This window comes from Malus domestica, chromosome 15 (genome assembly GCF_042453785.1).
Source record: "Malus domestica chromosome 15, GDT2T_hap1".
NCBI classification, from domain to species: Eukaryota; Viridiplantae; Streptophyta; class Magnoliopsida; order Rosales; family Rosaceae; genus Malus; species Malus domestica.
This window is the reverse complement of record NC_091675.1, coordinates 25,431,980-25,720,337: the sequence shown is the minus strand read 5'-3', so window position 1 is coordinate 25,720,337 and position 288,358 is coordinate 25,431,980. Positions and strand designations below refer to the sequence as shown.

The window sequence follows — 288,358 nt, the reverse complement described above, 5'->3', positions numbered from 1 at the left end:
TAACTGAATACGACACAAGGTTTACTTTGCAAATGTAGTTCATAATCTATTGTTCAATTTTAGCGTTTAAAGAGCATGCAAATGAAAATTTCACATAAAATGTTGATTAATCATATCTAACTGTAATCAAATAATAAACCAATGAAACATTTCAGTAAAACCAAATATTCAAGCAAGTGACCATTTACCATAGTGGTGGAAAGGTGTTGAGACATTGCATGACAGTGTGTGTTCGAATCCCGTTAGTAGCTAATCTAACATCTAATCTAACAAAATGTAGTTTGGCGCAAAAAAAAAAAAAAAAAAAAAACCCAAATATTCACAGTTAGCTCAAATATATAGCTAGTGTTATGGAAGTAGCATTTAAGTAGCCAAAAGAAAATTTGAATAATCTTCATACTAAACTAAGCTACAATTCAGACTAGTATTGTTGAAGATGCCATTTAACATTAGTTGACTAGGATATAATAATTAGTGATGATAGCATTAGTCCTCTTCTCAATTGGGATGGAGTTGGGATGGAGCTGGAGCTTGCACGTATGCATTGCCTGCCGTAAAAGACCCGGCGTCGCCAACAATTTAATTTTGCAATTTGGCAAATTGGCCACCTTGTGCCTACAACAAACAAAACCCAATCTGAAAGGAACTCCGCTGCTATTGTACCATACAGAGATAGTTTAATTCCTAGGCATTATTAACTTTTGGATCACGCAAAAAAATAGTATAAGGTAGGACAATATTATTGAAAATGGGTGTGCTATCCACACATTTCTTTTTATTTCTCCCACACCTCTTGTTAATTTCTGTCTTTTGATATTCTTTAATTTATCAGATCCGACAGCCGAAAATCAAAAGAGTGAGAGAAGTAAAAAAGAATGTGGATATTACACACCTATTGAAAATTCACATGTAGGAGGAGTACTACATTTCTTTCATAGTAAGTGGCTTATTTTTCTAATCATTCTCAATCCATCAACAACAATTACAGCATTGTTTAAACAGAAATTCAACTTTTTATAAGATTTCTTTTTTTTTTTTTTTGAGGTTTTCAATTTAGGGTTACTTATTGTAGGTGTAAAACAGTACAAGTCACCATTTTGCACTTTTCACGCACTTTCTTTAATTGTGCACATTCCTATGTATATTTCTATTCCTAGCCTAATCCCATTATATGTTCGATAGGTAACTGTATACTAATCGCACTTTAGTTATAAAAAAGAAAAAAAGTAAATTAGAAATGCAACACGACTGAAGATGTACATGATATAGGTTTAACGTTTTACTATTAATAAAGAGCGAGTTGTGTTAAGGTTAAACCTCTGACATAAACAGATTTAGAATTTTAACTTGACTTGTATTAGACCCTTTGCCTTTTAGGTTCGGACTTTGTAAAAGACTTGGTGATTGAGTTGGAGGTATGAAAATTTTGCAATGCAATGATGTGTTACATTGTGTTTTTGGATCCGCTATACCATCAATTATTATGTTTCATGCATTTAAAGCATATGAATCAAGCTGTCCTTTTTGCCGATATATTGTATATACAACATATATAGTAGGAAAATTCGAAGTGTTAGATTAACGTGTCATAGTGTGCTTACGCTGATTCCTTATTCAACTCCTAGGCCTCACTTGGTATAGAGGTTTGATTGAAATGGATAACATAAAGAAGAATAATTTTTTATTTGGGTAAATCGTCAAAATGGTCCCTGAGATTTGCATAACTCATTACTTTGGTCCCTGAGACTCCAAATCGATAAAAGTGGTCCCTGAGATTGTCCATCATCCATCATTTTGGTCATTCCGTTAAAAACTCTGTTAAGTGTCTCGGAGCTCTTGGCCAGAAGTTTAGGCAATTTTCAAAACTTTATAACTCAATCGTTTCTTAACCAAATTTGACCCATAATATATCAAAATGAAGATGGGAAAGTGTAGAATAAGATTATACCTATTTCAAAGCCCAATGGTTGCCGGAAATGGCCAGAAAATAGCCTTAAAGTTGATTGATCCGAGTGAAAACTTGAAAACTCGCCGGAAACTGGGTAAACTTTAAATGTTCATAACTTCTTCAATACTCAACGAAATCAAGTGATTCAAAAAAGAAAATCATACTTCTCGATGAGACAAAGAGAATGCTACCTTTTTTGAAGGTTAACTCGCCACGGTTTGGCCAGAAAATGGCTTGAAAGTGGGCTAACCCGAGACCAAGACAACCACTTTCAAGCCGTTTTCAGGCCAAAACACGGCGAGTTAGCCATAAAAAAAGGTACCATTCTCTTTGTCTCGTCGAGAAGTATGATGTTTGTTTTTGAATCACTTGATTTTGTTGAGTATTGAAGAAGTTATGAACGTTTAAAGTTTACCCAGTTTCCGGCGAGTTTTCAAGTTTTCACTCTGACTAGTCAACTTTGAGGCTATTGTCTGGTAATCTTTGGCAACCATTAGGCTTCGAAATAGGTATAATCGTATTCTACTCTTTCCTATCTTCATTTTGATATATTATGGGTCGAATTTGGTTAGAAAACGATTGAGTTATGAAGCTTTGAAAATTGTCCAAACTTCTGACTAAGAGCTCCAGGACACTTAACGGAATTTTTAACAGAATGACTAAAATGATGGATGGTGGACAATCTCAGGGACCATTTTTATCGATTTGGAATCTTATGAACCAAAGTAAGGAGTTATGAAAATCTTAGGAACCATTTTGGCGATTTACCCTTTTTTATTTTGAGGGGATTAAAAGAGGATTTGACATGAATAAGTTTTTTTTTTCTCAATAATCCATCTCTTATCTCCAAATTATTTACAAATTTTCATTTTTTTATTCAACATACCTTGAAAATAGTTATCTATGCATTCTAATCCAATCCTCTGTTTGCAAAACAAGCCCCTAATTTTTATCCCCATTCTTAATCAGGAATTTTAACTAAAAGCTCATGATACTGTTCAATTTAATGAAAAACTACATTTTTACACTAAAAAGTCAATCATGGTACTATTCATTTTACCCTTTATTTTGTCTTTATCGTTAAAACTCAAAGTTTTCAACCTTTTTTCATTAGTTTTTCTTTCTTAATACCACCTTTCTAAGTTTGACTCACTGTATGAATACTATGAAGATGCTGTGTTTCTTTGCATGCTTATGCTTCACTTCACAACTTCACCGGGTACTGCTCACAAACAGTAAAATTGACCCATCAGAAACAGTCAACTTTAGACAAATAAGATTTTTAACTAGCAGCGAGTGGAAACCAGAAGAGTGGGATGAGAGTGAGACTCGAAAGAAAACGTCTCCCAAAAGGGAATAAAGGCCTCCTAATCTCTCTACCTTCATTTATAATTCAAGCTGTTTTCGATGAGTTTCCAATTCCATACCAAGAACGGAAACATTGTCGACATAAACTTCTTGGCCACGAAAAGTGTTGAATATTTTAATAATATATTAATATATTCGAATGGAAGAAGTTGGGTATTTACCCAACAGTTGCTCTTCATCAGATTAAAGAATTGTGACTTTTCAAACTTTACTAAAAGACATGATCCATGTCTGACTAGTGCATAGTTTACTAACAGACACAACCTTTGGTAATTGATGCTTTGCATCAGATATGTAATTGATGCTTTGCATCAGACATGCGAATTGGCATATTTCTGTAATATTAATTCAGTTGTATCCTATGGCGAGAAGGCATATCCAAAACCAAAGGATATGTCTAACAGGTGCAATCTCCTCTATATAATGGTAAATTGGTAGAAGAGAAATATCATTAAGAAATTTGTTGTCTACATAATTTATTTGCTCTCTTTTCTCTCTTCATCACATTCATACAATTTCTTTCTAGTTATTTCTAAGGGAATATAATTCGGTTTTGCTAATCGAATATTTCATACTTTGTTGTATCCTGGAAGTGATTTGCCAAGAACCCTTTAGCAAACTCATTCGAGTGGGGACAAATAACACTTTAAGGAAACAATTCAAATCGTACCTCAAAGTCATTATTCAGATTATTCTCCATAATTCTACATTTAATCTAATAAAAAGCAATTCATCTGTGGCCGTTCGTTCCCTATGAGGTGGTGTTAATGTGAAAGGGAATTATTGGGTTGGATTTTATAAAGTGGCTTGCATGTTAGGTCTGTCTGCAATCTGCATGCCACTTTCACACTTTCCTCTCATAAAGAGAGAGTCAGGTGGGTGAACGATTAGAAATTGTCACCCACACAAATAAGCACACATCAACTACAATAGTTTTAACTGCAGATAATGCAATGAACTTGGACAATGTCTCATTCTCAAATAACAATAGTTTTAACTGCATATCGCAAATAGATGTGGGTTTTGGATACTATGCATCTGCAGGCAGCATCTCAGAAATCTATGTGCTTGGAACAAAAGCTGAACCGTTTGACTAGAATGCAGTCCATGCAATTTTTTGCAAATTCTGCAACAAATATCAACTTATGAGCGTGCGTGTGTATATATATATACACGTGTGTGTGTGTATGCCACATGGATATGAACGGATCGCAATGCAAGAACTCAAAAAGTAGCATCCATTCCAAAATAGAAAAGTCGCATACAATCTACATTGAATAACCAAATAACCGACGGTTTGAAAGGTCATAAACATGTAATCGCAATATAAAATTATAAAGGTAGAGTTATGAAAGCAAGTAGATTGCTGTAATCCTGCATTTTCAAATTACTTGCTAACATGAAAAAGACTTTTGTTGTTTCAACAGTCACATGCATGTCATTCAGAAACTTGGTTAAATATGAAACCAGCATAAACGAAATGGACAATATCTAACATACCGTCTCTCAAAGCCATGTCAATATAACTAACCAATATAGATATATGTGTGCATAGCAACATGCAGATCTTAACATTGAAAAAAATCAATTTAGCAAAATTCCCAGGACGCAAACGTCCCCTTTTAATCAATATAAACGTATCGACTTTTCAAGTATTTTATTCATGAGTCATAAAATATGGCAAATAAACCATGTAAAACAATTCATGCAAATAAATAAACAAAATTAAATGCATATATCCTAACAAATAAAACACAATGATAATGCAAATGAAATTGGATTAGAACAACCTAAAAATAACGGTTGAGTCAAGAACTTGGTTCTCTCTACTTAAGATGATTTATGTCTCACTACAATGCTCATGGTTAATCATCATATGTCTCACAGGATACAACGACCACATCCTTACGATAATAGCACTTCAAATCATAAGACCCTAGGGAACCACAATTGTGTTGAATCTCTCAAAGACTCACTTAACCTCTTAGCATGATATGACATATGAACTTGAATGACTCCATACTAATTAGTTCACTAATGACTCAACATGATGAGGTCTTTATAGCAATGTTAAAGTAACTCTTTAGAATAGTTGTGTCTTTTCCTTGAAAAGTTAATTGTTGCATTCCTTCAATCAAAAGGCAAGGTTTCCCTTTCTCTTTAATTGTATAATCATAACCTTGTTTATGAATAGTCACAACTCATCAAATAAAATTTCCATTCACATAAAATAATTTATTTCATTTTGTGGTCCTATTCATTCACATACTCATCTAATAATTTAATTAATTTTTTCAATAATTACCTACATGAATGAAAATTGGCTCAATACTATGTAAGTGACAATTGAAAATGTGTCTAGTATCAATATCATAATGTCAAAATATAACTCGTGTTTATTAGTAATGCTTTTGTAAATAAATTCTAAGATCATGGCGGTTGTGGTAGAATGGTGGTTTCAATAGGGAGTATAGGGCAAGGGTGGTGGGAGTATAGGGGCGACTATGATGGTACATGATGGTGGTGTTAACAACGGTCGTACATTGTAATGGCAATGACGATGGTGATGGCAGTGATCACAATGGTGGTGGTGATGTCAGCAATGAAGGTGGTGGAGGTGATGATCGTGAAGAATATGGTGGTGGTGGTGGCGAAGGCAATGGTCGTTGGAGCTGGTGTCCACGACGGTGTCAGGGGTGATGTCAGTGTCATCCTCCCCGCAGGCAGTCATTCGAGCTAGAATTGCAGAGGCTGTTAACCAAGCACCATAATCCCAAGGGTAAAATAAAACTTTCACCATGAATCCTAAGGGAAAAATAAAACTGAGAAATTTGAGGTTCCACCATAAAATTAATTGGCAATATAGAGAGTAACCTATAATTACTTATAAGCAATTTGAACAACCACTCTCAGCTGAAGTCGTTCGAGTCTTTGACAACCACTCTCTCCCGCGAAACTCCTCCATTAACTATGATTGATCTAACCATTTTCTTTAGGCAGAAGCTGAAAAGAGAGTTGAACAACAGTCTAAAAAGACTAATGCTGCGCAAAGATTCATTTTGGCTAGAGCGCCCAAATCCGCTATGCAAGGTCAATTCTTTTCTCGGTGTGGGATTAGTACTGTCACCACAACCCATCACGTATGGAAAATTTCTAAACCTAGCACATGGATAATGCAAATCAGGTGATGTGGGGCATGTGTGGTCATTGGGCTTCACACACCAGACAACCTACTCTGATACTATAAACAAAGTTAAGGTTCTACTATAAAATCAATTGTTAATATGAGAGTAGCACAATTACTTATAAAAATATATAAGGTCTTTTCTTTATCTGATGTGTGATTAGTATTCTCAACAAGAACCGGTTAGAAGAATTTTCGGCATTTTTCTTAGAAAAAAGTGCCTGGTGGACATGCTCTTATAACTATATATAGGTTTGTATGACTATTATTTTTAAAGGGATTTTTTGGATGCGGTCACTAATCCTTAACATTCTTTGATTAAAATCTTAATAGTATTCAAAGTTTGATCAAGGTCCCTTGACTTTGTACACCTCATTGTATTACTATTAATATTAATATTTTTATAGTTTTGACATTAATTGTTTGATATTTCATGAGATTTATAATCCTATAAATTTTAAATCCCTCATTATAATACTATTAGAAACGGTTACAATAAAAAAAATTCAAATATTTTGATTGAATAAATGGATAAAAACTATGTAAAAATAAGAAATAATAAATGGCAAAAGAATGTATCCATAGTGTTAAAAAAATGAATACATTTCACATATAACAAAGTGGTACATTAATAAAGAAGAATGGGTACATTAAAAATAAATTAGGGTACAGATAAAAGATTAAAAATTATGAATACAAATGAATTTTAAAAAATATAGGTGCTAAAAGAAATTAATACATGGGTACAAAATAAAACTAAAAGGAAAATACTAAAAATTTAAAAAGAAAATGTTGCAAATTAAAAGTGGGTACAAACTAAAAATATAAATATTGATACAATGTTTAGGCATAAAACATAAATATACCATATGTAATTTTTCTATCATTGATTAAATATACAATGTCACGTAACGGTATACACATGGGTACAAACACAAATAAAACTTTAAAAAATATGGGCACAAAAAGAAACTAATATATGGGTACAAATTAAAAATGAAAAGAAAATTGGTACAAATTAAAAAATATTTGCAAATTAAAAATAGGTACGAACTAAAAATAAAAATATATGATAAAAAATTTAGGTATAAATATAAATATACTAATTGTAACATTTTTAACATTAAAGGAATATATTTAAAAATAAAAATATTTTATTATTCAAATCATTAATGATGTTATTAATACCCAAGCACCTTGATCAAAAATTGAAAATGAATAGAATTTTAATTAATGGAGTAACAAAAAGAAGGATGTGAACCTAATTTTTTCATTTTTAAAATTATTTTCGTATTACAAAGTTTGAATATGTGAGGATACTCACTCTTGTGCTTGTATGTGTATATATGGATGTGTACTGCAGCTCCCTATAGAAAAACAAGGGAGGTTACGGGTTCATTATCTTGTAAGTTGTGAATTTGCTTAATCATGATCAAGGATAGAATAAAATTCCCAATTAAACTCCTCTGGATGCCGAAGAGGTGGATAATTGTGGTTCGCCACCAATTATCCTCCTTTTGTACATTTATAAATATATGCATGTGCGAGCCATTGCAAGATATCAACATGCATTAATGGACGTGTATGTGGACGACTGTCTATTAGCATCTTTCTAAAGTTTTTAGACATTATATATAATTGTTCCTTTACGTTATCAACGGTTTGATGTTGTGTATGGAGATTTAATAAATTTTTGCAATGGTTAACAGAGTGAAAATAATATTATAGTTGGATCCCATTAATTGTATTTAGTATGATTATAGATAATTCCTTTTGCAAATTAGCTAGATTGAAGTAAGCCAGGTGACAACATTGGTTAGACAATCCACTTAAAAATTCATACATTCATGTATCCCAAAACAACATAAAGAGAAAAAAGAACATAATTGACGTTGCTATAAATATCTGACAAGACTTGGATGTCACTCACGAAAATTTGTGAAAAAGGGAATGCATCTGTCAACAAATTAAGACATACATGCATACAAGAGTTTCCTCACGGTTCTTTTCAAATGTCAAAGTTGCTTAGTAGCATGGAGAAACTAATGAATTTGTTTCCTTTTTTATATAACAAAAATTTCGTTCCGAGTTTCCCATTTCCAATTATGGAAAAGAGACTTTTCATACCTAAATCTATCACCTTCTCAAAGGAAGGAAAAAAACCCTAAATCCATCAATAAAAAGGGTGGATGTCTCGTCATGCATGCATGGACAAAGTGACTAATTGTGACCAGCAATAAATTAGAAGTGAGGATCATCGCCGGATCATCTTTATGAGGATCCTCATATCATATCTGTTTATCGTATATCGTGCGATCATAAATTATTTTAATTTTTTTATTTAAAATTGAATATAAATAATACCTGATGAAAATTGACCATACGATATACAATAAGCGGATGTGATTGGAAGATCTCCGGGATCCTCAAAAAGAGGATCCCGAACCTAGACATTTAGGGTTTTGTTTTTCCAGATTATTTTTTGCATGGACTGTGCTCAATCTTTTGAATAAATAGAAAGGAAAACTAATGAAAATGATTTGAAAACTTTAAGTTTTAACGATAAGAACAAAATAAAGGGTAAAGTGAATAGTACCATAATTGACTTTTTAGTGTAAAAATGTGTTTTTTTTGTTAAAATGAACAGTACTAGAAGTTTTTCGTTAAAGTTCTCTAAATAGAAGTTACTTGGTCTTTAAAGCAAAGCCTTTCTGGTCACCCACCCACCAAATTTAGTCTTTTCTATTTTCTAAGCTAAGCATATTGGCTTCATTTGACATGTATCTGGGTTTTGCTTGCAGTTTTGAAAGACTAAAACTTTACCCAAAATAAATATGAAAGATTGAAAAATGGCCAAGTTGGTGGCAAACAACGTACCCATCATTTTTGTTGCAATTTTGAAGTTTCTGAAGAGTGGTTTCATCTACCAGATCAAGTGATTCATGTCTTTGAAATTTCATCCAACGACATACTTGTTTTGATCCCTTAAAAACTATAATATTTTTTACTGTTGCATAAAATTTCAAAGGTCCAGATTACTTGATCTGGTGATTTGAGATCTACGATGATCTCTTTTCTATATGTGAAGTGATGTTTGTAGACACAATTTAATAGTCCAATTATAGATTAATAGGTATCAAATTGCGTGTAGTTAGGGCTGGTTTGGTATTGCTGTGTTTTGAAAAAAAAGCTGATGTGAGAATAAGCGGCTGTGCTCTGAGAATAAGCGGCTGTGAAATAAATCAACAGAGTGTTTGGTAAACTTTTTTGTAAAAGTGCTTTTGGAAAAAAAAGCAGTCTGATAGTGGGTTTTTTCATTAAAGGAGCACTGCAGCTCCGTGTGCTTTGAAAAAAAACCAGTTTTCCAAAACTGCAAATAGCAGCTTCAGCTTTTTCCTTTGATTTCAGCTTATTCTCACAGCAGCTTCCAAAATAAGCTTTTTTTTTTCAGTTTACCAAACACCTAAAACCCTCACAGCTTTTTTTCATGGTGCTTTTTTTTTAAGTACCTTACTCTCAAACCACACCTTAGTCTATAAAGAAGCAGAGCCAACAAATTTTTATGGTTTTTGGTCAGGTGGGAGGATTAGTCTAAATAAGCTAGGGCCAGGCCTATATGGCCTAAACCTTAGAGAGTTGCAAGTTGCAACTAGGGCTGGTTACCGAACCGAAATCAGTCCGAATACTGAATCGAAATCAGCCCTAATACCGAACCAAAATGTTTCGAGAAATAAAGTTGAATACCGAAATCGAACTGAAATATCAGTTTTCCTGAAATTCGGTAATAAACCGAAAATTATTTCAGTTTTTCGTCTCGGGATGGGTCTTCAGGCCCAATTTGTTGAGCTTACTAATTTAAACTGGTTTTGTTCGGCCAATAATTAGTCCTGCAATCTTTGTTTTGGGCCTTTGGTACATACACAATTCTTTGTACTACCTTAATTTTGACACTTTCCCACTTTGATTCAAAAATTTGCCACAATTTTATGTTCATATTCATTTGGAATTTAGGATAACAAATTACTATCTCTATACTAGAAACCACTGAAATTAAAACTACATGCAACCAAAACCCAGAAGTAACAAATTAAGTTACAATCCGTAAGGAAATAAATTAAGTTACAAATCAAAACGCAACAAATTAACAAATTTAGTTTCAAATGATTTGTGAAAGTACATATCCACTTAGTTGACTATCTCACTTTGTTGAGCTGCCACCCTACTTTGTTGAATTTTCCTTGCATCTTTGTAGCAACATCAATCTCTCCCATCCCCAAAATATCATCTACTACAACACTTGATCTTTACTCCACATTTAGACTACTACAAGAGGCCTCCCTCCTTATATGCCTTAAACAAATTGGTTGGTCAAGTTCTTTTTAATGTTTGCCTTCACTTCAACTACTTTATCCCTTGGATAGACGAGTTCCTTTAGGTTTGCCTCAAACATTTCAAATTTGTACCTCGAGTCGAGTTCTTGGGCTATAGAGAGTTTAGAGTTAACCTTGTCAATATCACCCCAATATTTGTCAAATTTGAACTTCATCAAATTAAAGTAGTCACACTTTGTAAAGTGGCATCAGAGGAATCACAAATCTTTTTCTTTATTCTATCCCTAGCTATTAATTCACCATTGTTTTTGAACAATGGACTATAATTGAAATATTATTAGGATGTACATTGAGTGAGTGCAGTTGTAAACTTAATATATGTTTTCTTTCCACCAAAAACAAAAGAACCCCAAGTTTTCTAGATGAGCTTTGGGTTCTTGTAAATATTGGACCTTCCTTTAGCTAAAGGTAGCTTTGATCATTTAAATAAAGTTTAAGTTACTGTATTAAGGAGGCTCATATGTATTGCAAAAAGCAAAATCCTAACACAGTTTGAATCTTTGTGGGTTTTTTTTTGGAGTTTTAACGAAAAAGGCTTGACACTATTTATTCTTAATCAAAAGGACATTTTGTGTATGAAAAGTCCATAATGGATCAAACTGTTTTCTTTATTTACTCTTATGCCATTTTTATTATTATAGCGGGATCCACAATGATGTTGACATTTCCGTCAGGAAATATATTATTTTACATAATGCTATTCAACTTATGCGAATTTGCTACTAGCTCCTCATACTTCCATCATGTTGTCGATGTTATGCAGCTCTTCTTCTGTCAAATTGTTCCAATACTGTTTATCTCCTTCTACCAGCTTTGCATCTCTTTCTCTATCTTCTTTCACCCTATAGTACATTTCTGCTGTTTCTTCTTTGAAATTTTGAGGCTTCCAATAGGGTTGATGACTGATCCTTGTCTTGCTGTAAATATACATTTCTTCTTCTTCTGCTACTAATATCATATCATACCTAAAATCTTCAAAATCATCTAAGGCTAGCATTTGGATTCCTTGAAATTTTAGGATATTTTTGTATGAAGGAGTCCACCTATGTGAGGAGATAGAGGATAGTCTAAATGACTCTTCATTAACCATGGTTATATGCCTAACTTTCTCCTTATGCATATGTACATACCAATCTGGAGGACTACTAATAAAACTTATGCAAATTTCTTTCCATCTTTCTAGATAATCTTCTGGTACTTTCAAAAGCTTTTCAGGAAATAATTCTAGTTGGGAGACATGGTTGATAAATATTTTATCACAAGGTTGTGGTAACTTCTACCACATTATGTTTTTCTTGATACTCATAACTAAAATGTCATGGTCTATAATCTCTCAAGTTAATCTTGGCTACAACTATGCTAACCTCCGATTTACAAATACAATTCTCTGTACTATCACAAAGATATGGTGGATACATCTTTGTAATAATATCCATCCCTGGTTTTGAATAAAAGATGGATTGATACAAAGTACATTGTAATTGTAATTGCAATTCTTTTATGGACTGTGATTCTCTGCTCATGATCTCCCTTTGCATATCTGGTGCATTATCCTTAATTTTGCTTTTGAAATTTCTTCTAATAAAATATTATCTATTATTAAGTCTGAAGATATATTCATAAAAAAACTTTCATATTTTTCTTGTTTTTGTTTGTCACTCAGGAGCTGATGATGTTCATTATTTTGATGTTGCTCCATTTCAATGTCTTCTTCTAGGAGCTCAATCTTAATTTCTTCTATGGGCTCATTAGCCTCTTGTTCTATGGGTTCAATAATCTCTTTTCTTTTATTCTTATATTGATCAGTTTCTAAACCTATTTTCAATTCTCTTTTCAGGGTGTCACATGCCTTCTGCTGCATTATAAGAGATTGGAGTTCTTGGTTCATTTTGGTAGATTTACTAAGTAATGACTCATGGTCTCTAGAAATGGCTTGAAGTTTATGCTTAAGAGAATGAATATGCTGCTGACTTTGGTGGAAATTAAAATTAAAGCTATCAAACTCTTGTTGTAAGGCTTTAATTAATTTTTCATAACCTAACCTCATGCTTGGCTGTTTGATTTGGATATTCCAAAAATTATCTAAGAGAACCTGTTGCTTATCAGAAAGCCTTGGTACCCTTGACCTATACCTCAGAGTTGGATTTCTGATTCCTTCAACAATATTGTCATTAAAGTTGAAAGTAGGTATTGGTTGTGATGCTGGTCTGCTTATGCTATTTTGGAATCCACTGAATGGTGGAGGTTGATGGTGCATCATTATGCTACTGAAATGTGCTCTTCTGCCTTGTGGTCTTGTGCTATTTGAGGATGATGGTCCACGATATTCCATACATGTTCAACAAATTAATCTTAATAAGATATCGACTAATGTATTGTCATTACCTTTTATAAGTTTAAAAATTGGTTTAAAACCATTTCCTGCAATTGAATCAACAAAATTAACCTATCTTCGGGTTGCCTGTTTATTAGCATGTATCTTGTTATAATGAGAAACTATATTTTGACAATCTATTCTAATCGTAAATACTTCATTATATAAAAATAAAGAGAATGCTTCAAGTGAGTGAATTATTCCTAAAATTTATATTATGTTGATGGTAATCTTGACTGTACATCACTAAATATTCCTGATGAATATCTACAAACTTGTTCGTCAGACTTTAAAGACTCCTTGTGTTTTTTTTTGGTATAGTATACCTGCCCATCCTAATGATGAAGCGTCTGTTTCAACTATTTTATAACTATCATCTAATGGTAATGTTAATGGCTTAAATTTAGCAATTTCTTCTTTTATATTTTGAACTAATTTAATATCTTCACTGTTAAAATATTTTTGTCTTGTTTTGCTAGTTTTACTATGTAATACTGCTATTTTTCTTCCTAAATCAGGGATAAAATTTCTTGCATAATTTAACAATCCTAAAAATGTTTGTAACTGTTTTTTATCTTCTAACTTATCTGGAGATTCTAAGACCTTTTTAGCTATGTGATTTTGTAATTGTATCGTACGTGACTTGATATACATTCCTAAAAACTCTATATCTCGCTTTTTTAACGCTATTTTATTTTTGCTAATTAGAACTCCATTATTGATAAATTCTTGTAAAACTATCTCTAAGTGCTTCCTATGTTCATTTCTATTTTTAATATGTACTAAAATATCATCTACATAAACACGACAAAAATTATCATACTTCTTAAAAATTTGGTCCATCTTTCTTTGAACGATCGATGGAGCATTTTTAAGTCCAAATGGCATAACAGTTGTTTTTATGGTTAAATCTGGGTTAATTATATCTAATTTTGCTAATATTTTATTTTTATTCCAATGCAACTGTGGGTCTTCTCCTATAATTCTAGTTTGTTCTGTTAATTGTAACAATTCTTCTAAACTCTTTAGTTTGTTTAACTGTAATATTTCTATACGATTTCCTTCTTCTATAATTGGATATTTATGTTCAAATATTTCTTCATCAAACTCTTCTATGTTATTATGTTCATCATTTTCTTTTGAGTTTTCTAAATAATAATTATCTTGACCACTAGATTTTTCAATACTTATGCTTTTGCATGCTTCTACATCATTACTTTGGTCAGTTATTGTAATACTTCTTTTGAAAAATGTTATGCTAGGATTCATAAATAAAAAACCTTGTAAACTTTTCAAAAAATTTAAACTTAAAATGAATGGGTATGATCCTACTGGTGAAACAAATGTTAATGGTAATTGTTGTTGTTCTACTTTAATAGACTCATTATTAATTCAATGTGTTAAGTAAACTGGTTTCTCATCAAACTATGTTATTCTCACTGGTTTTGCTAATTTTTTTCTATATTTTTCTGGTACTAACTCTTCTCTTATGACACTCTTTGTACTCTATGTATCTATCATAGCTGTTGTTTGTATCTTATATTTTTTTGCTAATTCTATTTCACAATTTATAGTAATTAAAGAACTATTTTTTGGCTTTTCTATACTATAAACAGTATTTCCTAATATTTCAGTATTTTCTTGTGATTCTGCTGAATTAATTTCTAATAACTTATTAGTATAACACTTTTCGCATAATATTGAATATGTATTATAGTATTTATTTGCAACTAATTTACTACACTTATGGCATTTTTCCGGCCAACCTAAATTAATGTATTTATATTCTTCTTCATGTTGTTCTTCTATGAATGCACACATATACTCTTCTAAATCACTATTTGTGCTACTTGAATCTTCCGAGTCTGAATTTGTCATATTTATACTTTCTATACTATAAATACTCTCAATATCACTTAAATCATCTAAACTATATATTGATTGTATATCTTCATCTAACTTAAACAACTCCATTAAATGTACTTTTTCTCTGGATTGTTTTCCTAATTTTGGACATTTAAGTCTAATATGTCCAGTCTCTCCACATGAATAACATTTACAACTACTCTTATATTTTGGTGCTTTATATTTTCTAATACAAGGTCTGCCACTTCTTTTCCTAAATTGTTTTGGAATATATTTTCTCTTTCTATATGTTATTGAAGGTCTTATGATGAAATTCTTATGTTGTTTGTATAGTTTGTATGACTTATATTTCTTTTTGTATATTTTTTTATGCTCGTTTTTCTTATTACAACCATAATGTTGTGGTAAATCTATATTTTTACAGCTCATGTAAAATTGTTTTCTAATCTACCTTTTAGCTTTTATTTAGCTACACTCTTATCTAAGTATATCATATACATGTTGAATTCTAGGTCCTATTGCAATATCATTTTTCTTTGGATGTTTTTGTCATTCATTCCAAATCTTTTCTCCTATGGGCCCTTTTATTTTTGTCATATAAGTATCTAATAAATTAATATCACTAATTCTACATGTTCTTCCTAAATATTTAAAGAAATCTATGGTATACTCAGCTATATACTGTAAATCACAAATTAGTAATTGTTCTAAATTTCTAATTGCTCTTATTTATTCTTGTTCACTTCTACCATCTAACCTATTATGATCTAAAAATTCTTGTTTAATCAAAGTAACGAAACCATCTATATTAAAATGTGTTTTAGTTGCCTTATGCTATTCTGGATTTTGGACTTTCCATGACTGGAAATAATAAAAAACTAAACCATCCAAAGTATGTTCAAAGTAATCTAACATATTTTGTGAATTGCTAAAATCTAACATTAATGTTGCATGTACACAACCTTTCTCCCATCTCTCAATGGTTCTCTCCCAATCTTGGGGATCTACATTATCTAAATTTAATATGTTACCAGCTATATTTATTTGTTCTAACCCTCTCAAATATGGAATCCTAGTTTTTCTAGGTGGTTTTATTATACTTTCTTCTGTGTAATCTACTTTTGCTTTTTCATTATATTGTTCATTTGTTGGTCTCAAAAATTGTTGATCAGTCCTACTTGCGTGTCCTGGATTTTTTACTCCTGATGTACTAGTTTCTTCAGCTGGATTACATTATTCTTTCAATTCTAATAAATTATTATATTCTTTTGATCCTAAAATATGTTCTACTCATATTTCTAAAATTAATTTTTTCATCTCTTCATCTGAAATATGTCCTATATTTTTCTAAGTACTCTTCTTCATCTAAAAGGTCAATATCTTCTATAAACTTATCTACAATATGATCAAAATTTTTCTCAACTAAATTAATATCTAAATTATGAAAAGTCTTATGTATACTCTCATTTTCGATTTCACTTTCATTCTTTTCTAGTTGCTTGTAGTTACTAAACCTAATTGTTGCTTGACCTGTACTAGTTTTATATATTTGTACTTTATCTAGTTGTCTATTTCTTGCAACTTGTAAATTAGGTAATGTCCACTAAATTCCTTTTAAAAAGCTATTATCTACGAGTTTTGCTTCTATCATATTTACATGTTTACTATCAAATGTTTGAACTAAATTTTGAAATTCTAAATTAAACTTATGATTGTATTTATCAGACACTTTATCAATATACATTAAGCTAATACATAAATTTTTATATTCTCCTTTTATATTATAATTTTTTGTTCTTATGCTTACTTTAATACATTTACTAAATTCATCAATTGTCATAACATAATTTGGAATACAACCTATAACTGCTAAGTTTGAACTTAAATCTACTTAAGCTGTTACTATTGCTACTTGTTGGTGATTATCTCATCTATCATCATATATGTATACTAATGTGTTTGTGCCTACTTGTGCTCTAGTTAATCCTGCTATTCCAATTAATATTGTTCCTATATGAATCTGACTAAAATGTGATTTTCTCAAATGCATAACTGCTTCCTTACTAATTATATTAAGTGTAACTTCTTTATTGATACAACTAATTTCATGTTAACTGATGTTACTTACAATTCTACTTATGTTTTCAAATAAACCTAATTGGTACATGTTATATTTATTTTTCTGTATTCTCTCAAAACTTCTTCTAATAAATTCTTGTGCTTCTTCTTCATTTGGTTAAATATCCTTAACTCTAACTACTTTTTTTCCTTTTTTCCTAAAGAGTTCCATTTTCTATTATCAAAAGGATTTATCTTAGGTCTTCTAATATTGTTATTTGCACTTAAAGTTAAATTTTCTTATTTATCTAGCAAATATGGTGGAAGTGATGAAGATGCGTTATGTAAAACTTGGTTTATTTCTGCTATTTGTTCTTCAACTTGATCTAATTTTTCAGCTAAACTTAAAACTAATTGAATAATCAAATTATTTTGCCTAATTGGAATATTACTATTGGCTACTTGTGTTGAAAAATCTATTAAACCTACTGGTTCTTTGTCCAACTTACTAATTTCTTTCAAAGCTTGGATATATTTTTTGCTAGTTCTAGAATCGGTCATTAAATTAATAATTAAACTAATAATTTATCTATTTTATTATGCAACTTATCTACTTGTTCACTTAGCTCTTTTTGCACTAATTGAATTTTTTGGACTTCTAATTTTAACTGCTCAACTACTTCTAATGATCTAAGTTCTACTTGCTTCGGCTTACTATATATGAGGTCAACAAGCTCTTTTATCTCTCTTTTGCTATGAAACTTTTGAATATTTTTATTATTATCTTCTAACTGAGATGTAATATAGTCTAAATTTTGTCTAATTGTTTTTATGGATTTTTTCTGAAAATACTCTAACAACTGGTTTAACAAATGATTATGCTTATTATTTTCTAATTTTATATTTTTTTGCTTGACTAATAATAAAATCTACAATACTATTGGCTTGTGAATTTTCTTCACTATGCAAAATATGATTATGCTTTTACAACGGAAAATAACAAACTAAACTATTTTGGTCTAAGGTTATTTTTCTTTATTGAGGTTCACTAATTTCTAAATTAAGATAATCTATCATAAACTACAGTCTACCTTTCTCTAGAGTTCCGGCTAACTGGTTTTTTAGAAACTCTCTTTCTTCTCTCAGGGTCTCTAAAACTTGATTTGTTGCTCCTTTTGCTTCTAAAACTTTATGCTGCACTTCTGTATTATTATATTTATGAATAAATGAAGGATGTTCAAGATAACAAAAATAAAACTTCTGCTTCTTCAAATTACTGGTAATTCTTTTGGATATATATGCTAATCTTCTCTTTATGCTAGTTATAGTTAGGTATCTGGGACAATAAATACCTCGTGGTTGTGGTTGGCAATGTCTACAAGGACAATAATATATGTTGTTCATACATAATAAACAAATATGATATCAGTTGTATCAATGACTTACGTCCTCAAGGTACTTTATTATTATAATTATACTATTAAAATGTCAAACTTGGCCCTGATACTAGATTCGCACAGCAGGTCCGGTTAAATAGTCGAATGACCATTATAACAACTAGACATAAAACCTTGCACATGGAACTTGACATGTTTTAGCATGACGGCCACTCATAGTACAAGTATAAGGCCTTAACGGCTGAACTTAGAGGTACCCTGGTTAATGTCCAGTTATTTATATGGCAAGCATTCAACTATAACATAGTGCTCGAACAAAGTATGATTGTTAGTTTAGCAGGTTAATAATATAACTATAATAGTGTTTCCCTATTTTGGACTAGAAGTCTAATTTAACAAACACACTAAAGAAAGTAAAGAAAGTTTACTTAAGACTTGGATATTATTTGAATATGTACACTTTAACTTTTATTGATATATGGAATGTTTACAAGAAAGTGTTTACAAGTGTTTACAAGGATGCTATAAAGACTAAGGATGCTTGGGAGTATGAAGATGGTGTGAGTACGAAAGTAGGGTGTTCAAGTGTTGAGTGGTTGAGGTATCTTTTCAATGAATGAAACTCCCCTTATATATAGACTGAATGAGGATACAATAGTATTAAAAATAAATGGTGTGGACATCTCCTTGGTACTTGTCATTTGTCATTATGATTCTACTGTTGCTGAAATTGTCAGCACTGTTTCTAAAACGTGGCTTGATTTTTGCTTAGCATGTGAACTTGCTTGTCTCTTTTTGTATGTGAATTTGTTGCATGTTTTGTCTCCTGGTGCACAATTTTTGCATGTGATATCCCTCTCCCTTAAATGCTCTCTCCCTTGTATTCGTTTACATGCCTATTTTGGGTATTATTGAATTGTTTTGTCCTTATGATTAAAATGAAAGTTTTAGGGGGGGGGGGGTTTGGTTAGTTTTCCATTTTTTTTCTCATTAATTTTTATACAATTCGATTTAATGGCAGATTCAGAAAATATTTGATGAGTGGACTAAGCTAAAATTACTATTCTGAAATTAAATGCTTTTTTTTTTTTGGTTGCCTACATAAAGTTTTATATAACAATACGCTTGAAAGTAATAATTTGAAGCAAGAAAACATATATAATCAATCTTGTTCACAACAACTTAAGAAGTAGAAGAAACACCTATTCAAATTGTGGGCATCAATCCTTAATGGAATTTGACAAGCAGCCTTCATGAATCATGAGTGACATTGAGTGGCTTGAAATTTTTAACTTAATACCATAATTTTTTAGTGTTGTTAAAGTGATCAGTTTTTTTTTTTAGCATTTTAAATACTTTTATTGGTTTATATTCTCTAAAAGCAAATTTAGAATTCCCAAGTTGGGTGGGTTCGGACATAAAAAATTATATAGTAGCCAACTAATTAGTATTTTTAATATTGAAGAACTCAAACTCTCCCTATGCTAAAAGCCATCATAGCCATGTACTTGCTCCGGTGGTGATTCTATTGGAGAAGGGATTCGACTAAACACCATAATCAGTTATCGAGCTTACCATTGATGAAAGTTGCACATGAGACATTTCATTTATTATTGTGGCAAAATATCATTAGAACGTAAAGTAATTGCCTTAATTTCAATCCAAAAACATATATAGTTTTATCCGGCGTGTTGTGTGACCACCGTATGCCACTGAAGCTCAAGAAAAAATTTTATAGGACGGCAATAAAGCCAGCGATGTTGTATGACACAAAACGTTGGGAAGTGAAGCATCAACACGTACATAAAATGAGTGTAGCGGAGATAAGGATGCTTCGTTGGATGTGTGGGCACACAAGAAATGATAAGATTAGGAATGAGGATATCCGAGATAAAGTAGGAGTAGCTGAAATTTAAGGAAAGATGAGAGAAAATCGGTTACAGTGGTTTGGACATGTGCAAAGAAGGCCTACTGACGCTCCGGTTAGAAGATGCGACTACAAGACAGAGGTCCAGGGCTGAAGGGGTGGAGGAAGACCTAGGAAAAGTTTGGAAGAGACTCTAAGAAAAGACTTAGAGTGCTTGGATCAAACAGAGGACATGACACAGAACCGAGCGCAATGGCGTTCTAGGATTTATATAGCCGACTCCACTTAATGAAAAAATGCTTTGTTGTTGTTGTAAGTAGTCCTCTTGAATTAAATAAGTAACCTCATTAATTAACCCAAGGGTTAAACTCTTATCTAAAAATTCTAAATACTAACTGATGTGGCAACATCTCATTAATTTTTTTTTTATTTGTGGCCATCTTAAATCTCATTTATTTATAACTAGTAAGCAATTGACTCGCTAGAGTGAATTGGATTTGGATTAAATTTGATTCTTAAAAAAAAAAAATCCGTCATCAGTATAATCATGTCAATTTTGATATTTAGGGATACAACTCATTTTTCCAAGTAATTAAAACCAATCAAAGTTGGATTGAATTTGATCTTTCGAACACCTATATATTATACATGCTATTAATATTGAGCTATAAATGGAGAAAACGTCCCTTTGTAGGTAAGTCCCCCAAAGAAGGCATCCAAAAGTAGCTTTGGTTTCACTTCAACAATTTAAGCTCTTAATTTTCTCTGCCACTCTGATCCATTTTCATTTGGAAATTATTATTAGCGCCTTACAAAATATTCATCCCATATTTCTTGCTTCTCTATTTTTTTTCATTAGATTAATGCATGACAACTTTTCTTGAGCGCAAATGACAGCTTGGAACCAACTACTGGATCACTAAATTATTGTTGCAGTTTTTAGGTTGAATGCATTTACAAGGAGAAGAGGCCAAATGGTACCTTAAAATTCACACTTTTAAGAGAGTTAAGAATGAAAAAGAAGAAACGACATCCAAAATGATATGAAAGCACAACCAACAATGTCTAGTCAGATTAGTGCTCCCTATTTGGCAAAGTGGGTCTGCAGTCTTTGATGATCTTTGCAACTCCAGCCAGAGGGGTTGGTGTTCAGTAATTAATCTATGGCAACATGACAAAGCTATGCAAGTGAAAGAGAATTTAATACGACCGCTAAGGTAGTGAGCTAGATTTTTTCTAGTTAGGTATGGGATGTGACTTTTCCCTTTATCATTTAATTCTTTTATCGGTTGGATGAGTGAACCTTACCACATATCTAGTTTAAGCAAGCATCTATTCAACCCACATTCATTCACTTTTTAGCACTTGGTATCGGCAAAATGGCAACTTCCCAAAATCTCATATGTTTTTTCTTTTTTCCTTTCAAACTCAAAAGTTGTAATATTAATTGTTGCCAATACAATTTGCATATGTTTATGTTGATATTTTATTTGTTTCAAAACAATGTGGTTTTATGTTGGTATTTAATTGTCAGAATGAAAAAAAAAATCGTACTTTAGAAAGTTGAGAAATTTTTTAAGGATTTGTAAAGAGTTAAATAGCTCCATGCATTGCCAATAAGTTTTTAAATTGGAACCTATTTTTAAGTGTTAAGCTTGAAATTTCCGCAAATGTGATTCGGTTATTTGTTACGCTTGTGTTGTGATTTTCCAAATCCAAAAATCGAAACACTACTTAACTTTAATAAATCAAAAGTATAAGTTCATAAATTCGATCACAAGTTCATGTTTGAATCATGTGAAGTTCTTCGGTCTAAAGCCATGACGAGGTCATCACACATGATGCCTTATTAAAGTTGGTTACTACCACCATCCAATTTTACCAAATTTTTCAAAGACATATATTTACTTGCCACCTTAAATTTAAGAGTATCAAATGTATTTAATATCAACTTATGATAACTCCATTAATTGTACGTATCACGTGTGGGGTGTTTGTGGTTCTACCACTGCACTCGGAGCAAATTAAACAATACAAAAATATAAAATAATTGAGCCAGAACCAACAAAGACTGTAATATCTACATTTATATTACACGCAAATCTTATTGTTCTTTATTTAACTAGATATATCAGATTCATCTTGTTTTTGTTTATTCGTTGGGTTGGTGTCGGCAATGGCATTCAACAAGTGGTTCGATGTCGATTTTTAATATTATAACTGGAAAAAAGAGGGAGCCCAGGTCATCTATATCATTAAGGTTACGAATCTAAGATCTGTTTTTATAAATTTATTATGTAATAATATGCATGGTAAGATATGAGTCGGATTCTCACTTCTCTTATTTTCATGCCCTTCCCTCCCTTTCTTTCACACTTTGCTTTTTATCTTATTGTCTCTATAAAAAAATTAATATAAGACTTTGACGTGTTTTAATCGTAACCGTTCAAGTATAAGAGAATGAAAGGAGAAAGAGATTAGGAGGGGAGAGAATCCCCTTCCAATAAATAAACATGCTTAAGGATTCCAAGAGTTAACACAAAGATTACATCTCTATCAATGACATGTATATATTGCATGCATCTCTTCTTGTATGAGATTGTAGGTTTCTCAAACAATATCAGCCGTAATATTTTGCATCTGTTCGGAACTTAGCCACTCACCAAGTTTGCCTTCACTTGTCTTCCTTTCGAGGCCTGCCTCACTTGCTTTTGTAAGAAGGATGAAGTTCAAAAGTGTGATTCGAGTGAAGAGACTATCAATGGTTAAAACAAAAGCCATGTGTCAAAAGATTAAATCAGTTGATATACATATAGTTAGTTAGTTGGAATCTGGAGAGGTTAGATAATTTGGTTAAAAGAAGTTAGTTGAGATAAGGAGGTTATAAATTACTTGCTTCACAAGTCTTGTAGCTAAATACATATATAAGTGAGGATTGTAAATCATATGGAACTAATGAAGAAAGCTTTTATCTGATATACATCTCTATCTCTTTTCTCTCTCTATTCAATCTTTTCTATTTCTCTCAGTGAAACTATCTTAACATGGTATCATCGCCGGACGATCCGGTGCTTCCACTTCCAACACATTTTCTTCTCTTCTCTACCCTATAGTTTGCATCTTTCTGTGATATTTGGCGTCGGAAAACATACCAATCGCTTCGAAAGTTGGTTTCTTCTCGTCTGCCCCCCAACTGTTTGGTCAAAAGTCTCAATCAAAGTTCGTCACGAAAATCTACAAAATGGTCACTGCTGCTCAATTGCAAATTGTTCAGTCCCCTATCACTGGTCTTCTCTCCACCGTCTCCACTTCTATTACAGTAAAACTCGACGATTCAAACTATTTTACATGGAGCTTTCAAGTTCGATTGCTTCTGGAAAGTCATGGCATTATGGGGTTTATCGATGGTTTAAGAAAATGTCCTCCAAGATTCAATGAAGATTCTAACACTGAAGGGATTGAAACTGATGACTATCTAGTCTGGAAAATGCACGATCGTGCACTAATGCAATTGCTCATAGCCACATTATCAACGACTGCCATTTCCTGCATCATTGGGTGCTAGAATTCTGCAGAGATGTGGTTGAAACTTACGGAGCGTTTTTCTGCAGTGACAAAAGCTACAATCTTTCAGATGAAGACAGAGCTTCAAAATATCAAGAAAGGGTCTGAATCTGTTTCTGTTTATCTTCAAAAGATTAAATATGCAAGGGATCATCTTGCTGCAGCTGGAGTACTATTTAAAGATGAAGATATCATTATTCTTGCATTGAAAGGGTTACCTTCAGATTTCAACACATTTCGATGTGTGATCAGAGGATGGGAAAATGGAATATCTCTCAAAGATTTCAGGTCTCAACTTTTGGCAGAAGAAGCAATCATCAATCAATCTTTTAACAGTTCTCCTGGTGTGTCCTTTGGTAGTGCTACGGCTGCTGGTATTCAATTTGACAAAGGGAAAGCACTTGCTCTTGACCAAGATCAACCCAAATCTTTTTCTGATCATTCCTTCAAGTACAATGGAGGACCAAGTTCTGCTAGTCATAATCAAGGTTCTGCTCACAGTAGTGCATCTTTTAACACTTTCAATGGTGGTTATCACACTTATGGTAAAGGGAGTTCTTTCAGAGACAGAGGGAAAAGCCGCTTTCAATACAATTCAATTCCAAGATTTTCTAATGGTAATCCCGGTATTCTTGGTACTCCAAAACCATACCAGTCCTACTGCCCGGATCACCCATCAGAAATCCCCACCTGTCAAATATGCAACAAAAAGGGTCATGTTGCTGCAGATTGCTTCCAAAGACATAACAACACCGCCTTGAACTCTCCTATTCAATGCCAGATATGTTGGAAATATGGACACTCAGCCCTTCAATGCTACCACATGAGTAATTTTGCCTATCAAGGACGGCCCCTAACTCCTAATCTCACAGCTATGCATGCAAATCATCAACCTTCAACACCAACTGAGCAATTTTGGATTGCAAATACTGGGGCTACATCACACATGACCTCTAAATTGACAAACCTAGATCTATCTACTCTATATCAAGGATCTGATACAATTACTACGGCTAGTGGTGCAGGTTTGCATATTCCCAATATTGGCACTTCTATATTGGTTGTCCCACATCATTCTCTCACTCTTAAGAATGTTTTACATGTTCCAAAGCTTTCCCAGCATTTGTTATCAATTTATCAACTCTGCAAGGACAATAAGTGCCGATTCATTTGTGATGATGTTTCTTTTTAGGTTTAGGACAAATCCACAGGGAAAATACTCATACAGGGGCTGTGTAAAGTTGGTTACTATCCTATACCTTTCATCACATCCCACAAGCAGTCATCCTCATCACCTGCATCTCATTCATGTTTCCTTGCAAAACCGGTTCATTCAAGCATATGGCACAAAAAGGCTAGGGCACACATCCAATACAATTACTTTTGCAATTCTACATCAATCTCAAGTTCCTGCATCACTAGATACATGTTCATCACTTTGTACACTATGTTTAGAGGGCAAATTTACCAAATTACCTTTTAGTTTTCCTGTAACTAAATATGTACACCCTTTAGAGAAAATCCACAGTGATGTATAGGGCCCTGCTCCTTTGCTATCTTATGAAGGATTTTGATATTATGTAACCTTCATAGATGATTGTACTCGTTATACATGGATTTTTCCATTATGAAATAAAATAGAAGTCTTTGCAACCTTTGTTCAGTTTCATGCTATTTGAGTACCTAATTTTCTGCTGTAGTAAAAATATTCCAAAGTGATGGTGGTGGTGAATATACAAGTAATAAGTTTCAACAGTTTTTGGCACAACATGACATTTTACATCACAAATCATTTCTATATACACCTGAACAGAATGGTTTGGCAGAAAGAAAACATAGGCACATTGTCGAAACTGCAATCACTCTTCTTCAAACTGCAAAACTGCAAAACTGCCTAACCAATTTTGGGTTCATGCTTGTGCTACTGCTTCTTATCTGATAAATAGAATGCCATGTGCCTTATTACATATGAAATCACCTTTTCAAATGCTATATAACATTGTTTCTGACATTAAACATCTCCAAGTCTTTGGTTGTGCATGTTTTCCTCTGCTAAAACCATACAATACCTCTAAATTTTAGCCTAAAACAACCACCTGTGTGTTTTTGGGATATGCTAGTCAATACAAGGGATACATATGTCTAGATATTATTACTGGAAAATTATATGTATCTAGACATGTTTTGCTTGATGAAGCTAGTTTTCCATACTCAAACCCCATATTTTCTTCTTATTCTCAAATGTTTCCTGCATCATCTCAGTTACATTCATCACAAAGTCCAGTGCATCCACCACAGTTAACACCAATCATTACATTATCAAATCAAGTATCATCACCATCATTTCATTCATTATCATCTCAGACCACAGATTCTTTACCTATGCATTCATCTAGTGATTCAGAATCTTTTTCTGCATCTCGAGCCTCAGAATTATTGGAAACAGTTGCATGTCGAGCCTCAGAATCTATTTCTTTACCTTCACATGAACACACTGTAGTACATACACCCAGGGACTTGTCACCAAATCACATGCCCTTGTCTAGTGTCCGTACACAACACCCTATCCCTGTGGATCCTGATTTCCACCCTGAGAGCCTAAGTGTGGTTTTGCCTATAAAACTGAATGTTCATCCTATGCAGACAAGGTCGAAGAATGGGGTGTTCAAACAGAAAGTGTTTTTAGCCACAGTTACTTCCGAACCTAAAACATTTAAAAATGCAGCACTAATTCCTGAATGGTAGAATGTAATGAAATAGGAAATAGCAGCTCTTCATTCTCAAAAGACTTGGACTTTGGTACCCTTACCACCTAATAAGAATTTAGTTGGGTGTAAATGGATATATAAAATCAAGAAAAATGTAGATGGATCTGTGGCAAGGTATAAGGCACGGCTTGTAGCATAGGGATATAGTCAAGAAGAGGGTGTTGATTACTTAGAGACTTTTAGTCCGATAGTGAAACCTATGACTATACAACTGATTTTTGCCATAGCTGCTCAATTCAAGTGGACTCTTAGGCAGTTAGATGTTAAAAATGTCTTTCTACATGACATTCTTCAAGAAGAAGTGTATATGGCGCAGCCTCCGGGGTTTGAAAGTACAACACAACCCTCAGACTATGTTTGCAAACTTCACAAATCATTATATGGCCTAAAACAGGCTCCTCGAGCCTGGAATGAAAGATTTACCAGTTTCTTACCAAGTCTTGGATTTCAGGTGTCCCCGGCTAATCCGTCTTTGTTTGTACAACAGTCTACAAAGGGCACTGTGCTATTGCTTTTGTATGTTGATGATGTAATTGTCACAGGTAGTAGCTCACATTTGATCAACCAAGTCATCATTGCCTTTACTGCCGAATTTGAAATGAAGGATTTGGGATTATTGCACTACTTTTTGGGCTTGCATATTAGTTATACTTCAGAAGGCTTATTTGTGTCACAGACAAAGTATATTCAGGAGCTAGTTGATAAAGTTGATTTACAGGACTCCAAACCCTGTGCTACACCATGTCTACCATATCATAGGCTACTCAAAGATGATGGGAAGCCTTATAATCGGCCTGAACAATATAGGAGTGTTGTTGGTGCTCTCCAATATCTTACTTTTACTTGTCCCGACATAGCATTTTCAGTCAATCAAGCTTGTCAATTTATGCACAATCCCATGATTTCTCATGTCATTGCGGTTAAAAGGATCATTCGGTATCTCAAAGGGACATCTACTTATGGTATCCATTTTAAGCCAGGACCGATACATCTGCAATCTTGTAGTGATGTAGATTAGGAAAATGACCCAAATGATCGAAAATCTACTTCAGGTTTGTGGTGTTCTTTGGTTCCAATCCTATATCATGGGCATCCAAAAAGCAACATACCATCTCTCGTTCATCCATCGTAGCTGAGTATCGAGCCCTAGCTATCACAGCTGTTGAACTTGCCTGGATTCGCCAACTCTTATGTGATATGCATTTCCCTGTATATTCCTCTCCTATGATCTTTTGTGACAATGTTTCAGCTATTGCCCTTTCTACAAATCCTGTCTTTCATGCTAAATCCAAACACATTGAGATCGACTACCATTTTGTCCGATAAAGAGTCACTCGAGGTGATCTTCAGGTTCAACATGTGTCTTCCTCAGATCAGTATGCCGATATCCTCACAAAGGGTTTGTCTGCACCATTGTTTCAGCACCATTGCAGCAATTTGATGCTTAGTGCACTAGAGCATCAACTTGAGGGGGAATGTAAGAAGGATGAAGTTCAAAAGTGTGATCCGAGTGAAGAGACTATCAATGGTTAAAACAAAAGTCATGTGGCAAAATATTAAATCAGTTGACATACATATGGTTAGTTAGTTGGAATCTGGAGAGGTTAGATAATTTGGTTAGAAGAAGTTAGTTGAGAAAAAGAGGTTATGAATTACTTGCTTCACAAGTCTTGTAGCTAAATACATATATAAGTGAGGATTGTAAATCATATGGAACTAATGAAGAAAGCTTTTATCTGATATACATCTCTATCTCTTTTTCTCTCTGTTCAATCTTTTCTATTTCCCTCGGTGAAACTATCTTAACAGTTTTACCCTCAAACGTTTCTTGGAGCCAAGAATTGTTACTTCTTTTGTTCCTTACGCCAAGTTTGGGTGAAGAATATCTAAGTCTCAAGGATTAAGACAAAGTATTAATAAAAATAGACTACAAAATGTTAAGTTAAAGAGATTAGAAATACCATTTATGAATATTACAAATGTATGCAAGACGGATTTGTAGATGTGAAGAACAATACTAATCTTCTCCATCTAACATTTTGTCATCAATTCCTTAATAACCTGACTTCAATTTTTTGTGCCTTGAAAATCTTTATTGTTTTGAATCGTAACTTATTACTAACATACATAGAAAAAACCAGAAGTTCACCGACTTCATCACCATACTAGCTAGAACAAATGAAAATACCCCACTTATACAATAGTGAAAACAAAACAACACTAGTTGGCCACATGTAATTGTTTATTTGTACGCACATAATTTGCTTCTCTTCGTCCTCATCAAGAAAAACCTTTCTTTGATGGTTTTGTGTAAAATTTAGAAAATTGGGAAGATATACATATATGCCGATTTCATTATAAGTAATTTTTAGTGAAAATCTTAATATGCATGTGCCAATTTTAATATTCAGATAATAGTATGATTAGATATAATACGATCATACAACCTATAAGATTGAGATAATATACATGGTTCTAAATAGTTCGACAAAATCAGTCATGTGTGAACACGTAATGTAAGTATCTTTATTGACGTGCGTAAGACTCATTATATGTACTTATGTTTACTGACAGACCTCGAATTGAAATGTCCACCTGAACGTCCTCGAAGCGTGTTGGCCGATAGGTGGAAAATGACAAATCCATAAAGAGTTGATGATGTATAAAAGTTGTGAATAAATTAAAACCGAAACCTAAAATTAATTTAAACTAGTAGTGTGAGTGCGCAGTAGCAGGATGAACCCTTATTAGCCATGCGAAGTCAGAGTATAAGTAGTTTTGCAGTGAAGTAAAGAATATTCACATCCTAAAATGATGGAGACTACTACAACATACATGAATAAGAATTCCCCCACACCGATTGGTGTTAATGTCAGAACCACTAGAGAACTCTTGCCTGCCACAAAAATTCATCTAAGACTCTGGGGGCGCATAATCGAAAGTTGTGAGAAGGAAAAAAAAAAGAGTTTAATAAAACCTTTGTTTTCCATAAAATACTAACTCCTTGTTGTAAAACCTGTATAGTTTCCTAAGTAACATTATGTATAATATGAAAACAATACCGTATAAAAACAATATTTTAAGAATACAATGATCACAATATCTCAAATATAATTCATTGACATATGCTGAGAGAAGCTCATGTAAAGACATTTTGACATGAAACATATTGGGTATAATAATGATTTACGCTATTGTAATACATACATGTGATGCTGGCGATAAGCACGTCACATACAAGATATAGCTGCCTAATGCAGACTAGTACAAGTTGGCACCTACAATGGAGCCAAGGTGAGCATAATTGTATGATGTGAATATACATGCAAAGCTGGTTTTGGCCTGGACAAACACAACTTACCCATGTAGGCATGCATGATGAGCACATAAAATATGTAAAATCATGTTATGATAGTTTCATAAGTATAATCATGGCATGGTGTACAAAATACTTTTTCAAGCATTTATGGAAACTATATAAATATAATACGCTTGAAAGAAAAACTCACTCACTGGTAGTAGTCGATTCATAGTCGCTCAAATTAGGAAGGACAAGGCCACCGATAACTATTGCACCTAATCATATATAAGGACTCTTTAGCAAAAATCCATTAAAATAATTAAATTTGGAGAAACAGGGTGCAAAAACAAAATCATCGCGTCGATATCTTGTATAGGGTTCCAGAGTCGATTTTCAAAAAAAAAGTCAATGATTAATGTTGACTGCTCAACACTAACCAGTCAACGTCAAAGCATTATTCTAAAAATTCTTGCCTACCGCCACCTAGGCGCTAGACGGCTGACCACCACCCCGATTAACCCTTACGCGTTTGAAAATTATGAAAGTGCACCTAGACCTGCTTAGGCATCCATTAGGCCTGGCAAACGGGTCATGTTTGTCGTGTTTCGTGTCGTTTTTGTGTAACACCTATTATCTTAATGGGTCGTGTCATGTCACACCCGTTATTTTAACGGGTCCTTAAAAGGTCGAGTCACTTTACCCAACACATAAAATGACCTGACCTGTTATGACCCGTTATAAAAACACATTGCCACATAAATATTACTTCAAAACATAAAAACACATTTGTCGTTAAGTACTACATCTACACTCCAAAATAAGAGCCTAATAAAAAAGCATCAATACACTACTAGTCTACTACAAAATACCAAATGTGCAAGGATATGCAAAATGAAGGAGTTTTTTTTTTCAAGGTTGTGAAGCCTTTCTCAGAAGTTAAAATCTTGCCAATAAAAGTCAAAACTTGCATGTTATTCCTTTTACAAAATTCTTCAATTTTCATCGATCATCATGGGGAAATTGTATTGGAACTTTGACTTTATCTATTGCCCTCAAGAGTTATGTTGATGATGTTTTCAGTAAGGTTTTCCACATCAGAACTCTCTTCCACATAAACTAAGTATAGAAAAACCAAACATTATAAACCATTCAAATTATGAGCAGTTTACCAAAATAATTATGAAAAGAAATAAAACAATAGTACTATACCATATAAAAATATATTACCTCCTTTTCTAACGAGCTAATCTCGTGTATACAACAAAGCTTGAACTGAGAGCGGCACCAAGTGTTGAAGTCTGGAAAGATTGAGAGTGAATGAGGGCAGAGGATAATTTGGGCTCCAACCTAATGTACAATGGTCGGTTGAGATTAAATCTCAGCCGATCCAATGATCATCAATTTTCTAAATTTAATATAATATATAATTATAATAGTATTTTTATAGGGGTATAAAATTATAAAATTAATATTTTGCTTATCGTGTGTCGGATTACCCACGTGTATATCCGGACCAACCTGTTATCTTAACAGGTGCTTATCAGGTTACCCGATAATGACCCGATTCGTTATTGTGTCAACCCGATAACCTATTAATTTCTTGTCGTTTTATGTCGGGTTAACGGGTCGTGTCAGAAATCGCCAGGCCATCCGCCTAGCCCGCCTAAACCCACCTAGACACCCGCGTACATCGCAGCTCTCACTTAGATAGAAAATCGATAACTTTCATTTTATGTTTCCAATAAAATATAAGAGACTTGGTGAATACTTGGATGAACACACATTATATGCTTGTTCCCTATGTTTTCAATATGTTCTAGAGCTTTATAATCTATATGTCATTTTATTTTACAGTTTATGTTTCCATATACAATTATGTGTTGTTGTAAGTACAAATAGGTACTTATTTATACAATATACAATAAATTTACTTAAATCCTCCTAGGTGCTAGGCCCTAGCCCGCTGCCCGACTAGCGCCTAACGTCTTTTAGAACATTAGGACAAAGTCAACGCCGGTCCAAGCAACATGGAATATCCCATCATCGAACATAATAACCGAATTGGATTATTCCGTTCACCAGATGAATATTTCCTTAAAACTAACGAGGAGTTAACGGAACATACCTAAAATATTTCGATCTGGATTCGAAAACGAGTTTGATTGTCGGGTCGAATCTCAGGTTAATGGGTCGGGTCAAAACCGTCTTTGGGTTAGGTCGACCCCGTTTTGGTTGCGGGTTTGGCCTCTACAACTCATCGGTTTTCTGGAAATTTGGTCGAAATTATTTTCAAACTTGTTGCGTCGCCGTAGTTGCTCCAATGTCCAAACCAATAGCATATTGGATTCCTGGAGTTGAGGCAAACACGATGGTGGAAGCCTCGAGTTGAGGGTTGTCTTTTGAGGTTTGGCCAGAATACACTTGCCGATTTTTGGAAAACTTATCGAAAAACTGGGGAAACTTGCCAAACTCGAATATGTGTCAAAACTTAACCAAAACACGCAATCCACATATGAAAAATCCATCTACTCAACAAGACGAACACAAAGGTAGTGGTTTTAGAGCTTACCTTGGATGGACTTAGTGAGAAACTCGCTGTGAAACTCTTGTCTGTGTCGAAGCTTCTCAAATCAATGGTTTGGGTCTGAAATTCACGAAAAGAATGGCATGGCTAAATTCGTGGTGGTGAGGTGTGGGCTCTAAGTGGCATGAACTCCAACTTCGAAATATGATAACACCATAATGTGTCCAAGCAGATGTGAAATTCATTTGCCCTTGACGTTCGTGTTTCGTAAAATCTTCATTCTAACTTTAAATTCAATTTCACTTGTGCTTACGTGTTCGTCTTGTCGAGTACTACAAGGATATGACAAGAAAGAAAACGAATTATGGACTAAGCTCAAACGTCTACTAGGATTCTACCAAGCCCAACATGGGTATTCTCGTCAATTCCCACCTTTGGGAATTAAAATTCATTAAATTTTTAGAACGAGTTGTAACATTTACGATGACTTATGCTAGCACATATTGTGATTGTATTTGATAATGTGTACTAGGTACAATTTTGTTCTTAATTTTTACCACTAAATGAAGTATCAAAATCAAATTATAGCTGTTCACAAAAAAAAAAAAAAAAAAAAAAAGGGGTCGCAATTGTTGAAGACCGTTGTCAACATAGACAACGACTTCCGCTCTTCCGGTCCGTCAGATGAAAGCAAAAACGACCCGCGAAAAAGAAAAAAAAAAAGAAAAAGGAAATCGACGTACGCTGTCAGAGACTCAGATCCAATTGCAGCACCCCCTCCCCCAACTGTATCTTCCTCCACACTCCTCTCTCTCGTCTCTACATTTCCCCACTCTTTACTTTCCCCTCATTTCACTTTTCCTGTTTACCAAACACACACACACTCTCTCTCTCTCTCTCTCTCTCTCTCTCTCGAAAAGCTAAAACTTGGTGGTTGGCTCCGCCTCCATTTCGTTATCATCAACTCCTCCTTCGAGTCCACTCTCTCTGCAACCAAATTAAAGTGTCGGTGGTGGGATCGGATTGCATTGGTTGTTTCTCTCTCCTAAATACTTATTTTATCTCTATTACTGCAATTTCTATAGAGATTAATAGAAATTTTCAGCTCCTCTGCACTTTCTGCTCTTGGGATTTTGCTCATTCATGCAATGCTCACCTGGTTAGTACTTAATCTGTTGATTTTTTCTTTTGGGTGTAATTATTTTTGTGTTTTGACATTTGGGTTTAATCCGTTTGTTTGCATGCAACTGGTTCTCTGATTGGATTGAGTGTTTGTTTGGATTTTAAAGAGGCAGCAAGTGGGTTGGAGTGGTTGGTTGGGGAGGTGAATCATGGACCACAAGCCTTGGCTTTGGAGGAAGAAATCTGCAGATAAAACCAATGCAGCTGCAGCAGCAGGAGACAAATTGAGTGTATCAGTCAAAGTAAATGAGGAAGAGGTACACATTTTTCCTTAATTTTTATGTCAAAAATCGTAGTTTAGTGAAATCCATGATGTTTTATTCTAATCTACATGACCTATAAGTAGAAATGTAAATGGTTTGTCATATGCTGTTACGCTAATCTCCCCTTACACTTTTGTAAGGTCCAAGGTCGGTCTTGGAGATTCCCTTGAAAGATTCTGAAAATCGAATAATTTCGCGCAGTTGAAACATTGCTAGATTGGCTTAAGGAAGTCAATTATTGTGAAGAGAACTTGTTATGCATTACATTAGTGAAATATATAAACAAGAAATTGTTGGAAGAGTGAGCTATTGAATAATTGCGTAGAGCGATTCTTATTTGTTTGAATGTATATATGTTAAATATATTTTGTGGGGTTTTGATGATCAGAGAATAGAGATTTTACAGGAGAGGCTGGTCAATTTTGACAAGTTAAAATTTTCTTTTAAATATGTTAAGCCTTCAACTTTTAGATCAATCAGAAGCTTTCGTGAAAATATTTTTGGAACTAATCCTTGGTAAATATGCAAGTGAATCCTGGAAAAGCACTAGTTATGTGCAAACTAGTGCTTCTTGGAGGAAGCACTTCAACTGCTTTTGGAACAAAAAAACATTATCTCTAAAAATGTTTTTAGTCATTTTAAAAGGAGTTCCAAACGAGTACTTCCATGCAAGGCCTGCAATATGAATAAATTTAGTGCTAAATTTATCTTAAAAGTTAAAAAAAATGCTAGTGCTAAATTTCGATATGAATAAATTAACTGCTAATGCTGTGATCACTTTTTGTTGATATATTGAAACCCAATATAAACAGGCCCTTTAGACTTCTATACAGTCGGGTGAGTGAGATGTCGTTTTAGAAATTCCTATTTTGTGATATCGAGATGCAAACTTGGACACATTGGTCTCATAAGATTTAAAATAAATTTTTTGAAGGCAATTTGATATTTTTATCTTAACTATACCATAACCTTTAGCAGCCAAGAATTTTCAATTTTCTCCTTGTCAGAAATTAGCACTAGAGAACGACACTAAATTGACCCAATTATCCAATCACAAACCATATGATTGTCAACCAAAACGTCTTACTGCATGGTAGTTTCCAAGGGATAGCAGATATGCATCCCCTGTGTAACTGTGGGGATTAACAAGTTTTAGACTTTTGATGATCCTAACCAATCAACTGCTGTCAAATAGTTTTTCCTGGTAATGTGGACAGAAGAACTGAAAGTTTGATTTCCTACGGGAGTAATGGTAATTGATTACCATCTTTTACAAATGTTTATGATGCCTGTTGTTTGAGGTTGCTACATATGTTTTTATTGGGAATTTTGTTTTTCATATAGGAACCGTTGAATATTCTTGGAGGCATTAATGGTACTAATTTTCAGCTTACTCTGTTTTCTTTATTTTTTATTTTTTAGATAGAGGCACTTCAGGCTGAGAAGGCAGAGTTGGAGAACAACCTGAAAACCCTCAGTGATAAGCTTGCTTCAGCTCTCTCTGAATGTAACAGTAAAGATGCACTTGTGAAAAAACATGCCAAAATGGCACAGGAAGCTGTTCAAGGTAATTCATGGCTTGAAAAGTTGTGTCGGAAATTTCCAATAATCTGTGCATTTTATCAGTATATCGTTTTTCATATGGATGTTTTATATAGGCTGGGAGAAGGTAGAAGCAGATGCAGGATTTCTGAAGCATGAATTGGATAAAGCTTTCCAAGTCAGAGCAGCTGGCGAAGAAAGAATAGCTCAATTGGATGGAGCCCTCAAGGAATGCATGCAGCAGCTACGATTTGTTCGAGAAGAACAAGAACAAAGGGTTCATGAGGCTATGATGAAGACATCAAGAGAATTCGAGAAATCGCAGATAGTGTTGGAGGAGAAGTTAGCAGAGGCCACTAGAAGGGTTTCTAAAATTGGTGCTGAAAACACCCATCTAAGTAACACTCTTTTAGTGAAGGAGAAGTTGATAGAAGATTTAAGAAAACAATTGACAAAGGTGGAAGCTGATTTCAATGCACTCACGACTAGATTAGAATCCACTGAGAAAGATAATGCTTCTTTGAAATATGAGGTTCGGGTGCTTGAGAAAGAGCTTGAGATCCGGAATGAAGAGAGAGAATTCAATCGTCGAACCGCTGATGCATCACACAAGCAGAACTTGGAGGGTGCAAAGAAAATTGCAAAGTTAGAATCAGAATGTCAGAGGTTGCGGCTCCTAGTCCGGAAGCGGTTGCCAGGCCCTGCTGCTCTGGCAAAAATGAAAATTGAAGTGGAAATGCTAGGACGGGACTCTGTTGACATGGGGAGGAGAAAGTTGAATGACTCTAGAGTTGATAACTTTCCTGAGACTCCCAACAAAAAGGTTAACATTTTGACGGAGCAGTTATGTGCTATGGGAGAAGAAAACCAGACTCTCAAGGAAGCACTCAATAAAAAGATAAATGAACTCCAGTTCTCTAGAAACATGTATGCCCGTGTAGCTTCTAAATTATCGCAATCTGAAACACCACATGAAGAATCGTTAAAAGGCCAGGAAACCATGGAGTCAATGAGGAGTAGTCTTATGTCACATGAAGTCTCCGTAGCATCTATGTCTGATATTGGCAGCGATGATAAGGTTAGCTGTGCTGATTCATGGGCATCTGCCTTGATTACGGAACTGGAGCACTTTAGAACTGAAAAACAAAAAGGGTCTCTGACAAGCAAAACTGTCGGAGCTTCAGACATAAATCTGATGGATGACTTTGTTGAAATGGAAAAATTAGCAGTTGTTTCTGCTGATAAACAAAGTTTCGGTTCTCATGTTCCTTCAGTTAAGGCATTCGTTGCACCCTTGGAAACGGAGTATTCCTCCGAACTTTTGGGTAGCAAGATGGTCCCTATTTCTGACAGTGAGTCAGGCTTCAGTTTGTCAAACAGGGAGAAGAGGTTTAACAACATTGTCGATGGCAAAGCTCCTCATTGGGTTGAGGATATAGTGAAACTGGTGGTGGAGCACAACCGTGTTGCAGGAAGAAACCCTGAACAGATACTTGAGGATATAAGAATAGCTTTGGCATGTACAGAAGATCCAAAGCCATGTGAATTGGTTAATGCGAGGACAAATGGAAGCCATTTTGAGGCATTGGATCCTTCCTCCGTTAAGAGCTGCACCTCATGGAAAGGTTCAGATAGATCTCTAGTAACTGATTCACCCAGAGGAGTAAGTGACGTGGACATCTCAAGCTCACAGAAGGGTAATCTGCAGTTCCAGCCAGATTTGAGTAAGTCCATTTGTAAAGTAATTGAGCTTATTGAAGGAATCAATGTGCCATCTCCAGATTATAACCCAGAGAATGGGTCCAGGAAGGATGGGAATGTGTCCACATATATAAATTCGGAAAACGCAGGCTACATAGTTCGTGTTTTCCAGTGGAAAACTTCTGAACTCAGTGATCTTCTACAACGGTTTGTTCATGCGTGCTATGATCTATTGAATGGAAAGGCTGGTCTTGAAAAATTTGCCGAAGAATTAACTACAGCTTTGGATTGGATTTTAAACCACTGCTTTTCGCTTCAAGACGTTTCAAGCATGAAGGATGCAATTAAGAAGGAATTTGATTGGGATGATGCACGAAGTGAAACTGAAACAGAAGTTGGAGTAGTTGGTCACTTTTCAAATGGCCATAGTATACAAATAGAAGAGCTGCAGGCCAATCTGGTCAAAGAAAACAGAAAATTAAAGAATGAATTGGTGAATTTAGAATCTGAAAGGAGAGAGTTGGAAGGGAGACTTCAGTCGGCTAGTGATAAGAGCGAATACCTGATGAACCAGCTCAAGGAATCTGAAAAAGCTATTGCCAGCTTGAGAACAGAGTTACAAGGTTTACGAGAGTCAAAGGAAATCGTTGAAGACCAGATTAAAAATCACCAGGTGATGAATGAAGATCTTGAAACGCAGCTTACGGAGGCCAGAGTTGAATTAAGTGAAGCTCACCAAAAGTTTTCGTCCCTAGAAGTTCAACTGATGAATAAAAAAAATTGCTGTGTAGAGTTGGAGGCTACATGCCTGGAACTACAGCTTCGGCTTGATAGGTACATATGCAGATTTATATATATACACACACACAGAGTACCACACACACACACACACACATATTACAGCTTTACTTATGTACATATTAAATTAATTGAGAGATCCTATGCATCTGATATATGTTTTTAATGGCAGTGTGAAGAAGAAAAGCTCAAATTCTGATCTCCATCACGAGGAAAGGCAAGCCCAAAATGTGAGTCAATATCCTCTTATTGTACGCACATTTGCGTTTGTTTGAGAATCTTTAATTTCTGTTTCCACCTGCACTTTCATTGCCAAATAAAAACCATATCTTAATGGTAGCTTCTTGGGGGTGTCATATACTAATAAATGTACAGTGAAACAATAGTCTCATTAGAAACATCATTGAAAGTGATCGACTTAAATGTGGACTCTCTCTCTCTCTCTCTCTCTGGGTGAACGGAGAGTTCATTTTTGAAAGAAAACAACTACAAGCAAAAAATGATTCTATTGTACTTTCTTGTCACTCAGCTGCAATATTACATGATTTACTGTTTTTACAGTTCAAAGTGAGAAATCTGGTTCTTTACTTCTGATCGTAAATATTTTTTTTTTTTAATCAAAATTTCAGGATTGGGATATAACAGCTGCTTCAGAAAAGTTGGCTGAATGCCAAGAGACAATACTTAACCTCGACAAGCAGTTTAAGGCAATGGCTGCACCAAGGGAAGCAGCTCTTTTTGACAAGGTCATCACTAATCCCACTGATACAGATACCCCCACAGCCAAAGCCGGAAGCCCAACCCCACACAAAAACACAAACCAACGGTCCTCGTTACTAGATAAAATGTTAGCAGAAGACGGTGCTAGCATCAAGGAGTTTAGCTCTCCAATTTCAAAAGAGGTTTCGACTTCCACATTCAGCACTAAAAGGGTAATAGAGCCCCTCGAGAATATCCCTGTTCTAAATAGTAAATATCAGGATGACAATGCAGCTGTTGGTTCATTAGCTATAGTGCCCGGAAAGAAACTGGGAGGTGGGAGCTTATGGAGAAAGCTAGTGCGGAGAAAGAAGAAAGGTATCAGCCAAAAGGCACCCCTTTCGATTGCCCCATGACCAAATCTCCATCATATGATATCGTGATAACGTCAGTGTTCATTGCTCTGTTGTGATGGCAGTTCTGTTTGTTACGTCCCTTGTATTTGGAAATAATAAGGTTATGGCTGCTGTTGGTCATTTGAGAGATACTGGAGAATGCGTGAGTGAGGTTGTGTATTACTGCTGTATATACATATTGTAGGAAACTTAGAATTTGAAACAATTTCGGCACGCGAGAAGTTTGACATTTTTGTATACCCTCATCGTGTATTTCCTAGTTTTGTACACGTAATTTTCCCAATAAATAAAATATGGTTTTGTTGTGAAATAACTATTTGGAAGAGGAAGAGAGTAGAGAGTGGGGACCAGAGAAGAGAGAGCAGGGCTTGAGGAATTCAGTGCGTAATACCTTATGCCTAGTGCCTTTATTTATATGATGAGTTTTGTTTGCCCTACAAGTAGTACAAGGAAAGGATTTTCAAGATCCTATAGGTTTTCTTCTTCTAGTTTACACAATCACACTTAAATACAACATTGTTTATAAAACTCCACCTAGAGTATGTAGAACTTAAAAAGTAGTTGAACCAGGTAAGATGGTGGTTATTGTCGTCAGTTCTCGTTCACCACATGCAAAGCATACGCGAGTCTCTAACTAGAAATGCATATAAGGATAAAGTTTTACAAAAACCTGGCTACTGTAAACTTAGTAGGATAGACATGTAGTCTACGAAGAAAAAAGTGAGTTAATGCAATGTCGATACTTGACATCTTCAAAATGCATTTGTTGATGCACAAAACCGGAGGTCTTGAAATGACGTAAATCCGACCGTGAATCTGCATGAAATGTAAATAACACAAGATGTATCATGGTTCATCCTAAGGTTTGGGCTACGTCCACACCGATTGTATTTATCTGAGAGCATTTGTGAGGGAGAGGTTGTGAGAGCTTTGCTCTAAATAGGAGAAACTTAGGCCCTGTTTGGCAGATCGTATAGCACACCGGATAGGATAAATAGTACGAATCAAAGTGTTTGGTGTAGCTTTGTACTAAATAATACCCGGATTAATTAAACTGGCCCCACACGTTTTATACGGTGTACGCCCGCTACCTTATCCGCCCAAAATCCTATGTATTATTAGTCGGGTTGTCTTTCGCTTCCTTCGCCCGCCTCGTCGTTCTCGTTCCTTCCCTTCTCGCATCGCGCGCTGCATCGTCTGAGGTTCTTCTCCTCCTCCTCCACCTCATCTCCTCCCTGTTCTGCCCAAAACCAATCCCTCTTCGTTATCCCCAATTTCTCTATCCACCTGAAAATTTCTTCTTCTCTCTCTGTTCCACCCAAACCCAACCGCTTTCGTTTTTCCAATTTTGCTATCCAATCTCACCTGCAAATTTCTTCTTCTTTTCTATCTGTTCCGTCCAAACCAACCCCTTTTCGTTTTCCCCAATTTTGTACCTGCAAATTTCTTCTCCTTCTCTATCTGTTTCGCCCAAACCCAACCCTTTTCGTTTTCCCCAATTTTGCCATCCAACCCCACCTGCAAATTTCTTTCTTCTCTATTTGTTCCACCCAAACCCTACCCCATTTTGTTTTCCCCAGTTTTGTTTTTGGCTAGAGGACGAAAATTATGCACAATTTCGTTGAGTAATATTAAAATTTTACTTCTTTATTCCTATCTATTTGTCCAATCCAATTCCCTCTGCAACATTTGGAGAACTGTAATCGAGTGGGGGTGCAGCTGAACTTCTGGAATTACGCTCCATGTTTGCAGCTTGGATTGGTGTACTTCCTCAGCAATTCTCTTGCAATTGAGTTTCAGGTTGGATTGAAATTTGGGTTTTCATAATTGAGAGAAAAAAAATCAAATTAATAGTTTTAATTTTGTTGATTTTGTAATCTGTGATGTTTTGTTACGGTTCGCTGAGGGTGGGATTTTGGGGGTTTGTGGTGGAGAGATTTGGGAACAAAAGAGAGGATTTCCGTTTTTTTTTTTTAATTTTATTTTAAGTTTGATTCCTCCTATTCGGTATAATACCAAGCACAGTATAAATAATACGATTATTAGTCCGATACTGCACCAAACGTCCGACTAATTTAGTCAGTACTGTCCGGTGGCTATTTATCCTATCCGACAAAAATAGTCAGTACAGTCCGAGCTGCCAAACGAGGCCTTAGGGTTTGTGAGGGTGAGGAGACCCTTTTATAGAATAAGGGCTCTTCCCCTAATTACATATTTGCCCCTTCCTTTATTACATAATTACATTTAAGTCCCTCGAGTATTTATACGAGGTCTAAATATGAGGCCCTAAATATGGTATAAACAGTAGTCCCCCAAGTCTTCAGTTAAGAGAGTCTTTTGGCTGGAAACTTGAAATTCAGTCCATGTGTGGGCCGAAGTAAATAGATGCTGTCTTGAACTGATGCTTGATATGAGGCAGTGCTCAATCTGAAATGATGCTCAATTAGAAGTAGCACATGCTACGAGGCTGCTCGGCTCGTGGCTTATGTTGCCTTGATTGGCTTGGTTTATGGCGTCGAAGGTGAGGGAGTCCCTTTTATAGAATAAGGGTTTGCTCCTCAATACATAAATGATGGGCTATAGTTGATGCTCGCGGTGAGGTGGTTGCTCAGTAAGCGGCGATGCTCTCTAATGGTGGTGAAGGAGTCTCTTTTATAGAATAAGGGCTCACTTCTTAATACATAAGTGATGGGCTAGAAATGATGCTCGCGGCGAGGCGGTTGCTCAGTTGGCGGCGTTTCTCTCTAATGAAGGTGAGGGAGTCCCTTTTATAAAATAAGGGCTTGCTCCTCAGTACATGAATAATGGGTGCTCTCTAATGAAAGTGAAGGAGTCTCTTTTATAGAATAAAGGCTCGCTCCTTAATACATAAACAATGGGCTAAGTCCCCTAAATATTTTTCATGAGGCTCAGTTGAGGCCCAATATATGGTACATAATGTAGTCCCCCAAGTTTTCGGTCAATAGAGTCTGTTGGCTGGAGACTTCAAATTGAATCCATGTATGGGCTGAAGTGGCTGTTGTTCAGATGCGATATTTGTATACCCTACACTGAAGCTTTGTAGGAGAAGCTTTGCAAGTGAAGCTTTGAAGCTAAAGCTCTGTAAATGAAGCTTTTGAAGCTAGATATAAACAGTAGTCCCCCAAGTCTTCAGTCAAGAGAGTCTTTTGGCTGAAGACTTGAAATTCAGTCCATGTGTGGGCCGAAGTAACTAGATGCTGTCTTGAACTGATGCTTGATATGAGGTAGTGCTCAATTTGAAATGATGCTCAATTAGAAGTAGCACATGCTGCGAGGCTGCTCGGCTCGTGGCTTATGTTGCCTTGATTGGCTTGGCTTGTGGCGTCGAAGGTGAGGGAGTCCCTTTTATAGAATAAGGGCTTGCTCCTCAATACATAAATGATGGGCTATAGTTGATGCTCGTGGCAAGACGGTTGCTCAATAGGCGGCGATGCTCCCTAATGGTGCTGAGGGAGTCATTTTTATAGAATAAGGGCTCACTCCTCAATACATAAGTGATGGGCTAGGAGTGATGCTCGCGGCGAGGCGGTTGCTCAGCTGGCGGCGTTACTCTCTAATGAAGGTGAGGGAGTCCCTTTTATAAAATAAGGGCTCGCTCCTCAGTACATGAATAATGGGTGCTCTCTAATGAAAGTGAAGGAGTCCCTTTTATAAAATAAGGGCTCGCTCCTTAATACATAAACAATGGGCTAAGTCCTCCAAGTATTTTTCATGAGGCCCAGTTAAGGCCCAATATATGGTACATAATGTAGTCCCCCAAGTCTTCGGTCAATAGATTCTGTTGGCTAGAGACTTCAAATTGAATCCATGTATGGGCCAAAGTGGCGGTTGTTCGGAGGCGGTATTTGTATACCCTACACTGAAGCTTTGTAGGTGAAGCTTTGCAAGTGAAGCTTTGAAGCTAAAGCTCTGTAAATGAAGCTTTTGAAGATAGAGCTCTGTAAATGAAGCTTTTGAAGCTGATTGACATGAGTGATGCTCATGAATATTTATGTTGATTGACATGAGTGATGCTTGTGGATGTTGTCATGAGTGATGCTCATGAATGTTAACATGAGTGATGCTCATGAATGTTGATATGAATGATGGTCATGAATGTTTTTGTATGATTGTCATGAGTAATGCTCATGAATGTTTATGTATGATTGACATAAGTAGTGCTCATGTATAATTTCGAAGTACTGGGCGTACTTTTGATCACCTGGTTGGTGGCATGAAGGAAAGTACGAGTTGTACATTTCATCACCTGGTTGGTGGCATGAATGGCTAGTTGCCAAATGATATTAGAGTACGGTTTGTACATTTCATCACCTGGTTGGCGGTAATAGCGGTAGGTTGTCGAGTAATTTTAGAGTACGGGTTGTACATTTCATCACTTGGTTGGTGGTAATAGCAACAGGTTGCCAAATAATTGTAGAGTACTTGGCGTACTTTTGATCACCTGGTTGGTGGTAATAGCAGCAGGTTGTCGAATAATTGTGAAGTACTGGGTGTACTTTTGATCGCCTGGTTAGAGCTATTTTGGGCTTATGGGTTTTCGCCTTTTACACAACATTCCAGCCCATTTATTTTGCGCTTTGCCGTTTTTTTTGTTTTTTTGTTTTTTGTTTTTTTTTTGTTTTTTTTGTTTTTTGTTTTTTTTTTTGTTTTTTGTTTTTTTTTTGTTTTTACTCTCTGATGGGGTTTATACAGATATCTTCGAAAAATACGAAAAATAAATTACATCGTTGAAAAAATAAGGAAAGTGAACCACATCATTCTGGTGGGGTGTTTATTCTTTGCTTTTGCAATGTGGGTTGTGTTTTTCTGCTTTCTCTTTTTCTTTTTCTGCTACACTGTAGGTTTACAGCATGGGTGAACCACGCAAATGCCATCCCACCCCCACCATGAGATCTGTAAACCAACAATCATCTTGGGCACTCGGGCAACCCAAAAGTCCCAACCGTATTTTCTTTTCCTCCCTCACAGTCTGCCCGAACTCCAAAAGTCTACCCGCTGAGTTGTCCCCCATTTGTGCTCTTTAACGAAAACAAAGAAAATGAATAATTTTTAATGAATTTCGTGTGCTTCCCTTTTTTTCTTGATCTCTCCCATGCCTCCACAGTGTGGTAGCTGAAAGCTTGTCCTTCCTTTGTCGCCCTTTCTTTCTGTCTCTTTCTTTTTCTTTTGTGGGAATGGTTGAGACCCATGACTACGTAGTTAATCCTAAAAGTAAAAGAAAGATTGGACATGCCCAACAGATACAGCCACCTCAACAGTGGCGAAATAGGGGCTGAGCTAGCAGTCGCGCTTCTGACGGCGAAGCAAAGTGTCTGTACTAATTGCTTCTTCAGTTTAATTTGGCAGCACTTCGATGTCGTGCTGGAGCCGAGCCGCTTGTCCAAGCTTGGACAGATAAGTCCCAGAGCAATCCTCCGGCTTGAGCAGATTGCACTGATCTGCGCTTCTTTTGACAACAGCCACTATATTCAGAGATAGTGCCCCCGCAAGAAGGAAAGATGCAGGCTCTGTGAAAATCAAGAAGACAAAAGATGCGGTGAAGTTCAAGGTTCGTTGCTCCAAGTACCTTTACACGCTTTGTGTGTTTGACTTAGAAAAAGCTGATAAGTTGAAGCAGTTTCTTCCTCCAGATCTACTACACCGACGACATGCTCTCTGTCCAGCTTCAATCTCTCCAACGACATGCTCTCTTCCGCCAGCTGCTCCTGCAACCATATTCAGTTTGTTAATGAAACCCCGTGTGCCACCACTGCCTTTTGGATTTGAGGACGAAGGCAGCTCCGGCATTGATTTCGCGACGGGTCTCGAGGAAGGGTTCGGGGCTGGGAGGATTCGCCATCTTTTGATTTGAGAACAACCGAGAGAGGTGGAGGAGGAAGAGATGCAGCAAGCGAATGTGCAGGTTAAGGGATGATTTAATAGGGGAAGGAAGCAGGCGTAGGTTAGTGGAGTTGTTTGGAAGGGATCAGAGTCTCAGATCTGATGGATGGTTGAGATTAGTTGGAAGTCAATGCCCAATTGGTTGTGTTGTCTGTCTCTGTGATTTGCTTGTGGGATTGGAGACTATCGGTCAGCTAATTCAAGAGAGATGTACCTGAGTTTCTCTTTCTCTCTGTAGATTGAATGGGTGCGATGCTGAGTGCGGGTGTTGGGTTTCTGTAGATTCACGATGGTCAGTGGTGAGGTCTCACGGTGGTGAGATAAAAAAAATGAAAGAGAACCGACACAACTTTTCGTATCGATTCCCACAGATGGCGCCAAATGTTGATGCACAAAACCGGAGGTCTTGGAACAACGTAAATCCGACCGTGAATCTGCATGAAATGTAAATAACACAAGATGTATCGTGGTTCACCCCAAGGTTTGGGCTATGTCCACACTGATTGTATTTATCTGAGAGCATTTGTTGTGAGAGCTTTGCTCTAGATAGGAGAGACTTAGGGTTTGTGAGGGTGCGGAGGCCCTTTTATAGAATAAGGGCTCATCCCCTAATTATATATTTGCCCCTTCTTTTATTACATAATTACATTTAAGTCCCTCGAGTATTTATACGAGGTCTAAATACGAGGCCCTAAATATGATATAAACAGCATTAATTAGTAGAAAATGCACACAAGGTATGACCACTCAAAGTGGATGCCTCGTTAAAACCATGTCAAATTAGCAAAAACCCAGTGGGAAAAATGCTCCTGATCTAAGGGAAAAATAGTATATTAAAGACAAGTGAGTATATTTCAGGATACTCCCTTTGAGTTCGACAAAACTCCCCATTGATGACTACAAGTGTTGCAAATGAGATAGGTCACGTGATCCAATACCTTGGTAAGCTTCTGGCAGGTAAACATCGGCATCGACTTTGTGAAGAGATCTGTGAGGTTGTCTTGGGATCGGATTTGCTTGACTTCAATCCTCTGATGTTTTACTGGCACTATTCTAAAAATCATTGCCTAGGCACTAGGCTGTTAGTCACCACCCCGATCAATTCCTAGGCATTTGAAAATTAACCAACTGCACCTAGACCTGCTTAGGCGGTCGTTTAGCCTACTTAGGCACCCACTTAGGTCGTAACTCTCATTTAGACGAAAAATTGATAACTTTCATTTTACATTTTATTTTTTCACTAAATTGTAATAGACTTGTTGAATACTTGAATGAACACTCATTATATGCTTGTTCAGCATGTTTTAATACTTTATAATCTATATGTCATTCTACTTTACAATTTATGGATGTCAAAACAATGATGTATTTTTTTAAGAATATATATAATAAATTTACTTAAATCCACCTAGGCGCTAGGCCTCAATCCGCTTCCTGACTAGCACCTAGCGTCTTTTAGAACCTCGTTTGCTGGTGAATGAAGCAGAACTTCGACAACACAATACTCTTGGTTTGACTTCTTGGATGATTTGGTCGATATAAGGGGCAAGTCATTATGGATCATTATTAGGAACTCATCGATTGATAAAAATTTGCATGTGATCCCAATGGCTTAGCGAGAGCTCTCCCACATATCTGCTCATGTATGGCATAGTGAGGTGCAGTGAGTTTGGCATAATCCGAAGATTTCGCAAGTAATGTCTATAATGTGGACCTTCAAAATATTGCAGTATTCCTTAACTGTAAAGACATAACTATTAAGAAACATGCCTTGTACGGGTCTAATAAGAAATTGGCATCAGCATACCAATAAGGCAAACATTATTCCGAGGATCAGGGGTTGGATTTGCGTGGGATGCATATGGATAAGCCCGAATCCCCAGTACCTCTAGGGTAGCGGAAAAGCGTATTTGATGCCAATTTAGTGGGAACGTGTAGACGCAGTGATCTTTCCAAAAGATCAACAACGAAAGAGATGCCATGCCTTATGCAATGAGCCAAGTACAATAAAGCGCAAGTTAAGCTTAAATATGAAACTTTTGGTTCCAAAACCTGTATAAGGATCTCATTTTCATCTAGCGTATAGATGATCATGGGTGTACTCAAAGACAACACCTTATGGGAGTAGCTCGACTGGTTACCAAAATACCATCAAAACAATGCTCAAACTTTAGGTTAAGGTAGTAACGAGTTTTTTTTTCAAGATCTTTCATCTCAAATTCCAACTTCAGGTGCGAGACGGGTTTTTCATGTTCTTCTAGAGTTTTAATAAGATTCGTGCCATCAATAGAGACTGCAACCTTAGCAATTTTATGGTGTACTGAAACTTCGGGTTCAAGGTTTAGTATGAACTTCCGGTTCATAGTACCTGTATTTAAACGAAATACAAATATACAAAATATGCAATTAAATTGACAAATAAATAATCAATATTGCAAGATATAATCCCCAGTTAAAGTCATTAATTTAATTAAGTGGATAACTTCGAAATCTAGGAAGTCTTCCAAACTAGTCATCAGGTGTGTTTGAGCCTCAGGTGGAATGGGTTGGTCTGTGGGATAATGAAGGATACAAATGTGTGGGCTAAATAGCCTAATTCCAAAACCCAAGCATTTAATGCTACTGTTACTTTTGCACTGGCTCAAAGTGGTTGTAGGCCACAACCCAAAACAATAGAGGGGTGACACATGCCCAAATTTAGGCTCGGGTCATGGATAGAACTCGCGGGTTGACCCGTTTTAGAGGCTCAAAGGCCTTGGGTTTTTTTTCGGTAAGGCCATCTCCAACCAAGGGCTGGCCAGATGACTCGTTTTAGCCATCTGACTCTCCAACATATAAATATTTTAATGAATAGTACATGGCCATATTTTCCTTCGTCTCCAACCGAGGGCCAAAAGGCCATAGGGCTCGTTTTAACCCTATCACAAAAAACCGTCTCCAACCAAGGGCCAAAGGGCCAAACATAATTTATTATTTAAATTTAAAAACTGCCACAACTTAAATTTAAAAACAACAACTTAAATTTAAAAACTACAACTTAAATTTAAAAACGACAAATTAAATTTAAAACTACAAATTAAATTTAAAACTTAAATTTAAAAACTACAACAACTTAAATTCAATATCCATAATCAACATCATCATCCGCCATTGTATGAGTATAGTCAGAGGTAAACAACTGCTGCCGAGTCATAATTTATTTCTTTTTTTCCTATCAAAATAGACCTTACTCATTGGAGTGTAATTTGAAGTGTTCCTTTCCATATTCTTATCATCCATCTCTTCTTGTATTTGTTTGGCCCGTACTTCATGCCTACACTTCCTTTATTCTGCCTTAAGAGCATTTTGCTCCGCCATTAATCGCAATGAGGTTGCCACTTCCTGTTGAGCGATGTAATCATCATTTGCCTTGCCCTTTTCCTTCAACCTTTGCCCCTTGTTTCGTCCCACAACCCTACGTATGGAACCTTCACCTGAAGACGGATTTTCTACCCTTGTTTGTTGAATGGTAGGACATCCATTTTCATCCATATCTGCAGCTGAAGATGCAGTTCCGAACACCAGCGTAAGAGCTCTATGTGGTGGATCTTCAAATAACACCCACCATTTACAAATTTCCCAACAACTGTGAAATTGAAAGGGTTTTGAGTTGCTCTACATATACAATTCCTCCGCTTGGCGTACCTAGAAAAAAATTAAAGGAAATTAATTTATGAAATTAAATGTAATATAATTAAATATTTAAAATAAATTGTGAAAACACTTACTTCGTCGTAGTAATTAGTACCGCTTTCATGTCTACTTGCAGCTGCTAACAATGCTTGATGCCATTTGTTCAAACTTGGCTGAAGATATTTCTTCCATCTTGAAGAACAACTCTCGTGGTTTCGAATATTCAGTGGAGTGGTGCCTTCATAGAACTCTAAGTATTTTTTGGACACATGAGTCCAAACATCGTCATTTGTTTGACAACTCTCACTCACACTATGTTCCGACACCCATCTATAAGCCTTGCAAAGAGCTTCATCTTCTTTTCGACTCCAAGCCCTACCTTTCATTGTAGACGAGCCCATTTGAAAATTAATGAAAAAATTGAAGGATAGATTTTTGAAAGAGGAAAGAAAATATGAGAATTGAAATAGTGAAAATTTTGTGAGGAATGATGAATGAATGGTTTAGGTATTTATAGGGAAGAAAAAGAATTTTTTAGAATTTAAAAATAAAAAATAAAAAAATTGGCCCAAAAAACCAAAAAAAAAAAAAAATTAATCCAACAGTAACTAGAGTCAGCTAGCCGTTGGATTCAAAATTTTCTTTAATCAATCCTGTCAGTTAGAACCAACAAGATTGCTCTGATTTTCTGGCTAGCCCGGGCTAGTTGGCTGGCTGCATGCGGCCAACCCTTTGGCCCTTTCAGATTTTATGGGGCCCACGAGCCCTCTGGCCTAGCCCTTGGTTGGAGATAGTTTTTAAACTATTTTCGGCCCTCTGGCCCTCTGGACCTATCGATTGGAGATGGCCTAAGCACCAACGAAAGTTGGATGGCTTGCTTGGTACTCCCCATCCGAAGTTGGGCGTGTCCTATTTCTCGCCAGATAAAAACAGAATACCCACACCTGCTACTGCGGTTAGGGTTCATAGGGCTGAGCTAAAAGCTCAAAGACGTCATCACTATCCTGGATATCCATTAAGGGATGATTTCAGACGAGAACCAAGATGTATGACAAGGTCATTGGGATTTGCAACTATAGGTGCAAGTAGTTGTGGTTTGGTGCCTTCGATCTTCCCTCAAAACGTCGTCGAAGGTTTTCGTTTGAATGAACAAAATCCTTCGAGAATTCATTGAGATTCCTCAATCAATTTTCGTAAAGGACGACTTCTCCTCAATGAAGACAGCGTACAGGCTATCGTGTGTATGCAAATTTGTAAACCCTGTCTTAATGAAGGCATCACTGTCAACATTTCTGTTTTATTAAAACAACATTTGAAAATATAGTAATAAAGGTAAAAGGCAACATCTTTTGTTATATTACACTCTAACCGTTCAAAATTATCAAACCAACGGATAAGAAAACATCGATTGAAAACATCGATTGTCCTTCCCCATAACTGTTTTTTTTTTTTTTTGGGATTTTGTCAGTTCTAGGTTGACAAGGATCCTTTTGTAGATAGTGTCTATGGATTGCTTCATGATAATTAGGCTTATAATCAATCATTCAAGGTCTAAGTCCATGGTTTGTAGGAAGATTAACCCTTATTTCAATATTTTCCAACTCAATGATCTCATTTTACTATGAACGACAGGGAATATTCGAAGTAGGATTTGTACTAACCGGAATATTCAAAGGAGGACTACCCTAAATATTTTAAGGAAGATTTAAGCACTGTTTAATATCGTTCCATTACGTAACTATATAATGAGAAAAAAGATCTTAGACTCTAAGTCCTAGAGTACTCTACAATGAATAATACTAATTAAACAACAATTCAAATAATCAATAATCATATATATTAAACAATAGTTCAATTAATCAATGACTATATTAAACTATATCAATTAAAAAATTCATATATTTTTTTTAACAAATGATATTATTTACACTAAGACCATCTCAAACCCTTGGATTAAAATCTAAAATTTTTAACCCAAAAACAGTTTCTTATTTTTTATTTTTTTTATTTTTTTTTAGGGTTTAGGGTTTAGGATCGTTCCATTCCGTAACCATATAATGAGAAAAAGGGTCTTAGACTCTAAGTCCTAGAGTACTCTACAATGAATAATACTAATTAAACAACAATTCAAATAATCAATAATCATATATATTAAACAATAGTTCAATTAATCAATAACTATATTAAACTATATCAATTAAAAAAAAATTCATATATTTTTTTTAACAAACGATATTATTTACATTAAGACGATTTCAAACCCTTAGGTTAAAATCTAAAATTTTTAACCCAAAAACAAATTTTTTTTTCGCTCCAACCATTATGGATTAAATTTTTAGCTTGAGATTATTAAATAATGAATTTATGTTATTTAAAAAAAATGTAGGTAGACCATCTTAATTTAATTTTATGAACATTTTAACCTAAAAATATTTAGATTCTGATAAGGGTAAATTACATTTAACCCCCTTAGGTTTGGATTTAATTGCAACCTCATACAACATCTTTAATTACATTTAAAAGAGATCTTCTAATTCCAATTACGAATTCGTTAGGTCCTTTCGGAACAACCTCTCAAATTTGAAAATCACTAATATTAATAGAGTTTTTTTAAGTAAATTTTGATTTAAATAAATTTTTCTTTAATTATTTTAGCTGTTGGATATAAATTTGGACTGTTAATATTTTTTTGTTCCGTTTAATTTGATCATATTAAATTTCAGCCGTTGGATTTAATGAATTTATAAATTTAAAACTAGAAATTAACAAAGTTTAAATCTGAATCATTGGATGGAATCAACGGTTCGTTGCTCTACACTGTTAGATGAAAGAAAGAGCCATTGGGCTCATAAATCTTCCTCGACATGTCCACATGGGTGGGTCTCTTGCTGTTTGTTTGGGAAAAGTGGGGGGCGTGGGATTGTAAATGGCGTGTCAATCCTATGTAGTTTTGAAAAAACTGGGTGCGTCCATACTCATACTTAGGTTAGCCCACTAACCCGAACTCAAATCTTGGTTGGAATTTGGCCAATTTTTGAGTTTTTAACCTATAACTCCATTTTAGGCCAAAGGTTGGAGTATTTTTTTTGGGGGGGGAGGGGGGGGAAGGGGGGGAATAGAAGGCAAATTTTGAGAATTACTCCAAGGGTTGGAGTTGGTCTAAGAGGTGGAGAAATGAGTTAAGTCTCACAATGAGTTACCAAAAATGTGGTTCACAATGGGCTAACTGACGCAGGATAAGCCAAGGGAGTCTAGGGAGACGAGGGATGATAACCTAGGAAATGCTCAACCAGGGGGGACGAAATCACTCGTGTCTTTACGGGGATAGAACCTAGGAATCACTCGACCAGGGGCAATGGATTCACTCACGTCGCTAATTGTGGATTCACTCGACACGACCAAGTCTCACACTTGATTTTAAGGAGGAGAAAACTCACTCTCTTCTTAGATTAACTTTAATTCACTAATTTCACTTCTTAATCTTACATATAGAACCTTTAAATAGTAGGCTACCTTACATTGATAGGATAAATAACTTAATACTAAAGATTATAGTTACTAGGCATCTAATTAAAACATGGCTTTGAAAGATGAAAAGTCTCCAACAACATGTTTAATGTAGAAACCATATTAATTGTTATGCATTGCATCATTCTCCTCTTCTCTAAAAAAACTCTTCCTCAAGTTTCCTTTGATTTTTTTACCTCGATCTTTTGCATGACCTTTCAAAATTTTCCACAACAGCCATAATAGCAAAAGCAATTTCAGAGCTGTCAAGTTGTTCCATCCCACAAAACATTCCTTTGAACTCCACTTCCATGTTATTCCAAAGCAAGTACACCTTAGTTCCTTGTTAACAGAAATTGACTTCAAATCAAGAACATACGCTTTCCAAATTATTGTTTCTTGTGATGAGTAGCGTTGGAGGGATATTGAGAAACCACAATAAAATTCACTGATTATTTTCTTGAACAATTTCCGCTTTAGATTGTGAGTAATGAAATCTTCCCAAATGTAATCATTATGCACAATCAATGTTTTTTGCCTCTTTATGAAGCTGCACATAAAACGTTTCCACCATTGTACTCATGTTATGTGGATAACCCCAATCCACAAAGCCTTCTTCTCCTGACAGCAGACAAACTTTTTGATGAGCCACATCAATGGTATACTTGTTGTCGTCATTAGATTTGTCGTAAATTGGTGAATAATTCCAATCGACGAAACTAATCTCTTCAACGATGTGATTTTGAAACGGATTGATAATCATAGCCATGATCTTCAACCGTAGCGGAAAACCTGCTCTAATGCCACTTGACGCAGGAGAAGCCAAGGGAGTCTCGAGAGATGAAGGATGATAACCTGGGAATCGCTCAACCATGGGGACGAAATCACTCACGTCTCTACAGGGATAGAACCTGAGAATCACTCGACTAGAGGCAACAAATTCACTTACGTCGCTAATCGTGGATTCACTCGACTCGACCAAGTCTCACACTTGATTTTAAGGATGAGAAAACTCACTCTCTTCTTAGATTAACTTTAATTCACTAATTTCACTTCTTTATCTTACATATAGAACCCTTTAAATAGTAGGCTACCTTACATTGATAGGATAAATAACTTAATACTAAAGATTATAGTTACTAGGCATCTAATTAAAACATAGTTTTGAAAGATGAAAAGTCTCCAACCACACGTTTAATGTAGAAATCATATTAATTGTTCTGCACTGCATCACTAATGACATATTAAATTATCAATTAGAGATTTAAATTAAAAAAATGAGAGATTTACCTCAAAATGAGCCGTGGAAGGTGGGGATGCGCGGTTGGCGGTGGTGGGCTGCTGCTGCCATGGGCAGAGCATTATATGGTCAAATTGACCCATATTTTCTAAGGACAATCCGGGAACAGATTTCCAAGTCGCTACAAGAACATAAATTAATCGCATGCAAAACGTGATTCTCAGTTTTGATAATTGATGCCGCCAATCCACCAAACCTGCATTCATTTTCCACGAAATTACACGTACACATACCGCCAGTTTAAACCGAATAAAATAGAAGAAGATAATAAGAAGTTTTTCACATAAATAATTCATACATGATACATCTTCGTCTTCATGCTACTAGTTGATATCCAAAAATAATTCTTGCAAGTTGCAAATAAATTAATATATAATATCTGGCGTCCTGGCTTCCTTGTCTATAAGTTCATGATTTACCATTTAATTTTCATATCTGAGATGGAACACATTCGCTTCATCTCCACAACCCTTGTTCAGCCCACAATCAGCAATGAGTTTACGCAGAAAATTGAGCTAACTCCATGGGATCTTCAGCTCATCCTATTAGATCACATCCAAAAGGGCCTTCTCTTCCACAAACCAAACTCCAATACTTACAAGAAATACCCAAACAAGAGCTTGATACAACACCTAAAAGCCTCCCTCTCCCTCACATTGGATATCTTCTATCCCCTTGCCGGCCGTCTTACCATCACCGAAAACGAAGATGACAATACCACCTCTTTTTCCGTCAATTGCAATGGCGCCGGAGCTGAGTTTGTCCATGCAGTTGCTGATGTTGTCACAGTGGCTGATGTTCTTGACCCTGATTTGGTTCCTGATGACATTGTTTACTCATTCTTTTTAATGAATGGGGTTTTGAATTACGAAGGCGGCGTGTCCAAACCCTTGCTTGCAGTGCAGGTAACTGAGCTTGTTGATGGCATTTTCATAGGTTGCACTATGAACCACTCCATCGTTGATGGGTCTTCCTTCTGGCACTTCTTCAATACTTGGTCAGAAATCTCTCGGCGTGGTAGTACTAATGGTAAACTCTCACAACCTCCGCCAATTTTTGGACGTGAATATCTTGGCGGCATCATTGATCTCCCAGTTCGCATTCCCTTCTTTCAAAATCAAATCCCCAAAACTAAGTTTTTGGCACCCATCCTTAAGCAAAGAGTGTTTCATTTTTCCAAGGAAACAATTGCGCAACTCAAAGCCAAAGCGAATTCTGAAATGGGAACTACCAAGATCTCATCCCTTCAAGCACTGTTGGCTCATCTTTGGTTATCCGTAACCCGCAACCAATGTCTCAGCACTGGTCAAGAAACTATGTACAAAGTACTAGTTGGAATGAGGCAGAGATTGCAGCCACCATTGCCAGACCAGTACCTTGGAAATGCGGTTCTATTTGGCATAGTAACATCCAGTGTAGGTGAATTGCTTGAGCGCGGACTAGGCTGGGCTGCGTGGGATATGAACAAGATGATTGCTGCACAAACAGAACATGATGTAAGGAAGCTGTTGGAGGATTGGATTAAAAATCCCAAAGTACCAAACCTCGGTAGCTTGGCAAGTAACTCATTATTGACAGGAAGCTCGCCGCGATTCGATGTGTTTGGTAATGACTTCGGTTGGGGAAGGCCGCTGGCTGTTCGAAGTGGCGCTGGGAATAAGTTTGATGGAAAATTAACTGTATTTCAAGGGGCTGAAGAGGGAAGTATTGATTTTGAAGCTTGCCTTTCGCCTCAGACACTGCATGCTTTGGCACACGACGCAGAGTTTATGGCGAGTCTGACTAGGCGAATTTAGTTGTGATGGAATTGGTACAAGCCAATACCATCTAGATCTCAAGCTTGATTTACACTTTCGTGCTTGTTTGTTATGTATGAATCAGACTCTGAAAGGCGGTACTTAGATAATAGCCAAAAACTGGATGTTGTTTATGCAGTTAGAATTCTTGGCCTATAAATTGGACTCAGTTAATTGTATCAACAAATTGTTTCTCCTGGGTGTTATTTTTCTTGCTTCTCGGTGCCACATAAAGGTTTGAGAGAAGAGAATAGCGATCGTGTCACTCTATGCTTAGATTGTGTTAGTGCGAGTGTAATACACTTTTCTTAAAATATAAACCAAGCGGTTGTGCACTCCCTGTTTGGCACACCGTATAGGGCACCAGATAGTACTAATAATACGATGTACGGTGTTTGGTACCGTTTGGATTAAATAGGCACCGGATTAAATAATCCGGGCCCACGTTTTTTATCCGGCGTTTACCCGACTGCTTATACCGTCCAAATTCACGGTATAATTTAGTCGGCCTCGCTCTCCTTCCTCTCCGCTCGCTCTCTGCTCGAACTTGACCCCCTCTCTCTCGCCCTCTCTCTCGCCTTCTCGAACTCGACCAACTCTGCCATTTTCAGCTTTGCCGTACCGAAGTGGCAGATTTTGGCGCCGAGCACGAGGTGGTCCTACTCGGAGACGATGATGCTGGAGCTCTTGATGTGGTTGTGGACGAATGTAGAGTCGAGGCCGGAGCAGTGGTGGATGTAATCGAGGCCGTGGGCGAGGTCGGTAGCGATCTGCATCCGGGAGAGCCACAACGACATGACGATGTAGCTCGGGTTCTTCGGGTTGCGGGACTTGCGCTGGAAGATGACGGCGTCTTCGGAGCGGATGGAGCAACGCCAGGAGGAGGAGGAGAGGCGATGGTGGGGGAGGAAGTTGGAGGTCGCGGAGCGAATCTCAGAGAGGTCGTAGATTTGGGGGTTTTGAGGGAGGGAGGATTTAAAGTACTTGAGGGAGGCGACAGAGGAGGAGGTGGAGGATTTGGAGAAGTTGTAGCTGGAGTTGTCGATGGTGGTGCTGAAAATGGCGGAGCAGACGAAGAAGAAGAATGGAGAGAGGGAGGGATTTGGGGGTTGCGGCGGAGAGATCTGGAAAAAGAGATGATTTCTATTTTTTTTTTTTTTCTAATTTTATTTGAAGTTTGATTGTCCTATCCGATATAATACCAAACACAGTATAAATAATACGGTCAATAGTCCGATACTGCACCAAACGCCCGACTAATTTAGTCAGTACTATCCGGTAACTATTTATCCTATCCGACAGAAATAGTCAGTACAGTCCGACCTACCAAACGAGGAGAAGTTGACTTATTTGGATTCTTTTATATACCTCGAATGTTAGAGAACTTTAGATTATTGTGGTTTGTATTCTCAAAACTTAAAATGAAAGAAATGAAGAAAAAGTGATTTTAATCATTCCTTACTTTAGAGCAAATGAAAGCATAAAAGACTGGAAATCAAATGCAAGAACTAGTACATCTTAACGACAATACGCTTGAAATGTAACATGAAAGGAGGCTTCTTCGTCCTTGCTAGTAGGTTGCGAGTTAGGGTAAATCGGACCTTTTGTCCTGACAACTCCCGTAATGGATGCTGCGAATTCACTCGCCACCGCAGGCGAGCAATCCTATGAGAACACGCTGCTCAAAGCCTTTCCAGCTAACGTGGACCTCGTACCTTGAAGAGGCACCCATCTCCAAAAATAGAGATCAAATATTCGATACAAAGTTGAGTTCTTAGGTATATAATAAGGGACATGTATCCTCTCCAGATCCATTGATCCTAATCCACTAAATCACATCATCTAGAACATTAAAATTTGATCAAACGGCTAAAGTTATTTTAACTTTTAAAATGAATCTCTGTTTGTAATCATTGGATTAAATTTCAATGGCCTGGATAATGTGACTTGATGGATTAGGACCACTGGATCATGAGAGGATCCATATCTTATAATAAGGGTAATGTTAGAGATATTAAAGTTTTTAAATTGAATTTGCAAATCAAATGATATGGTTGTATATAATTGGATTATTAACTACGTGTTAATCCACGTACTTGCTTCTTATTAATGATATATCATTCGATTTATAAATTTGGTTTAAAATTTTGTTCTTTCTAATATTATCTATATATTAAGATAACAATAATCAGTTTTTGTTTGATTATTTATTTGGTAGAGGTACTTTCACTCTTGTGCATATTTTCTCTGATGCTAATTAACTTTTGTCATCTGGTCATGTGCTAAATTCACTATTTGCAAAAGAATCCACCGACCCACATATAGTTGGCACGCGAGACAGAGCTTAGTCTATATTATATTAAGCGCAGGAAAGCGATAAACACATTTTAACATTTCATACAATTTATTTGATTTTGTTCGTTGTTTTGTTTGTTTTATTTAATTTGATAATTATAAATAAATAAAAATTCTGTGAGAACTAAAAATAGTGAGTGAAGATCACTCCCTTAAATATATGAATTCAATAAATATGAATCATGCACTGTATTAATTATGGTGTTATAATAAAGACAATCCATATTGTAAATATTCACACTTCAAAAATTACTCATATACAGAGTTTTATTTTTTATTTTTTGGAATAAACGATATAATCGATACTAAGGGTGGGCGAGTGTGCTAAGTCTTGTATTGGGCTAGCCATAATAATGTGGTTTAAATTCGTATTTGACGAGAATCGAACGTAAGACCTCAAATTTAGAAGTGAAGAAGAATATCACTAGACCGTTATATTACATGACATAGCATTTGTGGGTTCAATTATTACTAATATATAGAGTTAAGGCCAAATCGGATTAATGGTCCTCATGTTGATATGGCTTCTTGCAAAGAGAGAACAGATTCATCAATGCTTGAAGCATCCCACATCTCTCAAAAACTAAGTTTGGGGAAAGAGGTTAGGAGGGGAAGCCTAGGATTTAATTGAAATTGGGAGGGGAAGGTATAGGGGAAAAAGGTGCACAAGTTAAGGAGTGGGGCGTAGGTTAAGAGGGGAGGTGTAGGATAGAGAAAAGTGATGAGAGGGGGTTGTGTTTGGTGGTAGAGGAACAGGGAAGGCCTCGTCTTTGGCTATCTTGTGGGCAAAAGATGGTGTGGGGAAGTCTTTTGTTAGGTGTCACCCTCCAATATCTTTTTTTTTCCCACTAAGAAATTAGGTAAATGTTTGTAAATGTTTCTTCTAAGATGGAGAACGTTACAAGTCAATAGCAGAGCTACAGTGGTGACCTTGAGTGCCCATGATTCAAAAGAAAAGGAAAGAAGAACAATTGATAACCGGATTGGAGGAGAGGATGGTGGAGGAGAAGAGGCCACATGAGGGGAGGCATAATTACACGGAGAGAGGAAGAGAGAGGAAGAGAGATGAAGACACAAAGAGAGGAAGAGAGAAGAAGGCTAAAGAGTGTGGTTGGACATTTTTAACCATAAGGGTTTAAATTCTTTTTTTTTTTTACCACATGGACTGTCTTTCGACACCACAATGTTCTTTTTTTTTTACCACAAGGACTGTCTTCCGAATTTCCTATCACCACAGTGACCATTAATCGTCCGATTTGGCCTAGAGTTAAAGGCACCCTCAAAGCTTCAGTATATTATAGTCTGCCTTCCTCAAGAGAACAATACCAAAATATGAGACACATTCGCTTAATCTCCACCACAATTGTTCAACCGACAACCCACAGTGATGAGTTAACTCGTAGAATTGAGTTAACTCCATGGGATATGCAACTCCTCCTTATAGATCAAGTTCAAAAGGGCATTCTCTTCCACAAGCCTACTTCTACTAACTATGGGAATGAAGACCTAAAGAATAACCTAGTCGAACACTTAAAGACCTATTTCTCCACTGCCTTAGACATCTTCTATCCCCTTGTCGGTCGTCTTGCCATCACGGAAAATAAAGACGATAACACCACCTCTTTCACTGTCGAATGCAATGGCGCCGGACTTGAGTTTGTCATGCGATTGCTGATGGAGTCACTGTGGCGAATGTCCTTGACCCTGTCTTGGTCCCTGATGAAATTGTCTACGACCTCTTTTCCATGAATGGGGCATTGAATTACAAAAGTGTGACCAAACCCTTTCTTGCAACGTAAGTAACATAACTGGTTGATGGCGTTTTCATAGGTTGCACAATGAACCACTCGGTTATTGATGGGTCAACATTCTGGCGTTTCTTCAACACTTGGTCCAAGATCTCTCACGGTGGTGGTGGTCGCGATGGAATTTCACGATCACCTCCTATTTTTTACCGTGAGTTTCTGGACAGCATCATTGATCTTCCAGTTCGCATTCCCTTCTTCCGCAGTCAGATCCCAGATAAATTTCTACTAACACCTCTTAAACAACGGGTATTTCATTTCCCCAAGGAAAAAATTGCTCAGCTCAAAGCCAAAGCCAATGCCGAGATGGGCACCACCAAGATCTCATCCTTGCAAGCACTTTTAGCTCATCTTTGGGTTTCCATAACCCGCACTAGGCATCTCAACCCCGACCAAGAAATTAAATATCGCTTACTAGTAGGCCTGAGGCAAAGATTGCAGCCGCCATTACCCGATAAATACCTTGGCAATGCGGTTCTTTTTGGCATGACCACATCCACCGTGAGCGATTTGCTCTACCGCGAACTAGGCTGGGTGGCTTTGGAAATGAACAAGATGATTGCTTCAAAGACGAAAGAGGATGCTATAAATTTTTTGAAGCAATGGATAAAGAGTCCAAAAATGACCAAAATGAATGCTTTAGCAAGTGATCACGCATTGGCCACAGGAAGCTCGCCGCGATTTAATATGTATATTAACAACTTTGGTTGGGGAAGTCCTCTGGCAGTTAGAAGTGGTGCCAGGAACAAGTTCGATGGGAAGTTGACGGTGTCGCCGAAGATGGAAGCATTGATTTTGAAGCTTGCCTCTCGCCGTAGACACTACAAGCTTTGGCGGAGGACGAAGAGTTCATGGCTAGTGTGGCTTAGTGAACTTTATTTTAGAGAAAATTTTTATTATTGCGGATCTTCGATCCTTGATGATTTCTTGGTTTTTAATTATGCTCATGTTTTATTTGTGTCATTCTATTCTTAAGAACATCTACCCTCCTACTTAAATTACCTGATTATTAAGCGTCTTCCACTCAATCATTGAAAATTTGTTGGTTTATTGTTATGGACAATTCTGGAAATAGTAAAGGTTGTAGGCCTTCACCATGTGATCATCAGACAGCTACCAATCAGCACCAACTCTGTAAAGAAATAGACAGATTTATTGGTACTATAATCGATGCTAGATGACAACAATAATTGGCATTATTGATTCCTACAGTTTGCAAGGATTCACGTGATGTAGCCATTTCACCAAGTAATACTACTAGGAGAGTGCAGTACCTCTCCCTTAACTTGGAGGGCACCTACTCGTTAGTTTTCTCTCATTTACTCTTATTTATTTGGTTTGTCAGTGATGTGTTAATGGGTTTAAGACTATCTCCCCTCCTAATCTCCCTCTCCTTCCCTCTTCTCTTATTTTTTTTTTTAACAAATGATATTTTTTACACTAAGGGGGGGATGGGCTTAGCCTCACAATAGGTTAATAATAATGTGGTTCAAACCAAACCTAATACCTCTCACTTACAAGTGAATAGAAATACTAGTAGATCGTAGTGCTAAATAGCATAAATACGAGCATGCCGGGAGTAGAACCAATGCATAAGTAAATGGGAGAACCAGCGATAAATGACTCTGCCAACACTACTTTCCCTTCTCACCTATTTAAACGGTTACGATTAAGCTACGTCAACATCTTGTTTTGAATTTTTTATATAGACAAAAAGACAAAAAGAAAACTGTGAGAGGAGGGAAGGGAAGATGATGGTAATAGAAAGGAGAGAATCCTACTTCGTGTTAGTGATTAACAAGAAGAGTTCTATAAATTTCCAGTATGAAGTTCGTGGAAACCCACGAATGACATTGTCGAAACCGACATATAACAAAGAGAAAGTGGTGGTGTTGGAAACACCCGAGTTAGTGGATACACCAGAACTGTACGCATGATCTCATAAGGATACATGGCTGAAGATCGAAGTAAGGAAAAGTCAAGAAAAGTAATACCTATGAGGATAGAAGAATGTGATATATTGGAGTAGAAATTTGGAATAAAAAGCAATGGAATTAAGGGAAACAAAAGAGAAAGAAAGCAAGAAGGAAATGGCAACTGACCCCGGCCAAAGCTAGGGTCGGCGCCACCGGATTTTCTATGGTTTGAACACCTCACACAGGAAGTGAGAATAACTCTCAGTTTGAGAGAAAAACTCTCACCATAGAGAGAAATTGTGAGCTGTCACTCCTTAGACACACAATAATCCACATAAGTAGCAAAATATCTTAAAGTAAAACAGAAGAAATTTAACATTTCAACATTTATCTCGTTGATCTGTCCTTCATCTTAAACAAATCCACAATACTAAATAACATCTAAATTAAGATAAGAAGAGGTTGAAGAAGCTAGAGATGGGGAATGAATCTGGTTCATGAACCAGATTATAATTCTGATGACCTAGAAAATGTACACTCTGAAGATGGGGAAGAAAGCAAAAAAGAGAGCATTATCCAGAGTTTAATGAGAAAACGGACATGAAGAATCCACAGCTTACTCTAGGGCTTATTTTCAGAGATAGTGTGCAATTCAAGAGAGTTGTCATCATGTATTCTTTAGTGAAAGGATATGAGGAAATTCACTTTCCTAGGAATGAGAAGTTGAAGATTACTGCAAAGTGTACAAAAGCCTACCCTTGGATGTGTTGTGATAGCTAGATGCATAGATCAAACAACATCTAAATTAAGATAATCTTTCATCACCACACCTATGCAAGGACTTGGGTGAATAAGAACTTGACTTCTCCTTTACTCACAACTTTGTACCTAGATCGGATAAAGCTCAATCCCACATGGCAGGTGGATTATTTTTAAGCCATTGTGGAATCCAAGTGGAATCATGGGCATACAATGATGAAGGCTTATAGGGCACTACATAAGGCTTTGAAGATTATTGAAAGCAAACATGCAAAGCAATATATAAAACTGTTGGATTTTGCTGAGGAAGTAATGAGGATTAACATTGTGAATGAAATTTTGTGAAAAACATGTTCATTTAAGCAACATCTATAGCATGCAATTAACAATTAAAAGGCGGAATCATGCTTGTATGCACTTAAAAACAAAACATTAACCATGAAATTCAAAGCCTAGTAGATTGGTGAACCTTGACTCAACTTAAAACAACATTTGTTAGTTGAGAAATTATACCTTTGTAGATTCCTCTTTGCATAAGCAAAGGCTAATCACCCAAAGAGAGGGCCTTCATTCCTTGCATCTTAGATCTATGGATTTGGATGGATGAAATGGTTCTCCAAGTTCCCAAAATTGAGAACCTCTAAGTCTCTTCACCAAGGTTAGATTGGAGAAGAAATGAGTGACCTTGGAGTAGTAGGATTGCTAGCTAAACCCTCCGAGGAGGCCGGCCACTTTAGAGAGAAAGGAGAGCTTATGTTCTCATCTTTTCCCCAAAAGAAAACCCTAAATGAATTTTGGCTATAAAGTCATATTTATACCTTTATTCATTGGAGTGGCAAACTTGTAATTAAGTCTAAAACCCACTCATTTAACAAAATGGCCGGCCATAGGGTTTCATTGGGCTTTTAAGGCCTTTGTGAATTATTTGTCATTAAGTTGTCATACAACTTAAGTCAATGGGCTTGACGTTCGAAGCCCAAAACTATCCCGAGGTCTTTAACGAACTTATTTGTTTGATTAATTAACATATTAATTAATCATTTCCATAAATAATTAAACCATTTAATTATTCTTACTCATCTCCATTGTTTCTTCAATCTCCACCTTACACGGTGTACGATCCATTAGGTTCCTTTTAGCGAGGCAGTGGGCAATTAAAACCATTTCAAATCGATTGTGAATTGAAACTTACTTTCAATTCTCCCTTTAGTGATTATACACGTTTAGGGCTTCCACAAACCATGAGTGACACCTAGCAGCATATCATGGTTACCCAAGCTAATCAGAAGAGGTGGAGAACCTATTCAGTTTAGGATTACAAATGCAATACGTTCTTTCTCTAATACAATACTCTTGACCACATTATTTGGTTTGATAGTTTATTCATGTCTACTATCCAATGTGATTCGTGTGCTTATATGATTACCTTGAATGTGATTTGGAACGACTTCCTAAATCTCATTCATACTCTGGCCAGAGATTCTTAATCATATCATAGAGTATTCTCCCCCAAACGGTTTGAAGGTTAGAGATCCCTTATTGCGCATTCACTTGCCTCCATGGCTAAGTGGCTTAACCCCGACGATGTCGTGGACACCTGCGGATGGGGTGACTTTGACATAATCAAAGATCAAGTACCTAACCACAAGACAACTATGATGCCTCAGGTCAAAGGACTACCTTGCATTATCCCAACCATGAGTTCTTATGTGACATGAGTATGAGAACTCTTCGTTGATCGTGTTCAGTGAACTCATTCGCTATTGAGCACCTATATGCTTGTCTTGGTGTCAATCACACCAATGACTCGAGACTAGTCACTCTCCCTAAGAGAAGACATAGCATGTACTGATCTTAACAGATTGTCAATGCCCAATTGGCAATCCTATGATCAGGAACATTTAGGATATGTATACGAAAGAGAATGGTCTCATAAATCTAACTTGTTTAAATTACATTCTCCTAATTACATATTCCTTGGACTTATCGTTTAAGCATATAACATTTATATGAGACGGCTTAAAACAATAATATTTGCCCTTGATATTAAACTAGATTAGTTTAACATGTGAAATGTCCGTAAAGTATCATCATATAATTGGTTTTAGGGCACATTTCCAACACATTGTTGATGCACAAAATCAGTGAGACTGTGGAACAACGTAAAGTGTTAAGTTTGTGACCTTTGTTTGGTTGCTCTGGTCACCTAATTATGATAATATGTAAGATATAGAGGTAGGGAAGCAAACACAAGATGTACGTGGTTCACCATAAGTTTGACTTTGTCCACGGGGTAAAGGAGTTCTCATTAATAGTGAAAGGTTTGCACAACATATAGGCTCAAGCATAATCATCATTAATGGGTTCTAACGACGAGTTCAAGTAAAATAATGGCATTATGAATTAATTGTAGGATAATGGTCTTCTTTTATAGTTGAAAGAAGTCTCCAGCTTTAGTATGCGATTAATGTGGGACTCTAGGAGCTTTATTCTAACATTGACACATGTCGTGATGTGATTGGCGTTTTGGTTGGAGGGAAACTCTTGTGCTTTAATATGGATGCCTCGGCATGAACCCCTAAGTGGGTCCTTGAAGGTATGACACTGACTGATGCTTGGTAGTTTCGAGATTAGTCAAGTATGGTACAAACAAACCCTGGAAGCACTGTGAATTTGAAGTTGGATGGGTAAAGGTTTTAGAGAATATATATTTGCTTGAGGGATACAAAGAAGGCTTTAAGACAGAGTGTAGACATTTGATAGGTTTAGATGGGTGCCACTTAAAGGTTCCACATGTAGGACAGTTACTTTGTGTTGTAGGCATTGATCCAAATGATGAGACATGGGTTATTGTTTATGCAGTGGTGGAAATGGAAAATAAGGCAGCTTGGATTTGATTCTTGGAACTTTTGGCTGATAATGTAGGTATTGTAAATCAAAATGGGTGGACATTTATCAGTGACAAGCAAAAAGAGCTAATTCCAACATTTCAAAACATTCTCCCCAATTGCCACCACAGATCATGTGTGAGGCATTTATACACAAACTATAGGTATTTGTTCAAGGGGAAAACTTTGAAGGGTGCTTTATGGGCAGTTACCAGAACAACAATGGTTCCACACTTCAAAAAGGCAATGGAAGATGTGAAGAAGCTAGATGAAAATGCTTACAATTGGCCAATGAAAAAGCCTGCAACTCATGGAGCACGTCACATTTTGGAACCTATCCAAAATGTGACATGTTGCTGAATAATCTATGTAAATCCTTAAATGCAGTTATACTAGTGCCAAGACAAGAGTCTATTATGGCTATGCTACAAATGATTCACACTATGTTGATGAAGAGAATTCAAATGAGGCACGTTATAATGATGAAGCAAGTAGGAGATCTTTGCCCTCAGATTAAGAAGAAGTTAGAGGAAGCCAAACTCTTAAGTGGCAGGTGTATTGCACAATGATCAGGATAGACCAAATTTCAAATGGATGCTGGAGGTAAGGAACAATATGTTGTCGCCTTGTTTGAGAAGATATGCTTTCGTAGGAAGTATGACTTGACGGGAATATCTTGCAACCAGGCAATAACTAACATCATTTCAAGAGAGAAAAACTAGAGGATTGTGTGGATGTTTATTATTCAAAGGCACAGTACTTAGAAGTTTATTCAAACTTAATAATGCCAATGAATGGTTTGTCTTTGTGTGGGGATACTACAAACCCATCAATCTTGCCTCTAGTGTATATATATATACAAGGCAACCTAAAAGACCAAGGAAAAAGAGAAATAAAGAAGCTAGTGAAGTGGAGAAAGATGGTGAACAAACTCCCACAAACCCACCAAATGATCCTAAAGGCCCTCCTAAAGCCACTTAAGCTTGGAAGGAAAAGGCAAGACGCTTTGAAGTGTACTATATGCAAGCAAGAAGGTCATAATTCAAGGACCCATCATCGACATCTTCCTCCAATGGACAAACATGTAACAGTTTTTGTACTTTCTAATTTAATCCTTTAATCCCTTATTCCTTAATCCCTTAATCTTTAATCATTTAATGATTTTGTACTTTGTTCTAGGCATCCACATCAACGCAAGAAAGAGTATCATCATTAGTCAAAGCTGCACCTAGAAAGAGGATAAGGAAATCTAAGGTAAAAACCTAATCCCCTCCTTTGTAGTTTACAACATCAAATTTAGTTTAGAACCTTGCTTTGCATCTTACTTTTTGTAATGAACATTGGAATTAGGCATCACAAATAGGGGATGGTTCAACTGCAAATCTTGAAGCTCATTCACCGAAAGCCACCAAGCAAAGAAAGACAAGGCAAACAAAGACCTGAAAAGGCCAAGAAATGTAACAAATTACTATTTGTTGTCATGTTTTATGTGCAATAGAAACTGAAATTATGGTACATGCGTTTTGGAATTAGACATCACAAACATTCGATTTCTTGGTTTTTTGTATTGATTTGTAAGCCTAGAAATGCATCGATTTGCACTATTTTGCTAGATGGATTTCAGTTGGTTTTTTTAATCAGTGCACTGTGCATTTTTGGATATATAAGGATGTCTAATGCATATCTTTTAGATGGATTAAGAATGCTATATGAATTACAATTCATCTTTTGGTCTTTGCAAATGTTTTGAGTTATTAATTTTGAAGTGGAATTTGTGTTCATCTTTTGGTTATATCATGTCTTTATGTGTGAATTGTGTTCATCTTTAGGTTACATTATGTGTTGATATGAGATTTGTGTTTATGTGGAATTTGGATATTTATGTTGTATTAGCTTCCAAAATTGAACCCTTAAAAAAATTAGCCAACATGGAATAGTTTTGGTGGGAAAAAATAGTGTTCAAAATTTTATTTTATTTTTAAAATTATTTTGAAAAAAAATGACGTGGAAATTTTTTGGTGGGAAATCTATGTGGCAGTACAACACGGAAGTCCATATGTGGAGGGGGTGAGACCCAACATACGCCATGTCAGCATTTAACGGATAAATTGATAGACAAACTGACAAAGGTTTGACATTATAACAAATTTGTAAGATAATGTATGACATTGAAATGTTTTAAGGATGATGTATGAAATTGTGGTTGGCCCAATAATTGAGGTAGTTTTGTATAATTTAACCAAATAGATTGGTTAGGTTTAGTTTTATATCGTTAAGTCCAGCCAACTTGCCTTTAGTTATAGTTTTGCTTCTAATGAAAGTTGGTAAATTTTGCTTATTTCTATTAATAATTGGCTTATTTGAAAAGCTATTCTAGTGAGGTTTGAAAAAGCACGCAACTTTAAGTTATTCACATCACCTATTTGGTGAGCTGCCATGTCTCTTACTCTTTCTAACCTAGACTATGCATGTGGATGCAAATTTCTTCCTTCTTGTTCTTGGACGAAAATGCACCTGCAAAATCAATAAACACCTTAGGTCAGGACCAAGAGCCTCACACGTCCACAATGATTTTTTTTTGGGGGGGGGGCTTTGGCCGAAGAACCTCTGATGCCAGAGTTAGAATTTTGAGGGAAAAGTGTTTGGAGAATTTAGAGAATTTTGCAAGATGATTCCGCTTAGGTTTTTTGAGAAAATGAGGTGGTATTTATAGGGGTGTGGCCGGCCCTATTAGGAGAATGGGGACCGGCCACATTTGGTGTTTTTTGGTGTTAATTACAATCAATTAGCTAATTAATAAATTAATTGAGTGATGAATCAATTAATTAGCTAATTAATATAATTTGGAAGAAATTGTAGACATCGAAATTGCGGTGAAATAAATGTTCACCAACGCATTAAAATTTTGACGTGTCAAGGCATACATGGCATATGCCACGTGTCATACAAATTGTACATATGGTGTGTGACTCAACAAAATAAAAAGAAATACCCTTGGAGGATTACACAAGTTTTTCTTCTCATTTTGGGCAATGACAAGGCAAGCACATTTCAATCCATTGAAGATCAAAACAAGGTTTTCTTCTCATTTTGGGCAATGACAGATCATGCACATATCAAGTTTAAAATGATATTAAGTGGAAAATTAGGCCATAAAATTACCACTTCAAGTTTAAAATTGTATTAAGTGGGAAATTAAGCAATGGTGCTTGAAAAAGAAAAAAATATTTTGTGGTGGTGATTCATTCTCAAAGCCTATAAATAGGCTTCTACATCAAGGTATCATGAACCAATTCACAAATACATTTCTCTACTCCCAAAATGGAAGAGAATACTCCCCACACATCCAAAATCCTTGAAGCTTTGAAACTCTAAAGCTTTCAAGCATCCAACCTCCCAAATTCAAGCAAATCCCGAAGGATCAAGAAAGCCCTCTTCGTTCTTCGTCAAATCCTCCTTCAAGATCAAGCCCTAACGGCCCTTGAAGAAATTTCTCCTTGAAGATCAAGCCCCAACGGCCCTTGAAGAACTTCCACCAATTCAAGATCAAGCCTCGACGGCCCTTGAAGAAAGTGTTCAACAAATCCACACAACTGTTCATCCTAAGATCAAGCCCCAACGGCCCTTTGAATCAACAGTCATCCACCAATTCAAGATCAAGCCTCGACGGCCCTTGAAGAAAGTGTTCAACAAATCCACATAACTGTTCATCCTAAGATCAAGCCCCAACGGCCCTTTGGATCAACAGTCATCCACCAATTCAAGATCAAGCCCCGACGGCCCTTGAAGAAAGTGTTCTTCGTTCCTCGTTCATCGTTCTTCCAAGATCAAGCCCCGACGGCCCTTGGATCAACCATCCACCAATTCAAGAACAAGCCCTAAAGGCCCTTGAAGAACTTCCACCAATTCAAGATCAAGCCCCGACGGCCCTTGAAGAAAGCATCATCGTTCATCATCCGTTCATCCAAGATCAAGCCCCAACGGCCCTTTGGATCAACAACATCGACAAATCCACACATCCAACCATTCTTCAAGATCAAGCCCAAAAGCCCTTGAAGATCCGTTCATCACCGTTCTTCAAGATCAAGCCCAAAAGCCCTTGAAGATCCGTTCATCACCGTTATTCAAGATCAAGCCTTAAACGGCCCTTGAAGAAACACTCATCCTCAAGATTAAGCCCCAATGGCTCCTTGAAGATCCGCTCAAATCCACCTTCAAAGATCAAGCCCACGGCCCCTTGAAGAAACTTCCAACAGTTCATCCAAGATCAAGCCTCGACGGCCCTTGGATCAACGAAACATCCACAAATCAACACCTTACGGAGATCGAATCAAAGGATCAAATTTGAAAAAGATTGTAACCCAAAATCATCAAACACAAATATTATTTTGTGCACGTTGTTCTTGTCTCTTTCGTTTCAGGAATTTTCCGTGTTCACAGAAATAATTTGGGAGTTACCTTGTGAGGAAGATTTGATGAGGATGGATGAAATAGGTTTTAAATAAATACCTATTTGATCACTTTTGACCTTGATTAGCCATGATTGTCCGCTGCTTGCGCGTAGAAGTTTCGATGTGTCTCGAAGGTAATTTTTTCTTTTTATACCCTAGAATTCATGTGTCGCCTCCATATTTTTCTCGGTTATTTTTGGCTCCACAAATGCCCCCACATCTGTTAGCCTGCTCCCAGGAAAAGGCATCAAGTGTAAAGACCTTCTTGCTTTCGGAAACATAAGATTGTTTCCTATTTTGATGTTGATTCCCTCTTTAATTGGAAATTAGATCCTTCTAGGTAAGGAAAATAAATTTCTCTCAAAGCCTATTTAAGTCTACCTTATTTAGATTATTAAATCAACTTTGGAGAGCGATTTATATTTCCCTACAGGAGAGAAAGCTTAAAGGATATTTGTTCCCCATCCCCTAGCAATCTTCTTCATCTTGCCCATGCAAAAGATCGTCTTTCGTTGCCTGCTTCATCTTCACACTACTTCAAGGTAAGAAAAATTAATTTTCCTTGTCTTCTTAATTTTTTGGGAGCCTCGGGGCTTAAATTTTGGCTCGAAGAGGGTCGACGAGGCCTGAAAAATGTAGTGGTGGCTCGGCTCAAGCTGAAGGCTGGCGGCTCGGGCCTTGGCTCGACGCACAGTTAGCAAGCCTGGGTACTTAGGTGCTTTGGTCTGGGCCGCGTGGAGAGATGGGCTGAGGAGGCACGAGCCTCCTTCTTTTTTTTCCCTAGGTTTGGGCTAGTGTCCGTGAGAAGAAAGAGAGAGAGGCTGAAAGCTGCTTAGGTCGTGAGGCCTGTTGTGCCAAGCCCACTGTTTTTTTTTTAGCCAGGCTTAGGCCCACAATAGTATATGAGGGAGAGAGATGCCGATAGTTGTTAGGTCGTGGGTCCTGTTATGCCATGCCCCTTCCCTTTTTTTTTTTTTTGCAGCCGTCTAATGAATCTTCCTTGCATCTTTGTAGAATTTTTTCAAGCATGTCTTCCTCGAGCCATAAGAATGATGATGATGTGTCGTCCTTGTTTCGTCAAGGTGAGTCTTTGAGCAAGGTTGGCTACTTCAAGGCTGCTCACTTCAAAATTAGCTCTGATGAATTGTTTATAGACTTCCTTGAGGCATATAGGCACATTATTCCGTTGGGAGTGTGAGTGAAGCGTGTCAAAGATGGTAGCAGTCGTGAACCATGTGGTGGGGGCTCGGAGAGCCATCAAGTTCCACCCCTACTACTTTGTGTTGAGATTTACTTTTCCCATGCCTCGTTTCTTCCAAGAAGTACTTTGCTTTATGAAGTGTGCCTCAGCTCAATGTTCTCCGAATACGATCCGTAAGATGGTGGGATTCCTCAATCTAAACCAATTCTTTGACTTAGATCGAACCGTCAACAAATTTTGGTACTTCTTTAACATAGGCCACATCGAGGAAATTAGGCAGCTGCGATCTCGTCATAGGCTATTTGATCATTCGAGCAAGGGAGATCATGACTGGGCCAAGGAAACTTTGGAGATAAGTGGAGAATGAGAGGTTGATTCTTCCCCAAAAGTGTGTGTTCCTACGATTTTCATATCTGGCAAATAGGTTGTTTAATCTCTCGGCTATTTTGTATTTATGCTAAGCTACTCTCTAATTTTCTGATTGTCTCCCGCTGTTTTTGTATATTTGAAATTTACCTCAACTCTTAAGACTTCTCCGGATGTGAAGAAAGTAATGTCGCTCTGGGTATCCCCTCCAAGTACGTGAGTGGAGTTGGCTGCTTAGTCCTCTTCGTCGGGAGAAATATGGGCTGCCCCTAAGAAAGGAGATAAAACGGATTAATGAGGAGGCATTAGCTAGTCCGATCGTCGTTATAGAGCCCGTTGTAAATGAAGGTGGAAAAAATGGACCTTCCCCATCTACTCAAGAGATACTGGCTGAGAAAAAGCCAAAGACTTCTTTCGCTACTCGCGAAGGTTCGCCAGCTGCTCTCAAGTTTGTGATTGACTTAACTTCTCCTAAGGGTGAGAAGGATGAGACTGCTAGATCCATGCCAGTGATGACTGCCGTTCCAAGGGTGGCTAGTTCAATTGCTAATAGAATTGCTTAGCGTAAAAGTTCATTCATGCCTCTAGTGTTGAAATTTATACGAAAACGTCCATCTGGGGTTAAGTCTAGTTCACCTTTGGATATGCTTGCTACTATGAAGAGTGAGAAAGTGCCTTTACCTGCTAAAATGGCACCAAAACTCATTCCCTCTGCTGTTGGGACCGATTCGTCTGTTGAGAAGAAATAGACTACTCATGCAGGCAGTTGTGTGAAATCCATCAAGTCTGTTTTCGGGGAAGCTGCTGAGATTTATGCTCTCTTGAGACCAGATCTGCTCGAGGACATGAATGTGTATGCTAAGTTTGTTGATGGCGTTAAGGGGGTTGTTGGCCTAAGTTCCTTTGCAAAGCATACGACCGAGTATAGGATGACTGCCCTGCTGGCTATGATGCAGAAAACAGCGATTCTAGCAGCTAAGTCTATGTTCCTTGATCAAAAGGATACCACGACTACCAAGGATGTGGCAAGAATCGTGGCGGCCAAAGCTTACTCTTCAGCCGAGAAAGTCAAGAAGTTAGAATATGAGCTTGCTGCTTTAAAGGGGTCTAATATTTCTGCCCCTACTTTTCTACAGCTTGAGATCGCTCGCCAAGATATCGTGGATTTGAATACTAGGCTTAACGCGATCCAAGTAAAGTATGAAAGTGCAGAGAATGAGATCAGGTGTTACATACCTCAAATTCAAGATCTTGAATGTGCCATCTGAATTTCGCTCTGCTGCTTACGCAAAGGATGAAGAATTGATCCATACTTACAACCAAGTGATCTACTTTAAGAAAGTCGTTGATAGGCTTGAGCCTCAAGTGTTGGAACTCTAAGGTGCTTTGAAGATCAATGACAATTTGAAGAAGGAAATTGAAAAGCTGCAGTAGGTCTATGCTTGTCTGTTCGTGGAGAATGAGCAATTGAAGAGTGAGAATGATGAGTTTGAGGCTTCGCTTACTTAGAGTCAAGCTGATTTCTACAAGCTAGGTTATGTAGACCATCTCTTTGGGTGGCCGTCTGACTTTGAGTTTTCTAGTAAAGACCTTGAGACCTTCTCTATTTCTTCGGAAGACTTGCTCGCCTTTACTTTTGAGGCTTCTATTGGTGAAGTAGTCGGAAAGGTTGGCGCTTAGGCTGGGGCAGCTGGAGGTTGATGCCCTGGATGGTGCAGCAGCTGAGAGTGTCACGGCTGCTGAAGATGTAACGACCGAGTAGTCATGGGATGTTCAAGCTACTGAAGAGTATTCTTCTAAGTAGTCTTTAGGATTTTCTTTGTTTTCCTTGTTGCTTTTGCTTTGCTTGAACTCCTTCGGTCTTTGCTAGTTGTTTATCAATTTTGCTAAAAAATTTGATAAACTTGTTTCCTTCGCTTTTCTCCATCTTCGTTTCTTTTGTTCATGCCTTAACCTTTCAACTTTATAGACCAGTGGCAAGCGTGCTACTTTTCTACAACCAGACATGCCCGTGTAGCCTATGCAGTCGTAGGTGTTGGTGTAGAACTTTGCAAAGTTGTTAGTCATAGGGTTGGCAGCCGGACGCCTTACTTACTTGTTAGTCATATGGCTGGCAGCCGAACGCCTTACTTACAGAAGCAAACAAGTACGCGTAACCACTAGGCTGTTAACCTTGGCTTTCTCCAATTCTGTAGGTTGCGTAGCAAGTATCACAACACTTTAGGACTTGGGGTAAATTGTTCTGCGCTTTGGCAAAAATGAAGCCCATCGACTGTGTAACATGTCGGTAATTGATGAAGCTTCGTATACGCACGCTAACTTATTTAACCTCTCATAGAAACGTGCGGTCGTATAAGTTTAGCGTGACTTACTGCTCGAAGGGCAAGCAGTAGGCAGTCTTCTAGAAACCGTAGGCTACCTTAGTGCAATTGGTAGCAACTTTAAGGTTCCAGGGCAGCCGTCCATAGGATGTACTGCGTAATGTGCCCCCTCCGTCTCTAGGGCCTGGTTCCCTACGAATTAGGCCAAGAGACCCAAAATCCTTCAGTTAGCTAATCCTTGAAAAAAACCATTGTAGCTACTTCTATGAATCCCAACGTAAGCCATCGTGCATCTAGTTATACTAAGGCAGCCCATCTCATCCACGTCTGGATATTTAGAGTGTAGAGTTTATCCTCTAGCTTTGGAGAGAAGACCCATGTAGATGTCAGGGAATTGGTTTATCCTCTCGCACTGGAGAGCATGGTTGGTCCATCGGGGGGTGCAATTCCTACAATGAATCCCTAAGAATGGCGCGATCTTCTTTTAAAGTGCAGGAGTGATAAGTTGTTGTAAACATGTAGTCGAGCTAAGTTGTAAATTACTTTTGAATTCCCCATTGAAAAATGAGTAAAACAAATAAAAACTTAGTTGTAAAGTAGAGACTGCATAACAACTAGATAATCCTCGACTCGCGAGATGGTGCCCGTTGAGCTGCTCGAGTTCTTCGGGCTTTGATGTAGTGAGAGGTCACACATGGTACTTCCTCATATTGTAGGTGTTCCACTATTTTTCGATCTCTTTGTCATTCATGGTGGCGATGGTGTAATTACCCTTACCGCCTACTCTACTGATCTTGTACGGACCTTCCCAGATGGGATCCATCTTTTTAGAGCCTTTTCTGCGTGCAGTGATGAAGACTTTTCTTAGGACTATATCTCCGAGTTAGAACAGCATGATCTTGGCCTTTTTGTTGTAGTTGGAGATAAGCTGCAGTTAGTAGGCTACGATACGAGTGATGGTCTGCTCGCGTTTTTCCTCTACCAGATCTAAGCTTGTGGTCATCTCCTTACTATTACGCTCAATGCTTGGCCATAGAATGTTGATACTTGGCACGATGACATTGGGAGGAATGATTGCTTCTGAACCAAATGCCAAAGAGAAAATAGTATCACCGATTGCCCGCCTTTTGGTGGTACGATATGCCCATGGACATGCGGGGAGCTCGTTTGGCCATTTTCCCTTCTTGTCGGTTAGGGATTTCTTGAGGTAGTCGAGGATTGCCTTGTTGGATGCTTCAGCGTACCCGTTGCCTTGAGTTAAAGTTTTGCTTCTAATGAAAGTTGGTAAATTTGCTTATTTCTATTAATAATTGGCTTATTTGAAAAGCTATTCTAGTGAGGTTTGAAAAAGCACACAACTTTAAGTTGTTCACATCACCTGTTTGGTGAGCTGCCATGTCTTTTACTCTTTCTAACCTAGAGTATGCATGTGGATGCAAATTTCTTCCTTCTTGTTCTTGGATGAAAATGCACATACAAAGTCAATTAACATCTTAGGTCAAGGCCAAGAGCCTCATGCGCCCACGATGAATTTGGGGGGGGGGGGGCTTTGGTCGAAGAACCTCCGATGCAAAAGTTAGAATTTTGAGGAAAAAGTGTTTAGAGAATTTAGAGAATTTTGCAAGAGGATTCAACTTAGGTTTTGGGAGAAAATGAGGTGGTATTTATAGGGGTGTGGCTGGCCCTATGCCTTATTAGGAGAATGGGGACCGGCCACATTTGGTGTTAATTACAATCAATTAGTTAATTAATAAATTAATTGAGTGATAAATCAATTAATTAGCTAATTGATAGAATTTGGAAGAAATAATTTGGGAGTTACATTGTGAGGAAGATTTGATGAGGATGGATGGAATAGGTTTTGGATAAATACTTATTTTGATCACTTTTGAGCTTAATTGAGCCATGATTGTCCCGCCGCTTAGGTGTAGAAGCTTTGGTGTGCCTCGAGGGTAATTTTGTCTTTTTAACCCTAGAATCCACGTGTCGCCTCCATATTTATCTCAGTTATTTTTTACTCCACAATGGATACCTCTCTTTTGGCTTGGAGGGCACTACCCATTAGTTCTCCTATGTCATTTACTTTTGTATTTGGTGTGCTAGTGATGTGTTAGGGAGTAACAAGAAGAGTTCTATAAATTTCTGCTCCTATGTTATTGTTGGCTCTTCTAGTTACGATTTGCTTCTCATTTGTGTGCGAAAGTGATATGGGTATATTTGGAATTTAGATTGTGAGAGCTTAAACACTTTTAGTAATGGAATTTCCACGTTGTTTTTTAACAAGACATAAGCTTTAGACATAACCAGTACTAACTATGAACCTTTGTATTACTTATTGTTAAATTATTGGTCTCATATCTTTTGCCTCCTCACAACAAAATGAATGGTAGGTGAGAAATATTAGTATGCAAAATCAAATGTTCCATTATACGATAGGATTAAAAAGTCCTGCATGAATGGTAGGTGAGAAATATTAGTATGCAAAATCAAATCTTCCATAATACGTTAGGATTCAAAAGTCCTGCATGCTTATATCGTTGATAGGAATGGGCAATGGTTATGCGGGCGGGTAACCGCGGTTAATTTATCCATAACCATTTATGTTCATACCCGCATAACCGTTTATTCGTTGGGTAATTGCCTAAACGGTTATACCCATACTCATAACCGTTTATAAACGGTTAACCATACCCATAACTACATACCCATTTAACCGTAACCGTTTAATATCCTTTTACCCATTTATCCTTTTTAACCCGTTTATCTTCTTCTTTTTTACCATTACACTTTTTTCACCCGTCTACATGTTTTTTAACAACTTGAAAATTAAAAAAAAATTGTCATAATTTTTTTTGACAATTAAACACCGTTATAAGTACATTCATCATACATTTCCATATTTTAATTTTTTAAGTCCTTGTACCATTCCAATAATTGAAATAATAGTTTACGGACGATATTTTTAACTGTTACCAATGAAGGTAAATATAATATTTGCTAAGTATTATTGGGTTACAAAAATTGTTTAGAAGACATTTCTGTCAAAGCATTTCTGTCAATTTCACGGTTACCTGCAAGGAATTTAAATTAATTTGGTCAATTCCTTGATAATGAGAATCATCATTCCTGTAGTAGTGTTATTGAGAGAATGACCGATGAATTCCTTGCTAATTTATTGGGTGCTAAGTATTATTGGATTGAGAACATGGTTTGTGTTAGTTTTACATATATAAAATAAATTGGTAAACGATTACCCGTTTATAATCGTGGTTAATATTCATAACCGTCCATTTAAATTTTGCGGGTAAACGGTTATACCCATAACCGTTTATTTATCTAAACGGTTACCCATAACCGTAATCATTTAATTTAAATAGGCGGGTAACCGCAGTTACCCATAACCAATGGGTATTTGCCCATCCCTAATCGTTGATCTATCTTCCATTTTAAAAAGTAGATAAAAGATTTGGTTATTGGTCTCATATCTTTCGCCTCCAGATAACATAATCAATGGTAGGTGAGCACTATTAATTTACAAATCCACCGTACTATATCACCACATTCTATAACCATCACCTTTCAACGTTGTGAGCTGCAACCATCTCTAAGAAAGGCTCTCTCTCTCTCTCTCTGAGCTCTGAAATCGCAATCTAAGGCGAACCCTAGCCGCCGGCCCTAGCCTTTAGCTTGGGTGCCGGTAGCAACCCCTCCCATCATTCTCTCTTCGCTTTTTTCAGTTTTCCTTTCAGATCTGTTTCGGTTTTGGGAGCTTGGTCTCCTTCCTTCTCTGAGCTTGTCTCAGTTCTTCCCTGAGCTTGTCTCAGTTCCAGGCTTCATGCCCTTTCTTGGGCGTCCTTCGTTCTTTCTCCACCCTCCCTCTTTTTCGGCCGTCCCTTTCCAAACCCTGAACTTGTTCTCACCCCACCTTTCCTCTCTACCTCATCTCCTCATACTCCACCCGCACCCCTTCTTGGGCTTCAACCTGTGTCCGCCGCATTGAAAATGGTTGCCAGATCCATCTCCCTTGCTCACTTCCCTCCCCCCAACCGGCATGCCGGCATCCCCTCGAGGCCAAGTGTTCTGCGGTTCCGACCAAAGTAAGGGTATTTTACATACCCCCTTAGCCTCACCTTCTATCCATGTGTTCCTATGTTTGTTTATATTTGCAGGGATGTGTGATGGTGTATCAGATCTGGTAACCATTTCTCGGTTTGGCGTCTCCAGTGTCGACTTTTGGTTGTGGTGTTCTGTTAGTTTCAGGTTTGTAAGTTTTCTGTTACGATGTCTTGGACGAATTGACCTCTCGGTTGCTTTCTCTAGTATTGCTGCTCTGGTGGCTACTGGCAAGACGTTCGTAATACCGGCAGCAGCGGCGGTCTGCTTTTGGAAGTTAGGGATTAGGGTTTCAATTTTCGTTAGCTTGCTTTTTGGGCTGGGCTTTATGTATATGATTCCCCCCAATTTGCTTTGGGTTATTTTTCCTTTCCGTTTGGATTGGCCTGTAACCTTTTTTACTTGATGAATGTTCCTTTCTGTCCAAAAAACAAAAAAAAACGTTGTGAGCTGCAATCAATTGAAATGACTCCGATTCGGCACATCTCTACCAGCACCATCCGACCAACTAATGGCGACGATGACGAGTTAAATCACAGATCAATCGAGTTAACTCCTTGGGATATGCGCTTGATCCAGATCGATTACATTCAAAAGGGGTTGCTCTTCAAGAAATCAGCAAAGAGGGAAAAGAGCAGCAGCTTGATAGACCACCTAAAATCCACACTTTCCCGTACCTTGAATAATTTCTACCCGCTCGCTGGTCGGCTTGCTCTGACTAAAAATGATAACGACAACACATGTTCTTTCTTCATCAATTGTAATGGCAACGGAGCTGAGTTTGTCCATGCGGCTGCCGATGGTGTCAAAGTGGAAGATATCCTTGATTCCGTTTATTTTGCAGATGACATTGTCAACCACCTCTTTTGTATGATGGATGCTTGGAACTACGAGGGTATTACAAAACCATTGGTCGCAGTACAAGTCACTGAACTTGTTGACGGCATCTTTATTGGTTGCAGTATAAACCATGTGGTCGTTGATGGTACCTCTTTCTGGCATTTCTTCAATACGTGGTCTGAAATTTCCCGTGTAGGACCTTCTGGTAAAATTTCTCAACCTCGTCCTGTCTTCGCTCGTGAATTTTATGACGGCGTGATTGATCTTCCAATTCAGCTATCCTTCTCCAACATTCAAGAAATCATGACCAAGAAGCCTCTAATTGGACATGGATTGTCGTCTTCGAATTCTTCACAGCGGGTAGTATTTCATTTTCGTAAAGAGAAAGTGGTAGAGCTCAAGTCCAAGGCTAATGTTGAGTTGGGCACCACCGACAATAACACGATCTCATCCCTTCAAGCACTCATGGCTCATCTTTGGCGAGCGGTAACGCGTGCCAGAAATCTGAACCCAGATCAAGAAGTTAGCTACCGGATTGCAGTGGGAGTGCGGCAGAGAATGGAGCTACCATTGCCAAAAGAGTACATCGGGAATGGGGCTCTGGGCCTTATTGTGAAGTGCACCGCTGGGGAGCTAGTACGACATGGACTAGGGTGGGCAGCCTTCCTAATAAACAAAAAAATTGGTTCGCTGAAGGCTGAAGAAGCTAGGAAGTACATGGAGGATTGGGTAAAAGCTCCTACGTTTCTTTCAAATCCACAAAGGGATACAGCAACTCTTGATTTGCTCACAGGAAGCTCGTCGCGGTTCAATGTGTATGGTAATGATTTTGGGTGGGGAAGGCCGGTTGCTGTGCGAAGCAGAACTCAAGAAAGAAAGGTTGGGAAGTTAACGGTGTTTCCTGGGCCTGAAGAAGGTAGCATCGATTTTGAATGTTGCCTTTGGCCAGAGACTATACGAGCTATGGCAGAAGATGTAGAGTTCATGCAAGCTATGCTCACATAACCTATGCTTTTAATTTTGATTGTAAGCTTCAATTGTGCATGGTAATTTCTAGAGTCCAAGTAAACGAGTTGTTGCTTAAAACTACTCAACTTGAGAGTCTAACTTTTTGTCTTTCCCTATGTAGTGTAGTGGTAGAGTGATCGAATGATTTCAATGTCGCAAAATGATTTTCGTTGTGTGGAAGGAGAAAATGAGAGTGGAAATACTACCCACTGGCACATGTTATACAACGGTTTTAGGATGATGAATGATTTCAATGTTGCAAAATGATTTTCGTTGTGTGGAAGGAGAAAATGAGAGTGGAAATACTTATTAACTACATTGCAAAAGATGGAGAATTGGTACAGAGGAAGGGAAAGAATTGGTAAGAATTGGTACAAAGAAACAAGAAAGATTGTATTAATTGAATAGAGAAAATGTATACAATAGAACTAAAGAAAATAATAGCTTAACAATCCCTTATATAGTCATATAATCCAATTACAATAATACCCCTCTAACTATATTTCTGTTATATCAGTTATTACCTCCTCAAACTAAACTTGGAGTATCCAAGTGAAGTTTGAACTATCAAGGTATTTGAGACTAATCTGGAACAATCTTGGCATTCTCCAACAGACATTGGAAGCCGTAAGGAACCCTGAACTCATGCGTGAGATGAGGCGAAACACTAACAGAGTAATGCGTGAGATGAAAATGTTTCAGGAGCCATTTTGAATGCTACAACCAATCTCCACAGAAATTGCAGCTTAAGTGATGCTTTCTGATTAAAAGAAAATTCTTGTTGCCCAGTTTCTTCACACAACGATATGACATAAAGTAAGTACCCACAAAACCTATCATCTGGTTTAACCCCTTTTTCAACTGCAACGCCATATCACCAAATCTTCCCAAAGAGTTTCAGCCGCTCAAAAAAATTGCACATTACCAACTAGTGCAAAACAGAACTCTGTATCATCCTTTCAAACACACATTATGCGGATAGTATTACATCCGGAGCAGGACCGAATTCTCACTGTATGTGAATCTGCAAGGCTTTCCTGATTATGAATGAGCTTAGCAATACAATTAAATCTGGTCTTGGTCTGAACATATCCAACAAGTTTTCGATTGTGAACTGAGAAGCCATAGTTGACACTGCCAAGAAACTAAATCTACCAAGGAGAATGACACTCCAAGAAACTAAATCAACTAAGGAGAAATACACTCCAAGATCCACAGAAAATATTCTACGTAGGAGAATGACACTCCAAGATCCACAGAAAACACTTCGAATCAGGAGAATGACACTCCAAGATTCACATAACACACTTCGACTCTGGAGAATGACACTCCAAAAATCCACAGAAAGACTGCTACTTTCTTCTTCAAACCCACAAACTATAAATCCCAACATATTCACAAATTTTAGAGAATTATACTCCAAGAAAAGATACAGAAAGAATGATCCTTTCAGTTATCACCATATCACAATTCTATCCAGAAATCAAGAAACCCCAATTCTTTGCTTCAAACAAACCAAGAAAACAAGAACAAACACATACCACGACTTCAGAGAATAAGCAGCATATAGAGTCGAGATTCGAGAAATAGAAACAAATTCACCTGAATCACCACACAAGCATGACCAGATCGTCAAATAGCACTGAACTCCAGACATCCAATCGACAAGCAACCCAGATACCTAATCTTCGAGCAACCCAGATTTGCAATTCGTCAAGCACTTGGGCTGCACATAGGTCTAAACGTTCTTCCATACCAAGGAACAAAGCAGGGATCAAAATCGCAGAAAATAGCATTCAGAAATCCAAGATCTCAATCAACAGTGCAAAGAATTAGTCTTGCATCCACCTATTTCCCAGAAATCCAAACAACCCATCTCTCCAAGAAACCAGAGGATTCCCTCGTTACCAAATCACAACATGAAAAGGAATCCCAAGCTTCACCATATTCAAGATGGACAAGTCGCCGTACATTCACCACCTCTGTTGGCACGGCTCGCTCGCCAAGCTCATGTTCTGGTCCTTCGTCTTCCTCGGCATAATCTTGAAACTGACAACATCCTAAATCAGGAATGCCAGATCCAGATGCAAAGGTGATTGCTCTGTCGTCGAAGACCCGTCTAGCGACGAACCAATTCGTCTGCGAAATTTGCAGCAAAGGGTTTCAAAGGGATCAGAATTTTCATCTTCATCGGCGCGGCCATAATCTGCCATGGAAGCTGTGACAGAGGTCGAGCAAAGAGGTGAATAAGTGAGTCTACGTCTGTCTGGAGGCTTCTTGTGTACACCACGATCCGTCACTCCAAACAACACTCCAAAGAATTCCCTGACTACGATCTGTGATCCGACATCTCAATTCACAACCCAGAAAAACCTTATCGGAATATATTGTTCACAACCCAGAAGTTACGGAACAATTGCGGAAACACTAAGGAAATTAACGGAAGAAAAAAAATGAAACTAATGAAAAAAAATACGGAACCACCATAATCAATGGCGTAAGCCTGGTGGGACTATGATACCATATTAACTACATTGTAAAAGATGGAGTATTGGTACAGAGGAAGGGAAAGAATTGGTAGAGAGAAGAATAGAGAAAATGTATACAATAGAACTAAAGAAAATAATAGTTATACAATCCCTTATATAGCCATAATCTAATTACAATAATGTCTCTCTAACTATATTTCTGTTATATCAGTTATTAATACTACCCATTGGCACATGTTATACAACGGTTTTAGGATGATGAATTTTATACTTTGTTTTTCATTAACGACCATCATTTTGCATGCGTTTCTTTTTAGGGTATTTTTTACAAGGGTTCAGGCCTCATTTTTCCCGCTGACTGAGGTGGTAAGGTGGTTATTAAACAGGAGTTAATGCTTAAGTGAAAGTCACGTAGTATTACGGTCTTGTAATATTATTCATCATTTGTAAGTGATTCGATTCTCGCCAAAAGCGAATTTGAACCATATTATTGCTAATTCATTGTGAGATTTAGCCCACTCTCCGGCCTTACACATAATATAATTTGTTAAAAAAAAGTAAAAGATTAGTTTGTTATTGTTTTATTCAAATTTTATCATCCCTTTTCGGCTTCATTGCTCTATATAACCGAGCTATATGGTACTTTGAAGGAAAAAAACAAAAATCATTTGTGCAAGATAAAACTTCGAAAAGAAATAAATAACAACATTATTATCAGCTATAAGTTTAGCGATAGATAAAAGACACAATTTCATATTTTGAAGTGTATTTCTAGTTCATTTAACCTAAATTTTTTTCTTGCATATCCCTCGTCCAAACATATTATCGTGGATGCATATGTGAGTGCATGTGAAGGTGAGATTTTTCAATGTGCAGGCAATACAGTTCGATACACCAAATGTAATATTACAATTGGTTGAACATTTGAAGAAAAAAAATTAAATTCAATCAATTATATTATAATAGTTATTGTATCGGACCGTGTTTTTAACTTATTGAAAATTTTCTCGATGCCAAAAGGTTAGTGTCTCATCAGACAATTCAAAATAAACGATGATTATACATTTTCCTCCCATTGATCCGACTTTTTTTTTCCGATTTCACACCGACTATTTAAACAAACACTACCAAAAACACTACTAACAATTTCCTACCTATAAAAAAAAGCACCACAAAAAAGAATACACTCATTCATGGTTTTGTTTTTATAAAGAAAAGAAAAAGAAATACGTCTCCGTTAAAACGGCCAAAAATCCTCCGTAGGCCCCTCCCAGACCTGATTAGGGTTTCAAGCCCGACCCGCCAAAATCCTCTCTACCAAACCCCCTACCTTACAGTTCCTCACAGGACTGCCTCCGTATGAATCGGATCCGATCCGAACCAAAATTGAGTTTCCGGCCAGATTAACCTCCCCCAGCTTCGCCGCCGACAATGGCGTCGAAGGCTTCGCCTTCCGCTTCTGCCAATAGATCGGAGCTTCACGACGATCCGCCGGTATAATCCTTCGGCTCTTCTCTCGATCTCTTTCTCTATGTAAATCAATGAAAACTCATCTTAAATTCTTGTCATTAATGGAAGGTCTTATGTTGGGTTTAATTTGGTCAATGTGTGTGCCTGGACATATACATATTTGTTCTTTTATATGTATAACATTCAGTATGCATGTAATATAAGGGCATTTATGTATGAATTTTACCAATGTGGGTTGATATGGAGAGAGATATAGCAGCATTGCTCGTTTGACTTCTGCGTGCTTAGATTTTTAAGTGCCAATTTTGATGATGCTATCTATGTTTTGGATAATTTACCATGTAATTTTGACGAATGTCTTTCAACTTAGAAAGAGATAAACTTGTGAAAATTGTTTCGCTGATCGAGGGTTCTGGACTTACGTTTTATTTTTCCTGCTTAGCTTGCATTTTAAAAACCTATTACAATAGAAAGGTTGGTTATAGCTTTTTGTGCTCAAATTGTTGATAGAGAGTGCTACCCGCTCTTTGAACCACTTCGTTTTGTGTTCATTCAACTCCACTCTGACTTTTACTTGCTTAATTATTTTCTACTTTTTTGTCTGGGTATTTTATAATTTTGTGTTTTTATGTTGGATTAAACTTATCTTCTACTTTTACAGATGACGAGATCACAAGAAAACATGGATGTAACCCGGAAGGAGATTTCATTGCTCATAGAAAATCTAAAGACGCAAGTTGTTTTTAACCGGGCTACTTCTATAAAGGTGCATCCTCACGGATCTTATGGCGATCATTGTATTGATACAGAAAACTGGAGGACTATATCATGTTTTTGTTCTCATAATACTAAGTATTTTTTCATTGCAGAAAAGAATGGAGGAAAACAGGCAGAAGTTGGCTGGTGTCACCAACAACATGTATAAACTGTCAACGGAAAGACCAAGTAGTAGGTTAACTGATGCTGGTAGAAGTTTAGATCTATTGACAAAGAGGCAAAAAGATGCATTTTCCTTGCAAAATGGAATTGAATTGAGCAATGGGAGCAACGATAGCTCTCAAGAAGATGGTCATGGGTCCACAGCAGTTCTACTTGAATCTAATGTAGCAGTCAAGAGTTCTGTTCGTCCTATCAAGCTTCCGGAAGTTAAAAGACTACCTCCTTATACTACATGGATATTTTTGGACAGGTTCAGCCTGCACATGGTCTATACTTTTGATGACCCATATACTTCAACTTGAATTATATTCTTGTGTTGCATATCACTCCATGTCCTTGTTCGCTTGTGTGAAGTGGAATATTTTTTACATTCTGGTACACAAAAAAGATTCAATTTATAAGTTATTTAATGAAATTTGAGGTCCTTCTACAAAGCATCAGCTAGTTGCAAGTATCTTGTGTAGTTTAATCTATGTTCACGGAAAGAGATAGAAAACATAATGGAATCGGTACAAAGGGAATCAGTTTCATTCGTCATTCTCTTTTTGCAGCTCCAAACTAATATTGTATGTACATTTAAAGGCCAATTGCAAGATCTGAGACGGCCCATAAAGCATTTGGTCATGATCAATTTTGTAAGCCTACTTGGGTATTGAGCATTTATCTAAGAACTGAATTCCTTGCAATGGTTAGTTGTTGCAACTGCGAGAAAAAATTTACTGCTATGTCTTGAACCTTTTGGTATGAGTGCTACAAGATAATATTCATTGTATTTATTGGTCTCCTTTCCTTCTTGTTCTCCCTTGTTTCCAATTAGATCATGCAATTTTTACAGATCATTGTATCATTAACATCAATCAATTACTGCTTCAAATATATATCGTTTGCATGTTTGACTTTTGTGTCATCTTTTCTTGCGCTATTAATTGAATTTAGTAACATGCAGTTACTGATTTCTACTGTTGTTGGATGTGGCCTCTTTGAGTTGATGGTTTATATTTTTGTTCAGTACTATGAAACTCATGCCATATAATCCAGCTGCCTATTTTTCCGTTTCATTTCATTTGTGCCTGTTAGTGATATCATTGTTTTGTCTTGTTTGACATGTGTTGCAGAAACCAAAGAATGACAGAAGATCAGTCAGTGGTAGGTCGAAGAAGAATTTATTATGATCAAAATGGAGGTGAAGCTCTTATATGTAGTGATAGTGAGGAGGAAGCAGTTGATGAAGAAGAGGAAAAAAGGGATTTTGTTGAATCTGAAGACTTTATACTTCGGTTGGTATAACCATGTTAACTAATGTTATAAACTGAGGATGGGGGCCTAGTTGCAGTGGCACTAGAGCCAAGAAAACTCCCACCTCACTCAAGTTCGATTCTCCCCACCCCCAAATTTAACTAATGACAAAAAAAAAAAAAAAAAAAAAAAAAAAAACTAATGTTATAAACTATGATTTATTTCCTTTTGTTGCAGGCCTAATAAAGTATAGGTACATTATAAGTTCTCATCAACATCTAATCGTAGATATTTTGTCTTAGCCAATAATACCATCTCAAGTGGCTTTCCCTGACCTAGTTTATGGTTATAGTCCTTAGCTATAGTGGAAGAGTTAAATTTGTGTAGTATCTGCTACTCTCTCTCATTTCTGGGATGGACACGGTTTTATAATAGCTTGGTCAATTTTGAACATACAACAGGGAAGGGAGAAACAAAAGTCCAGTTTTGTACTGGGTACAGTTGAGTTAATCAAATTATTATTTTATTTTTGTTTTCATTATGCAGAAAATATATTAATGTGAACTGAACTGACCTTTATATTCAGTCCTCTATTGCCGTAATATTTGTTCAAGACCTAGGTTCTCATCTTGACATAATAATTTCAGTTTGATATTTTTTTTCCTTAAACATATGGAGAATCTCAATTTTGAAATTGTATGTGCTTATATACCATAAGAAAAGTGAAGTAATTGTTCCCTGGTCATTTCATTGAATTTTCCAGCTCGGCTATAAAAGAAGTTGGCTTCCCTGATCCAGTGCTGGAGTCATTAGCACAGTGTTTCTCTAGAAGTCCATCTGAAGTCAAGGTATGGTAGTTTCTTTTTTCTATTTTGCAGGAATACTTGCCATTCTGCCATGCTTCTGTCCAATGTATAACACGATAAAAACCAGTCAGTGTAAGCTTTGGTCCAGCCGTTTCCCATTTACTTTGTGCTGGCTTTACAGAGATATGAAACTCCATCAAACGTCTTATACAGGCAAGATATGATACTCTCGTAAAGGAAGAGGAGGCTTCGGGGGGTTGTAAGAGCAGGGATACTGAAGACATTTCACAAATTGGGAATTCTTTTATTGATAAAGATCTGGATGCAGCTCTGGATTCATTTGACAACCTATTTTGTCGTCGCTGCCTAGTAAGTATTCTTTTTCTAATTTTACTTGTATGTTCCTCTCCCAGACCCTGCGTAAAGCGGGAGCCTTGTGCACTGGGTACAACCTTTGTTTGTTGGGTTTGTTGGGTTATCTTTTCTAACTCTGTTCCGTGGTTGTTTGTTTTGGCAGGTATTTGATTGCAGATTACATGGATGTTCACAGGATCTTGTCTTTCCTGTAAGTAATTTTTTAATAGCTGTATGACTGTGACATCAGACTTTTATATCCTACGCTGATAAAAAAAAAAAATTGTTAGGTTGAGAAACAACCTCCATGGAGTCCCCCGGATGACGAAAAAGTATCATGCGGTCCGAATTGCTATAGATCAGTATGTGTCGTGAACGTGATCTGTGCTGTGTAGCTGGGAATTTTGTAAAGAATTGGCAAAAAGTGATTTTGTGGTTTCAAATTGTCTCATTTTAGGTACTGAAGTCTGAAAGAATTGCTAGAGTGAGCTCTGGTGATCTTGAAGAAAAAAAGGTCACATCATTGGATGGTGCTAGTGCTCAAATATCAACCAGAAAGAAATCTTCTAGAAAGAAGGCAAAGTCCGGGCAAAGTGAAAGTGCTTCATCTAATGCTAAAAACATCTCAGAAAGCAGTGCTTCAGAGAATGGATCCAGGCAGGATACTGATAACCATCATCAATCACCCACAAAGACTAAGCTAGCAGGAAAAAGTGGAATTCGTAAGAGGAATAGCAAGAGAGTTGCAGAGCGTGTTCTAATCTGCATGCAGAAGAGGCAGAAGAAAATGGTGGTTTCTGATTCCGATTCCATTGTTAATGCTGGTCTCTGTTCAAGTGATATGAAGCTTAGATCTAATTCATGCAAAGATAATGAAGACACTAGTTCTTCTTCACAAAAGAATCTGAAATCTTCTACCAGTGGAGGGTTTAGGAGGAGGGAATCACCTGCTAAGGGCGGCAACAAAGTTGTTCAGGGTGAATCTCCTGATGGTGCACTGGATGAGATGATCGCTGATCCACCTGCTACAAGTAGTGAGGACAATTTGAGGAGAGAAGAATGTGTTGATGAAAACATATATAAACAAGAATTAAGTGATGATAAAACATGGAAAACTATTGAGAAGGGCCTTTTTGAGAAAGGCATAGAGATATTTGGCAGCAACAGGTCAGTGGATGTAATGTGTTTTCTCTAGATTTTCATTTCTGTTCTCTATGTAATTAGTTATTGGTAGTGATGTTGGGTATTATTTAGATACGTGTAAAATTATCTGCACAAAGAGCAGCTGCACACACACAATACCACCACCCTCCCCAAAATAAAAAGTAAAGAAAAGAGTTCACGTGTACATGTCATAATTTTTTTATTTTGACGTGGGTATGTCTCGACTTTGTAATGTATAGCATCCTATAGTTTTGTAATCAATCTATTGTACCGTCTTGAGAAGTTCCTAAGGTGGATACAGTATTTTGTAAGTTTTTCTGTACTTCTATAATTTGGTTAAGAATATCCATTCTTGAAATATAAGGTGCAACTGTGCCAGTGGTAGAGAGTTTCCTTTTAAATACTTGATTTGCACTGCATCTTTATGTCTGGATATCCCTTTGGATTTATTAACTACTTAAGGTACTTCCTTCTGTTTCCATCTTATAATGGGTTTCTTATCACAGCTGCTTAATAGCAAGGAACCTTTTAAATGGTATGAAAACGTGTTGGGAGGTTTTTCAGTATATGAATTACTCAGAGAGTAAGATATCCTGCCAAGCAGGTGATGCTGCAAACTCCCTTGTTGAAGGGTATTCCAAGGTTGACTTTAATGGATTTATAGTCTATATTTTATATAGGCTTATATGGTTATGACAGGACCCTCCCTGCCCTAACAGGTGATTCTATTTTGTCTAAATTGAAACAAACTTTAGGGCAATAATGAAGCAAGAAGGAGATCAAAATTTTTACGTAGAAGGGGTAGAGTTCGTCGTTTGAAGTATACTTGGAAATCTGCGGCTTACCACTCAATCAGGAAACGAATTACTGAGAGAAAAGATCAGCCTTGCAGGCAGTATAATCCATGTACTTGCCAAACAGCTTGTGGAAAGCAGTGTTCTTGTCTACAAAACGGGACTTGTTGCGAGAAGTACTGTGGGTGAGCTTCTATTTTCTGATAATTATATTTCTGAAAAAAGGATAGATACCTCAACGTCTTTTGTTTAATTTTCTCTTGATCTGCATCTGACCTCATCGATTTGGCCAATTAGTTCATAGATTTAATTGTTTCTTTAGTTAATGTCCATCGAGTTTTTTGGCTTTTCCAATGGTAATTAAAAACACAACTTAATTGTCTAGGTGTCCAAAGACTTGCAAGAATAGATTTAGAGGTTGTCATTGTGCTAAAAGTCAATGCCGAAGCCGTCAGTGTCCTTGTTTTGCTGCGGACAGGGAATGTGATCCGGATGTTTGTCGGAATTGCTGGGTTAGGTGAGCTCATAACTGTTACTATGTTTTCTTTTTCTTTGGTGGAAAATCTTTTCGTATCACTTTGTAACAGGTTTGGACTACGATGTATGGTATTCTCAATGTGCTTCAGACAGTTGCTTCTTTGTGATTGGATTTATCCTATATTAACTTTTAGAGTTGAGCACACTCAACTTAGCCGTTTTTCATTTTCTGTCTAAATTAGTAACACATTTTAATTTTCTGTGCCTAAGCTATGGGTTTGTATATCTACACCATTTTCACATTTTCAATCGGGCAGTCGCAATTAAGTGATTGCAAATTTAATTAATCACATAAAGATTGTATATTCCACAATCTGGTGATTGCCTGATGAATGCTCATTATCTACTGTATGAATTAGTTTTTGACATTTGTAGTATGATGAAATGGGTTGAAATTTTATTAAGTCAGAATGGCTTGGCAAAATAAGCCGTTTGCATGTTATGTTATAAGTGTACGCAGGGTGTGGAAAATATAGTTTGTTGTAGGCTGATGTATATGGAATACATGAAGGTGGGAGCAGTAGGTGCTATCTGACATAGAAATAAGGGTATTCATACCTTTTGTTTTTCAGGAAAATAAGTTTGAAGTTTGTGTTTTACTTGTATAAATATAAATGTTTGCTGCTTTTTTGCTCTGGTCAACCTTCAACAGTAAGGGGCTGTCAAATTTCATTTTGCAGTTGTGGAGATGGTACCCTTGGGGTTCCAAGCCAAAGAGGTGACAATTATGAGTGTAGAAATATGAAGCTTCTTCTGAAACAACAACAAAGGGTAACCACACTTCACTTTACCGTTTCATTTCTTCTTATTCCTTCCTTCTGCAGATGCATGGTCAAAAGGTAGCATTTATGCCAAAAATTTACTTGACGAGTTGGTAAGTTGTCGGAAGCTAGTGTCCTAATATGAAGTCTTCTAGTAATGACTGCTTGTATCCTCATTTATGTTCAGGTCTTACTTGGAAGGTCTGACGTATCTGGCTGGGGTGCTTTCTTAAAGGTATGTCCAAATTTTTTATGATGTCTGGTGATCGTTTCTCCTTATGCTTCTAGCTAATTTTCCTTGCCACCCTCCAGAATAGTGTCGCCAAACATGAATACCTTGGTGAGTATACTGGGGAGTTGATCTCACACCGCGAAGCAGATAAGCGTGGAAAAATATATGACCGTGAAAATTCATCATTTCTCTTCAATCTGAACGATCAGGCATGTATATCGACACCTTTGAATTCCATGTCATATCTAACCTCTTATCTTATACTGCCGTGAATAAGCATTTGTTTTGTACAGTTTGTCCTTGATGCTTATCGGAAGGGTGACAAACTGAAGTTTGCCAACCACTCTCCAGATCCAAATTGCTATGCGAAGGTATACCCTTTTGACATCCTTTTTTCGTTATTTTTTACCGTTTGAAAACATTTTGGATTCGACAATAAACCCTTCCATGGCAGGTCATTATGGTCGCCGGAGATCACAGGGTGGGCATATTTGCCAAGGAACGAATTGCTGCAGGAGAGGAACTTTTCTATGATTATCGCTATGAGCCGGACAGAGCTCCCGCTTGGGCCCGGAAGCCCGAGGCATCCGGGTCAAAAAAGGACGACGGTGCTCCTTCAAGTGGTCGTGCAAAGAAGCTTGCTTAACCCGAAGATTAATTTGAATCTTTAGATTTACGATTCTTTCTTTGGCCATTCTTTTAGAGTTAGAGAAGATGCATCGTTCTCATTGACCACAGAGATGTATTCTTCGTCATTTTGTTGGAGAGAGAGGCCATTGCCTTCTCGAAACAGACATTGAATAATATTTTCTAACAATTCATGCTTATTCCAAAAGCTAATTTTATTTTACTAGAAACATGTTTGAAATTTCCACTGAAAATCTAAGTGCTTCTTAATAAAATACTTGGCAGTGGCTTCTTGAGAAATAATCCTGCACGTGCTTTTCCAAAATGTGCTTCTACGACCAACAAGTACTTTTACTTTTCTGTTCAATGCGGTCAAAAGCTTTTTTAGTAGTCAGAAAACACTTTTAGCCATTTCGAAAGGGATTCCAAAAAGACTTGTATAATTCAGTGAGCGATTTGGTTATATGCAAAAGATTTTAGTTAGTTTAAAAGTAATGTCAAATAGCACACATAAACACAACCACATGGGTTAGAGTGAGTATGATTTCCCTATAGACCCAGCTTTGAATTTGTATCTCTATAATTTGGAAAATATCGTTTAATAAAAGAGTTTGAATCTCCTTTTTGTAGTTTAGATTATATTAAATATCCTTATTTTTCTTAATAACAAACCATAGCATAATTTGCACTACAATTCTTTGAAATTACAGGGAAAAAGGGATTGAACATGAGACCTCGAATGCACGTGCAAACGCTATTAACCAATTGAGTTACAAACTAATTGAAATCAAAGTATCATTCTTAGAAAGATATAGCGTTGCCAAACCGGCTCTACTGAAAACTTGTATGAAACAACAACCACCACATTACATTATTGAAGTTAAAATTATGTTCCTTGATAGAAAGCATGAGCTACAAACAAGCCTTCATACAGAATTGCATGATGCGAGAGGGCAGATATAAACGCCCTGCCCTACAGGCTACTGTTGAAGTTGCTGACCAGAAGCAAAACCAACCCCCTACCCCACCATGTGAGGGGCATTAAAATGTAACTTATTGGGGGGCAAAATTCCAAAAACCTTACAAGACAAACCACCAAAAACATAACTAAATAAAAATGTAAACACCCACTCTTTATGATCACTCACAATTCCTCGTTTTTAATCGATTTATTGAATTTGATGGACAAAGATAAAAAGTAAGTGTGTGACAAAGTAGAGATGTTATTTCCTTCATGGTTTATTACTTCCTATTCTTGTTGTTCGTTGCTTGTTGCTTCTTAGTTGTTGGTTGTTTTGAATTAATTTATATTGTTGATTGCATCGTTGTCAATCCATCAGGAGTCAATGCCTTGTTTGAAAATATTATTCAAATGTGCGGTTGAAGTGAAGATATAAGGGCTAGTTTTCTTTTAAGTTGAAAAATGAATTAATTTTTAGTCATCGTTCTTCTTTAATTTATTATATATGACGATTTAAGATTGAAATGATATGTAATTAGTAAAAAAAGTGTGGACAAAATGAGGCGTTTTTATCCATAAAATAAAAGGAGAAAATGAAAGGTGACAAAGCCCGCGTTTAAGACACAAAAACTTGTCAGTATCACTCTCCCCTCTCTGTGAGTAAAAATTCTCCCTTTTGCTTTCTCTCCGACATTTCCCTCACTCCCTCCCTCTCTCTCTCTCTCTGGGCGGTGGATTTTTGGAGCTCTCTGCATAACCACAAGCTGCCATGCCACCGTGCTCGGCGGATCACGGCGGCTTATGCATAGCCCCGTCAACCGGCCTCCTCTTCCTGCTACTCTTCTCATTCTTGGCCACCAGCACCACTGCTTGCTCCAACGGCAATTGCCAGGTTTCTCTCTTTCTCTCCCCCCCCCCTCAACGATCTGCACAATCTCATATTTTCTCTCGGAATTTGAGCTGAAAATGTTGATATTTTACAGGTTTTAGAAACTTGTGCGGCGGCGACGGACTGCGGACCGGGTCTTTACTGTGGCAACTGCCCTGCTTCCGGTAGGAACCAGCCCGTGTGCACTAGAGGCCAAGCAATCGTTCCCACTTCAATTGTGAGCATTTTCGACTTAAAATTTGTAACTTTTTTATGGGTTTGTGGTATTTTGAGGTAAATTCAAGAAATTAATGGCTGCCCACTTTGGGTTTTTGTGAATTTGATGATGGATTTGTGAATGTCTTGGTGTTTTAGATTAATCGGTTGCCATTCAACAAGTACACATGGTTGGTGACTCATAATTCTTTCAGCATCGTTGATGCGCCGCCCGTGGCCGGTGTTCAGAGACTCACATTTTACAACCAAGAGGACACTGTTACTAACCAGTTGAGGGTATGTGCCTTACCTTTTAACTATGCCGTTTTCGGTATAATCTTGATAATGAAAAAACGAAATGATCAAGCCACTGAGAACAGATACGTTTGGAATCTCATTCCTTTCTTTAACTTTGTTTCTTGGAATCTAAGATTAGAATGTAACTGTCTGCTTCTTTTATTCATTAATTATTCGTTATGAGTATTAATTTATGCAATATTGTTTTTAGAATGGAGTGAGGGGGTTGATGTTGGATATGTACGATTTCGAGAATGATATCTGGCTTTGCCATTCCTTCAAGGGGCAATGTTACAACTTCACTGCATTTGTAATCTCTCTTCCACCTTATCAATTTAAGACTTAATATGTGAATGGTTATAGTTTTGCGAGGTTGTTTATGATGTGTCCATTGGATTTTTCTCAGCAACCTGCAATTAACACTTTGAAGGAAGTGGAAACATTTCTAAGTCAGAACCCGACAGAGATTGTGACCATTATAATCGAGGACTATGTGAAAACTCCAAAAGGTTTAACAACATTGTTTACCAATGCTGGGTTAGACAAGTATTGGTTTCCTGCTGCGAAAATGCCAATAAAGGGTGAAGAGTGGCCCACAGTTACTGAGATGGTGCAAGAGAATCATCGGCTTCTTGTTTTTACCTCTGATGCTTCAAAGGAAGCACAGGAAGGAGTAGCTTACCAATGGAAGTACATGGTGGAAAATGAAGGTATTTATAAATGAAATGTCGTAGTGCTTCAAATTATATTTGAATTTTATAGTTAATAGCCTGTTGTTTACTGGATTTCAGCTGGAGATCCTGGGGTAAGACCGGGCTCATGCCCCAAGAGAAAAGAATCAAAGCCTCTGAATTCAAAAAGTGCATCTCTTTTCTTTCAAAATTATTTTCCAACATATCCAGTTGAAGCTGAAGCTTGCAAAGAGCATTCAACTCCACTTGAGCAGATGGTCGGTACCTGTTATAAAGCTGCAGGGGTGATGCCAAATTTTTTGGCAGTCAATTTTTATATGGTATGGAAATCTTAGCTAGGGAAGAAGCACATACTAAACATCATCCAATTTGGCATTTTAACTAAGCATAAAATGATATTCATGCAGAGGAGTGATGGGGGAGGTGTGTTTGATGCTGTTGATAGAATGAATGGCCAAATGCTTTGCGGGTGTAGTACTGTCAGTGCCTGCCAGGTGTGTTTTTGTAACTTGTTTCCACATTCATTTTTGTTAGTTATGAACTTCTTTATTGCTTTTTATGATCCAAATCAGCGGTCAAAAGCTGGTGCCATGAGTCCTACTTTGTCCAACCTACAATAATCCAAAAGTTTCACCAAATTTTCAAACATTTCTGGATCTGTCTAAAACTTTAGGGTACTTCTACTGATTTTACCTATACCCTTGTGATGACACACCAATTTTCGTAGTAAGGAAAACTTTAAAACACTCTACTGTTGGATTTTTGCAGGCTGGAGCACCTTCTGGATCTTGCAAGAATATTTCTGTACCAACTAGAAATCCAGTGACCAACAATGCAGGAAGCTTTACTGGCTCTGTTCAGTTTTCAAGATCTGCTTCAATACTCTATTCTCCAAATCGCTTGGTTGTCTTCTTGTTTTATATTCCGTTGATGGGATTTTTGCTATGACCGCAACATCTAAATACTAGGATAGGTCATTAGTGAGTTACTTCTGGCAGTTCTAATATGTCATACTAAAGTTTAGAGTGATAACCGTTACACCCTGCCTAGTAGAGTGGAAGGTAAAGGAGTGGTTCTGTGGTTCTAGAGTAATGACACGAGATTGTAAAGAAAAATCTTTTATAATTCTATTGGGACAAGGATTATAGAGTTGCAGAGGCATCTGAAGTAGACAGTTACCACGAAGGACCAAGAATGTACCAGGAATCAGTTGAGGTATGTAGTACTCTTCCTTATATGGCTGGTTCTCGGCCATTGGAATGACTGTTGACAATCCTATAGTTTCATCTTTTAACTTAAGAGCTCGGTACGCTTATCACATAACACATCTAGACTTCATTTCGCTTTGGTAATATGGGTGGTCAGTCCTATAAAAGCATATGGTTTTCAAGAGGTCATACAGATTCCACCGGTCCAAGAGTTTATGCAGGATTAGCTAGCTTCACTTTTGTTTTGTTCCATCCATCTCGTTCACACTTTGTAACCAGCACTAACACGTTTCTTTTCTGTTTTCAGGTCCTCTGTCAGGGAGCGGTGTGTACGTAGTATAAAGAGGAGATTGTACGACTTAGCATTTGTAGATGTGCTCGTATTACCCATACTAGGTTCTCCTAATTGTTGTATTCTAACATTTAAGTTTAAAAGTCTTGCTTTATTCGCTTTTCTACGTAAAATCTGGTATTTTGGTCTTCTGGTCTTCGGGTCTTCCTTTATTCTCTTATTTGCAGAGACTCAAGACCTTTACAGAGGGTTATTCCGAAAGATGTAGTTTGAAAATGGAAGGTTGATTTGGTTCTCCACTTTATCTCTATGCACTACTCAGATTCAGTTTAACCTTTGGCTTGCAAATGATTTCTCATCTCTTATTTGATTAGCGTTGGGAAAATGACTAGCCTTGGATACTCTGTTTTCTGCCCCACATCATAATATTCCTAAATTCCTAATCTACCCTTGAAAGGTGAAAAAATTCATTACAAAATTGGTCTAATGAGGCCTTTTGCCTATTTGTTATAAGACAATTTCTCGAAAAATAATGTGCAGAAATCACTCTGAATCTGATCTAAACAATCATGCCAATCACCTTTTAGTCCCATCTCCTTTTGGGTTTTGAATTTCAACCCTTATTCACACCTTGCACAAAAGAATATAGGTGGTGGTAGTTCATGTGAAATATATACAGAACAAGGGTATTGAGCTGACAATTTAAACCTCAACCAACCTCCCATCGAGGCCATTGAGCTGTAGAACGAAAATTATATACGGAAATGTCGAAAGAAGTTGTATAAACGGGCGGCTTACACATCGGGAAACATAGAAGCATCAACATTTAGCGGCAATGTAGAAAGAACTTATGTGAATGGGCGGCTTATACAATGGGCAACATAGAAGCGTCCACATTTAACGACAGTCCTTGCGGTTTTATCTTTAGAGCTGGACTGATAGTGATCAAGGCAAGGAAGCAGTCTACAGGAACTCTCGTCCCCCACAAATTGATGGATTCAAGCTTGCGGCAATATTTTACAAGAACAAAGAGGCCGGTCTCGGTTACATGACGGCAGCTCCACAGGATGATAGTCTGGAATAAACAACAGAGAGTACCCACGTTTAGCATACATCTATAGAACAAACAAAAGTGAAATGCACTTGAACAAAATTGGGGTAATGAAAACTCATGTCGTAGTTTCCATGAACAACTTACCTTCAAATGTGGACAGCTATGAGCAATGGCATATAATGAGTCATCTGTGATAAATGTGCCACCGATATTCAGGTGGTGCAAGGAATTAGCTCTTGATATCTGTTGGAAAGGAATGCCGAACTGAGAAAGTTATCCCATAGCTCACGTAAATGAAAGAAGTAGATCAAACATACAACATTTGCTTGTACACATACCAGTTGCACAACACCTTTATCTGTGATCCCTGTGATGCCCCATAGCGATATTGATGTTAAGTTGCTGATACACTTTGCCATAGATATTCTGCACAATCCAGTGTCGGTTATCTGGCAACCCCAACGACTCCTTGAACTGAGTAAACAAGAAGATAAATCAAGAACTAAATCATGAAAGAACCAAATTGGTACGTCTCGGAAGAACTAAATCTTGAAATGAGCTGTATGAAATAACTAAATCATGAAACTCAAATGCTGAGACTATGACGGTATTAGGTATCCCTCCTAGGACCTTTAACTATGCTGTTATACTTGACACCAGACTTCCAAATCGAATACTTACAGTAATCAGATGCAAATCTGATGAAAAGGCAAAAGAAAAAGCATAGAAATTGGCAAAGTCCGAGTTTATCTATCAATAAACCTGCAAACAAACAGAACGATGTCTTCTTTTGTGTTGCTAAACCCTGTAGGGGGACTAAGTACAGAATCACCAGATAAGAACGCTTCTAACCCGGAGAACTTTTCTGAAGTACAACCTAATCGTTACAGACCTACTGAGTACCGAACACGAAAATGCACTCTAACACATAACAGCCAACACAAAAACTTGGAGGTAAGTTATTTGAGTAATCGTGATAAATGACACTCAAAATTGCGCAAGAAATCGTAAACTTCAACCAAACCGTTCGTGTTCTTGTTAGATTAGGAAGCTCTTACAACCAAGTTCAGAGCCTAATCTCTCTTCTTCTTAACGGATTTTGTCTCAAATTCTGAGTAGTTGCAAAGCTATATTTACAACCAAAAAATTTACCAAAAACACAGAAATTTAAAACCTACAAAATAATCCAAGAAACAATGCGCATAACCTTCTCCATATAACTTTAACTTGCAACTAATTAGTCACTGAAACTCTAAAAATCAACAAAATTTATAGAAAATACCACCAAAGGGTAAAATTTTAGAAACTTTTGTTTGGAAGAATCCCTCTGACATTTAAAATTGACAGAATTTCTTAAAAATATATAATTAAATAAATAGTTAGTAAGAAACAGAGAGAGAGAGAGTACAAATATTATACATGTCGAGCTCTTTAAGGCTGTAAGCAGAGCGAAGCAAACGAGACGTGGAGTCATCATCCATCTTCCAACCTGCAAAGCTCAAACTCTCCCTCCGCCCCAAAGACTGCTTCACGGCCTGTTTCCATTTCCGGCAAACACCGCTTGCCCTTCACAGAATTCACAACCACCACACAAATTAATACCAAAAATAACAACCACCCAGAAAACAAAAACCAAAAATACAGAAGAAGATAAAAACGAAAATTAAATTGGAAAAAAATAAAAAAAAGAACTTACTGGGCCAAATCAGTGAAGGAAGTTATGAGAACAAATATATGCGCCAAGAGGTCAATTGGCAACCGATCAATCTCTGCCTCTCCCTCCATCCCACCAAGTTTTTCCACTCCACAAAAACAAGATTGTTATTTGGTCCGAAAAGATTTTTGAGGGACTCGGCGTTTGTGGTACGTTGAAGCTTGAAAAGGTTGGTTATATATACATGTTAGTTTTTTGTACCAAAATGCCAAAAACCATAAAATAAATGGAAAGCCGGACAAGATGTGCTCATGTTTTCGTCATTTTTCGTGAATAATCCAGGTCCAGCACATCTTTGCAATCATTGACTTGCTCGCACTTTTCTTTCGCACCGTGTCCATATTATTCAGACGCTTGCTCTCGATACCTTACGTGATTTGTGCTCAGTTTTGGTTGTGTTTGGGTTAAGCTTTGAATTTTGGGCCGAAAGGAAGGAGGGTCCAAAAAGACTAAAGAAAGGAGGCTTGCTCAAAGCCTAGCACCAAATCCAGACCGTCCATCTCAAGATCAATTGGCACTCCCCCATGAATGCAAAGGCTAGGTGCTTACAAGAGAAGTGACAACTGATGGAAATCAACCTACTCTCAGCCCAAAAGTACTTTTCAGTGGCAATACAAGTAAAATACTGATGAGTCACTACCCTTCAATTGCTTTCGGGCAAGAACAAAGTTACAAGCAGTCGGGCTAAGTCGTCTATAAAAGGATGAAGAAGGCCCAGAGACAAGGACACTCAACCAATCAAACAAACAAATATACAACTTGTCTCTCAGTCAAGCAAATACCCAGAAAGTTGTGCTTTGTCCAAACTCTACATCCTTTTAGCCATGGATTCCCCTTAGAAAAACATCTTTTGTCTAGTGTAAAAGCTCTGCTACATTTCTCAAATGTTGTAGTATCGATTCTCTCATGTAAACCTGTTCATCTTTCATCTCGTTTTAGTATTCAATCCTCTGTAACCACAAGGAGAAAAGACCGCAAGATGTTTAGACCTTGCCCGACAAGGTGAAATCTTGCCCGATTCTCTTTGTTTTGTCTTTAAATCAATAGATCTGGTGTTATAATGTATTTCCCATTATATGTTCAAGTCGTTTCTACTCTTTTGACGATCCAAAGTCCCATCAGTACTCAGATTTGACTTACTTAATGGTTTACCATCATTAAAAAGACTAAATGGGAACCAAACGGGTGACTTAATCAGGTATGGACCTTCACCCTTTAAGCATACGAGATAACGACAATCCTTTGATAACAAGAAGTCAGAATAAATTGCGGCGCAAGTAATCGGCTTAAATACACTTGTTCTACATCTACATTTGTCATATAGAGATGGCAGTGGCACGCCTTCGCACTCAGTTAGTTTTGATTGTGAGCCTCAATACCTACATCGCACTCAGTTAGTTTTGATTGTGAGCCTCAATGCCTACACCTAATGCCCCACAAAGGCATCTTTCAGAATTAACTGTGTCCTCCTCTTGCAGCATCCCGACAAGCAGGAGCTCGACAAACAATCAAAGTACCAACTCCTCGGGAAGTTGTGTGCTTGAGCCAGGGACCCTTCCCAGCGAAATTCATGCCCGAACATAGTTTTGGCACGCTTGGTAGAACCCGAAATCTTGTATGCCAAGAAGACGAATGAAAGAACAAACCTTTAGGAGGAAAACAGAGTAGAAACCACCTCAATACATGCCAAGATCTAGCATGGCAAATATCCCCAAAGACATGCAAGGACCTGTCTTGACGGAAATCCCGACTCTTTATGAGAAATCAAGAGGGAAGGTCACAAATGAAGACCTCCAGGCCACCATGATGGCTATCATAAAAAGCATGGAGAGAAATTCTGTACAAACAAAAGAAGAAGTAAGCAGACTATGTTCCTTAATAAGAAATCTACAAAGAAGGCTAGATCTGGAATATTCTACCCCAGAAAATGATCATGCTAAAGAGACGATGAGAGAAGCTAGTTCTATGGGGAAGCCAGTTATTCCTATGTTTCCTTTACTTGAGGGAAAGAGGAAAGAAGAATCTGGAACTAATCAGCTAGTGTTGGAAGAGATCCAAAAAGTAAAGGTGCCTGACCCCTTGTTATCTTCACTAAATAGTAGGGGGTAGTGCAGGCCAGAAGTAAAGTTATTGCTAAAAGAGCCACATGCTGATACCATGATTGATACTATTCCCTTTCTACCAGTCCCAGTAAACATGATCAACGTAACATGGGTAGAGAAATGGAAAAGGAAAGCCACTTGGGAAGTGAGAACATAAAGGAGGCCAGTCAAGAGACCAACTAAAGGAGTCATCAAACTGCCTGAAAAACCCAAGGCTGCTATAATCAAAGGAGTAGTGATATGCAACATGTGTCAATGTGAATGCGAACTAGAGGTACCAACAGCAGAAGCCGTTATTGATCAGAAGCTGATCAAGAGAATGGAGAAGGAGAAGCATGAAAACCACGGGAACATCATACGGGCAGTTGAGAGGGAAACCTCTAGGAACGTCTTCCAAAGGTTGGGGGAACTCTCAGCCTAAAAACTTATCAGAAGTATTCAGAAACTATGAAGCTTTAGAATATGTGGAGGATAAGGAGTCCAAGACACCAAGGTGGGTGGATATGAGGCCACCCCAGCCAATTTATGCCGGGGGAGATGTTAGAATGAAAGGAAAGACAGTGAACCCAGTCACAAAGAAGAATCTTGCCCAATGCGAGTGGAGATGGTATATAGTCAGAAATGACGGAAGGCATGTCAGAGAGATAAGAGCTTCCACGATCAGAAGGATCCAAAGGCAACATAAAGCCCACATGAACTCGTTGAAAGTACCCACTACTTCAGAAACCTCGGAGAATGTAAAATTCGAAAACATACCTCAGGAAGGGAGAAAACAACCTCATTAGAGGAGTAAGAAGGAAGTGAAAAAGGCAAATAGTAAAACCGAATGAGAGGGAGATCATGTGTCGCAGAACCCTCATCCTGGAAAGTACAGAATCTTGAAGAGAGTTGAAGATGATATGGTGACGATGCCGACACCTAAGTGGAGCTCAGAGCCAATTTGTTTTGGAACAATCTCGCCTAAGAGGGGGATACCTTCACCATTGCTGGTTGACACTCTCTGTAAGAGCCCAATGCAGGCGCAGAACTTTGGCATAACTCAAGATTAGGGATTGCCTAAACTAATGCTGCCAAAAGAAGCACATGTTTGGTTGGATGAGTTTATGAACCACATTGGGGGCAAGGAGAAAGAGTTACCTGGATCCAGCAACTTCCACGTAAACATGACATATGTTTTATCAGCCATGTTTCGTGCCGAGAATGATCAACCTCCCACAATGGAAGGTGATTACGTAGCCACGGAACCTATGATGACACATATTAGTGTTGAGGAAGCAAGGAAAAGAGAATCAAGTGGGATCAATGTGCCCAAAATAACAAGGAGGGAACCCAAGAGAGTGTATACAGACAAGATGGTCTTCTGCCACCCGAATTTGACCCTAGCCAACCATCTCAAACCCATATATGTCACAGCTCATCTGGAGGAAGTACCCTTCAAAAGGGTCTTGATTGATGGTGAAGCTGCGGTCAACATACTACCATACAAGTAGATGAAGAAAATGTGCAGGAGTAAGGGAGATCTTTTCCCCACAGATCTTACAGTTTCTAGTTTCTCAGAAGCAATCACCAAAACTCATGGGATATTGCCTTTAGAGGTTCACTTAGGTTCTAAACAAATCATGCTAGCTTTTTTTTTGTTGTAGATAACACTTCCACTTATGGGGCTTTGCTAGGCAGAGATTGGATTCATCAGAGTCTCTCTGTAGCATCTACCTTACACCAACAAGTGGTTGTCTACCACGATGAAAGGGAAACAAGACCTGGGTTCTAGGAAATAATAGAGGCCGAATCAAGGCCATTCATCCCCACAACCAACGTCGCAGAAGCCAACTTCTACAATCCCAGTGTTGGGATTCTTCAATGTTCAAAAGCTAATAAGAACGGCCACCCAACTAAAGTGACGACCCAAAAGCTTATAGAGTAAGGGTTATCTCTTACAAGAGAGGAATAGGACCGGCCCTATATCATCCCAACTCCCCAACACCATTAATGTTAGAACAAAAATGGAAGGACCAGGTGGTTGCGGTCAGGTCCTTAATAAAGAGACAGTTGGTGTATGGAAAAGAAAAAAAACAAGACAGCGAAAACTCAGCCAAAGAAGAAAATGATTAGAGCAGATAGGCTTCAAGCAGCCAAATGAATAAAGAAGAAATTTTTGGGGAAGAATTAGAAGCGGCCATCTAAATGGCTGAGTACATATATGACCTGGACGGGCCAGAAGACTTGCCCGAGAACCCCGAGCTAGTTGAATTTTTGTGTGCAGAACCTGACAAACCAACCTTAGAAGTACATGACCCCTTGGAGACCATTGACTTGGGAACTAAGGAGGATCCAAGGCCCATACAGGTCAGTTGTTTATTGGAAACCGAAGATCTGGCAAGGATTATCAACCTTCTACATGAGTTTAAAGATTGTTTTGCTTGGCACTACATCGAAATGCCAAATTTAGATCCAACCTTAATAGAACACATGATGCCTATCAAGAAGATGTTTAAACCTGTCAAGCAAGCACCACAGATGATGTATAAAGAAATCGAGGAAAAGGTCAAAGAAGAGATCGAAAGGCTTGTAAAAGCCGGATTTATTAGGCCTGCCAAATATGTTGAGTGGTTGGTCAACATTGTACCTGTATTAAAAGTCATAACTAAGGTAATTAGATGTTGTGTTGACTACAGAGACATTAATGGGGCCTTGCCTAAAGATGAATACCCCATGCACTTGGCCAACCTATCCATAGACGCAGTTGCTAAACATAAAGTTCTATCTTTCATGGACAGGAATGCGGGATACAATCAAATAAAAATGGCTAAAGGAGATATACATTAAACAACTTTTAGGTGTCCAGGTCATGTCGGGGCATATGAATATTTGGTAATGCCATTTGGACTCAAAAATGTTGGTGCAACTTATCAAAGAGCAATGAACGCCATTTTTCATGACTTAATCGGCCATAGTATGGAAGTATAAATTGATGACATCGTGGTGAAGTCCAAAACTAAAGAGCAGCATTTAATGGACCTCAGACAAGCCTTAACAAGAATAAGGATCCACAAGCTAAAAATGAATCCAAAGAAGTGTGCTTTTGGGGTAAGATCGGGCAACTTTTTGGGATTTCTTGTTCACCAAAGAGGAGTGGAGGTCAACAAGAACAAAGCTTGGGCAATAATGGAATCACATCCCCCTACCAATAAGGTACAACTGCAAAGGTTGCTGGGAAAAATCAACTTCTTGAGGAGGTTCATCGCGAATTTAGCAGGCAAGATTCAGCCGCTAACCCTTTTACTCAGGTTAAAAGACAAGAAAGACTTTGAATGGGGCCCGCCACATCAAGAGGCTTTCGATAGCATAAAAGTTTACTTAGCTTCTCCACCAGTACTCATGCCACCTCAGAGGGGGAAGCTGTTGAAGCTTTATATCTCTGCCTCGGAAAGGTCAATTGGGAGCCTGCTGGCCCAAAACAATGAAGGAGGAAAAGAACAAGCCATATACTACCTCAGTAGAATCCTTATTGAGGTAGAGAGAAGATATACCTCAGTAGAGAAACTATGTTTGGCTTTGTACTTTACTGCTTGCAAGTTAAGGCATTACATGTTGCCTTGCCACATCCATATCATTGCCAAGACCAACGTGATCAAATATATGCTATCAAAACCAATGTTGACAGGAAGAATTAGAAAGTGGATTCTGGCACTGTTCGAATTCAGTTTTCAATATGTGCCTCAAAGGCCAGGCAATTACAGACTTCTTAGCCGAGCACCAAGAGTCTCAAGAGGAAATGGTTAGCATCTAAGGAACTCTGGAAGTGGCAATTGTATGGATCCCGCCAAACAGAGCATATTCGGGCAAGGACGAATGGGTCTGGCAAGAAGTAAAAAGAATAACTAGCCTCTTGATCATTCCTTGGATACTATATTTTGATGGATCTTGCACTTAAAATACTACGGGAGCTGGGATTGTCATCATCGATCCCAAAAGCTTTCACCATTGTTATTCATTCATCTTGGATTATCAAGAGATTACCAACATTTACGCAGAATATGAGGCACTGATAATTGGCTTAGAAATTCTGATGGAGTTAGGGGCAACCGAGGTTGAAGTATTTGGCGACTCATAATTGGTAATCAACTAGCTAAATGGAGAATACAAAAGCAAACACATTACTATGGCTGGTTATTACTTGACGACCATGCAATTATTGAGATATTGGGGTGATGAAATTTCAGTCAGCCATATCCCCAGATAATCAAATACAATAGCCAATGAAATGGCTCAGTTGGCTGTTGGAGTGCAGATCGAAGAAAGAAGGTTCGAGATAGAAGTAGAAGTGCAAAAGAAAAATCTCCCTTCTATCTTTGATATAGGATTCAGCTTTGATGTAAGGACCGAAGAGCCTAAGATAGAGGATTGGAGGTCACCCATTATTCAATACTTGGAAGATCCCTCTTTTCCCACAAGTAAAAAGAATAGACAACAAGCCACTAGATATGTGTTGTGGGAAAAGAATATGCTAAGAAAGACTCTGGATGGGTTGTTTCTGAAATGTTTAGCCCAATATGAGTCTATGAGAGTCATGGAAGTACATGAGGGGATCTATGAAGCACACAAAGCTGGAACCAAGATGAGGTGGCTACTAAGAAGATATAGCTATTTCTTGCCCGAGATGGAAAAAGATTGCAAAGCTTATGCCCAAGGATGTGAAGAATACCAGAGACATGAGCCAATCCAACATGTGCCCTTAGTGCCCTTGAACCCCGTAATCAAACCTTGGCCCTTCAGAGGATGGGCAATGGACTTCATCAAGCAAGTTCATATAGCTTCTATCAAGGGACACATATTCATAATTGTGGCAACGAATTACTTCACCAAATGGGTAGAAGCTTCAGCAGTAAAAACCATAACCTCAACTACTGTTAAAAAGTTCATTAAAACCAAGATCTTACACAGATTTGGAGTGCCCGAGACAATTGTCTCAGACCCCAAGCCATCTTTTATTTCAAAAGAGGTAGAAGAGTTCGCAAGTAAGTTCAAGATAAAGATGATTTGGTATAGTCCTTACTACCCCCAGTCAAATGGTTAAGCAGAAGCCAGCAATAAGATCTTAGTTAACATTATCAAAAAAATTATGGCAGATAGTCTAGAAAAGTGGCACGAGAAGTTAGGAGACATATTGTGGGCCTGTAGAACTTCCAAGAGGGCAGGAACTGAGACTACACCTTATGCTTTAACCTTTGGGCAAGATGTCGTGATTCCCATGGAGATTAACATGAGTTTAGTCAAAATTCAAAACCAGTTTGAGCTACACAGTGAAGAATACATTGAGGCTATGTGTCAAGGAATTAAAGATTTAGATGCAGCCCGAATTGAAGCTTTAGACAAGATTCAAGAAGGAAAGAGAATTGTTGCCCGAGCATACAACAAAAGGGTAAAATTGGAGACTTTTGAGTAATGAGGCTTAATATGGAAAACGGTCTTGCCCTTAGGAGCCCAAGTAAGAGGCTTCGGGAAATGGAGTCCGACTTCAGAAGGTCCTTTCATTATTCATCAAGCACTGGATAGGGGGTTATTATTTGGCCGATTTAGAGGGAAACTTACATAAACATCCAGTTAATGCTAAATTTCTGAAGAATTATCATCCAACCTTATGGGATGTTAGGGATTATTACGTCGAAGAGGTTTAAATGATTTGAGAGATCTAAAGACAATTAACATCTTCATCACAGTTGAGTACAAGCTAAAGTAAAGAAAAGAAGACATTTTCATTTCATTAAATGATGAAGTTACATGGAGATTCTACTCAGCTCTTCTGTAGCAATAGAATCCCTCTGCATCCGTGCTTAATGGACCCATGAGGCTATGTGGGTACACTAAAGCCTCTCTGTGGAATGGAAAATTTGGGGGCTGATAATGAGGCTAAGGCCCATTACCAATCTTATGGTTGAACCTGTCATTCGAATCAATGAGAAGCTGATGGATACTTCGACGCTCGAGAAGAAGAAGGCTCGGGCTGATGATGGTCCTCCCAAAAACTTTGATATTGATCCCAAAGCCTACACCTATGATGATGAAGTGACCAAGAATGCAGAAGCTAGGATTAGCCTTAAGCATGTCGCTTTTTGCATCTACTGAAGCCTGAGATATCCATGCAGGTCCCAAAGAAAGCACTTCTCCTTCATCAAAGAAAAACTCAGTACGTAGGTCAAACCAAAAGCGGTGAGGGCCATATGACAAGTGGCACATGGTGGAAATCTCCTCACCAATCTCATAATAGGGCTGAGTTCAAACTCAAGGTGCCATCAAGAGCTGTGAAAACCAAGGAGGATTTTTTGGAAAATATGAAGGTTCTAAAAATTCTAAGAAGATTAGGAAATTGAAAGCTTGAAATTATTAAGGTGTTTAACCAAGTAGTAGAGAAAGAAATTTATAGCGGACAATCAACTTAGAGATAGGATTCGTGGGTTAACACAAGGGTCTGGAAGTGCAACGACTGTTTTAATTAATGAAAGTTCTGAGGAAGACGCACACCGATTTAATCATTATTAGCGTCTCAAGGTGCCGACTTAACAATGATTAAAGGAGGCACTGTTTGGGTTAACATTTGAACTTTGGGCCGAAAGGAATGAAGGCCCAAAAAGACTAAAGAAATGAGGCTTGCTCAAAGCCCAGCACCAAACCCAGACCGTCCATCTCAAGACCAATTGGCACTCCCTCATTAATGAAAAGGCTAGGTGCTTACAAGAGAAGTGACAACTGATGGAAATCAACCTACTTTCAGCCCAAAAGTACTTTTCAGTGGCAATACAAGTAAAATATTGATGAGTCCTTCAATTGCTTTCGGGCAAGAACAAAGCTATAGGCAGTCGAGCTAATTTGTCTATAAAATGTGAAAGAGGGCCTAGAAACAAGGACACTCAACCAATCAAACAAACAAATATACAACTTGCCTCTTAGTCAAGCATATACCCAAAAAGTTGTGTTTTGTCCAAACTCTGCATCCTTTTAGCCATAGATTCCCCTTAGAAAGACATCTTTTGTCTAGTGTAAAAGCTTTGCTACCTTTCCCAAATGTTGTAGTCTCGATTCTCTCATGTAAACATGTTCATCTTTCATCCCGTTTTAGTACTCAATCCCCTGTAACCACATGGAGAAGAGACCACAAGACATTTAGACCTTGCCAACAAGGTGAAATCTTGCCCGATTCTCTTTGTTTTGTCTTTAAATCAATAAATCTGGTGTTATAATCTATTTCCTAGTATATGTTCAAGTCGTTTCTAGTCTTTTGACGATTCAAAGTCCTATCAATACTCAGATATGGCTTACTTAGTGGTTTACTATCATTAAAAAGACTAAATGGGAACCAAACTGGTGACTTAATCAGGTCTAGACCTTCACCCTTTAAGCATACAAGATAACGAACTAAAAGTCCTTGATCTCAAGGCATAGAAAAGAACTTAATGTGGACTTAACTCATCCACGACAATCCTTTGATAACAAGAAGTCAGAATAAATTGCGGCCCAAGTAATCGGCTTAAATACACTTGTTTTACATCTGTCATACAGAGACGGCAATGGCACGCCTTCACACTCAGTTAGTTTTGATTGTGAACCTCAAGGCCTACACCTAAGGCCCACAAAGGCCCCTTTCAAAACTAAATGTGTCCTCCTCTTGCACCATCCCAACAAGCAGGAGTCCGACAAACAACCAAAGTGCCAACTCCTCGGGAAGCTGTGTGCTTGAGCCAAGGACCCTTCCCAGTGAAATTCCTGCCCGAACAAGTTGTAAAAGAAAATAGAGTCTCTTCCCTCTTTTTTTTCCTCCATTTCCCTCTCCTTTTATTTAAACGGTCACGGTTAAGTCACATCAATATTTTGCATTAATTTTTTATAGCAAAAGAAAGACAAAATAAAAGAATATGAGAGGAAGAGATGAAAAGAGAATGAATCCTAGTCCAAAGAAAATTACCAATTGGTGCTTTGCTGTAGTGCACGTGACAAGGTTTTTGCTACAGTATAATGAACATTGTTTCTGCTACAGTGCAAGTGAGTGTTTTGGTAAAAAAAAAAAAAAAAAAAAAAAAAAAATTACAATTATGCTGCGTATTTTTCGGGTCCTTATTTGTCGTGTTTGCTTAAATGGATCCATTTAACTGTCGCGTTCATCTTTGTGGAACTAAAACATGGATAATTAATATTGCAGCCTCTCATCATGCAACTTCATATCCCTAGTGTATTTGATGAATTGAGAAATCACATTCGTTATCCTCATGTTACGAGCGCCAATGGTTTGCCTTCTTTACTAAAATAATGCAATTAAAGTTGAGTGTAAATAGTTATTTCAAGCGTTAACAACAATTCTTTTTAATAAAATGCTATATAATTAAAACCTACTCTTAGTTTATTTATTGATATTTTTTTCAATCTGGACATAATGTGAACATTAAAAGCTTTTAATATTTCAACAGTCGTTGGTATACAACCTGCTTTATTGATACTTTTTTTTCAATTTTGACATAATTGAACATTAAAAGTTGTTGGTATATAGTCAATCGTAATATACACTTATGGATTGTCGTTGTATAGTTGCTAAAAAATGTTTTTTGCTAAATTAAAAGTTAATATGGAATCCCATTTTGTGAAGACAAATTGAACATATTTTTTATTACAAACAATATTACGACTCTAATCTAACTGGTGAGATGGATTAAGCCAGAACACGGTTAATTGAAAATTTTATACACTAAAATAATCCTAAAGTTGCAAATTAAACATTTGAATCATTTCTCTATTTCTCAATTATTAAAAAAGATTCTTCTATAAACATATTCTTTTTCTATTTTGATGGGGTCTGTCATTGGGAAATTCGGCTTACTATTTTTTAAGCTCAAACATTTACATGATTCAGAATCTCACTTTATGGCTACTTGTTTTCGTTTTATTTTGTTTTGTTTTGTTTTATTTTTCTCACGGCTTTACGTTATTTCTTGATAAAACCGCTTTACGTATAACTTGTGTGTTTGATAAAGTATGTCTGCGTTTTATTGTCCATGCCTTTTGTTTTTGTACTTTTCGTGCTTTCATCGTCAATCGGTTTGGCATCGTATTCAATCCACGCGGTTTCATCATTTCTAAATATCTGGGCCAAACTACAGGGACTTTTAGGTCCAAGAAATTTGGGCTACCCTGAGTATATGATACAAGGTTAGCAATTTGAAGTTGAATTACATGAAGAAAAACTTACACTTGATATGATATTAGTAGTTAGAAGTTACAATAGCCGTAAATCCGCTTCATACAAGTACTTCGCAGCTAGCTAGTTGGGGTTTGCACATCCCACATAACATGACCTATCATACAAAATGTTGTGGTAGGAAGTGTGAAGATGTGATCGTAAAAGCGTCTCTATTTGTGAAAAGAAAAACTTTGCAAGAGTTGATAAGTGGTCGGATCACTCTCTATCATGTCAATTGGATTTAAGGTTAAATCTCAACTTCTTTCATAGTATCAGAATATGTTGTCTTATGTATGAAAGCTAACGATCACATTTCACGCAATTTGAATTGGTGTTAAAAATGAAAATTTACCACACATAGAAAGGCGTGTGAAGATGTGAAATTTACATGCTAGAATGCTTGAATGTATAATTTTAATCGAGAAAGAAAAAAAAAACTTTGTTACTTGTGATATTTACTGTCCACATCTGGTTTCTAAAATATTATTTTAAGCGTTTTTCTTTCTTTTAGTGTTTTATTGTTCGGGAATAGTTGTAGTTATCAGTTTGATAAGGGATGCTATACGCACTAGCAAATTATCACGCCGGTGGAAGAAATTGTATGCATACAGGTCAAATCTTGAATTCAATTGGCGTGACATAATTTCTGATGCAGCAGACACATATACTCCCGGAACAGTTTCTATTTTCAATGTGTGGTATTTTCAGAGAAGCATAGATGCATTCTTAGCTTCATATTGGGGCTCGAAAGTCGAATCCTTCAAGGTTCACTGCTGCTTTGGAAATAAGCATCCTCATTGCTTCAATGGCTGGATCGAGTTTGCTGTTACAAGGGGTGCTGAAATCCTCGACCTTGCCTTCCGCGCGGTGAAGGGTCAAGCCTGAGGCATCTCAAGTTACGTACATGCAATAACTACTCTAGTTTTGCGCGATGTTAAGTTCGACAGAGAAGTCAAGCCGCTGTTCTCTTCTTGTTCAAAGCTTGAGTCCTTAAAATTGGACTGGTGTTCTGGATTCGAAAGCTTGAGCTTTGACTCACTTGAAGTTTGAAGACGCTGGTGTTAGAATTCCTTTATCCCACATCGGCCACAGAGTTTGAGAACAAACCCTTTAAATAGAATTACCTCACTCTAACTAACACTGAGGTTTTGTCTATTAAAACCCCATACCTGAAGGATTGAGCAAGTAGCCAAGTGGGGACAATATCGGTGTTGTTGGAGTGGGTCTATGACCTGTCTACCTAAAATTTAAGAGCTGGTGGTGAGGGGGTGTGAAGGGTTACGATGGATTCGCTTAATTGGTGTCACAAATCTCATAACTTTTTGTTGTGTGGGAGATAATGTGAATACTGTTGGAAAATTAATTATTAGTTTACGATGGATTCGCTTAATTGGTATCACAAATCTCACAACTTTTTGTTGTGTGGGAGATAATGTGCATACTGTTGGAAAATTAGTTATTAGTTTATTTGTTTATGGTTTCCTTGTGGGACAAGGATATTAGAATTTTCTATATCCTTTAAGGGTTAGGATTTAGGGTTTATTAGAGTTTTCTATATCCTTTAAGGATTAGGATTTTGCTTTAGTTTTCACTATATAGTAGTGCTTGTATTAGTTAGTTTAAATCATTAAGTCAGTCACGATGTAGTCTTTTGGGATTGTGTAGCCGTTTCGGCATTCTCGTTTGTTTAATAATATTTATATTATTTTGTTAATCTTGTTCCTTGCGCACTCTGATATTCAACTTGGTATCAAGGCAGGTTTGATCCTTCGGGATTTAATCTGTTCTTGATTAGTGTCAATTTGTTTGTATCAGTTTTGTTTGTCAGTTTACTGGATATTAGTTTCATCCATAGTCAAAGTCGTTCTTGTCGCCACCACCGCACTGCAATCTACCCAGATAACTTGCACCACCATCTCCACTGCTACATCCACACGTTCACGGTACCTGCACTGACTCTTACCAGTCGGATCTGTCAATCCCCTTCTGCAGTTTAACTTTGCACTAGAAGTTTTTTTTTGTTTGTTGCAATTGGTTTTGCCGGAAGAAAGGCAGAGAGAAGGAAGGAAGAAAAAGAATAAGAGGGCAAAAAAAAAATAGAAAAGAAAAAAAGGAAAAAAAACATTGGTTTTTTGTTTGAAGGCCCACATGGGCAAGAAAGAAATATGGTTTGTTTGGCTTGTACCACCGCAACGATCACTCGAGTGCTTGGACTGGTGATCATTCGAGTGACGTTACGAAAGTTGGATATTTTTTTTTTGTTCAAGTTTGTTCGGAAGTTGGAATTTGCATTGGCATCGGCATCGGCATCGGCATCGGCATTGGCATTAGCACTGGAATTTGGAGTTTTACATCCACATCTACTTTGGCAAACTCATGTCTGTGTTCCGTCATGAGTTTGACGGGGGTGTTGGAAAATTAGTTATTAGTTTATTTGTTTATGGTTTCCTTGTGGGACAAGGATATTAGAATTTTCTATATCCTTTAAGGGTTAGGATTTAGGGTTTATTAGAGTTTTCTATATCCTTTAAGGATTAGGATTTTGCTTTAGTTTTCACTATATATAGTAGTGCTTGTATTAGTTAGTTTAAATCAATAAGTCAGTCACGATGTAGTCTTTTGGGATTGTGTAGCCGTTTCGGCATTCTCGTTTGTTTAATAATATTTCTATTATTTTGTTAATCTTGTTCGTTACGCACTCTGATATTCAACTAATACTACTTTGCAAAGGGTTCCCAATCTGAAGGATGTCTGCTATATAATGAAGCAAATTAACGTGATTTCTGCCTTAGCTAGGTGGCAGAAAATTATGAATCCTAATTTCAGGACTTCGTCTATCGGCGAAAGTGGGTAAAGGCTAGCAAAGAATTCAACAAGGGCTTGACATTTTTACCTTCATTTCAGTCTTCTGAAGGGAAGTGATTTTTCTCAAACATACTCGTCCTCCCTCGCCCTCTGTTCGCTCTCGCCTTGCTTGCCGTCAGCCCTGACTTCGGTCGGTGTCGGAGGCACCCCTCTCTTTCCTAAGCGTTTTGTCTCATTTTTCTGAGCTTTTATCTTAGTTTTTCTGAGCGGTTGTCTCAGATTTGAATGGTATGCCCATCTTGTATTTTCTTCTTGTTTTGTTTTTCCTCACCCTCTTTCTCGATCTATAGCTTTCCATCTTCCTCCACCACTTTCTTTCATCCTAGCCACACCCACCCCATCCTCTGCAGATCTCTTGTCTAGACTTGTTCTTTGCCTCTTCCTTGGTTTGGTGATGGCAGGGGCAGTGGTTCTTGCGGTAGACGAGTAATTAGGGCTCCTATTGTTTGTTCTTTTGTTTTGAGCTTCAATCCTAGTATTTGGCCCTTTTTATTTTGTTTGACTGGTTCATATCTTTGATTTGTGTTTAGACCGTTTGGTGTAACTTTGTTATGATAATAAATTATCATTTTCTTCAAAAAAATAAAAAATAAAGTAATTTTCACTCTTTTTTAACTTCTCGCTTTTTTTTATCTCTAACCATTTAATTGGATAAATCAAACGGAATCAACGACCATAATTAAACAAGAAATGCTAAAAACAATGTGTGTTTATCATTTCTCCTTTAAAAAATCTTGAATATGGTTTAGTACATCGATGTAATAGGAATTTTGGATTGTTTAATAATTAATACTTTTCTGCAAAAGTATTATGCATTTAAGTTTTTTTTTGGTAAGTACTAAGGCCATCTCCAACCGAATGGTCTAGAGGGTCAGAGGGTCAAAAATCGCCCTAAAACCATCTCCAACCAAGGGCTAGGCCAGAGGGCTCGGGAATCTAGGAGGGCCTCACGAAATTTCAAAGGGCTAAAGGACCAAAAGGCTGGCTGCTTTCGACCAGCCAGCCAGCCTGAGGCTGGCTGGCAATTTTTTTTTTAATGTTTTGTTATTCCTGTCGATTATAACCGACAGGATTTATTAAGAAAAAATTTAAATGAAACGGTTACTAGCCGTTGCATTTGATTTGATTTTTTTTTACATTATTATTATTATTTGTTTCATATTTTTTTTCCTATAACTTCTATTTCACAAAAATTGTTTCATATTTTTTTTAAATTCCATTTCTTTCTATAACTTCTATTTCACAAAATTTGTTTCATATTTTTTTAAAATTCTATTTTTTTCCTATAACTTCCTAAGCCATTATACAACATTAAATTAAATTAAGTAACATGAAACAACATTAAACAATATGAAACAACATTAAATAACATTAACCAATATAAAAATTATACAACATGAAACTTAAACAACATTTTTAAAAACATTTTAAAACATAAAACGTAAATGCCTACTACATGCTTCTTTGGGCCCAAAGATGTGCAACAAGATCTTGTTGTAGGTACTTATTTGTGGCATGAGAACGTATCATTCTATAGCGCCTCATGTTCTCATCTATAGAGATACTACCAGTTCTTGGATTGAAAGGCAAATTAGGCTCATCATATATTTTTGCACGAGCCCTTCTTGACCTATTTGGATCTTCTTGGTCGTCATCAGACTCTTCATCAATATACCCATCTCACTCATCATCCACTATCATATTGTGTAATATGATGCAAGACATCATGATGGAGTCCAAATTTTCTCGACTCCACCCTCTTGCCGGTTCGCTGATGATCTTCCACCGTGCTTGTAGAATACCAAAAGCTCTCTCAACATCTTTCCGATATGCCTCTTGGTGTAAGGTAAACAACTTTTCCGCGTCATTCCTAGGGTTTGGAATTGCTTGGACAAGTGTCGCCCACTTTGGGTAGATGCCATCTGCCAAGTAATACCCCATATTGTATTGACGGTCGTTGATGTAGTAGTCAAGTTGAAGTGTTTTACCTTCCGTCAAGTTATTGAAGAGGGGTGAACGCCCAAGAACTGTAATCTCATTTTGGGATCCAGGGACTCCAAAGAAAGCATGCCAGATCCATGTGTCATATGAGGCAACCGCCTCTAACACAATAGTTGGCTTTCTCGACCTTCCACTAAAGCCTCCTTGCCATCCGGTGGGACAGTTCTTCCAATCCCAATGCATGCAGTCTAATGACCCTATCATGCCTGGAAACCCACGCTTTTCAGCTTTGTGAAAAAGCCGATTCAGATCTTCTTGATTTGGCTCGCGGAGGTAATCGTCTTTGTAAAGCTGAACAATTGTGTCACAAAATTTTTGAATAGTATCAAGGCATGTAAACTCAGACATACCATGGGTTTCATCCATCGAATCAGCTAGGGAGCCATAGACCATCATTCGGAGTGCAACAGTAACCTTCTGATGAGGTGAGAAACTAAGGCGGCCTGCTCTGTCCCGCTTCTGTCGAAAGTACAGATTGACCTGCTGGACATCACAAAGTAAACACTCGAAGACATGACGCCTCATCCAGAAGCGACGTCTGAAATCCTCTTCTGTGTACACCGAGTTGGGGTCGAAGTAGTTGTTTATCAGATTGGCATGCATCATCGCTCTGTTTTCTGGTTTGTAAGAGTGACCAGCAATAGAGCCACCCCATTGAGGTTGTTCCTCAATTGGCTAACACACCATGGCCGCAGCCATGGCTGCTGCTATGTTTTGTTTGTTGCGCTTTACTTGAACTTCTTCATCAGACTCCTCATCTTCTCGTCTCATTTGCACCCATTTTGCTTCTTTTTTGGAATTGGATGAGGACCCCAGTTGGGATCTGAAGAGGATCCAAAGTTGGAATTCATTGCAAACTTGAATTGAAAGAGATTGAAATGAAAGATATTGAATTTAAATATATTGAATTCAAAGTTGTGTGAATTATATCTCAATATCCACCCTATTTATAGCAAAAAAAAATTCAAATCCAACGGCTAGCTGATGTCAGCATCATATCAGCTACTAACGGCTAGCTGACGTCACTTAGCCGTTAGATTTGAATTTAAGTTGTAGTTTTTAAATAATAAGTTATGTTTGGCCCTATGGCCCTTTGGCCCTCGGTTGGAGACGGAGGCAAATATCGCCATGTACTGTTCATTAAAATATTAAGGCCATCTAACCGAATGGTCCAGAGGGCCAGAGGGCTAAAAATAGCCCTAAAACCATCTCCAACCGAGGGCTAGGCCAGAGGGCTTGGAATCTGGGAGGGCCCCACGGAATTTCAAATGGCCAAAGGGCCAAAGGGCTGGCTACTTTCGGCCAGCCAGCCAGCCAGCCTCGGGCTGGCTATTTTTTTTTATAGTTTTCCCATTGCTGTCGGTTATAACCGACAGCATTAAAGAAGAATTTTTTAATATTGTCGGTTATAACCGACAGTAATAGTTATTCAAAGGCAATTTTTTTTAATTACTATTAGTGTCGGTTATAACCGACACTAATAGTTTGAAATTTTTTTAATATAATGGCTAGTAGCCGTTATATTAACTTTTTTTTATATGATTTTAAACTTCTTTTTTTCCTTTTTTTTTCCTTTTCATATGAATCAAATTTTGTTTCATATTTTTTTTCACTTCTATTTTACAAAATTTGTTTCATATTTTTTTAAATTCCATTTTTTCCTATAACTTCTATTTCACAAAATTTGTTTCATATTTTTTTTCAATTCTATTTTTTTCCTATAACTTCCTAGGCCATTTATACAACATTAAATTCAATTAAGTAACATGAAACAACATTAAACAATATGAAACAACATTAAATAACATTAACCAACATACAAATTATACAACATAAAAAAACATTTAACAACATGAAACTTAAACAACATTTAACAACATGAAACTTATACAACATACAAAATCTTGTTGACGTCACTTAGCCGTTGGATTTGAATTTAAATTGTAGTTTTTAAATAATAAATTATGTTTGGCTCTATGGCCCTTTGGCCCTTGGTTGGAGACGGTTTTTTGTGACAGGACTAAAACGAGCCCTCTGGGCCTTTGGCCCTCGGTTGGAGAATGAGACAAATATGGCCATGTACTGTTCATTAAAATATTAATATCTTGGGAAATCTTGGAGGGCCAGAGGGCTAAAATGAGCCATCTGGCCAGCCCTCGGTTAGAGATGGCCTAATATCTTAGAGAATCTTGGAGGGCCAGAGGGCTCGTTTTAGCCCTCTGGCCTTCCAAGATTCTCTAAGATATTAATATTTTAATGAACAGTACAAGGTCATATTTGCCTCCGTCTCCAACCAAGGGCCAAAGGGCCAGAGGGCTCATTTTAGCCCTGTCACAAAAAACCGTATCCAACCGAGGGCCAAAGGGCCATAGGGCCAAACATAATTTATTATTTAAAAACTACAATTTAAATTCAAACCCAACGGCTAAGTGACGTCAGCTAGCCGTTGGTAGCTGACATCATGTTGATCGTTGGTTAATGTTATTTAATGTTGTTTTATATTGTTTAATGTTGTTTCATGTTACTTAATTTAATTTAATGTTGTATAAATGGCCTAGGAAGTTATAGGAAAAAAATAGAATTGAAAAAATATATGAAACAAATTTTGTGAAATAGAAGTTATAGGAAAAAAATGGAATTTAAAAAAATATGAAACAAATTTTGTAAAATAGAAGTTATATGAAAAAAAAAATGAATCAAATTTTGTAAAATAGAAGTTATAGGAAAAAAATAGAATTTAAAAAAAAAATTGAAACAAATTTTGTGAAATAGAAGTTATAGGAAAAAAATGGAATTTAAAAAAAAATATGAAACAAATTTTGTAAAATAGAAGTTATAGGAAAAAAATTGAATTTAAAAAAAAATTGAAACAAATTTTGTAAAATAGAATTGAAAAAAAATATGAAACAAAATTTGATTCATATGAAAAGGAAAAAAAAGGAAAAAAAAGAAGTTTAAATTCAGATAAAAAAAATTAATACAACGGCTACTAGCCGTTATATTAAAAAAAATTCAAACTATTAGTGTCGGTTATAACTGACACTAATAGTAATTAAAAAAATTGCCTTTGAATAACTATTACTGTCGGCTATAACCGACAGTATTAAAATCCTTCTTTAATGTTGTCGGTTATAACCGACAGCAATGGAAAAACTATAAAAAAAAAATATAGCCAGCCCTTTGGCCCTTTGGCCGTTTGAAATTCTGTGGGCCCTCCCAGATTCCCGAGCCCTCTGACCTAGCCCTCGGTTGGAGACGGTTTTAGGGCTATTTTCAGCCATTTGGCCATCTGGACCCTTCGATTAGAGATGGCCTAAGTCCTTATATTTTTCTATATATACAAGCATGATTTACATTAAGGGGTAAAGAAATATTGGTTACAAACTTGTCATTTTCGAAATTCGAACTTAAAAATTTTTATCTACAAATATAGAAAAATATCATTAGGCCGCAGCACTAAATGATATAGATATGTGCTTATGTTTTTAATTTGAAAAGTACCAATTTATTTAATTCTCATCATCCATCTGCAAGTGATGGAGGATCTAAATTTAGATGATTTCACCCCTTAAATTTGTGACACTATAAAAAACTCATTGATATTAGTATTGATATTTCAAACAACAAACCTTCCCAAGGTTATACAATATTTAGATTTCTTTTTTTGGTCAAATAATAGATTTGTCAAATTAGATGTTAGATTAGGGAACCGATGAGGTTCGAACTAACGACGTGGTGCAAGGACAACATTCCTCTCCACCATTGTGATGTAGGGTCATTTGCACAATATTTAGTTTTCTACAAGTAAAAAATATATATTACCATTTTCTTTTTCTACACCTGATACAAAATATGTCACTAATTTCAGGTCTTCATAAATTAAACCTTCTATGTTGTTGATACCCCCGTACTCTACATAGTCCATAGTTGTCTTCTAATAACTTAATAAAAAGTACGTATATACTGGTCATAGTGAAAGGTCAAGGTAGCATACCGAATTGCTACCCAGGAAAGCTTCCATGGTAACCAAGTGTTCAACACCAACTATCCTTGGGTTGGACGAACATAAAACATATTTATCTCAAATCGTTGGATTAACTTTGCCATTATTGGTATTTAAAGTTTGCTAACTCAATACCAATTAGTGGGTGATAGGTTTTCTAACTCTATCACACCTCTCACTTGTTTCTCTCTTTACGATGCTGGAAAAAAAAAAAAAAAAAGCAGCAAGTTTCTTGGAAAACATGCACTTGATATATTAAAAGAGTTTCAACTCTACTGCTGAAAATGGGAGTACTTCAAACGTACATAGACATCTCTCTTATAGAGATTTTACAAGACTTTCTAAACATAGCATTGAATGCTATACATGCAAAAGTCATACATGGTTGCTGCTGTTGAAAAACAAACACAACAACTGCTGTTGAAAAACAAACACAACAACTTGTAGAAAGATTAAAAACATGCTAGCTGTAAAATAAAGTTACGAAGCCAACAATTTCAACTATTGGCATTGATTTTGCTTTTGAGTTCCAACAGCCATTACAAAGGATGTTGATGTTGAGAATATTGACCTTTGCCTTCTCTGTGACAAAAATACGTTTTGATTGAAAAATCATTGACTACAACGATTTTTCTACTCACCTAATTATCGCACATGTGGCGCATACATGTCAAGACTCGAATTTTATTGGCATGACATAGTTTCCAAAGTAGCAAACACATCTAAAAGCAAAGATTGAATCGTTCAAGGCTGAGTATTGCTTTGGAGATCTGCACCCTCCCTCGTTGTTTCAAAGGCTGGATCGACTTTGATGTTACAAAGGTGTCAAAGATGTGTAATTGACCTCAACATACTATTTTACAAGGGCGACTAATTGATTCGTTAGTGTACACAACCCGTCATCGATCACTAGTAGTTATACAAATGTACGCACGTACCAAGAAAATTACTCTTGCGGCTAGCAATTGCGACGATGCAGAACATGAAGCCTTCAAGGGTATACTAGCATACTCGAAGAATCAAGGTTGCTCGTCCCCGGCGATCAGGCTATTGCCTTGGGTATGTTAGATAAACTACTATATTTTCCAACCCTTCTTAGATAAACTACTATCTTTAAAAAAATCTTGTATATAAAGGTCTAAAGTTAGAGGAGGGAAGAATAAGAGTAAAACTGTGAAAATTGAGTGTATAGGTAAATACTCTCTGGGTTTGATTGAGAAATAAGTTATAGCTACAAGAAAACAAAAAAGAGAAAACAAAGGACTGAGTATATAGGCCCTTGAAAATCTACAATTTCACACACTTCTCAAAATACTGGAGAATGTGACATTTTTATGGAGGAATGCTCATTATGTAGCAAACCAAAATAATTTTGGAATGGTAATTCTCTTCTTCTTTGTTGAAAATGTTGGAGGTTCAAATTCTATGAATAAGAGTTGGAACTTGGATACTTGTTTGGTGCAATGGAGGATAGACCATCTCTAGCCAAAGACTATAGGCCACATTTAGTTTTAAGATTGACAAAATCAATCTTCATCCAAAGAGCTAAAGGTAGATTAAAAGAATTAGACATAGTCTGGTTCCACGACAGGCAACATGTAGTTCCAGGACAGACTAAGTTTGGCCCTATAGAGTAATAAAATATGAAGGGAAATAAAATATAGGCTTGCATGATTGGAGATTGAAAAAATTTAGCTCTAAAGTAATTTCTAAAGAATAGAAATAGCTACATTTTTTTTGTACGAAACAAATAGTTACGTTTAGCCCTTCATAGCTAGAGAGATGGCATTATATCCATTGTTGTATACAAGAGATTTTTCAATGTACTCAGAACACAGGGCATTATGTCATAGTGGAGGAAAGTTTTTTTTTTTTTTCAAGTGTCTTTCTACTTGTATAATGATATATGACGTACATGCTTGTGTTATGCGCACACTGAAATAATATTTTGTTGTAGGGCCTGCCCTGAGGTTAGCCAAATTAGGCACCCGCCTAAGTCTATCACTTCAGAAGGGCCCCAAATTTAAATTCAATAAAGATATGATATCAGAAAATAAAATCATATGCAATAATATAATTTTTCACAAACAAAATTTTACTATTTTTTCTTTTCCCTCACTCACATGTAACTATAATTTTACTCCTTCAAATCTAATTAAATTTTCAAAATCAAAATGTCTGTCTTCTTTTTTTTTTTTTTAATCAAAACTACCCCACTTGCTCTCTCTTTGTTTTCACAAAAACCATCGCTCTCCTCTCTCGATCTTCACATGGTGAACATTTAATAATGATGGGAAAAACTTATTTCCAAAGCTAAGAATCTTGAGAGAAACCTTACCGAATGAAATAAATCGGGCAATGGAAGTGACTTGAGATATCTTAGACAAATAGATGGTTGTTTTCGAAATGCACGGGTTGCATAGAATTTTACCAGTAACAGTTGCCTCTGCACAAAGAAGTTTTTCAAAATAAAAGTTGTTCAAATGTAATCTTCAATCAATTATGTCACAAGAAAAAGAATAAGCTAACTATTTTATCAATTGAAAAAGAATTAGTTGAAAATTTAGTTTAAGTAAACTTAATAAGTATATTTGTGTCTAAAAATGCAAGACGTGTAATATTTAGATAGTGTTTATATGTTTTTATTCTTTTGATATTATTTTTTTCATAATATTTAATACATAAATATATTTTTTTAACAATTTATTTTGTATACATATTAATATACAAATGGTAAAGAATTAATAACATTAAAAACCCAACTCCAGAAACTCACCTAAGAACATTTCTGATGGAGATGTCAAAAAAAAAAGTCAAATATTAATTTGATGACTGACGTGGCAATGTCAGATTTTTTTTATTTTTCCAATCGATATGTTTTTTTTTGTTATAAATGATATTTATAAGACCGATTTAAAAAAAATCAATTAAAACAAATTTTCAAGATCTATAATTGGTGCATTAATTTGACTCACATAATAAAATAATTAAAAATTATTTAACATCATCTTTTCTCATATGTCAAATTTGACATATGAAAACTCATATGTCAATTCACATAGAATTGACATATCGGTTAAAATTTGTTCATACTTTCAAATTTGATTACATAAGTAAAATAATTTAACATTTCCTTTAAAAATGATCTAAGAATCCTAAATTCTCAGGACCCGCATCTCATTGTATATACTTTTGAACATGCGTCCTCAACCTTGGAAATGTATGACAACGAGTATAAAGCTCCTAAAGTTCACTGATCCACCAATCAAATTCGATTTATTGATTGTCGAGCGAGTCATATCTGATCGTCCGATGGCCAAACAAATCTCAAGGAGTTAATCATCTTATCCTCTTGACACGTCCATATCAAAATCTGACCCACCCGAAGATATAGAGTCAATTATTTCACCGTGTTTGGGTGATGATCCGACGTGTATGATGTATGTTGATGGTGACACGGATGCTCTGGTGGTCCCGCTTGTAGGGTAGTTATAGATGGTCGGGTACGATATCATTTAACCCAATTGGAGGTTGCCACGTATGCTTGATAAAGGAAAATAAGGCAAGGCAAAAGTACAAAAGATATTGATAAATATTTAGCTGCATTATTTTGTGTCTGGTTAAGGTGACGTTGGCTCGGACATGACATTGACAAGACAAGGATGTGAGTGGCCTGTTTCTAAAAACTACCAAACAATTATATCGATGGTAAGAGCACCGTTAGGCTAAATGCTTGTTACCATAAAATTACAGCCATAATTACGGTTAACAGAAATATTCATCATTTTTCATTTTTTGTTCTCATCCTTTAGGTTGATACGAACCATGCAGTAGTATAGATTCTGTGGAAAATTTAATCGTTGTAAAAATTCATTTGATGCCTATAAGATCTAACTATTGATTATCGAACCACTTAGTACTACGTACTATAAAAGTACACTTGCATCTTTTATGGCAATTTGATTCTTTGATTACGAATTTACGTGGATATGCAAAATCTTGCTCTTGCTTTTAAGTTGGACATATCACGTTTGATTTATTATAAATAACTAACTTGAAATCTAATTACAGCTTGTTCAATGGGTGTTATATTACTGTTGAACATAAAAAATACATTGGGCACGTGGCGCACATGCAAGTAATTATGAGCTAATGTGAATGCGAGCGTACTAACTCGCAATCAAACTCAATCATGCAAGTAGAATAGATGTGGTGGTGGTGTCGAATGGGCTCCTAACTTCTATATTTGAGCGATTACGGTCGAGGAAGGAACGCGTATCGGCCTTGGGTTCTAGAACCTGAATTCGAAGTTCGAAAATTGTCATTAATTATTTTACTTCTTTTTGGGAATTTCTGATTTCAAATATTCAATCCTATGATCCATGGCTTCTCGTAGGTGCATGCTTCTGAAGGTCATTATCCTCGACGACAGCGGGGTGGGGAAAAGCAGCTGGTCCGAAGCCTGAACCTGTTCGGACCCAACACCTTCACGAATTCCGAGTAGGGCACCGGCCACGTCGACCCCTCAGTCTTCAACCCCGTAAAGCTCAACGCACAGATCCGCCCCCTCCTCCTCCCTCAGTGCCAAGTTGACCTGGCTGTTAATGTCGCAAAGCTCCAGTAGCCCCCCAACGAAATTGCAAAGTTCAGGTCCGAGATCCAGCGAGCCTCGTCGGGTTTCGACCACCTGAATTCGAATCATTAGTTCGGAGCTCTGAAAAACACCGTTTCTCTCTTATCATCGACTTCGAGTTCTCCGACAATGAAGGGGTCCGGCAGTCTTGTCACATCGGTGGTCGCCATTTCAACGGTGGCTCTAACGACGTCGTCACCGTCCAACCAGGGTTTTTCTTCCCTGGCGACGAAGAATGGCAGACAAAATTTGAATTTAACGTTGGATAAGGATAAATTCGAGCCGAGATTCGATAGGTTGAGGTTCATTGAAACGCTGGTGACGGCGCACAGATGATTAATTTGATGTCGGAACTATGGAGTTAATTGTCAGCCTCGCGATTAGAATCCCAAGGATTTGATGGGGCCCTTTGTTAAGCAACCTGAGTATAATTTGCTCTCCAGGCACAATGTTCCTTCTATCTGAGTGCAATGGATACTCTCTGAGTCGGCCAGGGCTAGGGTCAAGGGCAGCAGTGATTGGGTCATGGACAGCATGGGCAAAGGGACAAGATAAGATTCTTCATCATGAACCTGCCCATTTTCTGAAAACCAACTGTCGACCACCAACTTCTGAATCATGCATGTTCCTCTTTTCTAAAAAAAAGAAAAGCAAAAGTAGAAAGCAAAAGAGAAAGAAAAAGAAGATAAAAAGAAGCAGACATAATTGCAGTGGTGATGACATGCAGAAAAGAGAATTATGGGCGTGACCCATTAAGCAGAGGATCGGATTTATTTTTGAATGATGTAATTTATTTTCCTTATCTTTCGGAAACGTTTGTATAAACCCCATCAGAAGGTAATCAAAAAAAAAAAAGGGCAAGCCCAAAATAATGGGCTGGAATGTTATGTGGAGGGCGAAGACCCATATGCCCAAAAGAGTCAGGCCCTCTATTATCACCAATCAGGTGATCAAAAGTACGCCCAGTACTACAAAAAAATATTCGGCAGCCTATCGCTATTACCACCAATCAGGTGATCAAAAGTACGCCCAGTACTCCAAATTTATTCGGCAACCTGCTACTATTATCACCAACCAGGTGATTAAAAGTACGCTCAAGTACTCCAAAATTATTCGGCAGCCTGCCGCTATTATCACCCACTAGGTGATCAAAAGTACGTCAAGTACTCCAAAATTATACATGAGCATCACTCATGTTGTTGATGCACAAAATCAGTGAGAACTTTGGTACAACAGAAATGTTAAGTTTGTGACCTTCGCTAGATTGATCCGGTCACTAGTGTGGATAAGTATACAAATGGATAGAGACAGAGAAGCAAACATAAGATGTACGTGGTTTACCCAGATTGGCTACGTCTACGGAGTAGAGGAGTTCTCATTAATTGTGAAGGGTTTACACAAGTACATAGGTTCAAGCTCTCTTTTAGTGAGTACTAGTGAATGATTTAATACAAATGACATTAGGAAATATTGTGAGAGAATGATCTCTATTTATAGAAGAGAGTTTCTAGTTTCATTCTGACATTGACATATGTCGTGTTGTGATTGGCTTTTGATGTTGACACGTGTCGCGCTATGATTGGCTTCTGATGTCGACACGTGTCGCGCTCTGATTGGCCTCCTGGTTGTAGGGAAACTCTTCTGGGTGCTTGACGATATAACGTTGATCGATGCTCAGTAGTTTCGGGATTGGTCAAGTATGGTACAAACACATGTCATTCATACATAAACATTCATGAGCATCGCTCATGACAATCATACATAAACATTCATGACCATCATTCATGTCAACATTCATGAGCATCACTCATGTTAACATTCATGAGCATCACTAATGTCAACGTCCATGAGCATCACTCATGTCAATCAACATAAACATTCATGAGCATCACTCATGTCAATCTAGCTTCAAAAGCTTCATTTAAAAAAACTCTAACTTCAAAAGCTTCATTTACAGAGCTCTAAGCTCTAGCTTCAAAAGCTTCATTTACAAAAACTCTAACTTCAAAAGCTTCATTTACAGAGCTCCAGCTTCAAAAGCTTCATTTACAAAAGCTCTAGCTTCAAAGCTTCACTTGCAAAGCTTCACCTACAAAGCTTCAGTGCAGGGTATACAAATACCGCATCCGAACAATTGCTACTTTGGCCCATACATAGATTCAATTTGAAGTCTTCAGCCAACAGACTCTATTGACCGAAGACTGAGGGGACTACATTATACACCATATATTGGGCCTCAACTGGGCCTCATGAAAAATACTTGGGGGACTTAACCCATTATCTATGTACTGAGGAGCGAGCCCTTATTCTATAAAAGGGACTCCTTCACTTTCATTAGAGAGCACTCATGAAAAATACTTGGGGACTTAGCCCATCATCACTTATGTATTGAGGAGCGAGCCCTTATTCTATAAAAGGGACTCCCTCACTTTCATTAGAGAGCATCGCCGCTAACTGAGTAACCACCTTGCCGCGAGCATCACTCTAGCCCATCACTTATGTATTGAGGAGCGAGCCCTTATTCTATAAAAGGGACTCCCTCACCTTCATTAGAGAGCATCACCGCCTGCAAAGCAACCGCTTCGCCGTGAGTACCAACTCTAGCCCATCATTATTTATGTATTGAGGAACGAGCTCTTATTCTATAAATAAAACTCATTCACCTTCATTAGAGAGCATCGCCGCCTACTGAGCAACCGCCTCGCCGCGAACACCAACTCTAGCCCATCATTTTTTATTGAGGAGCGAGCCCTTATTCTATAAAATGGACTTTCTCACCTTCAACGCCACAAGCCGAGCCAACCAAGGTAACATAAGCCACAAGCCAAGCAGCGTCACAACATGTGCTACTTATAGTTAAGCATCATTTCACTTTAAGCATCGCCACATATCAAGTATCAGTTCAAGACAACATCTAGTTACTTCGGCCCACACATGGACTGAATTTCAAGTCTTTATCCAAAGACTCTTTTGACTAAAGACTTGGGGGACTATTGTTTGTACCATACTTAAGGCCTCCGTATTTAGATCTCGTATAAATACTCGGGGAACTCAAATGTAATTATGTAATAAAGGAAGGGGTAAATATGTAATAAGTGAGGAGTCCTTATTCGATAAAAGGACCCCTCACTCTCCTCATTAGGAAAGGCCAATCCTTAGGCCACACCATCACCCTTTCAGAGCTCTCATCCTCACAGAGAAGCTCTCTCTCTTCCTCTTCAACATCTTAGAGAAATACAATAATCAGTGTGGACGTAGCCCAAACATTGGGGTGAACCATGATATATCTTGTGTTATTTACATTTCTTGCAAATTCACGGTCGGATTTACGTTGTTCCAAGACCCTCCAACTTTGTGCATCAACATGTATTATTATAAAAATTAAAGTACATTGAGATAAGATAAGATATGAGAGAAAAAATGAGTTGATTTTGGAACCAGCTATTGTTTATGTATTACAATTTATGTATAGTTCATATTTTGTGCCATATATGACACAAACTTCATAGTAACATTGTAATTTTTATTCCTTAGTGCATATCATTGGTTTGAAAAATCAAAACTGTTATGTTTATACCATATTTAGGGCCTCGTATTTAGACCTCGTACAAATACTTGAGGGACTTAAATGTAATTATGTGATAAAGGAAGGGAAAATATGTAATAAGTGAGGAGTCCTTATTCTATAAAATGACCCCTCACCCTCACAATTATGGGAGGCCAATTCCTAAGGCTCCTCACCCTCCCAGTGCTCTCACTCTCAGAGCTCTCTCTCTCCCTCACTTCTCAGAGAAATACAATACAATCAGTGTGGACATAGCCCAAACCTTAGGGTGAACCACGATATATCTTGTGTTATTTACATTACTTGTAGATTCACAGTCGAATTTACATTGTTCCAAGACCTCCGATTTTGTGCATCAACATTTGGCGCCGTCTGTGGGAAACGACATGAAAAGTTATGTCGGTTCTCTTTCATTTTTTCATTTCACCACCGTGAAACCTCACCACAATGTCCACCGTGGATCTACAAAACCCAAGAAACCAAATCTCTATCTCTCCAATAATTTCCTCTTTTGAAGACCCTGAGTCTCAAGAAACGGATGGTCTTTGTTTGAAAACAATTGCGCCAGGGATGCACGGCCTATCTTCCACCATCTCAGCAACTGCAACCCTCGATGTCCGTACGAGCCCATCATTTATTGCAGAAGAAAAAAATGCAATCAGGATATCTTCGGCCCAGGGACTCTGTCGTCCCCTCCACGTGCGACCCACCAGCGTCCTCTACGGCGCCGATTGGGGCTTCGTCGACCCCAACGATAGCGTCTCCTCCTCCTCCAAGTTGCAGCAGAAATTGAAGGACGACTTCGACACCTTCACCACCATCAAGGCAACGGATCTTGCGCAGCCATTAGTAGAAGCGTAATTTTCAAGAGTGATGTCTGAAGGCTTTTCGTCGGAACGGCTGGACTTCTCAAACTCGGCGACGGCTCACTCTCATGACTCTCTCCTTTCACCGCTATTCCCATCCACGCAACCCCCAAACAATTAAAGCTTTCGACTTCTAGCTAAGTGATATTCTAAAAGTTGATTGCTTGCTTATTACCCAAAGCCTTGATATCACTGCCATTTGAAGACGTTAAAGCTCCTCTCTGAGAAGTACCTGAATCTTAGAGTAGTAGCTACACCAAATGCTAAAGCCTTTTTGGATCCCCTTTTTAGCAATAACCTGGTCAGAGCTCTATTATTGAGGCAAGAAATGGTTCTACAATCAAAGTTCAGGCCACTGTAGAGGCAGTTCTAAGTCCTCCTTGGCAGCGCCCTAAATGTGGATATCTTGTCATCACTCTAGAAGAAAAAAAAGATGCGGCGGAGACTTTGACTTTCCGGATCTGGACCCTAACGAGTTCGGAAACTCCAGGGACGATATAGATTTGGCTACGGTTTGGGCAGTCTGTCGGCAAGCTGTATTTGGGATATTTTGAAGACATATTCATTTAGTGACCAGAACTGGCAGAACATATTCAAAGATCTGGTGCAGTTGCTGCGGTCTTATTTTGAACGCTCTGGTGCAGAACATATTCAACGCTCTAGTGCAGTTGCTGGTGCAGAACATATTCATTTTGAAGGCATATTTTGAAGACTTTAATCATCAGCTGCTTTTGAAAACTATGTAAAGAAAAAATGGTGCAGTCATGGAGGGGTCATGTGCTTACATGGCAGACAATGCGAAAGAAAGAGAAAAAGAAAAAGGGGAGTGATGGTGAAAAAGTTGAAACGGGTTGTGTTGATGAGAAAAAGATGAGGGCTTTCCTCCAGCACGCCACTTTCTCCGCTTTTGTGTTGGTAAGGAAAACATATTACTTTACTGAATCAAAGACTCTCACAGCTATGCAGTCAACACTACTATTATGGATACAGCTATGCAGTCAACAATTATTTCCAGAGGAAGCCATAAACTTCACCCAGACCGACAGTAGAGAGGAAAAAGATAAAGCTTCCTATTATTATTCTATCATGATTCTTTTTGCCTACCAGGTGAAGAGACAGAGAGTGCGGTGGAAAAGAGAAAGCAAAAGCAAAGAATAAACACCCCACCAGAATGATGTGGTTTACTTTTCTTGTTTTTTGTATGATGTAATTTATTTTCATATCTTTCGGAGACATCTGTATAAACCCCATCAGAGGGTAAAAAAAAAAACAGCAAAACCCAAAATAAATGGGCTGGAATGTTGTGTAGAGGGCGAATGCCCATAAGCCCAAAATAGCACAAACCAAGTCATCAAAAGTACGCCCAGTATTCCACAATTATTCGGCAACCCACCGCTATTACCACCAACCAAGTGACTAAAAGTACGCCTAGTACTCCACAATTATTCGGCAATCCGCCGCTATTACCACCAACCAGGTGACCAAAAGTACGCCCAGTATTCCAAAATTATTCGGCAACCCGCCGCTATTACCACCAACCAGGTGATCAAAATGTACAACATGTACTCCCATTCATGCCACCAACCAGGTGATCAAAAGTACGCCCAGTACTTCATATTATACATGAGCATCACTCATGTCAATCATACACAAACATTCATGAGCATCACTCATATCAATCATACATAAACATTCATGAGCATCACTCATGTCAAACAGCTTCAAAAGCTTCATTTACAAAAGCTCTAGCTTCAAAAGATTCATTTACAAAACTCCAGCTTCAAAGCTTTACTTACAAAGCTTCAGTGCAGGGTATACAAATACCGCCTCCGAACAACCGCCACTTCGGCCCATACATGGATTCAATTTGAAATCTCCAGCCAACAGATTCTATTGACTAAAGACTTGGGGGACTACATTATGTACCATATATTGGGGCCTCAACTGGGCCTCATGAAAAGTACTTGGGGGACTCTAGCCCATGATTTATGTATTGAGGAGCGAGACCTTATTTTATAAAAGGGACTCCCTCACCTTCATTAGAAAGCAACGCCGCTAACTGAGCAACCGCCTCGCTACGAGCATCGACTCTAGCCTATCATTTATGTATTAAGGAGCGAGCCCTTATTTTATAAAAGGGACTCCCTCACTTCCAACGCCACAAGCCGAGCCAACCAAGGCAACATAAGCCACGAGCCGAGCAACCTCGCAGTATGTGCTACTTCTAGTTGAAACATCATTTCAGATTGAGCACCGCCTCATATCAAGCATCAATTCAAGGCAACATCTAGTTACTTCGGCCCACACATGGACTGAATTTCAAGTCTCCAGCCAAAAGACTCTCTTGATTGAAGACTTGGGGGACTACTGTTTATACCATATTTAAGGCCTCGTATTTAGACCTCGTACAAATACTTGAGGGACTTAAATGTAATTATGTGATAAAGGAAGGGGCAAATATGTAATAAGTGAGGAGTCTTTATTCTATAAAATGACCCCTCACCCTCACAATTAGGGGAGGCCAATTCCTAAGACTCCTCACCCTCCCAACGCTCTCACTCTCAGAGCTCTCTCTCCCTCACTTCTCAGAGAAATACAATACAATCAGAGTGGACGTAGCCCAAACTTTGGGGTGAACCACGATATATCTTGTGTTATTTACATTACTTGCAGATTCACGGTCGGATTTACGTTATTCCAAGACTTCCGATTTTGTGCATCAACATGTTAAATCTTGCATACAGAAATAATGAATGTTTACCACGATTTTACCACGATTAAAACTTACACAAAACTCGAACCATTGAGCGAGACATACTCTTATAGAAAAACTGAAACATATATCCATATACATTTACTTTTGTGAATGACGATCCTGGGAATCCTCAAATCGTGTCCGTTCATCATACATCGTGCGGCCAGAAATCATTTTAAATACTTTTATTTTAAATTAAATATGAATAGTAGTATCAGATGAAAATTATTCGTACGATATACGATGAACGGATACGATTTAAGGATTCTCAGGATCCTCACAAAGTGGATTCGGAGAGGATCCTCCTAGTACTTTTATAAGTTTTTAGTTCTAATTCTGCAACTTCTAATATTGATTTGTTATTTGAAAATATGATTAATGATAGTTTAAAATGTAGTGGATTTTGCGAGTAGCTGCATATTTAGGGAGTGAACAAAAGCACTCAAGAAATTCGCAGCATTCTATTTGGGTCGAAATCCAATTTAGACTTGTCCATGTACTTGCGATCCTTTACGCTCAAAGGTCACGATAGCCTTGATGAGTGGCGATTACTCAAGAGAACACAACACTGCTGACCTGCAGTGTTGTGTCTTTCGGGTTGTACTTCCATTTTTGCCTGACATGCATTGACATTTGACAACGAGTTCTTCTTACTTTCTCTCTTTTTTAAAAGGCCTTTGGTAACTTTGTCAAATTGCAAATACATTACAACATTGGCTAGAATCCAAGGAAAATTAAATTGATAAGTTCCTAGCAATGAAAGAAAAACAGAATTATAATCAATTTGAAGTTTTTGTTTTTCGCTATGACATATTTTGTGGTGTAGAACTCAGTAAGGTAAATGAAAAAGGTGATGAATAAGAATAATGAGCGAAAACTAAAATAATTATAAATTTCAAGTTTTGGCTTGATTTACAATCTCTTCAAGTGAATTATCTTTAAGTAAAGGAATTTATGGTTCAAAAATTCTTGTATACTCTGGTGTAACTTATGCGTTGAAGTGATTAACCATCAAATTTGGATCATTTAGTCCTAGACTGAGACAATCTCGATATGTAAATACACCTACCTCCAATGTTTACAGTTAAACTTACAAAAATTTGGTTCCATTTTTATGGTTTCCTACAACTGAAAACGAAGAACACGCAAAGAGACTACCAATTAATTATTATAATTTATTTCATAAACTGTATACGGATTACGGAGGGAAAGAGTCAGAATACTCAGAAAGCTATGCAACAGGTTTAATTTAATTGCAGAAACGGTACTTACACTACCACTACTACGAGTACTCCGTCAGTCGGTGCCCCTCACGTGCAACAGTGAGTGCGACTTCTCTTCACTTATCTCCCTTAATTAAATTTTAGAAAGTTTTAACAAAGCACTCATGTACGGTTCATTTTAATTAAATTTTAAAAAGTTTTAACAAAGTACTTCTGTTTTGTTTACTTTAATGAAAAATGATAATTTTACTTTGAAAAATCATTCTTGATACTGTTTACTTACAACATATTTTTGTTTTTTTATTAAATTTCAAAATTTTCAAACATTTTTCATTAGTTTTTCTTAAATTTTAATTTAATTTAGTTTAATTAAGTTTAGTTTAATCTGCAGACAAACGTAAACCCGCCCACTCCGCCACGCTCCCAGACGCAACAAAGTATATCATAAAAAATTTCAACCCCACAAAAGCTTAAATCCAAAACAACACAAAAAACACAGAGCAAAATTTGCAGCAATGGGGGACCTTTACGAATATGATCGGTATTACAAAAATGCCACTTGTTCTTCTTCTTCTTCTCAACCTGCTCAGCCGCATTCGGCCTCCGACGACATGTCGCTTTTTCTGCAGCAGATTTTGGTGCGCTCGTCTAGTTCTTTGGCCTCCGTTGTGGCCCAGCCCGGGAAGGCCCCGCAGTTTTTGTTTTCGCCCTCGCCGTCCGTTGGTGCTCTTCTGCCTGGTAATCTCGAGCATCCGTGCCACTCTGGTTTCTTCGGGGACGAGATCACGGCCATTGATTCTTCCGCCGCGTTTGTGTCCGCCGGTAATCCCAATGTGTCGTCGTCTTCGTTGGGGGCGAGTGAGAACGAGGCCGACGAGTATGACTGTGAAAGCGAGGTACTTTGCTCTTCTGAGAGTTGGAATTTTGTAAAGTTCTGATTTTTTAATATATATTTTTAGTAAGGTGTGTTTGGTTGCTGAGAAAATGTAGGGAAAGTGCAAGAAAATAAGAGTATTTAAAATTAATGGACTTTCATGCCTTACTTGGTTAGTTGAAGTTTTTGATCCCTTAGAGTTGATACTATTTTCTTTGTGGTCCGTTTGGTTGGTAAGAAAATGAAGGAAAGGAAAAGGACGGTGTTTTGATTGAAACAGTAAGCTGTAATTAAGAAGATAAAAAAACAAGATTTTGGATATTTTTAATTTCCCATTTTTTTCTTTTGTTAGCGTGAGTTAATGTGAATCTTTTAAGTTGAATAATATGTTGAGGAATTGTAAATTTAGGAGGGTCTTGAAGCGTTTGTGGAAGCGAAGTCAGGTGGGGGACGGAGTTCTTCAAAGAGAAGCAGAGCTGCAGAAGTTCATAATTTGTCTGAAAAGGTTGGTTTATAATCTGAAAGCCTCTTACTTGAATTAATATGCAAATTTCTGGTATCTGTTTTGTTTTTTTCCGTGACAAAATCGTGTTCTTTGGTGATTTTTGATGCCATTCCGTTTGTTTGGGCAGAGGAGGAGGAGTAGGATCAACGAGAAAATGAAGGCATTGCAAAATCTCATCCCAAATTCTAACAAGGCAAGCTAGACACACCAAGATGCTTGATTTTTGTTCTCTTGTGTGTGAGTCGTTTTGATTATTGGGTTGACGGTTCATCTTGTTAATGTGGGCAGACGGACAAAGCTTCTATGCTTGATGAAGCCATTGAGTACCTCAAGCAGCTTCAGCTTCAAGTTCAGGTATTAGCTTTCGTTCTTGCTCTTAGTTTCCGGTGAAGCTTCAAGTGCTCTTCATAGTTGTCTCGTGTCTCATGTTAATTCTAGTATCCCTTATGTTGAGTCCACACATTGCATTCCCCATTCAATGAAATGCCAAGGTAAGACCTTTGTTGCTGGTTTTATCATGAAATTGAGAAAGAGATAGGAAAACTCAAATATGATTTGCATGATTCAACCATGTGCATGCACCTAGGGGGATAAGGAGGATCCTATACTGGAGCAAAGAGCCAAAGAGAGTCAGGTTGTCGCACAACTTCTTGCTGCTCTGCTTTCCAAAATGTTTCCCTATTAATTTTGGCGAGGAATAATTGAATTTGACCCTCTACGAGATAACAATTGGTAGATGTGATTCAATGACGTGGTCAGACTAAAATCAAAGTTTTAGCAGTCTCACTCTTATGATAAGTCTGTTCTCAGATAACATTTAAGATCTTTTATTCTTCTATGGTTAGCTTTTGTCAGCCTTGAACCCGATGAGGAGCCCTAATGTTGAATGAAATAGGTCAGCTTTTAGCTTTGCAACAGTGACTGCGGTTTGTGCACTGTTTGAAGAATCTTATGGTTCTGGTTGAAACTTGCCTAGCACTGATGAAAATCAAGAACTTGGTTTTGATTGATTTACTTTGTGATTTTTACTTCAGATGTTATCAATGAGAAATGGTATGAGTCTACATTCTTTGTGCCTACCTGGAACGCTGCAACCTGTACAGCTCTCGCAAATGAGAATGGAGCTTGGTAAGGAAATTAGGCCTCTGCATTTGGACATGACAAATTTGTTCAATTTATCCAACCAATGCACCGCTGCAAACGAGTCATATGTACCAGACATGTCAAATGTAGTTAATTCAGAGACGTCGTTTGGGTTGGAACCGTCAATTCAGACTCACTTGAGACCCTTTCAACTGCCAGCCTCATCTCAGGTAAATTATCGCTGTGTAAATAATGCATACTGAACTAAGCAAACGATATTAACCTTTTTACATTATTTTCCATATGAAGGAAATCTGCAGGGAGGACCTTTTGCAGCACCAACAAATTAATGTAAATCGTTCGGAGATGAATCTTTCAGGTGGGTCGATGATCCTACAGTTGCCCTTTCAAATAACTCGAACAGTATGCACACAGGATCCTAGTGTTGGTCTAACATGTATTTTGTTTGTTTGAAAATTTTGAATTGGGAGGCACAGCCACTGATTCACTTCCCTTTAATGCACGAGTATCAGATCCGAAGGGTACGTTTGATACACGCATCATAGGAAGGGACAGGCAGGAAGGCGGTCTCCTGAATACTATAGAACAATACTTTCACATTGATAAGTAAGTACATTTGATCAATATGATGTTGTATCCGTTCTTCACATGGTTATGTGCACCGTACGTTCACTATGTAATTTGCATTTACTATGCGCACAGGAAGAAGGGTCTCGAACGATGCCATCAAAACTGAAAGAAGGCACAGGTGATGCACGTTAAGCTCGGCTACCCTAACACATTTTGGATTTGGTGTAGCCACAACTTGTAACAGCTTATGTAATTCTCCAAAATTTCTCAGAGCCTCAGTTGCATGCTCGAATTATGCGTATGCCTCATAGCAGACCTGCGATTCGTAAGAGTTTTCTCTTCAATGCTTTTGGCAAGGCTTTTGATACGTAATTGGTAGGAATAGTAAGGTGGGGATGAGACACATGTAAACTCTATCTATCCCTTCTTTCTATGGTTCCTTTTATTTGGAAATTATGCTCCTCGTCACATTATAAATCATCTGTCATGTCTAAGATTGCACGCCCTCTGTTCATTATATATGAACTATATGAAATTCGTGTTCATAACCATGGAAGAAAATATCGATAATATCGGCGATATATCGCCAATATTATCGGTTTTTCCCCAAACCGATATTTTAAGTGGTATCCAAGGGGTTTTCGTTAAAATATCGCGATATTATCGATAATATCGCGATATTTTAGAAATATCGTGATATTTTTTTAACGGTGCAATCGGAGAAGAACGCCGGAGATGGTGTGCCTATTCCTGAGCCGATTTCGTCCCAAAAACCTTGCAAAAACACGATTTTGAACTTCAATTTCACATATAAGGTTCAAATTTCACGCATGCAAGAGGTAATCAACATAGGGTTTAGTCGGATCTCACCTGAAAACTTGGGTGTGCCTGGGTGTGGGTGCGATCGGGGAAGCCGAGCTTCCTCTGCGCGTCGCCGTGCTTCCCAGAGACGGAGGAGAGGAAGGGAGAGTTCAGGAAGGTGGTGGAGATGCTGCGCTGGCATCGGGGTGGACGGATTTGGGTGTGCCTGGGTGTGGGTGCGATCGGGGAAGCCGAGCTTCCTCTGCGCGTCGCCGTGCTTCCCAGAGACGAAGGAGAGGGAGGGAGAGTTCAAGAGGATGGTGGAGATGCTGCGCTGGCATCGTGGTGGACGGATTTGGGTGTGCCTGGGTGTGGGTGCGATCGGGGAAATGGAGTGAGAGAACGAGAGTTCGAGAGAGAGATAGAGTTGAGAACTCTGAGAGAGTGAGGGGTCCGAGAGGGACTCGGGAAAAGAGAGAGAGATAGGGTGAGGGTTAGTGGGCTGCCACGTGGCAGCATGACAGAGAGTGAGAATCAAGATGGAGGGTCCATATTAGATTAGGATAAATGACTCAATTGCACAATTTATATAATTTCAGAAAAAGAGTGAAAATATAAATTAATCTGGGAGTCTAGATTAGATTAGGATAAAGGACTCAATTTCAGGGAAAAAGTGAATATATATAATTTCAGGGAAATAGTAGAAGTTGTATTTATTGGTTAGGCATATGGAGATGCAAAAAATTGTTTTTCTAATGATTCTAATCAATTTCAAGAAAAATAATGAATTTATAAGGGTAAGATGAGTCTATAAAAGTGATATAATGAGTCTATAAGAGTGTCGGTCAGTTAGACAATTTAGATTTTTTTAATCATTTTTGCCAATTGGCTTGTTATCGCCTTGTTTAGATTTTGCATCACCATGTTTTATATTAGGATTATTTTTTTATCAAATTGGATTATTATTCATTAATATTATGTTTTATTATCAAATTGGATTATTATTCATTAATATTAGGTTTTTTTTTATTATCAAATTGGATTATTATTCATTAAATTGGATTATTATCAAATTGGATTATTCATTAAATTGGATTATTATCAAATTGGATTATTATTCATCACCATGTTTTATATTAGGATTATTTTTTTATGAAATTGGATTATTATTCATTAAATTGGATTATTATGAAATTGGATTATTATTCATTAAATTGGATTATTCATTAAATTGGATAACTACTCTTCACAATACACTCACTCTACACATAGAGATGATGAAGATAGTGAAAATTTTGAACCTCATAGGAACTCTATGTGGTACTAAGTCACTTATGTATCTTACCATGCAATGTATAAAGTGTAAAATATTGTACTAATTCATTATATATAAATGATTATGGTGTGTTTAGACTTCTTTCATTAATTACTACATATTTTCTACACTCACAATGTTTGTCAGCTCGCTATATAATCAACTTGATAATGTTAAATCCATCATGCAATGCATTTCTTTCCAATTTTTTATGATAAACTAATAGATAATTGACTAAATAAACATCCTACAAAGTTTCAATAAAAATTTCCAAGTTTTTCTTACAATTTCCGTGGTTTCCATGTAATTTTTATCGATATCGATATTTTACCGATATTTCCATCGATATTTCCGTGTTTTCGGACTACCGATATTTCCGATATTACCGATATTTTCTTCCTTGTTCATAACATCAAGCTTTGTAGTGTTTTGTTTCATTGCTTTGGCATTACTTTATAATATTTGATTTCTGTAGAGATCTCAGGATCTTCGAGCTTTCTGAGTAGAGGTGTTACAAATTACCGATTTTTTTTTTTTATCGATTGTTAAAAAATTTGCTAAAACCTGTGGATCACTGAGAAATTTCAGGTTTTAGCTTGAAATGAACAACTCTTTCCATATTTCTTATATTTTTCTTTCTTGGTCTGTTTACCAGCAAATGGGATGGAATAAACGTTGAACAACAAAACTGGAATTTCCAACAATTGACTTGGATTTCTCCACAGGTGACTGAAAAAATTTCATACAAGTCAAGGGTCAAGAAAGTTTTAAGAACTAAGTTTCGGATACAATACGTTAACAAGACTCGAAATCAACACGAATATAATATTATATTAACAAGTTGATAGCTTTAATTCATTTTTTATGAATAGTGTGTAAGTTATTGCATTATATTGCTATTATTTTTGTACTAACTTGCATGTTATCGACGAATGAGTTGACATGAACACGACACATATAAATAGGTATTACTACAGGTTGCCACCCAATTTGTACGTTGTGTTTTGTCTTCAACTTCGAAGGAAAGTTCAATGCTGAAGGTAGTCAAGGGTATTACTTTCACCAAGTTCATCTTCATTTTGTTTCTCCTTTTTCTGGTATAAAGATTCAACTCAGCTGGACTATGGGAATTATTCTCAGGAGGTGGAAAAAGAAAAGGAAGAAATAAAACTATTTAAGGGCATTAAGTAGATTCTTATCTTGACTTGTTAATCTGGAGCAGATTCATTGAAACCAACCAATCTATTTATTATGTTACTAGCTAGGAAAAACAAAAAACAAATACATCTATATATATATATATTTTTTTTTTATCATTATTAAAAGCAATATTTTATACTAATTTATACTAAAGAGAGAGGGGGCTGTTTGAACCCGTAGTAGATTGAAGAAGAAGACTTTACGCACTACAGCAATCCACCACTTGCGTATTTATGTATTATATTGTTTGGGATAAACATAACAATATTTATGTCTGTCAGCGTTCCTAAGAAATGGAAGGGAAGGATGGCAGAAATCTATAGACAATAGTACTTTGTCACTAGTATTATTTAGAGAAAGGCTTGGCTATTCAAGATTGAGGAGTTCCTCCTCAATTCACTTAGTGACCGATTTATAGGTTTATGATAGGAACCGTTCATATTATAAATCACTATATAAATATTATATTTACAAAAAAGAATCAGTTAAAACTAAGGTTGGTTTGTCAATCAATTGTAGAAAATAAATAGACGGTTCATAATTATTTTACCAAATCTGTCATTCTCTTTTTACAATTGGAATACCGAACGATCTCACATTTAATTAATTTTCTTCAAATATGATCTCTACAAAGCAATTACCATATAAACAGTTCTAATCATAAGCGCAAAATTTGAAGGAATCGGCTACAAAATGCATTCAAGAGGAACTTATTCCCAATCATTAAAGAACCAAGTTAATTCCTTATTTAATTAATACCAACTCAATTATATCGTAATATACTGAACTAGAACAATTGTACCAATTTTAAAATGAGATAGTATGTGAATCACTAGGCGATTACACACTGTCTGCAGTAGATTTTCCCTACACTACTTGATACTCAAGAAATTATATATAACAAATTTACAGGGAGATCAAAGCATTTTACTTTCGTAAAAATGGAGATGGCTAGTCTTACACAAGTTTCTCTTGGAAATGTTTTTTGAGAAATCATTTATATTTGTAAGTGCCTTTTCTAGAAACGTAACAAAAATTGAGGTGATTTGAAAATTTTATATTTGAACCATTCTCGAAGGCTTGACTTTCGGTCAAATACACGTTTCCAATTTCAATCCAAAAAGTTTAAGAAATACATATCATTTCCGATTTAGGAATCGTAATTTTGGAATTTCATAAACTCATACTAGATTCAATATTTTTGAAATCTGATTATTTGAGAATTTCAAAACTATGAGGCCTTGTTAGGTGGGCCAGATGAAACAGGTTGTGATCAATTAAAATGAATTTGAGTCTAATCCGTTGTTTGTTATGTCAAATATGAGATAGACATGATGGATTATGAGTCCACAATAGAGTAAGTTATCCAACATATTTTTATACATGGGTTACAAGTACTGTCTTACAAGTCATTGCCAATCCAATTATATCCCTGAGATCCAGTCATTTAGCACACCAAACGAACCCTAAGAGTTCTATGACTTCATCTATACAAATATATATAAAATAAATAAAAATAAATAAAAAAGTTCTATCGAAAAGCCACTCACAAAACAACCTTTTAACCAAGAACATTTAATGAATTTTTATTAATTATAAGGACAAAAAACAACAAAAAAAGGCCCATAAAACAGAACAAAACATTTAATGGATTTTTTGTCCAAGAGATTGAGCGATGGAGCGAAGTCAGTCATGAATTTTTATTTTTATTTTTTTGTCAAACGATAAATTTTATTATATTAAATATTAATTTAATCACTAACAAAATTTAATTTCACGTCGTCAAGAGCTCAATTCTTTTTTATTATTACAGAAAAAGGTTACTTGCGTTAGAAAATTATTTATTATAGGTTTGCTTTCGATGTGCGTTTGGTACGTGGGACGGGACGGGACGGAACGGGACGAGGCGTTCCGTCCCGCGTTTGGTGCGCCAAAAATGGGTGGAACGGGCTGTTCCAAGGGACAGATTTTGGGTGTTTTTGCGTTCCACCTCCCCCCTGGAACGGGTTTGTTCCACGTCTGTGGAACACAATGTTTTACCATTTTAAGACAAATATACCTAGGGGTGGAAAAAATTCCCAAAATTCCCAAACCAAACCAAAAAAATACCGATCCCAAACCAAAAATGTCCCAAACCGATGTTCCCAAAATTTCGGTATTCCCATACCGAAAAAATACCGAAAGTTCGGTATGGGAATTGGGATTGCCTTTCAATATTTCGGTATTCCCATACCGAACCGAAAATTTAATTATTATATATATTATTTTTTTAATTATAATTAGAATTAATTTGAACCGTTTGATTTTTCAAAATAATCTATGCCGTCCATCTATTCCTTGTTAGGCTTTCAGGTTTCACTTTCAGCTTTGTTTGTTTGTCCCCGTCAAGGCTTCCAGGTTTCATTTCTCAGTCTCTCTCTCTCAGTCTCAGGCTCTCAGCTCAGTCTCACTCAAATCCAACTCTGGCCAGCCATTGACCGACCCACCACCACACGCGGATCATCCCTCGCCGTCTCTCCCTTCCTTCACGATACAGAGTCACAGCCACCACCGGTCTGAGGTCTCTCTCTCACGATTCTCTCTATCATGACTCTCTCTCGCGATTCTCTCTCTCAGGAGTCTCCGACTCTCTCACGCGATTCTATCTCTTAGATTCAGAGTCTCAGACACAGGTAAATAAATATGGGAATTAATTTAGGGTTTGTGAAATTTAATTTACGAATTCTAGGTTAGGGTTTGTAATTTTAGGGTTCGTTTGGTTTCACAAATCAGATTCTATTTAATTGATCTAATGGTTCAGTAGGCTATGGTTTAATACTCTGTTTTAATAGGCTGTGGTTGAATTGAATACTCTGTTTGGTTTCACAGATCCGATTCTGATTTAATAGGTTGTGGTTTAATACTCTCTCAGATTCCGATTTAATACTCCCTCATATTCTGGTTTAATAGCATATGTGGAGGTTATTCTCTTCTTGTTTGTGTGGTGAGCAATGCATGCTCGACAAGATTCTTCAATTTTTGAAGGGTAAAATGCATAGTTGAAGGGTAAATTGGCGAGGACCACAAGCATTGGTCTAGTTCTTTTCTGGATCCATCCATGATTGGATCCACATAAATGGTGATTATAGTAATTAGTATTAATTACTAAACTATTTTTTGGTTGCAAGATGTGGTGATTTATATAGGATAAACATGGAAAAACCAATTAGGATATGAGGGAATTTTTTATTAGAGTAAAACCGCTAAAACTAGTACATCTGAGTCATTTGTATTAAAAAGTTAGCTCTTCGGACCTGTTTCTTGGACAAAGATTCTTGATGATTCTGGTTGATATTGTAATTTAAAGGTTCTGTACCTACGGTTTGGTTATTCAGTGTAAGTTAAGACTTGTTTTGCATTGTATTTATTTTGGAGTACTGATAAAAGTCATATGCTTCGGAGTTCTTGACATCGGAGTTGTTTCCATGTACCCTTTGAGTTAATGATTTTGGTTAAAACAATAGTTGTTTGTGATTTCCTAATCTAGTTACTAATGATTTCCTTCAGGATGTAACTGCAACAAAAGGAAATGAGTTTGAGGACTACTTTCTGAAACGTGAACTACTGATGGGAATATATGAGAAGGGATTTGAAGGACCATCTCCTATTCAACTTTTGAGTTTGTTACTTTATTTAGTTTAAAACCTTGGCTTGTAACTAATTTTTTTTGCTTTTGGATTTGTTACTTAATTTATTTTTATTGCATGCATGTGTAGTAGAAATTGAATAGGTAGATCACATATGTTATTGTGCACAGATTTGTGCACAGATTCAGATTGGTAGATTCAGATAGGCAGATTGCACAGATTTGTGCAAAGATTCAAATTTTAGTCTAACAACAGATTGGGCTGCAGATTGGCAGTCTGCCCAAAAGCCCAAATTTTCAATATAAAATGTTGAATTTTAGCCCAAAAGCATAATATGTCAAATTTAGTCCAAAAGCCCAAAACCATTTCGGGATTCCCGATTTGTCCCGAAATCCCGAAACTATTTTGAGATTCCCGAAAATTGGGATTCCCGAAAATTTGGTTTGGGATCGGTATTGAAATTGGGATTCCCGAAAATTTCGGTTTGGGAATCGGGACAAGGGTTTCGGTATGGGATCCCATACCGAACCACCCCTAAATATACCCCATGTCTTTTTCAAAAATTACACCTTCGTTCCGTCCCGTCCCGTCTCGTCCCGTTCCGTCCCGTCCCGTCTGCGTACCAAACGCACCCTTAATTTATGGGGTTTGATGGCGTAGTCTTCGTGAAAGTGCAGGCAGTCGGAACCGAAGCCCCTTGAATTCTGTGTCCCTGAAGACTCTCAGCATCTGTCATCTTTTCAAGTGCATGTCCTTATTCCCCATCAAAACCATGATTGTGGGTTCTGATGATCATAAAATCTAAGGGCACGTTTACTAATCTGTAATCAGATTGATGGGAATTGAATTGAAGAAGAATCTGATTGAGGAGGAATTGGATTGAGAAGGAAACAAAATTAGATTCATGTTAAAGTTATTTACTATACTAGCTAGAATCGGAGTAAAAATGATATTGATTTCATATAACTTGTTTACTAGTTCACTGGAATCGAAATTAAAACTAACTTGATTACTAAACTACCTTGTATAACATAATTTTTTTCATGCTAGTTAATGAAATTTAATTTTATATCATATTAATAAATTTCATCACGTAAGATTTTGTGTTAATAAAAACTAAAAGTATAGTTATTTAATAAAAAATAAAAATATTATACCATCATTACCCCTCCCAAGTATATATGGTTCGTCTATGAAGCTGTTTAACAAAACCAGCGACAAGTCAGCTACACACCCCTTGTCTCTCCTCTGTCTCTCCTCTGTCTCTCCTCTGTCTCCTGCGTTTCGATGAATTGTACGAGAAAACGCCTTCTTCCTCGTTTATAGCGGTCTCTCTCTCCTCTCTCTAGCTTCTCTCTGTAGACATATATACATACATATATATCTTACCAGAAGCAGAAGCAAGAACTAACCAATATACTAATGGAAGCGAATTCGAACGGCCCGATTGATTCGGGTCGGGTCATTGCGCCCCCCACCAATCCAATGGTCACCCCCCTGCTCACGGATCTCTACCAGTTCACCATGGCCTACGCTTACTGGAAAGCCGGCAAGCACAACGAACAAGCTGTGTCAGTCTTCTCTCTCTCTCTCTCTCTGCTTTCCCACTCCGTTTGTTTCCCGGGAAAATTCTAAACTTTCCCGGCAACCAAACAGAGCTTTACATTTATTTCCGTTACAGGTTTGATTTGTATTTCCGGAAGAACCCCTTCGGCGGCGAATACACAATCTTTGCCGGTTTGGAAGAATGCATCAGATTCATTGCCAATTTCAAATTGACTGAGGATGATATCGGCTTCGTCCGCGAATCATTGTCTTCTTCGTGCGAGGTAAATCACTTCTGAAACTTTCACTGTAAATTTTACTGCATTCTGTAGTTTGAAATTGTGATTTGCATGTGTATCAAAAGCTCGAATAATCGAAATGCAATGGTGAACTGTAGGATGGATTCTATGACTATCTTAGAGGAGTTGATTGTTCAGGAGTTAAAGTGTATGGCATTCCTGAGGGTACAGTTGTTTTTCCAAAGGTTCCCCTGATTCGAGTTGAAGGGCCAATTGCGGTGAGAACCGTTAATCTAGTTTTGTTTTCGGCTTTCTTTAAACTGTTGTGGTTAATTGTTGTTGTTGTCAGTCCTTCTAGTCGTTTTGCTGTGTGTTTTGTTTTACGTTTGTTTTATTGTTGCAGGTGGTTCAATTGCTCGAAACTCCGTTTTTGAATCTTGTTAATTATGCATCTTTAGTTGCTACGAATGCTGCAAGGCATCGTTTTGTTGCTGGAGAATCAAAGAACCTACTTGAGTTTGGGCTTCGACGGGCTCAGGTATCTGGAACATGCTTGGGCTGTGACAAGTTCAGGTTTTTCACATTTTGGATTTGTTTTTCCCAAGTTCTGTGGTCGGATTATCTTAGTAAAAAAATGTCTTCGTTTTGATATATAGGGACCTGATGGGGGAATAGGGGCATCAAGGTACTGTTACCTGGGAGGATTTCATGCAACAAGGTAATGCCTATTGAAAACTCAGCTGCTGGCATATTAGTATTGTGATTTTTGTTTTTTAACAATACTTTTGGATTATGTTTTGCGTTTTCTAAAGCATTTTACTTCTCTATATATGTCATATAATCATATTCACACATTTCTGATATTGGACAACTGGAAGAATCTCATTTCATTTGACTTAAAATCAGCGGCCTTTTGTCGTTCTGAGTAAAGATCTGGAATAACTTGTTTTTATCTCTATGTTATATTTGGCAGTAATGTTGCAGCTGGGAAGTTATTCGGGATACCACTTCGTGGAACCCATTCTCATGCTTTTGTCAGCTCATTTATGGTACGCAACTCTTTTATCCTTTTTGGGAATTTAGAAAGTACAACTTCAATTGCATAAAGACTTGGGATCTATTCTGCATAACCCCTAATAGGTTGTAGAAAACATTTTAGTTCATATCTACAATTATATCATCAGAGGTAAACTAGAAACTAGTAAGTCTATTACCTATTAAAATACCACTATATTTATATTATAAGGTAGGTTTTTCAATGTTTGAGACCCATTTCTTGTATTTAGCATGACGTTAGTTGAACGCTAAAGCTATACTGTTTATTCATTAATTCTGAGATAAAATTTCACGGCCGTAATGTTATTGATTTTCATCTGATAAGGGAAATTACAAACGTGATATCTCATGAATCCTTTGTAAATTACAAACGTGATAAGGGAAATTACTAGATTAAGTTTAGTGTCTATTCTTGTTCCATGACATTGAAACACTAAGTGCTATGGGCATTATATTGTGTTCATCATGATTTGCGTGCCCTTGCATGTGAAGCTACTGTTTCTAATTTATTTAATCATTTACAGAGCCCTGACGAGATTATTGATAAATCACTTCATAGCAGTGATGGCCAGAGTACTTGTGAGGATTTTGTTAGCCTGGTTCAGACTTGGTTAAGCAAGATTCAGGTGTTTGATTTTGTTCTTCAGATAAAATTCATATGCTTTTTTTTTATTTCTATGCTTTTTAATTGTGTGTTCTTTCCATTCTACTTAAGTTATAAAAATTTGTGCATGATGGCGTATATGTTCATAGCCATTGAACTTTAGTTGGACTACTAAACCCTTTCAGTTTCATCAAATATGTGTCTGTGGGTGTACGCGATCTGTCGTACTTTCACAAAGTTTTGCATATTCATATCCCCTTCTGCCTTCATCAGCTGTTTTACACATTTAATCTCGAATTTTTGTTTTGATATCATAATAGGATCTAAGATCAGTTCACTCAGACCTTGACAACGCTTACCCGTGTTCTTTGCAGTGGTCAAAATCATTAAATGGAACTTTTGGCGAGACCAATCAAAGTGAGCTAGCAGCATTCACATCATATGCATTGGCATTCCCTAGTAACTTTCTAGCTCTTGTAGACACATATGATGTAAGTAAACATTATGCAGCTTACTTCATAATGTTTAATGATGTGGTTTCGGCCCACTTATACTTTATTGTCTCTTTATATAAAGTGATTCTTTAGCAACATGCCTTTCATTTATTTATCAGGTTATGAGGAGTGGAATCCCTAACTATTGTGCCGTTGCTTTAGCACTCAATGATTTAGGGTATGTTCGAAAAAATTTCGTGCACCATTTTTAATCATTTTTATCCACTTGATGATTTTAGTATTGTGCAATCTGGAATGGATTTACAAAACTAGGTATCCTCTATTGGTTTCCAATGGCAAAACTATGGCAACACCAATAAGGTTGATAATGATGACTATGGTTTATAATGTAGGCTCAAAAGCAGTTCGTATGGTAATGCATTTCGTTTTATGGGGTTGAAGCCAATATTAGTGCTCAAACTTTAAGGTTGTAGGCATTTGACCTCTTAATCATGAAGCCTCTGTTTTTTTTTTTTTTGGGGGGGGGGGGGCTGTTTTGGTTGCTTTATTGAATAAAGGTTCCCTTTTAGAAGTGAGCGAAAGACATAGGCCGGTTTACACCACTGTTGCAGGCTTATGTTGATGTTGCTTCATAAAAAAGGTCGCCATTTTGCAGGTTACTTTTTAAATAAAATATGGCACACTGAAAAATTTCTCCAGAAAGTTGCCTCTACTCTAGGAACTATTACATTAACCTTGTCCTTGGAATTTTTTTTTACCATTGCGACATCCATATTAATTTGTGCAATGTGCAGGCAGCTTCACGACCCTTGACTTAATTAGTTTGGTATCTTTAGGCATTCAACGAAGTACATTTGTAGCTCTCTTGATGAGTTCGATGATGCTATGTCCAGGTACAAAGCAGCCGGAATTAGGTTGGATTCAGGTGACCTAGCATATTTGTCATGCGAGGCTCGGAAGATTTTCTGCACCATTGAGAAAGAATTTGGAGTACCTTGGTTTGGAAAGACCAATATTACAGCTAGTAATGATCTGAACGAGGAAACTTTGGATGCTTTAAACAAACAGGTAATGATTCTGAAGTTATGGGGCTTTAAATAAATTATGATGTGGCTTAAGAACTGTACAGAGGCATTTGAGTGCTGGTTTTATTTAGTGTTGATATGTCTACCCTTAAGTTGTTTATCTTTTAATACAGCGATTTAGAACCATAGGACTAAATACATTTTGTTGGAACCTAATTTCTTAATTAGATTAATCTATTTCTTTTGTAGGGTCATGAGGTTGACTCATTTGGAATTGGAACCTATGTAGTTACTTGCTATGCTCAAGCTGCTTTAGGGTGCGTTTTCAAGCTTGTTGAGATAAATAATCAGCCTCGAATAAAACTTTCTGAAGATGTTACAAAGGTTTGATCATACTTCTAACAAATTTCCTGTACCACTCTCGTTTAGATTCTAATGTTTTTCAATCCTCATTTTAGGTCTCCATTCCTTGTAAAAAGCGGAGTTACAGACTGTATGGGAAAGAAGGTTATCCCCTGGTAGATATAATGACAGGGGAAAATGAACCACCTCCAAAGGTACCTTGTCAACTTGGTCTATGCATCCATTACACACATATATTCTCAAATTGTTTAGTAAATGTTATCCTTATCATTCATATATCAGAGTGCAAACGGAAACATTTTTCATAATTTGGGTTAGCTATTCCAAAGAGCTTGCAAGCTAGGAGCAAGGTTCTAAAAGGTGCGAGGCGCTAGTCGACAGCATGTAGGGGCCTAGCGTCTAGACGTCTTTTTTAAAATTTTAATTAAATTTATTAATAACATAAATAAATTTCTACTTATAATTACAAAAATGCATAATTGTATAGGGATACTTAAATTCATAATATTCCAAATAGAATGACATATAAATTATAATGTACTAGGATACATTAAAAACATTGGGAACAAGCATATAATTCGTGTTCATCCAAATATCCAACAAGTCTCATACAATTTATTGAAAAATAAAATTCAAAATGGAAGTTACCTATTTTCAGGACCTAGGCAGTCTACACGGGTGCCTAGGCAGGTCCAGGCTGGCTGCCTAGGCGCTCTTTCTTATTTTTTAAACGCCTAGGGATTAGTCGTGGCGGTGGCCAACTGCCTAGCGCCTAGGCGAGGCTTTTTGAACACTGGCTAGGAGTATATTTTTATTATCATGTCAATCTATGGATTTTAGTTACATCAGAGACTCGGAAAGCAAAGTGATGTACTGAAATTGTGGTGTCTCTTTTATTGTTGGAATAATAATGGAGTGCATGAAACTCATAATGTTACATGATAGTTGTCAAGATGGGCAGGATTTATTAATTTATTTTCCCAAGAGGTAGACAAACAAAGCGTAAAAAACTAAATGATGAAGCTTAACTCTGCACTTATGTGAGTTCCACACCCACAAATAGGAGCGTCGGTGGCTCAAAGTCCCTAATCCGAAGTGAAACACACACACAGATATAAATGGAAGAGAGTAATATTTCAGAACATCTAATGAGACGTATTTAATTCTTCGTATCCCTAAGGCTTATAAGTTGAGTGTATATCTTTGGCTTGCGTCTTTGGATTCTATACAAGTAAAGAGTTCACTCCATGTGATGATCACTAGAATGATAAATCAGAAATGTCTCTGAATTATATTTCAACATGCAGGTGGGAGAAAGAATTCTATGTCGTCACCCTTTTAATGAATCAAAGAGAGCATATGTGGTGCCACAGCGCGTTGAAGAACTTATGAAATGTTTCTGGCCTGGCAGCCCAGGTAGACTTTCAGGATATTTGATAACATTTGGAAATAGAACATCATCCGAACATATAGTTTTGAGCACACTACCGTCCCTTTTTTGTTTTCGTAATATTGGTGAATGTAATGTCTAACCCCGGATTTCTGTTCATTGAAGGTGGAGTAAGAGAAGATCTGCCACCATTAAAGGACATTAGGGAGCGCTGCATTACACAACTCAAGAAAATGCGTCCCGACCACATGAGGAGACTAAACCCAACGCCGTACAAGGTATGAATGAACTGAATCAACTGGTACTGATGCATCTTTTTTGAAATTATTCTCATTTTTCAGTGACTGCACTTTTAACTGTAACTATTTTTACGCTGAGCAGGTTAGTGTGAGTGCGGAATTGTACGACTTCATTCATTTCTTGTGGCTCAACGAAGCACCTGTTGGGGAGTTGCAGTGAGTTTGTGTTAGCAAAAGGTATACATGAAGTGGTATACGTTTTTAAGCGCAAGTGACGATTGAAGTAGTTCCCTTAACTAGTCAAAAGCATGTACAACACTGTCGGAATACATAATTTAGCTCAGTTGTGGAACGGTAATTTACTATTTTACTTGTTAATGGAATAATTGTTGCTTCCTTACCTGCATGTTGTTTTTCGACAATGCGATGCATCATTCATTTTTAATAAGATTTTGGAATAAAAATTTTTGAAGAAGGAAAATTGCTGTTCGCACTGAGCCACATGATTGGAACGGACTTGAACTGTTTTTTCCCATCTCCATCACTGTGGCAGCAAAGCTGCAAAAATTCTATGGTGCCATTGAGTAGAAGATACTCCGGACTTTGGGCGACTCTAAAATATAGGGATGACAATTCTAACGGTTAAACATGATAACTGTGGATAACCGCTAGAATGGATTGGATTTGGGTATGAAAATTCGGGTATATTTTGCGTATGGAGAAAAACCGTGATTATTATTCGGTTATGATTTTGGATATGGTTATAGGGGTCTTCAGTTCATATCCATAACCAAATCCAAACCAAATAATATATATTATATATAATATTAAAGTATTAAAAATATATATATATATTTATTTATTTATTATTCACCGAATCCATTACCTTGAGAATACAAAAATTGATTGTGTAAGTTGCATTTTGTGGAAAAGTTAAAAAGTTTTAATATGAATCAAAATCTATGAGAATTCAATGGTACTTATGAATTATCAACATTTAGCTTTAATTTTTATGATTCACAAGATCTATTCATTAAATCATTTTATACATCAAATATTTAATGACGCAATTAATATTTACTAAATTATCATGCGTCAATTGAATGAATATATTTTTTTTTATTGACGAAGATGGATATAACTGTTAACCAATGGGGAATCAGTTATTCTGTGGGTATGGTTATGGATAATACCCGATGGTTAATTTGCGGTTATAGATATGGTTAGTTTTCGTGGTTATGTGAATGAATATAACATTTTCGTCCCCAAACCAAACAGTTGCCATTAAATATGAGAAACGCTCTCTCCCCTTTCCCTCCTAGAAACCCTAACCTGAAATTGCCATAGCCGCCGGCCCCTTGCTATTTGGCAGTTGCCCCGCTGGAATTTTTCAGATCTGAAAATCGTCCAATGTTTGTAGCTCCTCTGCTTTGCTTGACTTGTGGGTGTTGGTGACCCCCTTTGTCCTGTGTCACTTGATTTTGCACTATTTTTGTTATTGCCACTTGATTCTAGACCATCTTTGTTACTTTCACTTGATTCTGCTTTGATATATTCAATCACAATAAACAATTACATTTTGAATGACGTTGAGATTTTGTTTATTTATTTATTTATTTATTTATTTGGTGAAAATAGAGAAAGATTAGACAAGATTAGTTCTTGGTTAAAAAATGATATAGAGATTACGAAAAGTTATATCGACTCGACAAATTCGTATTGTAATTAAGTAGAAATGGTGTATAAAAGATTGGCAATGAGTATTTGCAACGTATTTCTTTCAAGCCGATGTAGAAATTGTAAAGCAGGGAAGCACCAACAGCCATGATTATACTAGTACAAAGTATAAATACTCAATTTACAATCAACCTATGAAACCTTCCGAGAGATTTGCTTAAAACACATTGCTGCATAGTAATTGCATATCAACATTGCTGATGAGCAACCTATAAAAATACACATGAATGACTAAAAGAGTTTCGTAGGTTGCTCATCAAATCAACTTTAACCCTGCGGTCTGCAAAACTTTAAAAGATTTAAACCGTAACACAAAGATCTTGCAGCTGTATCCATCCGTAGGCACAACGGTCCCGAATCCTTTTAACTGTTGAAGCAGCCAAATCCGCGATTGGCCGAACTTTGGCCAACTCCATCTCTACCGGCAGTCTAGTGCTAGCCTCCATCTGCAAATCCAATTGCAGCAAAAGATTAGCAATTACTTGCCTAAAAATACAAGCTCACACCAAGAGTTGATGTCCTGGTTAAGAAAAGTTGATCACCTTTTCTATGCAGCGTTCTGTATCCAAGATGTGGCAGAAAAAGGAGAGCTGCTTGTACAGATCTGCTTCCGTGTACTGGTGAAGGCGCGTTAACACCCAAAATCGTTAGCTACACGAAAATAGTACAAGAAAGCGTTTTTCTTTTTCTTTTCAACGAGTTCTTTATACAAACCTTTCTTACAAGACGTCCGTTGCAGCGAGGATAGTCCGGACAAACCGTTCCTCTCTCAGCATCGCCAACAAGCCGGAGGTTGAGACTTCGTGTGTTGTATTGGCAAGATTCGTCGTCACACTGAAAGTCAAGTCAGGAGATTGAGATTTAGTTTGAATTACAGCAACAAAAATAAAATAAAATCATTGCACCCGTATGGTTCCCCAAAATAATCTGTAAGAGAAAAATTTACCGTCATATAGCCCCTGTAGTACATTGAAACAAAACTGTCTGCTTGCCTTTTCACCTGAAAGACAAATACAGTATCGGAAGGAGTATGTTCATTAGATGCTTGACGACAATTTGGTATTGAAAACCATAAGCACTTTTTCAGACCCCAAATCTCTCCAGATTAACAGTTGCCTTGACGGATAATTATAGTGGCACTGTGAAAAAAGGGACGAGTTAGTCTATATACCTGGTTGGCTATCATTACAGGAGACAGTCTGCCCATGTCTCCTTCCCCCGGGCATTTTGAACAGCGTAGTGTATGCCAAAAATCGCTGGTAGATTCCTCAGCTTGTGACTTACTTTGCTTTTCGGTAATTGACTTAGAAATGGAATTCAAGATAGTTGGACAACTAAAAGTATTGGAGCAGCTAGGACATGCCAAGATCAAAGGCTCACAACTGCAAAATCTGCAATACATCACATGAATACATCTATCATTTCCAGAGAAATCTTTCATCGTGTTCATTCCAATTTAAAATATATTAGAGTTTAGGAACCAGTGGACACTACGAAAGATTTGAGAAACCAGATAAGGTTACCTCTCTGCATCATCAAGAAGAAGGGACAAGCTGGAAGGATCATCTCTGACAGCTTCACTTGAGTTACCTTTGAACTAAAATTTCCAATTTCAAAAATACATTAGAGGGAGGAATCCTATCAATCAGCTCCAGAAAATGCCTAGGAGGAATGATTTTTACCTTAGAAGAGTCAAGTCCTAAACAATCAGCCAAGCGTCCGGGGCTCGTACCCTGAATCGAAGCACAAAGACGTGATACCACAGGATGAATCTGCACAACGGAATTAAGTCATCAATCAAACAGCAGAATGTACCACCTAAATGACAATACATGGAGCAAATAAGTTGGATAAAGAACCTGCTGGGACAAGTAGTAATCAATGTCAACCATCCATTTTCCATCTTCTCGTTTTAATTCATCCGGATGTCGAGCACGTTGAGCAATCCCCGTTGAATTACTTATACTAGTCCCCTGTCCAAGGAATGGGAAGGAAAGCAAGAGGCTAAACATGATTAACATCACCACTTTAATGTTAAAACAGGTCTCAGTGTTCACTAAATATTCATTCGATATAATACACATTCTACTGCGTCACAAACCTGCTCACAGCAAATGATATAGGGGACTGTATCGCCAGCAGAACAGCCAGCAGAATAACCGCTTTGCTTTAATCTTAATGCCACCTAGGATTGTTTGCAGAAGCATCAATGCAACAGAAAAATGAAATAAACACATCGAGTACATTACATGGGACCAGATGAACTGATGGTGAACAGAAAATACGCTATTTGAACTCACCTGAACATGTGGTTGGTTTTTGGCATCTGGGTATGCTTCAGGTGGTTTAGTCAATGACTTGGTGATGACATATTTTTCAAGTGCTACTTCTCCGTTTCTCATCTCCTCTTGCACCTGTTCAAAATTGTAATACAACAATTCAGTCATTTAATCATATGGCCACATAATAGGAAATGAATCTACGAAGAATTAATTTATAATGGCTATTTTCTCCAAGGGAAAATCAACAAAGAAAACACCCACAATGAGTTCAACATGGAAAACATGAAAAGGACCACCTCACCTTCATCAGAGCGTCATGAATTGATTCAACAACATCCTCGCATGACCTGTGAACCACAAAAGTGACTGATCAGTAACCTTTGCACAAGTCAAACTGACAATATCAAATAGAAAAGAGCTATAACACAGCATACCCTCCTGATAAAATTTTACTTAGGCAGAAATCTCCCAGTTCCTTTGAAAGTAAGCTCCAGTCCCGTCGAACCATATCAAGACCCTTACGCTCAATAACCTGCACCCAAAAAAAATATAATTTTCATCGTCTCCCAGGAAAGTTTTAACTGAAATTGGAAGTTTGATCATTTTTTATATTACCTCATAGGGCATCTCATTCTTGAATTGCACCTTCACAGCTGCATATTTCTTTTTCTTAAGAAGCAGCATTCTCTTGTATAACCCATCAAGATCAATTTCCAAACACCTATACTTCTTGTTAACCTAAGATGCATAGAGATAGAGGAATCACCCTCATACGCACATAAACTTAGTATAAATAGATAGGCGAACAAGAATACATATAATATTGTGACAGATACTGCAAAGGTGGAGCTGAAGTGTCTACCTTTCCGGAAAAAACAAAAAAAAAAGCTCTTTGCATTGTCTAAAAAATAGTTATGGAAACTATGAGGTTATTTACTGCAGAAACATTATGTATAAATCAATGTAGTGGATTTTAATCTCTTTAACTAGATCTTTGGACTTCTCCAGAGATTGTAAAAGAATGGAACTTTTATCACAAATCAAGAGGCACCATTTGAATCTGTTATGAAAATAGTTTTAGGAGCAAGAACACTAAACATACAGGATAAGGGTTTGAAATGGAAAGTTTACTGACACATCATATTCAGATAGCACTCTATCATGGTTAGGACTTCACCTCTTGAATGACTTTCCGTACAGGATAAGGGTTTGAAATGGAAAGTTTACTGACCATATCATATTCAGATAGCACTCTATCATGGTTAGAACCTCACCTCTTGGATGACTTTCAATGCAATTGCTTTTGCTTTTGCAATATCATCCAGTCCACTATAAATCATGATTGAATCAGTATCACCGTAGATTACCTGCAAGATAAAATAATAGTGGCACATCCTTCTTAACCAGTCAGTTGAGATAACTCAGTCAGATGTGGATATTGGAAGCTATATTAATCACTGCTATTATGAGATACAAGAAATGACCTCTAGGTTCAAATTGTTCTGAACAAGATCAACGGTACTTTGCAAAATCTCTCTCCCCTGTGCAAAAATTATGGGACTTGCTCAGTACTGAATGAAAGCATTTGGTGTAAAAGTAATAATATTTATATATATTATATGTGAACAATCCCCTGTAGTTACAATGCAGACTAAACATCACATATTTCTCTTACTTGCAGTGTTATAAGCTCAGCCAGTGGCTTTGCATAAAATCTCGAATTTGGAAACCCCAAGCATCCATACATACTGCAATACCAACCATATTCACATCATATATATGAAACACATTTGATGTGACGACAAAAAATAAACAGGCCTAAAAGGGCGAAACAAACCTATTTGCAGTCAGCTTTAGAGCTTGCTGTTGAATGTCAAGTTGCTGGATCTTGAGACCAGATGCAGTCTTCATCCATTTCTTTACATTTCTCCTCCTTTCAACTAGATCTTTTAACAACTGCAAAGTAGTGCAAAAAGCATATTATATACATGCACATACTTTCTTGGGAACGAGAAAATGGAAACAAAACTATGAGGCCTACAATGTTATAACAGATAGTTATATCATCAGGAGACAATCTGTTTGAGCGAAAATGTACAGGATGAGTAAACAAAGAATTCTGTACTGAAGATGATATTATACCTCAGGTAGAAGCCCAATTTTTTTACTAGATGGTAAACGAGGAGCCAATCCTTCTGAAGATCTTTCCACTGTTGTGAAACAGATATTGTATTCCTGTAAAATTGAATCGGTATGAATATTAAAAAAAATCTGTACAAGATTTTCACTCACTTTACATCAGGGAGAAGAAACAAATTGAAAGTAGGCATGTTGGCGATGGTGGAGTATGTGAAGTCCAGAAGTTATATTGCTTACCTGAATAATAGACGGGTAAAGACTATTGAAGTCCAGAAGTAATATATATTTGTCATATAACCCTCTTTTTGGCTCCAATACCAATCCACCTGCATAGGCAGGACCTTTCTTGCCTTTCCCATGATCCTTCTTTGCCTCATTATCAAAATTTACATCCACCTCATCAACATTTTTATCATCAACACCATTATCTGTTTTACGCTTTGCCGAAATTGTTTCCTTCAGATGAGGAATCTTGTCTGGAACAATATACTTCTTTGCATGGAAGGCATGCAGTAAAAGATATTCTACTCTTTGTGCCCTAGCACCCTGAAAAATGCATAGATTAGATTTAGACCACCTATGCCTTTTAGACCATGTCCAAATCAGAATTTGAAATCATAATTGGAAAAAAAACATTGTAGGACTCACTTGTAGGGTTTTTCCCCACAGATTACCGCTTATCTTTGTCAGCTGACGTGTAAGGGGAAGAACGCTCAAATGAAACATGAGTTCCATAGACAGCCATGCATCTGTCTCGCCATATTCAATCTGAATACATGAAAAAGGTATTAGAATAACTCATGTGCAAACACACCAAATAATAATTTCAGAGTTATAGCAAGGAAATTTAACCCCTTTCACTGTTAGTTTAGTTCTACAAAGTTACAAGGTGTCAAGAAAAGTGAACAAGAATCATGGTTTTATTAGCAAGAGGCTGACATAATTGGTTGGTAAGCATGTTGGTCCACTGAATTCTCAGTAGATAACAATCCGAGATTTTCACAGCCAGAATTGTCAGCCATTTTCTGAACAAAAGGACCAACTAACATGCAATATGAACTCTCCTAACACAGTTTTCTAGTACATACACTATAATTAGGAAAGTGCTATTCACACACCTATTTTTACCTCCTCCATACCCTTGTTAATTTTTGGCCATTGATCTTCAATTCATCAATCCGACGGCCAAAAATTGAGAGGGTGTGTGAGAAGTAAAATGGGTGTGTGGATAACACTACCCATAACTTATTGATATTATTGGTTGCACTGAACATTAAATTGCCTCACTTGCATACCAAATCTCTGATAACACTAATCTTCTCCTAAGAATAAAATAACTATATGATTTTGTTGTCAAAGAAGACAGGAAAATTGAGCTTTTTAACAGGGAGAAAATTGGAGCAATGGTCCCTGCACTTTGTCCCAATTGGAGCTTTGGTAAAAATCCATGACTATTGGTCCCTGAACTTGTTGTAATTTCGAGCAGCGGTCCTTCTGGGAAACTCCCTAAGAACTTGAATCCAAAATAAAGGATTTTAAAGGGACAAAAAGAGGATGGAAGTTCTAACTGAGTTAGCCAAAAGGACCATTGCTTCACATTATAAGAAGTTCAGAGGCCAAGACTCACGAATTTTTAATTCATGGACCACAACTCCAATTGGACCAAAGTTCAGGGACCATATATCTCTATAACAGGAGACAAGCGTGAAGAAAATCATATCAGAGAGGTGTAAGAAAATCATATCAAAGAGATTTTGGGTTAGATAACCACGGCCTTTTCACCTAACTGTGTATGCATATGATAAGAGGTGGTGCATAAGGTAGAGGCTATAATGACAGCCCTAGTAATCTAGTGTAAAATAACAGAACAGTTAAAACTACTCTAAAAATCCAAATAGAGTTTATAATGTAAGCATGAGAACCTACCAGTTCCATTAGAAATTCTGATTTCTGGAACATTCTAGGAATATCATGTGGCATGATCTCCTTTCGGTCTTTATTCAGCTGAGTCTTTGCAAGTTGTGTCAAAGAATAGCTAACCTGATAAACCAAAACATTGCATACATGAGATGCTGATTGCTGAGAACCTAAACCTAATCAGCAATACCGAGCATATAATCCCAAACGCAAGCACTTACCTCCCTTAATAAGTCACGGGAACACAAGTATGTATCACACAAAAGGCGACCAGAAATGCAGGACAAGATCCCTAGACTTGCTCCAGACCCAAAAATGGAGCTTCCTTTTGCAAGGTTAGGCATCCCAGAACGCTTGAGGCGGCCTATTTTGGACCACATGGAGTTTGGCACCTTACAAACCTACAAATATTGAACATCTTTAAATATACATGGGAAATGGTAGCTCATTAAGTGTACGAAATTACAAAAAATGCACAAAAAATTACACCATTGTGATAAATTTAGCTTTTTTTCATTTTTGGGAAGGAGTGTTACCAATAATACATAGAATTTACAAACAATGGCACAAATCATTTGCATTTGGAAAAATCAGGATGCGCAGAAAGAGAAGAATTGCATGACAAGAAACAGGCATTTGAAACGACGGAAGGTCATGAAATTTGCAATGGCACACAGCCATAGAAAGCTGCATTTGGAGAAATGATGTTTTTATTCAGAATTGAAACTTGAAACAAGTCTTTAAAACATGTCAAGCTTTTTAGTCTTTCTTATGTAAAAGAGAAGTTATATTGCACCGAAACATCATGTAACCGATTACAAACTGCATCTGGTCAGCAGTCTATATTTCATCCAGTTTGCCTCTAGATGCAAATATTTTATCAAAAGGATGACCTTATCAATCACAAATGGTAGAATGATTTCACCACTTTATGCTTGTTATCTTGCTTACAACTCACTGGAATAAACATAACAAGGATAGAGACAATCAACTTTTAACATAAAAGGAAGGCAAAAGTATTCCAACCTTAGCCCTGCGGAGAAGGACATCCAGGTCAAACCCAGATATATTGTGTCCAACAAGAACATCACTATCCAACTTGTGTAATTCAATCATCAAACGATTTAGTAAAGCCCTTTCACTGCAAAACAAAGTTCAGTTTCAATACCAGTGAATTTAAAATACAGTTTTTAACAGAATAGTTGTTATTCTATAAAGAGCGAAGAAAAGGATTGATTGAGAATTAGATATGCCAGTGAACCCCACGTGCTTTCGATGCTTAAAACATTTGATCCAGCTTTAGAATTCTTTTCTGTAGCCTCCTTAGTGAAGCCCATTGGAAATATGCCTCCATCAAGTTTACGGACAACAGTAAAATGGCTCAGCATGCCAGGTTTTGTCCACTCCGATGCTAACACAGGAGTGTCAATCTGAAAAGCCAAAGGGCACAATATAAGGATAATGGAACATTTCAGTGTACTTTAGCAACAGATTTCAGCAGCTATAGCATATGACTGTATAACTTCAACTATATTGACTGTAGGACTGGAACAAATGGATGAAATTTATAAACATTAGGTTAGAGGAGAAATTTTCCTTTCATGTTAGTCAGTTGGCTTAGATAATTGTGCATCCTAACAAGATGCATCAAAAGTCACAGAAAAAACAAAACTAAAACAAGCAGTGCTAAAAAGATTGTAGGACAAACCTTGGCCTTGTGACAGCAGATAACAGATGCAGAGACAATTTCGTCAAAATTAATAGTTTTCAAACTTATTGCAGTAACAACCACTGGGGGAGCCTCTGCAGTTTTCTTTGGGCAATTTGAGACCTGTATGTCTTTTGCAGATTTAACAACCACCTCAAATTTGCACCAACTTACCTGTATGATAGAATAATCAAAGTTATTACAGATGAACCCGAAAGCAAAGTAAAATACGAAGTTCATAATCATGGCTAAAATGATAACGGATGTCCAGACTTGGAGATCTCACCCGTTGTGAAACTGGACGAAACTTTGAACCTGAAACTGATAACCAAGACGGGCCTTTTATCTTCCTTTTAACAAGAAAAAGCTCCAAAGCGCTGTAGGTTATGATATGTTAGGTTTTCTCTTATTTAATAAAGAAAAGAGCTTTAAAGTAACATAAGCTATAGCTCCATTCTTACCACTAGGAAAATCCAGGAACAAAACACAAAAGAAAGCATTTGAGAGTTATAGATCAGACATCAAACTTGAGGACCTGCTCTAAATCTTGTACCTGGTATGTGTTCCTAGAAGAGCAAGCAATGTTTCTCCTTTAAGATCTGCTGGAAGTGGGGGATCCTGCGACATGCAATCGGTACTCATAAAAACGGAATCAAATGAAATTTGATACTAAATCATCAAGTCATTAACCATCACTGTCTCACAGCAAGCAACTGTAAAGAACGAAAACCTAGGAAACTCCAAATATTTACTAGAAAGAAGTAACGTAGTTAATATGCAAACTGAAGGTGTACTTTATTTCTATAAAGTATAAACTGGTTTGATTACAGGTTGAGCGTTATACCTTGAATGGATAATTGATCTTAAGTACATAATTCTCTCCTGCAGGTATGTCAGATCGCTCAAATGCATAGCTCCTCTGTGATATGTTCACATAACACTGAATGAGCAACAAAGTGGAACAAATAACAGGAAAGCTTCGTGAAGACTCAACAAACTTCATTGGTTTATACTTTAATCAATTCACAGTTGGAAATATCTCTATGATTGTAACTGCAAACCTTAACCGGCGCCATGCTAAAAGCTGATATATTGAGATCCAACAACTTCTTTGCCATGTCGCTCTTTAAACCAGAAGCCATATCCTGATAACGGGAAAAACAAAAGCATGAACAGCAGCAAAGAAAATTAAATGCTAATCCAACAAGAACTACATGTAAGTATGTTCACGCCTGTTGAAAAGCAAACACCTACATGCAGCTTTGTACGGAATTCTCTGGATGAAATCCTCGACTCTTCGGCATCCTTTTCAAGCTTCATGATTTCATCACTGTGAAATACAGAACTCTTTGGAATTGCGTATACACATCTCTGCATGTTCTCTACAACCACACAACAACTCTGGTATGTACTTCCTGCTTTGACCTATATCACCAAAACTTAACTATGAAGTAGTGCAACATGATCAAACATGCAAGATAAGAACTACACTTCAGAAACGAAACAGATTACAAACTTTCATTCGTAACTAACCAAACAGAATTTATATTACATCAAGCTATTTACATATTTACCTTCCCAAACAGATAAAGCTTGCCCCCATTAGCACCATAGAACTCTTCATAAGCATCAATCATGTAAAACAGCAGTGAACCATCTTCTTCCAAATCACATTGCGAAATCTCTTCACTATTTGAGCCGCTATTGGCCTCCACAACACCACCACCAACATTCCCATCACCTCCAGTCCTCACCGCCTTCCATCCCACCATAGCACTCAATGCCGGGTCCTTGTTATCTTCCTTAATCTTTGCATTCAAAGTGAAAACCTCTTCCTTTTTCTTCACAGGTTCCACTTTCTCCTCAACAAAATCCACATTTTTCTCCTCAATTGCCCCTCCACCCTCTGAAAATTCATGGCTTTGCTCAATTGGGGGATCACCTCCTTCTAAACCCACCTCCTTCTTGCCCTCATTTTCTTCAAATCCTTCATTAATCTGCACAGAACCCACCAAAGAATCACTACTATTTGCCACAACTCTATCCAATTCAACCTTCCTTGCTAAATTAACACCCCTATCAAACCCAATTTCACTCTTATTACTCAAATTCGGCACCAAAATCTTGTTTGATTGCCCCCTCCTCCGCTTCTCTCTGTCATCCTCATCTGGTGCAAACTCCGCAATCACATCATCCACAATACTATCACAATTCAACCCTCTCCCCCTCTCATTATCTCTATTTTTCCCGAAAACCGACGACGTGAACATCGACGAGAGCCTCTGCTTCCCCATCATCGCCGCCGCGGCAGTGAGCGACGAACTGGGCTTTTTGGGCCGAGGCTCTTTGTCCTTTTCCTTTTCCTTTTTTTCGACTTTCTTCCTCTTGGGCCTATCGCCGCCGTCCGATTCATCCGACGACGGACCGGCACGAGTCCAGTCTTCTTCCTCGCCCTCATCGCAGTAACCTAGGCCGTTGTCGTCGACGATGAAGCCTCGGACCTCTTCCCGTCGTTTGGCGACGATTGCGTCGTACTCGTCGTCTCCGACAGTGTCATAGATTCGGTCCTCCATCTTGATTTGGAACCCACCAGCTTCAGATCGGCGGCCACCATGGCGAAGAGCTTTGAGGCGTTCGAGGGCTCCGGCACGGGCCGACGCCTCTGGTCCTCGACTCCGCCGCCTGCTGGTGGCCACCGTCGCTTGCTCGTCGTCCGCCATTGATTGTGTGTGGATGTCTGTGCGACTGTCAGTGGCTGTGGGTGTAGAGTAGGGTTTTGGAGTTCCTTTTTTAATTAATGATATAAACCTGCCAGCATCTTGTGGTTTGCGCGGGAACGGGCATTTTTTCGGAGGGAAATGGCGGGATGGTATTTGGATTTTTTTTTTTTTTTTTGTATAAATGATTATTTTTTTTCAGTTACAACAATATTTATCATATATCCACTGTACTACGTTGATACAATAACGACACAATAAACACTGATAAGTTTTACAACGAAATGACAATATATTTAAAGAAATGTTATTTAAATTCATTTAATATCTTTTTACACCCAACTTAAATTTTAAATATTAATTGTTTATTTTACCCTATTGCATAATTATTGTTAAGTACAAAATGAAATTAATAATAAAACTCAAATTTATCAATAAACTCAAACACTATAATTAAACCATACGATTACTCTTTGTTTATCCTACGGTTATTCTGGTTAAAATCCTAATAGCTCTCATAGAGAAAAATAAGTTTTTTTTATTGATAAATGGTGATTTTGAAGTTTTGAATTCTCCAACCAATGTATGACTCAATTTATGAATTTTTTGTTCCTTTGATTTCAATTTTTTAGAGAGTAGAAGTTATTTACTATAATTTTTTTCAACAAATACAACGAAGGCATCCTACCTTCCGCTAAAACAACAACGAAAGCATCCAACGATGAATAATGTCCGGTGTGAAAGGACCCAGTAACCTGAACTGGAAAAACAAAAAGACCAGTCGCAGCATCCTTTTTCTTCTTCTTTTTGTTCGTAATTTGCTTTCTCAAATCAGTTGAGCACAGTTTGAGGGTTGGCCACTTAAACCAGGCACTATAAACCTTTGCACCTTTCTCTCTGGCACTCTAAACCATCCAATTCATAGACTGGCTCTCGTAACCAAACATAGTCAACAATTTTTTGTTCGTTTGGAAAGGGTATGATTCGGCCAACAATTTAAATGCAGAACCTCTACTCACAGTAAACACAAGACCATACTCATTCTCAGGAATGTTCAAATAATCCATAATCCTAGCCTTTATATCATGTTCCAATAGTGCATTTCTCAGCACCGCCATAAAGCGCAAGATTATTCAAATTTAGCTTCTAAAAATCAAATGGGTGTAAAAATAAATTCACATATTGAATTAGGTTTATGAGGGTATATTAGGTATTAAATTTGGGTTTAAAGAGATATTAATAGTTTAGTTAAAAATCGAATGGGTGTAAAGAGTAAATTGGGTGTAGAAATAGGTTAGATGAATTTAAATAAAATTTCCCTATATTTATTGTAGTTAATTGCCTTTCTTTTTTTTACTCTCTTGATAAGCGACGTTAGTCTAGTATTTGTAAATGGAGATCAACTTGCATAAAAAGAATTCGTTATTATATGACGTAACGATCTAATAATATTATGTTACGTGAAGATAAACTTACACATCACATGACAGAACTAAGATCCCACAGTAGCGATTAACGCGTTGAATTTGAGTATTTAGGACGATTGAATGTAATATTAGGGGCAAGCATTTAAATCGAACAACCGAATCATAAAAGTTCTTTTGGCTTGAAGCGGTTTGTTCTTCGTTTTGCCACTTAAAATACCAAACCAGTTATATAATTTGAACCTATATACTGGTACATAACTAATTTTTCCCATAAATCTAACACCAAAATTATAGTCTCCCACACACTCTTCCCAATCCACATTCCAATGTCACGTCCTGCCTTGACCCAAACTAAACTCGAGTATGTGACACTTCACATTATTTTAAAGAGCAAAAAGTAACTGCTTACAAACAAACCTCAAGTGAACTACAAAGGTTCCAAAATCCAGAACAAAGGTAAAAAAAACTAATTAAATTAAATGTAGAAAGTATTTTCAAACAGTTACAAAAACATCTAATGTATACCAAAATGAACCAAAATCTTCAATAGCTCTTCAAATACATCCAAAACATGTCAACTTCTCATCCATACTTATCTGGAAAGGATGGGAAAATTTTGAGCTTCAAAGCTCAGTAAGCATAGTAAACTGAAACGAACACACAATCAAAAGTGCTGGATTTAAAGGCTGCAATACAATAAACACAAGAATGCAATGAATCAATAACAATACAAATACTTCGGGCGATGAAAGAAAGACAATGCTATCTACATCAATAATCAAAAGAGGTTCAAATGACAAGGGAGACAATTGAAAATTGAATCAAAACTCAATAACAAAGTAGTACACAGATTCACAAGGATGAAAGCAAAGCAAACAACACAAAGAAACTTACATGAACACCTCTATAAAGTGTTGTTATGTTTTTTATGAATTTGGTGTGGATATTTAGTGACAGAATTAGTTTTTATTAAAATATAAGGTGTAAGTTGAAGTGTCGAATGAGTAAATTTATTTCATTGACGAAGATGGATATAATTGTTAACCGATGAAGAATCCATTACCTAGTGGGAATGGTTAGGAACAATTCTCAACTGTTAATTTGCGGTTATGGATATAGTTAATATTCGTGATTATGGGATGGATATCGCATTTCCATTCCCAAACCGAACCGTTGTCATCCATGTATCACGTCAAACAAAGTATAATTAATAAAAAAATCTCTCACAAAACTTAGCATAAAGGGGTGGATCACATAGGAAACTAGCTCAAAGAGTTATTACAAACGATTCGAGTCTTAGGGACTCTCATAATATCATCAAAATGCCGAGTTCCAGCCACTTAGGGTTGGTTTGGTATTATTGTGTTTTGAAAAAAAAAAAGAATTGTTTTTGCTATGCTGTGAGAATATGCTCATTTTTGCTGTTTCACGTTTTTATTTTATTTTTTCACCTAAAACTGTGAAAATAAGTTGTTTTTAAGTGTTTACCAAACACATTTTTAAGCTCAGTTTTTTTTATACCCACTTTTTATAAAAACACATCAGTACCAAACAAATACTTAGTAATATGATGTAGTGGTATTCCTCTTCACTTGTAAGTGGGAGGTCTTAGGTTTGATTCTCTCTAAAGGTGAATTTGAACCACATTATTATATGACTAGTTCAATGTGAGGCATATCCTACTCCCTCATCCCCTTAGTGTAGATAATATCGTTTGTTAAAAAAAAAAAAGTTGATGAGTTCCAATTTTAGTTTAACGACTTTTTTTTTTTAAAATTCAAATCTTGAAGTGTGAATTTTTCGTTTATTTTTTAAATTAGTTTTTTTATTTCAGTTCTTGATATTGTAGAATTATTAACAACCAATTTTCCCAGAATTTCTTCCCAAATTAGAGGTTGGCTGTGCATTCTCGTTGGGAGTTTTCTCCTAGCGAGCAATGTATGACATTTTACTTCATTTTGCTCCATCACATTGGTCATGCTTTGAACCCTATGTATTTTTAGTTGCTAACTCACTTGAAAATTTATCTTTGTGAAATTGTTCATTATATATATTTCTTGCAAGGGGAAGCCACTAACTTATCAACATGTATGATTATTAGACTTAAATATACCACAATGATTAGGCATGTGTGATGTCTATATAAGAATCAGGCACCGCAACTTAAGCATTCCATATTGATTTTCTATTTTCTCTCACTTGTCATTTATTGTATAAATATCACACTTACGAATTCAATATGTTAAACTAAAAAAAATAAAAATCACTTTTATAACGCTCACATTTTCTAACCTAGTACAGAAGTTTGATTCCTTATTGATGATATCACACTCAATCTTTCGGCCTACTGCACCTAATAAAGTTATTAGTATACTATATATAGTCAAGCTTACAAGTCTTGTCTTGTTATTAGTAGAGTGCTTTATCTTCAAACTCACCAGACTATGACTCATGTCCTCTCCTTTCTCTAATAAAAAAGTTATCAACGTTTGTATATCTTTTTCCCCAACTCTGAACAAACCCCCTTTAACCAATTCTTTACGTACCCCTTTATTAATAGGGAGTACGAACTTTGACCCTCTTCGAATTTCGGAAAGATCATGAGACCAAGAGTGAAGGGGCTTATTTATTTTTGCTAGAAAATAAACTTGAATCGAAGGAAAATTCTCTAATACAACTAGTTCTAGTACTTGAGTCCTTCAACCAAGTGGCTTATAACTTAAGGTGTTTAAGAGTATTCATGTACCTAAGATCCTATATTTAAGTCCTTCCTCAATATCACTTGTATATAAAAGTAAATAATAAAATATAAAATAACAAGGTTGACAATTAGCTTACTTGGAGCATATCTAAGGGAGTTAAACAATTTTTTTACAAGTGTCATTTACTAACCTATATGACACTTTAATGCTATTTTAAAAGTTGTCACTCAAGCGCACCTTTAAAAAATCTTTGTTGATGCAGCGTTCTTTCTGACTCTTAGAAGCCCAAAGGGACATGGGCCCAAATGAAAGAAGGCCCAAAGAAACATATGCCAAAGAAAGAAAGACCAAGGCCCAACAGAATTATGAAGAATTATCTCAAGTGCTTCAGACGACTGCTCGATGACCTGGTTCGCTTGTCAATAACGAAGCGGATCGCATCCTCAAAGTACTTTCCGACCGACGACAGTAATTTTGGTGTACTGACAACTTTATAGCACAAAGTCTGAGGGACACAAGGACCTGCTTACTCGGACATCAACTCCAGGCCACGTGACAGTTATCGAAGAGAATAGAAGCCCATGAAGGGACGTAAAGGCTGACATATTAAGCAATCGAGTATGGATTCCCTCCAAACTTTGTGCCGAGCAAGGTGCTTGGTACGCATTGTCCAAAGAAAATAGGCAAGTGGACCTGAATTAACATCATTTTGTTACCACGTGTCAACTAAAGAACTGAAGGACAACTAGTAGATCATGTCTACATATTTGGTGCATTAAATGAAAAGGCAATTGAAGACTCGAGCCCAAGAACTTGGGGCTCATTGAGGGCCTATATAAAGAAGACGAGTACTCCTTAGAAGGGGTCAAACAAATACACAGAGAAAAGAGAATAGATTAGATTGAGCGTTGTTTGTAATATCAATATATATGGTGACTTAGTGGGCGTAGTCCAGTTTTGAAGGGCAAACTATTTAAACTTTGTTCAATTCTTATCATTTAAATTCTAAGCTGACTAAAGGCTGACTACACGACCATACTGATATTTGTTAGCCTCACGATTTGAGCGTTAACAACCTCTTCAAAAGTTATTTTGTTACTTTAAAGTTCGTAGGCTAACCCTAATTTCTTTAACATAACATATAAATTTTTACCCTTAACGGTCACATGAAAAATATGTTACATACACAAACATAATAATCTTTTAAGAATAATATTTGGCTACCCAAATGATGAGTAGGAGTTCCAACCCAAAACTCTTCATTTCCGATTCATAGATCGTCATATTCATGATCAAAACTGTTCATATAATAAATCACTCTATAAATATCATGTTTGGAGAAAATCAATTAAAACTAAAGTAATTTAGTCAATCACATTGCACAAGAACAGATGAACCGTCTATTTATTTGCTACATTTGATCGACTTAATAACCTTATTTTTAATTCATTTTTTTGCAGAGATGATCTATAAAGATTGTTTATAATATAAATGGTTCCGATTATAATAGAAGTTCTTACTCATTTTTGAGTAGCAAAACATTTCTTATATTTTAATCTTATCCATCAACACAAGTTGTGCATTTCCAAATTACCCTATTTAGAAACTAGACGTGCCCTTTAATTGGGGCTTTAACTTGAGCAATAAATATTTTTGCTCATCTGTTGTTTTCGGCTTCGGCCTTGGTTTGTATTTCCTCTTCCAAAAAAAAAAAAGAAAAACTATTTTTGCTCATCGAATGCATTTGAGAAGCTAACCAACTGCCAAACCCAACCCGCGCGTAATTACGTTTTCACTCGAAAGCAGCAGCAGCAACTCTACTCTCGCACTCTACTTGTAGACAGACACGGCCGATTCCAAAAAGTCCCATCACGCCAGCTGCCATAACTATTCCTCCTCCTTCCTCCACTCTCTCTGTCCCCTTCTCACAGCTTATTCACAGAAGCACTTATGAAAAAGGCACCAGAATTCTAAATGTCGGATGTAAAAGCCGAGCACCTGGGCGACCAGCTTTCCGAGCAGACCTCAATCTTCGGCCTCCGTCTCTGGATTGTTGTTGGGGTCTGCGTCGGCGCCGCCTTCGTGCTCCTCCTCGTCCTCATTTCTCTCTGGTTCGCCGCCAAGCGTTCCAAGAACAAAACTTTAGCAAAACCCACAATCCCAATCGTCTCCAAAGAGATCCAGGAGATCCGGGTCGACCATGTCCGGACACAAACCCAAGCTTGCTCGCACGCGGAGCCCGACCCAGTTCCCAGAATCGAGAGGCAACACTTGCTGAAGCCGACGGAGGAAGAGAACCCAATTGGGTACCAGAAAGTGCACATTGAGATTGGGAAGGACCACCGGATTACTTACCCAATCGGGTCTTCTTCTTCGCATGGAAGCGGGGAGGCGCGTGGGGTTGAGCAGGCGGGGATGGTGGGACCCGAAGTTTCTCACTTGGGGTGGGGACATTGGTACACTCTCAGAGAGCTCGAGGTTGCGACAAATGGGTTTGTGGATGACAACGTTATTGGGGAAGGAGGATATGGGATTGTTTACCATGGTATTTTGGAGGATAAAACTCACGTTGCTGTCAAGAACTTGCTTAACAACAGGTGCTTTTGAAGTCAATTCTTATGTTTTCTAGTGTTTTGTGGGGGATTAAGGGCCTGTTTATGATTGCTTATGTGATTGTTTCGGGCTCGTCAAAACGTTCTAGAGAAGCACATGCTTGCGTCTTTAGAAAGCACTTCACTTCAAGCACTTCAAGTGTTTTTGGGGAAGCACTTGGATTTTTCATAAATATTTGAATGTGTTTGTAATAAATGTACTTCTAGCATAAACACGTACGAGCAAAAGTTCTTTCCAGAGAAGTAATCGCAAATCGGCCCTAAGTTCTTATATAATGCGAGGCTTATTTTGTGTTTGGTTATGTAGTTTTGTAAGAGTTTGTGTTTAGTCAATTTTGTTAGAATTTGTGTTGTACTAATTGACTGATGACTGTGATAAAGTGAGCTTTTGTGATTGAATTAATTGATTAGAAATTGGGTTATTTGAAAGGGGGCAAGCTGAGAGGGAGTTCAAGGTTGAAGTGGAGGCAATCGGACGAGTTCGACATAAGAATTTAGTGAGATTGCTTGGCTTCTGTGCTGAGGGGGCTCATAGGTACTCTGTTTTTTGCCTCATTACTCTCTAGCTTCATTATCTCAATTGTAGCTTTTGATCTTATAATTATAGTTAATCAAGTCTATAGCGATAGAATATCAACTCTTATCTTTTTAACTGCATTTATGTTGATAGGATGCTTGTGTATGAGTATGTCAACAATGGGAACCTAGAACAGTGGCTTCATGGGGATGTAGGGCCTTGCAGTCCGCTTACCTGGGAGATCCGAATGAATATCATACTAAAAACCGCAAAAGGGTACAAAATGCAGATCAATTTAAAATTCACATATGCTATTTATCTTTCTTGTTTCCCTGACTTCATCGGTGGCTTTCATCATAACTGATTTAATCTTGTAGGTTAACATACCTTCATGAAGGACTGGAACCCAAGGTTATTCACCGTGATATAAAATCAAGCAACATTTTACTTGACAAGCATTGGAATGCCAAGGTGTCAGACTTTGGCCTTGCCAAGCTCATTGGTTCTGAGATGAGCTACATTACAACGCGTGTCATGGGAACATTTGGGTATGGTGGACCCTCCATGTGCATATATGTATGTGTTTATGCGCTTGCATTTTCGTGCGTTGATCAATAATAATCTATTTCTGCCTTTTGAAGCTATGTAGCTCCCGAGTATGCGAGTACCGGCATGTTGAATGAGAGAAGTGATGTGTATAGTTTTGGGATTCTTATCATGGAGATACTGTCGGGGAGGAATCCAGTTGATTATAGCCGGCCTCCAGAAGAGGTCTGAATCCTTAAGATAACCTTTCTAATGGCTTCCGGTTTTCTTTCTTTCCTGAGTTTCCTTTGATTTTTTATTTTTTTAATAAATGTGAGATTTTCAGGTGAACTTAGTGGATTGGCTTAAGAAGATGGTTGCTGGCAGGAATGCAGAGGCAGTATTGGATCCCAAGTTACCCGAGAAGCCTGCTTCCAGGGCATTGAAGCGGGTTCTTCTTGTAGCTTTACGTTGTGTGGACCCAAATGCACTGAAGCGGCCAAAATTGGGACATATTGTACATATGCTAGAAGCTGAAGAGTCCCCATTTAAAGATGTACGTGTGCCCTTCTGAGTGAAAATCAATAATGGTCCCTCTGTCACTTTCTCTCATCAATTTCATTTGGCACTTGTTAAACTTTTACATTCAATGCAGTAAAATGACATATCCCCTTTAATGCTGTTACTTCTTTCATCTAGATGTTTCAATTCAATTTTCTAACTTTTCAAGTTGTAAACACTTGTTTTAGGATCGTAGATCCAGAAGGGACGCAGAGCGCTTGGATGGTGAAGATGTGAAGGATGGGCTAAAAGAGAAGCAGGTAACTGAACCAGGTGGTAGTAGTGGGTACGAAAGTGGCATTGCAGTAGTCCGATAAGACAAGATGGAGGGATCGAGGAGAAAAGCAGTGCCAATTTCACCAAACTTGTTTGATGCGGGTGACGGTTCTTGCACTCATTCAGTAGCTGGCCTTTGCAAATGGTGACAAAGTTATCCAATTGCATGCCGGCTTTTACATAGTATTACGCTACGTCGTTTTCTGATTCTATGCTTGTGTTTTGCTCCATATAGTTTCACAAGAACAGCTGATTCAAATGTTTTGGCAAATGCCATTTTTCAGAAAAGCTTTGAGCAATGAGTGTGTAAAGTAATTTGTTTGTCACACTATTCCTCAAATCTGTCATTGTTGAATAAAATATTTTTTATATATATCAAGTTTAAATTCAAATTATAGGTTCCTGAATCATCTGGTGGCATTTAGTTTACATGTATTTATAGGTAAATATGATTTTTGTTTAATTATTATTATTTTTTTGTTAAATGATAGAATAATTACTTTAAATTCAACTAAATTACAGTGTGGGAGATTGATTCAAGCCAACTTGACTAAACCTAGGTGTGCATGCAAACATGATAAATTTTCAATCATTTTTATTTGATTTTGTTCACATTATAAGTAACTTGATAAAGAAAAAAGCCCAAAAAAGTGAATGCCCTAAATTGAATGGTTTTTTAGCAATGAAATTCATTCTAAGAGCAGTTCCATCGTGGTGTTTAGCCCGATAGATTGGTGATGGAACAAGGCCAGATAGCCCCGTCGACTTGCCCCAGTGTGTGCTAACCCGAGGGAGAGGCCTGGCACGAGTTGTCAGCCCGAGAGCTCGAAAGCAACCTGATGCAATTTTTTTTAGTCAGGCATGTGGGTTTCAGAAGCGGGGCTCGTGGCGCAGTCTGAAAATGTTACCGTTGGGAAGCCACGTGGCTTCCACTCGTCCGTTGGATTTCAACGGCAACAATTTGTGGACCGTTGGATTTCCAACGGTAACAAAAATTTAAAAACTTATTTAATTTCAGTCGTTTGATCTGAGATCAACGGTCCACGTTATTCGCCTTTATAAATTAAAAAAGAAAAAGAAAAAACAGTTTAAAATTCTGAAATGTTACCGTTGTGCCACGTGGCACATATGGAGGGTTGGAATTCAATTAAAAAAAAATTGATTTTACTTTTCTAAAAATACCTTCTCATTATCTTCTACCTTACACCACAATTTCATATTTTCTCAATTACTTTCAACCACATTCCTATCTTTCTCTCAAAGTTTCAATCCAATTTTTTTTCCAACAAAATGACTACTGATGCAGGTACGAATTGGACGCTTTTTGAAGATGTTGCATTGTGTACTAGCTGGGTTGAAGTTACTCATGATTCTCTTACGGGTAATGAGATGCATTTGCGAGAAATGTAGAGTCTTATTCATACCATTTTTCTTAAGAAAAATGGTGGGAAAAGAACCAAAGAATCAATGTCCAGTTTTCTTGAGAAAATTGGTGGGAAAAGAACCAAAGAATCGATATTCTAGAATTGTTCATCGTGTCTGGCTCATATTCATCAACAACATCATAATCGTACTCATCTTTTACAATCATGTTGTGAAGAATGATGCACATCATCATGATGGATCGAAGCGACTCTCCATCAAACATTCTGGCAGCACTCGTGACAATCACCCATCGAGCTTGGAGGATACCAAAACAACCCTCCACATCCTTCATGCACCCCTCTTGACAGCTTGCAAAGTGTTTTTCCTTTGCACTTCGCGGACGTGATACTGTTTTGACAAACGATGACCACCTTGGGTAAATGTCGTTTGCTAGGTAGTATGGTCCGTCGTACTTATATCCGTTGACCCAGTACGTGACTTATGGTGCCTTTCCTTGCGGGACATCGTTGAACACTGGGATTGAGCAAGGACATTGAGGTCATTTTGAGCTCACGAAACCCAAAAAAATGCGTGCCAAATCCATGTATCAAAAGGTGCCACCGTCTTCAAAATGATACTTTTTGCTAGGGGTGGGCACGGTTTGGTTCGGTGCGGTTTTGAGTGAAACCGAAACCGAAACCAAATTTTTTTGCGGTTTGGTTCGGTGCGGTTTTGAAGCCAAAACCGAAATGAAACCAAACCGTTTAGTTCGGTTTGGTGCGGTTTCAAACGGTTTCGGTTTGATTTTTAAGAAAAAATGTACAATTTTCAATTTAACATATTAATAAGCATTTCCTAATAGCAATAGGAAAAAGAGATTTGTTATGTAAACAATTAGCATGTTGCATGTAGTTGTGATGTTAAAATATGTTTGTGCAACAAAAAGGTGTCCCTTACAATGTTTATCATAAAACAAGTTGAATAAATTTGAATTCATTAAACATGAGCGAAACTTTGATACTAGAATATGTGATATCATACTTCAAATGAGTGGACTTTATTAGATCATTATTCGACTCTTAATAACAATTTAGTCCACCCTTGTACATATATGTGTGTGATGGTATAAAATAACAAAGGTCCTTCAAGTTAATGAACGAAAGAAAGTGATGAATGATGATATTCTAGTGTGGTGGAGTACTAAACTAAGTGTATGGATTCTAACAAACAACAAATTAAAACATGAAATATAATATGGACATTTAATTAAATGTTTATTAATATTTGCGGTGCGGTTCGGTTTCGGTGCGGTTTTCAAAAGCCAAAATCGAAACCAAACCGTTTTCTATGTTGCGGTTTGGTTTCAAAACCGAAACCGTTTCAAAACCGCAAAACCAAACCGTTTGGTGCGGTTCGATTTGGTTCGTGTTTCGGTTTCGGTTTTCGGTTCTAAGTGCCCACCCCTACTTTTTGCTCTTTTTTTGTCCCCATAAACGCCTTGCCATGCATTTGGACAATTTTTCCAGGTCCAGTGCATACAGTCGATGCTTCCAATAATCCTAAGAAAACCTCGCATCTCGCCTTTCTTCAGAAGCATTTGCAAGTCCATGTCAGTAGGTCTCAAGAGGTACTTTACGGTGTAGATAGATTCAATTGCTCCGCAAAACATCATCCGAGACTCAAGAATGGTTGATTTCCCCATCCTCACTATCTCATCCACTTGGTCTGCATATGCTCCATATGCAAGCATCCGTAAGGCAACAATGATTTTTTGCTCAAGAAGGAGACCCATAGCACCAAAAACATCATTCTTTTGCACAAAGTAAGAATCATGATTGCAAACAACAATCATGATTGCAAACAACAATCGTAATTTTGTTGAACAAATGTCGTTCCATTCTAAAACGACGTCTAAAGTACGTATCAGGGAATGCACTATTACAGACAAAATAATCATCCAAGAGTTCCATACCTCGTCGTTGCCTGCTTCTATCAAGGTTTCTGGAACGGCTAAGCCTACAGATCTGACCCACATCTTGGATAACTCGACAGGAATGTGAGGTTCTGCCCATTCTTGCTTCGTCATCTATCCTTCTACGTTTTTCATCATCTTCCCTCTCATTTTGAGTCACCTGGAGATTGAACATTCATTCTAATTGGTTAAACAATTATTCCTCTTACTGATCGATTTCCCACATTATCCTTGAAAAAAAAGACATTGTAAGAAGGAAGCAGAAATTATGAATAATGATACAACTTTTGATTTTGGTGAAGAAGGAAGCATAAACTATGAATAATGATAGAGATCTTTAGAAAATTGGTGTGAGATTTCTGAGGATGGATGGTGGATTATATGTAGGATTCAGAAAGGATTAGGTTGTAGATAATGCCACAAGGCATGCTGTCATTCGTTAAAAATCTGGTCGAAATCTATCCTCAAAGATTGTAAACAAATTGTGACACGTGGAGTGACGTGATTGATTAAAAATCTTATCGGAAATCTATCATCAATGATTCTGAAAAGGTAACGACACGTGGTACGACGGCAGTGGATAAAAATCTTATCGAAATCCATCACCAATAATTGTTTTTTCGGATAATGACACGTGGTGCAACGAGAACGATTAAAAATCTATCTGAAATTACAAATTAAATTATTTTGTATTATTTTATAAATAAACAAAATATTAATATTTTATTACCTATTGCCAAGGCTATTCATTATAGGGATGGACATGCAAAAAAAAGTTACTGTTTATTAAAGATAATTAATGTTTATTAAGTAGATTAAATAGTGAATAACCAGGAAACCTTTCCGACGGTGAAACCGCTCTAAAAATAGTTGGTGGATTTTGATCATAAACTGTGGCCCTAGCCCCTCCAGTAACGTGGCTTTTGTTATGAGTGGGGAAACTTGTAGTCGTAAACCGAGACAGCTTGACTGTGTGCAAATAAATAGCACTGCAGCCCATGATAGTTTGGGTGAGAAAACTTTCAACTTCACGGTCCCATCGTCACAAAATCTTTTTAATTCACACGGTAATATATAAGTGGGCGACATCATTAATATTTTTTAGGAACTTTAATGAAAAGCATCCGACGGTACTGTTCATTTTAATGAAAAATCACATTTTTACACTAAAAAGTCAATCTTGTTACTATTCACTTTACCCTTTATTTTGTCATTATCATTAAAACTCAAAGTTTTCAAGCCATTTTCATTAGTTTTCCTTATTTGATAATCATAATTATTGTATTAACAAGTAAATACACGTGCTAGTCAACTGTTAACTAATATCGTAAGGTGGTGTGACCATTGGGCTTAGGAAACTTCATTCCTCCAAATGAGAAATTTTTAGTTGTGATGGGAATATGGATGATACATTACGTGTTTTTATGTAAGTAGTGAAATTTTTTAATTTTTAAGTTATTGACCTCTTAACACACATAACCTACCATTTATATAAGAACACGTGGTGTACCACCTCGTGTGACGGTCACACTGAAAAATCTCTCGCTCCAAATGTAGAAGGTGTTGAAGGGATTAGGATTCTCTCCCCTCCTCTTTTCATCCCCTTCCATCCATTCCTCTCATATTCTCTATTTTGTCTTTCTCTTTCTATAAAAAATTAATATAAAATATTAACATAGTTTAACCGTAATCGTTCAAATAGAATGAGAGAGAAGATAAGAGAAAAAAAGAGAAAAAAGAATCCTACTTCGTGTTAAAGACGGCTGCATGGCCTCCGTTCATCCCCATCCTCCTGAATGGAAGGGATCTTCTGTACTTGCTGCAGTTTTATTACCATGAAAGTTTAATTCTTGGTTCCCTCCACTTCCAAAAATATCTTAAGATAAAAGGACAATGATATAACTTCAAGGTCACTATTTATTCTTTTATTTTTGTTTTTGATGGAAAAAACTACTAACTTTGGGAAGAAAAATATGATTTGGACTTCAATTTTCAAAGGGAGATGTGTAGGTACTAGCTAAACCATCCGCTTGCCACACTTCTAGGCAACTGGGAATAAATTTAGGTTAGTGTTATTCACACATCTATTTTTACTTTTTATACATTTCTATCCGTTTTCGGCCGTTGAATCGAATAAGTTGAAGAAAATCAATGCCAAAGATTAACAAGGGTGTGTGAGAGGTAAAAATGAGAATGTGAAATGCATTTTCCTAAATTTATTAATGAATTACTGGACTTTGCAGGTTTGGAGAAATTCTAAGGTCCAGTTTGCGGACCAACTCATTCCTACGACCTAACACTATGTTTGGATGAGGGAAATAAATTTGGAATTTGGATAAAAGTCAGAATTTGTAAATTGACATGCACGCATTATCTTGTTTGGATTTATAAACATAGAAATTTAGAATTTCCGCATGAAAAAGAACTTGGAATTTGGGACCTCTAATTCCCAAGTTTAAATTTCATGTACATAGATGTCATTTCCCAATTTCTATGATTTAGAGCTTAAAAATAAAAAAATTTCGTATTCAATTCCATTGTTCTTTTAGGCTAACCAAACAAGAAAATTAATAAATTCTAGAAAATAAAATCCCGTCAATTCAATTTCCGTCATTTTAAAATTCCTTGGTAATTTTAAATTTCTTCATCCAAACATAGTGTAAGATTCCAAGTTTTCACTTATTTCAACTTAAAAGAAACTTCCCGCTAAAAAGAATAAAAAGAAAAGAACCTACAGAGACTCTTTTCTGGTTATGGCAAAATTCAGAAAATAAAAGGGACGAAGAGAAACTGACTGTACAAAGTATATTAACTTGTTACAATATTGAATAGATATTTACCTCAAGACCCCAAAATAATGGAGGCATCAATTTTTTTCTCCCAAAAAAATGCATCGTGTGGTTTACAAATTACAAGGGAGGGTAGCAATCAAAAGTAGATAACAAATTATACCCGAATTGAGAGAATTGTAGCCAAAATTGTTCCAGACAACCAAAGCAAGTGGACTGATTGTCCCTGAGAAGCGAAGTTACTGGGACTTGGTAGAGCGGATGTGATGGCGGCGGCAGGTGGCGGCGGAGCAAGTTTTGGGACGTCGCATGAACCAAATGTAACGTTACCACCGTTGACCTGCTCATAAAAGATTGGAAACTAAGATGAATTTCATATTTGCCTTGTTTGACAAGTTACAAAGTTCTGATGGTAAATTTTGCGAACCTTGCAGTAAGTGATTCTGTCACAACCACATGTCAGATGGCCATTGGCTTCATCCACTGCTTCTGAAGCTCCCCCACCATCACTTTTCTTCAACACAGAAACCAAAATAGGTTTAGGCAAATGCATGCAAATTTGAGCTTTTTATGAAAGTAATTTTCGTACTCTCTTTTTCTCCCCTTGCACTCCATTTTTCTCTAGCCATTGAATTGAACAAACCGCAGGAAAACTAAGGACAAATAAGAGGAGTGCCGAAGGAGAAAAGGGGACCTTTTATCTACTTGACACCGTTTCCAGGAGTTTTCAACGGAAATGTCTCACTATATACCTCATAATAATCAACAGCAATGAAGTTCGGCCACCGTTTCCCGGCTGCTTCATAGCAAGTTTTCGACGCGCTTAGTAAGGGAGCTGAATTGTCCATGCAAGATGCTGATGCATTTGGAAGATCACGAAAGAAGTTCACGAGAACTAATGATCTAGATTTTGTGTTCATGGGAGATGATTCAGCACGATTTGGACATGAACCAGGTATAATTCCTCCACTTCCATCTGAGAATATAGTACACAAACAAAATTAAGGAAAATCTTCAGACAGGAATTAATTTTTACACGTGCATTAATAGAATGATATGTCACATACTACACATACAAAATTCAGGAAAACTCAGGAGCAAATATTAAACTAACAATCTGGTGAAGTGCTTGACATCTTGAAACGTTTGAAAATGTAGGACTCACATTGATTTTCCACGACATAGTTCCACTCGTAAGCAATTCCCTCTGACGCCTCCTTAGCTCTCTTAGAGGTGAAGACCACCAACCGCTGATTATTCTGGACCATATCATCGACAGTTGGCCAATCTTCCCCGTTCTTTGGCATCCGAGCAATTGGGAACCAAAAGTTTTTTAGGCCAGCTCCCTCAAAGACCTTTGTCAGGCCCGATGGAGATTCCACATAATCTTCAATAAAAATGGTGACAATCTCTGAGGGGTTGGCTTCCAAAAAGGCTTTAATTTCTCTCAGTGTGTTAATAGCAGGTTGCTGCGGATAAAATTGGTCCACACAAGCAAAATCAAGAGCAGCAATTTACTTTTCAACCTTTAAAACTATAAAGTAAAGCGAGTAAAGGCTCATTTGGGATTGCATCTGCGGGAAACTTCTGCTCGTTCAAAACATGCTGAATTTTATTAAAAATCATCCTGAAGAAGAATATGATAGTTGCTTCTCCAAAAACGTTTCTAAGACCCAGAAGCACCTCTAACTGTTTCTATAAAACGCAGTAAGAAGTGCTTTTGGTTGTCAGAAAGAACTTTTAGCCTTTCCACAAGCAATCCCAAACGGACAGAAATATTTAAGCATGATGTTTTTCCTTTAATTCAAATTCAATTTGGCAAAAGCATAATTTGAAGCACTTACAAATGCAGTGAAGTTGTAACATTTGCCACCAGACGAGTGACATAACCAGATGTCATTGTTGAAGTCATACATATCCAGCATAAACCCTCGGACGCCATTCTACCATTCAACAACATAAAACACATAAAGGATCTTTAGCAGGCCAGTTGAAACAAGTTTAAATTAATACGGATGGTGTTTGTGAGGGAGATTCTTGTAGGACTGGCTGTGACAGTGTTTTTCGTGATTAACAAGGGTGTGTGATTGGGGCTTTCAGTTCTATTCTGAATGTTCCTAGTGCTCTACATGCCGAAGTCTTAGCGATCATCAAATCAATTGAGTTGGCTTGGCTTCATGCTTGGTATATTGTTTGGATTGAAACAAATTCGAAGTTAGCCCTTCATTTCTTTAGTTCTCCTAATCTGGTCCCTTGGCAACTTCGGGTGGTTGACAAAATTATTTTGGAGCGACTTCGACTTGTGTCATTTAAAGTTTCTCCTATTTTCCGTGCGGGTAATCAAGTATGCTTTAGCAAACTATGGTGCTATTAGCTCTAGTTTTTCTTGGTGGGATTCCTGTCCCACTCTTATTTCTTTTTTCTGTCTTCGTGATTGGTTGGGCATGTCTAACTATCGTTTCATATAGGCTGTTTCAACCTTTATTGTAACAATTTTTTCTTCGATGTTTTGGCTACATGTCCACTCGTTTGTACTCTTCTCTTTTCCTTTCTAGTAAATTTTGGTAGGCTTGGTGCTTGAGGTTTATTTCTAGTTCATGTATATGCCAGATTTAAACGGTCAGATATCCAAATATACGATGGATTCTTTGAGTTCAAAATACTTTACTGGAAAGTCTTTATGCCAACACAACCGAAGAAGTTGAGGTTCTATCATAAAATTAATTGGCAATATGAGTAGCCTGATAATTTATAAGCACATGCAAGGTCTATTCCTTCTCCAATGTGAGATTGATACTCTCAACACTCGTCCTTACGTGTGGCGAATTTTTAAGCCTAGCACGCTAACAACACAAATTAGGTGACATGGAGCATATGTGGTCATTGGGTTTCACATGACAACCTATTCTAATGCCATGTAGAAGTTGAGGTTTCACCATAAAATCAATTAACAATATGAAGTGTGACCCAATTTTTTATAGGCACATATTTTATTTTATTTTATATTTATTTATATGGATTGATACTGTCAACAACAACACACACCAAGAGTTGAACATGAGCCAGCTTGACCACATCAATGATCTAGCAAATTTCCACGTCATCAGACATATATAGTTTTTGTCAAACCATGAAATAAGTAAAGATATAAAGGAAGGATAACCTAGAAAATCAAAAAGTTGTGGAGCAAAAAATAATAACAAAAATCCTAGAGGTGACACGTAGATTTAATTTCAAAGAATATAAAATTGTCCTCATTAAACGGGTGTTCAAGCAGCTAACTACGATTACTCAAAGCTTCCCTACTCGTGACATGAAAAAGTCAAAGATCAACTCCATCAAATAAGTAATACCTATCACAATCAATTAATGATACTTCTACCATTATCCCAATATATTTTTTCCTAATTAATATATTGGGAATATTTTTTTTTCTCATTCATCCAATGAATGACACATCTTGGCCAATATGATGCCGCTATGTGTAGGTCTACTCCCTACCCTATGGTCAACCACTCTTCCTACGAATACCTCAATCTCCACCAAATTTTGGTAAGCTTTTTGCTACGCATACAAAAATCCTAAACACTCACTTTTTTCAGAGATACTAACTTAGGTATCAGAGATTCATTAGCTAAACCCCCAACCTGATGGGCTCATGAGGCCTTGGTCTTTGATTAAAGGTGTTGATTGTTTTGTATGTACAAATTCGTCAAGACTGAAGATGGCAAATTTTTGCTACCACAAACATATCCATGATTTGACTAGGATGATGCTATTTATATATCTATTTTTACTGTCCACACATCCCTGTTAATTTTTAATTTTTTTTCTTTCAATTTACTTAATCAGACGGTCAAAAGTTGAGATGGGTGCTTAAAGGTCAAAAAGAGTAAGTCGCTCCCTCCTTTGACTACCGTTTGATTACACACCAGCCCCACCACACCGCTTGGCATGCAAGAACACAACTCCCGCTTAATTTAGTCAAATTAGTTAGACACATATTTTTTTATAATATTAAGTGTGACCCAATTTTTTATAAGAAAACTAATGAAAAGGGCTTGAAAGTTTTGAGTTTTAATGATAAGGACAAAATAAAGAGTAAAGTGAATAGTACCATGATTGACTTTTTAGTGTAAAAATGTGGTTTTTCGTTAAAATGAACAGTACCAGATGCTTTTCATTAAAGTTCCCATTTTTTATAGGCACATATTTTTTTTTTTATATATATTTATTTACATGGATTGATACTGTCAACAACAACACACACAGAGTTGAACATGAGCCAGCTTGACCACATCAATGATCTAGCAAATTGCCACGTCATCAGACATATATTGTTTTTGTCAAACCATGAAATAAGTGAAGATACAAAGGAAGGATAACCTAGAAAATCAAACAGTTGCCTGGTCAATATTGTGGAGCAAAAAATAATAACAAAAATCTTGGAGGAGACACATAGATTTAATTTCAAAGAATATAAGATTGTTCTCATTAAATGGGTGTTCAAGCAGTTAACTACGATTGCTCAGAGCTCCCCTACTCGTGACATGAAAAAGTCAAAGATCAACTCCATCAAATAAATAATACCTATCACAATCAATTAATGATACTTCTACCATTATCCCAAAATATTTTTTCCTAATTAATATATTGGGAATATTTTTTTCTCATTCATCCAATGAATGACACATCTTGGCCAATATGATGCCGCCATGTGTAGGGCTACTCCCTACCCCATGGTCGACCACTCTTCCTACGAATACCTCAATCTCCATCAAATTTTGGTAAGCTTTTTGCTACGCATACAAAGCCCTAAACACTCACTCTTTCAGAGATACTGACTTAGGTATCAGAGATCCATTGGCTAAACCCCCAACCTCATGGGCTCATGAGGCCTTGGTCTTTGATCAAATGTGTTGATTGTTTTGTAGGTACAAATTTGTCAAGACTGAAGACGACAGATTTTTGCTACCACAAACATGTCCATGATTTGACTAAGATTATGCTATCTATATATCTATTTTTACCATCCACACATCCATGTTAATTTCTAATTTTTTTTTCCAATTTACTCAATCATACGGTCAAAAGTTGAGATGAGTGCTTAAAGGTCAAAAAGAGTATGTCGCTCCCTCCTTTGACTACCGTTCGATTACACACCAGCCCACCTCACCGCTTGGCATGCAAGAACACAATTCCCGCTTAATTTAGTCAAATTAGTTAGAGCCGTTGACTCTTTATTTTTACACCAAAATTTAATCATTTATAGGTAATTCAGATAAATACAGTGTAATTATTATCGAAAAAGAAAAAAAATATATATACACCAAAAACAAAAAACAAAAAACAAAAAACAAAAAACCAAAAAAGGGTAAAAATGCAGGGTAGAGAATACTTGAAGAAAAGAAACTTACTTTGAGTTGGTTGGCAACGGTATCGTTCTGGTTCATGGGAGCAATAATTAAGGAACCGGTGGAGGACCTGACTCCAGCTTGAGAGAATGCGTTATGGGTGGTTAGCCATGAATACCGATTGAATGGTAGACCTTTCACCTTCAATTACCATCATTAATTATTATTAACTAATCACCATTTGCAAATTAATTAACAACACTAAAACCAAACAAATGTTTAATTACGTAATTAATTAAGGAAAAAATGATGACCCTTGATGTGGGACTCGTGGGTTGAATCCGGGTGCATCTGGGTCGGGTGTTGCCATTTGCAGCGCATGTTTGGCAGCTCGAACCGGCGTCGCAGTCGCGATCTTTCGAACACGTCTCTCCGATCTGTTTGCCATTTAGGAAAAACCCAGAAAATTAATTTATATTCAGAATTGAAGATAATGCGAGCTAATTAAATGCGGTAAATAAATAAATAAACCTTGAGGCAGAAGAAGGAAGAAAATAAGCAAACTGCAATGAAGAGAGCTTGAAGCTGGAGATTATTTAATAAAGTTGCCATCTTTTGATATTCCCTGGAACCCTGCAATGGTGAAGTAACAAGCAGAAGAAAAGGGTAAAAAGGGTTTATGGGTTTGCAACAAAGGAAAGAGAGATTTTGAGAATGTTACCCAAAGGAGGAAGCTTTTTTTACCTCAAATTCCCAGGCTTCTCTCTGCTTTTTTGTTCTTTGTTTTTATAGCAATATCAAGGTAAAGGTTATCGAGAGAGAGAGGGGGAGTAGGGGGAGATAGAGAGAGAGTGGGAGAGTGAGATGAGAATTATTTTAAATAACAAATAAATAAGAGAAAATGAGAAGTACTTGGAAGAGATAGTGGCAGTTGGGGTTTTAATTTCGCTCTCTTTCCTGAGGAAGGTGTGGGGTTGGGATATATGCTGGATTGTGGGGATGTTTTTGTTTGGACGGACATTTCCTGAAGCTGCTACATTACAAACAATTTCCACAATTTTACAACACATGGGAATGGGAATGGGAATTAGGGGAACAGGAACGCGGATTGGGGAGATAACAAGAGGAAAAGAGCATGGAAGGTGGAAATGTGACGGGTTGTTTGGGGGTAACAGGTCGGGAGGAAACGCGTCGGCATGCGTTAGGTGCGGAGCTCTTTTGTCACTTAGCATCTTTCATTTCTTTGCTTTTTCTCTTTCCTATATATTAGCAAAGAGCACACTGTGTGTGTGTGAACAACCGTCCACCTCCTTCCACGTTCTCTTCAAGCGCAATTGCTTTAATTCATTCAAACTATTAAAAAAACATCATGATTTCACTTAACTGTATGAAAAAATGATGGTGAGACAATTTCTCTTAATAAGTGCATATTTTTATCTTATGTAAATATTTTGATACAAAATTACTATTTTGCCCCCCTTATGTAAATATTGTGCATCAAAAGTGAGGGCAAAATAGGAAAAAGGGGATATGATTGTCATTTTGTCAAAATGTACAAAATTACTATTTTGCCCTCCTCATCTCAACTTTGTGTATTAAATATAAGGGGCAAAATTGGAAAAAGTGGGCAAAAAGGTTGACAAGGTGTGTTCTCTTAATAATATAGATAATGATATTATTTGAAAAAAATAATGATTAATTATCTAAAGTTGTCCAACCTTTTAATGTCATTTTAAATTGGTCTTAACATTTTTAAACATTACAAACAAGTATCCAACCTATTGAAAATGTCACACTACAGTGCACGAGGCCACACCTGTTTGCCATAGTTAACGCAAGTCTCGGGCACCTAAAACGTCTCCTGACCACTAATCTAATTGAAGGGCATATGTGATAAAGTCGACCGGCCAGCAAGCAAAGGGTCGGAAACACCCAAGCTCAACCCAACAAGCCGACCAACCATTACAACTAACTCCCTGCTTAAGAAAGGACCTTTGACCACGGAGTTCGGGGACTTGTAACGCTGGGCACTTTTAGGCCCAAACAGTGGAGCCAACCAAGAATGGAAACCAAGAAGCCCAATAAGAGAAATAAAAGCCCAAGGCCTAAGGGGCTTAAAAGAGGAAAAGCCCGAGCTCAACGACCGATCGTCCTTAAACCTAGCTAACTAGAGAGTGCAAGAAGGACTACGACCGCCGCAAGCACCTAGGCAGACATATAACTTTAAGTGACAGGGATGCTTAGGATAAAACATATAAAGGCAGTCATAATGATGCTCGAGTCAACGAGATTGGATAACCGAGTGCTATTTTCAATCTTGATATCAATATAAATCCTAGCATCGCAGTGGATGTAGCCAATTTTTAAAGGGTGAACCACTTATATCTCTGAGTTTAATTTGCTTTACTTTCGTACCAAAAGCCCTACAAGTACTTATTATTTTATTTTGTTAACATGCAAGTTTTGAGCGTTAACAAGTATGTTGCATGAAAAGAAGTTGCCTTATTACCTTTGGAGTGAAGTTGCCTTATTACCTTTGGAGTGAAGTTGTCAACACAGCAATCTATTTGCTCAATAGATGTCCTACAAAGACAATGAAGGACAAAACTCCATTTGAAGCTTTCAGTTGGAAGGAACCAGGCGTCAAGCATCTCAAAGTTTTTAGATGTGTTTGTTATAGTCACATTCTTGGACAACTGAGACACAAACTAGATGAATGCTTAATCAGGGGAATCTTTGTGGGATATGGAAAGACTGAAAAAAGGGTATGGACTATTTGTTCTTGACACCAAGAAGATTATACTTTCCATAATTGTTCTATTTGATAAAAATGCTATATAGAGTTGGGAAACTGAAAGTGAGAAGTCAATGTCATTTCCAATAAGCCTGCAATTAAATGAGAATGCCAATTAATTTCAAAATGTTAAATGCAGCATGAATGCAAGATCACCAGTATTAGAAGGGAGTATTCCTCAAATAACTATTTTTCAAGACCTTGTGACTGAATTTGGAAAACCCCGTTCTTCAAATACCACTCTAGGGAAATTAAGATCATTGAGTGATCTATATACAAGGTGTAATCTCAGTATAATTAAACCAAAGAAATATGAAGATGTTGCCATTGATCAAGCTTGAAAGAAAGCCATGGATGTAGAAATTGAAATGATTGAGAAGAAAAAAATGGGAACTGGTTGATAGACTAACAGTCAAATGTGATTTCAAACTGAACTTGGATGGCACTATACAAAAGTATAGAGCAAGGTTGGTTGCCAAGGTTTACTCTCAAAAGCCAGGAGTGGATTACAATGAGACATTTGATCATGTTGCTAGACTGGACACTACAAGGACACTTATTGCATTTGTAGCTCAGAAAAGTTGGAAAGGGTTTTCATCACAAGTAGTCTCTGAAATTGAACCATACCCAAGGTTCTAAAAAAAATGCTAGGCGCTAGTCGGGCGGCGCGCTGACGCCTAGTGCCTAGGCGGCTAGGCGGGGTCTAGGCAGATTTAGGTAAATTTCTTGTATATCTTGTAAATATGTACATATTGACACTTACAAAAAATTATTTTTGTATATCTTGGAATAAATATATTATATACCATATAAATTAGTTAAATTTATTTTATAGTAGATGATTAAATATTGAGGAATACGTTATTTAAAAAAATATATACATATCTAACATAAGAGTATAATTGTGAACACGGAAAATTCCTGAAACGAAAGAGACAAGAACAACGTGCACAAACAAATATTTGTGTTTGATGATTTTGGGTTACAATCTCTCTCTATTTTGATCCTCTGATTCGATCTCCGTAAGGTGTGTATTTGTGGATGTGTGATTGATCCAAAGGGCCGTTGGGCTTGATCTAAGGATGAACGTTCTTCAAGGGCCGTGGACTTGATCTTGAAGGTGGATTTGAGCGGATTTTCAAAGGGGCTTTTGGGCTTGATCTTTGAAGAATAGTGATGAACGGATCTCCAAGGGCTTTTGGGCTTGATCTTGAAGAACGGTTGGACGTGTGGATTTGTTGATGTTGTTGATCCAAGGGGCCGTCGGGGCTTGATCTTAGAAGAACGATGAACGAAGAACGAAGAACACTTTCTTTAAGGGCCGTCGGGGCTTGATCTTGAATTGGTGGATGATTGTTGATCCAAAGGGCCGTTGGGGCTTGATCTTGGAAGAACGATGAACGAAGAACGAAGAACGAAGAACGAAGAACGAAGAAGGCTTTCTTGATTCTTCGGGAACCTGGATGCTTGAGAGCTTCGGAGTTTCAGAGCTTCAGAGCTTCAAGGTGTAATATGAATTGGTTCCCTTAAATGAATGAATTAGCCTTCTATTTATAGAAATTTCCAAGGCCTAATTTTGAATATAATATTCCAGATGAAATAAGTCGTTTCTGCCAGGTGTTGACACGTGTCCTGTTTGATGATTTTTCCAACTTATTTCGATTTTTTGTTTAGACACACGCTACGTGTAAAATTTATGTAATACATGAGCGTTGAAACTTTGATTTATCGGTCAACATTTATTTACCGAAATTTCGATGTCTACAATAATATAGGCTGATTTTATTCTGATCATAGAAAGAAAAATAATAAAATAATATATTGCAAGAGTGTAATATAGTGTTGTTTTAAAAAGAACAAATAATAAAATATTATCTAAATAATTTATATAATTTATTTATTAAGGGATAGTGGGTAATTATTTTTTATCCTTTTATTTTATGAAAAGGTTGGTGGAGTTCACGCCAAACTAAGCATCTTTTCAAACTTTTCCACTTTCCCAATTTCTTTGCTTCTTCTTTCCTCGTCTTCACCGTTTCTTTTAAAATTGATACAGTTATCTCTCTTTTACCTCGTCTTCTCCGTTTCTATCTCTCCATCTTCTTCTTTCTTGAAAAAACCACAAATCAAACATCGAAAATATCTCCATCTATCCCTCCAAATTAAAACAACTCACTCAATCCCTTCGTCTATCTCTATCCACCACCGCACATCTCCCTCTGTCCATCACCGCACCTTTCTGTTTTCATGCAAAAAAGTCGTGTGTTTGCAGTACTGGTCAAATCTGAGATGCAACATGGCGAGAAACATCTAGATATTCTGGGTTTGCAGTTTGCACAGACATAGAGCAAAGAGACGAAGAACCGCCTACCATGTCGCCTAGCATCGCCTAGTGTTGCCTAGCGCCAGCTAGTCGGCCGCCTAAACCTTCTCCGTTTTATTGAACGTTTTGCCCAAAATCACCACGGAAGCCCAGCGCCTAGGCGCCACCTAGGCCAATTTTTAGAATACTAACCATACCATAAAGATGGTCCCTGAAAATGATAATCAATCAATGTAGTCCCTAACTATGGGTGTTGCAAATTAATGTGGTCCTTTTGTTAGAATTCCGTCAAAATTTCTAGGGTAAATTACATAGTAGCCTCTCAGGTTTGAGGTCTATTACAACCCCATACAACATCTTTAAAACATTTCACTTTCATACCTCACATACTATTTTATTTCAAAATAATACATCCGTTACATTTTTCATCCATTGATCTGTTAAGCGTTGACGTGGCTGCCAAATGTGTGCCACGTGGCAAAAAAAAATCTTGAATCTTCTCAACCAACAAAAAAAAAAAAAAAAAAAAAACTGAAAAACTCACACCCATAAACTTCCTCGCAACCCCTTATCCTCAGATCCCACAAACCCAAAAAAAAAAAAAATTAAATAAATAAATAAATATTAAAAAAAAACTGAAAACCCAGTACCCATTCCCCCCACCACCTCCTTCTCCTCCACTCTCTTCACCTCCCCTCCCATCCAAAAACCCACCCCACCCTCACGTCCACCTCCCCTCCCTTCTCTCTCCCCAGAGACCCACTCTCGTGATTTGAAATCCCAAAAGTTTCGAACCCACCAATCGGTGTTTTCCACGTCATCATCGAACCCCTTTCGCTTCCACAACCTTCTCGAAGCTGGAGCTGCCGACGACAGCCTTCCCTCCTCCGCTCATTTAGGAACCGACGTTGACCCCAGTTTCGTCAACCGGGAGTTCATACTCAGCCAAGACTTCTTCTGGTAAGATCCTATATGTCATCAATTTCGTAAATTTTCAAGCTTTTTGGGATTTGAATTCCAAAATAGATGAGAAATTGGATTTTTCTTGCTCTGGGTTTTGATTATTGTAGCAATCCCGATTATATCACACCGGAGGGGAGGTGAAAAGAGTGGGAAGAAAAAAGGGAGGGGAGGTGGTCGGGGGAATGGGTACTGGGTTTTCAGTTTTTTTTATTTTTTATAATAGGGTTTATGGGATTTGAGAATGAGGGGTTGCAGGGAAGTTTATGGGTGTGAGTTTTTCAGTTTTTTAATTTTTTTAATTTTTTATTTTGGGTTGAGAAGATTCAAGTTAAAAAAAAAAAAATTTGCCACGTGGCACAAATGTGGCAGCCACATCAGCGCTTAATGGATGAATAAATGGAAAATGTAACTGAGGTACTATTTTGAAATAAAATAGTATGTGATGTATGAAAGTTAAATGTTTTAAAGATGTTATATGAGGTTGTAATAGACCTCAAACCTGAGGGGTTACTATGTAATTAACCCAAATTTCTATTAGTATGTTGATTTGACACATATGTGGACCAACAAGTCTATTAAATATTGCCACATGAATAAATTATTAAAAACTTTATCAAAACTAATTTAAAATCATTAAAACTAAATTTAAAATGAAATTAAAAATTAAAAGCTATTGAACCAAAAAAATTAGATGCAGCTTTAGTCCTCAATCCTTATCTAATTAAATTAAACATTCAGATGTAACTTTAATTCTCAAACCTCATCGTCTGCAATCTCCATCGTCTTCTTCAAACACGTTGACCATGACAACCCTTCTCTGCTCACACCGCCATCAGGACCTGGGTTTCTTAATTTACTACCCCAAGCCACCATATTCTCTACCCCCACCCTACCTTGACATCGTTGTTGTCAATCTTTCCCCATCACTGTCGAATCGTCGACCCTTTCCCTCCTCACCTGACCGTACCAACCCACCTCAACCTGCTTCCTTTCAGCCTAATCGCCAACTCATCCTAACCTCTGATCGACACCAAGCCAAACACAACCACCAGTTCCCCATCGCAACCCCTGATCCCAATTTTGAGATAGCAAGACAACCTAAGAACAAATAATTTTTTAGACAAGCTTGGATGAAGTCCTCTGGTCGGTCATTCCAAATGGTCTCCTCTGCCTCTAGCCTGCCCGTGGCTCTTTCTCCTTGCATGAATTGAGTCTTCCTCATCGTGAAAGTAGATGCAGCTTTAACTGTTTTTGTTCAACAACTTTTAATTTTTTTACTTAATCATTTTAAATGATTTTAAATTAAAATTTTATAAAGTTTTTAATAATTTATCCATGTGGCAATATTTAATAGACCTGTGGGTCCACATATGTGCCAAATCAGCAAGCTTTGACCAAATTTTAATGAAAAAATCACATTGATTTGCAACACCCATATTCAAGGACTACATTGATTGATTTTTTTATTTTCAGGGACCATCTTGATGGCATGGGTTAATTTCAGGGACTACTTGTGATAAAAACCCGAATTGGAAATTATATCAACTTGCTGTTAAATCAGCTTTCTTGAATGGAGTACTAAATGAAGAAGTTTATGTGGATCAATTTGAGAGATTCATTATTCCAGGTTATGAACACAAAGTGTTTAAACTCATAAAAGCCTTGTATAGTTTGAAACATGCTCCTAGAGCTTGGTATGAAGAATCAACTCTTACTTGCTTAAATATGATTGTGAACACGGAAAATTCCTGAAACAAAAGAGACAAGAACAACGTGCACAAACAAATATTTGTATTTTGATGATTTTGGGTTACAATCTCTCTCTATTTTGATCCTCTGATTCGATCTCTGTAAGGTGTTGATTTGTGGATATTTCGTTGATCCAAGGGCCGTCGAGGCTTGATCTTGGATGAACTGTTGGAAGTTTCTTCAAAGGGCCGTGGGCTTGATCTTTGAAGGTGGATTTGAGTGGATCTTCAAAGGGGCTTTTGGGCTTGATCTTTGAAGAACAGTGACAAACGGATCTCCAAGGGCTTTTGGGCTTGATCTTGAAGAACAGTGATGAACAGATCTTCAAGGGCTTTTGGGCTTGATCTTGAAGAACGGTGACGAACGGATCTCCAAGGGCTTTTGGGCTTGATCTTGAAGAACGGTTGGATGTGTGGATTTGTCGACGTTGTTGATCCAAATGGCCGTTGGGGCTTGATCTTGGGTGAACGATGAACGAAGAACACTTTCTTCAAGGGCCGTCGGGGCTTGATCTTGAAAGAACGATGAACGAAGAACGAAGAAGGCTTTCTTGATTCTTCGGGAACCTGGATGCTTGAGAGCTTCGGAGTTTCAGAGCTTCAGAGCTTCAAGGTGTAATATGAATTGGTTCCCAAATGAATGAAATTGGCTTCTATTTATAGAATTTTCCAAGGCCTAATTTTGAATATAATATTCCAGATGAAATAAGTCGTTTCTGCCAGGTGTTGACATGTGTCCTATTTGATGACTTTTCCAACTTATTTCAATTTTCGTTGAGTCGCACGCTACGTGTAAAATTTATGTAATACATGAGCGTTGACACTTTAATTTATCGGTCAACATTTATTTACCGAAATTTCGATGTCTACAAATGCCCCCACTTCAAGGCACGTCGTATACATGTGCTTGTCACGTGTAGGAGATGCGTTTTGAAGTCCCTTACTGTAGATGTCGATCCAAGGGCCGTCGAGGCTTGATCTTGAATTGGGCTGGAGATTTCTTCAAGGGCCGTTGAGGCTTGTTCTTGAACTTTTATTTGAAATTTCTTCAAGGGCCGTCAAGGCTTGATCTTGAAGGTTGAAATTGGACCACAAGGAGCTTCATGTGGTAGATGATCTTTGGCTTTGGTAGTGGGTGAATCGGCACGTGTTTTGTTGCGCTTGTTGACTTTCCACAGCTTTGATCTTGAACTGGGTTGAAGGATTTTCTGGATTCCTCCAATTGTTGATTTTCCACAGCTTATTCTTGAACTAGGTTTTTGATTCAAGAGTGGTGGACACTTGATCTTGAATCGGACTTGTGATTTCTTCAAGGGCCGTCGAAGCTTGATCTTGAAGTTGGCTGGAAACTTCTTCAAGGGCCGTTGAGGCTTGATTCTTGAATGTTGACTCGAACACATGGCAAGCAGGCACGAGGTAAATGTGACAACCTGTTTCTTTGTTCAATCTTTCTAATTCACACCTGAGCAGTTTGGTCAGCGGTATGATCTTCAAGATTGATGGGCTTTTCTTCCAGTTGGTGACTTGATCTTTAAGGATTCGATTCAAGGGTGGTGAATCGGCATGTGCAGCTCACAACGCCTAGTAAGCCGACCCAAGAATTTGAGGGTCAAAATAAGTTCACCGTCCTCAGGCAGATGCAGCATCTTCTCGAGTTCTTCATATCAAACTCTTTCTGCTGAGTTGACTGTGCATGCTGCATTCTTCTCTGCTTGTTTCTTCAGGCAGATGTGGCAGCTTCTCGAGTTCCTCAGTTCGGACTCCTTCTGCTGAGTTGACTGTGCAGGCCGCATTCTTCTCTGCTTGTTTCTTCAGCACGTTGTCTCCACATGCTGCAAGGTATCATTTTCACTTGCCTTATCTGTTCTCCAGACAGATGTGACAACTTCTATGGAAGTACAGCAGCAGTGGGAGACGAGTACTCGAGAGCAGTGCTAGGCAGGCAATCAGGGAAGGGTTCCAAGCAGTCGGTTCCTTACCCGAGTTTGAGTGGAAGTTCCGGCATATTGTTTTCTTTATCCTTGTCTTTGTAGGTAGGAACAAGGACAAAGGAAACGACAGGGAGAACGCATGATATGAGATACTCTTGCTTTCTACCCTGGTGATATGAGATACTTTTGCTTTGAAGTTATTGGCTTACAGAGGTACCCCAAGGAATAAGGAACACTGAATGACTCGAGAGGTTTCGTTGGGAAAGCATTTTTGGAGATGAAGAAAGGCTCTGTATGTCTGCCTTGCTATGGAAGGTGAAGGTGGACAGTTATAGGATATCCCTTAATACCTGTAGAGGTACTATTCTTTCACTCGTGTCGGCAACTAACGCGTGATTGAACAGTAAACTTCACGTGCTTTCTCCTTCATCGAAAATCTTCGACAAATTGCCCGTGATTTGCGCAAAGTTGAGTGTGCATATGACAGGTGATGACGCGGCTGAAAAAGACTGGCGCCTCTTCGATATCTAGGATCGACGCTTCGACAAATTACCCGTGATTTCCGCAAAGCTGAGTTTGCGTGTGATGGGTGCCGACGCGTCTGGAAAAGCAAGATGCTTCTCCGATTTCTGAGCTTGCCTCTTCGATTTTTGAATGGCCTCTTCGAATTCTGAGCTTGCCTCTTCGATCTCTGAAATCCCGTCGAGTGCTGATTTTTCTTTATAGAGGCATGCAGTTTGTTTCAAAGCACACTTGAATTTACGCTTGTGAAAACTCCCTTCTTGCACTTCTAAGATCTTGATTTGTCCGTTTTCTTCTTCCTTCAATACTTTGAAAATGTCTGGACCCTCCGACCGTCGTTTTGACTTGAATCTTGGTGAAGAGGCAGTCCCTTCTTCTCCAGATAACATATGGCGCCCATCCTTCATATCCCCCACTGGTCCTCTTACCGTTGGGGATTCAGTGGTGAAGAATGATATGACCGCTGCGGTGGTGGCCCGGAACCTTGTCACTCCCAGAGATAACAGATTACTTTCCAAACGGTCTGATGAGTTGGCTGTTAAGGATTCTCTGGCTCTCAGTGTGCAGTGTGCAGGTTCTGTGTCTAATATGGCCCAACGCCTATTTGCTCGAACCCGTCAAGTTGAATCATTGGCGGCTGAAGTGATGAGTCTCAAACAGGAGATTAGAGGGCTCAAGCAGGAGAACAAACAGTTGCATAAGCTCGCACATAGCTATGCGACAAACATGAAGAGGAAGATTGACCAGATGCAGGAATCTGATGGTCAGATTTTACTTGATCATCAGAGGTTTGTGGGTTTGTTCCAGCAGCATTTGCCTTCGTCTTCTGAGGCTCTGCGGACTGCTGAGGCTTCAAACAGTCAACCTCCGGCACCTACTCTTCCTGGAGCTCCGCCGAGTGGTGAGGCGTCACCTGATCGTCCTTGAAGATCCCCTCTTGTAAATTTGATTTGATTTGATTTTTTATTTATTTATTTATTTTTTAAGGTATGTATAATGCAAATTTATGTAAAATTTCCAGAAAAAATAAATAAAATGGACTTTATTTCTCTCAATGCAATTTTTTTTTTTTTTGCTATATATATTATGTACACATATATATATATATATCTATATATATTATTTCTTTTTCTTTTGGCGCTGTACAACCATCTCCTTTTTTTTTTTTTTTTTTTTTTTTTTTCTTTTTCTTTTGTCACATGGTGCCAGAGGCACCAAAGATCTTTTTTTATTTTTTTATATATATTTTGCCTTTAATTATGGTGCCAGATGCACCCCATTTTTTCACACGGTGCCAGACGCACTTTGTTCCATCATCCCCCTTTTTTTGCATATGGTGCCAGACGCACCATGTATTTTTATTATTTTATTTTATATATATATATATTTTTTTTTTCTTTAATCATGGTGCAGTGTTCCACCATATATTTTTTTATTATTATTTTTTTTGTATAAATTTGGATGACGGGATGGGGAATTTGCAGGGATGAAGCCGAGCTCGGAGTCGAGAATCACGCTGCTGATGCTGACGTTGCTGATGATGTTGAGGCCGAATCAAATGTTGCTGAGCATGAGAAGCACACCAACCTTCGAACCCAAGACCCTCCACCTGAGCGGAGCATGGAAGCCAGTAGTAGCTACTCTGGAGACTCACAGTACAGAATCACACGCGTTGAGAGTGCTTGGAAAAGGAGCATGTACTGACAGCCATGCCCGATGTCGAAGTCAATCACATGAACCTTATTGGTCGCTGGTTGGTCCGTCAAGGTCTCTTCAAGGATTGCAAGATTAGCAGCCATAAACCCGAGTTTGAAACACGGAGATAACTCGTAAAGCAACTGAATCGACCCACTATGCTCCTGCCCAAAAAACTCGTTTGCCGGCGGCGAATTATCAATCGGGCCGACCCGGGACTTCAAAGCTAAACCCAGGAACTCCAGAAGCCTTTGTTCTGAATTGGGTCTCGAATCCGGGACCTGTGTCGCAATCATCCGGGCGAGGATTTCTGCAGCGGCCTGAGATTTCCCTTCAGAAATGGCCGTCGCGGCCTCCGTGAGCGACTGCTCGGAGTACGTGGAGGACGCCGGAGACGCCACGGAGGACGACGAAGTGGGCGATGGAGAAATAGGCTTCTGGCACTGACTCGGAGTTGCCGAACCCATCAGATTCTGTATATTATCGGACCATTCGCTGTTGGTTTTGGAGTAGAAGACGACGACCAGGAGAAACCAGCGGATCCCAAATGTATCTGTCTGCCTCCTGTCATCCCAGCTATGCCTGACTGAGGACTGCCTAACATGCCGCCTCGGTTATTTTGTATCCTGAATTTTGATGCCATTAAAGCATTTTGTGTTAATCTTCCGGGTTGATATTGCTGGGACCTTCACCTTCTGCTTCAAAAGTTGGGTTGTTTTTTCATCTGGATTTTCGACTCGGATAAAAGCTTCAATGCACTTTCCATGGATGGTCGATCGGATGGCCTACTCCTGGTGCAAAGCATAGCAACCTTAACTACCAGTTTTACCTCTTCTTGCAGTGAAATGTTGGAACCAGCTTCGTTCTCGTTGTAGATTTCCCGCAGAACAACGTCTCTTGACTTGCTATGCATACTTGCGCCAGAATTTATCAACCTGCCGCGGCTTAGAATCCCCAGCATGATCTCCCCAAAGCTGTATACATCCCTGCATAGCTCATCTTTTGCAGCCATATGCAATGCAGTTTGCCCTTTCTTGTCAGTTCTTCGTGCCAATTGTGGATCCTTTGTAAGCAATGCCCTTACAATCTCCGCATGCCCCTGTCTTGCAGCTAGATGCAATGCATTCTTCCCGTTTGATCTAGAAATTTCCAACAAGGTAGAATCCTTCGACAACAGTCCATCAACTACCGCTGCATGCCCTTTATGGGCTGCGGATATAAGTGGGGTTGAATTTTCCAGGCCCAGTGTTTTGCTTAGCCCAGGATCATGATCTAGGAGTACCTGGACAATGGCATGGTGTCCTTGACTTGCAGCAGCATGCAAGGGGTCGAACCCGGACCTGTTCTTCTTCGTAACGGTCTCCTTGTTCGAATACTTCAACAGCTCCTTAACCACATCAAGGTGCCCTTTATCCGCCGCCGTGAACAAAGCCGTCTCTCCCAGCTCATTCACCTCATTCACCACCGCCGCCCGGACCTCAGCCACCTCCGTATCAAACTCCGCACCGCTTACGGTCCCCACCATCTACGAATCGATATCGCCGAGAATCTTCTTTACGGCGGCTAGATCCGCGCGCTGAGCCGCCAAGTGAAGCTCCGTGTCGTTGTGCCGCTTTGTCACCTGCTTGCTCAATTGGGGACGCCATGAGAGAGAGAAAGAGAGAGTCTGAAAGTGGAGGCTGCTGGGAGACAATTTGAAGCTCTGAGGCATCGAGTCGTTGAAGAGGACACTCTCGGCATCTTCTGAGGCGTAAATTGCCTCGAATCCCCTATTGGTGCTGGCCACCAGGCACCCCTCCGTTGTCGCCATTGGCACCATGTACTCTTCTCCGTCGAGCAACAGCGGTCCAGCGACTCCTACCGGGATCTGCACATACCCCACCGGATTCTCACAGCACTGTCCCAGCATCGACTGATAATCGAAGCCCTCCAGCGGCAGGCCCTCCAGCGAACGACCCGTCGTTTTCTGCATCGCCTCGCGCCGGATCGCCGCGGCTCGTTTGCAGTCCCCGAGCTTTGATTCGAGCTCGTAAGACGCTGTCATTCCGGACAACACGGACTCGACGATCTCCTCGTCTTCTTTAGAGATTAGCTGCTCGTCTTTCTTCTGCTGAGGCGGACGCGGCGGCGGCGATTCGAGAAGGGGAGTTGCGGATGAACTCGGAAATGAAGATGAGGGAGTAGTTGGGCCGATGAACTCGTCGTTGAGGACGGAGGAGTTAATCTCGATCTCGACGAGGGTGATGGCGACGGTGGGGGCCTCGGCAATCGTGACGCGGCGAAGCGCGTTGGTGATGCTGGCGTCAGTGTCGCGGAGCTCAAACTTCACGTAGTCGTCACGCATTTCGAAGATTTTGACGCGCGGGAGCCTTTGGTACGATTTGCCTTCCATTCTCACTCGTCAGACTGTCCGAGGGAGAGAGAGAAGAGAGCTGGGCTTGGATTTGGGCCAGTGGTATCCGGCTGCCCATGGCATTTGGTGAGCTTGGTGAGAGCTGGACCTAGGCCCGCTATATAAAAATATATATTATATATAATTTTTGTTGTTGTTGTTGTTGTTTTTTTTTTTTTTTTTTTTTTTTTTTTTGTAAATACATAATAACATATGTATTCATTTTTTCCTTTTTTTGTAATAAAATTGACTCTATTTAATAAAACACTTTTTTTTTTTTTGATGTGACTGAACTCGAAAAATTGAACATTCGAGCTGCCTACGTACCCCTCCAAAGAAGAGATCAAGTCGTAACGTAGTTCAAATACATACATATATATTTTTTTGGTATTTTCTTTTTTTGTGCCGTTTGCAGTTTTAACTCATGCAGGCAAGGAGTGTTGGTGTCGTTTGCAGTTTCAACTCGTGCAGACAAGGAGCATTTGGTGCCGTGTTGCAGTTTCAGCTCGTGCAGGCAAGGAGCGTTGGTGTTGCCTTTTATGCTCGTGCAGACCAGGAGCGTTGTGCCATGCAGTTTTAGGCTCGTGCAGGCGAGGAGCCTTGTGTCTTGTAGTTTAGACTCTTGCAGACCAGGAGCTTTGTGTCCTACAGTTTAGGCTCGTGCGGACAATGAGCTTTGGTTCGTCAAGCGATCTGAGAGAGTCGTTCCTCGCAATCTTCATAGCAAGGAGCCTTGACTGAGTAGTTGAAGAAGTCTTCTGGGAAGATGTCACACATCGTGATGGGGATGGATGATCTTCGCGTCAAAGTTTCATTATCTCCAACACTTTCACATTGTTCTAGAGGTGAACATGAGTTGTTTTGCCCCCTTTCCCATTTGTGAGCTTGTGGAGAAGACATATGCTTTTTGTGCAATTTCTTCGGAGTGACATAAGTCCATCCTTCAACTTCACTCGGCTTGACTGGCATGTTTTTGGAGCATGCCCCCAGCGATTGAGGTGAAGATTTTGAGTTGACAGAGCCGGAAGTGACGTCTTCTTCCAGGATTTTGTCTTCTTTGTCTTCTCGGGCCTTCTCTTCAGTGCGGTCCTCTTGGGTTTGTTGCCGTGAAGATTGGCCGGTGTAGATGATGGTGCGCCTCCTTACCTTCAGTGGTCCTTTTGTGTCGACTTCCAAAGTTGCTTGGCGCTTCATCTTTGAAGGAATCAAGCTTTGAACATCGTTTTTTCCTGCTAGACTGTCGAGCTTCTCTCCCTTTGGCGTTGTCTTCCTGTTTCTAGAAGGCTTCTTAGTTTCTTCAAGTCTGTCCAAAGCCGACCGTTGCGGAGGAGATCTAGCTGTGCCGCTTTGTTTCTTGGGCTTTGATAACCTTTCAAAGACTGATCTTTGCGGTGTTGGCGTCTCAAGCCTTTTGAAGACAGAAGTTTGGTCTCGACCACTGATGCGATCAAGTGCTGCAATTCTAGGTTTTGAATAATTCAGTCTTTCGAAGACTGAAGTTCGAGGGGCGGGTTTAGGCTCCTCTTTTGGCCTTGTGGCTTGTGGTCTTGGCTTCCTCGTTTTTTTGTAGGTCACCGATGTCCGCCATTTCTTATCACCACTAGATGCATCTTGGTTGCTTGCCCCCGGTGATGGTTGTGTAGGAGGTGCCATGTGACTTGAACATTGACGGGAATGATCATGCATGCTTCGGAGATGCACAAGATCGAGTGATTCAAACACGATAGTAGTAGTGTGTGCCGCCACCGTGTCTTCGAGGTCAAGCTCGATTTCCCCTTGTTGTGCTAGCTTCAGGATGAGATCTTTCAGTACGAAGCACTTTTCCGTTGGATGACTGATGAAGCGGTGGAATTTACAGTATCTTGGGTTGTCGGTACGATTCATCTCTTCCGGCCGTCTGCACTCAGGCAAACTGATCACCTTCTTGTCCAACAGGTCATCCAGCATGGCAACTACATCAGAGTCGGGGAATGGATAAATCTTCTCCTCAAGCTCCTTCAAAGTGTGTCTACGCATCTCTTGATCACGAAAAGCTTCGGTTTGAATCGCCTTGCCTCGTGTGGAGATTTTGACGGGAGCTGTGTTGACCGTCATCGCTTCCTTGGTGGGTTTCCATGCGGCCTTTTCCACCTTTGTCCCAAGAACTTTGTCGTTCTTGTAGTCGGCGATCGGTTCTTTCTTCCCATGATGGGCGATGCTCAACTCCATGTCATGGGCGCGAGTAGCCAATTCCTCGAAGGTCCGCGGTTTAATGCCTTGAAGGATGTATTGCAAACCCCATTGCATGCCTTGGATGCACATCTCGATTGAAGAAATCTTGGAGAGTCTGTCCTTACAGTCGAGGCTTAGATTACGCCATCGGTTGATGTAGTCCATGACTGGTTCTTCCTTCCATTGCGTCGTGCTCGTCAGCTCTAGCATGCTCACAGTGCGGCGGGTGCTATAGAAGCGGTTGAGGAATTCCCGCTCTAATTGTTCCCAACTGTTGATGGACTCAGGTTCTAGGTCTGTGTACCACTCAAAGGCGTTTCCTTTCAGCGAGCGCACAAACTGCTTGGCGAGGTAATCCCCTTCGGTTCCTGCGTTGTTGCAAGTTTCAACGAAGTGGGCAACGTGCTGCTTTGGGTTTCATTTTCCATCAAACTGCATGAACTTTGGTGGTTGATAACCCCTTGGCATCCTTAGGGCATCAATCTTCTTGGAATAGGGCTTCGAGTAGAACAAGGAGGTATGTGAGCTCCCTTCGTACTGTGCCTTGATGGTGTTGGTGATCATCTCCTGCAGCTGCTGGATAGAAAGAGATCCCATGAGTGCCGCTGCTTGGTCTGGCTCCGGCTTCCCATCGATTTTCTTCACCGGGGGTTCTTCGTCTCCGCCAGCTCCTCCCTTTAGTGGATCATCCTCTAGGTCGGGTTTATCGCCGTCCTGCGCCTCCAGTCGGTTGACTAGTGCTGCAATTTGCAAGTCTTTTTCTTCCACAGTTCGGGTTAGCCTTGCGATTGCTTCATTCATTTGAGTCAGCTGCTCATCGATTGAAGTTGCTCCAATGGTCATGACTTGCATGGCTGAACTGTTGCTTGAATCGGCATCGGAGAGCATGGATTCAGAGTATTTCCTTGGGCTTTCCCCCCTTGGTGCCCTTAGTGAGGCTAAGGTGATCAAAGGCTCGTGCCTTGGGTGTTTTTGTTCCCTTGGCAGAGTTGATGCAGAGGTGAAAGAGGCGGCAGAAGTAGCTCTTGCCATGCTTCGAGTCGTGATGCCCAAAGTGACACTAGTTGCGACGAGGGCGCTCTTGTTCTTTGCGCCAGTTGCGGGAACAGTTTGAGCCTTCCTTGAAGCCATTAATTTCGGAAGTGTGCTCGAATTTCTTGAACGGAGAAAGAGATGAGAGGTAGAGATGGTCCCACTGGGCGTGCCAATTTGTGAACACGGAAAATTCCTGAAACGAAAGAGACAAGAACAACGTGCACAAACAAATATTTGTATTTTGATGATTTTGGGTTACAATCTCTCTCTATTTTGATCCTCTGATTCGATCTCCGTAAGGTGTTGATTTGTGGATATTTCGTTGATCCAAGGGCCGTCGAGGCTTGATCTTGGATGAACTGTTGGAAGTTTCTTCAAAGGGCCGTGGGCTTGATCTTTGAAGGTGGATTTGAGTGGATTTTCAAAGGGGCTTTTGGGCTTGATCTTTGAAGAACAGTGACAAACGGATCTCCAAGGGCTTTTGGGCTTGATCTTGAAGAACAGTGATGAACAGATCTTCAAGGGCTTTTGGGCTTGATCTTGAAGAACGGTGACGAACGGATCTCCAAGGGCTTTTGGGCTTGATCTTGAAGAACGGTTGGATGTGTGGATTTGTCGACGTTGTTGATCCAAATGGCCGTTGGGGCTTGATCTTGGGTGAACGATGAACGAAGAACACTTTCTTCAAGGGCCGTCGCGGCTTGATCTTGAAAGAACGATGAACGAAGAACGAAGAAGGCTTTCTTGATTCTTCGGGAACCTGGATGCTTGAGAGCTTCGGAGTTTCAGAGCTTCAGAGCTTCAGAGCTTCAAGGTGTAATATGAATTGGTTCCCAAATGAATGAAATTGGCTTCTATTTATAGAATTTTCCAAGGCCTAATTTTGAATATAATATTCCAGATGAAATAAGTCGTTTCTGCCAGGTGTTGACACGTGTCCTATTTGATGACTTTTCCAACTTATTTCAATTTTCGTTGAGTCGCACGCTACGTGTAAAATTTATGTAATACATGAGCGTTGACACTTTAATTTATCGGTCAACATTTATTTACTGAAATTTCGATGTCTACAATGATTTTCAAAGAAGTCCTAGTGAAGCCACTTTGTACATCAAAACTAAAGAATGAGGTAATCACTAAGTGTCTCTATCTATGTTGATGACATTATGTACACTGGAAGTAGTATGAATTTGATTAACGAATTCAAAGTTGACATGATGAGAAGATATGAGATGACAGACCTTGGACTGCTATACCACCTTCTAAGAATGAGGATTGTTCAATTTGAGCATAGAATCTTCATAAACCAAAAGAAATATGCACTGGCTCTTCTTGAAAAGTTTGGTTTGAAGCACTATTCTAAAGATCCCTTCCTAGCACCACCTAGGTTGGCTAGATGGTTGGTCATTGCCCTCGATTAGTTCCTAGGCGTTTAAAAGTTAAAAAAGTGCACCAAGACTCATTTAGGTGTCTCCCTAGCTTGCCTAAGTGCCCGCCTATACCCACTTAGGTACTCAGCTAGGTCGTTACTTTCACTTAGACGGAAAATCTATAATTTTTGTTTTGTATTTTATTTTTGCAATAAAATGTGAGAGACTTGTTGAATACTTGGATGAACACTCATTATTTGCTTATTCCCCATATTTTCAATATGTTCTAATACTTTATATTCTATATGTCATTTTATTTTGCAATTTATGTATACAATTATGTGTTTTTAAAGTATGAATAGGCACTTGTTTATACACGTATAAGAAATTTACTTATATCCGCCTAGGCGCTATGCCCCATCCCACCGCTCAACTAGCGCCTAGCGTTTTTTAGAACCTTGGTTTGAAGGATTGCAAGCTAGTGAGTATTCCTTTAACAGGTCAATGAGAAGCTTAAGGAGAATGATGGAAGTGAACTTGTAGACGAAGCAGTGTATAGGCAAATTGTTGGGAGTTTGTTATATCTCACTATAACAAGCCCTAATATAATGTTTGCATCAAGCCTATTATCAAGATTCATGCGCAATCCAACCAAGAAGCACCTTGGAACTGTAATGAGATGTACCTGAGAATACTCAGGTACATCTAACGAACTATTGATTTTGGAATTTAAAATGTTAAAGGGAACTTTACAATGCTTGTGGGTTATTGTGATAGTGATTTGGGAGGTAATGAGACTGACATGAAGAGTACGTCAGACTATACCTTTTCATTTGCCAATGGCATTTTCTCTTGGACATCTGTGAAGTAACATAGTGTTTCATTGCCAAATGCTGAAGATGAGTATGCTAGTGGTTTAGAAGCTACAACTTAGGAAGTTTCGCTAAGATTTATGCTTAAAGATTTTGAAGAAGTGCAAATTGATGCAAATCCCTTGTATTGTGACAATCAATCTGCAATTGCAATGACAAAGAACCATGTCTTCCATAAAAAATCAAAGCACATTCACAAAAGGTAGCACTATATTGGAGATGTCTTGCAGAACGTTATCAATCTTGTTTTCTGCAAATCTGAGAAACAATTAGCAGACATCTTTACAAAAGTTTTGTCAAAGGACATGTTTTATATGCTTAGGAGTATGCATGGAGTCAAATCTGCAACAATCTTAGAATGGAGTGTCGAAGAATAAGCTTGTACTCTTAGCTGCAATGTACGGGTAAGATTAATAAAAAAATCTTAGTGGCTTGTATTTTGCCACCTGCCATTTCTTTTATGTTATATTAGTGAACCATGATCACGTGGATATTTTTTACCGTTGGCTCGTGTAGAGTCGCAACAGCCACTTTTGTGATCTTGTAAATCACACACTTCATATGAGAGTGAGAATCAAATCCAATAAAGCATTGAGGAGCAATGAACTCCTCATTCATTCGCTTTGCAATTCTCAACGCTTTATCTCTTCATTCCTTTCAAAACTATTCCCAATTTCAAAGATTTGAAACCTACAAATACTAACAAGAAATGAGCAGACGTATAGATCAACCTATCATGTACATACATGTCTAAAATGTAGAGAATTCTGAATATATATGTTTGCATATGACTGTTGTTAGGGGTGGCATACCTCAATCTGTTTCTGTTTAGATTCTATTAAGTATATCAATGGAAACTTCATACTGTAGATCCATCAATAGTTGAGAAAATTTATTACTAAGAGAGAGAAGTTTTGAGATAATGTAGATGTCAAATTCAAATAGTTTGGGGTTCTTTTCATACTAAATAGTGAAAATGAAGGGGGAAAAATAATCAGTATAAATGGTCTTGTTTAGTTTAAATAATTTCCAACTTAGGCCAAATCGAACTTAACATCGATTCAGGTTGATCAAATATTGCAATTTTTAAGGGTAAATAGGTATGCAAATTTCATGTTATATCATGTCTCTATCAATGACATTTAATTTAATTAGCATGATGTGGAGCCAAAAAATAATCAAGAAAATTATGGAGGCAACAAGTGTACTTTTGGGTGAAAAGGAAAAAATTACCCTCGAGGTACACTGGGATTCCCATGCTCATGCAACGGATAATAACGGCTCAATCAAGGAGAAGTCAAAGGTGATCAAAATGGTATTTATTCAAAACCCTCTCATCACACCTCATCAAATCCTCACTCAAAAGGTAACTCCCAATTTTCTTATTCAATTTGGGATTAATTGCCAAGTTAATTGCAAGATATTATTTCACATAATATCTTGCAATTACACTCACAATTTGACCATATGTGGGCGGCCCCTATTCTCTAAATAGGGCCGGTCACTCCCCTATAAATAGCCATGTTTTCCCACTAAAATGCTAGGCTATTCTCTCCCCCAAAAATTCCTAAAATCTTTCTCTCTCAAAATTCTAATTTTGGCATCGGAGATTCTTCCGACCCATTCATCGTGGATGCGTGGGGCTTTTGGCCTTAATCCTAGGTGTTATTATTTTGTAGGTGCATTTTCGTCAAAGGAGAAGACGGCGGAAATTTGCATCCATATATTGGTACTTTCATTGAGAGTCTTGATTCACATGCTTTAAGAAGACTATCGCATTCAAAGTTTCTCATTTCTTGCTCATTAGTAGATTTTTTATACATTCTTATTCCTAGATTTTTTTTTATAAAGTTCTTTGAATAAACATAAAAGAAAAGTACAATGACTAGAAATTCGGAAACCACGACGAATGAAACTTCCTACGTTTAAGGATTCAAACTAAGTGATGGAGATCGTGACGTAGCCCTACCACGACAATCCACTACGCTCAACGCGACGACGAGTGGAGCGGCACCACCCCCACGGGGCACCACTGTGCCACCCTTTGGCGAGCCCACGACTAATGGTGAGTAGGGAGTAATGAGGCATCCACAAGCCTACGCCACTATGTAACGGCAAGCCCAGGCACCTAAGGCAGCCTAAGTTGCTGCCCCAGCAGCGAAGGCCTAAGTTCAACGCATGGCCCAAGTTGTCTAAGCTTAGAGCGAGCCCAGCGTGTTCTCAAGCCGAGCCCAGGCCCAGCGCCACACGCGGAGCAGCCTGCACACATGGCCCTCCGATTAGCCTAAACAGGTCCAAGACCATTTCAACCATCCTGACTTCATATTTCTGAACCAACGATTGAACCGGGGTATTTTCACCTTATTTCTCCGCAGATTTGACATATCTCAACTCAAATCTCGCACCCGAAGTCTATTATACTTCCACTACTCAAGGAGACATATATCATCCAAGCTCTTCCACCCCAAATGGCGAAAAACACTTGTCTCAACAAGTCATAGAGTTGACAAGCGCCCTCGCGCAACAGACTACCTTGGTGAATCAGCTCTTGCAGCGTACCGAAATACAGTGTGCCCCAGATGAAATGTCCAGAAGTAGGACAAGGGCAAACGACGAACTTAGTCACGAACCGAGCATTCTGGTAGTGTACACTCCTGACTAGGCCCTCGAGGTAGTGTATACTTTCGTCTTAGTGCGCAGATGAGTGTGCACTCTCGGTTAGGCCCACGGACGAGCATACATTCACGATTAGGGCCACACTCCGATAATCAACATGAGCTGCCATTCAGGCGAATTGTTCATTCGTGGCTAGGCCCACAATGAGCACCCTTCACTTTACATCGGAGTAGGCAACACGACAGACATAAAGAATCAATTATTCAATTGGGATCAAGTTCAACCGGCAGCCTGCAAGTAATTAGCTCGCCTGCTAGGAACATACCATATGCACCGCAGCCGTGACGTAATTGAGCCGAGAACATGAAATAGAAGTCTAGACCAATAGGTCACGACCGGGGGCAGTTGGAAGCTTCGCTACCCCACTAGAAGAAAATTATGGAAGAAGTTGAGAGGCTCCTGACCGATCGATTGCCCAATTTCCAGGGCAACGAAGCTATTGACGAGGCGTTTTGACGAGGCATGACCAACATAAGCGGGTCACCTTTCATTGACAAGATTGAGTAGACTGGACTGGACTATCCCACATAGATTGTTGGATACAAAGATTACTTCTATTTCGACAAACACAGCAACTCAACCTAATGGCACGCTGGGGGCAAACGAGTACCAGAAGAACACACCAGCCCAACTACCAAGAATTGGGAGCAGACTTTGTCCAATAGCCAAGCATCACGGACCTAGTGGTTCAATTCCTCCTGCTGCGCATAACCTGACCTGAGCTAGCCCTAGCTTGGCGCTCATAGCCATGCCTACCTGTTTCACAGCTCATAGCAGTTCTTGATCTGTCACAATGGCTGCTAACTGTACCGATCTTGCACGACGGCTCCCAGTTGTGTCGATCTTTGCCCTGTGGCTCGCGCCAACCAAGCCTATTACACTCAAAACTTTAAAGCATCAAACGATGGAGCAAAATACAATGCTTTATTAGTGAAAGACTTAGAGGTGAATAAGCTTGCAATCCATTCAAATTCTTAGTTGATCACCAACCAAGCCTCAGAAGGGCACACGATGAAACATTTAACGATAACACAATATTTTAAGAAAGTTCGGGAGCAGCTCATTGTGCTTCCCACTTACACCCTTACTTGGGTTCCACAAACAGTTTGAAGTCTTAAGCAGATCGCCGAACAAAACCTCACAGACTGAGGATTATTTCAGTTGTCTAGCAGTCCAGTTTTCCTCAGCTGTGCTCACAACGACGACTTCCATGTTCTCAAGCATGAAAGGGTAAACCAATTCTTTGACACCTATATGGGTCTGTTTTCGAGTGCGAGAGGATAAACTAATTGCTCTCCAGTACGAGAGGGTAAACTAATTCCTTGACACCGATTTGGGTTTGCTTTCTATAACGTCTCGAAATTTCTAATTTGGAAGCTAATTACAAAGTTTGGCCCGAAATTTATCATGGTTACTCAATATACTATTAGCCATCATAAATTAAATTCGATCATATTATGGCTGCATCTAACCTCCTTGTTAGACTGCCTACATACCATACGAAGGGATCAAGCCATTCGTAGTTCACAATTCCAATTTCTAACTCATTTTTGAAAATCATTCAAGTGACTAACAATCACTAACTAGGTTCAAACAAGTGAATCACACCAAAAACATTTCAAATATGGATTCAACATATCGAAATTAGTTTTAAAAGGCAGCATCGGCCCTCTGGCCACGCGTTGCCATGCGTGGCAGTTTCCGACAAACAGAAACTCAGTTTTCCGATGAACTCCAAAAACTACCAAAATTTACAAGGTTGTAGAGTTTAATGAAAGGAACAACTTTCATACTTGGGCTGAAGTCCAATACGGCAAGGAAACACCTCAAATCGGCCTCGAACCTCCAGAAACCCTAGAAAATGGTGTTCTCGATCCGACTCCAAAACCATTCTGACATCCCAACCAATGCTTGGGCTTTGTTCATGGGCTCAAGGGAAGTCTAATGGTGGTGGATTTCAATGGGATTTCATTAAAAAATGGCGGATCACCGACAATGAACCCCGACGACACCGAGGGTTTCATAGTGAAGAGAGGCCAATACTCGTAAGTTTTTTGGTGTAATTGATGGAAGGATCAATAAGGTTCAAAGAGAGGAGTAATTTGACATCGGCCCCGTCGTCAATACTGGTCGAAATCTGAGAATCCGGTCGGGTTGGGTCGGCGAGTCATGAGGATCTGGTTCTCTCTTCTCATCTCTTCCTCGATTAGCTGTAACCCCCTATTTTCTTTCCTCTTCCTTCCCTTACAGCCATACACGTGGCATCATCTCCTTGCTCCAGATTTTCTAGAACCTTCTAGGTTATGGTCAAATTACCATTTTACCCCAAACTTTGCTTGCTCGTAACTTATTCGTTATAATTCAGTTTCATGAACGATTTTCGCCTACTAGCTCATGAGACCGAGCTTGATCCAAATATGCCAAGAAATATGATAAAATATATAAGGATAAAATACGTCCTCGTATAATTACGTTTAGTCAACGAGGGACATTTTCGTCATTTCACATTCCAAAAAAACAAAATTCCACATAATCATATATTTTAAAATTTTCAGGGTATTACACTTTCTAGTGCGAGAGGATAACCTAATTGCTCTCCAGTGCGAGAGGGTAAATCAATTCTCCGACACCCATATGGGTATGCTCTCCAGTGCGAGAAGATAAACTAATTGCTCTTCAGTACGAGAGAGTAAACCAATTCCCCAACACCCATATGGGTCTGCTCTTTAGTGCAAGAAGATAAACTAAATACTCTCTAGTGGGAGAGGGTAAACTAATTCCCTGACACTCATCTAGGTTTGCTCTCTAGTGTGAAAGGATAAACTAATTACTCTCCAGTGTGAAAGGGTAAACTAATTCCCTGACACTCATATAGGTTTGCCCTCCAGTGCAAGAGGGTAAACTAATTCCTCAACACCTATCTGGGTTTGCTTTCCAGTGCGAGAGGATAAACTAATTGCTGTCTAGCGTGAAAAAGCCATACAGCTCAAATTATCGAATACTCAAAGACCAGCCAATAGCAAATGGTTAGGGGGCAGCAACCACTTCGCACTCAACAGTTCGCTCATCCGACACTTTATCTTTAGCAACTCCGATCTTGGCAGCTATGTCATTGATTGTTCCATCTACGGTAGCTGAGAAATCAAACTCAAGCCGTTTTCTCATTCTTGGCAAGCAGCCCAGACTTAGCAGCTTAAACCATGGCCCATGCCACGCCACTTCCTCGGCCCATGTTGAGCTAGCCCTTAGCTTCAGTTAAACCAAGCAGCACAAGTTGTGGCCTCTGCCACACCATATCCTCGACCTATGCCAAACCGACTCCTGGCACCTCCCAGCTGACGTGTCGCACCACCCCGACGGCTGCCCCATGGCAGCACCACCCAAAAAGAAGACAAAAAAAAAAGTTTTTCTTACATTGGTACGGTGTGGAGAAGACAAGAAATCAACGGAAGATGGTTTTTTTGCACGAGCAAGCAAAGAAGAGTGTTAAAGGAGGGGGAGCAAATATCCTCTAGCTTTCTTTTTTTCTTGTAGGGATAAATAATTGCCCTCCGAAGTTGATTTAATCATCTACTTAAGGTAGACTTAAATAGGCTTTGGAGGTGATTTATTTCCCTTTCTTAGAAGAATATAATTTCAAGTCAAGTGGAAATCTGCATCAAAGTTGGAGATCTCTACACCTGCTGCCCTTTCCTGGGAGCAGCCTAGCAGGTAGGGGGCATTTGTGGAGCCAAAAAATAATTAAGAAAATTATGGTACTTTTGGGTAAAAATGACAAAATTACCATCGAGGCACACCAAGATCCCCACGTGCATGCAACGGACAATAACAGCTCAATCAATGAAGAGTCAAATGTGATTAAAATGGTATTTATTCAAAACTCTCTCATCACTCCTCATCAAATCCTCACTCAAAATGTAACTTGCAATTTTCCTATTCAATTTGAGATTAATTTCCATGTTAATTGCAATATATTATTTCACATAATAGCTTGCTATTACAATCACAATTTGACCATATGTGGCTGCCCCTATTCTCCAAATAGGGTCGGTCACTCCTCTATAAATAGCCATGCTTTCCCACTAAAATGCTAGGCTATTCTCTCCCCAAAAAATTCCTAAACACTTTCTCTCTCAAAATTATCGGAGATTCTTCGGCCAAAGCCCCCCCATTCATTGTGGGCGCGTGAGGCTTTTGGCCTTAATCTTAGGTATTATTATTTTGCAGGTGCATTTTCGTCAAAGGAGAAGACGGTGGAAATTTGCATCCACACATGATATTTAAAATTATTCTAATTCTTAACTTCTCATCTTCAAACTAACTCATGTAAATTAAAATAAATCATTGACAACTTTTTATGTGTTTACTATCAGATATATGAGATCAAAATATGTGGCTTCCTGAACAACAATTAGATTGATTAGGTGGTAGTTGATCATATCCTCATTCCCCCCAAGTTTTGACTTCTTTGATTTATGACTTTCCTTGTTGGTTCTTGAGTTGTTATCATAAGTATAATTTTCTTTCCTTCCACCCATTCTCGATTAGTAAACATGTTCAAGAGTTGAATTTAAAGAACGCCATCATATATTACACCCAGATTATGAATCAATTATTCCTTATAGGCTAAATAGTCAAAATGGTCCCTGAGATTTGCATAACTCATCACTTTGGTCCCTAACATTTCGAATCGATAAAACTGGTCCCTGAGATTGTCCACCATCCATCATTTTGGTCATTCCATTAAAAACTCCGTTAAGTGTCTCAGAGCTCTTGGTCCGAAGTTTGGGCAATTTTCAAAGCTTCGTATCTCAATCGTTTCTTAACCAAATTAAACCCATAATATATCAAAATGAAGATAGGAAAGTGTAAAATAATATTACCCATTTGGAAGCCCCATGGCTACCGAAGATAGCCGGAAAATAGCCTCAAAGTTGATTGGTCCGAAGGAAAACTGGAAAACTCGCCGGAAACTGGATAAACTTTAAACGTTCATAACTTCTTCAATACTCAACGAAATCAAGTGATTCAAAAATGAAAATCATACTTCTCGACAAGACTAAGAGAAGGTATCTTTTTTGATGGCTAACACGCTGTGGTTTAGCCGGAAAACGGCTCGAAAGTGGCTATCTTGGTCTCGAGTTGGCCATTTTCGAGCCCCTTTTCGGCCAAACCACAGAGATTTAGCCGTCGAAAAAGACCATTCTCTTCGTCTTGTCGAGAAGTATGATTTTCATTTTTGAATGATTTAATTTCGTTGAGTATTGAAGAAGTTATGAACGTTTAAAGTTTACCCAGTTTTCGGCAAATTTTCTAGTTTTTCCTCGGACCAGTCAACTTTGAGGCTATTTTTAGGCTATCTCCGGCAGCCATTGGGCTTCCAAATAGGTATAATCTTATTTTTCACTTTCCTATCTTCATTTTGATATATTATGGGTTGAATTTGGTTAAGAAGCGATTGAGTTATGATTGAAAATTGCCCAAACTTCCGGCCAAGAGCTCCGGGACACTGAACGAAGTTTTTAACGGAAGGACCAAAATGATGGATGGTGGACAATCTCAGGGACCACTTTTATCGATTTGAAATGTTAGGGACCAAAGTGATGAGTTATGCAAATCTTATGAACCATTTTGGCTATTTAGCCTTCCTTATATGACAACATGACATCATTTCATCCTACAAACATAATAATAAAAACTTTTTATCATCATCCCAAAACATTCAATTTGGTTGATGTTTTTACAAGAAGTTTCATGTCGGCCGGGTTCTCTAAGTGGAAGTTTTCAACTATATAACCTTCTTGACCTTAGAGGCCTTCCACAAGTTCGTTGGCCCATTTGATGGAAAAACAAAGAACACAACAAAAGTTCTTTGGCCAATTACCTTGCAATTTGTAGTTTTATAATCAATACAAGAAGAAAGAGGGTAATCACGGGAATGCCATCCAATTATAGAGAAAAGAGGAGCAAAATGTCCCCCACTTAAAAAATGCTTTACAAAAAGATAAGATGAATGCCAAACTTGCTTTTGCAAACACTCATTTTAGTCACCATGCTAGTATGCTTTAGTGGTCCAAGTTCCTTTGCACGTTGGAATTAAACCATGAATATATATATTTAGAGCCAACGAATATTGTATCATACAATGTCATTGCATTGCTCATCAATGGCTACTCTAATGCTCCTGCAAATTGTATGCACAATTGTATCTGCAATCACTCACCTCAATTCAGTTTTTGCACAATCCCATGCTTACATTATCCACATGGACTCGTCCGCCATGCCCAAAGCCTTCTCCGGCCACGAAAGGTGGTACTTAGCTACCCTTTTATCCATCTCGGACAGTGCTAAATCCTCTAATAGTACCACAAAGATCATCCATACTTATACTAATTCTATCCAAGGCTTTAGTGCAGTTCTTACACTTTCAGAACTTGAAGCCCTCAAAAAGTGCCCTGGCTTCGTTTCTTTCGCTCATGATGGCCCTCTCAAACTCCAAACTACCCACACTTCTCAGTTCCTTGGTCTGACTTCCTCTTCTGGTGCCTGGCCTGCTTCGAATTATGGCGAAGGTGTCATAATTGGTTTGCTTGATACTGGAGTTTGGCCTGAGAGCGAGAGCTTCAAGGATGAAGGAATGACTGAAGTCCCTTCTAAATGGAAAGGCAAATGTGTGTCTGGCACCCAATTCAACTCTTCCTTGTGCAACAAAAAACTCATTGGAGCTAGGTTTTTCAACAAAGGCTACATTGCCAACAATCCTGAGGAGACCATCACGATGAACTCACCCCGTGACACAGATGGACATGGAACTCACACTGCCTCCACTGCCGCTGGTCATGATGTAAAAGGCGCATCCTACTTTGGCTATGCTACTGGCACAGCTAGAGGCGCGGCACCAAGAGCTCGAATAGCTATATACAAAGTGGTTTGGTTTAACAGTGCATATAGATCCGATATACTTGCTGCTGTAGACCAAGCAATATTAGATGGGGTGGATATATTGTCAATCTCCTTAGGTTATACATTAGATGACCATTTTTTGGATGATGACACAATTGCAATAGCAACTTTTGCAGCCATGAACAGGGGAATTTTTGTTGCAGCTTCAGCAGGAAATGATGGCCCTTCGTATGGGACATTACTCAATGGAGCACCGTGGGCAGCGATAATAGGCGCAGGCACTATAGACCGCGAATTTCAAGGAATTTTAACGTTGGGAAATGGTGTTCAAATCACCTTCACTACATTGTATCCAGGCAACTCCTCTGGAAGCAAACTGCCAATTGTTTTCGCGGACGGATGTCAAAGCGTAAGGGAACTGATGAAACTCAAGAACAAGATTGTTGTGTGTAAAGACAATTTGAGCATAAGTGATCAAGTTGAAAATGCTAACTCCGCAAAAGTTTCGGGAGCTGTCTTTGTTACGAATTTTACCCTGTCAGAGTACTACACTCGAAGCTCATTTCCAGCAGCATTCATCGGTCTGAAAGATGGTGGAAATGTCATAAACTATATCAAGAAGAGTAAAAATCCCACATCAATTTTGGAATTTAAACAGACAGTACTCAGCACGAAGCCAGCACCAAAAGTAGACGATTACAGCTCTAGAGGGCCATTTCCCAGCTGCCCGAGTGTCTTGAAGCCGGACATTCTAGCCCCAGGTTCATTAATCCTGGCGGCATGGACCTCAAATAATTCAGTGGCACAAGTTCAGTCAGGCTCCTTGTTCAGCAAATTTAATGTTGTATCAGGCACTTCAATGGCTGCTCCTCATGTGGCAGGTGTGGCTGCTCTCATCAAACAAGTACACCCTGATTGGAGCCCCGCCGCGATTCGATCAGCCCTCATGACCACAGCCAATCCATTAGACAATGAACAAAATCCCATCATAGATGCTCATAGTAACCTCCCCGCAAGTCCCCTAGACATTGGAGCAGGACACATTAGTCCGAACAAGGCAATTGACCCGGGACTAATCTACGATGCAACGGCACAAGATTACATAAACCTTCTCTGTGCAATGAATTACACATCAAAAGGAATACAAGTGATCACTGGGTCCAAAAGCAATTGCATTGACCGTTCAATCCATCTTAATTACCCTTCTTTCATTGCTTACTTTAACAGTGAGGGTTCGAATTCTAGTGCAAAAGTTATACAAGAATTTAGGAGGACAGTGACAAATGTGGGAGGGGAAAAGTCTAGTTATACTGCAAAATTGACGGCGATGGCGGGTTTGAAGGTGAAGGTTGAGCCACAGAGATTGGTGTTCAAGAAAAAGTATGAAAAGCTAAGTTATAAGGTCACTTTGGAAGGTTTAAAATTGTTGAAAGAAGATGTGGTCCAAGGCTCATTGATTTGGATAGATGATGGTGGAAAATATGTTGTGAGGAGTCCCATAGTGGTCACTAACATTGTGCCAAATGATCTATTGTAAGATATTATTTCATATGCTACATTTTCTCAAAAACTTGCCTGCAAATTAGAGGCAACTAAAATTAGTATGATCAAAATAAAAGAAATGATGTTCTCGTACCTGTTTTATCTTTGAACACTCCTCAACTTTGATTCTATCAGTTGATTTTGTTTTTATTTATTCAATCCAACAACTAAACAAATAAATTTGAAAAAGAATTGCAAAGAAAACAAGAATGTAGTAATTATTTCCCCAATACAAATTGTTTATAATTCCAACATTTTTTTCCAACTCATTTTTCACTTTATTCTTCTTTCAGATCTCAGATACCATAACTGAAACCACATATTTGTGACTCTTTTTTCTACTCTTTGGGCCCATATTTTGGAAGCAGATGATGCAAGTGTCTTTGACAATAGTCGTGAAGCCTTGAAGAACTCATCATAAAATGAGTACCTTGATGTAGTGCTGTATCCCAACGCCATTAACTTAGGGAACATATAGGTTGCACCGACATTCCTAATTTCCTAGCCACTTCCTAAACACTTAAATTACTCCTGCAACACCTGACAGAACTTCGATAGAACTTCTTTGAATATCTTTAGCAAAATAAAACTCAGTTAACCCTTTTTCGATTTGAATTTAAAGTGAAATGTTTTCTTGTCAGACTATTTAGTAACTTAGCACGAACTCAGCTACAGTTATTGGGGGTGCGCTGAGCCTCCTAGGTGGTAGGGTTAGTGATAAAATTAGGCTAGGTAGGTTTAAGCTATTAATGGAAAATGTTTTCTACTCCATAGTGATGCTTGGTTTCGTTCGTGCTAGTGACGTAAGATAGTTAAGATTCAAAAGTTTGGTATAAATTAGTCTGTATTATATCAGCCGTTTCGATTAAGATAATTAAACTTAAGAGCTTCGCAATATAATCTAACAATGTAACATAAATATTGCATGAATCAAACATATATTCTATGACCTGGATTCATAATAACACGTTTTAATCAAGGGGTGTGCTATCCACACATTCATTTTTACTTCTCACACACCCCTTTTTAATTTATGTCCATTGATCTTCTTTACTTCATTCGATTCAACGGCAAAAAATTAAAATGATGTGTGAGAAGTAAAAAGAGGTGTGTGGATATCACACCCCTTAATCAATTCTCTGCAAGGCAAGAAGTAGGTGAAGGCTTATAATATACACCCCATACAAAATTCATACGTTTAAGTCTCTAATACTAGAAACTAGCAACATGGCAGTGCACACTGTCAAGTCCATTTCCCTATTAATTACCTTCATATAAACACGATTTTGAAAACAGTAAACAAAACAAATCACAACGTACAACATAGTGGCAAAGCCATGAATTGTTGGGGGAAGGGACGAAATATAAAAAGGTAAGAGGTCGCAAAAATGTAGACAATTAAATTCTTTTAGATATATAGTAGACAATATTAATGTTGCTCATAATTTATCAATACAAACAAATTACAATTATTATTTGTGAATTTCATGTTGTGAAACGTAATAGGCTCATTATCAATAAAAACAAAAATATATGTCTCAATGTAAACAACCATGCTTTCATTCAACCATTGATCTTCCATTTTGTTATGCAGTGGTGTTTTTACAATAGTTATAGTAGAAAACGCTTCATCCATTGAAATGGTTGCAACCGGTAACACCAAAGCTAGTGTAAAAAGCATATACACTAACTTATAGCTTTCACAACTCTCGGAATTCATCAAAAAGATCACTAATTTCATTTAATGATTAAAAATTACTATGCATCTTCATAATTGCTTATGAGGTGAAATCAAGTTTCACCACATTACAAAGTCCCAAAAGATACAAGTGTAGTTAGCCACGTGGGTTTAATTTTAAACCAGAATGCTATCTGGTTCTTCATTTCTCATCAATCTTGTCTTCTTCAGAAAGCTCAGCTTCTCTCATTTCTCCCTAAAAAAATTATTGAAAATTCGTAACCTTCTTTCTACTCGTCCATTTGACAAAAGATTTTCGCCTACGGATTTAGTGAACCGAGCCAAACAAGTTTAGGTAAAGGATTTGGACATGCAATCAGGTTTCGAATTCTATTTTTTTTTAATTCGGAATTTTATACAAACTAGTCTTTAATCTCATGTTTCAAGTGTTCTTGACTTCAATCGTGTCATTTGGAGGTTCAATCGAGATTAAGGAGCCAAGCTGGAGGAATTCAGGTAAGCTATAAGCTTATATATTGTTGCTGTTAAGTTTTGGGGAAGAATTCAAGCAAGCTACGGAAGCCTTTGAAGCTGGGCAGTGGCTTGGCTTGAAGGCTGGAACTTGGAAGGGAAGGGCGAAGGCGTGAAGCAGGGAATCTAGGCAGTGGCTTGAAGGCTGGCTTGTCTTCTTGAGTTGATTCATGGGGGCTCCAATAAGGTTAATTTGGACGAGTGATCCCTATATGTCAGTTTTTCTTTTTTTTAGTACATTGATATTTTTACATTAAGGGAATGGGGAGTATAGCTAAGCCACACAATAGACAATCTAATTTGGTATTGATGCAAATAAGGTCAAAATCACATGAAACACTTGGAAGAATACAAGGATGTTGTAGTATAGATCCTCATGCAAGGTCGTTCTCTTCAATGACTATTTTAATAATTTATGTACGAACAATTCCTAATTAACTACTTAGAATTAAAAATTGAGAAAAGAGATTTTGGAATTGGATAATATTAAAAAAGAATTTTAATTAAAAATAAATATGATAAAAGAAAAGAGTTTTAAATACCAATTTAGAAAAGCACTAGAGTTTTACCATCATTTAGCAATCCTATGAATTTTTACCAATTACTTATGATCTACACATGCCACTTTGAAGGTTAGGTTTTCTTAATATATATTCTACCTTGAACCTCCAACATAAAACGTATATCTAACATGCAATCCGTTTGGACGTTCGAATCAAATCTGAATATGAAAGACTCATTATGCTTTATGAAAACCCTTTGAAAAATCATGGAACCCTTAAGACATGGTGTTCATCTTAAGTGAAATTACAATTATTAATTACAAGAAGCCAGCGTCAATTTCAGGGAACCTTCTGACTAAAATTGCATCAAATTACATTTCTAAAGATCCTAATTGTGGCCAAGCATTAAGACAATTAGATAGTTTAAAATAGTGATCAATAATTCAAAGCTTGTATGCAATCAATCATAAGCAATTAAATAAAAATTACATATTCATGCTAAGGCTCAAGGATTCGCCCTAACAAAACGTATTAGTTACGCATAATCATAATCAAAATCATAGAAAATATTATTAGAATGAATAAGAATGAAAACACCTTGAAGTAGAAAATCTGAAAGCCTTTGAAAATCTTAGCAAAGTTCCATGTCTCCCAAATTGCATAAAAGAAAGCCTGCCTAAACCTAGCACCGACCAAACCTTTTAAAAACCCATCCTAGTCGCACAATCCTAAGAGTAAAATAAAAATAGACTTTTGTTCCAACTAGGAAACTAAATAATAATAAAATATCTTAGAAAATAAAGTCCTAATTAAGTTAGGAGAATTTGTCAAGTACTTGTTCAGCCACGTTTTAGCCTCAAATATTCTCCAAATCCGACCTATAATAGCTTGTTTTGAAGATCAAGATGTTCTAAACACATATCTAGAAGGCCACGAACTCAACTGAGGTCATCTTGGGCTCTAAAAACACAATTCAAGCCCAAAATGTCATTATTCCAACACCGCGTATCGCTCCTTTATTTTATTGCCAGAAAATAACTGCTTGGTGGAAAAAATCGATATTTTGATACGATCAAGCCAAGTGACTCACGAACGTCCTCCAACTAGACTTACTCCAAAATTCGTCCATTTGGTCCTGTTTTGCTCCAGAGGAAGTCGAAAATCCTATATCGAAAATATAATTCAAAGTATCAAAAATTTTCCAAAATATTAACCAAAATATACTAAGAATATGGTTATATATATAATATAAAATCTACTCATCATGTATCAAATTTGCCATCTACGAAATTCGAACCTAAGAAGTCTCACTTACAAGTGGAGAGGAATACCACCAGACCGTAGTACTAAGTGACCCCATATGTCAGTCTTATTTATTTATGTTTTTAAATGAATACAAATGACGCCGTTCTACTTAAGGGGTCTTACTTTTTCTATGTCTAACATGACACTGTTAGGCATTGGGTTTTCAAAAAACTAAACTATCGCGCACAGTGCTTGCGCAGCATTAGCAGAAAATAGGGGTTCATTTCCGACGAGAGTAGGGGCGGATACTCACTCCTAGGCTTCATTTTCAGCCAGGGGAGGGGCGGTCGCCCCTCCTTGCGCCTATGTAGCTTTGCCCCTGACCATGGCAAGTGGTTTAGTGGAAATAGGGTAGAATTCCAAGTCAGATATGTTTATGGACTTGGGTTCAATGCAAGAAGCTGGGAAAAAAAGGTGATTCTTTGGTTGAAAACTTTGGAAGGATGTGTGCTATTTGATGTGAGCTAGGAGTAAGCTGAAATGCCTTTAGTCTTTTCGGACCCCACTAAGAATTAGTCTACCCTTCAGAGTGTGGGATATATGTGACAACCCATCCTTAAAATTTCGTTTTTATTTATTTTAATCGGGGGAATTGATGAAAATATCCTTAGAGGCGAGGGTATTGACTTCCATTGATCAACATGTTCTAAGACGTACGAAATATTCTTTTGGTGTATTCCTGAAGTACTTGGCAATATGGGCGCGTAGGGTATGAAGAAGCGGATTTGGAGTAATGGTATGATCAATTATTATTATTTTATATATTTTCAGTACTATTATATTATGGGAAGACTATATTTGGTAAGGAAGGAGAGAAAAAAAAAAAAAAAAAAAAGGGAGGACTGCTGCCCAGTCCGAGGAGGAAGCTTAGAGGGTTACTGCCCAATCAGGAAGATGAGAGAATGGAGGGACCAACCAGAGAAGAGAGCAAGGAAGGGAAAGGAGGGAGAGGAGATGCGTCGGATCTCCTTGACCCGTTTTTCCCCCATAGGACTCTGGCGACCCGGCGGGTATCCATCCTTTTTTTCGTAGATTTTCCGGCTACTCGAACCTTGCCGTCACCTGAAAATGAATCATCATCCTTCCCAGGAACAAAGCCCAATTAGTGGTTGGAGCGTCGGAGTTGATTTGAGGACGAATCACAAACACCCAAAGTACAGGGTTCCTTGGTAAAAGCATGAATCGACGATCCGACCGTTGGATCGTTACCAAACTTTAATACATTGTAGTACGTAATATTTGAGGGCCATAGAAACTTACGGATCAGGAATCTGACATACGGATCTTCCCGAATTGGATTTGTAAGTTCATAAAATAAAATGTTGACCGCCACTTGGTTTTGGCAATTGTTGAGACGTTGTTCTAGGAACATAATGTGGATCTTTGCAAGTAACGAATCGAAAATCTGTGATGCAGATCTTCCGGACTGAATTACGTAGAGATGTGTTTTATATAAATTATGTATTCTATCGGTAATAATTCTTAGACATGAATTGATAATTGTTCTAGGCGACGTTGGTTCGTGATGTTTCGATATTAGCACTAGGGAGTCGTAGCATGGACCTCAGGTGAGTGGGCATTTTCCTTTCTATCATATATATATACACATGATTGATAATTCCACAAACATTTTAAGTTGACTTATGCATATTACCTACATATAATTACTGTGAATGCTTTGAAGTTATAGTGCGAACTACGAATTGATTGATCCATGTTTAGGGTACGTAGGCAGTCTAACGATACGTTAGATGCAGCCATACAATAAATGAGACTAAATAATTGAGACAATAGCCTTGTTTGGGGAATTGAGCAATGTGACGGACATTGGTGGAAAATGTGAGATTTAACTTTGTTTATACCATATTTAGGGCCTCGTATTTAGATCTCTTACAAATACTTAGAGAACTTAAATGTAATTATGTGATAAAGGAAGGGGCAAATATGTAATAAGTGAGGAGTCCTTATTCTATGAAAGGATCCCTCACCCTCACAATTAGAGGAGACCATTTCCTAAGGCTCTTCACCCTCTCAAAGCTCTCACTCTCAGAGCTCTTTCTCTCTCCCTCAGATAAATACAATATCAGTGTGGACGTAGCCCAAACCTTGGGGTGAACCACGATACATCTTGTGTTATTTACATTTCATGCAAATTCACTGTCGGATTTACGTTGTTCCAAGACCTCCGGTTTTGTGCTTCAACATTTGGTGCCGTCTGTGGGAAACGAACGAAAAGCTATGTTGGTTCTCTTTCATTTTTTTCATCTCACCACCGTGAGACTTCATCACTGACCACCGTGAATCTGCAAAACCCACACAGAGACACAGACTCAGAGACCTCTCTATCTCTCTCTCTCTCCCTATCTGAAGCTTAAAGACGCACATTCCTTTCTTTCCGATTCGAGCTCTAAAGCTTCTCAATCTGACAGTCTTGGAGGATCAGCTTCCAGCTCCAATAGCGGCCTCGCAACGTCACTGATAAGTAGTTTGGGCGGGGAACATGGCAGTTGGATTGGCACTAAATTATACTGGAAAAAGGTAGTTATTTTCTCATAAGAACTTTAGCTGCTACAAATTTGTGGCTGGATTATCCATGCCTGGAAACGAAGTTGGAGACAGGGTCTATAACTTCTTTGGCCAAGAGAACTTGTCACATGGTCAGCATCATCCTTAAGCTGTTGACGGGAACTGACCAGGTCTTAGTAACAACATGTGGGTTGGGGGCCAGAGACAAAGTAGAGCTCCTGTTAATCCAAGTTTAAAGAATTATAATGTACAACAACCAGATTCGGAGAAAGGGCATGGTGGTCAATCTTTTCATGTGCCTCATGGTTTGAATTTTATGCAATCAAATGTGAGGCCCGAGTTTGGAAGAGGAACTCATGCACTGAGTTTGGTCAAGCGCGAGTTTGCGAAGCTGCTCGGTTTGCAGATTCAACTCATGCAGCGCTCCCAGGCCGAGCTCCTCTTCAACCTCTGCAAGCAGACCGATCCCGACTTCCTCTGCCTCAAACTCGCTCACCTCATCCAGTTCTCTCCAGCCGCCGAGGCCTGAGCAAGTGTCTCAAAGATGCATTTGACTAAGTCAATACTTGGGTCCTCATTGGAGAGTACCTAGTATTCTGACCCGACGAAATTTGGGAGGATTACAAATTGGGGTTTCTCGGTTAAAGACTCGATGTTGGCTTGGCAAGTGAGCTTAAAGACTTGCATGCTGGAGCCGATGAGGCCACGGGATAGGGTTGATGGAAGTAGGAGGAGAAGGATAAGACTTGTCCAGATTCACCATGGCAAGGGTAATGGGAGGAAGAAAGAATTAAGGGGACAATTATGCTGATTTTATTGGCTCATTTGATCAGTAAATTGGGTACTCTCCCGTGAGTACCCAAGTCTATTTGACTACTCACTGCTTTGTTGCTTTGACTTTGGTACAACAGAAAGTGTCAGGTTTTGTGACCTTCGCTTGGTTGCTTCGGTCACTAGTGAGGATAAGTACGTAAATGAGTAGAGACAGAGAAGCAAACACAGGATGTACGTGGTTCACCCAGATTGGCTACGTCCACGGAGTAGAGGAGTTCTTATTAGTAGTGAAGGGCTTACACAAGTACAAAGGATCAAGCTCTCAATTTAGTGAGTTCTTGTAAATGATTTAACACAAATGGCATTAGCCAATATTGTGGGGGAATGACCCCTATTTATAGAAAAACTTGTAGCTTTGTCATATTGACATGTGTCATGTTATGATTGGTTCTTGATGTCGACACGTGCTGCGCTCTGATTGGCTTCTAATCTTGACACGTGTCGAGTAGTGATTGGCCTCCTGGTCGGAGGGGAACTCTTCTGGGTCCTTGACAGTATAGCGTTGGCCGGTGCTCGGTAGTTTCGGGATTGGTCAAGTATGGTACAAACAGTGCTCCCCTAAGTTCCCGAGTGAGGGAAACTCCTCGGTTGGGGACTTGCAAGATCCAATCCCTTGAGTAATCACGAAACTTCTAAGTACCGAAGTGTGGTCTGATCTTCATCTGCCCTTCTCTGGAAGTACCTTTCCTCCATCCGGGAATGGTGTATTTAGCTGATGTTGACGCACAAGGTAATGTATCAATTTCACTTGAAGCTTAGTTGTAGTTTCGGGCTTAGTCAAGTGTGATACAAACCCTATAGTAGGAGTCCCCCAAGTCGCCGAGCTAAGAGATCTGCCGAAAGAGGTGACAGACAAGGTAAGCAGTCAAACTTCCAAGTAAGCAACCCAGGATTAGAGGTTTGACTTCGGCTTCCGGTTGATTGTTCTCCTTCTCCTTGTCTCTCATTCAACTGCCAGGATAAGGAGAAGCAAATGGATAAGAGATGATATGAGATACTTTTTCTTTTGAAGAAGTAACTTTCCACAGGCTTATTCTTGAACTGTGCTGGAGGGTTTTCTGGTGCCCTTCAGAGTATAAGGCCGACTCAAAAATTTGAGGGTCAAAACAAGTCCATCAAATCTAGAGTACGTTCGACCTTGATGATATGGGATACTTTTGCTGTTGACGGAATAATGAATGTGGTATGGAAAGGTGTCGTGCTGTAGTGATCTGTTTCAGCTCACCGTTGAACCTTCTGCTTCAATCTTTTGCATGGCAGAAGTGGTGTGCAACCTTTGCATTTAAATGGTCCTTCAGAACATTCCTTCATAGTGACTCATCCACGCTTGGCAGCTTCAGTGTAAAGAGCCAATATCTGATCAACTGTCATGAGGTATTTGCCGGTGGAATTCGTGACCTTGACAGCAGTTGAGGATGAGTACTCGAGAGCAATGCTAAGTAAGCAACCAGGCAAAGGCTCCAGGCAGTCAGTTCCAAATTGGAGGTTTGATTTCAGGTTCCGACTGACTGCTCTCTTTCTCCTTGTCCTGCAGGTGTGGACAAGGACAAAGACAAAGATAGGGAGAAAGCATGATATGGGATACTCTTGCTTTCGACCCTGATGATATGAGATACTCTTGTTCTTGGTGTGGCTTATTTGCTGAGGTATTATCGGGGGGGAAATAAAGCTGAGTATTTCGAGAGGTTATGTTGAGGGTGCCTTTTCGAATGCGAGAAAGGGTTGAGCATTTTTGCAGGTTTGCCTGTCCGTTGAGGAGGGAGGTCAATGTATATAGGGATTTCCCAATAACAAGTAGTAATGCTATTCCTTTACCCTTCTTGCCAGCTTCACGTGTTTTAATTTTGTCAGAGCACTTTGAAAAAGTGGTATGTGGTATCTGGAAAGCTGATATTACGTGTGAAGATTACAGACAAGTTTTATCTAAGGAAATCTGGCTCTCGAAGTTCTGAGAGTTGTGCCTCTTCGGTTTTCGAACAAGCAATCCCGTCGAGGATCTGACTCTCGAGATTCGGAAAGCGGTGCTACTCCGGTTTTTGAGAAAGTAATTATGTTGGGAGTCTTTTCTCGAATGTGAGTAAAGGTTGGACGTTCTTGCCAACCTGTCTTGCCGCAAAACACGGAGGTCGACACACATAGGGACTTTCCAGTTGTCAAGCAGTGGTGCTGTTCCTTTACCCTTATGGGTAATAGTAGGGTAGCTGGAACTTCGAAATTCTCGTGCCTAAACTTTGTCAGAGATCTTTGACAAAGTTATATGTGGTACCCGAGGAGTTGATGGTGCATATGGAGAGCGGTGATTGAACAGTAAGATTCACGTGCTTTTTACTTCACCAGAAATCTTCGACAGATTGCCCGTAATTTTCGCAAAGCTGATTGTGCATGTGACAGGTGCTGACGAGGCTGAAAAAGCAGGTGCTTCTTCGATTTCTGAGATCGGCCCTCGTGGTCTCTGAGCAGCCCAGCTTTTGAGAAAGCAAACGCCTCTTCGATTTCTGAGATCGGCCCTCGTGGTCTCTGAGCAGCCCAGCTTTTGAGAAAGCAAACGCCTCTTCGATTTCTGAGATCGGCCCTCGTGGTCTCTGAGCAGCCCAGTTTTTGAGAAAGCAAACGCCTCTTCGATTTCTGAAGCTCCGTCGAGTGCAGATTTTTATAGAGGCTGGCATTAAGTTCCACAACACACCTGAATCTCTACCAGTAGAAGCTCATTTCTTGCACTTCTAAGATCTTGATTTGTCTGACCTCTTCCTTCTTCAACACATTTGAAAATGTCTGGACCCTCCGACCGTCGTTTTGACCTGAACCTTGGAAAAGAGACAGCCACGCCTTCTCCAGACAACATATGGCGCCCATCCTTCATATCCCCTACTGGTCCTCTTACCGTTGGGGATTCTGTGATGAAGAATGATATGACCGCTGCAGTGGTGGCCAGGAACCTTCTCACTCCCAAAGATAACAGACTACTTTCCAAACGGTCTGATGAGTTGGCTGTTAAGGACTCTCTGGCTCTTAGTGTTCAGTGTGCAGGTTCTGTGTCTAATATGGCCCAACGCCTATTTGCTAGAACCCACCAAGTTGAATCATTGGCTGCTGAAGTGATGAGTCTCAAACAGGAGATTAGAGGGCTCAAGCATGAGAATAAGCAGTTGCACCGGCTCGCCCATGACTATGCTACAAACATGAAGAGGAAGCTTGACCAGATGAAGGAATCTGATGGTAAGGTTTTACTTGATCATCAGCGGTTTGTGGGTTTGTTCCAAAGGCATTTATTGCCTTCGTCCTCTGGGGCTGTACCTGGTAATGAAGCTTCAAATGATAAACCTCCAATGCCTCCTCCTTCTGGGGTTTTGTCAAGTACTGAGGCTCCGGATAACCACCCTCCGGTGCTTTCTCTTTCTGGGGCTCTACCGACTGCTGAGACTTCCCCTAAGCAACCTTTGTGAAGGCTCCCTTTTGTTTGTTTATTTTGACTTATGTATATGTACATATTTGTGGCTTATCGAAAATATTAATAAATAAGCTTTGCTTCATTTCAATATATTGTGTTAAATACACCAAAGCCTTCTTCATAAAGTTCTTTGAATTTTTGCTTTTGTTGAAACCTGTATTGTTGAAGCTTTGTGAGTGAAGCATGTAGTTTGAGGTAGTGTTCCCTTAATTTCCCGAGTGAGGAAAACTTCTCGGTTGGAGACTTGAAAAATCCAAGTCACTGAGTGGTTGTGAGACTGCCGAGTATTAAGGTGCAGTAGCATATGGTGGGAGTCCCCCAAGTCTTCAGGCGAAGAGAGTTGCCGAATGAGGTGTCTCGCTTGTTACTAATTTGTCAAAGTAACGAATCCTTGTTTCGATGTCACACATTCGCATATGCCTTATCTAAAAATATTTCCAACTTTTGTGTGTTTGATGCTGCATGCTATTGACTAGACAAGATCAAGTGCAATTAGTAGCTTTTCTCTCTTTTTCATCTTTTCTTTGGTGGAATTGCTTTTCGTTTCCACTAATCAGCCTGAGTGGATGCAAGATAACACCATTCTCTATAGCTCAGATCGCAAAGTCGTCTTCATGAAAGTTGTTCCTTATCTTGTGAACTACAACATCTCCAAATTTGAGATCCATCGGAGTAGTACAACTCCAGAAATTCAGGTATGATGATTAACTGTTCATCAATTTTCTGTTAACCCGTCAGACTTGTTGTGAGCTTCTAAACTCCATTTTTTCTTGTTCATCTCAACATACTTTCTTCATCGAAGTTGTTCCTCACCTTGTCAGCTACAACATATCCAAATTTGAGATCCATCGGAGCAGTACAAATCCAGAAATTCAGGTATGATGAGTGACTGTTCATCATTTTTCTGTCAACCTGTCAGACTTGTTGTGAGCTTCGAAACTCCATTTTCTCTTGTTCAGATCAACATACTTTCTTCATCGAAGTTGTTCCTTAACTTGTGAACTACAACATATCCAAATTTGAGGTCCCTCGGAGCAGTATAACTCCAGAAATCCAGGTATGATGAGTGACTGTTTATCATTTGTCTGTCAACCCGTCAGATTTGTTGTGAGCTTCGAAACTCCATTTTCTATTGTTCAGATCAACATGCTTTCTTCATTGAAGTTGTGCCTCATCGTCTCTTTCATAACATATCAAAAATTCAGAATGAACTAATGGTTAAATATTTCCAGATCTTCGAAACATCATAGCAGCTTCGAAATCTGCAAGAATCCGACTGTCATGTTTGGAGCTTCAACACTTTAATTTCCGTCGCTCAAACAGAAATGGTTCCTTCTTGAAAGTTGTTCATATGCTCAAAAACTATAGGGTGTCCAAAATTCAGCTCCATTGGAGAAGAGCAGAGGTTGCAGAAATTTGATAGATGAAAGGAGGCGGAAGAGGGAGAGAGAGAAAAAGTCTCTTGGGTTGGATTTCTATTTTGGGGCAGATTCCAAGTTTTGTAGCACCTTCATTATTGATGAATTGCTTGTACTTTTGTCCATTATGAAACTTGGGACTTTGGCTTGTTGTTGGATCTATTATAATATGTTTGGAAACATATACATAATTGCTTGTTTGGTTATGACAGGGATGTTGTGGGTGTAGAACAAAACAAATGTTTGTGTTGACCTGTGTTTTTGTACAAGTTCAAGGGCATCTTGGGTTTTGTGAACAAAATTTGTTTATTTGGAGCAAGGTTTTGTGTTGAAGCTTTGTAGGTGAAGCTTTGGTGTTGAAGCTTTCTAGGTGAAGCTTTGATGGTGAAGCTTTCTGGGTGAAGCTATGTAGGTGAAGCTTTCTAGGTGAAGCTTTTTTAGGTGAAGCTTTGTAGGTGAAGCTTTTTTAAGTGAAGCTTTTCGGGTGAAGTTTTTTTGGTGAAGCTTTGTGGGTGAAGCTTTTTAGGTGAAGCTTTGTGGGTGAAGCTTTTTTAGGTGAAGCTGTTTGGGTGAAGCTTTTTGGAGGTGAAGTTTTTTTTGGGTGAAGCTTTTTTAGGTGAAGCTTTTTGGGTGAAGCTTTGATGGTGAAGCTTTGTAGATGAAGCTTTCGAGGTGAAGCTTTGATGGTGAAGCTTTGTAGGTGAAAGTATGTAGAGGGAGCTTTCTAGGTGAAGCTTTTTTAGGTGAAGCTGTGTAGGTGAAGCTTTTTTAAGTGAAGCTTTTCAGGTGAAGTTTTTTGGGTGAAGCTTTGTGGGTGAAGCTTTTTAGGTGAAGCTTTGTGTGTGAAGCTTTTTTAGGTGAAGCTGTTTGGGTGAAGCTTTTTGGAGGTGAAGTTTTTTTTTTTTTTTTTTTTTTTTGGGTGAAGCTTTTTTAGGTGAAGCTTTTTGGGTGAAACTTTTTGGATGAAGCTTTTTGGGTGAAGTTTTGGAGGTGAAGCTTTTTGGGTGAAGCTTTGTGGGTGAAGCTTTTTAGGTGAAGCTTTGTGGGTGAAGCTTTTTTAGGTGAAGCTGTTTGGGTGAAGCTTTTTGGAGGTGAAGTTTTTTTTTTGGGTGAAGCTTTTTTAGGTGAAGCTTTTTGGGTGAAACTTTTTGGATGAAGCTTTTTGGGTGAAGTTTTGGAGGTGAAGCTTTTCGGGTGAAGCTTTTTGGATGAAGCTGTTTTTTTTTTTTTTTTTTTTTTTGGCGCTTGACACGGTCTTCATTTGCTTGTTTTGTAGTGACTGTGGAAGACGGATTGCTTTCTGATTGAGAAGGGTTCCGGCATCGCTTTGCACCATCTTCATGTGGGTAATATAGGAACTTCCTTATGTTTTGATCATGCATGTAGTGATAGAATTTGTTTCTTCTTATTGTAGATGTCAGAGCCTGGAAGTTCTAGTGATGAGGGCTCTTCTAGCTTTAGCTCTAAGTCTGAGTCTGCAATGTCGGAGTCTTCAGGGTCTTTGTTAGAGTCCTGTACTAGAGAAACATTGGATGATCTTCCCAACCGTCAAACTTTAGCTATTGCTAGTTCTTCCTCCATGGCGTTAGGTGAGGGGGTTTCTCCTGATATGTCTTTGCCTCGGCGGAGGCATGGTTATAAGCCTGCGCCATCACCTCAGAGTAAGTCTTCCAAGTATTGGCATTGATCATGTATTTAAAGAAACAATCACGTAGGCCTGCCGTGAAGGCTTTGAGGGCAGTCTTGTCGTCTGCCTCGGCACACCGGGAGTATTCATGGCTGAAGCGGCCAGCATACATACGTAATGACTCGTCTGGCCTCTGGCGGATAGTGTACAGGTCATCTGCAAAGTGCAAGCGATCGGTTTGGAAAATGTGTTGGGAAACAAATAGTTTCCTCAATTCCTCAAATGAGTCTATCGTCTCAGGTGTAAGACGACAATACCAATTTAGAGCTCCGCCAGAGAGGGTGGAGGGGAAGAGAAGACATCGCTCTTCGTCGGTGTGCATCCGGTATGCCATGGTGGACTCAAAGAGGTTAAGGTGCTCAATCGGGTCCTCTTTTCCAGTATAAAGTTGCAAGCCAAGCTTCTGCTTTGTCTTTGCTTGAAGGGGGGTGTTGAGGATCCTCCTTGTAAGAGGGCCAGGCCTAGGTTGGTTCCAGTCAGGTATTTCAGCCTGACGTTCAGCCTTCAACTTGTTTACTTCCTCAAGAAGTTGTAGGACAAGGGGGTCCTGAGCGGAGTTATGTGCCACTGGAGCTTTCTTTCGTAAATCTCCATCTCCTCTTGGAATTAGGAAGGTTTGATCAAGGGCATGTGATTTTTCCCTGGACTCGCTGTACTGGCTTCCAGGGTATGTCTGTCGGAACACCTCTGAGTCCCCTGTACCCTCATGTCTCTCTAGGACTTGTTGCACCTTCCCCAAGTTGGTGGCCGGCTCGGGCCGTGGCAGGGGACCGAGTCTCTCAGAAATCCTTGGGTCATTGATCTTTGAGCTTATATGGATGGAATTCTCTCGACGTTGCTTCAGGAAATCCCGACAATCGCGAAAGACGGCTTTCGATCCTTCTGCCCCTTCAGCAAAGAGGTGTCTCCCTCCGCTTCTCATGGTTCGGGTCGAAGCAACTGGGTTAAAAGAAGCCTCATGTTGATTATCAAATCGAGGGGTAATTTGTTCCCTATCAGGGATATCTATGTCGAATGCATGTGACCCTCCATGTTGGAGGGCACCCAGTTGATGGTTGACTTCCACGGAGGCAACAAGCTCGCGTGTCTGAGCTTGCCTAGCTTCGTGAAGTGTCTCGAAGAGCTTCTCATATTGCTCCTGGAGGACCTCATTCCTCATTGCTATCTTGTTGTTCTGAGCTTCCAACTCATCGACTTTAGCTTGAAGAAGAACTCGTTTTCCTTCCTTCTTTCGTTGTTTCGCACTATGTGCAAGGGGGGTGTCATTCTGTGTGCTGTGGCTTCCTTCGCTTCCTATGCTGGAGAGGGATGCCTGATCAAAAGAAAGTGTACGAATGATAGAAACCAGCTTGACACAGCTGAAGAGAGTAGGAATAAGTGTCGTTTCCCACAGACGGCGCCAAATGTTGATGCACAAAATCAGCGAAGACTTTGGTACAACAGAAAGTGTCAGGTTTTGTGACCTTCGCTTGGTTGCTTCGGTCACTAGTGAGGATAAGTACGTAAATGAGTAGAGACAGAGAAGCAAACACAGGATGTACGTGGTTCACCCAGATTGGCTACGTCCACGGAGTAGAGGAGTTCTTATTAGTAGTGAAGGGCTTACACAAGTACAAAGGATCAAGCTCTCAATTTAGTGAGTTCTTGTGAATGATTTAACACAAATGGCATTAGCCAATATTGTGGGGGAATGACCCCTATTTATAGAAAAACTTGTAGCTTTGTCACATTGACATGTGTCATGTTATGATTGGTTCTTGATGTCGACACGTGCTGCGCTCTGATTGGCTTCTAATCTTGACACGTGTCGAGTAGTGATTGGCCTCCTGGTCGGAGGGGAACTCTTCTGGGTCCTTGACAGTATAGCGTTGGCCGGTGCTCGGTAGTTTCGGGATTGGTCAAGTATGGTACAAACATATATATATACACACACATTTAGGCAATACCCAATATATTGTTGATATATGATACAAATCATTTACCACACAACTGAATAAATTATTTATTTATAGAAGGCACATAGTACAATATTTTGCCTGGACAAACTTTGTCAACTTGATGTATTCATTATACTGTCATTTATTGTCAAGAATTATTGAGCAACTAGGTCCACTGATCAACATTGTTGCCGATTAACGAAGTCTACCAACTTATAGACTGATGAGCCACGTGCTCATGGTGATCTCTTGTTTGACTGGACACCTATTTACTCGGACATTCGCTTATTGGGACACCTATGTGCCCGGACCCAACTCGATGACCTTACAGATAGCTCCAACTCGATGACCCTACAGATAGCCCCAACTCGATGACCCTACGTATGGCCCCGACTCAAAGAACCGACTTGCGGACCCGATCCACGGATCTGACACAGACCTAATATGCGAACCCGACAAGCGGACCCGAGTCATGTTGAGAATCAACTCATATTGAGTGCATGTCGACATAAAGTAGATACTTGCAATGAGGAATACCATAAGCCGAGCCGCCTCATAGCGAGCATAGCCTCTAGCTGAGCCGCCTCGCAACAAGCATCGCCTCCAGCCGAGCAAACGCCTCGCCGCAAGCAGTGCATCTAGCCGAGCAGCCTCGCAACAAGCATTGCCTCCAGCCGAGTAGTCTCGTAACATGTGATACCTCTTACCGAGTATTGCTTTATGTTGAGCATTGCCTTGGGTTGAGTACTGGTTCAAGATATCTAGCCACTTCGGCCCGTACATGGATTGAATTTCAAGTCTCCAGCTAAAAGACTCTCTTGACTGAAGACTTGGGGACTACTGTTTATACCATATTTAGGGCCTTGTATTTAGATCTCGTACAAATACTCTGGGGACTTAAATGTAATTATGTGATAAAGGAATGGGTAAATATGTAATAAGTAAGGAGTCCTTATTCTATAAAATGACCATTCACCTTTACAATTAGAGGAGGCCATTTCCTAAGGCTCCCCACCCTCTCAAAGCTCTCACTCTCAGAGCTCTCTCTCTCTCCCTCAGATAAATACAATATCAGTGTGGACGTAGCCCAAACCTTGGGGTGAACCACAATACATCTTGTGTTATTTACATTTCATGCAGATTCACGGTCAGATTTACGTTGTTCCAAGACCTCCGGTTTTGTGCATCAACAAACTTTATGTTTGGATGGTTAAATGTTGGTCATCAATTAATGTGTGAAGAATCAAGAAATTGAAGTAAGGAAACGTAAGTAATGATAGTTAATTAAACTAGTGTCTAGTCGGACTTATCACCGATAATTATTCCCGAAAATAATAGTTCAGGAGTAGGGCGTTACAGCTTATGCATTTTATGCCATATTATATATATGTATATAATTGGAAATGCTATGACATGGTTGAGTATTAGCTTGCATCATGGTATATCCATATGTATATTCCCTGCACATAATTATTGTGAACGCTTTGAAGTGCGAAGGTGAACGCAAGATGCACAAATAAGTTCAGGTGAGTATATATTGTGAAATGTGGGATGCGTGGTTATGATTACATTTTATTTGGAACGATTGAGTGATGGCATGACTATATTTATGTTTTAAGCAACTCCAACATTGTCGTACAGATTGTCTATAAATCATATATGCCATATTAGATGCATTTAAAACTCATAACCCTGCACCCAATGTTAGTGCTCTTGCCCGAGGACAGGACATAGCCTTTACGTGATTGTTCACCTCCCGCACCTCACGCTCACCTTGGATTCAAGGTAAGTGCCAGCCTGTCGTACAGACCACATTAGGTGATTTCAACTCATATGTGACTTGCGATACTTCGCACAGCCTTCACGTGATCATAGCACTTGAGCGCAACTATTTACACCCAACCTATCCTATAGACCACTAGAGGTGGTTCTGACTCGTGTGCAGGGATATGTGATGAGCTATGGGTTCAACCATACAGGCCACTACAAGTGGATCCGGCTAACATATTACTAAGGTATTGATTGATGAGATATGCGTAAATCGTACAAGTCACTATAGGTCACTCCGAGTTATGAGCTAGCATTGATTTATGAGATATGGATAAGTCGTACAGATCACTGTAGATGACTCCGACTTATGTACTATCATTGATTGATGAGATATGGTTGTAGTCGTACAGTTCACCATAGGTGGCTCCAGCTAGTGTGCTAGTATGGGTTATTAAGCATACGATTATTTATATTGCTAATGAGATGATATGTCGTGGTATACTTCTGGAATTACTACTAGTATACTTTTGATTTCATACTTATACGTAGTATGATTTTCTGGAAACTATATAGGTTTTACAACGAGAGGTTACTACCTTTGATAATTGAAATGATTTTTTTGAAGTCTTGGTTTTGCCCACTCACACTTTCTATTTTGCACCCCTCCAGGTCCTAGTATCAAAGTTTCGTATCAACAAGGACTTGTGGCACTCCCAGTTCAGGTGGCTCCGTTAAATGGTATAATTATTATCTTACCTCATTGTACTTACTTATGCTCTGTATCACGTCTAAAATGGGTCTATACCCGCTCATCACGCACTCGCGTATATAAGCATTTTTAGGTTTAAATTATTTCCTAGTTTACGCATTATCACACTTTATGGCTTCGTCACCTTCCAGGTGTCGGCCAACACAGCTCGATTCAGAGTTCTAGTGAACATTCCGGGTCGGGATGTGTCAATATTTCAAAGCTTTAGCCAAAAAAAAAAAATGAAGGATACACTTCTCAATATACGCCATGCAGAAATATGCATTTTAGCATATAGTATTAACTAGCTAGGTTGCCCGCGCGTTGCTGCAGTGCTGTACTGTTGTATACCTTTTTTCTGCAGAATGGGTGGAGCATCTATCTGTTTTCTTCATATAATGAAAAGTCTTCTGGGACAACGAAGAACATAGATAGATATTAGGTTTTTAAATTGACTTTATTCTTCACATTTCTATTATAATGCAGCAGGAAAGAAATTGTAAAACATTGTAAAGTTAAGAGGTTGCGGGAAAAGTAAACATTGTTCTGTAGGAATCAATACGATTGGATATGTAATAGCTGAATAAATAGTGAGGAAGGCAAAATGACGCGATACGCACCATCATTTGAAGTTCATCGGTTGAGAACGGGTTACAGTAGTGGTCCATGCATAGATAATTTCTAGAGGTATTCGGGTCAAACTGTCAACAAACAATCGTTTCATTAGTAAATGCGGACTGTCTAAAGTTGGGCTCAAAATGATAAGAATAGTTTGCTGAGGATGATAAAAGAGACTGGCGTATAGGACCTTTAGTGTTTCACCGAAAAGAATGTAATGAATTTATCCATTGGATAAATGTCGAGGCATTCAAGATTTTTCATTGAAAAATTGACGCAGTTTAAAGGCACTACTCTAAACATGCTTTGCAAGTAATGAAAACCTGACCAAGTTGATATCAATCACAAATCTAAATGAATGTTAAATAATGAAGCAAAACACTTAAAACGAATATGGTTTAATAGGTTTAAAAACTGTGTGCTCAACCTAATCATGAAGGAAACTGTGAAAACAAAAATGAAAAAAATAGGTAAAAACTAAGGAGAAGCAGAAAAAAAAAAAGGTGAATACGTTTGTTTTCCATGTGAGGTTTTTGGGTCGATGGAATTTTTGTGTACAAAACAATGGGATCAATTAAATTTTGAATCTTGTGTTTTAAGACCAATCCCACCTCAAAAAATAAGAGTAAATTTGTATTGATACCACAATGATCAAAATGGATAAGTTATATAGGTGGATGGTTACAGAGTTATGGGCTGACCTGGTTCATGAAGAAAAATAAGAAAAACTTAAATATTGACAAAAAAGATGAAGTTTTTTTATGCTGTAAGTGACCATATCAGTATCTATTGAATAAAGGTTTTTTAGAAATGCAAAAGGAAAAAATGTTGAAAAAGAAATTAAAAGTTGAGAGTGATCAATGTTATACCTTGAAGACAGCGAATAGGCGCAGTTCTTTCAGATTGATTCCAATTTGGCTGTAGGAAACTGAAACATGTCAAATTGTAAACATTTTGCACCAAGGATTGGATATGGAGAGACACAAATACTGTTTCCAATGAATAAAAGTGAGTGCAAATATAATCGTTTCACATACGATAAGGTAGGGAAAACGATGGTCAACATATTGGGATCTGATGATCATATGTTAAGAACAATTGATAACAGTGATTAATACAAAATTGTAGCCGCTACCGGTTAAGATTGAAACAAAGGTAAAACATACTGATGCTAAATTTGATTTTAAAGGTTGGTAACAATCATGGAATGATGATGGATATGATTATAGCCCATGACAAAGTTACTTTTATAATTATTTACTGGCTAACATTGCATTCAGGGTATAGTTAAAGGCTTTATACATTTTTAGCGCCAATTAAGTTTGGTTCCAATGCGTATAGAACGAAAATAAAATGTTGGGGTTAACATTGAACAATTTAAAGATTAAACTGGTTAGAACAGTTTAAAACCAAAGATATCGCTTGAGAATAGATTGAGCGATCAGATTATCCAACGAAAGATTATAAACTGAGGACAATAGGTTTGCACAAATGTGAAAGAGAAGTGGATAAAAACGAAAAAAATAGAAAGAAAAAAAAAGGCAGGCAGCAACAAAAGTAACAGAAAACTAACAACGCAAAATACTTGATACATTGAAGACTAAATGTCTAAACAGATTATATACCTTCAATAAACACCGATGCTTCTTGAAAGTGAAGAAGAATGAAATCAGTCAGCGATATCAACCATCTGATTACAGAGACAAAATCTGCAGGATCACAAAAAGAGAATTTAAATGTAGAATTTATCTGTAAATCAAAAACTCCAAAAAGAAAAACAATGAATAAAAAAATTGAGGTACATCAAGAAAAGAAATCTTACCAAGCTCAAAGCCTTAATGTCTAATCTAAATTAGAGAACACTAACCCAGAAGACAAAGTACTACACATTTCTTAGGAAATTACTTTGTGGTGGAGGCTATATATATAAGTGATAATTTCAGTAACCTGTTGCTGAACCTCCGTTTATCAAAACATAATAAAGTAAAGCACATAGAAAAGGCCTCGTTAAATCCTCCTAACTATAAAGTACCTGAACATTTGTTTACTCACACCAGGGACATCACAAAGTAAAGGAACTAATAGCCCAACTAATTGGTTAATGTCCTGTAAACCTTCTACTTGTTGTTTATATGAGATATGGCTGCAACAAAAATAAATACAGTTAAAATAAATTCAACCAATATGGCATGGAAACGATGGGAATTAATCATATGAACTGAGTCAATTGACCGAAAAACACAACACAAAACGCATCAAACCACCAAGAAAACGAACAAGTTGATGTCCAAAGTCTGGGGTAAACAACACACACAGAGACTTAAAAATTAACAGAAAAAAACAGTGACAATTTATCAAAAATACACCCAGAGAGTTAGTGAAATGAGATACAGATTATGCAAGCATTCATAAAATGACATGAATAAATAGAGGACAAATTAACAACTCACCCCATTGAAATCAATCAAACACCGTAATCTTCAACTAACAAAACAAACAGTGAAAATTCAGAAAAAGCAAACATGCAAGAATAAAAATTAAATAAAACCAAACATCAAATCAATACAAACCCCAAATTTATTTTATTTTCTTTTCCTCCAATCAGACACCAAAATCCAAATGGATCTGGCCCCAGATGAGCTCCAATTTCTCACCATCCCAGGTATACTCAGAGAATCCACCTCCATCCATTACATAAAAATTAGAAGGAAAAAAAAAGAGAAAAAAAAAAGAAAAAGAAGAAAAGTGTACCTCATGCCGCTGCTCTTGAAAAGCCAGAAAAATTAGATCCCCCTAAATACCAAGCAAATATATAAGCAATTCAATAATCACCAAAGAGAAATCCACCATGCATGAAATAAAGAAATTTAAAAAAAAAATGCCGGAAAAAGAAAAGGATAGCTCATACTTCCACTTCCAGTCCTGGAGAGCCAATTTTGGGATTTTTTTTTATAGAGAAAGTGGAATGTGAGAGAGACCCTAGTTGCCTAGATTTTTCTGTCCCTTCCAGATGACCAACGCTTACAGAAACCCCAAGAGAGCTCCACAACTGGCACACAAATAAGATGTAGCATGGTATCTTTCTCCAGTTGGTGGGAGCTTTAACTTGATGCAGTGTGCAATCAAAGTAAAGGACCAAATGACAGGGAGAGGAAGAAACCCAGGTTCGAAACGAGGCAAAATGCTGTGAGGGAGAGAAAGAGAAGAAGTGAAGGCAGCGATGATAGACGCGTAGCCAGCAGGGGTAAAAACGACTTTCCACCGCAGAAAAAGAGGAAACAGAATGGCAAGCATAGAGAAACCGAGGACAAATCCGTCCGCACACTATAGATCAATAATAACCCAAAACAGCGTTTTAGTATAGAAATAATTTGTTTATAGCATTGGGTTTAAGAATCTTGTTTAGTAAATTAACTACATCATAATCTGATTTTGCAATATCCATTGTAGATAGGTGTTTTGTTTACCTTTTAGAGGGTGTCAAATTGCAGCAAACTTTTATTTCATTACACCACGTCAAAGTATATATTTGTAAATGACTAACTTTTATGTTATGTGTTTTCTCATCATTCACAAACATGATATAAATAGTTGTTTTCAACACCCAAGAGCTTTTATATGTGCTTCCATCTATGCACACGAACCCTTATCCTCGATCAGGCAAAGCAAAAACCAAATCGAGAAATAAAAAAAAAAGAAAAAGAAAAATCAGGGATAATAATTTGTGCGCATGAGTTGAAACACACAACAGTTCCAATCTTGCAAAGAGCTTTTTCTGTATTGGGTTCAATGGTGGGTAACGAGCAACAATGAAAGAGTTGGATTTGAATTTACAACATCTCTTTTATGATGTGCTCCAAATCATAGGGCCTTAAACCATGATTAAAGCCCAATTATATCCTCAACAATCAAAATTTATGTACTAGTGTTGGTTTATAGCATAGACAACCGACGAACTCATCCGCCAATAAAAAGGAAAGAAAATAAACTAGACACCAATGAAAAACTAACAGTGTTAGTATGTCTTCCGTGAAGTGAATTTTGTCGATGATGTCCTTGCTAAGTTTGATCAAAGGGAGGCAGATTGTTTGCCCTCCTGTTATAGTGCCTTTCATATCCTCTTTTATTTATGCGGTTATAGTTAAGCCATGTCAACATTTTATATTAATTTTTTTATAGAGATAATAAGACAAAAAGCAATAGGAATATAAAATATTGACGTGGCTTAACCGTGACCGCACAAATAAAAAAAGATGGAAATGGCACCTCAGGAGGGCAGACGATCTGCCTCCTGGTCAGCGATCCTCAGAGTCTCATATTTGGATGTTCTCCCTCCCTATGATGCTCCGTCAGCTTGGTTGTGGGATAATAGTGGTGGTAGTTGGCCTAGGGCTTTCTTTGTGTAATTTATTTTCTTATACAGAAACAATATTAGTAGGTGTTCCTTTACAAGTTTTTATTTCCTACATTCTCTTTCGTTTCTCCTGCACCCTCCATCAAAATAACGAGGATGATGCTATTAAAACACCTTTTTTACCTTCCAAACATTCCTTGTTAATTCATGATCCTTGATCATCTTTAATTCATTTGATCCGATGATCGAAAATTAAGAAGAATGTGTAAAAAAAATTGTGGATAACACGGTCCTATCTATAATAATTCTTCAAAGTCAAAATAGTTCTGAAGTATTTGATTAAAATTTGAGTTTATCCTAACAATGTATTATTGACTAAAGCATGAACCTTTTATCCTCCAACAAGTTTTACGTGCCCTTTATTCCCACTGGGAAGTAGGAGGGGGTATAATTAAAATAATGGGCATATGTTCCTTGAGTAGCCACCTCTTACGATCTTTTGGCTACCCAATAACCGCTTAACCTCTATTCAATTGTATTCTCAATTAGCAACCACAAAACAAACAACTTTGTGGACACTAATATATGTATCACATAAGAATCGCATGTAAAGCGTTTCTCTAATACCACCAACTAATCATGTGGAAGTCGTGTTTTCTTTACATTGCGTATGCTCTTAAAATTATTATTTGGTTTTTGCCTCTAATGCTAATTATCAAAATTTACTTCAACATCCAAATCATCAATTTGACGGCATATGCTTCAAACACTTTCTTATTCGCACAACAAAAACACAGCACGTAGCCTTCAATTTACATTGTATATGTTCAAGTTGGATGGATGATTGCGATCGAGATCAACAGAAAGTTGAGTTCTACCTCTCAATAAATTTTCATGTATGAACTTACACGGTACGGAGAAAATAATTTTCAAGTCTTATCAACTATCATACTCGTTGTAAATTTTATTTAAACGAGTATTATAATTGAAATTAACATGTTGGGCTGTAAATTTTTATTAGAAGGGCATGGGTAGAATGAGGTAATAATATTCATATTCACATCAAACACATATCATGTGAAGTTGAGATGAAACATCACTCTAGTGAAGAAAAGACACATTTTAAACCCAAACTGCCAAGAAGAAAGACGTGTTCTCCTTCAAGTTGGCTATTGACCCAATGGGTCAAATTCTATGTGTTGGTTAACGAAATTGGAATTGCACACGAATGCGTTTATGAAACTCAGTTACTCGTTCTTGAATTTTCAAAGTCAAGAAGAAGAAGGGAAGACGAACAACAAGTTCCTCACCATAGCCAAACACCAAGTTTCCTGGAAAATCTGCAATTTTTCTAGGAAAATATAATCTCAACTATTCAAGTCAATCAAAAAATTTCTGTACAGTTTTATCCACCCACTGGTGGCGCCAATCAGGACCAGACTGTTAAAATCATCTGCTTCTGTCCTACTCTAAATTTACAGTCACTAAAAAGAATCAACGAATACTTTGGTATCTCAGAATCTTCAACTCCTCCTCCTCTGTTTTTTTACCTCCGTCGCCTACTCTGCCGCAGAAAATTACCCGATTCTTGAATCACATAATTGTTACCCAATCTTCAGAGAACGACCAATTGGGTTTCTCCTCCGTCGCCAACTGCCGCAACCGATCCGCCGCCGGAACGAAACTCTTTCTCCACGACCAATCGAACTCGGAGTCCAAATTTTTCCCAGACCATTCCACAAATTGTGGAGAAATTTCTGAACTCGCCACCGAAACCCAATCCGGAAAATCGAATGGCCCTCTCGGAGACGCCGACAGCTGCGCCTTCTCCTCCGATAGAACAGTGTGATCGTCGCCGGAAACAAACGCGTGCTCAAGAAGCATCTCAGCCGTCCATCTCTGTCTGGGATCCTTCACAAAACACTTGGAAACAAAATCTTTGCCGTCTTCACTCAACTCCTCTGGGATTTGCGGCAACTCGTCGCCTAAAATCCTCATCAGAAGCTTGAACATGTTCACGCCGGGGTTGTGATCCCACACCGGTTTCCCGCTCGCCATCTCCGCCACCAAACACCCGAGAGCCCAGACGTCGGAGCAGGACTCGTATTCATTGTCGTTAACAGATTCCGGCGCCATGTACAGTGGCGTTCCCCTGACTTCGACCTTGTTATCCGATTCCCCTGCTCTCTTCGCCAGCCCGAAGTCGGCAATTTTCGCCGCGCCGTCGGCGAAAACCAGGACATTCTGAAGCTTCAAGTCGCAGTGGACGAACCCTTTTGTGTGGATGAATTCAAGGCCTCTGAGCACCGACTTTGTGTGGCGTTGAACATCAAATTCCGGCAAGCGTCCGCCGTTTCTTTTGAGCTCATCCGCCAGAGTGCCGCCGCTGGCGTACTCCAGAACCAAGTTGTAGAATTTCTCGCCGTTCTCGACGGAGTGATCGGCGCCGAAGCAGCGGATGATTTGTGGGCAGGAGCCGATTTGGTCGAGGACTTGCTTCTCGTTCTTGAGCGAATCAGAGTAGCCGGATTCAGACGCCTTCACGGCCACCAGCGGCGGAAGATGAGAAGATGGGCTGGTGGATTTTGCTGTGTAGATGGTGGCGAAGCTTCCCCGGCCGATTTCTTTACCGCGAATCCACTCCATGGATATAGGGTTTAATCAGAGAAAGGTTTTTCCACTCGAGAGTTTTGGGTTTGCTTTCGAAAGAAGAAAGAAGATAGCGAACAGAACAACTCTGAATAAAGCAGCTGCTGCCTCTGTGGTATTTATAGGCATTCCTATTTCTATAACTTCTGAAGGAAGTTGGAACCCTTTTAGGTTTTTTATTTATTATTATTTTTATTTAAATTTTTATAAAATATTTGGGAGTGTGGCTTGGGATTTATATCTTTAAAGCACGTGATAGGCAACGATTTTTTTGGCCCAACGACTGGTTTCCGATCATGCACTCGTCTTCAAACGTGTTTTTATGGAAAGATTTTTACTCGCACACACGCCACACGCGGCTAGATTTATATTTCGATACTAAAATAACTTAATATTTACGAAGAACTGATTTTCACACTCTTTTTTATTTTCTATTGGTTTTATGTTATATTCAATTTTTTTACGTTTCTTGATTGTTTGATCTAAATGTTAAAAACAAATAAAAAAGAGTGCAAGAAAAGAACGAGAGTGTGAAAGTTATTATCCTACCATTACTTGCGAAGTCATTACCCTCTTAATACTTGGGCGAAAAGCTATTGCTAGGGCAAAGTAATTTACTGCCAATGCAATTGCTTGGGCACAGTGATTTGTTACTTGAGCTGGTTGATTGCTCCTTTGGGTGACACCAGCCATTTTCCGAGAAGTGGGGGGGTAAGTTTTTAAGTGTTGTTATCTTTTAATGATATGCATTAAAAAGTCATTAACTTTAAAGAAAGGGATGCTAATAAATTCTGTAGAATTGTACATGATTGGAGAGTAGTGGCCAGAGAGGGGACAGGTGAAGGAAATGACAGAATAAAAAGATCACTAAATCTTAATTAGACTGATTGATTAGTGTTAAACTCGATTACTCATACACAACATTATTACCGAATCTCAAAGTATTACATGCACAAGCTTTAAAACCTTGATTACCCTTAATTAAGATCAAATTAAATTAATTGATTGGTGTTAAACATCCATCGTCCACATGCATAATCCTGTTTTAATATAGATTTGCTTTGTTAAACAATCGGTGATCATGAGATTTTTTTTGTTAGGCCGGCATAATTCAGTTATTAAGAAATAGTTCATGAGCTGTTTTATATTTGAAAAGAAATTCCTTTCCCATCTCTCTCCCTTTCCTTCTCTCTCTCTCTCTCTCTCTCTCTCTCTCTCTCTCTCGTTGTTGGAGAAGGTAGGGGAACCTAGCTTGTTGTTACTTGAAGAAAAAGAAACGCATTTAACTAATTTATCACCTGTTTTGTTGGATTTACTATTCTTATTTGGATGTGCAATTGCAATGTAGCCTTTCTCTCCCTCTCTCTCCATAAGATAAAGAAAATTGCGCTTGTCACTCCACAAATATGTTGATACAACGACATTTTTTGCTTAATTATGACCTTCTTTAGTCTGAGGACTGCTCAGACTTCATCCAGAATGTCATTTTTACTTTCTGTACTTTTTTTAATACTCTAATAAAACAACTATCGTTGCATGCGGTCTAACATTTTAATGGATAAGGTATTGAGTTTCTACTCATGTATCTCGGGTTCAAAACTCCCCATCACTTGAATTATTGTAATAGTTTCCAATCCCCTCCCCCCTTAATAATAATACAATTAAAACACAAATACAACTATGGTTCCACTCAAAGAAAAAAACGAAAGAAAAAGAAAAGAAAGATTAAACTCGATGAAGGCGTGTCTCATGTGCACATAGCAAACGACCCGCAATTTTGAAAGCCATGTCTTAACTTTTATTCACTAGAATATAAGCAAGGAACATACTTGCAAAAACATGTGTGAACAGCTCACGGAATATGGGCCACTATTATTATTCCAAAATCCAAAATCTCGTATGCTCTCTATTGGATGTGAAAAATTAAGGACCGACACAATTTGTTTGCATCTATCTTTCTCACCAGCCACCACTGCTGGATCGACCCTTCTCCATAAACTTTGGTTCAAAGGAATTATGTCATGTGTCACACTTGATTAAGTAGGTAGGTTAGTTACAAAAAGCATGTTTCAAATGTGCTTTGATTTGGAAGAACATTAAACAAATTGAAGGTGTGATAATTATAAAGCTTTGCGTAAAACTAAATACTAAATCTCACTACCACCACAACTGCAATAGAATCACAAAATCCTCCATATCTTTTGAGTAATGTGAGATGATAGCTTAATTTGAGCTACTTGTCTCTAAATTCTTCTTTATTGATTCCAAGAAAAATGGTTTTATGTTGTACAAGGAATGAGGAAAAGGTTACATCATTTCTACCGTATTTTGGACTAGGACACATATAATTATAATATTTACAAATCACATCGTTAATTGTATCTTTTAAGACGAAACTTGTGTATGCGACATTATTTATACGAGTCTCTTTTTTAATTTAATACATGAATAGACTGAACGAAAAAAATTATCGCATATGTTGTATACATCACACGACATACTATAGTGTGGTCTACTAATGGATAGTGCAATTTACACGCTCATTTTTACCTCCTCTACTCTTTTTAATTTTCTGTCATTGATATTCTTCAATTAATTTATTCGATCTGACGACCGAAAATTAAGAAGAGTGTATGAGAAGTAAAAATAGATGCGTGATGACACTATCCTACCTAATTAACTCAAATTATAACACGTAATATTGTTAACTGTTAAACCTTAAGCCGAGATGATGACATTATAAATTAATTTTAGTTCGAAACGCTGTATTTGCATCTCATGCTGCATATTGGTATACCAAATACACCCAAAACCTTTTTCGGTATGGTCTCATTTTAAATATATAAAAGTGGCTATGCCCAAACTTCCAAGTCCAGAAAAAGAAAAAAAAAAAGTAAAAATCTAAGAAGATATTGTTTCCCTGAAACAAGGAACAAAGATAGACGGCTACATATGGCAGGTTGCAAGTGCCCTTCAATAAATGGACAAAAGCCATAACTGCTGAATCCTTGCCAATCTGCCGAGAGGCAAAGCAACAACCACAAACCAGTGGGCCGCCAAAAACCGAAAGCAGTAATGCTTGCATGTAACTTTGGTCGCAACAGAGAGATCGAGAGAGAGGTGCCACAGCCAATGCATGCACTGCAATATGCAGCTGCAAGCTCTCGTTTTCAAGTCTGCAGACCTTAACATCCGCAAGTGGGCACGTTTCTCACATAAAAAATATTATCAGCACCTTCTGTTGGGTATCGCACTTTTAGCCTTGGAAGTTTGGATCCTCTCCTGAGCAGGAGATCAGGATCCTCAGGATCAAACAACATGGACCGTTGGATTAAAATCCAACGGCTATAATTATTATAACTTTTAGAGAGATCCCTTGTTTGTAGCCGTTCGATCAAAATCCAACGGTCCATGTTGTTTGATCTCGAGGATCCTGATCTCCTGCTCAGGAGAGGATCCAAATCCGAAGTTTGGAACCAACCTTACAAAAATATCATCATTTTACTTTAGGGTTTTTCATTTTTCTTTCCCATTTTTTGGATTTTGGTGGTGAAAGTGAAACTTGTGAGTTACTAATTATTATAGGGTAATATTAGAGAGATTAAATTTGTAATCATAATTTATAAACTAAATGATGTGTCACCAATAAGAATGAATACGTTTATAAACGTTTAAGTAATAAACTAATTATCAACTTCCATGTCTTTTACTTTCTAAACTTTTGTCAACTAATTTAGTTTCTCTAACCTTACTCATTATTATATGATACTGGAATATGGTTCCGTGATGTTAATTAACAATCTACACATTATAATATTAAGTAGGGTCAAGTTTGTCATTTATTGAGAGTATCATAATCAGTGGCTCTTGAGGATCAGGTGCGGTCCCAGCCTACCCCTAAGGTTTTTCATTTTGTAGCTTCTATTTGAGTGTTTTTGGTTGGATACTCTACTTTCTTCTACTTATGTGCTTTTGCTTCTAGTTGGCTTTATTGTGTGTTTTATAGTAGTATTGTTATGAAACCAAAGCCTTATATCAACTAGTCTTCCTTAGTTAGTTCACTATTTTGTATGATAGAGTGTTGTTTTACAGTGAAAATACGCATATGTGGAATAGAGGAAGAATTTATTCTGAAAGACAATTTTCATAGTTGCAGTATTGAGCCACGATATTAAATTTTGTTCAACTTCAATGTAGGAGCTTAAAAAGAAGTTCGATGCTTATGATATAACTATCTCAATTTTTTTTTTTTTTTTGTGACTTCATTAATCTCTTATTTTTCATTCCAATATAAAAAATGAACCTTTTTCTCCATTAATTATATTATATCATGTCCAATTTATTTCACATTGCTTAGAGGCCCCTCCTAGTTTCGATATGACTTCGTCACTGCCAATATTACCAATTGATTTTATAGCGTAACATCATCTTTTTTTTCATGTACACACATGTTAATGACCAATAGTGGAGCAAGAGATACAATTGTATGGGTTCATTATTGTCATTTCAAGGTTATAAACATAATGAGATGTAATCCGAATCATGTTTAAGTATGAAAATCAAATTGTGTTGCTTTTAACTTACAACAGACTATTTCAACTTATTTATTTATTTATTAATACTTCAAGTTCAGGTAAGCATTTCCATTGATAACCTAGAAAAAAATAATAAAGTAAAAACTCAATGTTTTTCAATTGGATGACAATTTCAGAACTTTTCTTTGATACTATTCCACCATACAACTAGACATGTTGAATTGTTAACGAATACCAAAGCCGACTCACGTGCTCCAAACAATATAGTTGGAAGTGTTGAAGATTGAAGGGTAGGCCACCTGGATTTGGGGAAAGTAAGTCTGTGACTGCAACCTTAATCAGCATATGCAGCAGCATCTCTTGGATTTCGATTCACTTAATCTCAACGCACAACGTCTATATGTGGGGGCCACACCCAAAAAGTCGCAGTTCACTCAGAATGTATACTTCTCAATTCAGCAAAATACAAGCGTGTTAGTTGTAGCTCACTTGCAAAAAAGTATTCACACCCATACATTTGACATCTCGTGTTCGAATATTTCTTTTCATAAATTTTTTACCATCTCATATTAATATAAAAATTAACATTAAATTGTAAAATAATAGTGAATTTATAAAGAATTCTACCTTGAAAAGAGCCTCCTTATTATTTTTAAAATAAATAAATTTACATGAAACATGCTGCCTGAATCCTGTTGCGTTTATATTTCGTCCCACTGCCCACCAATCACTTGCGTGTATTCTACTTTCTACTTGCCACGCAACAACACTTTCCACTTTAAGAGGTCGTCACTGAAAACAAGACATCCCATGATCCAAAATAAAAACTCAATTCACATCAATCGTGTGGGTTTTTTTTTACCATACACCAATGTACGAGACTGATCTTAAACAATTAGATTTAGGGCTGGTTTGGTATTGCTGTGCTTTGAAAAAAAACTGCTGCGAGAATAAATGGTTATGCTGTGAGAATAAGCGGATGTGAAATAAATCAGCAGAGTGTTTGGTAAACTTTTTTGTTGTAAAAGTGCTTTTGGAAAAAAAAAAGCAGTCTGATAGTGGGTTTTTTCATTAAAGGAGCACTATAGCTCCGTGTGCTTTGAAAAAAAGCCAGTTTTCCAAAGCTGCAAATAGCAGCTTCAGCTTTTTCCTTTGATTTCGGCTTATTCTCACAGTAGCTTCCAAAATAAGCCCTTATTTTTCAGTTTACCAAACACCTAAAACCCTCACAGCTTTTTTTCATGTGTGCTTTTTTTTTAAGCACCTCACTCCCAAACCACCCCTTATACTATCAAAATTCAGCCCTGTAAGTTTAGCTGTCTGTATCCGTTGCTTTGCTGTATTTCATACATCGATGTGTTAGTAAAATTTCAACAATCATGTTTATGATTACATTAGTAACATTTTTTTTATATATTTTATATTTATTCTTATTTTAAACATAAGTAACCATATACCTTGCTAAGTGTGCTAAGTGTGCTAAGTGTGACTTGTTACTCATGTTTGATGTGAAATTGTAAAAAATTATTTCAAGTGTCATTCTATTCAATCCAAGCGTGTTTTGAATAATCTTCTACATTCACACATAACAATTTGCAATTCCAAACGAGTGATTATTTCAAATAATTAGAAATTATTTATGTATTAATCTTCTACTGTCCATAACAATTCCCCAACATAGACAATCAATTGATGAGTTTCAAACACTAGCTAGTTGCACTTTTTACTACATATTCATGTGAACTTTATTACCATTTTTACAATGATCCTATACAATCCCCATAATTCCACATTGTCAAGCTTCTAATCTATTAATTAAGCATGTGTTCACATGAAGATATGCATGTGATGTTTTTGTGTGACATATTATATTTTTTATTTATAAAATGTACCATTCGGTTGGTGCAAGTAGGACCAACCATAACACATGCAACCAAATTGGACAGGAAATGTTTGAATCGCCGTCGGAAATTAATAAAATTTCACCCCAAATATTTTGCTTGCGAAATTGACATTATTTGTAGAAATTGTGGGATTTGTCGGTTCATGATCATATAGTAGTAGCCCACGTGAGATTTAGATACTTGGAACCAAAGCTTTTGATACTTGAAGCCGACGGTGCGGCCCCCGGACCCCCGAATGGTCAATTCACGAGAACTTGAGCCGACGGTTCATAATAGTTTTAATACCTACCGCAGAATGGCACGAGCTTTGTGAACTGTGCATCAAGTGTGGTCAAGGATCGAGTGAGAGTCCATGTCCATGTAAAGCCAATTGGGTCCCACCAATGTTCCTTGAGCCAGAGAAATTTTTATGTATACTAGAACACAATGTAGTACATAATATGTCATAGAATAAATATACAACATAATTGATATGTCTCACTTTAGATTCCAATGTCTTTAGACTTGTATTATGACACGTGGTGTTACTGCTTGAGTTTCGGGTACAATGAAAAATCTATATAAAATTCTTATGATATGTTTACTTATTCGGAAATGATGAAGCCGTACAACGACATGCAAAGAAATGACGAGTATGAGATAAATAATCTCTCCCTTAGTTTCACTACATTTAATTTTTCAAGTATGTCGTACCCAAGGGGAATGCATCAAGAGTTGGACAAAATAATTTACAACCTAAAATTACATGGTCTATTTTGAATTACATCGAGATTCTAGGATAAATTCCTACTCATGTTAGGGTAGTAGGTAGTTAAGTTAGGGATAATAACAGTGTTGTACTCATTTCTTTGAAACTTTAACACTTTATAAGCTGGGTAGAAAATGCATGATATGAAACGAATAACAATGATAAATATTTTTTACAAAATCCATTCTTTATACGTCAATATGTCCTAGTGTGACTATTATACCATCGTTTATAATAATTGATCAATTTACTATAATATGAATGAACTAAACATGGTTTCAGGCAGTCAGACTTGGTTCGAGATTTGAAGTTTGGTTATGACGAAGGGTCATGCATGTGATGATTTTTTTCAACAACAAACGGCGGAGTCATGATCACGCCAATAAAATTTCCGGTTCACAAGAGCTTGAAAGGTGGTTAATCAAAGTGGTGGCCGGTAGTGAGTAGCCAGCCGTATTTGATTTGACACTACGTTGAAGATTAGCACTTTGTTTGGCTTCTCGTTGCAACTGGGGGCAGATTGGAATTATATATTATGGGGCCTAAAACGATAAGTAAGTAAGTGGGCTCACACTTGCCTACTAGATTTTTTTTAATTCTATCAACTGACGATGCAATGGGCTTTCCCCTTCAGAGATCTTTTGTACTAATTGTTTTTTCATCTTAAATCTCCTACCATTGAAAATGATTTTCACGATGACAACTTGAAGAACCAAATGCGCAAGCCTCAAGTAGTAGGATAATGTCTTATACCGGAAGGACATATTGATTTCGTGATGTCTTATATTAATGATTTAAATTGATTATGTGATGTTTTATGTTAATAATTCAAAGATAATTGTAAATTTTTGTTTGTATAATATTGTATCATTGACACGATACATCATATTAACAATATGTTTATAAGTTGAAGTTGTTTTCCAAGTGGGAGAGATGATGACTCCCAATTTATGTGACTAATATTACGTTTGGATGAAAAAATTTAAGATTACTAAGAAATTTTAAAATGACGGTAATTGAAATGACGGGATTTTATTTTCTAGAATTTGTGAATTTTCTTGTTTGGTTAACCTCAAAGAACAATGAAATTGAATACGGAATTTTTTATTTTTAAACTCTCAATCACAGAACTTGGGAATTGGAGGTCCCAAATTCCAAGTTTCTTTTCCACGCGGAAATTTTAAATTTCTATGTTTATAAATTCAAACCAAAGAATTGGTGCATGTTAATTTATAAATTCTGACTTTTACTTAAATTTCAAGTTTATTTCTTTCATCCAAATATAGTGTAAAGAAAAGGAAAGCCAGTGTAGCGTACAAGGATTTGCACTTCCACGGTTCATGATTTGACTTTCCCCTCAGTCAACCTCGTGTATATGTATTTTACAAGGGGAAGAAAAAAAAAATCCAAGCATGCCTTTGTTTACAAAAGTTTGAAGAGGTGGTGGTGTTCACACTTCGAAAAAGATTTAACTACTACAAAGTCTACACCAAATGTTATTGATTCATTATGCACATGTCTGTGTATATTTTCTCATTTGTGTATTTATAAATGAGAAATGTATGATAGTTTTTTTGAAGTGTCAATAATAACTTATTTCTTTTTTTTTCGTAGACTAAATGTGGATCCAAAGATGGGATTTTGACTTTCATTGGACCATCTTCTTTATAAGGTTGCTCCAATCGTTTTTATAACATTTGTTATATTTTCAAACAACTTATTTTTATTGTTACACCATATTTTACGCTAATCTACACAAAGAAGAAGGCTTGAACTAGGGGGTGGGTAGAATGGACCGAAAATCGAAATCGAACAGTAAAAAAAATTTGTCAGTTCTGTTCGAATCCATTTTTTTTCGATTTCGGTACAAAACCGAATCGGTCGATTAATAGTCAGGTCGGTATCTGTTATACATATCTTCGAAGCGAATTAAAGTTTCTTTTCCACTTGGCTGCCTTCAATTGGCTCTTGGGAGACTCCATAGGCTTACCATGGAGTTTACCACACCATATCTCACTCCTCATCTACTCTTTCTTTGAGAGAGATTTTTTTTTTTTAATTACTATTATTAGGGAAATGATGGGAGTTCGAAACTATTACAATAATTTAGAGGGGGGGAGTTTCGAACCTGAGACACAAGTAGAAACCCAACACCCTATTTCCTTGCCTCCTCCCACCTTAGTCCATGCAGTTTCAAGTTTGAACTTCGAAAGTTTAAAGGCTCAAGCTCCTCACCCTAGGCGTCCACTCGTAAGCTTCTCACAACTTGAAAATTACAAATGGTAAGCCTAATGGATTGCTAATTGAGGGGGTTCTTGTGCTAGCTTTCTGTTCTAGGGACAAAATTAGGGTTTGGAAGCATTTGTTTGGGATCATCTTTTTTTTTTTTGTGTGGGGGGGCGGGGGTGCATTTTAGATCTAGGTCCAAAAGTATAGGTTGTTTATGTTATCTAATTACATATTTTTGTAGCAATTATTCAATTTTGTCTTTTTAGATAAAAAAATTTAAAATCATTAAATTTTTTGATAAAGGTATATTATAAAAATAAAAAAAAATGTAATACATTAATCTAAATTCATTAACTTTTGTGATAAAGGTATATTATAAAAAGAAAAAAAATATATAATACAATTAAACGTATATTCTACCTATAAGTGAGATATAAACTTAACTAAAAGATACAAAAATATAATACAACTACAAACAAGATACATTAATTAGTGATACAGGTTAATTATAAATATAAATCTTTCATATAGATAGATAAATACAATTAACTATATCATTATAAAAAATAAATTCATAAATGGGGTTTGGAGCACAAGAGAAATAAATAATTAAAGAGATCATTATAATGAAATCAATTTTTATAATAAATCTTATCAATAAATAATTATTATTAATAATAAAAAAATCCTAAATTTAAGGGATTGGACTTATTTTAAGAAATTGGACTATTCCTAATAGTGGTTCAAAAAAATTAAGCTTATATCATGTTTTCCCTTTGTTTTTTTTACTTGAAATTCCTAGTAATTGAACCTGGATTGTGAGTTAAATGTGGTGGGTTGAAGCCAATCCAAATTTATGGGAATCCAATTTGTGTGTTTCTGTCAATGCAACCCAAAATCGAAACGCTCCCACACCGTACCAAAATTGGTACCGAAATTCATTTTTGATTTCAGTTCCACCCCTATCATGTATCGAACCGAACCGTGTTCGGGAGTTTAAGTGGAAGAACTTAACAACTAGGACAATCCACCAATTGCCAAACAACTCTTGTTACAACAATGAACTAAAAATTCTACAGTAAAATGAGCCATTTGTTACAGGACATTGAGTGCTACATAATTTTGAATTAGCCACTTGTTAAAGGTACTTTTGCTTGTTTTTTGCTTTTAAAAACTCAACAATCAACAGAATGAAGTGGCAAACAAGTTTGATAACAAGGCCAGAATGTATCTCGCTCTATGCTCAAGCCCAAATTGAAGTTCCAGGATGGGCCATTAAGTTGATTCCAACTATACCCTCTATTTAAACCATGAAACCCATATGGTTTCTAGGGCAAACAAGCAGCTGTACTCTGATTACAAACCCAAGACTGATTCTCCACCTCCCTGAGGCTCGATTTCAGTATATTTTTCGATTATTTTAGACGCTGAAATTTTTGGCCGTTATATTTTAATCATTGAATCTTTGATTAAAAATCTAAAGAGTAAAAAACCTTGATGGATAGCATAAACCGGCACACGATAAGAATATTTTAGTGAGGGGAAGTAGAGTAGTGCTGGAAATTCTCTAAGTGGTAGCAACAAGAATTAGAACGGAAGGCACACATCGCTAAACTTGCCAATTTTCCAAATTACTTTACTTTGTGCGGGTAGCCAGTGCTAGGTCAAACTTTCAAAAGTAGAAATTGTTTCCCAAAAGTCGAAATTACTTTACTTTAAACAGTAATGCCACGGACAAGTGGGATTTTTCCTGCATTTTATTTTCTGGAACAGACAATGATTGTAGCAAGCTGCTATCAGTGGTGGTTGTTGAAATTTCGATGGAGTCGGTACAGGGTGGTTGAGATAGTTAAGTGCAGTTAAACTCATTTAACGAGTATTGTTCTAGCTCAAAACTAAATGTCGCTAAATCAAACGATCATTTGCGTTTAAAAACAACAAAATTAAACCATTATGTAAATTGGGAATCCAACTAAAAAATTATAACATTCTTAAAAAAAAAAATAAACTAATTGTAATCTCTCTGCAATCATCATAAGTTCATAACCGAGCACATAAAATGATGCAAAGAAAATACCATAACACAAGATTAATTAACTAATTTCTCACAAACATAATTAGTTCTTTAAAACAAACCACATTACACTCTTAATACTTCTGCAGCAGCGGCAACAAGTAGATGCTTAATGCCATGAACAATAAAACATCCTCGAACACTAATATCCAAAACTCAGTTACTAATTACCCAGCAAACAACAACATCATCGTCTGCATAGAGCGATCCTAGAGCATCCTCTGGAGTAAGGACGAACTGGGCCTCTGGCTTTGAAGCAGCTGTGGGTGTAATAAGACCTCCCTGACCGCGGCGGGCAGGGGATGCGATTCGCCGACAGCGCGCCGTACGAAATGTAGTACTTCGTCCTCCCCCAGAGTAGAGATCTGCGAGCGTACCCGTTTTCCACGTCCAGTTCCAAGTCCTCGCCGTCCTCATCGTCTGCCTCCTCGAGCTCATCGTACAGTGGCGACATTGTGGCGGTCGGCCACTCCAGAGCCTCCGCAACTAGCTTCAAGCTGGTCTTGTCGATTTGAGCTTGGATTTGAGGACCCAAATGGAGAAAAATGAGGAGGGAGCAGAGGAAAAGAGTGGTTGCAGTTGGAGAAGCCATGGAAAAACCTAGAGAGAGAAAATCACAGAAGTTTTTTTTTGGGGGTGGGGAGGTGCTGGGGTCTAGTGAGAGAAATCTAAGGGTAGATTTGACTTGTTTTGGGGGTCAGATGAAGAGCAAGTGGGGCCAAGGTTCACATGTGAGTGGAGAAAGGTGTGAGTGAGCAGAGATTGGGTTACAGCTGAGTTTCTTCAATGCAGGTATCAAAGCGTTGATTGTAACATCGTTCCATAACGTTATTATTTTTAATCTAAAATACATTAAAACATGATCGATTTATGATGTTATTTGAAAATTTACGATAGTTCAGATTCAAAGTATTGAATACGTCGTTACCAAAAGCCCTTCCATACAATCCAACGCTTGTTAAAGAAAATTAGACATTCGTTATATTGCATCGAAACGCTCTAACAAAATACTTCAATATTGTTACCCAAAATAAGTACTCCAATATTTGTAACCTCACTTTGTACATCAAAATATTGTGACCTCACATGTAATATTTAGATCAGATCATAACATAATTGTGTTTTCATCAACCTACATTAGAAGTGAGGCATATTATTTATGTCGTCCATTTATATAAATTAATACATGGGATCTCATGTGTTTTTGAGATACGCAAAAATTTCTCGTCTTGAATACATTTTGTGTTTGTAAGGCGGAAGTAGCGGTTGGGTGTGCTACAATTTGTTCAGTTTGATTGGTGACGTGTTCTGTGTGAGATTGAGGCGTGGCACATTCTAGCTTTTTTTTGGGGGGGGGGGGTGTGTGGAGCTTATATGACAGGTAAGGGATACGACATTAAAATTTGGTGTTTAGTGTACATGGCTGGTCGAGATATGGTGTTGTTTATCCCTCTTTTATATTTCATTTATATTTGCTTATTATTTTACTAAACAAAATTTCAAGAAAATGTTGGTCCTAAATCTTTTAGGAAAACTCATAAGCAAAGGAACACACTCATTTGGAACTGTGTTTTTGAAATACACTTATGCTCAAAAAAGCAACTTCAATAAAAACGCTTATTTTAGAAGAACATGAAAACTTTTAATAAAAATACAAGTGTTTCTTAGAAAATAGAAAAGCACTTCATAATGTTCTTGAAGAAAGCACACACCATGTGTTTCTCTCAGTGGGTCTACTCAAATCCATCTCATATGTGGATTTACCCATGTTCATCCCTCTTGGTAATGGATACCCATATAACAATGGACAATACTTGATTACTCACTGGTGAGTATCCATTATACTCTCTATGTTGGGCGGCCCAATAATATAATAATATTTGTCATTAACTCCTTAACTAAACACAACAGTTCTACTATTCCACCAACCAAACACCTTTTTCTTTCTTCCTCACATTGTCCAATAATTTTTCTTCAAACCAAAAGAGGAAGCAGGCCTACCGAAGGCCTGTGAGTCTGATGTAATGGTGGTAGAAAAATCAAATCCTCGCTGCCAAAGCCATGGCTCGGTGTCTCAAATCGTGGCCTCATTCCACCATCAATGACCAGGACGACCACGATTTCGAATTCTGGTTCAATGCTATCGTCTTATACGCCTTCTTCTTTGTTTACAATGGTTTACTTAATCGTCTCATTAATCTCCGTCGTCCACCATAGAGGATGACGAGTCGCATTTGTTGTAGAAGAAAGAGAATAGAGATGTGGGTCGCCGGAGAAGAGAACCCATGGTTGCCATGACATGGACGTTGTGCAGATTTGTTGGAGAAAATATGAAGGGGTCTGTTTGTTCACATGATTAATAAGATAAGAGAATAGTTATAAAACTTAAATATGAACACATGTCTTGTTTTTATTTTGTCATATTGTATGCTGAGTAAAATGGGTAATGACTTATCCTATAATTATTAGCGGCTTTTTCACTTTATCTCTCTCATTTTTTTCCATCTCTCTCTCTCTCTCTCTCTCTATTTCCTTTCTTTCCCTTTGGCTCTGTGACCTGTATAGAGTAATTATATCAAATCACCACTATCACTGCTGCAAACTTGTCCAACCGCGTTGTAATCAGCCACCAACCCACTGCTGTCAACTCTACCAAATATGCCAAGCCAACCCAAACTATGTCACTCCTTATTTTGTCACCCACCCACCCTCGTCGAACCACTCGCATCTCTTCCGTTGTCCATTCAATTGGTTGAGATGAAGCATGAGATCGAGCTTGAAGAGAGAGAAGGCAGGGATGATAAATAGTTTTAAGTGGAGATGGTTGTGTTATGGATTCTATTACCTTAATCACAGAGAATTGGGAATAATTAAGAATTGTAAATTTTGTTATTAAGAAGTTTGTTAGATTTTGCTAATTGGAACTTGATTATGTAGCTAGTTGTATAAATGTGGTAGTAAACTCCAATTTTTATAACGGTCTTATTTTTCAATAAAATTTTATTAATATAAAAAAATATTGGTGCTCTCCTCTTTCTTCAATCTCCATTGTTATTTAGCATCTAGGTCAAAGTTGAATAAGATCTTATAGTTGATATTGTGGGATCAGGATTTTTAGGGTCTGAGCAAGACGGATCGGAATACGTATACCTTAGAGGTTCGGTTATGGACCCAACAACTTCGATCAAATTGAGCAAATGGACTAGCGATGTCACCATCATCTTGTGTTTCGAGAAAGTAGGCAAAGTCCGTCGACTACACTGAGATTGACTATTCTTGTTTCGCAAGATATGGAATCTTGATCCAAATAGGGATTAGATAAGTTTCCTATATTCTTGGATATTCTTACAATTTAGGAATTGGCGTGTGCTGCAAATAATCATACTCCTAAAAGGAAACAATATCTATCTTTAGATATATTTAAGGATTCTCCCAATTTCATACGAATTCCATATCCTAAAATGTCTCTCTCCCGACTAGTATAAGCTCCACAAGCGGTGGTGTGCGAATTTGATTTCAACAATTGGTACTTTCATTGAGAGTAAACTCATATTCCCCCCTCGAAATCACTCTACCCCCTCAAACCAATACCCATGTGACTCCGCCATACTAGGGACACAACGACACCCTTGTTGGTGAGGTCACCCCTACCATGGATTAAGTCTAGACAACTTTGATGAGGATTAATGTCTATGTTAACAAACTTCGAAAGGCTTTGAGCGCCTCTCAAATGGAAGATCATTCGAAACTTATCTACTTCAAAAGATGCGTGAAAAGCCCTAGAAGATGCTGTCTTCGGATTTGAAGAGCCATATGTCATGGCAATGTACGTTCAGACTCTAGCGAAAATTGCTAATCTGAACCCCTGCGTGGCGCTCCACAGTTAGACTTCCAACACCTCTCATAAGAAGCCCAGACGTAATTGGAAATAATCCAAGTATCAAGGGCCGATGAAGAAAAAAAAATTGTCAGTGTCAACTGCATATATGGGGCACAAAAACATCTAGGCAATGCTAGAAATGGGAGAAATTCGGCATGCAACTAGACCAGGATGTGGTCTCCATCAACAAGCCTTGGTCATAAAGGTCCAAATCTTGGATACCATGGTCAGGTACGTGCTGGTGGACAACATATCCAAAGTTAGCATCCTCTTCAAAGAAGTAGAGGAGATGAGAGGATTGGAATTATGGATAATTTCAACCTGAGTAAGACTACTTTGCATACCTTTAATGGTGCTTCTGTTTGATCACTCAGAATTGTGAAACTAGTGGTTAAGGCGGAACCTATAATTATCTTGTATGTTATGGACTGTCCAACTCCGCATACCACCATCTTGGGCCGAAACTGGCTACCCAAGATGAAAGCAGTCCCGTCATCACACCATCTACTACTCTAATATCCTACAATTGGCAGGATAAAAGAAACTAAGAGAGATCAGGTCAAGGCCTACTGTTGCTCAGTAGAAAGCCTAAATATGATATGAAAAGGAGAACGAAGCTCGTAGCTCTGATGGAGAAAACCGCATAGCAACCATAGTTTGGGGGCCAAGAAACAAGCTACATGGAATTCAACATGGACCCTTGACCCCAATACGACAGTACTTCGAAATCAAAGGTAGATGATGATGCTGTCTACTTAAGTTTCTATCCCGACAAACCTGAACTTAAGGCCATAATAATCAAATCAAAGCTATCGGATCGAGACAAAAGAGTTATTCACTGCCTTCTTACAAGCAAATAAAAATGTATTGGCTTGGTCTACTGAAGATATGCCTAGAGTCTATCCTTCAATAATCTGCCACCGTCTCCATTTGGATCTAACCATGAAACCGGTTATCTAGCGAAAGCACAATCACGAAATAGAGCAAAGTAAAATCATCGTGTTGAGATTGAAAAACTCAGGGACGCCAACTTTATTGTTGAAGTATATTACCCAGACTGGTTGACGTAGTCCTTGTGCCAAAAAAAAAAGGAGGATGCCAGAAGAATTGGCTGAAGTTCTATGGGCGCATTACATAACCGTTCGGAGAAAAACTATAGAAAGCCTATTTTCCTTATCAACTACAATCTCTAACATCACATGCTTATCACAAACTACAATCTCTAGCATTACATGTTTATCACAAAATGTACTCAAAAGTATCCTACAGAGTCAAGCTTCTTGCAGGAAAAAAATTCATCCATTCTTTTATGTTAGCTGTCTAAAGAAGCACTTGGTGCCACATGTGTTGCGTACTATAGCTTTACCAGAAGTCACAGATGATGGATTAGTGTAGAAGACTCTATTAGCAGTGTTTGGAAGAAGAATGTTGCAAGTGTACAATTGCTGGTATGATGTATTGTACAAGAAGAAAGTGATGCAACTTGGGAGGATTATGATGACTTCACTTCCAAGTTTCCTAATTTCCATTTTTTAAATCTTGAGGACAAATTTGTTTTTCAAGGGGGAATGATAGATTTTGCTAGTTGTATAAATGGGGTAGTAGCCTCCATTTTTTGTAACGGTCATATTTTTCAAGAAAATATTAACAATATAAAAAAAATATTGAAGCTCCGCTCCATCTTCCTCTTTTTTCCATCTTCATTGTTGTTCTGCATCTAGGTCAAGGTTGGATCAGATAGGATGAGGCTTGGAAATTTGGAATCGAGCAGAAAGAGTGAGAAGTTGGGAAAGAGGAAGGAGGAGAGAGAGACGGAGAGAGGGGGAGTCATGTCTTTTTGTCCTTGTATTTGATGGGTTTCATTGTATGAACATATCTACACCATTTAAAAATGGGCATAATGGGCATGGACAATAGACAACCCAAGCCATTAGACCCATTTATTATGAGTCCTTTGAAATTGCTTAATTGTTTTAAAAGCAATCTCAAATTATATATATACTAAAAGAGAAAATACACTGAAACACTGTTCATAGTACAGTGTGATTCCGTTTTTGCCCCTACTTCTTTTTTGCTATTCCAACTTTGCCGGTTTGCTACGCTGTGGGAACAAAATGGTGACGCGTGTTCTTCCTTCTCGATGTTTCGACTTGCTTCTTTCTTTCTCTGCTCTCACCGACTCACTTCCGTCAACTCTTTTCTCTCGCAGTACCCACAAGCTCTCTTTCGCAGAAATGACGAACCCAGCTCGACTTCTCTTTCAAAACTCAGGTCGAGTCCTCGACTTCTCTCTTCTATTGCTCTCGAACTCGCCCTCTCTCGCTGACGGTTTTTGGTGCCTCGCGGATTCTGACTGCCTCCGCAGTCGTGAAATCATAGAAATCATCATCGATCAAGCCCTTGCTGTTCGCAAGATCCAGCTTTCTGAAGCTTTGGCTCAATTTGATCCGGCTTGGTTCTGCTCCTCGCCTTGCTGTTAACAAGATCCAGTTGTTGAGGTTCGCAAACAAAAACCTTCTTTGCAAATGGATTTCTTGCTTTCACCGATTATTTGTCTTTCATGCATGTTGGGTTTTTTTTTATATTAATTTTGGTCATGTGATTTTTGTTCTTCATTTTACTTGGATTTTGAGATTTTGTTTCTGTTCTATTTATATTAGTTTTTTTTTTCTTCCTCTGCTGAAATTACACTTGGATAAATTGTGTCAATTTCTTTTTATGTGTGTAGAAAATTTTAGCGTTGTTTTTGTGGCTATTATATGATTGGCTGACAAATAGTGCCTTTAGCACTACCTTCTCTCTCACTGAGCCCTAGCTCAAACCCTCATCCGCCGTCGCTAACCTATGCCCTCCACTGCCCGCACTTCAAATCGTAACTCCCAACTCAAATCCCTTTTAGTTTATTTTCTTATAATTATTGTTCGACTTGATTTAAATTTTGTTTTCTGTTCGGTGTATAATCAGGTGCTCCGAGTGTACTCACGAGTTCAATCTCCACCGTCCTGTCATCGATGAGGCGACGGAGTTCTTCAAGACAGTTGGAGTCTCAGATTTCACTTTTGACAGTTGCAAATTGGTGCTTTACTTGACTTTTTTTTCCCCTTAATTTCGTGAAGTTTAGGCCTTTTCTTAAAATTTAAATAAAAAGAAATATCTTTCTGGTATTGGTTAGTTTTGATCTTGATATTAACTGGGTTTGGTGTTCGTGGGGATGGCAGTGTCTCGCAAAGTTAGCCGTTCGTGGGTCACCAGGTCACCACAAAACCCCCTGATTGGGCTTTATCATTAGGAACTCATAGTGTAGTAGATATTCCTCAATGCAAAGGTCCCAATCCTAATGACTTTATATTTGATATTTAATCCTTGGATTAGTGTTAAATTCTATATTTTTTAGTTTAATTTGTGTTTTCTTCTCTGTTTTTGCATCTCATCGTCCAAGTATAAATGCTGCTGTGGAGCTGCTTAAAGAAGGTCCCTTTCCGGTTATTAAAACTCAATGTTACCTGTTTTCATTTCCAGTTTTTAAGTCTTCTATTTGTTTGCTTGCTGCAATTATTCAACTTAACTACCATTTGGATCATGTGAATGACAACTTTCATGTATATTTTCAAATAATGAGCAGTTTATTGCTGTTAATCTGTTGATCACTGTATATGTTGCTGATTTACCTACTCAAACAACGTACATGTTAACATTGATATATAAAACTTATTTATATGTTAATAGTATGGTTTCTTTACTTTTGAGATTGGTTGAACAACAACATTTTCTACTTTCTAGAGTTCATCCTCTGTATTTTAGCCCATGCCAACTCACTCCACTCTGTTCGAAGCTCTTAAACTTTTTCACACAAATTGCTCAAAAATTCCTGCTCTCAAACATCTTAGATCCCTCACTCACCCTTCTGGCATCAACACCCCAAAGGTATATTTCTCTCATTGCTTTCACAATTCAGTGTGTGTGTATATATATATATATATATATGTATATATATGCTGAAATGTATGAAGACATTCACATATTGTAGAACTAAAAGGACGGTAGAATGCTTGAATAATGGAATGGAGTTGATATTATGTTGAGAAAGGACAGTAAATAGCTATCACTATGTGAATGTCTTATTTTCTTTCACTATGTAATAACTATCACTAACTTTTGTTTTTACTGTCTTATTGTATTTCCCATGTTGAGAGAAAGAACTAAAAGGATAGTAAAGTGCTCGAATAATGGAACCGAGTCGAGATTATGCCCAAGGTATATGGTAATCTTTCTATTTTACCAAAGCCAAATTGCAGTTTGTTTCGGAACAAAGAAATATGCTCTATTAATCTAGGGATATGGCACCCCTTTGGTTTTTGGATAGGATTTGGTGCATTATCAAATAAGAGCTTTTTTTCTTTAGAATTATTGAATCAGTGCAATATTTCGGTCTGAGCACCATAATAGCAGCCACAGATAACTTCTCACCCATTAACAAACTCGGCCAAGGAGGTTTTGGCATTGTTTATTAGGTGAATTCCAATTCAGAAGTCTTACACATTTTACAATTGAATGATTTCTTCTTTATACAGTAATTTTGTTCTGTTTCTTCAAGTCTACTGTTTTTTTTTTTTTTTTTTTTTTTTCTAAAGCATGAAAGCCTAATAGTAATACTGATTCATTACTTCAGGGCCACTTGCCAAATGGTTAGATTATTGCTGTAAAATATGTAGATTGCACTTGAACAAGGTTTGTTTCTCGAATCACATTCATTAGTTAGATTATTAATGTGCTTCGATAGGGGTTTTCAATATGATTTTGTAATTTCCCTTGAGAACTGTTTACATGTTTCCACATGGGTTTTTTGAACTACAGAAAATTTTGTCATTCCTAAGATTTAATTGCTGTTATTGTATAGTTTAATTATTTTCCCCTAATATGATTGAATGGTAATTAGTTGTATAAATTTGGCTTTGACCGTTCTTTCTCCTCCTTGGGTTCTATTTCCGTCTCTGACCCCATTGAGCTTCAGTTGAGCTCGAGTAAGCAGTCCTAGCGACCAGCCTTCTTTTAGGTCACTCAAGGATAATTGGGATCAAATATTCGCATTTTCATTGTTTGAAGTAGGAAGCACCACTTTTTCCTCTAATTTTGTTTCTTCTGAAACTTAATGGTTCTGATTTGAATCATCTTGCAGAAGATTGAGAAACAGAAGGTTGGAGGACTAGATGATCAAGCACTGACTTATTTTTAAAGAAAAGGTCAACCACGAAAATCCCAAAGTGATATCCCATGACCTACAACTATTTTTGTATTTGATTAATTTAATTCTTAATATTTTTCCGCGTTGATTTATGTTGAACTATGTCTGAAGGGTGGCCTTTGTTCAGATTGAAATACAAAATTAAATCACATTTGATCAGTTAAATCACATCTATATTAATGTGCAAATTTGCAGGATATTGACTATAATATTCACTTAATCAGTTCTCTGTATTATCCTTTCTTCAACAGGGGTTGAGAACAATATTTAATATGTAGGTTGAATTGATTGAATATTTGGTTTTGTTGGTTGAAAAGTTTAATATCGTTTATTTGTATGCTCCGATCTTTGGTTGACGCTGTTATATGGAAAAGACCCCTTATAAAAGATTAGAGATGTAACTGGTACTTTGTCTATGTTCCTGTAATTTGATTGTATATTGTTTTATTTATTTTTGTAGGTTAGAGTTTTTAATTTTTATGGGTTTATTGAATGCGTAATTCTCTAAGCATTTGACAAAGTAAGATTTGGGAGAGTGAGAATTTGTAATTACCTTGAGAGGAATTCTTTTTATTGCATCTACAAAATATTTAACATCATCTACTAACAATGCTTGGCTTTCCAGTAAACAAATAACAGGACCTCCATACATTCCTGAGCATCGCTTTTATTTAGTGGATTACAGTGAATTGTTATCCCGTGTAGATAAAGTTGAAATTCTCATAGGTAATTAAACACATTTATAAACCTACATCTATATGCCATTTTTGTTTGCCAACATTTTTTCATCCTATAATCTTATGATATTGGATTGCCAATTTACAAGATGTTGTGGGACGCATCACAGCAGTGCAACCAGACAGTTTTAAATCCCGCAGCATCGCGCGGGCTTCACTGCTTGTAATTCCTAAAAATGTAAGTCATAAATAGATCTCAAACTCGATCCTCATCTCCCAAGCTGACAAAAAGAAAACCTCAAAAGGCAAACCAAAGCCTTGGGTAGGAGGTGAATTTGTTGACTGGGCTTGCTTCCAATGGTCTTGGAATAAGTTTTAGGCTAACTATTTAGGCCCGACTCATTTGCAACTAGTTTTATTTATACTGGGCCTTGGACCCCTATTGCAAAAAACACAGACAGCAGAAACATGCTTTTAATGGAAGATAGTTTTTATATGAGATTGTTCATGCATAAAATGCTTTTGGTAATTAGAAGATCACGAATATTTTCTCGTATCACTTTGATTTTTACAGAAGCATATACAGAACTCAGAATTGATGCAAATAACCTAGCAAACGAACGGAGAAACCAAGACTGCTACAATTATACAACTTTTGACAAACAATAAGATAATCTAAATTACAGAGATTAATGAGATTCGAACTTAGGTGCATTGGGAGGAATACATTGTTATTGCTATATCAACTTAGCTAAGCTCAGGTCAATGAGTTTAGACTTCTTTGCCTCCTATTGCACGTATGAATTGTTTTACGTTATGAATTTGATTTCTTTTGTTTGGTCTGATATATATGTCTATATACACACGAGAATAATTTACCGTCTCATGCTTATCAGCACCATGACTTTATAAAGATGAGAAAGGTACTGTACATTTAGACTCCATTATGGCTACAGATTAGCATGATTTCTCGGCAGAAATGTGGTCCATTCTCTTATTGTTTTTATTATTACGGTTTGCCTCTCTACCCCCTCTATGCAAATGCAAACATAGACTAGTCCCAACTTAGATTATTAATACATTGATTGAAAGTGCAAGGATGACAAAACTTCTGTTGATGTGCCGATATATCGTCATGTGTTGTTACGAATTTGAAAAAATAAACATGAATAATACAAATATGTTTGTATACTAGGCGGGCTAGGCTCAGTTTAGATATTAAAAACTTTAAATTTGTAGATTAAATATGTCCAAACTGGTTCAATTCGGTTTAGAGAGACCGTGACCATATTTTTGGTCAAAACCTGAACCACATCGACCATTTATGCCCAGTTCGGTCTAGTGAACGAGAATTGGAGATCAGCTGCGAGTAAAATTCCGCCACCAATAATTAAGATGTTTAGTCGGTTCTCCTCCCTCTTTCCGAACAACAACATATATGACATATGTAGTCGACTCTCCTCCCTTATTCTGAAGAACAACTCATATGACATATGTATACCACCATTGTGGTTTTCCGTGCTAATGATATAACGTCATTTAAATGAAAACTTACAAATATTTTTGTTGCACGGGATGCTACGATAATAGTGTATGGAAATCCTTGCATGCAATTGCAAGCTATTACAGGCTAATTAAGTCAAGGTAAGTGGAAGGACACTGAACTAGTTACTCTAGGCTGTGGCTGTACCTATCAATAATTAATCCCTGCAAGGTTAGGGTTTAAATCATGACCTCAAGTTTTAGACGATATTTCCATCACCACAACCCTTAAATACGCAATGCAGGGTTTACTCTGCCAATTCACCAAAACTGCATAAAAAAGGCAAATGTGGAAAGTTGTACTTGTTTGTAAAGTTGAATTTTTGAGAGGGCTTTTGTATGCACCGTCGCTAAGATTCTCTCTCTCTCTCTCTCTCTCACTGACTAATTTTCAACATATACGGAATTCAGTCTCTTCTGTTGCTTTCAGTTTTCATCAACAAGTATGAAAAAGGTTTCTTGAGCAATAATGTTAATGTGATAAGTTAAGGCAAGACAATCTGAAAGGAAGCAATTCTACAATTGCTTTTGGCTTGTGCGTTTGAGGTGCAAGTTTTATACTTTTTTTATATGTATAGGCTGAGAATATCACAGAGACAGAGAGAGTGATAGCTTCTTTAGCTTTTACAGAAAAATTGGGACCACTTTCTCAGCAATTTTTATTATTTCTGCTCAAGATTCTTTGCAGTTGATAACAATGGATTTGATTTATACCACTCCAAATTGTTCAATTAATTTCTATTTCTCAATGCCCGATCTTTTTCTTTAACACTATTTTTGAAGCAAATCAATTATTGTAATGATTCAAGATTAAATGATAGTAGTTATCGATATGATGGATAGTAACAGTTTGAAAACATAGCTTAATGAGTATATTTGCTACAATAATAACGCTATTTAAGAATATTGTTACAGTAGAATAATTTGAGATTATCTACCAGAAAAAAAAAAAACACCTTTCTAACTCCCAAGGGTATTCGATTGTTTAGCAATGAGATCTTCTACTAATGTATATAATACATAAAAGTATAATAGAAATATCAGTTCAATTCGATTATCTAATATGGTAGAAATATTGAATGGTTTACGAACGGTGGCATGCAAAATTACCTTTTAACTTTTCCCCGGCTTCACTGTGCTGATTTTTTGAGTCAGGCATCTCGATCTTCTGCCTAGCATGCCTTTTACGTCGACGTCAAATTTACTAATTTTAATTAGTTACCATGTTTATGGAAACTGAAAGGGGATTGCAGTGTAAAGTTTATTACTATTAGTTCGCAAGGAAGACATTTAATAGTTTACCAGTGACAAATGAGAAAAAGAAGAAGAAAAATGATGAGTTGTTTTCTAGGGTAGCTAAGCAATCGGCATCACCGTCAGCTTCTAATCCAACTTGGAAAGTGTGCCAAGAAAAGCAGTGAGAGGAGAGAGCATGATTCTCTCCCTTCTTTTTTATCTCTCCCCTTCCCTTCTCTCCTATTTGAAAGATCATGATTAAATCATGTCAACATCTTATATTAATTTTAATAAAAAGAGAAAGACAAAATAAAGAATGTAAGAGAAGTGAATGAAAGGAGATGGAAAGAAGAGGGGAGAGAATTCTAGTCCGAGAAGAGACAAACTATGCACACCAGGATAATACAATCTCCAGGAATCATGATCAAGCTACTGACAGCGACTCCACCCACCGGAATATTCCACTGCCGGAAACTTCTCCCGGTGATAATCACACTCTTGATTTGTTACGACATTAAAACTGCTATAGCTAAACTCTATGAGCAGAAAGATTATTAAGTGCTACCAATTGTATACAAGAATGAGTTTAACTTTAACTTCTTGTGATATTAAAATTGTTATAGCTAATCTTTTTGAGAATTTTTTGTATTATGAGTTGTATTATTGTATACAATAATGTGTCTCTTATACATATAATGACTAATTTTTTGTTATACATGAATCATAATTTACTACATGTGCATAAACTTTTCTTATGTACTTATAATCCATCAATTGTATTGAACCTTTAAAATGAATAACTCGTTATGCTAAGAAGCGAAATATATTATACTGAAACTTGAACTCTAAGAAGATGGATTATTCTATGTGTTATTATCTGACACATTTCATGTGACTGTGGGTACCTAATTGATCTTTTTGTGTTCCATAAAGTGAAATTTTTAAGGCAAAGCAAATACCTTTGAGTCAAAGAAATCATATAACAGTTCTAAGTTCATGCACCTTCTTCAACCATCCCATTGAACAAGTCCATCAACTTTGTGGACAATAATTTCAAGTTCCAAAAGTCTACCTTTAATCTAATGAGAAAACTACGCTTTGGATCTTTGACCATTTGTTTTGATTCGGAACTCAGATGATTCAATGGTAGAGATATCCCTACACAATGGAGAGCAACTGTGTGAAACGAGTTACTTTCACATGACGTATCAATTCAATAATGCAATGTCATGTGAAAAGAAACTTACATACTACATTATATTATTAAATTAAAATGATACAGTAAACTCACTTCATGTAAGTCGTCGTTGTCCAAGATGATGGGCAGTCTCTATCAGATACGTTAATGCATTCATAAATGATTTTTTAGATTTTTCTACAGGTTTCGATAGGTGTATAAAATAATGGTCACTCAGAACTTGCTATATAAAGTCCTTCCCACTTACAAATGAAGCCTGCTGGATTCTGTAAATTGGAGGTTTTCTCAGTATTTAAATCAATTCTCACTTCCACTATTTTATTCACTTCCTTTCAACTTTTCTCCATCCTCCTTATCCCTGTCACTGCACCAATCCCACCCTAAACAAAGTTCCCCCTCCTCACTCATCACCTCCACCCCATACCTCTGCCTCCTTTGTTTCTCACATTTTTTCCAGCCTGCTCTCTCTCTCTCTCTCTCTCTCTCTCGCGTCTGAGAAGCCATGGATGTTGACATGCTCAAATCATCATCATCATCAGCAGGTGATCATCATCATCACATGGACATGATGACGATGATGATGCAAATGCAAAAACAGCAGCACTCTCCTGATCAGTTCTGCAGTGACTCTTACCCTAACAACAACAACAATCCCACATTTCCAGAGATAGATTTTAATTGGGTTTCAAATCCAAACCCAAATAACCATGAATCCATTTCTCCAGTACCAATTTTCCATAATCCAAATGCAGTTCCTCCACAACCAACATTGCTAAATCCTGCATTACCCTCCTCTGTTTCCTTCATGGGAAACCCAATCCAAGAACCCTTAACTCCAAGACTAAGTAAGCCTTCTGGTATTAGTCCTACAGGACTATCAGTCCTATCCAGTACTTCATACGAGAAGAGAAACTCCATGGCTGCAATGAGGGAGATGATCTTCAGGATTGCAGCAATGCAGCCCATTCAGATAGACCCGGAGGCGGTGAAGCCGCCGAAGAGGAGGAACGTGAAGATTTCGAAAGACCCACAGAGTGTGGCGGCGAGGCACCGGAGGGAGAGGATAAGCGAGAAGATCAGAATCCTGCAGAGACTTGTTCCTGGTGGGACTAAAATGGACACTGCTTCTATGTTGGACGAGGCCATACATTATGTGAAGTTTTTGAAGAAGCAAGTGCAGACTCTGGAGAGAGCTGGGGCTGATAGACCAGTCGGCCTTGGATTCCAAGGGAGTGGCAGTCAGTTGGGTAATGTGAATTACTCTGGGTTTTTAAGGCCTTCGCAGTTGGTGGGTTCTGTGCAGATGCTTAGATGATGGGAGACTTGTTGAAATTTGAAATATCATGTACTGATTGAGTGATTGTTGTGTACGTTTGAGAGATTGTTTCTGAGGGGAATGTGGATTAGTTGTTGATTTGTAGTTGTTACTTGTTATTTTTTAAAGGAAAATTTGATGTCTGCATGCTTTTAGAGGTTGCATTAATCCATGCAGAACACTATTTACATAACCAAATGTCCTAACAAGTTCAACTGTAAATATATGTTAAAAGAAATGAAAAATAAAAATAAAAATAGTGTTGGCCCAATCAATCCATAGCAAACAACCATAAACTAATCATCTCAAAGATCGTTTTTCAGCAGCAGAATCAACCAAAACGAAGAAGCATCTTCCCAAATATTTCTTCCTTGTCCCGAAACTCAAACAGACCAAGTGCATGGGCAAATGTATTGCCTTGCTTAAATTGAAATGAGACCTCCTCTATATCCATCTACGTACCGATTTTTATGTCACCAAGAAGATTACTAATGTTGCCAAAACATTACTCCGACCCCTGAGGAGAGAGATCACCTCTTGCGAACCAGATTCAATAATAACAAATAGTAACTCTTACGGTCAACTGCCAAAAGAAGAGTTGTTTATCCCATCCCATTCATTCTCATACCGATTCATGGCTTCTATGACTCTAGGTAAGTAGTAAACATGCAAACATGCCATAAATTGAGAGAGATTATATATTGCAAGATCTTGAAGATGAACTATATATACTAAGAACAGTAAATAAAGACCACTGATAGATGATGATTAGAGTCTTTATTACACTACTGATGATAGTGATAATGTGGCAATGACTAATGAGATGCATGTTTAACAAGCTTTTTGTATGTCTAAAGACTCCAAACCATGGTCAAACTCAAAAGGATATTATTCTTACGCCCAAAAAGTTGACAAGTGAAGTCTGGGTGGTGAGTTATCTCGCTACTCTCACACACTAGAGGTCCCCGTTCAAACCCGAGCTCAGACAAAACCCTTGATCAACTGATGCTGAATTCAACCATTTTTGCTTCAACATTTTTGTTCGCCCATAAAAGTTTGACGAGTAGTGGGGGGGCTCATTGTCCATATACGAGCATGGGAGATTCAAGCTTGAGTTTTATTTTATTTTAAAATTCAAGAGAAATACTTCTAGATTGAGTGAATTGGTTATGCAATGGTTTCTTCAAAATAACATTGTGCTAACAACCCGGTCTCTTATATGCTTTTAGCTATCATCTGTGTGAATAGCAGTACCCTTATTTTATACTTTCATTAAGTAGAACGTAAGCTTTTGTGATATACACTAGTATAAATATTTTAAATTGATGATTGGGTTCGTTCATTGTATGCTTCTAGGGTCGAGGAGTGTATTTGTAAAAATTATCAAAATCGGAGCTAAAGATGACCGTTAAATCGTGATTTTTTATTGTAACCGTTGAAAGATTTCTTCCCGTTACCTAATCTTGTAATGTTTGTTTTTGGTGATTTTTGGCGTAGATCTGGAAGTATATATAAAATATTTGACGGTTGGATCGTCAAAACTAATTTCGTAGAATGCATAAATTATTGGAGGAATTTAATATGCCAACCATGTCTCTCACTTTGCCCGACGAATATATCCACTTACCTGATGAAAAAAACCCTAAATCCTAATTAAGGCTTTGCGCAACAGAAACTTTATAGCAAGTCCACCCAAGAATATCCCCTAGGGTATTGGGCAACCCAAAAAAATGCTCCAGCCCTACCTAATCAACTGGGCTCCAGGAGAGCCCGACACATAGCCCAAGCCCAAATCCCCTAACCCACTGACTGGGGGGGTGGGGGGGACTAACGTCAGGCTGATGTTAGCCTGGCGTTAGCCACCATTTTTTTAAGCAGGCTGGAGTCATCCACCATTTTTTTTAAGCAGGCGCGTGAATCACACGCGGGAGAAGGGCTAGTAGCCGGATAGGAAAATAGGATTGGCGCTCGTTGGGCAGGCGCACTTTCCCAACAACTAGGTGACGTGGTGTAATCTGGACCATTGAAATTTTCAGATTAACGGTCCAGATTTTTAGGCCTAAAAAAGAAAAAGAAAAATTCAATTTTTACCGTTGGCATACGTGTCAAAATCTAGGCTGTTGGATTACAATTTTATTTTTTTTGTAATCCAACAACCCATATTAATTAAGTTAATAAACAATATTAAAAAATACAAAAAAAATTATAATACTTAACCATGCTTTTCCACCTTATATCACATTTCAATAGTATCAAATACTTTCAGTTTGGTATGTTAAAAATCTTATCAAAAATCTATCAACAAAATTCTTACATAATCATGACACTTGGTGCTACAGGATTTGTTAAAAATATACTCGAAAATCTATCCACAAAAATTGTACTTTCAGATAATGATACATGGTGTGACGAGATTGTTTCCTATCCGGAATTATAAATAAAATTATCTTTTATTATTTTTGAAAAAAATTTAATAATATTAATACCAATATATAGCCTGGGCTATTCAGTTTAAGAGTTGAGATCCACTTGGGCAATTATTGTTCACTAAATGCAGTTACTGTTCACTTTGGGGGATTGGTTTGCCTATAGCCTAGGGGATTGTTTAGTAGTGGAGTTGCTCGTATGGGTCGTCATGCAAAAGTTTACATAGTATGCGCCATTTTTTTTCTTTGTCGCCAATGTTTGCCCTACGAATACATTCTTGCCTCCCAAATCATTTATTCGAGCAAAGCCTTTTGCAAAACCTTAAATATTGACCAGCTTTGCACGACTATCTGGAAACTTCGTCGGATCAAGTTGATTTATCTGACGAAAAATGGCTCGTCAGCCCGAATTTTGTAGGGCAAGTAGTATTTTCTAGTAATGATCCATTCTTTCCACTTGTGAGATTCATATCTTAACAAAATTGAGGTATAACATTTTATACCAATTTTTGCTTTAACATTATCTTAGTTAGCTTGGCATCCGCTTTGAACAAAGAAAATACGTGTGCCTCTAAGAGCAAGTCCACCGTTGGACCTTGCTCGGGGGACATGCGAGAGGAAAGGGCCCGAGGGCCGGTAGGTTTGGCTACAGCATTGGGCAGCCCGAGTTAGGGTGGGAGCCCGAGGGCCAGGCCAGTGAGGGATTGACAGCCTTTCAGCCCGAGGGGTGTGACGTCAGGTTGATGCCATGCCTGGCGTCGGTCAATTTCTTTATATTTTTTGTGTTAGGCGCGTGCCCCTCACGTGCGCGTGGGGGCGCGTCAGCCGACACGTTTTTAGATTGAATGACCCACGCATAGTGACCATTGGGAAGCCACGTGGCTTCCCAAAGTCCATTCGATCCCAACGGCTCTTTAATATGAGCCGTCCGATTTTCAACGGTACTAAAAAAAAAGCTGATTTAATATCAACCGTTCGATTTGAGATCAACGGTTGATGTTAATATGCTTTATAAATTTAAAAAGAAAAAGAAAAAATAGTTTTAAAATTAAGAAAAGTTACTGTTGTGACACGTGGCACAATCTGGAGTGTTGGAATTCAAATTTTTTTTAATCCAACGGCAGAGATTAATTATTTGAATCAAAAAATTTAAAAATTGTAAAAAATCCGAAAAAAATCTTAGAAAAAAAAAGTTTCTACTTTTCTATAAATAATATTTTATTTATAATAGTCGTTTTGGGTAAATGACACGTGACGCAACGAGAACGATTTAAAATATCTTATCCGAAATTACAAATAAATTTATTTAGTATTATTTTGTAAAAAAAAAATTAATAATATTTTATTGCCTATTGCCAGGGCTATTCAAGTGCAAGAGTAGAGATGCAAAAGGCAGTTACTGTTCACAGGGTGGATTGAATAGTGGATTGCCTGGGGGGAGGGCTCCAAGGGTGGAGTTGCTCTTATATAGGTGCGTCTTCTTGTCCACTTAGTAATTGTGACTAATGTATTTTATACAAAGCTTTCAAAAAATTTATTAAATCCGTGCTAGTTTGTCATTCTATGGAAAGAAAGTTGAGGTTCCACCACAAAATTAATTGACAATATCTAATTACTTATAAACACACACAAGGTTTCTTTCTTCCCCGATGTGGGATTAACAGTCAATACTCCCCTCAAGTGTGAGACATTTTCAATTCTAGCACGTGAACATCATAAATTTGGTAACGTGGAGCATGTGTGTTCATTGGGCTTTACACGTGGGACAACTTGCTTTGATACGATAAAGAAAGTTGAGGTTCCACAATCAAACCAATTAGCAATATGGAGAGTAAACAATTCTTATAAGCACATGTAAGGTCTCTCATTTCCCCGATGTGGGATTCACTCTCAATACGCCTCCTCATGTGTAGTGAATTTTCAAGCCTAACACGTGGACAACACAAATCTGATGACATGGAACACGTGTGGCTTTTGGACTTCAAATGTGGGACAACCTGCCCTAATGGCATATTAACTATATTGAGAAAAATCAGAAGAGGATTAAGAATTGAGAAACATTAAAGAACTAGAGAGAGAACTGAAGAGAAAATAAGGAAAAATGAACGTGCTTTTATGTGTTGATTGAATGAATTTTAGTTATTACATTAAACCTTTAAAAATTAGAAGTCCTTTAGCCCAAGCATAATTATAGGGAATTTGGCCATGAATTATATTTGATTCTTACATAAACATTGTATGTCACTATGTGATGTGTTTGATTCAGTGACATGAGATCATCTAGCGCATTGGATTGTAAGTATAGTTAGAAGTCGTTAAGTAGTCTGTTAGTATTAAATAAGGTGTCTTTTGTATAAATAGCTTCTCTGTTTTATATAAATAGCTTATGAGCTATCTGTTGTAACTAAGAATCATTCAATCAATACAGAAAGCACGTTCATTATTTCTTACTTTCCTCTTCAGTTTTCTCTCTCTAGTTCTTCGGTATTTCTCAATTCTTTATCTTTTTTTTATTTTTTTTCTCAATATAGTTAATAATATTTATCAAACAGTTGAACAGTCATTACAAAAATATTGATTGTTTTACCAAGATTGTTGATCATTGTTCTATATACACATATACATAACTAAACGATAGTCAATTTGATTGATTTTCGCAAAGATAATCTTTAACCAATGATTAAAAAATAAATTATTTTGATTATGACGTTTAGGATCCATTAATTATGGGTTGGACGCAAATATTTTCCTAGAGAAAACGCCATTTTGATAACAATTTCTTTATTGTTATCTAATAAGTCGATCCTTCGCATAAAAACACTAGTGTTTGTCCTAGCATCGTTTTTTGCCATCGATTTGCATCTGAGAATGGCTGATTCAAACAAACTGAGTACAATGACCAGTCATCATCTAACTCATCACTCTCGGTGGTTCTTTTGTTCCAAACATTGAGAGAAATCCAAAATTTGAATCTCCCATCCATGGTTAATAGAAGAGAACAACGGTTAAGTATTGGAATTAAGCTACGTGAGTGGTTCGATTTCCTTCAATTGTAACCCGATGGCCAATCATTCAGTATAAACGCCCCCACCCCCATCCCTAAGATATATAAAATAAAAGGAACAAAAACAAGAAACCAGAAGAGAAAATTGATATCTAGCCTAGATCCTGCAGTAGAGGTGGGTGGTAGGTTGCCTCCCATGGCAGGGTCGAATTATGGAAGTGTTCATGTCTCTACGATCATGCGTCACTAAAAGCCATTTATCTTATTCAGCATATAAACAAATGAACCACCAAAAAAAAAAAAAAAAAAAAAGTGGTCAAACCACATCTATATTATACCCAAGGTTTTAAAACACGCTAGGTGCTAGTTGGGCGGCAAGCTGGGGTCTAGGGCCTAGGCGGACTAGGCGAATTTAAATAAATCTATTATATTTCGTGTAAATAAGTGTCTGTTTATATTTAAAATATATATAATTTCATCATAAACTACAAAATAGAATGACATATGTATTATGAAGTATTGGAACATAATGAAAACATGGGGAACAAGCATATAGTGTGTGCTTATTTAAGTATTCAACAAGTCTTAAAATTTATTGAAAAAAATTATATGCAAATGGAAAGTTATCTATTTTCTGTCTAAGTGAGTCGCAACCTAGGCAGGTGCCTAGGTAGGTTTGGATGGGTTAGTAGGTGCCTCAGCTGGTCTAGGTGCCCTTTTCAAATGCCTAAGCATTAATCAGAACGGTTATCAGTCGTCTAACGCCTAGGTGGCAATTTTAGAACAGTGATTATACCAGATAGACCCCATGTGAGATACCTTACTAAGCCTCCAACATCGAAAACAAGGTTTCATTATTTGAGAGAGCAAAATGCCGAGTCCCCTTTTTTCATAAATCCATGAAATGAATCGAACTTTCAATCCCCCGTACCAAGTGCATGCATTGTATCATTTTTCTGACACATGCATTCTTCTATTATAATGTCGATTTTCATATTCCCATCTACTACTTTTTGATCTTATTCTTACATATTTGGATCGATAATTTTTCATCTTTCCACTCACATTCATATCTCCTATGTCAATTCTATATCTAAATAACAGATTAAATCACGTATTAGCTCCCTTAGATATAATATGAACAGAGCATTTTCACGTTAATTCTATTGTATGAGACCATGGTTATAGTCATCAGACTAATCATTATTCTCTATGAGGGTATAGATTTATCACAACTCATTGGATTTTATTTCCGTTAAGATGAATTCACACTAGAGATGCACCCTTGCAAGCAAATGATCTCTTGTTATATATAACTTGATATGTTATCTTACCAAATTGTCAATTTGAACTATTGATTAAATAGATTTTTGTTTAAAACGTTTTCATTGACGACATAATATACACTCACAATGTTGTCTTCAAATAAGATGAGGTTCCTAATATTTTTTAAATGGTTATTAAGCATTACGAGTGAAATTACCAAGTTTTATTATGTAGCACAAATCGTATTAGTTTGTTTTGTTAGTACAAAAAGTTGTACTTGTGTTTGTTTAATGAGCATTGCAACAAAGTAACTGTCGAATAAGTTTGGAGGTGCGCTAAAGATGGGAAGCAAAAGCTACTATAAATGAAGATAAGGTGGTGTGACCGTGTGAGCAACAATGGAATTTATATAGCAATATACTATTGATGAATGCAGACGATAAAATGGTTGGTTGGTTGGTTGGTTGGATTAGATTTTGGCAGGAGTCCGAGTAGCCAATTTAAAGGGGGCAGGTGGAGCACGCACATCTAATATCTTTGAACCAAATTCTCTCTTTCTTTTATGTTGGAAGATGACAATTCATTCCCGTGTCCCATCTGCAAGGTGAGATGTATTTAGGATGGCATACAATGCATCTCATGCAAATCAAAGGGGAAAAACAATAAACCATATATCTTGATAGAAATTTGATTGCAAGGTTGGTTCCAAGTCACAATTCAATTCATATGCTTGTAATATGTTTGCTAACTTAAAGTAAGTGCAAACTAATGGTCTTGTTAATAAATATTATGCCCTTTTGCTAACAAATTAAGGATTTGTGCGTGGTAGATTTAATAGTTTTTTTTTTTCCTCTTATCGTCAAACTTACACTCAGACTAGCATAGTTTGGATCCTCTACATGAAACTGGTACTGATGTGGTAGTGGCATGTCACTTTCGGATGCCTAAGTCGTTTACTTACTTAAAGGAGCAATGAGTACCAAGCTTGCAAAAGAGGAGTTAAGTTACCTTGAGGCAAAAATGAGCGGAGTTCTTTTCTCTTTATGTCTAGCCTAAGTGGAATTCTTTAGTGTGTACTGTTGTGACACCGTGCAAGTGGTCATATTTTGGCCATCCAAATTCTGACATTCGATGTTGTCTGACTCATTTTGGGAGATAAAATGTCTGACGCATGCTCTTTGCTTAGTTAGTGCCCATTTTGTCATAAGACTTGGAAACGTGACCAAGTCGTGTTAATGTTTTGGGGACTCATGAGAGGCGCACCTTATGTTCTGCTCAGTTAGTTTTAAGGACAACTATGGTGGTTCGCTCCGATGTTGGAGCTTTGTTTGATTCTTAGGTAAGTGCCTGAGTACAGTTATTTACCAAAATTGATGGTGTGGCGCCGGTCGCTTCCTTATTAGGCATGTAACATCCACATATGACCAATTTCATCATTTCTTGGCTTATCAACTTTACCATTTGCATGAGCCCTTAATTTTTTATTTTTTTTTCCCATAAGCCTTGGGCTAGTTTCTATTGTTTTATTTTGCATTGGGTTTTTGAGTCCTCATTTCACCGAAATAAGTCTATAGAATTGTTATTTCCGCAATGTTATTTACTTATTAGGCAAACAATTCTTTATGGAAGTAAGATTACCAAGCTACTAGAAAATGAGAACCTTTTAGTTACTTCAGTTGTATGCAACTATTTACATGTTTATTACCACGAGAGATACGCTCATGGTTTTATACAACTCGTGAAAGAGAAATCTTTGTAACGAAAAGGCCTAAATGACATTCTAAGCATATCAAAACTAGTAGCAGACTTGGATATAGTCACATTGACTAGTACTGAAACGGGAAGGCACACTGTTGGAAGAAACGGTCCTCGATTCTTAACTGCCTGGGGAGCACAAGGTTATTAAATATTTTTCTGAATGCCATGTGGGCTTTTCTCTGGATGCGCAATAATAAGTAGGCATTGGCTGTAGGGAAATACTTTGGATGGGCTGAAGCCCACCTCAGTTGGGCCTGGACCCGTGTTTGGATCCTCGGCTCTTGTGGATCTCAACTCCTGTGATTGGACAGTAGTCTCCCTAGGGACTAAGCTTTCCATGACGTTGCTCTGCACCTTTTCTTTTCTCGGATGGAAGAGATGGCTTGAGATTTGGAGAAAGCAAATACGAGTATTAAACTGAGAATTAGAGTTCTATATTTGAAATTCTCCATAAGAATTCTGAACCAAAATCCTAATTATCCGATGAAATCATAACTTTACAAGCAAATCAAGATGCGAAGAAAATAACAACAAATAGGATGTTATTTGGTTGTTAGTTTTGGTTTCAATATCATACCCCAAAATCATGGGAAAATAATGTAGTTAATTTCAGTCGAGATTTTAACCCCTTGTATTTACAGTTTTAGAATTTAGGAATTTATTCTCAGAACACATAAATTATGAAGAAAGTTCATTTAAGTTAGTTGCATAGCGGTTTCTTAATGGATATGTGATTTACGAATAACTTGTGTATAATTCATATATATTTTTTACAAATAACATCCCACTTATGTTTGAATCATATAATTATATGTATAAAGTTCATTTAAGTTAGTTGCATAGCGGTTTCTTAATGGATATGTGATTTACGAATAACTTGTGTATAATTCATATATATTTTTTACAAATAACATCCCACTTATGTTTGAATCATATAATTATATGTATAAAGGTCGTACCCAGTGCACAAGACTCCCGCTTTACGCAGGGTCTGGGAGAGGTGAATGTCGGCTAGCCTTACCCCCATTTATGGAGAGGCTGCTCCCAAGTCTCGAACCCGAGACCTACTGCTCATGGGCGAAGGCACTTGCCATCGCACCAAGTGCGACCTCTACATATAATTATATGTATAGGGAAAAAAAAAATTATAGCCATCGAATTATATTGTAGAAAACAATTACATTATCCTATTTATGATTGAAAATGGAGACATTGAAATAAAAAGAAAGCAAGCTTGGGCAGCAATGCATGAGTCCCAAGAACCCAACAAGCGCGCAGAGCATAACTCTCAAGCGCATGCTTCAGTCACTGTGGCATGTCCACAATTCAGTTGGAGGGCTTTATCTTGAGCTGAAACTACACAGCCAAGGGGTCAATACCAGACTTTCACATGAAAAAAATCTGAATTGAAGGGGTCAATTGAGCCCTATGACCCCACAATGAATCCGCCAGCGTTGATACGTTGCATTTGCAATCAATGCAACTTAAAAAGAAGAGTAAAATTAATTAAATACCTTCATCGATCTCCTTAATGTCCTTTCATCTACACATAAAATCACCCGAAGTTTATATGAATAACTAATACAAGGCCCAGAAAGAGGCAGGTACATAACAACATATAAAGTAATACGTGCAACCAAAATGAGAGCCGCAATAGAAGATACAATGAGAGGTCTACATAAGTTTAGGCTTGAAGGCTGAAAAAACAAACAACATAAAACCCTAATCTCATGTAGCATAAACTAGATTGTCACCGCCGCCACATCCTCAGATGAAGTCCAATTTCGAATTGAGAAACTAGACACCAGATCCAAGTCTTCATCAAGAATCCCTGCAAATATATACAAACAAAGTATCTTATGGGTAGAAAGTGAGGGTAAAGGGTATGTAAAATACCCTTACTATGGCGAAGGCCACATAATACTTAGCTTGGATGGGGATCTGGCATGTCGGTTGGGGAAGGAAATGGATTTGATATCCAATTTTTGATCGAAGCCTGTCGATGCGAGCACTTGATGGAATATCACGACTAAGAAAGAGGGAGGAAGGAAATTAAAGGATAGAAGGCAGAAAAAGTAGACGAAAATGTCGGATAAGGGGCATGAAGCCCATGATAGTTGAGACCCGACTCAAGGAAAACTGAGATTAAACTCAGGGGAGAACCGAGAATTAAAAAGGAAGGGAGAAAACTAGAAAAGGGAAAGGAAGAGGAGGAGGGATGCTGGGAGGGGGAAGAAGCAGAGGAGATGAGAGGGGAGGAAAAGAGGGAGAAGGCAAAGGAGAGAGAAACTGAGATCTCAAGGGAACAAAGAAGAGAGAGGAAAAGAAGAAAGGAAGGGGTGGATGCCTCCGTCACCCAAGCCAAAGGCTAGGCCTACGTTGAAAGTTTCCTGGGTTTGTGTTTCACACAAATAATTTTAGAGAGAGAACATGGGAGGCTTTTTAGAGAGAGAGAGTCGATGTTTATATCCCATATATATATTTTTTGAATTATTATCTATACTAAGAAGAAGGAGTGGACTTAGCCTCAGAATAGGCTATCAATAATGTGGTTCAAATTCATTTTTAGCGAGAATCGAGCCTAAGATTTCTCGTTTACAAGTGAAAAATAATATCACTATACCGTATTATTAAGTGGCTTCATAAATTTGCATTTCGCTGACGTCGTGTTTGTCCCTCCGAACGATATTACTTGTTCCATTAATTTTCCAATCTCGTGTAACACAAAAAAATAATTATTAATCATATTTTTTTCGGGTGTGAACAGGTTCATGTGCGTATAGTTTTTTTTATTTTGGAGTATCATCAAAAGCTAAGCAACTTTGCATATATATATATATTTTTTTTTTTTTCAGTACCCACTCTCTCTCGCAACCATTAAAAAATTAGAAACTTTAACGAAAAACTTCCGATATTATTTACTTTAACGAAAAATCATATTTTTACACTAAAAAGTCAATCATGGTACTATTCATTTTACTCTTTATTTTGTCATTATTGTTAAAACTAAAAGTTTTCAAGCATTTTTTTCATTAGTTTTCCTTAAAAAATTAGGTTCTTTGTTCATAGTATAGTGGATTTTCTGATAAATTTGTACGACCTGGAGTTGTCCTCGTGCTCCATCCAAGTGTTATAATATAAAAGAAGAGGTCTCACTCGTATGTTCACAAGAGTTCATAATTTTGTAATGAGGGGTCAAATTACTCAAATGAACCCAGTCAACATCTCAACCTATACGTAATGTTTTTACACATTGGATTATAAGACTTTTCTTATTTTTTAGGTCAAGTGGATTATAGGACATGGACTTTCGAATTACACATTATATATATGAATTTTCTTGAAGAACGCGTCAAAGAAAGTCTAAGAAATGACTTAAAAGACTATTTAGTAATTACCAAGTTCTTTCACTTGTATTGTAGCAGCCACCATGGCTGATCAAGAGTTTTGTTACCAAACCGTACGTGCTATATATAGTACTAAAAATGGAATTCAGATCACAGAAAATAGACATTGGAAACTCAACCACTAAGAAGTACTCCAAGATTCTCTCATGGCTTGTAACAAGAGTTTCTCTTGCAAATACATGTTGTTGGATCCCAACGATGTGGGATTCTTTGATCTGATTCACATCTTGTTTTCCAGTAATTTAAAGAGGAGGAGGTTTGTCGACTCTTCTATGGATACCGAGGACGACCCTGACCGGAGGTGGCTCATATTTCTCTCCATTGTGGTGCAAAAGTTGCTTCAGTTTGTGGCAACGCCAATGGCAATGATTGGCAGGGGGATCGAGCTCTGCTTGAACCTTTTCTCAAATACTCAAAACTTGGTCGGGCTGCTCCAGAATTTGCTGCGAGGTATATTTAATTTGCATTCATGCAATTATTATTTTTTTTTTAACAAATTTTTAGATTTACTTAAATTAATTGGTAACTAATATCTTACCAGTACTCACAGTTGTTGCTTCTCTCAAAATTAATACTCATTCTTATTATCCATAAAATTTGGTCTTAGAAACAGTTTACTAAGGCTATGTTTCGACGTTTTCCAAGTACGAGGGATTAATGGTAAATTATAAAGGATCATTGAATGTTATGCAGAGGGGATTAGAAAAGTCCTCTATGAGCATTGCAAAGGCATGTGGGAGGGAATTGTAGATGACACTTCCCAAGTAAGGATTAGCAATCCCTTTCATATGCCTATGTAAAGGTCATGGAGGGTTTTCCTTATCCTTTTTGTAATTGTATGTTATGTATTGTGGTCTATTCCTTAATAAATTTGCATCAATCCCTTGAAATTTAGAAAACCCTCAACCAAGCCTAGCCTAAAAGTTTACCTTGCAACATTCTTTTCTGTATTTTTTTTTGTTTGACCTACCTTCTAGCATTTTTAAAACACTCTTCATGTACGTAAGCAACTTATTTTGCTTACCTTTAAATGATGTTCGTCACGAAGAATGGTAAGCGGTCATGGAAACATTTTTAAATGGAGGCAGCACTGCGGGTCCGCTGGCTTCATGAGCAACTTGTATTTCTAAAGTATGTTAACAATTTTAATTACGAAGTTATAATTGGTAGCCGGCATTTCTAAAGCATGGTCCTCGCTCCTACGGGAGAGGGTTGATGCCTTACATGTAATTATTAGCAGTGAGAAGCTATCTCGGCTCATTCTTTTCTGCATTGCTTGAAAAAAATTAGTATTTTTTTTCCTAAAGTATATATGAAATAAAAATGAGGAGGATGAGTTAGATGATGAGTATGAATAAGTTAGTTTCAGAATTTGAGATCTACAATATAACAAAAATAAAGAAAAAAAAATTGATAGTTGCATTAGCTGTTGAGGTATCCCATTTAGTATACATTCGTCCCCCTTGGCAAATTTGGCATGACCATCGTGAACACATGTAGCTAGATTCATATATTGTAGTAATGATATATGAACTGTTTTTAAATTTCTCTACTTTTTTTCATTCTGTTAATTGTTATACCACTTGTCGATAGTTTATCTAATCTGCATGAATCATGAGGTCAATAAACAATACAGAAAATAATTAAGATATGTGTTGGACTAAATGGAGTTAATTGAATATTATCCATATAGGTGAGTATATAATACCAAAGAAAGACTCAAGAACGTTCGTGTCGTTCATTGGAAATTTGGACAAGCGAGTAGAGCTGGACAAAAGCATCAAACATGGAGATGGTAGGTATAATGCAGCACTTAGTATGATGGCGTCTAAAATATCGTATGAGAACAAATTCTACATCGAAACTACAGTCCAAGATCACTGGAAGGTATGATAACTTTTTAAATTTACATCTTTAATTAGCTCCGATGCTTCCAATAATTTAGTAATACTGTATTTTTTGTAAAACTTATATTTGCCTTTTCTTTTTTCTTACATATTATTTTGGCAGATGGAGTTCGTGGGCTCTTACGACTTCCGGAATGGTAAGAATAACTAAAACTACTCAAATACTTTTTTTTTAATGCAATAACATTGAGGTGGAGTTTTAACTAGGACACACAATAGGCTAATAACAATTTGGTAGTAAATTCATAATTTGAATATTACTAGACATCAGTACTATAGTGAGCACACACATTAATATATGATAATCTTTTATAAACAAGAAGTCTCACAATGGTGCATATTTGTAAGACTTTTACTTTGAATGATGTAGTTGCAATAATGTGTGTGATAACTTCCGTATTATCATATACTCGGACAAACTGGCAATAAATTATACTTGTATGTATATGATCAACTATATAAAAACAAAACCTCAACGTTATTATATATTGTCTTGCAGATTATCAAGGAAAATCGACAACACAGGCATGTATTCTACGTGACAGAAGTGCCGACCGTGACATTATTGTTGTAGCCTTTAGAGGCACTGAACCCTTCGATGCAGATGCATGGTGCACTGACCTTGACATCTCCTGGTATAAACTAAAAGGGGTCGGAAAGATCCATGGAGGTTTCATGAAAGCTCTAGGTTTACAGAGAGATGTTGGTTGGCCGGAGCCGGAGAAAATCAAACAAGTGGATAAGAACCCAGGCGGCTTAGCTTACTATGCCGTTAGGGACATGCTGAAAATACTTCTGCTTGAAAATGACAAAGCAAAATTTATAGTAACTGGCCACAGTTTAGGTGGTGCGCTAGCAATTCTCCTTCCAGCAGTTTTAACATTTCACAAGGGAAATGATTCAGAACTCCTGTTGGAGAGGTTGGAGGGAGTTTATACATTTGGGCAACCTAGGGTTGGTGACAAGGTTTTCGGGGAGTACATGGAAAAGAAAATGAAAGAGCATAAGATTAATTATTTTAGGTTCGTTTATGGGAATGACTTGGTGCCGAGGCTGCCTTACGATGACAAGGCCCTAATGTTCAAGCACTTTGGGAAGTGCCTCTACTATAATAGGGAATATGAAGTGCAGGTAACTGCTTCTTCATGATTTCTTTTATCCTATCCAATAAACATGAAAACTGAGAAACAATTACCGAACTAGTTCTTATTTGTTTTAATTGTTAATTATATGTGCAGGTTCTTCCAGAAGAGCCAAATAAGAATTACTTCTCCCCAGAGAAAATAATACCGATGATGGCGAATGCTTTTGGTGAGCTGGTAAGAAGTTTCACCATTCCAGACAAGAAGGGACTGGACTACAAAGAAGGGTGCTTCTTTAAGATGATTAGGTTAATGGGTTTGGTAATGCCAGGAGCAGCAGCACATTGTCCCCAAGATTATGTAAACGCCACCAGATTGGGATCCTCGGATGTGTTTTTACAGCTCAAGTATTTCATATGAAATTATCCAAAAGGCGCACACACACATATATAGTCCTACAACTCTAGTAGGACTTAAATGTAATTTCCCTATTATTTATTCGTTTTAAATACATTGCATTTATATTTGTACAAACGTACGTGTTAGAACCCTACTCTACGTCTTCTACAATTGAACAAAACAACAATACAAACAATCAATATCTCATTAACTGCCCTTCTTCTCTTACAATATACTATTTAAGCTAATACCCAACTCTGTCTGTCACTACAAGATGATGCCATCTGGCATCCTAATAGCACGGGGCATATCCAAATATTGAGATTCATATTATTTAGAGTTTTTATCACAAATAATCTTTGAAATTGATCCACTCCATTAAGATGATCATTGAAATTGAAAATTGATCAATGTAGTCCTTGAAAATAGATATCGCAAATCAATGTGATCATTCTGTCACAATTCCGTCATATATTCCGTTATGTGCTGATGTGGGGCATAACTAAGTCCCACAAATCTAATTAAATATTATTATATGAATTAAAAATATTTAACTTTTTATTTTTATATATTTAAAAATATTTAAAGAAAAAAGAAAAAAAACAAAGGAGATGATTGTTCATCATCTTCTTCCCCTCGCACCCTCCCACTACGTCCCCGTCGCACATCTTTGTGCTTTTTTTCTTAAAAAATTAAATATTTCCCTCCCATCACAACTCGTGGCTGCACTGCTCGAAATCGAACATGAAGAAGCCTGAAAACTGCAATCTATGCCACCAAATTGAACCCCCAGTTGAAATATCGAGAGGAAATTGGACATGGGTCTGGGTTGGTGCTATGGGTGCCAACTAAGGAAGAAAATATCGGTAATATCGGAAATATCGGTAGTCCGAAAACACGGAAATATCGATGGAAATATCGGAATAATATCGATATCGATAAAAATTACATGGAAAACACGGAAATTGTAAGAAAAACTTGGAAATTTTTATTGAAACTTTGCAGGATGTTTATTTAGTCAATTATCTATTAGTTTATCACAAAAAATTGAAAGGAAATGCATTACATGATGGATTTAACTGATTTAAGTTGATTATACAGCGAGCTGGCAAACACTGTGAGTGAAGAAAATATGTAGTAATTAATGAAAAAAAAATTAAACACACCATAATAATTTATATATAATGATTTACTACAACTTTCGAGTAAAACTCATATTTTAGTTTTTAAATCTACCCTAATTCTGACATACTGCCGCACCCATCATTTCTCTATTACCTTTCTTCCTTCTTCACGTGGGATGTACCTCCCTCATTTTCTATTATTTCTTTCTTTTCCACACACACACACGCACAGACAGACCCCACTCCCTCATTTTCTATTATTTCTTTCCTTTCCACACACATATTTTCTATTATTTCTTTCCTTTCCACACACATACACACGCACAGACACACCCCACTCCCTCATTTTCTATTATTTCTTTCCTTTCCACACACATAAACACGCACAGACACACCCCACTCCCTCATTTTCTATTATTTATTTCTTTCCTTTCCTTTCTTCTACACACAGACACACCCCACTCCCTCATCTCTCAATCCATCTCTCAGCTCCTCCTCGTCCGCGTCTCCCTTTGCTCCTCCCTCGCCTTCCTCCTTGTCGAGCCCATCACCATGTCCTGCGACCTCTACCTCTCCTCCGTCGTCCCCATCGGCGTGATCCTCCTCGTCCTCGTCTCCCTCTGCTCCTCCCTCGCCTTCCTCCTCGTCGAGCCCGTCAATATGTCCCACGACCTCTACCTCTCCTCTGTCGTCCCTATCGGCGCGATCCTCCTCGTCCGCGTCTCCCTCTGCTCCTCCCTCGCCTTCCTCCTCGTCGAGCCGTCGCCGTCTACTCCATCGGCGTCGCCTTCAAGCAATGTCGCGATAATATCGCTAATATCGTGATATTATCGCTAATATCGCGATATTATCGATATTATCGATATTATTTCGATATTTTGACGAAAACCTATTGGATATGTGTAGAAATATCGGACTTCCAAAAAAACGATAATATCGGCGAAATATCGCCGATATTATCGATTTTTTATACCATGGTGCCAACCCACTAGACAGAGCGCTCAGGTTGCGCACGTCAATTAAACACAAAATAAGGATGGTGCTTGAACCAGGCTTGTGCCTGAGACTTGGATGGTGCCTGAGCTGGGCTTGAAGAACCCAGAAAAACCCAGATGAAAAACACAAATCAAGTTGAAAAAAGACGAAGAAGACGACATCTTTTTTTTTATTTTTTATTTTTTTTCTCTTGAGTAAATTACACAGAACTACCTCAACTATTGGTCCATTAACAGTTTCATACCTCATCTTTAAAAAGTTTCAATGTCATACCTTATGTACGAATTTGTTGCAATGTTCTACCTCCGTTACGCTGTCTGTCAAGTCCTCCATTATATACTGACATGGTTGAAGCTGGGTCCCACCATCTCCACATATGAACTTCCACGTAGATTTCTCGCCAAAATTAATTTCCACGTCATTTAAAAAAAATTCAACATAATTTTTTCCCGCCAAAAGTAGTCCACGTCAGTTAAAAAAAATTAAATTTTTTTAAAGGGTCCAATTTTGAAAGATAATACAACCTAAAAAAACCAAATGGAAATTCTACATAAACACATGATCCCACATTAACACATGATGTAAGCTAGAGATGAATACAAATCCTACATAAACACATGATATAACCAAAAGATGAACACAAAGTCCCCCTCAAACAAAACATTTGCAAAGACCAAAAGATGAACTGTAATTCATATAACATCGTTAATCCATCTAACATTTACAAAGATATGCATTAGACATCCTTAAATATCCCAAAATGCACAGTGCACTGATTCAAAAAACCTATTGAAATCCATCTAGCAAAACAGTGCATATTCAGGGTTACAAATCAGTTCAAAAAAACCAAAAGAAATTCAATGTTTGTGATGTCTAATTCCAGAACCCATGTACCATAATTTTAGTTCCTATTGCACATAAAACATGAACTAAAAAATAGTAATTTGTTACAATTTTTGGCATCTTTAGGTATTGGTTTGCCTTGTCTTTCTCTGCTTGGTGGCTTTTGGTGAACGAGCTTCAAGATTTGCAGATGAACCCTCCCCTGTTTGTGATGCCTAATTTCAATCTTCATTACAAAATGTCAGATGCAAAGCAAGGTTATAAACTAAACTTGCTGTTGTAAACTATAAAGGAGAACATTAAGTTTTTACATTAGATTTCCTTGTCCTCTTTCTAGGTGTAGCTTTTGCTGATGATAATGCTCTCCCTTGTGCTGATGTGGATGCTTATAACAAAGAATAAAATCATTCATTAAAGGATTAAAGGATTAAGGCCGTGTTTGTTTGACCTTCTTAGGGGTCATTGGACTAGACTAGATTAATTGTTTGTCCAGTCTTATGTTTGTTGTTTACACTGGACTAGTTTTGATGGGACTAACGAGGACTCACCCCGATTGAATGCTTCACTAAATGTTCTTAGCGAGACCCTTCAATTTCAAGCGGACTGCTAGTCCCGTTCTCTCTCCCGTCGCTGATCCCTTGACGTCTCCTTTCTCCTTTGCTGCTTCGCCCTCTCCCTTCTCCTTCGCACCTTCACCACTCCCTTCTCCTTTGCACCTTCGTCCACTCCCTTGGGCCTTTACTATCCCACCCAAAAGCCTAAACCCAGACTCAAACAAAAACTGAAAAACAATCCATTGATTCCCTTCCTTTCTTCTTCGTTCAATTCACTATCTCCTTCTTTCTCAGCAAAATCGCCATGGTTGTAACCACCAGACCATCACCAGACAACCATCATCAGAAGCTCGCCGTCGATCTTGGCGTTCTCGAGCGACCCAGACGCAAGTCGGGACCAAAAGCGTACCAAATGCTCAAACATCTGCGAATCCCCACACAAATTCAAAACAAAAATGAAAAATCACTACAGAACCTTGAGATTTTCCGAGAAATTCAGAGGAGGCGCTGGGTGGAGAACTCCGATGAATCCTCCTCGTGAATCTTCTGCATAAGGAAAAGAGGGAGAGGTTAGGGATAAGTCGACAGAGGAAAAAAGGGAGGGGGGAGACAGTACCCGGAAGAAAATAAGGAGAAGTAAGGAGAGAGAAGAAGAATATTTTGGAAAAATGGTGAAACAAAATAAAAAGATGGAGATGAGAGGGAGAATGGCGGGGGAAAAGATGAATAGGCTACAGAGAGATAATTTTAGGAAAAATAAAAAAAGATTTTGGTCTTTACGGAATGATATATGATTCTAGAAACAAATAAAATGATAAGTTAGTCCAGCTTAATCTACTCTAAGCCAGTCCAGCTTAGTCCCTGAAGCTAGTCTAGTCCGAAATAGTCGAGTGCAACAAACGCACTCTAAAGGATTAAGGATTAAATGATTAAAGAAAGTACAAAATGTTACATGTTTGTTCCTTGGAGGAAGATGTCGATGATGGGTCCTTGAATTATGTCATTCTTGCTTGCATATAGTACATTTCAAAGCACCTTGCCCTTTCCTTCCTAGCTTAAGTAGCTTAGGAGGACCATCAAGATTATTTGGTGGGTTGGTGGGAGTTTGTTCACCATCTTTCTCCAATTTAGCAGCTTCTTTGTTTCTCTTCTTCCTTGGTCTTCCAGGTTGCCTTGTGTATAATGGAGGCAAGATTGGTGAGTTTTCAGTATCCTCCCATAATGACATACCATTCATTGGCATTACTAAGTGAAAATAAACTTCCAAGTACCGTGCCTTTGAATAGTAAGCATCCACATAATCCTCAGGTTTTTCTCTCTTGAAATGGATGATAGATATTGCATGGTTGCAAGGTATTCCCATCAAGTCATATTTTCTACAAGAGCATGTCTTCTTAACCAAGTCCACCACATATTGTTCCCTATCTCCAACATCCACTTGAAATTTGGTCCCTCTTGACCATTATGCAATGCACATGCCACTTAAGAGTTTGGCTTTCTCCAACTTCTTCTTAATATTAAGGCAGAGATCTCCTACTTGCTTCATCATTATACCTCACCTCATTTGAATTCTCTTCATCAACATAGTGTGAATCATTTGTAGCATAGTTATAATAGGTTTTTGCCTTGGCACTATTATGACTGCAATGAATGATTCACACAAATTATTCAGCAATATGTCACACTTTTGATAGGTTTCAAAGTGGGACTTGCTCAATTGAGTTGCAGACTTCTTCACTAGCCATTTGTAGGCCTCTCATCTAGCTTTTTAACCTCCTCCATTGCCTTTTTGAAGTGTGGAACCCTTGTTGTTTTGGCAACTGCCCATGGAGCATCTTTCAAAGTTTTCCCCTTAAACAAATTCTTATAGTTTGTGTACAAATGCCTGACACAGAATCAGTGGTGGCATATGGGGAGAACCTTTTGAAATGCTGGAATTAGCCCTTTTTGCTTGTCACTGATAAATGTCCACTCATTTTGGTTTCTATACCCTTATCATAAGCTAACAGTTGTAAGAACCAAATCCAAGCTACCTTATTTTGCATTTCCACCACTGCATAAGCAATAAACCATGTTTCATCGTTTGGATCAATGCCAACATCACATAGCAATTGCCTTCCATGTAAAACCTTTAAGTGGCACCCATCTAAACCTATTAAAGGTCTACATCCTGCCTTAAAGCCTTCTTTGCATGCCCTCAAGCAAACATATATCCTCTGAAATCTTTCCCCATCTAACTTCAACTTCACAGTGCTTCCAGGGTTAGTCATTCTTACTTCTTCAGCAAAATCCCACAGTTTTGTATATTGCTTTGCATGTTTCCCTCAATAATCTTGAAAGCTTTATCCAATGCCCTATAAGCCTTCATCTTTGTACACCTATGATTCGACTCAGATTCCACAGTGGATAAAAAAGATTCGACAAGCTATGTGGGATTGAGCTTTATTTGATCCAAGTACAAATTTGTGAGTAAAGAAGCAGTCATGTTCTTATTTGCCCAAGTCCTCCCACAAGTATGGTGATCAAGGACTGTCTTGAATTGGATGTTGTTTGATCCATGCATCTTGCCAGCAACACATATCCAAGGGCAATCCTTTGCACACTTGACAGTAATCTTCAACTTCTCATTCCTATGAAAATGAATTTCCCTATATCCATTCACTAAGAAATACATCATAACGGCTTTCTTGAATTGCACACAGTCTCTGAAAATAAACCGTAGAGTAAGCTCTGGATTCTTCATGTCCGTTTTCTCATTAAACTCTGGTAATGCTTTTTTTTTTTTGCCTCTTTCCTCATCTTCAGAGTGTACACTTTCCAGATCATCAGAATTATAATTTGGTTCATGAACCAGATTCACCTCCCCATCTCCAGCTTCTTCAACCTTTTGTTATCCTTCCTCTTCTTGTTTATCCCCTTCTCTTTCATTTACTTGCTATTCTTCTCCTTCATGCTATTATCAGTTTACCTTTTTTTTTTCTTCATTTTCTCAGATTGCCTTCATGTTCTTTACTCATATTGCACCATATGTGCTTCCTGAATCATATCATACGTAGCAAAATTTGGGTTATCTTCATCACTCCCATAATCACTTTTTACAAAGTCACTGTCTTCTTTAGGATCTTCTTCATCACTTTCTTCTTGGTTTCCTTCAAAATCGACGGGTACATTAAAGAAGGTATTACCATGTTCCCTTTCACCTTCTTCACCAACTTGTACACCTTGTTCATCAACTGGTACATTTTCGAGCAATTTGTACATCTTCAACCTTAGCCACACTTGTACCAGTCACCTATTCTTGGTGAAAACCATCATCGGAGCACATAATAGTCACCTCTTCTTCAACAGACACCCCTTTATTATCTGAGGGTTATTCAATGGCTAGCAACCTTTTCTTTTTCTTGGTTTACAAGTTATTGCCATAACATCCCCTTCCTCATCACTTAATTCTTCAAAAACCACTGTGCTTGGACCGGTGCACTCCATAGACTCCATAAAATGTTGTTCTTGGTAAGGGCGTCTTTTGCAGACAATTCTTCAATGTACATGTCTAACACTCGAGCCTTTGGAACAAAATTGCACATCTTCTGTACATCGACATCACTCTGGATGAGCTTCAAACCATTACTAATGTCCATATTGGGAATCTTGTAGTAGTAGTTTATGAACATCTCACTATATCCTAGAGCTTTTACCATATCATCTATCACAGAGAGTGACATTAAGTCATTGTCGCAATAATCTATATATGCAACTTTCCCCCTATAGTAGTATTCATGACCAAGCTTCCCACCATAATACAAACGAATGGAAAATAGTTCTGGATAACTTGAAATTCACAAAAAAAAAAGGTTAAAATCGTAGTTAGTGCAGCCAATAAACCGTAGGACCACAACCCACCCCAAATGTAAACAATTGCAATTCAACATATTCAACAGCCAACAACAAAACAAAGGAAAAAGCACATCACAGAAAGGATCCTAGTTAGTGCAGCCAACAAATCGTAGGACCACAACCCACCCCAAATGTAAACAATTCTAATTCAACATATTCAATAGCCAACAACAAAGCAAAGGAAAAAGAACATTACAGAAAAATAGACAAGAGCACCCAAAATGACCCTATTATCCAACAAATCAGTAAACATTTTGAATAAATAAAGAAAACACTACATCTTCTTCACCAACAAACAAAGCACAAAAAAGACCCTAGTTAGTGCAGCCAACAAACCGTAAAACCACAACCCACCCCAAATGTAAACAATTACAATTCAACATATTCAACAGCCAACAATAAAGTAAAGGAAAACACATCATGGAAAAAAAGCACAAGAGGACTCAAAATGACCCTATTATCCAACAAATCAGTAAGCATTTTGAATAAACAAAGAAAACACAATATCTTCTTCACCAACAAACAGAGCACCAAAATGACCCTCTATTATCCAACATTAGAATAAATAAAACAAAAGCACCCAAATTTGAACTTTTGTTAAACAATTATCCAAAGGACCCCTAGGACCACCAGCATCCAAACTACCATTTCCTCAACAACAATACACAAAGCACCCACCAGACCCCTTGAACCACTAGCACCCAAACTACCTTTTTCTCGACAACAATAACAAAGCAATCACATGACCCTCATTCTACAAAATACCAGTAAGCATTTCGAATAAACAATCAACAAAACCCACAAATCACCAACAAAGATTTTGGAATCAATAAACCCAGAATAACGGGAATAAAAAAAGGGAACCAACAAAGCACAAAACGAACTGAAATTTGTACTTACAGTAGGTAAGCGTCGTTTGCTCAGGATCCTCGCGTAGATTCCACCCCATTTTAGATCCTTCAAAAAATAGAAGAACTAGGGGTTTTCAACAAAAATGAACAAAGGGAAGGTAGGCGACGACAAGACAAACTTAGGGATACACCCCGACCCGAGTCAAGGCATGCTGGCCGTCACGTGAGGGTGACGTAGCCATATGCACAGTGCGGAAACAATAATGATAATAGAGAATACAAATAAATAAAAGCCAAATTCATAAGAGTACTAGCTAAGGCAAGTACTAGAATATGTGCGAATACACAATCAGAGCGTGAGTAGCCTAAGTTCAGTCCTGAAAAACAAGTACTAAATAGACGACACCCAAATA

The 288,358-nt window shown here is 37.8% G+C and overlaps 19 protein-coding genes and 4 long non-coding RNA genes across 49 annotated transcripts; 15 read left to right on the top strand and 8 right to left on the bottom strand.

Annotated features, from left to right (window-relative positions):
• The first annotated feature begins 33,292 nt into the window (after positions 1–33,292).
• Positions 33,293–39,524, top strand: LOC103425129 (filament-like plant protein 7). Its single transcript, XM_029094174.2, has 6 exons — positions 33,293–33,769; positions 33,900–34,049; positions 35,478–35,622; positions 35,714–38,132; positions 38,269–38,326; positions 38,726–39,524. Exons 2-6 carry the CDS (start codon positions 33,942–33,944, stop codon positions 39,209–39,211), a joined length of 3,216 nt encoding a protein of 1,071 aa, XP_028950007.2. The 5' UTR covers positions 33,293–33,769; positions 33,900–33,941; the 3' UTR covers positions 39,212–39,524.
• A 14,339-nt stretch (positions 39,525–53,863) lies between these two features.
• On the top strand, positions 53,864–55,581 carry LOC103401394 (uncharacterized acetyltransferase At3g50280-like). Its single transcript, XM_008340111.4, has one exon. It carries the CDS (start codon positions 54,002–54,004, stop codon positions 55,385–55,387), a length of 1,386 nt encoding a protein of 461 aa, XP_008338333.4. The 5' UTR covers positions 53,864–54,001; the 3' UTR covers positions 55,388–55,581.
• Positions 55,582–78,027: 22,446 nt separating this feature from the next.
• On the top strand, positions 78,028–79,407 carry LOC103401444 (uncharacterized acetyltransferase At3g50280-like). The gene has a single exon (XM_008340154.3). The coding sequence runs from the start codon at positions 78,028–78,030 to the stop codon at positions 79,405–79,407; it is 1,380 nt and encodes a 459-aa protein (XP_008338376.3).
• A 3,677-nt stretch (positions 79,408–83,084) lies between these two features.
• Positions 83,085–91,049, top strand: LOC103401443 (histone-lysine N-methyltransferase CLF-like). 2 transcript variants are annotated; one of them, XM_029093961.2, is made up of 17 exons: positions 83,085–83,393; positions 84,031–84,135; positions 84,239–84,558; positions 85,424–85,585; positions 86,308–86,392; positions 86,564–86,719; positions 86,868–86,915; positions 86,995–87,066; positions 87,162–87,871; positions 88,375–88,510; positions 88,624–88,847; positions 89,048–89,179; positions 89,880–89,970; positions 90,148–90,195; positions 90,273–90,401; positions 90,486–90,563; positions 90,647–91,049. In XM_029093961.2, exons 1-17 carry the CDS (start codon positions 83,331–83,333, stop codon positions 90,836–90,838), a joined length of 2,751 nt encoding a protein of 916 aa, XP_028949794.2. In that variant the 5' UTR covers positions 83,085–83,330; the 3' UTR covers positions 90,839–91,049. The 2 variants fall into 2 exon arrangements, with proteins under 2 accessions (XP_028949794.2, XP_028949795.2); XM_029093962.2 differs by having other exon boundaries at positions 83,245–83,393; positions 84,239–84,574.
• A 1,270-nt stretch (positions 91,050–92,319) lies between these two features.
• Positions 92,320–95,686, top strand: LOC103401393 (PI-PLC X domain-containing protein At5g67130-like). Its single transcript, XM_008340110.4, has 9 exons — positions 92,320–92,672; positions 92,764–92,886; positions 93,024–93,161; positions 93,373–93,471; positions 93,568–93,871; positions 93,953–94,173; positions 94,261–94,347; positions 94,622–95,068; positions 95,369–95,686. The coding sequence occupies exons 1-8, from the start codon at positions 92,550–92,552 to the stop codon at positions 94,799–94,801; spliced, it is 1,275 nt and encodes a 424-aa protein (XP_008338332.3). The 5' UTR covers positions 92,320–92,549; the 3' UTR covers positions 94,802–95,068; positions 95,369–95,686.
• A 222-nt stretch (positions 95,687–95,908) lies between these two features.
• LOC114821511 (F-box protein At5g67140-like) lies at positions 95,909–98,490 on the bottom strand. The gene is made up of 5 exons (XM_029093887.2): positions 98,104–98,490; positions 97,827–97,973; positions 96,746–96,881; positions 96,552–96,650; positions 95,909–96,428 (listed from the first exon to the last, which is right to left on the bottom strand). The coding sequence occupies exons 1-5, from the start codon at positions 98,190–98,192 to the stop codon at positions 96,219–96,221; spliced, it is 681 nt and encodes a 226-aa protein (XP_028949720.2). The 5' UTR covers positions 98,193–98,490; the 3' UTR covers positions 95,909–96,218.
• Positions 98,491–131,769: 33,279 nt separating this feature from the next.
• LOC103401390 (transcription factor SPATULA) lies at positions 131,770–134,907 on the top strand. Of its 2 annotated transcripts, XM_070814511.1 has the most exons (9): positions 131,770–132,256; positions 132,644–132,739; positions 132,867–132,932; positions 133,028–133,093; positions 133,774–134,052; positions 134,132–134,201; positions 134,320–134,449; positions 134,546–134,591; positions 134,685–134,907. In XM_070814511.1, exons 1-8 carry the CDS (start codon positions 131,876–131,878, stop codon positions 134,577–134,579), a joined length of 1,122 nt encoding a protein of 373 aa, XP_070670612.1. In that variant the 5' UTR covers positions 131,770–131,875; the 3' UTR covers positions 134,580–134,591; positions 134,685–134,907. The 2 variants fall into 2 exon arrangements, with proteins under 2 accessions (XP_070670612.1, XP_028950943.2); XM_029095110.2 differs by having other exon boundaries at positions 131,771–132,256; positions 134,356–134,449; positions 134,546–134,907.
• Positions 134,908–140,078: 5,171 nt separating this feature from the next.
• On the top strand, positions 140,079–141,593 carry LOC114824859 (uncharacterized). The gene is made up of 2 exons (XR_003773285.2): positions 140,079–140,401; positions 141,276–141,593. It is a non-coding gene; the product is annotated as an uncharacterized lncRNA (long non-coding RNA).
• A 969-nt stretch (positions 141,594–142,562) lies between these two features.
• LOC103401389 (nicotinate phosphoribosyltransferase 2-like) lies at positions 142,563–148,752 on the top strand. The gene is made up of 15 exons (XM_008340105.4): positions 142,563–142,926; positions 143,037–143,184; positions 143,298–143,417; positions 143,543–143,677; positions 143,796–143,857; positions 144,113–144,188; positions 144,720–144,821; positions 145,174–145,290; positions 145,413–145,471; positions 146,148–146,322; positions 146,529–146,663; positions 146,738–146,836; positions 147,950–148,058; positions 148,198–148,310; positions 148,414–148,752. Exons 1-15 carry the CDS (start codon positions 142,778–142,780, stop codon positions 148,489–148,491), a joined length of 1,677 nt encoding a protein of 558 aa, XP_008338327.4. The 5' UTR covers positions 142,563–142,777; the 3' UTR covers positions 148,492–148,752.
• A 1,293-nt stretch (positions 148,753–150,045) lies between these two features.
• LOC103401388 (DNA polymerase alpha catalytic subunit) lies at positions 150,046–160,877 on the bottom strand. The gene is made up of 31 exons (XM_008340104.4): positions 159,629–160,877; positions 159,309–159,479; positions 159,116–159,199; positions 158,899–158,973; positions 158,608–158,672; positions 158,341–158,431; positions 158,055–158,228; positions 157,613–157,776; positions 157,373–157,487; positions 156,568–156,747; positions 156,356–156,469; positions 155,078–155,197; positions 154,667–154,975; positions 154,433–154,525; positions 154,128–154,246; positions 153,966–154,038; positions 153,775–153,831; positions 153,565–153,657; positions 152,906–153,028; positions 152,725–152,822; positions 152,592–152,637; positions 152,309–152,422; positions 152,110–152,193; positions 151,868–151,981; positions 151,691–151,780; positions 151,532–151,605; positions 151,180–151,399; positions 150,955–151,008; positions 150,723–150,842; positions 150,551–150,625; positions 150,046–150,454 (listed from the first exon to the last, which is right to left on the bottom strand). Exons 1-31 carry the CDS (start codon positions 160,772–160,774, stop codon positions 150,308–150,310), a joined length of 4,602 nt encoding a protein of 1,533 aa, XP_008338326.3. The 5' UTR covers positions 160,775–160,877; the 3' UTR covers positions 150,046–150,307.
• Positions 160,878–166,549: 5,672 nt separating this feature from the next.
• On the top strand, positions 166,550–169,786 carry LOC139192615 (probable serine/threonine-protein kinase At1g01540). Of its 2 annotated transcripts, none has more exons than XM_070814904.1 (7): positions 166,550–167,497; positions 167,943–168,047; positions 168,183–168,305; positions 168,407–168,577; positions 168,671–168,800; positions 168,901–169,110; positions 169,304–169,786. In XM_070814904.1, the coding sequence occupies exons 1-7, from the start codon at positions 166,875–166,877 to the stop codon at positions 169,430–169,432; spliced, it is 1,491 nt and encodes a 496-aa protein (XP_070671005.1). In that variant the 5' UTR covers positions 166,550–166,874; the 3' UTR covers positions 169,433–169,786. The 2 variants fall into 2 exon arrangements, with proteins under 2 accessions (XP_070671005.1, XP_070671006.1); XM_070814905.1 differs by having other exon boundaries at positions 166,573–167,497; positions 168,901–169,144.
• A 5,777-nt stretch (positions 169,787–175,563) lies between these two features.
• On the bottom strand, positions 175,564–181,926 carry LOC139192614 (PI-PLC X domain-containing protein At5g67130-like). 2 transcript variants are annotated; one of them, XM_070814902.1, is made up of 9 exons: positions 181,616–181,926; positions 181,403–181,504; positions 181,186–181,308; positions 180,935–181,072; positions 177,362–177,460; positions 176,683–176,986; positions 176,270–176,493; positions 175,945–176,031; positions 175,564–175,857 (listed from the first exon to the last, which is right to left on the bottom strand). In XM_070814902.1, exons 2-9 carry the CDS (start codon positions 181,481–181,483, stop codon positions 175,675–175,677), a joined length of 1,239 nt encoding a protein of 412 aa, XP_070671003.1. In that variant the 5' UTR covers positions 181,484–181,504; positions 181,616–181,926; the 3' UTR covers positions 175,564–175,674. The 2 variants fall into 2 exon arrangements, with proteins under 2 accessions (XP_070671003.1, XP_070671004.1); XM_070814903.1 differs by having other exon boundaries at positions 181,593–181,735.
• An 11,621-nt stretch (positions 181,927–193,547) lies between these two features.
• On the bottom strand, positions 193,548–194,372 carry LOC139191806 (ankyrin repeat-containing protein ITN1-like). Its single transcript, XM_070812827.1, has one exon. It carries the CDS (start codon positions 194,370–194,372, stop codon positions 193,548–193,550), a length of 825 nt encoding a protein of 274 aa, XP_070668928.1.
• LOC139191805 (3-hydroxy-3-methylglutaryl-coenzyme A reductase-like) lies at positions 194,373–195,342 on the bottom strand. The gene has a single exon (XM_070812826.1). It carries the CDS (start codon positions 195,237–195,239, stop codon positions 194,373–194,375), a length of 867 nt encoding a protein of 288 aa, XP_070668927.1. The 5' UTR covers positions 195,240–195,342.
• Positions 195,343–209,336: 13,994 nt separating this feature from the next.
• Positions 209,337–211,941, top strand: LOC114821643 (subtilisin-like protease SBT1.9). Its single transcript, XM_029094606.2, has one exon. The coding sequence runs from the start codon at positions 209,549–209,551 to the stop codon at positions 211,841–211,843; it is 2,295 nt and encodes a 764-aa protein (XP_028950439.2). The 5' UTR covers positions 209,337–209,548; the 3' UTR covers positions 211,844–211,941.
• Positions 211,942–215,348: 3,407 nt separating this feature from the next.
• Positions 215,349–234,070, bottom strand: LOC139192341 (uncharacterized). 21 transcript variants are annotated; one of them, XR_011576434.1, is made up of 9 exons: positions 233,760–234,046; positions 233,603–233,644; positions 233,422–233,532; positions 233,302–233,335; positions 232,884–232,994; positions 232,477–232,560; positions 231,721–231,779; positions 230,854–230,934; positions 230,407–230,643 (listed from the first exon to the last, which is right to left on the bottom strand). XR_011576434.1 is itself a non-coding variant. In XM_070814300.1 (8 exons), exons 4-8 carry the CDS (start codon positions 233,304–233,306, stop codon positions 215,647–215,649), a joined length of 288 nt encoding a protein of 95 aa, XP_070670401.1. In that variant the 5' UTR covers positions 233,307–233,335; positions 233,422–233,532; positions 233,603–233,644; positions 233,760–234,046; the 3' UTR covers positions 215,349–215,646. The 21 variants fall into 21 exon arrangements, 4 of the variants coding, with proteins under 4 accessions (XP_070670401.1, XP_070670399.1, XP_070670400.1 ...); XR_011576442.1 differs by having other exon boundaries at positions 231,721–231,769; XM_070814300.1 differs by lacking the exons at positions 230,407–230,643; positions 232,884–232,994 and adding an exon at positions 215,349–215,724 and having other exon boundaries at positions 232,477–232,541.
• Positions 223,196–224,088, top strand: LOC139192342 (uncharacterized). The gene is made up of 4 exons (XR_011576449.1): positions 223,196–223,368; positions 223,476–223,549; positions 223,633–223,730; positions 223,906–224,088. It is a non-coding gene; the product is annotated as an uncharacterized lncRNA (long non-coding RNA).
• A 2,481-nt stretch (positions 234,071–236,551) lies between the features above and the next one.
• Positions 236,552–238,144, bottom strand: LOC103416013 (mitogen-activated protein kinase kinase kinase 20-like). The gene has a single exon (XM_008354285.4). It carries the CDS (start codon positions 237,849–237,851, stop codon positions 236,799–236,801), a length of 1,053 nt encoding a protein of 350 aa, XP_008352507.3. The 5' UTR covers positions 237,852–238,144; the 3' UTR covers positions 236,552–236,798.
• An 11,387-nt stretch (positions 238,145–249,531) lies between these two features.
• Positions 249,532–249,936, bottom strand: LOC103401384 (protein RALF-like 34). The gene has a single exon (XM_008340100.4). It carries the CDS (start codon positions 249,934–249,936, stop codon positions 249,532–249,534), a length of 405 nt encoding a protein of 134 aa, XP_008338322.1.
• Positions 249,937–255,373: 5,437 nt separating this feature from the next.
• Positions 255,374–255,722, top strand: LOC139192216 (uncharacterized). Its single transcript, XR_011576182.1, has 2 exons — positions 255,374–255,495; positions 255,590–255,722. It is a non-coding gene; the product is annotated as an uncharacterized lncRNA (long non-coding RNA).
• A 233-nt stretch (positions 255,723–255,955) lies between these two features.
• Positions 255,956–259,065, top strand: LOC103416012 (uncharacterized). Of its 3 annotated transcripts, XR_011576179.1 has the most exons (6): positions 255,956–256,096; positions 256,189–256,300; positions 256,443–257,478; positions 257,894–257,952; positions 258,401–258,464; positions 258,662–259,065. It is a non-coding gene; the product is annotated as an uncharacterized lncRNA (long non-coding RNA). The 3 variants fall into 3 exon arrangements; XR_011576181.1 differs by lacking the exons at positions 255,956–256,096; positions 256,189–256,300; positions 258,662–259,065 and having other exon boundaries at positions 256,625–257,485; positions 258,401–258,631; XR_011576180.1 differs by lacking the exons at positions 255,956–256,096; positions 256,189–256,300; positions 256,443–257,478; positions 258,662–259,065 and adding an exon at positions 257,600–257,735 and having other exon boundaries at positions 258,401–258,631.
• Positions 259,066–263,372: 4,307 nt separating this feature from the next.
• On the top strand, positions 263,373–264,577 carry LOC103401383 (transcription factor HEC2-like). Its single transcript, XM_029093605.2, has one exon. The coding sequence runs from the start codon at positions 263,622–263,624 to the stop codon at positions 264,432–264,434; it is 813 nt and encodes a 270-aa protein (XP_028949438.2). The 5' UTR covers positions 263,373–263,621; the 3' UTR covers positions 264,435–264,577.
• Positions 264,578–276,339: 11,762 nt separating this feature from the next.
• On the top strand, positions 276,340–279,837 carry LOC103401439 (triacylglycerol lipase OBL1-like). The gene is made up of 5 exons (XM_008340150.4): positions 276,340–276,745; positions 277,989–278,182; positions 278,306–278,339; positions 278,702–279,333; positions 279,441–279,837. The coding sequence occupies exons 1-5, from the start codon at positions 276,442–276,444 to the stop codon at positions 279,702–279,704; spliced, it is 1,428 nt and encodes a 475-aa protein (XP_008338372.3). The 5' UTR covers positions 276,340–276,441; the 3' UTR covers positions 279,705–279,837.
• Positions 279,838–288,358: the final 8,521 nt, after the last annotated feature.

Coding starts and splice junctions, on each gene's coding strand:
- LOC103425129 (XM_029094174.2), top strand. CDS start 33,942: ATGGACCACAAGCCTTGGCTTTGGAGGAAGAAATCTGCAGATAAAACC. Junction 34,050..35,477: donor TCAAAGTAAATGAGGAAGAG/GTACACATTTTT, acceptor TTTATTTTTTAG/ATAGAGGCACTTCAGGCTGA. Junction 38,133..38,268: donor CTACAGCTTCGGCTTGATAG/GTACATATGCAG, acceptor TTTTAATGGCAG/TGTGAAGAAGAAAAGCTCAA.
- LOC103401394 (XM_008340111.4), top strand. CDS start 54,002: ATGATTTACCATTTAATTTTCATATCTGAGATGGAACACATTCGCTTC.
- LOC103401444 (XM_008340154.3), top strand. CDS start 78,028: ATGACTCCGATTCGGCACATCTCTACCAGCACCATCCGACCAACTAAT.
- LOC103401443 (XM_029093961.2), top strand. CDS start 83,331: ATGGCGTCGAAGGCTTCGCCTTCCGCTTCTGCCAATAGATCGGAGCTT. Junction 83,394..84,030: donor AGCTTCACGACGATCCGCCG/GTATAATCCTTC, acceptor CTACTTTTACAG/ATGACGAGATCACAAGAAAA. Junction 87,067..87,161: donor GTCCGAATTGCTATAGATCA/GTATGTGTCGTG, acceptor GTCTCATTTTAG/GTACTGAAGTCTGAAAGAAT.
- LOC103401393 (XM_008340110.4), top strand. CDS start 92,550: ATGCCACCGTGCTCGGCGGATCACGGCGGCTTATGCATAGCCCCGTCA. Junction 93,162..93,372: donor CTGTTACTAACCAGTTGAGG/GTATGTGCCTTA, acceptor TATTGTTTTTAG/AATGGAGTGAGGGGGTTGAT. Junction 93,472..93,567: donor GTTACAACTTCACTGCATTT/GTAATCTCTCTT, acceptor GATTTTTCTCAG/CAACCTGCAATTAACACTTT.
- LOC114821511 (XM_029093887.2), bottom strand. CDS start 98,192: ATGGAGGGAGAGGCAGAGATTGATCGGTTGCCAATTGACCTCTTGGCG. Junction 97,974..98,103: donor TCCTTCACTGATTTGGCCCA/GTAAGTTCTTTT, acceptor AATTCTGTGAAG/GGCAAGCGGTGTTTGCCGGA. Junction 96,429..96,551: donor ATAGCTGTCCACATTTGAAG/GTAAGTTGTTCA, acceptor TGTTTATTCCAG/ACTATCATCCTGTGGAGCTG.
- LOC103401390 (XM_070814511.1), top strand. CDS start 131,876: ATGGGGGACCTTTACGAATATGATCGGTATTACAAAAATGCCACTTGT. Junction 132,933..133,027: donor TCATCCCAAATTCTAACAAG/GCAAGCTAGACA, acceptor TAATGTGGGCAG/ACGGACAAAGCTTCTATGCT. Junction 134,202..134,319: donor TTCGGAGATGAATCTTTCAG/GTGGGTCGATGA, acceptor TGGGAGGCACAG/CCACTGATTCACTTCCCTTT.
- LOC103401389 (XM_008340105.4), top strand. CDS start 142,778: ATGGAAGCGAATTCGAACGGCCCGATTGATTCGGGTCGGGTCATTGCG. Junction 143,418..143,542: donor GAGTTGAAGGGCCAATTGCG/GTGAGAACCGTT, acceptor TTATTGTTGCAG/GTGGTTCAATTGCTCGAAAC. Junction 145,472..146,147: donor TTAGCACTCAATGATTTAGG/GTATGTTCGAAA, acceptor TGCTATGTCCAG/GTACAAAGCAGCCGGAATTA.
- LOC103401388 (XM_008340104.4), bottom strand. CDS start 160,774: ATGGCGGACGACGAGCAAGCGACGGTGGCCACCAGCAGGCGGCGGAGT. Junction 154,976..155,077: donor TGTGGGGAAAAACCCTACAA/GTGAGTCCTACA, acceptor TGCATTTTTCAG/GGTGCTAGGGCACAAAGAGT. Junction 153,658..153,774: donor AGAACAATTTGAACCTAGAG/GTCATTTCTTGT, acceptor TTTATCTTGCAG/GTAATCTACGGTGATACTGA.
- LOC139192615 (XM_070814904.1), top strand. CDS start 166,875: ATGTCGGATGTAAAAGCCGAGCACCTGGGCGACCAGCTTTCCGAGCAG. Junction 168,578..168,670: donor CGTGTCATGGGAACATTTGG/GTATGGTGGACC, acceptor TGCCTTTTGAAG/CTATGTAGCTCCCGAGTATG. Junction 169,111..169,303: donor AAGAGTCCCCATTTAAAGAT/GTACGTGTGCCC, acceptor CACTTGTTTTAG/GATCGTAGATCCAGAAGGGA.
- LOC139192614 (XM_070814902.1), bottom strand. CDS start 181,483: ATGGCAACTTTATTAAATAATCTCCAGCTTCAAGCTCTCTTCATTGCA. Junction 177,461..180,934: donor CCGTTGCCAACCAACTCAAA/GTAAGTTTCTTT, acceptor GTTGAATGGTAG/AATGGCGTCCGAGGGTTTAT. Junction 176,987..177,361: donor GTTACAACTTCACTGCATTT/GTAAGTGCTTCA, acceptor TTTTATCCGCAG/CAACCTGCTATTAACACACT.
- LOC139191806 (XM_070812827.1), bottom strand. CDS start 194,372: ATGGTGGGGACCGTAAGCGGTGCGGAGTTTGATACGGAGGTGGCTGAG.
- LOC139191805 (XM_070812826.1), bottom strand. CDS start 195,239: ATGGAAGGCAAATCGTACCAAAGGCTCCCGCGCGTCAAAATCTTCGAA.
- LOC114821643 (XM_029094606.2), top strand. CDS start 209,549: ATGTCATTGCATTGCTCATCAATGGCTACTCTAATGCTCCTGCAAATT.
- LOC139192341 (XM_070814297.1), bottom strand. Junction 231,780..232,476: donor AGCATCGGTGTTTATTGAAG/GTATATAATCTG, acceptor GACATGTTTCAG/TTTCCTACAGCCAAATTGGA. Junction 230,935..231,720: donor GCCTATTCGCTGTCTTCAAG/GTATAACATTGA, acceptor GTTTGTTGACAG/TTTGACCCGAATACCTCTAG.
- LOC103416013 (XM_008354285.4), bottom strand. CDS start 237,851: ATGGAGTGGATTCGCGGTAAAGAAATCGGCCGGGGAAGCTTCGCCACC.
- LOC103401384 (XM_008340100.4), bottom strand. CDS start 249,936: ATGGCTTCTCCAACTGCAACCACTCTTTTCCTCTGCTCCCTCCTCATT.
- LOC103401383 (XM_029093605.2), top strand. CDS start 263,622: ATGGATGTTGACATGCTCAAATCATCATCATCATCAGCAGGTGATCAT.
- LOC103401439 (XM_008340150.4), top strand. CDS start 276,442: ATGGCTTGTAACAAGAGTTTCTCTTGCAAATACATGTTGTTGGATCCC. Junction 278,183..278,305: donor CAGTCCAAGATCACTGGAAG/GTATGATAACTT, acceptor TTATTTTGGCAG/ATGGAGTTCGTGGGCTCTTA. Junction 279,334..279,440: donor ATAGGGAATATGAAGTGCAG/GTAACTGCTTCT, acceptor TTATATGTGCAG/GTTCTTCCAGAAGAGCCAAA.